The sequence below is a fragment of the Mobula birostris genome, chromosome 22, assembly GCF_030028105.1.
Source record: "Mobula birostris isolate sMobBir1 chromosome 22, sMobBir1.hap1, whole genome shotgun sequence".
In the NCBI taxonomy this organism is placed as follows: Eukaryota; Metazoa; Chordata; class Chondrichthyes; order Myliobatiformes; family Myliobatidae; genus Mobula; species Mobula birostris.
In genome coordinates, this window is record NC_092391.1 from 62,372,303 (window position 1) to 62,660,660 (window position 288,358).

The 288,358-nt window shown below is 44.5% G+C and overlaps 1 protein-coding gene across 4 annotated transcripts; it reads right to left on the minus strand.

The window, feature by feature from the left end:
• Positions 1 to 52,480: 52,480 nt before the first annotated feature.
• On the minus strand, positions 52,481 to 185,433 carry LOC140186507 (clathrin heavy chain 1-like). Of its 4 annotated transcripts, XM_072240884.1 has the most exons (33): positions 185,272 to 185,433; positions 160,389 to 160,596; positions 152,893 to 153,161; positions 149,455 to 149,616; positions 147,861 to 147,974; positions 144,645 to 144,818; positions 142,918 to 143,115; positions 140,641 to 140,841; positions 138,182 to 138,334; positions 137,331 to 137,453; positions 134,070 to 134,207; positions 128,833 to 128,997; positions 125,941 to 126,121; positions 119,364 to 119,527; positions 112,136 to 112,261; positions 110,695 to 110,837; positions 104,652 to 104,886; positions 101,938 to 102,060; positions 99,035 to 99,180; positions 96,114 to 96,297; positions 95,698 to 95,890; positions 89,203 to 89,360; positions 85,644 to 85,808; positions 85,377 to 85,484; positions 80,551 to 80,718; positions 71,828 to 71,977; positions 70,107 to 70,238; positions 69,412 to 69,522; positions 64,483 to 64,653; positions 64,183 to 64,404; positions 59,302 to 59,322; positions 55,557 to 55,632; positions 52,481 to 53,600 (listed from the first exon to the last, which is right to left on the minus strand). In XM_072240884.1, exons 1-33 carry the CDS (start codon positions 185,311 to 185,313, stop codon positions 53,491 to 53,493), a joined length of 5,034 nt encoding a protein of 1,677 aa, XP_072096985.1. In that variant the 5' UTR covers positions 185,314 to 185,433; the 3' UTR covers positions 52,481 to 53,490. The 4 variants fall into 4 exon arrangements, with proteins under 4 accessions (XP_072096985.1, XP_072096982.1, XP_072096983.1 ...); XM_072240881.1 differs by lacking the exon at positions 59,302 to 59,322 and having other exon boundaries at positions 185,272 to 185,385; XM_072240882.1 differs by lacking the exon at positions 52,481 to 53,600 and having other exon boundaries at positions 55,555 to 55,632; positions 59,302 to 59,354; positions 185,272 to 185,385.
• Between the last annotated feature and the right edge of the window lie 102,925 nt (positions 185,434 to 288,358).

Genomic DNA, 288,358 nt, shown 5'->3' on the forward strand with positions numbered 1-288,358 from the left:
CTCTTGAGTCTGCTGGAGTAGATGGTGTCCAGTCCTGGGAGCTCCATCCTGACAATTCGCTGGGCCGCCTTCACCACGCGATGCAGGTCTTGTCGCTCAGCGGCAGTGCAGCTGGCACACCGCACTGTGGCGCTGTTGGTCAGGATGGTTTCAGTTGTGCTTCTGTAGAAATTAAGCAAGAGCTTTTGTGGGGGTTTGGCCTGTTTCAGCTTTCTGAGGAAGAAGAGTCTTTGTTGTGCCTTTTTTACAAGCAGCGAGATGTTGGTGGTCCATGTCAGCTGTTTTGACAACATAACTCCAAGGAACTTTAGGTTTTCCACACTTTCCACTACCTCTCCATGTATATGGAGGGGGTGTGTACTCTGTTCTTTGATCTCCTGAAGTCAATGATCATCTCTTTTGTTTTAGAAGTGTTAAGGACCAGGTCGTTGTCCTTGCACCACTCCATCAGATGATCCACCTCAAGCCTGTAGGCTGTTTCATCCTCATCCGAGATCAGGCTGACCACTGTGGTATCGTCTGCAAATTTAATTATGGAGTTGGAGGTGTAGATGGAGGTGCAGTCATGTGTGAAGAGTGTGTAGAGCATAGGGCTCAGCACACAGCCCTGCGGGGTGCCTATTTTGAAGACGAGGGTGGTGGAGGCGTGCTTACCTATTCTGACTTGCTGTGGTCGGTCTGTGAGAAAGTCCATGACCCATGAGCACAGGAAGGAACCAAGGCCAAGAGTGTTCAGTCTGCTGACTAGTTTATGGGGGGTGACTGTGTTAAATGCAGAGCTGAAGTCCACAAATAACATCCTCACGTAAGTGTTCGATTCCTCGAAGTGAGTCAGAGGAATATGGAGGGCTGTTGTGATTGCATCCTCTGTGGAGCGGTTTGCCTGGTAGGTAAACTGGTGTTTGTCCAGATCAGGTGGGATTATCACCTTAATGTGTGAGAGCATGAGTCTCTCTAAGCACTTCATGGCTGTGGGTGTCAGCGTTACAGGGCGATAGTCACTCAGGCACTTCACAGCTGATTTGTTGGGCACTGGGATGATGGCAGAGGTTTTAAGGCATGTTGGAACAACAGCTTGTTGCAGTGAGAGGTTAAATATACTTGTAAACACCTCAGCAAACTTCAAGAGCTTGATGTTTGAGGGGTAGTTGAACCTGGTGGGGTGAGTCCTGAGGCCCCTGTACCTTCTACCTGATGACAGCAGCAAGGAGAGAGCATGTCCTGAGTGGTGGGGGTCTCTTGATGATGGATGCTGCTTTCCTGCAACAGTGTTTCATGTAGATGTGCTCAATGGTTGGGTTGGGGGGGAGGGTGCTTTCACTCATAACGTACTGAGACGAATCCACTACCTTTGTAGGATTTTCTGTTCAAATGCATTGTGTTTCCATACCAGGCCGTGATACAGCCGGTCAATACTCTCTCCACTACACATCCATGGAGGTCTGTCGATGTTTTCTATGTCATGTTAAATCTCCATAGACTCCTACAGAAGTAAAGGTGCTGTTGTGCTTTCTTTGCAATTGTACTTCTGTGCTGTGTCCAGGACAAGTCCTCTGAAACAGGAACACCCAGGAATTTAAAGTTGCTGACCTTCACCACCTCTGATCCTCTGATGAGGTCTGCCTCATCTCCTGGGACTTGCTGACATTGAGCGAGAGGTTACTGTTCTGACACCGCTCAGCCAGATTTTTAATCTGCTGATTTGTCACCACCTTTGATTCAGCCCACAACAGTGGTGTCTTCAGCAAACTTGAATATGGTGTTGGCACATAGTCATAGGCGCCATCCGATGAGAGCAGGGGGTAAGCACACAGCCCCGTGGTGCTCCTGTGCTGATGGAGATCATGAAGGAGATGTTGTTGCCAATGTAATGTGACTGGGGTCTACAAGTGAGGAAATCTAGGAACCAATTGCACAAGGGAGTGTTCTGCCCAAATTCTCTTAGGCTTATTGGTTAGTTTTGAGGGGATGATGGTATTGAGTGCTGAGCTGTAGTCAATAAAGAGCATACTGATGTATGCACCTTTGCTGTCCAGATGTTCCAGGGTTAAGTGAAGAGCCAATGAAATGGCATCTGCTGTGGACCTGTTGCTCCAGTAGTCAAATTAGAGCAGATCCAAGTCACCTGTCTGGCAGGAGTTGGCGTTTCATCACCAACCAGCGACCCGGGTTCAATTCCCGTCACACGGTAGTGTAGTGGTTAGCACAACGTTTTACAGTACCAGTGACCCGGGTTCAATTCCTGTCACACGGTAGTGTAGTGGTTAGCACAACACTTCACAGTACCAGTGACCCGGGTTCAATTCCCATGGCACGGTACTGAAGTGGTTATCACAACGCTTTACAGTACCAGTGACCCGGGTTCAATTCCCATCGCACAGTAGTTTTTTTTATTTCAAAATATACTTTATTCAAAAATAAAATTATATACAATAAACCATTCAATAACTTTCCATCCTTTACATACATTTTCATTATAGTCTGTACATATCCATACTTATGGCCACCCACGTGGCACTCCAGTTGTTCACCTTACCACATCTTTGTTGAGGGGTATACTCCCCACCCCGACCCCTCCCTCTCCCACGGGTGGGGAAACCTAAACCGTGGTCCTTCCCCACCGGGCCCTTGCGGTGGCTGCACCAGGTTTCAGTGCGTCCCTCAGCACGTACTCCTGCAGCCGAGAATGTGCCAGTCGGCAGCATTCTCCCATGGACATCTCCATGTGCTGGAAGATCATTAAGTTTCGGGCCGACCAAAGAGCGTCTTTCACCGATTTGATGATCTGCCAGCAGCACCGGATGTTGGTCTCCGTGTGTGACCCTGGGAACAGCCCGTAGATCAGAGAGTCCTCTGTTACGCAGCTGCTGGGATGAAACGTGACACCAGCCTGTCCATCCTCCTCCACACCCTCTCTGCGAACTGACAGTGTGCAAAGAGGTGGGTCACAGACTCCTCCTCACTGCAGTCCTCCCGTGGGCAGTGGGGTGCGGAAACGACGTTCTGGGCATACAGGAGGGATCTGACTGGGAGGGCCCCTCTCACCACCAGCCAGGCAAGGTCCTGTTGCCTGTTGGTGAGGTCTGGCGATGAGGCATTTTGCCAGATGAACTGGACAGTCTGCTTGGGGAACCACACCACTGTGTCCATCACGTCCTTCTCCTGCAGTGCCTGCAGGACATTACGTGCTGACCACTGCCTGAAGGCTCTGTGGTCAAAGGCGTTCTCCTGGAAGAACTTTTCTACGAAGTACAGGTATGGCGGCAACAACCAGCTGACTGGGGCGTTGTGCTGGAGTGGGGCCAGACCCATCCTTCGTAGCCAGGGCGACAGGTAGAACCTGGGCACATAGTGGTACTTGGTGCCCACATACCTGATTTCTACACACAACCTGATGCAGCCACATACGAAGCTGGCCATCAAGGTGAGGCCAACATTGGGAACGTTCTTGCCCCCGTTGTCCAGGGACTTGTGCATGATGGTCCGCCTGACCTGCTCCATCTTTGATCACCAGACGAATCTGAAGACAGCTCGGGTGATTTCCGAGCTGTAGGAGCGGGGGTGTGACCAGGTTCAATTCCCATCGCATGGTAGTGTAGTGGTTAGCGCAACACTTTACAGTACCTGTGACCCAGGTTCAATTCTAGCCACTGTGTGTAAGTGAAAAAACTTAGAGTCAAGTATAAGATTGGGTTTCAATTCCTGCCGCTGTCTATAAGGAGTTTGTACGTTCTCTCTGTGACCACATGGTTTTCCTCGTGGTGCTCTAGTTTCCTCCTGCAGTCCAACGACCAACCAGTTAGTAGGTTAATTGGCTCAAAGGGCCAGAAAGCCCTATTCTGTGCTGTATCTCAATAAATAAAATAATGCATTTTGACCATTAGACATAGGTTTATGATGATGATTATGAGGACACGCAGTCCCCTTTTATTGTCATTTAGTAATGTATGCATTAAGAAATGATAAAATGTTTTTCCAGAATGATATCATGAAAACACATGACAAACCGACTTAAAAACTAACAAAAACCACATAATTATAATATATAGTTACAACAGTGCAAAGCAATACCGTAATTTGATAAGAACAGACCATGGCACAGTAAAAGTCTCAAAGTCTCTCGAAAGTCCCATCATCTCACGCAGACGGTGAACCTCCAGCGCCGCCAACTTGCCGGTGCAGCATCCTGGAAGCATCCGACCACAGTCTGACTCCGAGTCCGTCCGAAAACTCCGAGCCTCCGACCAGCTGTCCAACACCGAGCACCATCTCTGCCGAGCGCTTCGACCCCGGCCCCAGCAACAGGCGATACGCAAAGTCAGGATTTGGGGCCTTCGTCTCCAGAGATTCTCGATTGCACAGTAGCAGCGGCAGCGAAACAGGCATTTCAGAAGTTACTCCAGATGTTCCTCTGTGCTTCTCACGGCTGTCTCCAACAAATCTGGATTGTGCACAGCCCCCTAGTTACACATACGATATCATTCGGAACGGCCGCGCACACTGCGTTGCACTGCCATCTTCTCTTCCCTCCTTCACAACGTTTGGAATTTGGCCATCAGGCCCATTGAGTCTGCTTTGTCATTCCATCATGGCTAATTTATTATCCCTCTCAAATCCATTTCCAGAATTTTCCCCTTAATCTTTGACACTCTGACTAATCAAGAACCTATCAGCCTCCACAGTAAATAGACCCAATGACTTGGTCTCCACAGCCAGCTGTAAGAATGGATTCCACAGATTGACCACCCTCTGACTACAGAAATTCCTCTTCATCTCTGTTCTAAATGGACATCCCTCCATTCTGAAGCTGTTCCCTCTGGTCCTAGACTCACCTACCATAGGAAACATCCTTTCCACATATACTCTATCCAGACCTTCCAATATTCGATAGTTTTCAATGAGATCACTCCCACCCACCCCATCTCGTTCTCTAATCTGCGGTGAGAAAGGCCCAGAGCCATCAAATGCTCCCCATATGTTAACCTTTTTATTCAGAATCAGATTTATTATCACCGGCATGTGACGTGAGATTTGTTAACTTAGCAGCAGCAGTTTAATGCAATACATAATCTACCAGAGAAAAAACAATAATAATTTTTTAAAAAATAAATAAACAAGTAAATCAATTACATATATCGAATAGATTTTTTAAAAAATGTGCGAAGTGTCCAAAGATTCAATGTTCATTTAGGAATCGAATGGTAGAGGGGGAGAAGCTGTTCCTGAATCACTGAGTGTGTGCCTTCAGGCTTCTGTACCTCCTACCTGATGGTAACAGTGAGAAAAGGGCATGCCCTGGGTGCTGGAGGTCCTTAATAATGGACGCTGCCTTTCTGAGACACTGCTCCCTAAAGATGTCCTGGGTACTTTGTAGGCTGGTACTCAAGATGGAGCTGACTAGATTTACAACCTTCTGCAGCTTCTTTCGGTCCTGTGCAGTAGCCCCTCCATACCAGACAGTGATGCAGCCTGTCAGAATGCTCTCCATGGTACACCTATAGAAGTTTTTGAGTGTATTTGTTGACATGCCAAATCTCTTCAAACTCCTAATGAAGTATAGCTGCTGTCTTGCCTTCTTTATAACTACATCAGTATGTTGGGACCAGGTTAGATCTTCAGAAACCTTGACACCTAAGAACTTGAAGCAGCTCACTCTCTCCACTTCTGATCCCTGCATGAGGATTGGTATGTGTTCCTTCATCTTACCCTTCCTGAAGTCCACAATTAACTCTTTCACCTTACTGATGTTGAGTGCCAGGTTGTTGCTGTGGCACCACTCCACTAGTTTGCATATCTCACTCCTGTACGCCCTCTTGTCACCTCCTGAGATTCTACCAACAACAGTTGTATTGTCAGCAAATTTATAGATGGTATTTGAGCTATGCCTAGCCACACAGTCATGTGTACATAGAGAGTACAGCAGTGGGCTAAGCACACACCCCTGAGATGTGCCAGTGTTGATCAGATGTTATCTCCAATCTGCACAGATTGTGGTCTTCTGGTTAGGAAGTCAAGGATCCAATTGCAGAGGGAGGTACAGAAGCCCAAGTTCTGCAACTTCTCAATCTGCATTGTGGGAATGATGCTATTAAATACTGAGGTATAGTCAATGAACAGCATCCTGACATATGTGCTTGTGTTGCCTAGGTGGTCTAAAGCTGTGTGGAGAGTCATTGAGATTGCATCTGCCATTGACCTATTGTGGCGATAGGCAAATTGCAATGGGTCCAGGTCCTTGCTGAGGCAGGAGTTCAGTCTAGTCATGACCAACCTCTCAAAGCATTTCAGCATGTCGATGTGAGTGCTTCCCAGCGACAGTCATTAAAGCAGCTCAAGTTATTCTTCTTAGGCACTGGTGTAATTGTTGCCTTTTTGAAGCAAGTGGGAAGTTTTGCCTGTAGCAGTGAGAGGCTGAAAATGTCCTTGAACAGTCCTGCTAGTTGGTTGGTACAGGTTTTCAGAGCCTTACCAGGTACTCCATCGGGACCTTCTGCCTTGCGAGGATTCACTCTCTTTAAAGACAGCCCAACATCAGCCTCTGAGACAGAGATCACAGGGTCATCAGGTGCAGCAGGGATCTTCACAGCTGTAGTTATAGTCTCCATTTCAAAGCGGGCATAGAAGGCATTGAGTTCATCTGGTAGTGAAGTATCGCTGCCATTCATGTTATTGGGTTTTGCTTTGCAGGAGGTAATGTCTTGCAGAGTTGCCATGCATCCAATATCTCCTTCAACCTTGTTCGAATTCCTGGGATTATTCTCATGAACCTCCTCTGGGCCCTCTCCATTGTCAACACATCCTTTCTTAGATAACAGGCCCAAAAACAGCTCGCAATACTCCAAGTGAGGCCTGTAAAAAGCCTTAAAGCCTTAACATTTCATCTTTGCTTTGGTATTCTAGTCCTCTGGAAATGAAAGCTGACATTCATTCATTCTTTGGGGTTCCCCCCCCCCCAGTCTGTTTCATGGATGTCTCTGAAGAGTAAGAATTTCAGCTTGTATGTATTAATTTGAATCACTGAACATCACATTTGCCTTCCTTACTCAACCTGAAAGTTAACCTTTAGTGAATCCTGCATGGGGATTCCCAACTGCCTCTGCACCTCCACATTTTGAATTTTACAAAATAGGTCCACATCTATATTCTTTCCACCCAACATAGGTTGAACTTCATTTGTCACATGTATATCGAAACATTGAAGCAAGGAATGAACTTTCAACAGATGTACCATGGAGATCATTCTAACTATCTGGTATTGGTGGGACGGGGAGGGAGGTAGCTACCACATAGGATCAGAATAAGCTGGAGAGAGCTGTAAACTTAGTCAGCTCCATCATGAAATGTAGTATCCAGAACATCTTCAAGGAGCAATGCCTCATAAAGGGATACCCATCATTAAGGACCCCATCACCCAGGACATGCCTTGTTCTCATTGTTACCATCCCATCAGGTAGGAGATACAGAAACCTGAAGGCACACACTCAGCGATTCAGGAACTGCTTCTTCCCCTCTGCCATCCGATTTCTGAATGGACACTGAACCCATGTACACTACCTCACTACTTTTTTCCCCTATTTTTGCACTGCTTATTTAATTTAACTTTAATATACTTACTGTAATTTAGAATATTTTATTGTTATCGATTGCTGTATACTGCTGCCGCGAAGACAACAGATTTCACGACATATGCCAGTGATATTAAATCTGATTCTGAAACGCATCGTTTGCGATCAAGAAAATGAAAGAATAAACGCTAGACCAAACAGGGCGGTTAACTGAAACTCTCAAACGGGAAACGAAGCCTACACTGCAGCTGAAAAGAACATCTGATGATTGAACGAATACCACTAGTCTTCAGAGTCAGTTGAATCGACCGTCCAATTTCTCCAGTAAGGCCGGTGCAAAACAAAAGCGAGGAGTTGCTGTGTTCTGGCCAAGTCTACGCACTATGACGACAAGTATGGAGTTAAATACTATCACGATTAAGTAATTATTAGCTAACACGTGAAAATTCACAAGTGCAATTGCCATATCTACTGCGCTGCCGAATCCGTGGTTGTGACAGGGTCCCACAGACCTGTGTCCGCTGGAAGTCCCGGATCAGCGACTTGTCCCAGATGTTCTTCGCTGGGACCCAAGTACCCCTCCCAGTCCACAAGGTACTGGACCTTACCACGTACCCGGCGAGATGCCAGGAGGCGCTGCACACTATATGGACAAGGGAACTATCTACCAGGCGGGGAGGGGTGGGGTGACTGGGGCCAGGGGAGGGGTGGTAACCGGCTTGAGCTGGGAAACATGGAATACTGGGTGGATCTTCAGTGATGTTGGTAGACGCAATCTATAGGATACCTTGTTGACAGCCTTTTCCACTACAAACGGCCCCGCGTAGCACGGTGCCAATTTCCGGTTCTCGACTTTCAGGGGAAGATCCCTTGATTTCAACTGGACCACCTCTCCTGGCTTGAATGGCCTTACCTGTCGACGGAGCCGATCAGCCTGCCGGTAATGTTGTTTCTGGGCGCACAGCAGAGAAGCCCTGGCTGGTCTCCAGGTACGCTTGTAGCGCTGGATCATGTTCAACAGCAGAAACTCCTACGCCGATCTCCTTCTCAGGGAAGAGCGGGGGCTGGAATCCCCTCTGGCATTCAATGGGAGACATACCGGTGAAGGACGTCTGGAGGTTGTCGTGAACAATCTCTGCCTAAACCAATTGGGAGCTCCGGGACGTGGGGTTCGAAGAGGCAAGACAGTACAGGGTTGTCTCCAACTCCTGGTTTACCCTCTCAGTCTGGCCATTAGATTGGGGTGGAAGACAGACGAGAGGCTGGCCGTGGCTCCTATAAGAGAGCAGAAAGCCTTCCAAAAGCGGTAAGTGAACTGTGGTCCACGATCAGACACTCTGTCTTGAGGAAAGCGATGGAGCCTGAACACATGTTGAACCGTCAGTGTGGCAGTCTCACGAGCTGATGGGAGCTTGGGGTGGGCAATGAAGTGGGCAGCCTTGGAGAATCGATCCACGACAACCAAAATGGTGTTTCCATTAGACGGGGGCAGACCAGTGATGAAATCTAACTGAGGGGTGGGACCAGGGGCGGTGGGGCATGGGCAGTGAACATAACAGACCCACAGGACGCTGGCGTGGTATCTTGTTCCAAGCGCAGGTAGGACAGACAGATACAAAGTCGCGGACATCCTGGGACATAGGTGGCCACCAAAATTGTCTCTTTATAAACTCCTGAGTCCGTTGAATTCTCAGATATCCAGCCAGACGGGAGGAGTGACCCCATTCCAACACTTTGGAATGCACCGCAGCAGGGACAAACAGTGGGTAAGGAGGCCCCCCATCCGGGCCTGGATCTGATTGTTGGGCGGCCCACACCTCTGCCTCTATTTCCCAGGTCACTGGAGCAGCGATACACGAGCAAGGAAGAAAGGGCTCTGGTTCGGCACTGTCCTCAGATCCGTCGAACTGCCGGAAGAGAGCGTCGGCCTTTGTATTCTTGCTGCCCGGACGATGAATGAGGACGAAATTGAACCGTGTGAAGAAGAGAGCCCACCGGGCTTGACGGGAGTTGAGTCTCTTTGCATCCTGAATATAGGAGAGATTCTTGTGATCTGTCCAGACCAAGAATGGATGCTCTGCCCCTTCCAGCCAGTGTCGCCATTCCTCCCAGGGCCTCCCTGACAACCAGAAGCTCCCAGTTCCCAACGTCGTAATTCCTCTCGGCCGGAGTCAAGAGACGGGAAAGAGAGGCACAGGGATGCAGCCGGCTATCCGCAGATGAGCGCTGAGAGAGGACAGCTCCAATGCCTACGTCGGATGCATCCACCTCGACAATGAGTGGCTGAGATGGGTCTGGGTGTTGCAAGCGGGGCAGCGGTGAAACGTTGCTTTAGCTCGGAAAATGCTTGGTCGGCATCGTCTGTCCGATGGAATCCTGCCAGGGCCGCCTTGGTGCGCGCATTAGCCGAAATTCCAGAGGAAGCGGTGATAGAAGCTCTCAAACCTCTTGAAGCGCCGTACCTGTTTGACTGCAGACGGTTTGAGCCACTCTGTAACTGCCTGAACTTTACTAGGGTCCATTTGAACACTGGATGGGGTAAGTATTTAGCACAAAAATGACACCTGGTCTGTAAGGAAATCACATTTCTCAGGCTTGGCGTACAGGTTATTTTCAAGAAGGCGTCTTGAGTACTCCCCTGACTAGCTGAACGTGCTCCTGATGTGAGCGGGAATAGATAAGGATGTCATCTAAATACAAAAACACAAACTGGTTCAACATGTCCCTGAGCACATCGTTATCCAAAGCCTAGAATACAGCGGGGGTGGTGGCCAGACCAAAAGGCATCACTAGGTATTCATAGTGGCCATTAGAGGTGCTGAAAGCCCTTTTCCATTCATCCCTTTCTCTCATGCAATCAGACTGTAAGCATTGCGCAGATCAATTTTGGAAAACATGGTTGCTCCCTGGAGATGTTCAAACGCAGACGCCACGAGGACGAGGGCAGCGGTTCTTCACAGTGACGTTTAGCGGCCGATAATCGATGCAGGGACGGAGCTTGCCATCTTTCTTGCTCACAGAAAAAGCCCGCTGCTGCCGGCGAGGTTGACGGATGGATAAACCCAATGGCCAATGCATCCTTACTGTATTCCCATGGCCACCGTTTCAGGACGAGAGAGGTAAAAGAGCTGGCCCCGGGGAGGAATAGTGCCAGGTAGGAGGTCTATGGTACACTGGTATGGCCGGTGTGCGGGCAGAATGGTGGTGTCTCTGTCTCTGTCTCTGTCTCTCTCTCTCTCTCTTCCCCCCCCACGTTGTCCATCGCCATGGCAACGATTACTGCGAACTGAACTACTAAATTGGACTGAACTTTGTGTCACTTTGAAATTTGGTCATTTGCCCCTAGACAACGATAGAGCTTGATTGATGCTGTTGTCTTAATTCTGTGCACATGTGTGTTTATCGTTGCTGATCTGTTCCAATTATTATCCTTTCGATTACTGTGTTGCTTGTTTCTTTAATAAAACTTTCTTAGTTCTAGTAATCCAGACTCCAACTGAGTGATCCATTTCTGCTGGTTTGGCAACCCAGTTACGGGGTACGTAACAGTAGAAAAGAAGGACGGGACGCTTCGCCCTTGTATCGACTACCGAGGCCTAAATAATATAACAGTTAAGAACAAGTACCCTCTACCCGTCATTAGTTCAGAATTTGAACCACTGCATGGAGCCACCATTTTCTTAAAGCTGGACCTTCGCAACGCCTACCATTTAGTCAATATGAAGGAGGGGGACGAAGGGAAGACGGCCTTCAATACACCTCTGGGCCACTTTGAATATTTAGTCATGCCTTTTGGCCTCAATGCCGCCGCCGTTTTCCAAACCCTGATCAATGACATACTGAGGGATTTTATCAATAGGTTCGTATTTGTTTACCTCCTGGTATTTTCTAGCAGCCCCAAGAACACGTACACCACGTCCGTCAAGTCCTCCAGAGAGTGGGGAAAACCAGTTATTTGCTAAGGCGGAGAAATGCGAGTTCCACTTTGCTTCGGTCAGCTTCCTCGGCTATACCATTGAAAGCGGGCAGGTGAAAGCAGACCCCGAGAAGATCCGGGCAGTGGAGGAATGGCCTAGACCCACGACACGTAAACAACTTCAACGATTCCTGGGTTTTGCAAACTTCTATCGCAGATTCATCAGAGACTACAGTCGAGTGGCGGCCCCCCTTACCCGTCTTACCTCGCCTACCACACCAGTTTGCTGGGACTCCGAAGCGGACTCGGCATTCACCGACCTGAAGAGGCGTTTCACCACCGCTCTCATTCTGGTCCATCCGGACCCATCACGTCAATTCATCGTTGAGTTGGACGCCTTTGACTCCGGGGTAGGAGCGGTCCTATCCCAATGGTCAAGGTCGGACGGAAAGCTTCACCCCTGCACCTTCTACTCTCGCCGACTGTCCCCCGCCGAGCGGAATTACGACGTGGGGAATCGGGCACTGCTAGCGGTCAAACTAGCACTGGAAGAATGGAGGCACTGGTTGGAGGAGGCAGAACACCCGTTTGTGGTATGGACTGATCATAAGAACCTGGGGTATATTCAGACTGCCAAGCGATTGAACTCCCGCCAGGCCCGTTGGGCATTGTTTTTTTGGACGGTTCAAGTTTGCCCTCACATACCGTCCGGGATCCAAGAACGGGAAGCCGGACGCGCTATCCCACCAGCATGACACCTACCGTCCTGAGACTATCCTCCTACCTTCCTGCGTGGTTGCCACCCTCACTTGGGAGATCGAGGCTAAAGTAAAGGAAGCCCAGCGGGACGACCCCGACCCGGGCAATGGACCCGGCGATCGCCTGTACGTGCCCGTCTCCGTGAGGTCCCAGGTTCTCCAATGGGGGCACACACCCTGGTTAGCCTGCCACCCCGGGAGTGATCGGACGCTGGCTCTTCTGAGGAAGCACTTTTGGTGGCCGCCCATGGAGGGGGACACCTGTTCTTACGTCTCGGCTTGTTCCATCTGTGCCCGGGGAAAGGACTCAGTGAATGACTGGCACAGATCGAAGAAGAGTTAACCAGCTTCGGAATCCGCGTCCAATCCTCCGTCATAAAAGCCAAATTGAAGGGGTTCCCTTACATTAAGCTCCCTAATAAAATCTGGGTTATTACACAACACCCAATCTAAGATGGTCTTTCCCCGAATAGGCTCAAGCACAAGCTGCTCTAAAAAGCCATCTCGTAGGCATTCAACAAACTCCCAATCCTGCGATCAGCCAGTAACCTGATTTTTCCCAATCCCCTTGCATATTGAAGTCCCCCATTACATTGTGTCATTACCCTTATTACATGCCTTTTCCAGCTCCCTTTCCAATCTTAACCCCATATCTTAACTACTATTTGGAGGCCTATTTATGATTCGCATAATGGTTTTTTTACCCTTGCAGTTGCTTAACTCGACCTACAAAGATTCAACATTCTCTGACCCTATGTCACCTCTTTCTAAAGATGTAATTCCATCTCTTACCAACAGAGCCACACCACCGTCTATGCCTTCCTGCCGGTCCTTTGATGTTAAGCTTCCAACCATGGCCTTCTTTCAGCTATGACTCAGTGATGCCCACAATGTCATACCGACCTATCTCTAATTGTGCCACGACTTTGTCCACCTTATTCCGAATGCTACGCATATTTAAATACAGCTCCCTTAGTCCTGCATTCTTCACCCTTTTGAATTTTGCCTCTGTGGTACAAATTAACTCTTTGCTCTGTCTGCATTTGTACCCAATCATAGACCTGAGCTGAACCCCCAAACCTGGAGGACCTTTGGGCTCTACCCTTTGACTTGTTTGTCATAGGTGACCCTTCCAAGAGCCAAAGCACAAGGTCCTGTCTCCAGCCAACATAGCTCTCCAGGTCATTGGGGCATGCAAGCTTCCAAACCCTCTGACAAGGTTGTGATCCTCTTAGAGGGTTTGGCTGGAGATACAGGAGCCTTGGGTCCCACAGCACCAGCTTCAGGAACAGTTATTACCCTTCAACCATCCGTCTCCTGTAGCATTGTGGAAAACTTCAGTCCCCTCAATGCTGAACTGGCCCCACTACCTATTGACTCACTTTCAAAGACTCCATAATGCAATATTATTTAGAACATAGAAAAGTACAGCACAGGAACAGGTCCTTCGGCCCAAATGTTGTACTGAAAATTAAAAAAAAACAAAACTAATCCCTCCTACCTCTATCTTCATATTCATGTGCCTTTCTAAGCATCTCCAGCCCTGAGGAAGGGTCTTGGCCTGAAACATCGACTGTTTACTCTTTTCCATAGATGCTGCCTGGGCTGCTGAGTTCCTCCAGCACTTTGTGTTTGTTGCTTAAAAGCCACTAATGTATTTACCTCTACAACCATACCAGGCAGCGTATTCCAGGCATCCACCACTCTGAGTAAAATACTTACCCCTCACATCCCCTGTGAACCTAACCCTTCAATGCATGCCGTCTGGTATGAAGCATTTCCACAGATACTCTGTCCACTCTATCTGTGCCTCTCATCATCTTTTCCTCTTTTTTGCACATTGGATGTTTGTCAGTCTTAGTTAAATACAGCGTTTCCTAAATTCCATATTTTTGTTTTATTTTCCTGTAAATGCCTGAAAGAGAACGAATCTACGCATCTTGATAATAAATTTACTTTCAGCGATGTATAGCTGCCAGGAGAGAAGCGTTGGAGCCGGGCGGTGTGTACAGCACCCAGGCTGGAGTTGGTGCTCCCCCCAGTGTTGGCTCAGCAGAAGACAAGCTCTATTGTGACGAGAGTCTGGACTTTATGGTGTGGCTATATATTGCTGATATCTTTATGTGCTTGCGATCTCGCAGGTGCTATGTGTGGTTTGTGCTGTGTGCGGCTGTTGGTATTGTGTTTTACACCCTGGCCCTGGAGTAACACTGCCTCGTTTGGTTGTATTCATGTGTGGCTGAATGACAATTAAACTTGAATTGAACTTTAAATAGTACTGAAGCGTTGCTGAGTGAACCTCTGCACACTTCACTCACGGTGTAGGGGGTAGGAAGCTTGTTGGAATTGATGGACGGCGGATCTCAATGATAAGACAGTTCTGCCTTACCGCTACACTGGACTGTTTCATTGCTGTCCCTGATCTGTTTTCTGGGAACACGTGGCTTATGAATTACAGGATGAGGTCTGTGCTTGTTAACTGGCAGTGAGTGTGGGAGGGTGAGGGGAGATCTGATAGAGGTACAAATTTAAAATAGCGGCGTGTGCAGACGTAGTGACTCTGGCTCGCAATAACAGTCCCAGTTTAAAATACGTAGATTGTGCTTCACAGTTACTGACACCCAGAACAGAAGGGTGCCGGAAACGAGCCCACCCGCCCTGCTCATGGGCTTGCCCCACTCCCAGCAGGGAGAAGGCCACGCCGTTTGCTGCTGAACCTGATGGTGTAGGGCTTCGCGTTTCCTCACCTCCTGGTAGCAGCGAGAAGAGGGCGAGGCTCATGTGATGGGGATGCATGGTAATAGATTCAAAATCAGGTTTAATATCATCGGCATATGTCGTCAAATTTGTTGTCTTTGCAGCTGCAGTACAATGATAGAAAATTGTGAATTACAGTAAATGTATATAATCGTTAAATTAAATAATGAGTGCAAAAATAGAAATAAAAAGCAGTGTTCATGGCTCAATATTCATTCGAAAATCTGATGGCAGAGGGGAAGAAACTGTTCCTGAATCACTGAGTGTGTATCTTCTGGTTTCTGTGCGTCCTCCCTGATGGTAGCAACGAGAAGAGGACTTGTCCTGGCTGGTGGGGGTCCCTGCGAATAACTGTTCTTCCTCTCTCCCTCGGTGCTGTTGGAGGATGGTGCAGGAGCAAGGTTCAATCAATGAGGGTTGTAGATTGTACTCTAATTCATTCTATGACGTGTTCAATTTTTTAGTTGCTCCTTTGTTACTATTTTGGGCAATTTTTGAATCGGGACAGCCTGCAAATAATGAACACTGAACTGAAATAACGCTTTTGATTTTGTGTTTTATATTTGTTACAAGGACGTGGCGGTGGTACGAACCTAAGTGCTGAACATGGGCGCGGAGGCCGAGTCGGGAGGCGTTACGGTCGTAGCGAGCGTGGAACTGGTATCCAAGAGAGTCTTCTGTCTGTCTGTATCTTGTTTTACGGTGGTTGGCATCCAGCTTAATGGTGCATTACCGCCACCCTCTGCTCCAGAATGTGCACTAGACATACATTCTAAATCCCTTCACCCAATCACACACACACACACACACACACACACACACACACACACACAAACCTCACCCTCCCATCTTTGACCATTCTAGTATCCTATTCCTGTTTATTCCTCATATTCTATTAAAAAAAAACCCTGTACCCCTTAAAAATGCTAAAAATACCCAGACTTGTGCTCTCTCACCCATGCCCAGCAACCCTTTTAATGTGAATTCCTGCATCCCCAACTCCCTTAATTTATTTCTCATCATCTCTCTTTGTATCCCATACTTCCTGCAACACAACACTACATGTTCTACTGACTCCTCTTCCTGACATTCCTCACACAATCCTGTCTGGTGTTTCCCTATCATTTTCAATGTTTTGTTTAATGCACAATGCCCCAGCCTTAACCTAGTCCACACAATTTCCTCTCTTCTGTTTCCATTACCTACCCTAGTAACTGCAACACTCTTTTGTATTTGATATAAATGCCTCCCTTTCCCCTCCCTGTCCCATCTTTGTTGCCACATTCGGTTGACTTTTTCCCAGATTACACACTTCACCTCTGCTTTACTGATACATTTCCACATTTTCTTTCTTTAACGCCCTCTTTGCCAACTCATCCACCCTCTCATTCCCCTTCACCCCTACATGGGCTGGAACCCATAGAAATTTTACCTGACCTCCCTGATTTGCAATTCTTGTAACTAACTGAAGGACTTCATAAAGTACATCTTGCCGACTGTTTGTGTGAAAAGATCTTAAACTTGCTAGAACTGAGTATGAATCTGAACATATCAATGCTTTGACTTGTCTGGCTTCCAAGAGAGTCTTTACCAGGTGTCTTGGTTTAGTTGCGAATTCAGGAACGATGCTAGACTTAGAACTGATAGTCCTAAGAACCGTGGAACGAGATTACTCATACACAAGTCGACCAACGAACTGGCAGCTCCTTGTTGTGACCACAGGGTCTTTATCCTGCAGTTTGGTGGTGGGTAGCAGGTGTGTGTGGAACCTGGGAATGCTTAGAAATTAAATGAGGCGATTGAGGCCCAATTCCGGTGGTAATTGGCAAGGTGGGGGATTGCCAGAAGGGACCATGACACTACCTCCCCGCCCCCAACGGGAGCCTCCCGGCGATCCTCCAGACCTTTTCAGTACGCTGGATGAACTCAGCAGGTCGGGCAGCATCAGTTAGAAACGATGAGTCGACGTTTCGGGCCGGAACCCTTCGTCAGGACTGAAGAATGAAAGATGCGGAAGGATTTGAAGAATGCTTGTAGCTTCAATTGAAAGACCAGTAATTTGAAAGACAAAGGGGTAGGGGAGGAGAAGCATTGACGTCATAGCCCTGAAAACAATGGGTAGCAGGAGGAGGCGAACCATGAGGGAGCTGGGGGAGGGGGTAGAGTGAAATAGGGATAGGGGAAGGGAGGGGGAGGGAATTACCGGAAGATGGAGAATTCTATGTTCATACCGAGGGGCTGGGGACTACTTAGACGGTATATGAGGTGTTGCTCCTCCAACCTGTGTTTAGCCTCATCATGGCAGTAGAGGAGGCCATGTATGGACATATCTGAATGGGAATGTGAAGCAGAGTTGAAGTGGGTGGCTACCGGGAGATCCTGTCTGTTGTGGCGGATTCAGTAGAGGTGCTCAACGAAGCGGTCCCCCAAACTGCATCAGGTTTCACCGATGTAGAGGAGGCTGCACCGGGAGTACCTGATGCAATAGATGACCCCAACAGACTCACAAGTGAAGTGTTGTCTCACCTGGAAGGACTGTTTGGGGCCCTGAATGGTTGCAAGAGATGAGGTGTAGGAACAGGTGTAGCACTTAAGCTTACAGGGATAAGTGCTGGGTTGGAGATCAGTGGGGATGGACGTGCAGATAAGGGAGCGGCAGAGGGACCCATCCCTGCGGAAAGCAGAGAAGGATGGAGAGGGAAAGATATGCTTAGTGGTGGGGTCCTGTTGAAGGTGGTGGAAGTTGTGGAGGATAATGTGCTGGATCCAGAGGCTGGTGGGGTGGTAGGTGAGGACAAGGGCAACTCTGTCCCTGTTGTGGTTGCGGGAGGATGGGGTGAGGGCCGAAGTGCGGGAAATGGAGGAGATGCGGGTGAGGGTATCATTGATGATGGTAGAAGGGAAACCACGATCCTAAAAAAAAATTACTGGTCTTTTAACTGAAGATACAAGCATTCTTCAAATCCTTCCCCATCTTTCATTCTTCAGTCCTGTCGAACAGTTCTGGCCCGAAACGTCGACTCATCGTTTCTAACTGATGCTGCCCGACCTGCTGAGTTCATCCAGCATACTGAAAGTGTTGCTTTGATTGCAGCATCTGCAGATTATTTTGTGTTTATGATCCTCCAGGCCTGTCTGGATGGTCCCGATGAAAGTCCTGGATGAGGGAAGGATCAGGATGAAGGAGCGGGGGACCCAGGAATGCTCTTCTGGACCGTACCCATCCAGTCTATCAGGTATTGGAAACCCCTGCCCCGACGGTGCACATCTAGTAGTCGTCGGACGGTGTATGCCGGATGGCTGTCGATGATACGGGCAGGTGGGGGAGTTTCAGCCGGGGGACACAAGGGGCTGACGGAAACTGGCTTTAACTGGGAAACATGAAAAGTCGGGTGGGTGCGCATGGATCTTGGCAGTTTTAGGCGGACCACTGTGGCACTGATAATCCTGTTAACCTTGAATGGTCCCAGGAAGCGAGGGACGAGTTTCCTATGTTCGTTTTTGAGCGGGATGTCCTTGGAGCCAAGCCACACCAACTGCCCAGGTCGGTACCCCGGCGCCGGGATGCGGTGTCTGTCAGCTGTCTTCTTATTTCGATTTGCTGATCTGAGTAGGGCCGTGCTTGTCTCCTCCCAACCCTTAAGGCACCGATCGACGTGGTCCTGAACCGACAGTACCGCAATCTCCTTGCGCGGGGAACAGCGGGGGTTGGTACCCAAGGGAGCACTCGAACAGAGACCTTTCAATGGCAGAGCTCACCAGAGTTGTGGGCGTACTCAACCCACGGGAGGTGGTCGCTCCAGGTCGACGGGTTGTTTGCCGTTACACAACAGCGTCGCCTCCAGGTCTTGGTTGACCCGTCCCGTCTGCCCGTTCGTCTGGGGGTGGAAGCCGGATGACAGGCTGACCGATGCACCTAAGGCTTGACAGAAGGCCTTCCATACCTGCGAGATGAACTGGGGACCTCGATCGGAGACTATGTCCTCGGGGACTCCGTGGAGACGGAAGACGTGGCGGACGAGAAGCTCTGCGGTTTCTTGAGACGAGGGGATCAGGGAGGGCTACAAAATGTACCGCCGGTCGACCACGGTGAGGACAGTGGTGTTTCCGCGGGGAGGGGGCAGACCGGTGACGCGGTCTAGGGCGATGTGCGACCAGGGACAGGTAAAGGACGAAGTAAACCCGCAGGTATTAAAAATTAAAATATTAAAAATTTAAATTATAAATCATAAATAGAAAATAGAAAAATGGGAAGTAAGGTGGTGCAAAAAAAATCGAGAGGCATGTCCGGATATTTGGAGGGTACGGCCCAGATCCAGGTCAGGATCCGTTCAGCAGTCTTATCACAGTTGGAAAGAAGCTGTTCCCAAATCTGGCCGTACGAGTCTTCAAGCTCCTGAGCCTTTTCCCGGAGGGAAGAGGTACGAAAAGTGTGTTGGCTGGGTGGGTCGTGTCCATGATTATCCTGGCAGCACTGCTCCGACAGCGTGCGGTGTAAAGTGAGTCCAAGGACGGAAGATTGGTTTGTGCGATGTGCTGCGCTGTGTTCACGATCTTCTGCAGTTTCTTTCGGTCTTGGACAGGACAACTTCCATACCAAGTTGTGATGCACCCTAGAAGAATGCTTTCTACGGTGCATCTATAAAAATTAGACCATAAGACAAAGGAGCAGAAGTAGGCCATTCAGCCCATCGAGTCTGCTCCGCCATTTTATCATGAGCTGATCCATTTTATCCTATTTAGTCCCACTGCCCTGCCTTCTCACCATAACCTTTGATGCCCTGGCTACTCAGATACCTATCAATCTCTGCCTTAAATACACCCAATGACTTGGCCTCCACTGCTGCCCGTGGCAACAAATTCCATAGATTCACCACCCTCTGACTAAAAAAATTTTTTTGCATTTCTGTTCTGAAAGGGTGTCGTTCAATCCTGAAGTCATGCCCTCTGGTACTAGACTCCCCCATCATGGGAAACAATTTTGCCACATCCACTCTGTCCATGCCTTTTAACATTCGAAATGTTTCTATGAGGTCTCCCCTCATTCTTCTAAACTCCAAGGAATACAGTCCAAGAGCGGACAAACGTTCCTCATATGTTAACCCTCTCATTCCCAGAATCATTCTAGTGAATCTTCTCTGTACCCTCTCCAACGTCAGCACATCCTTTCTTAAATAAGGAGACCAAAACTGCCCACAGTACTCCAAGTGAGGTCTCACCAGTGCCTTATAGAGCCTCAACATCACATCCCTGCTCCTATACTCTATTCCTCTAGAAATGAATGCCAACATTGCATTCGCCTTCTTCACTACTGACTCAACCTGGAGGTTAACTTTAAGGGAATCCTGTACGAGGACTCCCAAGTCCCGTTGCATCTCAGAACTTTGAATTCTTTCCCCATTTAAATAATAGTCTGCCCATTTACTTTTTCTGCCAAAGTGCATAACCATACACTTTCCAACATTGTACTTCATTTGCCACTTCTCTGCCCATTCTTCCAATCTATCCAAGTCTCTCTGCAGACTCTCCGTTTCTTCAGCACTACCGGCCCCTCCACCTATCTTCGTATCGTCAGCAAACTTAGCCACAAAGCCACCTATTCCATGATCCAAATCGTTGATGTACAATGTAAAAAGAAGCGGCTCCAACACGGACCCCTGTGGAACACCACTGGTAACCGGCAGCCAGCCAGAATAGGATCTCTTTATTCCCACTCTCTGTTTCCTGCCAATCAGCCAACGCTCTATCCATGTATGTAACTTTCCCATAATTCCATGGGCTCTTATCTTGTTAAGTAGCCTCATGTGTGGCACCTTGTCAAAGGCCTTCTGAAGACCCAAATATACAACATCCACTGCATCTCCCTTGTCTAGCCTACTGGTAATTTCTTCAAAAAATTGTAATAGTTTTGTCAGGCAGGATTTTCCTTTAAGGAATCCATGCTGAGTTCTGCCTATCTTGTCATATGCCTCCAGGTACTCTGTAACCTCATCCTTGACAATCGACTCCAACAACTTCCCAACCACCAACGTCAAGCTAACAGGTATATAATTTCCTTTTTGCTTCCTTGCCCCCTTCTTAAATAGCAGAGTGACATTTGCAATCTTCCAGTCTTCCAGAACCATGCCAGAATCTATCGACTTTTGAAAGATCATCGCTAATGCCTCCGCAATCTCCGCAGCTACTTCCTTCAGAACACGAGGGTGCATTCCATCTGGTCCGGGAGATTTATCGACCTTTAGCCTATTCAGCTTCCTGAGTACTTTCTCTGTCGTAATTGTGACTGCGCACACTTCTCTTCCCTGCCACCCTTGAGTGTCCGGTATCCTGCTGTCTTCCTCAGTGAAGACTGATGCAAAATACTTGTTCAGTTCCTCTGCCATCTCCTCATCTCCCATTACAATTTCTCCAGTATCATTTTCTATCGGTCCTATATCTACTCTCACCTGTCTCTTAGTCTTTATATACTTGAAAAAGCTTTTAGTATCCTCTTTGATATTATTTGCTAGTTTCCTTTCATAGTTAATCTTTTTCCTCTTAATGACCTTCTTGGTTTCCTTTTGTAAGGTTTTAAAGACTTCCCAATCCTTTGTCTTCCCACTAATTTTTGCTTCCTTGTATGCCCTCTCCTTAGCTTTAACTTTGGCTTTGACTTCTCTTGTCAACCATGGTTGCATCCTTTTTCCACTTGAAAATTTCTTCTTTTTTGGAATATACCTGTCTTGCACCTTCCTCATTTCTCACATAAACTCCAGCCACTGCTGCTCTGCCGTCCTTCCCACCAGTGTCCCTTTCCAGTCAACTTTGGCCAGTTCCTCTCTCATTTCCTTTACTCCACTGAAACACCGACACATCAGATTCCGGCTTCTCTTTTTCTAATTAGTGAGGGTTTTAGGGGACAGGCCAAATTTCTTTAGTTTTCTCTGGAAGTAAAGGTGCTGGTGGGCCTTCTTGGCAGTATACTGGAAGTTTTTCAGTTGTATGTAGAGTAAAAGGGAGATGAAAGTTGATATTGGACCACTGGAAAATGATGCTGGTGAGGTAGTAATGGGGGACAAAGAAATGGCAGATGAACTTAAGTACTTGGCATCAGTCTTCACGGTGGAAGACACTGCTCTGTGAGTGTCAGGGAGCAGCAATGAGTGCCATTGCTATCACAAAGGAAAAAGTGCTCAGCAAACTCAAAGGTCTTAAGGTGGATAAGTCACCTGGACCAGGTGGACTACATCACAGAGTCCTGAGAGAGGTTGCTGAAGAGATGACAGATGTGTTTGTCATGATCTTTCAAGAATCACCTGATTCTGGCATGATCCCAGAGGGCTGGTAAATTGCAAATGTCACCCCACTCTTTAAGAAGGGAGGAAGGCAAAAGAAAGGAAATTATAAGCCAGTTAGCCTAATCTCAGTGGTTGGGAAAGTGTTGTAGTTTATTATTAAGAATGAGGTTTTGGGGTATTTTCAATAGATTTCATAGGTGCATTTTATGTCAGAGAAATGTATACAATATTGTTATATGCTCAAGGAGATCCGTTTTTTGTGAGAATGATGTAATGGTCTTTTGGAGGTCACCTGATGTGATTTTTCCCGCCGATGTGCGGTCACGTGATGACATGTGCGCGTGCGCGCCCCCCCCCCCGTGACTATATAAGGGTCGATTCAGCTGACGCAGTAGGTTTTTGAGTTTGTAGATTTCCGGGCAGAACGTTTGTGTTTCCGTTACCGTTGCGTGTTTGTTTTTGTGACGCCGTTTCACTTTTAAAACGGACGGTGCGTTCTCTTACAAGATGTGGTAGTTGGACTGGAAATTTGTGGCTGGAAGTGCCAATTTACTCAATTCCGACAGTTTTGAAGGGAGAGTGAAGAATTCATCGAAGTGAAGGATCGAGCGAAGTTGGCATCGTTTGGCAGTTTAATAAAGGATCGACCTTATTGAGTCTTCGTTGGAGAGAACCTGCATTGAGATAACTCTTGCAATAGCGCAATGAGTTCATGCACAAAGGCTCTCTCTAAAAGGAATTTAAAATCAGTCGATTTAAACTGTTTATTTTCGGCATCGGGAATCCTGTGGACGGAACCAGCAGTAACGGTGCGTCGGTGAAGAAATCTTTCTCCAGAGAAGTCTGTCCCAATTGAATGCGTAAAACTGTTGGACTTTTGAAGTTATCTCTTTAAGAACTATATCTGAGTGTATCGCTTTAAGAACCAGAGCCGAGTGGAGTTGATGAACGGCTGCGTACCTGTTTAACCTCCGGTTAAAGTTTTCCTTTGTTTTTTTCCCCCCCTTTATTGCTTATAAGTGTTTAATAAATGTTTGGTTGTTTTCATAAAAACCTGTCTCGATTAATATTCAGTGTTGCTGGTTACGTAGCAATATACATCCTGAAATTCTTTTACTTCGCAAACATCCACGAAAACAGAGGAGTACCCCAAGAATGAATGACAGTTAAACGTTAGAAATCCAAAGTCTCCCCCCCCCCCCGCACGCATAAGCAGCAGCAAAGTGGTAACACCACCCTGCCACCAGCAAAACAGCATCTGCACCCTCCACCGAGAAACTAATGGTAAAGTAAGTCAAAGTCAGCATGGTTTCTCTTAAAGGGAAATCCTGCCTGCCAAATCTGTTGGACTACTTCAAGGAAGAGAAAAAACAGGGTGGACGCAGGAAAGGCTGTGGATGTCATTTACTTGAATTTTCAGAAGGCATCTGATAAGGTGCCATATATGAGGCTGCTTAAGATAAAATCCGATAGTGTTACAGGAAAGATACTGGCATGGATAGAGGAATGGCTGACAGGCACGAGGCAGTGAGTGGGAATAAAAGGGGCCTCTTCTGCTTGGCTGCTAGTGACCAGTGGTGCAACTCAGGGGTCAGTGTTGGGACTGCTGTTTTTCACATTGTTTGCCAGTGATTTAGATAGTGGAATTGATGGCTTTGTGGCAAAGTTTATGGATGATACAAAGATAGGTGGAGAGGTAGGTAGTGCTGAGGAAACGATGTCATTCCAGCAGGACTTAAGACAAATTGGAGCAGATTTGATGGACTGAATGGTGTAATTTTGCTCCTATGCCTCATGGTCTTGTGGACTAACAACCCTGACCTGTAAAACAAAATTGTTACAGAAACACCAATAAAGAATCTTTCCATATCTGAGTGTGAAGGTATTCCTAAGACTCCATCCGGGATTTACATGAAAACTGTGAGGAAGCTACTGACATGATGACCTTCATTGCTGCCCTAAATGCCAGCGGTGTAATGGGAATAAGATTCCTGGCCGATAGCAGCAGTGAGAAGAGACCATAGCCTGGATGGTGGGGCTTCTTGATGATGGCAATGCTCCTTGTAGATGTGCTCAATGATGGGGAGGGTTTTTCCCAGTTATGGACTGGGCTGTATCCACCACTATTGTGGAGTTTTCCATTGCTGGGCATTGGTGTTTCCATACCAGGCTGTGATGTGACCAGTTAGGATGCTCTCCACCATGCAGCTGCAGAAGATTGTCAATGTTTTTGATGACATGCTCAATCTACACAATCTTAGCTTAGTCGTCTTTGCTGTGCCTTTCCTGTGATGCCACTTACACCACCGTGCAAAAGTCTTTGGCACATATTTTATGTACTGCATTGTACTGCCGCCACAAAAGACAACACAAATTTCATGATGTATGTGAGTGATGATAAACCATATTCTTTTTTTTTGTAATTTATTTTTTATTGAATTTCATCATTAATCAAGCATTTCCATAAGGTGTATTTCAGATACTGTACATATATATCATATAATCATGTTTGTCACAAATCTCCACATATTTATCTGAGGTATACACTTAGAAAGGAGAGGAAAGAAAGAACAATTGAAAGAAGAAAACTATGTACAGAATAGGGAGTGATCTTTTTTTTACAACATATTTATTGACTTGTGAGAATAAAATCAGGCCTATGAGGTGTTATGTAGTTAAACCATTTTTTCCAGTATGAATAAAATTGTTCCAATTTATGATTAACAAATGCTGTTATCTTCATTTTGTAAATGTCCCTTGTAATTTCCATCCACATATTTAAAGTTGGGCTCTCCTGTGATAACCATTTCCTGGTCAGGGTCTTTTTATCAGCCACCAGCAGTGCCTTCATTAAATATTTATCTCTTTTCAACCATTCTTGAGGTGTACACCCAAAATATATGGTCTTACTTTCTAAGGGTATTTCACATTTAAAGATGTCTTGTAGGGCATTATGTATCCCACTCCAATAGTCTTTGATAACGGGGCATTCCCAGAAAATATGATAATGGTTTGCATTTTGATTTCCACAATTTCTCCAGCAAGCAGGAGAGTTACTATTATAATGGGATTTCTGAGAGGGTGTAATAAAATATCAAGTTTTTCCACCCAAACTCCCTCCATTTCTGTGAACTGGTACACTTCCATTGATACCTCCATATTATTGTCCAGTCTTCCTCAGATATTATTATCCCTCCTTCCTTCTCCCATTTTGTTTTAATGTGTGAAGTCAAATGTGTTTTAAGATTTGACAAACCCTTATAAATGCTTGAAATTATTCTACTACCATTGTCTGAATTATATGCTTTTCTAAATAGCTCTATCAGACATGTACTTGCCTTGGTTACATTTTTAACCATCCTATTAACATACCTGTATATGCCATCTGTAAATACCGGTAAAAGTCTTGTTTTCTAATAAGTGTTTCTCTTTGAGTATTTCAAAACTGAACAGTGTTCCTTCTTTCATTATATTGCAAATAGCTGTTAATCCTTTAGCTGTCCAGTCCTTAAATCTAGCATCCAGTTTAATCGGCGTAAAATCCGAGTCATATGCACACCATTTAAGAATTGCAATTTCTCTCTCTAGTTTATATTCTTTTATAATAGTTTTCCATATTTTAAGAGTTCATTTTACCCACGGGTTGTCAATATTATTTATGTAACTTTGTAGGTTATTATCAGCCAAAATTACCTGTATGGGGATGGAAAGTATCCTCTCCTCAATGGTGCAACCCGTCATATAGCGCTCAATGGAAAAACATTGAGCATCATATGATGGGTTGCACCAGCATATCACGGCTCTCTACTGTGCTACAAAACAATAATCTCTAAGAGAAGGTAGGCCCCATCCCCCTTTTTCCTTGGCTAATTGCAAAGTTTTGAGATGAACCACAGGCCTTTTACCTTGCCATATATATCTTGATAGCATCTTGTTCCATTCATTGAATTGATTTTGGTTAATCTCTATTGGTAGGGTCTGAAAAAGATATAGTAGTCTGGACAGTACATTCATTTTAATTGATTCAATCCTTGAACTGAGACCAAGAAAAGGAATTAGGTTCCATCCTGTTATATCTTCCTTAATTTTTTTATATATAGGCTGATAATTGCATTCTGATAATCTTGCCAAATGTTTTGGCATAATGATGCCCAAATATTTGACGGACTCTGTTTGCCATGGCCAAGGATATCTACTTTCAATTTCCCTTGGTGGGCTATAGTTATATGAAAGTAGTGTGTCTTGTGTGTGTCTTTTATCTATATTGATCTTGTATCCTGATAATTGGCCATATTGTTCAAAGAATTGCATCAATTTAGGTAAAGAGTATGTTGGTTGCCCTAGATAGATCAAAATGTCATCCGCGTAACAGGCCAATTTATTTTCTGTCCCTTTAGTAGTAATTCCCCTGATATCTTCATTTTCTCTGATGTATTGAGCTAATGGTTGCAGATATAATGTGAAGAGTAGCGGTGACCATGCACAACCCTGTCTCGTGCCCCTTTCTAGGGTAAAACTATTAGATAAATATCCATTGATTTTAATCCTGGCAGTAGGATTGTCGTATAGTGCCTGTATAGTTTTAATAATTGGGTCATGTAGACCAAATCTATGTAAAACTCTGTAAAGAAAATTCCAATTAACCGAATCAAATGCCTTTTCAGCGTCCACACTTATCACTATTGCTTCAATTTCATTTTTTAAAAATATGATCCATAATGTGAAGTATCCTTCGTATATTGTCTTGTGTTTGGCGTTGTTGTATAAAACCTGTCTGATCATTATGTATCCGTGTGGGTAGAAACTCTTCTAATCGTTTGGCCATGATGGAGGTAAATATTCTATAATCCACATTATGAACAGATATTGGTCTAAATGACCTACATTCCATTTTATCCTTGCCTTCTTTCGGTATAGCTGAGATTATCGCCTCCTTCCAGCTGGGTGGCATTTGCGCCTTTCTTAGAGCCCAGTTCAGTGTGGGGAGTAAAACAGGAATTAACTCACTTCTAAACTCTTTATACCACTCTGCCGTATATCCATCTGATCCTGGTGACTTGCTTAATTTAAGCCTACTAATTGCAGTTTTTAGTTCAGCTTCAGTTATGTCAGCAGTCATCATTCTATTTTGTTCTTTGCTTAAAGTGGGTAACTAAAGAATTCAGGAAGGTGTCAATTTGGGTTATGCTTCCCCCTGGAACTTTGGAATATAAAGTTTTGTAAAACATTTCAAAAGCTTCTTGAATTTCACTTAGCTTATTTTTTATCACTTTTGTTCTTGGATCCCTTGTTCTATGAATTGTATTTTCTGCTCTCTTTTTTCTCATTTTCCATGCCAGTATTTTCATAGATTTAGATCCACTTTCTCAGTGTCTCTGTTTCGGAAACATTAATTTTTTTCTAATTTCTTGTGCAGCCAAACTATTAATTTCATTCTTATTTTTTAAATTTCCTCTAGTGTATCCTGTGCCAAACTCTATTTGTTTTTTTTTCTAGTTCCTTCAGCTTATTTTGTAATTCCTCTAATGTTCTATTCCTTTTTTTTTCTTATATGAAGATATCGCTATAATTTTCACTCTTAAGACAGCCTTCAGAGTAACCCATAGAATGGGAGGTGAAACCTCTCCATTATCATTGAATTCTAAGTAAAGACCAAATTCTTTTTTGATTTGTTCCTTAAAATAGGGATCATTGGAGTAGATTTGAATTTAGTTTCCAAATAGTATTCTTTGGTTGTAGGTCAAAATCAACAGATAAATACATAGATGTCACTTAATCTATTGTCCCAATTCCACAGGTGATTATTTTGTCTCTGTCTTTTCCAAATGTTATGAAACAGTCTATTCTTGTATATACAGAATGGGGGCAGAATAATGAGTGTAATCCCTTCTATCGGGGAAAAGGTCCCTCCATTTTTCAATTCGACCAACATCCTCAAAAAGAGTGTTAACTTTCTTATGTAAGGACTTTGTTTCATAAGTTTTTCTATTGGAAGGGTCTAACTTTGGTTGTAATTGTAAATGTTAGTCTCCCCCACATATTAAGAGACCCTCTGTTTCCGTTACCATAATATTAGTAATTTTCTAGAAGAAACTAATATCACTTCCTGTGGGTGCATATATATTCAATAAAGTAACTGGATTTCCATCTATATTCCCCCTTACCAGAATATATCTGCCCTCTTTATCTCCCATTTCAAATACTTTTTCAAAATTTAGCTTGCTTGAGTTGAGAATAGCAACTCCTTTTCTGTGTCCTGATTTATATGAGAAAAACAAATTAGTGAAGCCCATTCTCTTTAATTTTCCATGCTCATTATCACTTAACTGCGTTTCCTGTAAATATACTACATGGGCTTGTTCTTTTTTCATTTTTGATAGAATTTTACTGCGCTTGACTGGATTCAACAGCCCATTAACATTAAAAGAAATGAATTTTACTTTGTCCTTAACTATGTGTATTTATCTGTTAGTATATCATTGAAATTTGCAGAATATAACTTAATCGATCTACTCCCTGAACAAATAAGAGCCAAGAACCACAAATAATAATAAAAAAGGTAACGAAGGTGTCATTCCAAGGCTGGGGTCTCTAGATAACCCTGGGTTGGGCTAGAAGAAAAGTCTAGCCGTGGGGGAGAGCCCCTCCTACCTGTGGGATGAGGGCCCCCGTTGCGGTACCTATAAAAGTAAGTTTAAAAAAAACTATGTTCATTACACAGAAATGATTTCCCTGTGTATTCCTCCCATGTATATATTCTCATTTAGGTGGGGAGAAAGGAATGGATTAATGAAGTTTTAAAAATTGAGTAATATAAGATCCACGTTAGAATATGTATTTCTCGAGATAGGTATATCACTGTCTATTTCTGCTTCCGTTTAGTTTATCAGCACTTTTAAAGTTAGCCAAATATTATGGCTCTTCTGGAGGAGGTGAGGGCTGTCCTCGGAGAACTGACAGTTTCTTCCTAATATCCTTCTCTCATCCTGCTCCCGTCCCCTGCTTTCTCAGTTCTGCTTGCAGATTGGGATAACTGCTCAGCCAGACTTTCTCTTGGTTTGACCACGCTAATGGACAGTCCTTTGTTATTCATGTCTGTAGTCGCCGTTTCCACCGTCTGGTATAGTCGTATCCCTTCTTGGTAAAATACTCTCAGTTTAGCAGGGTACAGGGTTTGGAATTTAACCTTTTCTTGCTTTAATATTCGTTTTGCTTCGGAATATTCCTTCCGTTTCTGTAGGACTGCCGGGAGGTAATCATGATCGAAATATATTAACCTACTGTTCCAAAAAGACCTCTTCTCACCCCAGGCCCTTCGTAGAATCTGCGCCTTGCTCTTGAATCGAAGGAATTTAAGTACTATTGAGCGCGGCTTACTTTCTCTGTCTCCGGGAGGCCGCAGGACAAGTGAATGATGCGCCCTCTCAATTTCAATCTCCGTAGTCAAGGGAATCTTCAGCGCGTCCCGCAACAGCTTGTCTACAAACTTCATCATCGACAACTCCTTCGGGAACATTATAAATCCTGATATTTTTCCATCGCGATCTTCCCTCCTGGTCAAGCAATTTACTTTCCTGTTGATTTAATATTTTTATCATCTTACTTAGTATCTGTTCCATGTTTTGCATGCGATCTTCCACCTTCTCAATTCGAGTCTCGGCCACTGCTATTTTCTGATTGACGTTGGCGAGCTCTGACTTTATATCATTGAATTGCTGCTTTATATCTTTTTGGACTTCCCTTATCTCTTCCAGAATCCTTATCATATTTCCCGCTTTGCCTGAACGAGGCCCCACGTCAGATTCGCAGCCACACGCATGTGTAGGAGAGCCACGCGTTGTACCTCTCTCTTCCATAGGCTCCACAGCGATGCTTTATTTTATCTCCATTCTTGCCCCCTCCCTTATCAATTCAGATATTTTTAAAAGATCTTGTACTTGATGAATTAATTGGGCAAAATATGCAGTTTTCCAGAGGAACTATTGATTTAAGCTGCCATTCTGAACGATGACGTCACTGGAACCCCAATAAACCTGATTCTGATCTGGGTCTCTATTGTGGACTGAGAGTGGGAAGGGGGCAGGGGGAGGGGAATCATGGTTGGGAAAAGGGGAAGGGAGAGGGGAGGGAGTGGGAAGCACCAGAGAGACATTCTGTAATGATCAATAAACCAATTGTTTGGAATCAAATTACTTTACCTGTTGTTTTAGGGCTGGGTGTGTCTGCAACCACAACAATCCTCTTTGTCCCTGGCACTCCTTCTCTGCCACCTGTCCCACACCCCTCCCACAGTGCGAATGGAATTGAACCTGGGTCACCGGTACTGTAAAGCGTTGTGCTAACCACTACACTACCGTGCTGCCCTGGGTACTACTAAGGCTTTTGGTGCAGTTTTGTAACAATTCATGCTTTTCCTTTTTCAGTTCCAGCAGTTGATGTAAATTGCAGCAAGGAACCAATGCTTTATGCCAAACGAGTGCTTCTACGACAACATATGAATACAGCTCGGAGGCACTCAAAGGGTCAAGTAGCATCTATGAAGGGAAACGGATAGTTGATGTTTTGGGTCTGGACTCTGCTTCAGGACTGCTGACAGCCTGATAGTTAGATTAAGCTCCCTGCACAGAACTATTTCAGGTGGCCGGGTGGAGACACGTCTCTACCAAAGGAGGCGTAAGGCAATCCTTCCCTCCGCTAGCCTGCAGGTTACCTTTGGGCAAGGTGTAGCTCCTGCTTAGCCCTCTCCACCACTGATCAGGGTCACATGAAGCCATGGGAGCAGCTGGTGCAGATCACAATTCCTGGTTATGTGACCACTGACGTCGAGCAGACAATCTCTGAAGAGTATTGATAATGGCTGGGGTCACCTGTCTTGTAAAGACACTGCCCAGAAGAAGGTAATGGCAAATCACTTATGTAGAAAACATTGCCAAGAACAATCACAGTCATGAGACCATGATCACCCACATCACAGACATGGCACGCAATGATGATGATGATCACTGAACTATTGGTAAATCTAGTGACAAGTTTATCAAGGGCAGTAACGGTATGATCACTGCAGTGAGGAAAGTTTAATCTCCAAAGATGATTAAAACCAGAACTTTGCAAACAGTTCCATCAGGTTCACTTTAGCTCTTCCAGTTAGCAATCACTGACAGTCTCACAGATTTAGGCAAAGATTTTACAAATCAGAACTTGCTGAAAAATCATCCCATTTGAGGGCATGGTGTCTGAGTTGAGGATTGCTTGGACACTATTATTCTGGGGGACTGTATTCACTAAGTGGTAGTGCTTTCATTCGAGTATGATGTTCTCCTAAGGCAGGGGTTCCCAGCCTTTTTAAAGCAGCTGGTGCAGATCACAATTCCTTTTTAAAGCCATAGACCAATACCATTAAGCAAGGGGTCGTCGAAAGGATGAACTAACACCGGAGAGGGTTCAAAGGAAGTTCACGAAAACGATTCTGGGTTTGAACTGCTTGTCACATGAAAAGTGTTTGATGGCTCTGGGCCTGTATTCACTACAATTCAGAAGAATGAGGGGTGATCTCATTCAAACTCATCGACTGGTGAAAGGCTTTGATGGAGTGGAATGGAGCTAAGGAGGAACTTCTTGAACCAGAGGTGGTGACTCTGTGGTATTCGTTACCACAGGCAGCTCTGCAGGCCAAGGCATTGCAAATATTTCAGACAGAGATTGATAGATTCTTGGTTGGGGCATGAAGGGATACAGGGATAAGGCAAGACGTTGGGGCTGAGAAAGAAAATGGATCAGCCATGATGAAATGGTGGAGCAGACTTGATGGGCCAAATGGCCTAATTCTATTCCTATATCTTGTGGTCTTATGAGCCCGTGGACCCTGCTGGGGCATATTCTGGAGTTACGGTATATAAAAAATATTAATTTCAACAGCAACCAGTCTTCAGACCTGAATGTGGATTGTAGATTAAGTTTAAAATGCAGCCCAGAACAATGGTGTTCTTGGAGCTGCAGATGGGTTGGTTGCAAACAAAGAAACACACCATTCGATCTGAGATGTCTGCATATGCATGAATGCAACCCTGTATCAATGGAGATTGACATTCATTTTGGGTGCCTGGAGTGTTGGTGTGAAGATCTATATATAGGCATCTATTAGTCTTGTGAGACCATGGATTTGCACCTTGAAAGGTTTCCAGGGTGCAGGCCTGGGCAAGGTTGTGTGGAAGACCAGCAGTTGCCCAAGTTGCAAGTCTCCCTTCTCCACGGCACTGATGTTGTCCGAGGGAATGGCATTAGGACCCATACAGCTTGGCACCAGTGTCGTCGCAGAGCAATGTGTGGTTAAGTGCCTTGCTCAAGGACACAACATGCTGCCTCAGCCAAGTGTGAAGATCTAGATGTTTGTAAATTATTGTAATTCAAAGGAAGCATTGTAGATACATTGTAACTATAGAATTGTCCTGCTGATACCTTGATCTTTAGCATATAAAAATGTCAAGCAATATTGGGTCAGGCAGGCCTCTTCCTCCAACAGTGTCTCAGTATGAATCGGAATCAGAATCACCAGCATGTGTTGTGAAATTTATTAACTTAGCAGCACCAGTTCAATCCAGTACATAATATAGAAGAGAAAGAAAATAAATAAATAAATTACAGTATACATATATTGAATAGATTAAAAATTATGCAAAAAACAGAAATAATGTCTGTCTGTCCGTATCTTGTTTTACGGCGGTTGGCATCCAGCTTAATGGTGCATTACCGCCCAGAAATAATGTATATTTAAAAAGTTAGGTAGTGTCCAAGAGTTCAGTGTCCATTCAGAGATTATTTGGCAAAGGGGAAGAAGCTGGTCCTGAATCGCTGAGTGTGCACCTTCAGGTGTCTGTATCTCCTATCTGATGGTAACAGTGAGAAAAGGGCATGCATTGGGTGCTGGGGGTCCTTAGTAATGGATGCCAGTTGCTCGTTTTGTGTTCTATGTCCACCAGCTTCAGTGTCTCTCCAGTGACTTTGTTCACAGTTACAACAGATCCCAGGTTGGGAACCCTTGTCTAAGTGATTGTTGTCACTTCTGGCTTCCCCAGTGCTCAGCAATCACCTTCCACACTCCCACACTCTGGCATTTTAGCTGCTTGCTGAAGTTTCCAGCTCAGCTAAGTTCTGCACACAACATGGTTTTTGACCAACATGGCCAGGGTTCAAACTTGACCTTGTATCTCTTCAATGAAGGCTGAGCAGCTTGTCAGGTAGCCCCCAGGATGGACGATGAGGTGCTCCCACTCTGATGCAGAGATCCGAAGACACAACAACAAAAATTGAAAAAGGTAAACAGAACTCGGATCCACAACACCCACTACATCACCATGTGCCAGTTTCCAACCACCTAAAATCGAGGAAAAGTTTTGCCACAGTGGAGGAACTACCGCACGGAACATCCCCCCCAAACATACAGGATTGACCTCTGGCAACAAACAGAAGCCAGAACCCCACCAAACAATACGGTGCAAGACCCCACAGAAATAATACCAGATGGGGCACTGCTTGACAGACGGAAGTGGTGCACTCTCAACAGAGCGAGAGCGGGAGTTTGTAGGACGGGAGACAATATGGTGAAGTGGGGTTTAAAGACCAGCGAATCCTATGAGTGTGGTGAAAGGGTGCAGAACATTGAACACGTTCTGCGCAACTGCCCACTCTCACCTGACTTAGAAAACAGTGACCTACTCAACATCAACCAAACAACACTAGAGTGGCTGTCTGTCTGCTGTGACAAGCCATGATGACACAGTGGGCACTGGGTTGGGACTGGTAGTAGCCAAGAGGATACTTGGATGGTTTGCAAAGTCTTACATGCTTGCAGGGGGGTTTCCTGAAGCTCACTCTGCATGCAGACTTCTGCCTCCAGTTTGTCCCTTCCAGAGGTGTGTCCAGCACACTGCATTTTAACACAGAACATAGAATAGTACAGCACAGTACAGGCCCTTTGGCCCACAATGTTGTGCTGATCCTCAAACCCCGCCTCCCATATAACCCCCCACCTTAAATTCCTCCATATACCTGTCTTAAATTTCACTAGTGTATCTGCCTGCACCACTGACTCAGGCAGTGCATTCCACACACCAACCACTCTCTGAGTAAAAAACCTTCCTCTAATATCCCCCTTGAACTTCCCACCCCTTACCTTAAAGCCATGTCCTCTTGTATTGAGCAGTGGTGCCTGGGGAAGAGGCGCTGGCCATCCACTCTATCTATTCCTCTTATTGTACACTTCTATCATGTCTCCTCTCATCCTCCTTCTCTCCAGAGAGTAAAGCCCCAGCTCCCTTAATCTCTGATCATAATGCATACTTTCTAAACCAGGCAGCATCCTGGTAAATCTCCTCTGTACCCTTTCCAATGCTTCCACATCCTTCTTATAGTGAGGCGACCAGAACTGGAACTTTGTTTCTAAATGCTGCACAGTAGCAAACTTTGAAGTAAATTTATTATCAAAGTACATATATGTCACCACACGCAACCCCGAGATTCATTTTCCTGTAGGCATACTCAATAATCCAATATCCATAATAGAATCAATGAAAGGCTGCAACAAAAGGGTGGACAGCCAGTGTGCAAGTATAAAAGGAAATAGATAATAATAATGATAATAATAAAATAAATATTGAGAACATGAGATGAAGAGTCCTTGAAAGTGAGTCCTTGGTTGTGGGAACAGATCAGCATTGGGGTGAGTGAGGTTGAGTGAAGTTATCCCCTCTGGTTCAGGAGCCCGAAGGTTGAAGGGTAATAACTGTTCCTGAAGCTGGTGGTGTGGGTCCTGAAGTTCCTGTACCTTCTTCCTGATGGCAGCAGTGAGAACAGAGCATGTCCAGGGTGGTGGGGGTCCCCTATGATAGACGCTGCTTTCCTGCGACAATGCTCTGTGTGGTTTTGCTCAATGGTGGGGAGGGCTTTACCTGCAATGGACTGGGACGTATCCACTACTTTCCATAGGATTTCCTATTTAAGGATATTGGTGTTCCCATACCAGGTTGTGATGCAGCCAGTCAATATACTCTTTACCACACATCTGTAGAAGTTTGTCAAATTTTTAGATGTCATGCTGAATCTTCAAAAACTCCTAAGGAAGTAGAGGTGCAGCTGTGTTTTCTTCGTAATTGTACTTACGTGCTGGGCCCAGAACAGGTCCTCTGAAACGGAAACATACTGTATCAGTCTTTCCAGAACAAACAGGACTCTCTGGCCCCACAAACCCTCACCATCCAATCTACACCAAAACCACCAATTAACCTGCTAACCTGTACGCCTTTGGAAACCAGAGCACTCGGAGGAAACCCACACAGTCACAGGGAGAACACACAAGCTCCTTACAGACAGTGGCAGAATCGAACCCAGGTCACTGGTATTGTGAAGTGTTTAGCTATGGCACTGCTCAAACCAGCCACCTCCTGCCTGGTGTGTCCCGCTCACTGGGGCTGGGATTCCTGATGTTGTATGTCCCAGTGTACCAGTGCCTGGCAGAGGGTGTCTAACTGACAGAGATACCTGTTAGCAGACCGACCGCAGCAGCAGGTAACAGCAAGAACAAGCTCCACTGCATGGAGATTTATACTCAGCCAAAAAGGTGAGCCCACGCGCGCGCACACATAGACGCACGCTCTTCCCTCTGCCTCCAGTGCTTCTTGCCCAGTCACCAGCTCTCGGGCCCACACTCCCAGAGCTACAGGCAGGCACTCAGCCTACGTTCCTGCACCCTGGTTCTGGCCACACTCCAGCCCCAGGGTCTGCAAGTCTAGGCCGGGAGCTGGAGGTCAAGAGGAGTGAGAGTCTGGGGCCAAGGGCTGGAGGCTTGGTGGTGGCCCGAAACGGGATAGGAGGCCTGACTCCATTTGTACATGTAAGTGGGTGGGAAAGGGGCCTGTGCTGCAGTTTCATGCTTTCTGCTGCTTGTGTTGTTCTGCAAAACTCCATGAGCATGCTATGTCAGCCTTGGAATTGTGGCGACACTCGTGGCTGCCCTCAGCACATCCCTGGGTGTGTCGGTTGTTAATGCAAAAGAAGCATTTCACTGTTTGTTTCGCCGACACTACATTGATTGGCCTAATCTCAAGCAATAACAAGGTGGCCTACAGGGAAGAAGTCATCTCTCTGACACAGTGGTGCCAAGAAAACAACCTCTCCCTCACTGTCACAAAAACAGAGGAGCTGGTTGTGGATTACAGCAGGAATGGAGACGGGCTAACCCCTATTGATGTCAATGGATCTGGGGTTGAGAGGGTAAACAGCTTCAAGTTCCTCAGCATTCACATTACCGAGGACCTCACCTGGTCTGTACACACCAGCTGTGTTGTGAAAAAGGCACAACAGCGCCTCTTTCACTTCAGACAGTTGAGAAAGTTTGGTATGGGCCCCCAAATCCTAAAACCTTTCTACAGGGACACAATTGAGAGCATCCTGACTGGCTGCATCACTGCCTGGTATGGGAACTGTACCTCCCTTAATCGCAGGGTTTGCAGAGAGTGGTGAGGACAGTCCAGCACATCTGTAGTTGTGGACTTCCCATGATTCAGGACATTTACAAGGACAAATGTGTAAAAATAGCCTGTAGGATCATTGGGGACCCAAGCCATCCCAACCACAATCTATTCCAGCTGCTACCATCTGGGAAGTGGTACCGCAGCATGAAAGCCAGGACCAACAGGCTCCAGGACAGCTTCTTCCACTGGGCCATCAGACTGATGAACTCACACTGATTTGTGTGTATTTCTATGTTACATTGACTGTTCTATTTATTATAAATTATTATGATTGCATATTGCACGTTTAGACGGATACGTAACGTAAAGATTTTTACTCCTCATGTATGTGAAAGTTGTACGAAATAAAGTCAATTCAATTCAATGTACATGTATTAAATAAATCTGATCACTCCGCTGCCAGCAACGTATTTAGGTTAAAACTTCTCTAAAGCAATTATGCAACGTGAGATATTGATTGATATTACTACACTATATGTAGCTTCCTGTTTAAGATGACGCTGGCAAAGCCCACAACTACTTACTGGCAGCAAACAAAACAAAGAATACAAATAAATACTTTATTAGTAACACTTCTTTGGTAAAATTTACGATAAACGACCACTGAAAACAATGGACAGGTGAGCAAAGGCGAGGCTGAGTCAAGCATGCGGGTGTGAGCGAGCTGGATTGAAAAGGCAGGATGTTGGGACAAGAGGCAAGGGTGGGGCTGGTTCTGCTCCGTGCTCCACAACATGTTCTCGACTCTGCACTGAACTGAGACTGAGGTCTGTGGCCTGCTCCAGCTGCTCCAGGCTTCGTGTCCAGGGATCCGAATGCCATTTGCTTACTTTCCTTGTTTGCATGATTTGTTTTTCTCGCTCTGCACATTGGGTGTTTTGCACATGACAGGCTTTTCTTATGATTTCGTTGTTTCATGGCTGCCTGTAAGGAGAGCTTATATACTCGGATAATAAATGTGTTTATTTTGTACATAGCATCAGAGAACATGTACCTGTCCCAATTTCTTGTGTTGAAATTGACCATTCACCACTTGCATTGGCAGCTCGTTCCACACTCTCACCACCCTCTGAGTGAAGAAGTTTCCCCTCATGTTCCCCCTAAACTTTTCACCTTTCACCCTTAACCTATGACCTCTAGTTGTATTTTCACCCAACCTCAATGGAAAAAGCCTGCTTGTTTTTACCCTATCTATACCCTTCATAATTTTGTATATCTCTATTAAATCTCCCCTCAATCTTCTACATTCCAAGGAATAAACTGCTAACTTATTCAATCTTTCCCTGTAACTCAGATCAAAGCAAAATCCTTCTAAGTTTTAACCGTGCTCTTTGAAACTTATTTACATGTTTCCTGTAGATAGGTGACCAAAACTGCTCACGATACTCCAAATTAGGCCTCAGCATCTTATACAAATTCAACATAACATCCCATCACCTGTACTCAGTACCTTGATTTATGAAGGCCAATGTGCCAAAAGCTTTCTTTACGACCCTATCTACCTGTGATGCCACTTTCAAAGAATTATGGACCTGTATTCCCAGATCTGCATACCTCACTGCCTTACCACTCACTGAAAACCTATCCTGATTGATCCCCCAAAGTGAAACTCCTCACCCTTGTCTGCATTAAATTCCATCTGCCATTTTTCAGCTCATTTTTCCAGTTGGTCCTGATCCCGCTGAAAGCTTTGATAGTGTTCGTCGCTGCCAACTATACCTCCAATCTTGGTGTCATCTGCAAATTTGCTGATCCAGTTTACTACATTATCATTCAGATTGTTGATATAGATGACAAACAACAAATAAACGCAGCACTGGTCCCTGCGGCACACCACTAGTCACAGGCCTCCGGTCAGAGGGGCAACCCTCTACTACCGCTCCCTGGTTTCTCCCACAAAGCCAACATCCAATCCAATTTACTACCTCATCTTAAATGCCGAGCAGCTGAGCCTTCTTGACCAACCTCCCATGTGGGATCTTGTCAACTGCCTTGCTAAAGTTCATGTAGAGAACATTCACTACCTTGCCTTCATCAACTTTCCTGGTAACTTCCTGGAAAAATGATCTGATTGGCTGGACACAACTGACCACACACAAATCCATGTTGACTATCCCCAATCAGTCCCTGTCTATCTAAATACTTACATATCCAGTCCCTCAGAATACCTTCCAATAACTTTCCCACTGTTGATGTCAACCTCACCAGCCTATAATCTCCTGGCTTATTCTTGGAGCCTTTCTTAACCAAAGGAACGGCATTGGGTATCCTCCAATCCTCCAATCCTCCGGCACCTCTGCTGTGGCTAAGGATGTTTAAATATTTCTGCTAGGGTCCCTGCAATTTCTGGACTAGCCTCCCACAGGGTCCCAGGAAACTCCTTGTCTGGCCTTGGGGATTTATCCATCCTGATTTGCCTCAAGACTGCAAACACCTCCTCTTCTCTAATCTGTATTGATTCCATGACTTTGCTGCTGCTTTGCCTCACTTCTATAGACTTTGTACCCATCTCCCAAGTAAATAGAGATGCAAAAAAATCCATTTAAGTTCTCCGCCATCTCTTTCAGCTCTACACATAATTACCACTCTGATCTTCCAGAGGACCAATGTTGTCCCTTGCTATCCTTTTGCTCTTTAATATGTGCAGAAGCCCTTGGGATTTTCCTTCACTTTGTCTGCTAGAGAAACCTCATGTCTTCTTTTAGCCCTCCTGATTTCTTTAAGTGTTCTCTTCAATTTCCTACATTCCTCAAACACCTCATTTGTTCCTGCCTGCCTACTCCTGCAATGCACCTCCAGGGTGTCAATATTGCCGGGAAACCAAGATTCCATAAACCTGTTACCCTTGCCTTTTATTCTAGTGGAGACATACAAACTCTGGACTCTCAAAATGTCACTTTGGTAGGCTTTCCATTTACCAAGTACACCTTTGCCAGAAAACAACCTGTCCCAGTCTACACTTGCCAGTTCATTTCTGGTACCATCCAAATTGGCCTTTCTCCAATTTAAAATCTCAAACTGAGGACCAGACCGTTTCTTTTTCATAATTACTTGTAACTAATAGCATTATGATCATGAGATGCAAAGTGTTCCCCTACACAAATTTCTATCACTTGCCCTGTCTCATTCCCGAATAGATCTAGTATTGTACTCTCTCTAGATGGGATTTATACGTACTGATTAGGGAAACTTTCCTGAACTCATTAGATAAACTCTTTCCCATCCAGCCCTTTTATAGTATGGGAGACCGAACACAACCTTATGTTTCTTGAAATAGTCTGTGATCTCTTTACAACTTTGCTCCTCTAAATCCCCCGGACTGTTATGTGGTCTAAAATATTATCCTATTAATGTAGTCATATATTTCTTATTCCTCAGTTTTACCCATAAAGTGTAACTAGACAAGTTCTCCAGTCTGTCCTGAGTCAGCATTGCTGTAACATTTACAACTAGAAATGCCACCACACCCCCTTTAATCCCTCCCGCTCTATCACAACGGAATCCCAGAATACTGAGCTGTCAGTCCTGCCTCTCTTGCAACCAAGTCTCATTAATGGTTACAATGTCATAATTCCATGTCCTAAGCTCAATTGCCTCTCCTACAATGGTCCTTGCATTGAAATATACACAGCTCAGAACATTAGTCCCACCGTTTGGTGCCTGACCTTGCAAGGTAGATGAACTTGTAGCATAGTTATAGATTGTCATGAATGACATCGTGGGCATCACTGAATCGAGGCAGAAAGAAAATTATAGCTGGGAACTTAACATCCAAGGATACCGATTATATCAAAAGGACAGGCAGGTAGGTAGTGGAGGTGGTGTGGCTCTGTTGGTAAAATATTAAATTAAAGAGGTGACATAGGATTGGAAAATGTAGAGCCATTGTGGATGGAGCTAAGAAACTGCAAGGGTAAAAAGACCCTGATTGGGAGTCTGTATATACTGTAATGATAGACACGAGGGATTTCAATATGCAGGTAGATTTGGAAAATCAGGTTGGTGCTGGATTCCAGGAGGGGGAGTTTCTAGAATGCCTATGAGGTGGCTTTTTAGAGCAGCTCGTGGTGAGCCCATGAGATGGAACATGAAGGTGAACACACCAATAATATTAAAGAGGATACCAAAAGTTTCTTCAGACATATAGAGTGTAAAAGAGAGGCGAGAGTAGATTGCTGGACTGCTAGAAAACAATAATGGAGAGGTAGTAATAGGGGACAAGGAAATAGCGGATGAACTGAACAAGTATTTTGCATCAGTTTTCACTGTGGAAGACACCAGCCGTATGCCAAAAGTTCAGGAAAGTGTCAGGGGCAGAAGTGAGTGAAGTTGCCAGCATAGGGGAGAAGGTTCTTGGAAAACTGAAATCTGAAGGTAGATAAGTCACCTGGACCAGATGGTGTACATCCCAGGGTTCTAAAAGAGATGGCTGAAGAGATTGTGGAGACATTGGTAATAATCTTTCAAGAATCAATTGATTCTGGCATGGATCAGGAGAAATGGAAAATTGCAAATGTCACTTCACTATTCAATAAGACCATAAGATATGGGAACAGAATTAGGCCATATGGCTGATCCAGTTAGCCCCAAACTCCTGCTTTCTCTACGTATCTCTTCATGCCCTGACCAATCAAGAATCTATCAACCTTTGCCTTCAATACACATAAAGATTTGGCAATGAATTCCACAGATTCACCTCTCTCTGACTGAAGAAATTCCTCATTTTTGTCCTAAAAGGATGCCCCTGTGTTCTGAGGCGGTGCCCTCTGGTTTTAGACTCCGCCATCATAGAAAACATCCTGACCATATCAAGGCCCTTCTTCATTCGATAGGTTTCAATGAGGTCACCCTTCATTCTTCTGAATTCGAGTGAATAAAGACCCAGAGCCATCAAACACTCTTCATATGACAAGCCGTTTAATCCTAGCATCATTTTCATGAACTTCCTTTGAACCCTCTCCAGTTTCAGCACATTCTTTCTAAGGGGCTCAAAACTGCTTACAATACTCCAAGTGAGGCCTCACCAGTGCCTTATAAAGTCTCAAAATTACATCCTTGCTTTTATATTCTAGTCCTCTCCAAATGAATGCTAACATTGCATTTGCCTTCCTCACCACATACTCAACATGCAAATTAACCTTTAGGGAATCCTGCACAAAGATTCCCAAATCCTTTTGCGCCTCAGAAATAGTCAACCCTTTCATTTCTTCTACCAAAGTGCATTAACATACACTTCCCGACACTGTATTCTAGTGGCCATTTCTTTGCACATTCTCCTAATCTGTTTAAGTCCTTCCTACTTCCTCAGAGTTGAAAATACACATGGACTAAGATGTTAACTGTCCTGTGCTATCACCAGTGGGATCATCAGTTGATCTGCTACCTGTCTTCAGGAGTTTCGGCCTGCTTATGATCAAGACTTCCCTGAGGTGGTGGGCCAGCAGTGCTAAAGCACCACCTCCCACTGGCGAGCTTAAAAACTTGGCATCTGCCTCTATCAGAGTTGTTGGTCACTTCCATCCAACAGATAGTCTACTCTTCAGGTGTCTATGCAACTACTGAAGGGTTTGCAAAAGATGTGTACACTGTCTGACTATCTGCCCCTCTGGACATACTTGGTTCACACCCATGCTGATCCTTTCTCTGCTGCCTCAGCTACAGCCCTGCTGGTTGACTTGATCTCTCTTCTAGTGAAGCCAAGGTCACGCAGCCACTTCTGGAAAGTGAACGCAATAAACCCACGGCAGCCTACTTCGAATGAATAGCATGAGACCTTCCACCCTCTGTCTCTGCACTCTGAACTTAATTCTGCATACTTGCACTCATGGACTTCATCGATGTTGTCTTCCTAGGGCAGTGGTCCCCAACCACCGGGCCGCAAACCGGTACCGGGCCGCAAAGCATATGCTACCAGGCCGTGAGGAAACCTTTCCTCATTCCCTGTCATGCACTCCGTTGAGCCATTACGCACGCGAGGTCATTACCCACGCGTCATCCATGTCAGCACGGGAAGATCAACTCCTCAGGCTTGCAAATGACAGCGGGCTGAACAGTATGTTTGACATAACATCTCTGCCAGCATTTTGGATCAAAGTCAAGGCTAAATATCCTGAGATAGCCACGAAAGCACTGAAAACATTGCTTCCATTTCCAACATATCTCTGCGATGAATGCAACGAAAACTAAATTGCTGAATAGACTGGACATAAGGAATCCCCTCGAGTATCGCTGTCCCCCATCACCCCTCGATGGCACTGTCTTGTTGCAGGAAAACAAGCCCAGGGCTCCCACTGATTCAGCGATATTGGTGTGTTGCAATGATTTTATATGTTCATACGGGGAAAATATGTGCTGTGTGTTTAATATCCAAACGTTACTTAAATTGTTATGATGCTATTGACTTATAAGTGACCTATACAACCATATAACAATTACAGCACGGAAACAGGCCATCTCTGCCCTTCTAGTCCGTGCCGAACGCTACTCTCTCCTAGTCCCACCGACCTGCACTCAGCCCATAACCCTCCATTCCTTTCCTGTCGATATACCTATCTAATTTTTCTTTAAATGATAATATCGAACCTGCCTCTACCACTTCTACTGGAAGTTCATTCAACACTTACTTCAAGCTCCCCTGTCCTCCCCTGATAATATATATTCATGCGAGGAAAATATGCGCTATGTGTTTAATATTAAATTCGTTAGATAAAGCCTTTTAGAAACGAATTTGAGTGTATTAGCCATTTATCACCTATATTCTGGTCGTGATTAACATCCTTCCCCCCCCCCAGAACAGAATCGCCAAAAACAATTTGTAGAAAAAATTGGCACGTACACGCATGCGCACTGGTGCCCGCGCAAGGCTTCATGGTCATTGTAGTCTTTCTCCAGGTACACACAACGTATTTGACTGCTATTCTTGTCTGTTGGCAACCCTACCCCCACCGCCCCCCCCCCAGGTCAGCCGGTCCGCAGTGCAGAAAAGGTTGGGGACCCCTGTCCTAGGGGACTGTGAGTTCACCAATAACCACTTCTCTACTGGTGTCAGACCATACGATTATATCTGGACGCAATGTGGTGAAAGCTGTTTGCTCCGGGAAACTGCCTTTCCCATCCAGGTCGTCCTTGACACACCAATCATTGGCTGAAGAAAGTATGCTTGATCGTGAGCCTGCGCTGTACACCCTTGACTTGGAGCCTTCTTTCACAAATGATATGCAATGTTCTGTGCAGCATGGGGCATGAGATAAGTTGTCCTGCAGTACTCTCTGCTCAGCCACTTCTGTTACAACTTTGAGAACGTTGTTATGTCTCCAAGTGTACATGCCGTGGAAAGATTGACTCTGCATGCACTCAAGATATGTTGAAGTATTCCCTTCTCGCCACAAGCAGCACACCTGTCTGTCTTATCTTCATACCAGGTGCTGAGGTTGGCAGGTGCTGGAAGCAGGTCGTATGCTGCTCTGCATAGAAAAGAACAGCGGAGCGGTTCCATCTGCCACAGAACATTCCAAGATAGATGTTGTTGTTCAACACTTTCCCACCAGGCCCAAGCCCCTTGTTTGGCCAGGCCAGCTGTTTTAGCTAACCTATTCTCCTCTTCTACCTCACGTATTTCTTGTGTTACAAGCTCATGGTGCTCCTTACCTGCAGAAGATGACCACCACTTGTGGGTTGTCCATCCAAGTCCCTGGTGGCTTCCTGAAAAGCGCCAGTACTTCCTCTTCTTTAATCACCATTCTTTCCATAACTACCCTTCTTGTTTCCTTTACCTTACACAATTCAATATCCTTCTCTTTAGTGAATACTGAAGAAAAGAAATTGTTCAAAATCTCCCCCATCTCTTTTGGCTCTGCACATAGCTGTCCACTCTGATTCTCTAAGGGACCAATTTTATCCCTCACTATCCTTTTGCTATTAACATAACTGTAGAAACCCCTTGGATTTATTTTCACCTTACTTGCCAAAGCAGCTTCATATCTTCTTTTAGCTTTTCTAATTTCTTTCTTAAGATTCTTTTTACATTCTTTATATTCCTTGAACACCTCATTTACTCCAAGCTGCCTATATTTATTGTAGATCCCTCTCTTTTTCCGAACCAAGTTTCCAATATCCCTTGAAAACCAAATGGCTCTCTCAAACTTTTAATCTTTCCTTTCAACCTAACAGGAACATAAAGATCCTGTACCCTCAAAATTTCACCTTTAAATGACCTCCATTTCTCTATTACCTTCCCATAAAACAAATTGTCCCAATCTACTCCTTCTAAATCCTTTTGCATCTCCTCAAAGTTAGCCTTTCTCCAATCAAAAATCTCAACCCTGGGTCCAGTCCTATCCTTCTCCATAATTATATTGAAACTAATGGTATTGTGATCACTGGACCCGAAGTGCTCCCCAACACATACCTCCGTCACCTGCCCTATCTCATTCCCTAACAGGAGATCCAACACTGCCCTTTCTCTATTCGGTACCTCTAAGTATTGCTGCAAAAAACTATCTTGCACACATTTGACAAACTCCAAACCATCCAGCCCTTTTACAGAATAGGCTTCCCAGTCAATGTGTGGAAAATCAAAATCTCCCACAATCACAACCTTGTGCTTACTACAAATATCTGCTATCTCCCTACAAATTTATTCCTCCAATTCTTGCTCCCCATTAGATGGTCTATAATACACCCCTATAAGCGTCACTACACCTTTCCCATTCCTCAATTCCACCCAAATAGCCTTCCTAGATGAGTCCACTAATCTATCCTGCCAGAGCACTGCTGTTATATATTCTCTGACAAGCAATGCAACACCTCCCCCTCTTGCCCCTCCAATTCTATCACACCTGAAGCAACGAAATCCAGGAATATTTAGTTGCCAATCACACTCCTCCTGCAACCATGTTTCACTAATAGCTACAATATCATATTTCCAGGTATCAGTCCATGCTCTAAGCTCATCCACCTTTCTTACAATGCTCCCAGCATTAAAATACCCATGCATTTAAGAAACTCTCCACCTCTTACTCTCTGTTTGTCCCTAATGAAGCAAACAACTTTGTTATCTTTTTCTTCCTTCTCCCCTACATCTTCGGTCTGAGCGCTCCCGATCTCTGTCCCCTGCCTATCCTCCCTCACACACTGTCTACTAGCTTTCTCTATTTGTGAACTAACCTCCTCTCTCCTAGTCTCTTCAATTTGATTCCCACCCCCCAACCATTCTAGTTTAAATTCTCCCCAGTAGCCTTCGCAAATCTCCCCGCCAGGATATTGGCCCCCCTAGGATTCAAGTGCAACCCGTCCTTTTTGTACAGGTCACACCTGTGCCAAAAGAGGTCCCAATGATCCAAAAACTTGAATCCCTGCCCCCTGCTCCAATCCCTCAGCCACGCATTTATCCTCCACCTCATCGCATTCCTACTCTCACTGTTGTGTGGCACGGGCAGTAATCCTGAGATTACTACCTTTGCGGTCCTTCTTCTCAACTTCCTTCCTAGCTCCCTATGTTCTCCTTTCAGGACTTCTTCCCTTTTCCTACCTATGACATTGGTACCTATATGTACCACGACCTCTGGCTCCTCACCCTCCCACTTCAGGATATCTTGGACGCAATCAGAAACATCCCAGACCCTGGCACCAGGGAGGCCAACTACCGTCTGGGTCTCCTGACTGCATCCACAGAATCGCCTATCTGACCCCCTAACTATCGAGTCCCCTATTACTACTGCCCTCCTCTTCCTTTCCCTACTCTTCTGAACTACAGGACCGGACTCTGTGCCAGAGGCACGGCCACTGTTGCTTCCCCCAGGTAGGCTGTCCCCCCCAACAGTACTCAAACAGGAGTACTTATTGTCAAGGGGTACAGCCACTGGAGTACTCTCTAGTACCTGACCCTTCCCCTTCACCTTCCTAACCGTGACCCACTTGTCTGCCTCCCGTGGCCCCGGTGTGACCACCTGCCTGTAACTCCTCTCTATCAACTCCTCGCTCTCCCTGACCAGACGAAGGTCATCGAGCTGCAGCTCCAGTTCCCTAATGCGGCCCCTTAGGAGCTGCATCTCGGCGCACCTGGCGCAGATGTGGATGTCGGGGAGGCTGGGAAACTCCAGGACCTCCCACATCCAGCACCGAGAACAAGCTGCCCTCACACTCATACTTCCCCTTCTCCTCAAATAACAGGAAAAAATGAAAGCAAAACCTACTTTGTCTCGCCCGTTTCCACCAAAGCCCTTAGGCCTTCACTCTGCTCCCAGCTCACTCCGCAGCCTGCTGTATCAGGCTGTGTTCCTTTTAAATCTTCCCGCTTCACTGCCCGACATCACACGCCTGCGTAGTCCCACCCTTCTGAACTCCGATGAAAAAAAATGAAAAATTCAAAATGGCTTCCTCCGCACTCACGCTCCGATTCTCAGACTTCCTTCTCCGAATTAAACCCGAAGCAGGATTTCTGACCTTTTAAATCTTCCCGCTTCACTGCCCGGCGTCACATGCCAGCACAGTCTACAAACTTTGCAACAAACCCACCAATTCCATCATCCAAGTCATTGAAATATATTAAAAGAATTGCTCCCAACACAGACCCCTGTGAAACACCACTTGTCATCAGCAGCCAACCAGTAAAGGCTTCCTTTATTCCCACTCTTTGCCTTCTGCCAACCAGCCATTGTTTTACACATGTTAGAATCCTTCTTGTAATACCATAGGCTCTTAACTTGTTAAGCAGCATCATGTGTGGCACCTTGTCAAAGGCCTTCTGAAAATCCAAGTACACAACATCAAACGCCTCCTTTATCTACCCTACTTGCTATTTCTTCAAAGAATTTCAACAGATTTGTCAGGCAAGATTTTCCCTTGAAGAAGACCATGCTGACTACTGCCTACTTTGTCACGTGCCTCCAAGTACTGAGACCTCATCCTTAATAATCAACTCAACATCTTCCCAACCACTGAGGTCAGACTAACTGGCTTGTGATTTTCTTTCTTCTGCTTCTCTCCCTTCTTGAAGAGTGGAGCGTCATTTGCAAATTTTCTGTCTTCTGGAACTATTTGAGTATCTAGTGATTCTTGAAAGTTCATTATTAACACCTCCACGCTTTCTTCAGCCACCTTGTTCAGAACCCTGGAGTGTACACCATCTGGTCCAGGTGATTGATCTACCTTCAGATCTTCCACTTTTCCAAGACCCTTCTCTCTAATTATGGTAACCACACACTTCATGACCCCTGACACCAGGAACTTTCACCATACTGCTAGTGCCTTCCATAGCGCAGACTGACACAAAATACTTATTCAGTTCATCTGCCATTTTGTTACCTCCCATTACTACCTCTCTAGCATTCTGATATCCACTCTCACCTCTCTTTTACACCTTATGCATCCGAAGAAACTTTTGGTATCCTCTTTAAGATTATTATCCAACCCTATTGGTATCCCATCTTTGCCTTCTTAATTTTTTTTTTTTACTTGCCTCCTGTTGGTTTTTAAAAGCTTTCCAATCCTCTAACTGCCCACTAATTTTTGTTCTTTAATATATGCCCTTTCTTTGGCTTTTATACTGGCTATGACTTCTCTTGTTAGCCACAGTTGTGTCATCTTTCCTTTAGAATACTGCTTCCTCTTTGGGATGTATATATCCTGTGTCTTCCAAATTGTTTCCAGAAATTCCAGCCATTGCTGCGCTGCCATCATCCCTGCTAGTGTTCTTTTCCAATCAATTCTCGCACCTCCTCTCTCATGCCTCTGTAATTTCTTGTACTCCACTGTAACACTGACACATCTGATTGTAGCTTCTCCTCAAATTTCAGAGTGAATCTGATCATATTATGATCACTTTCCCCAAGGTTTCTTTTACCTTAAGCTCTCTAATCAATTGTGGTTCATTGCACAATATCCAATCCAGAATAGCTGATTCCTTAATAGGCTCAACCATGAGCTGCTCAAAAAAAATATCTTGTAGCATTCCCCCCTTGGAAACCAGCTCCAACCTGATTTTTTCAATCTATCTGCCGATTATCTTGCATGATTGTCCCCCATGATTATCGTAGCATTGCCCGTTTGGCATACAGTTTCTGTTTCCCATTGTAACTTGTAGGCCACATCCTTAATAATGTTTGGGGGTCTGTATACAACTCCCATTAAGGTTGTTTTATCCTTGCAGTTCCTTAGCTCTATTTCCAGTGATTCATCACTTTCCCATCCTATCTCCTTCCCACCTCTTTCTAATGATTTGATTTACCAACAGGGCCATTCTGCCCCCTCTGCCCTCCTGCCTGTCCCCTCGATATGATGTGTATCCTTGGCCATTAAGCTTGCAGCTATAATCTTCCTTCAGCCATGATTCAGTGAAGCCTACGTCATAGCTGCCAATCTGTAACTGAGCTGCAAGTTCATAGACTTACTCCGTGTACTGTGCACATTCAAATACAACTTTCAGTCCTGTACTCACCCTTTTTGATTTTGTCCACCTTTTATGTTACAACTCATCCTGTTGACTGTAATTTTGCTCTATCAACAGCCTCTCCTCACTACACATTGCCTCTATTTGTAAATCAGCTGCCTCATCTTCAGCACTGTTATCCACCTTTCTTATGATACTTGAAATATATGCATCTCAGGACATTAGTTGCACTATGCTCAATCTTTTGATTCCCAACTTTGTCTGAGGTTTTATCAACATCTGTCTGCACAAACTCTCCACTGAGTGTTCTGGCTCTCTGGTTCCCATCCCCCTGAAACTCCAGTTTAAACCCCACTGTACAGCATTAACAAACCTTCCTGCTAGGATATTAGTCCCTCTCCAGTTCAGGTGCAAGCCATCCCTTCTGTACAGGTCCCATCTTCCCTGGAAGAGAGCCGTATAATCCAAAAATCTTACATCCTCCATCCTATATCAACTCCTTAGCCATGTATTAAACTGTATAATCTTCCTAGTTCTGCCCCCACTAGGACATAGCATGAGTAGCAATCCTGATATCACAACCCTAGAGGTTCTGTCCTTTAACTTAGCACCTAACTCCCTTTGCAGAACCTTGTCACTCGTCCTATCCATGTCATTGGTACTTATATGGACCATGACTTCTGGCTGAAGAATGCTGAATACTCAATCCATGATATTTCAGACCTTGGCACCCAAGAGGCAGCATACTATCCGGGACTTTGATCTTGCCCACAGAACCTCCTGCCTGTTCCCTTAACTAACGAATCCCTTATCACTACAGCTCACCTCTTCTCCCCCCTTCCCGACCACTGTGACTTTTCTGTTGATGATCTCCTGATAGTATCTCAAGTGATATAACTGATGGCCACAGGGATACTCTCTGCTGGTTCCTTAACCCCTTTCCCCTTCCAGACTGTCACCCAGTTTCCTGTGTCCTGCACCTTGGGTGTAATTACCTCTCTACATGTGCTATCTATCTATCACCCCCCTCCCAGCCTCCTGAATGATCCCGAGTTCATCCAATTTCAGCTCCAACTCCTTAACGCAGATAACAGCTGGATGCATGTCTCGCAGTTGTAGTCATCAAGGACACTGGAGGTCTACCTGCCTTCCCACATCCAACAGAGGAGCATTCAACTATCCTGCCTGGCATCTCTACTGTCCTAGCTAAGCAGACAAAGGAGGGAAAGGGAAAAAAAAAAACGTTTTTCTTTTGCTTTCTGACTGAAGCCTCGAAGAGCTAAAGCCTCAAGATCACCTCTTTGACTGTCCACTCAGACAGCGGCTGCTGCACTTGAGCCTGCCATCCTTTAATTTGCTTTTGCCAAACACTGATGGGTTGCTGGTCAAAGATCTTTTATGATGTAGCAACCCGTTGCTGCCTTTCGTACTCAGGCAGTGGACCTGATTGAAGTCCCCTCCTCTCAATCATAAGGAAGGGAGAGAAACACAAGAAAGGAAATAACAGTCCAGTTAGTCTGACCTCAGTGGTTGGGAAGTTGGAGTCAAATAATAAGGATCAGGTTTCGGGGTACTTGGAGGCACATGATAAAACAGTCCAGAGTCAGCATTGTTTCCTCAAGGGCAAATCTTGCCTGACAAATCTGTTGGAATTCTCAAAGAAACAACAAGCAGATTAGCCAAAGGAGAATTGGCGAATGTTGTGTACTTGGATTTTCAGAAGGCCTTTTACAGAGTGCCACATATGAAGCTGCTCAACAAGAGCCCATGATATTACAAGAAAGATACTAGCATGGACAGAGTATTGGCTGATTGGCAGAAGGCAGAGAGGGAATAACGGGAGTCTTTGTTGGCTGGCTGCTGGTGACTAGTGGTGTTCCACCAAGGTCTGTGTTTGGACCAATTTTACCTTGTATGTCAATGATTTGGAAGATGGAATTGATGGCTTTGTGATTAAGTCTGCTGACAACACAAATATAGATGGAGGTGCAGGTAGTTTTGATTAAGCTGAGAGGCCGCCAGATTAGGAGAAAATGGCAGATGAAATTCTGTGTTGGGAAGTATATGGTCATGCACTTTAGTAGAAGAAATAAAAGAGATGATTTTCTAAATGGAAAGAAAATTTAAAAATTTGGGGTGCAAAGGGACTTGGGAGTCCTTGTGCAGGATTCCCTAAAGGTTAATTTCTAGGTTGAGCTGGTGGTGAGGAAGCCAAGTGCAATGTTAGCATTCATTTCAAGAGGAATAGAACATAAAAGCAAGGATGTAAGACTGAGGCTTTATAAGACACTGGTGAGGCCTCACTTGGAGTACTGAGAACAGTTTTGGGCCCCTTATCTAGGAAAGGATGTGCTGACATTGGAGAGGCAGGCTTCAAAGGAGGTCCACGATAATTATAAGATTGAAAGGGTTGTCATATGAGGAACGTGTGCTGACTTTGGGGCTCCACTCACTAGAACTCAGAAGACTGAGAGATGACGACATTGAAACCTATTGAATGTTGAAAGGCCTTGATAAAGTGGATGCAGAGAGGGTGTTTCCTATGGAGGGGAGGAGGAGTTTCTTTAGCCTAAGAGTGGTGAATCTATGGAATTTGTTGCCACAGGCAACTGTGGAGGCCAAGTCTTTAGGTGTATTTAAGGCAGAGGTAGATAAAATTCTTGACTGGTCAAGACATGAAAAGATAAGCAGGAAGGCAGGAGATTGGGCTGAGAGGAAAAATGGATCAGCCATGATGAAATGGTGGAGCAGACTTGATGGGCCAAATGGCCTAATTCTGCTCCAATATATTGTGGTCTTATATATAAGCTTATCATTACTACATTGCATTATATTTATTTATTGACATACTGCGCAGAACAGGCACTTCCACCCACATCGCCCAGCAATCCCCCCCCCCCAATTGTTAACCCTAGCCTAATCATGGAACAACTTACAATGAACCTTCAACTGGTATGTCTTTGGACTGTGGGAGGAAACTGGAGTACCTGGTGGCAACCCATGTGGTCACAGGGATAACGTACAAACTCCTTGCAGGCAGAGGTGGGAATTGAACCTGGGTCGCTGGTACTGTAAGTGTTGTGCTTAGCACTACACTAGGTTAATTGGTTGTTGAAAATTGTCTTGTCATTAGGCTAGGATTAGGCTGGGCAGCGCGGCTTCAAGTGAACAGCCTATTCCACTTGTATCTCAATAAATTAACTACACATTTCCATATTACTACACGTAGACACACTCAGAACATTAACCTCACACAGTTAATACAATGAATTAGGGCAATGAGATTTACATGTGTAAACTTTTATTTTTCCCTCTGGTGGCATGTCATGAGGCAGCAGGAAGAGTCAAATACACATTTTTAAACTTGCCAACCAATAAATTTGTACAGTTATGCAAAGTAATATTCACAATGCCTTTGATATCGAAGCTTGCGTTAACAGCAGTCTCCCCCATGGTAAAGGCATCTTACCATCCTGACTAGCATTACATTCTGGGGTGAAGTAGATTGTTAACATCGCTGTGGCACGCTCCCCAAAATACTTGTTCAATAAAGACAAGAGATGGGCCTCCTTCTGAATTTGGGAATCCAACAGAATCAAGGCTTCAACTAAACATTGTTGTCATTCAACCTATCCAGTGATACTCATGATTAGCAACAAGGCTTTTTTCCACATTAGGCATAGTGGGGGTTTCCCTCAGTTAAACAGTGAGTGGCACACAGCTTTTTTGGCATGGAAGACCCAAACTGATATGGAACAGTGCTCCATCTGTCTAAGTCAGAACCCTCGAGGCCAAACGCAATATTCAGTGCTAAAGAATGCAAAAGAAAAAATTATTTTGCATTCACTTTCAGCAAAATATTAAATACTTGGCAACATGCAGATACTGGCAATAAAAAATGATTCCTCAAGCTTAAAATCCAGGGAAGAAATGCTGCCTTCTGTAACGTCTTCTCCTCAGTACCTTGAGGGTGAACTGTATAAAGAATACTGTTCACATTGCACTAAACCAGTGTCAAACTGGAAAGATGACTTACAGGATGCTGTTATTACCAGATTCCATTAACTAGCTAATACTCGCTTTAATTTCTAATCAGTGCCTCTCAGATTGTATTTACTAATTTTAAAAAAAGCTACACTTTAAAGTTGAAATGTAACAATGTAATAAATAACAGTAATAGCAGTCCTTTTTGTAAATCCTCGTGCAGTTGAGGTGCTGTTTCAGCTGGGTGCCTGTGCTCTTAATGAGGTTGTAGTATGCTTTTCATGGATTCGGGGTAACAGCGGCGAAGCTGGCGCAGTCATCTACATGTTGAAGCCGTAAGCGGGCTGGCTGTAGCCAGTCGGGTAACCATAGGCGTAGGCAGGCTGAGGGGGTACTGGAGTGGGGCCGGCTGTCAACATTAACTGCTGACCTGTGAAAAGAGAAGGAAAACCATCAGAAAAGGCCAGAGTGGGCTTGGATTAAAACAGATTTTGACTGCTGGGCGGTGTAGCTCAAAGGACCTATTCTGCTATGTATCTCCAAATAAAATGCAGTCAATCATGAGGCAGTACAGCACGGAAAGACCCTTCAGCCCATTTAGCCTGGGCTGACCCCATTTTCTGCCTCGTTCCTTGATCTACACCCAGACCATAGCACCCCAGCCCTCTATTTATTTATTGAGATACAGCAAACTGCTCACAATACTCCACGTTAGGTCTCACCAGAGCCTTACCAAGCCTCAACATTACATCCTTGCTTTTGTATTCTCGTCAAGGGGGCATAGGTTAAGGCGTCTGAACAGGAGTTTAGGAGGATGTCAGAAGTAGGCGCTTTTTTTTTTTAAAAAGACTGGACAGTGCAGGAAAAGTGCTGCTGGGGGTGGTAGTAAAGGCAGATACATTAGGGACATTTAAAAGACTCTTAGACAGAGATATGGAGAAAAATGGAAGGGTATGTGGGAGTGAAGAGTTGGATTGAATTTGGATTAGGTTAAAGGGTAACACAACATCGTGGGAATATGACCTGCACTGCGCTGTAATGGCCTATGTGCTAACTGGAGTGACAGCAAACTTCATTACAAGATCAACGTCCTTGATCAATAGGATAAGCTTTAGACTGAACAAACTTGCACCTCATCTGTTACCCGCATTGCACTCTGTGATTGTAACACTCTGTTCTTCAATATTGCTTCCCAGTTTGTAACTTCAAATGCATCTCTGCAGTGGTTAGCACAACCCTTTACAGCACCAGTAACCCAGGTTCAATTCCCATTGCTGCCTGTAAGGAGTTTGTACATTCTCTCCGTGATCGTGTGGGTTTCCTCTGGGTGCTCTGGTTACCTCCCACAGTCTCAAGACGTACCAGCTGGCAGGTTAATTGGTCATTACAAATTGTCCTGTGACTGAGATAGGATTAAACTGGTGATTGCTGGGTGGTGTGGCTTGAAGGGCCCGAATGGTTTGTTCAGCGCTGTGTCTTAATAAATAAAGGATCGATCTGAATGGACAGCATGCACAACTAGTTTTCCTCACTGCACATGCTACAGTAATTTACCAAGACACCACAATAATAAACCGATTTACTAGGTTTCAAATTACAGCTTAGGAGACGGTAATCCTCCAGCATTTTGTGTGTGTTACTGTGGATTTCAGCATCTGCAGAATCTCTTGCACTTCTACCATTAAGTTAGCTTATTTCAGTTAACCATAGACTTCAGGAGAGCCAGTCCTCACTGGAGGATCTGAGGTGAAAGGCATGAAATCTAAAGCTATAACAAGCTACTATGGACATGCAGTGGACAGTGTATTAATTGGCTATATCAGGGCCTGGTATGGACACACCAATACCCTTGAACAGAAATCCTTCAAAGGTACTGGATCTGAGCCAGTACATCACAAGTAAAGCCCTCCTCACCATTGAGCACATCTACAAGAAATGCTGTTGTAGGAAAGCAGCATCCATCAGCAGAGATCCCCACCACTCAGGTCATGCTCTTTTCTCGCTACTGCCTTCAGGTAGAAGGTACAAGAGCCTCAGGGCTCGCACCACCACACTCAGGATCAGTTACAACCCCTCAATATCAGGCTCTTGAACAAAAGGGGATAACTACACTCACTTGCCCATCCATTAACATGATCCCACAACCTATGATCTCACTTTAAGGACTCTCTCTCATTCTCATTATTCATCGCTGTTTATTTATATTTGCATTTGCAGTTTGTTGTCTCCTGCACTCTGGTTGATCTTTCATTGATCCTGTTACAGTTACTATTCTACAGATTTGCTGAGATTTGCCTGCAGGAAAATGAATCGCAGGGTCGTATGTGGTGAATTATATGTACTTTGATAATAAAATTTAGTTTGAACTCTGACTGCAGAAACTTACCAAATACTAGTGGAGCTGGTTCAGTTACTTGCTCTTCATCTTTCCTTAAGCTATCTAAAGCATCAAGTTTGTCCACCTGGAGTACAAGGACATGTACAAATCAGTCACAACTTGCGCCTTTCATTAACAACAGGCATAATAACTCAGCTATTCGCTGAAAATGAACACAAAAAATGGTGAGTTTAATGTACAACAGTTGATGCCAACATCTACTTTTTAAGATTATCCAAGGTGGTAAGACGATACAGATAAGACACTGGGAGACAATACAACAATCAGTTAAGACAAATACACTCAGTGGCCATTTTATTATTAGGTATACCTGCCCGTTAATGCAAATATCTAATTAGCCAATTATGTAGCAGCAAGTCAACGCATAAAAGCATGCAGACATGGTCAAGAGATTCAGTTGTTGTTCAGACCAAGCATCAGAATTGGGGAAGAAATGTGATCTAAGTGACTTTGACCATGGAATGATTGGTTTGAGTATCACAGAAACTGCTGATTTTCATGCACAACAGTCTCTAGAGTTTATAGAGAATTGTGCAACAAACAAAAAAATCCAATGAGTGGCAGCTCTGTGGGCAAAAACACTTAATGAGAGGGGCCAGAGGAGAATGGCCAAACTGGTTCAAGCTGACAGGAAGGCGACAGTAACTCACAGAACTATACATTATGTGAAGAAGAGCATCTCTGAACACACATCGATCCTTGAAGTGGATGGGCTACAGCAGCAGAAGACCATGCACATACACTCAGTGGCCACTTTAAGTACAGGAGGTACACTGAGTGTATAATGCAGTTCAATAAATGTTAAAATAGATTTGCAAAACACCATGGCAATTTTTTCTGAATGTCTTAGTTTTTCCTAATTATTCCCTTTCTGGCAGGGAAATAAAAATCCACATGCGAACCACGTCTTGTTGTAGCTACAGGTGGGTTGTGGGGCAAGCGTGGTCAGAGGTGTAAAATGACAGGGACAAATGACAAATAATTAACTGTAAAATTCTCCCTGTAGATTCTTGCTAAGGTAACTTCAGCATTGCAAGGAAATTATCTATTGTGTTTAAACAAAAAGCTAAGAATTGTATCTGTGTGGATCTGAAATAACACCTCCACCTGCTGGATGCTGTCCAAGTTGCATGCCATCTTGGACAATGTCTCCCATTCACTACATAATGTACTGGTTGGGCACACGAGTACATTCAGCCAGAGACTCATTCCACCGAGATGCAACACTGAGCGTCATAGGAAGTCATTCCTGCCTGTGGCCATCAAGCTTTACAACTCCACCCTTGGACTGGTCCTGAACTTATTTCCTGGCATAAGTTACATATTACTATTTAATTATGTATGGTTTTATCACTATTTAATTATTTATGGTGCAACTGCAACGAAAACCAATTTCCCTCGGGATCAATAAAGTATGACTATGACCTGGCTGACAACAATGGTGCACTTCAAGGATGCGTGCCTAGCCCACTGCTCTACTCTCTCTAGACCCATGACTGTGTGGCTAGACACAGCTCAAATGCCATCTGTAAGTTTGCTGATGATAGAACAGAATTCCAGATGGTGACGAGAGGGCATACAGGAGCCAGATAGATCAGCTGCTTGAGTGGTGTTGCATCAACAACCTCGCACTCAACGTCAACATGACCAAAAAACCGATTGTTGACTTCAAAAACGGCAAGACAAGGGAACAAACACCAGTCCTCAGAGGGGTCAGAAAGGAAAGAGTGAGTGATTTCATGATCCTGGGTGTCAATATCTGAGGAACTAACCTGGACCCAACATATCGATGCAGCTACAAAGAAGGCACGACAGTGGCTATATTTCATTAGGAGTTTGGGGAGATTTGGTATGTCACCAAAGATGCTTGCAATTTTCTACAGATGTACCGTGTAGAGCATTCTAACTGGCTGCATCACCGTCTGGTACGGGGCGGGGGGGGAGGGCTACTGCACAGGATTGAAGCAAGCTGCAGAGTTATAATCTTAGTCAGCACCATCAGAAATAAAATACAGGAACTTTAAATATAAATACACAAGATAGCTTATACACGTAGATTGAATTGTATTGTCCATAAAATTACACTAGACATAAGAGTGTACTCAAAGTAACTTTGACAGGAAATGATAAAGTTGGGGATGTAGAGGAGCAGGTTAGTGGGTGGACATGTTGATCAGCCTTACTGCTTAGGGAAAGTAACTGTTTTTAAATCTGGTGGTCCTGGTGTGGATGCTACGTAGCCTCCTCCCCGATGGGAGTGGGACAAACAGTCCATGAGCAGGTGGGTGGGATCCTTTGTCATGTTACTGGCCCTTTCTGTATACATGTCCTTTCATGGTAAGTCAGATAATATGGTGTTAAACAGTAATTAACCCATCCAAAAATTTTACATTTTTTTTTGCAAAAGTCTGATTTATTGACAGAAGCATACTTTCTTTGGAACTATTGAAACCTTATTTGCTAATTCAGCTCATCCATAGAACTCGAATATGGCAATATTCCAAGATATGAACAGCCCATCAGCAGCTGGTTTAAACACATGCGGGGTTTTCTCTGAACTGGTTCATGTTATAACAGATGTAAGTATTCAGGAATTCTGGTTCATTGGGGCAGCCCTTTATTTGGGACAACTCTTGAAAAACAAAAACTAATCAAGAAAACTGCAGGAATTTCCTTCATTTATTTGGGACAGGAGAATATTGCCAAACTATTTCTGACTAGTGTCAGTCACTTGCACTTGTGTGGCTCTTAAGACAGTACACAGTGCTCACAGCAAACAGTTCATAAGTAGCAAGTTATGTGTGCTTATGTTATATTATCCATCAGGGCCAATGGACACATTCAAAAACTAATTTTTAGAACATAGAAATCTCCAGCACATTACAGGCCCTTTGGCCCACAATGTTGTGCTGACCATGTAACCTACTCTAGAAACTTCCCAGAATTACTCTATGGCACAGCCCTCAATTTTTCTAAGCTCCATGTACCGAAATTGATAATTTTGTGTTTTTTTTTAAATTTTGACTTCAAAAAGTTTCAGACTATCACCAAGATGCCACAAAAAAAAAAAAAAAAAAAATTGATACCAGCCAACATTACTACATGCAGGAAGGCAACAAGGGCCGTCCATTATCCGCACCAGGTGTCAGCGTTGATTTTGTTCATTTACAGTCAATCAAAAGAAGATTTATAGTACGGTAGTGCTATTAGCAGTGTTCCAATTTGTTCTGTATTTCATTTAAATATACTCAGTTAAACTGTAGATTGATTTATTTAAAAAATATACCTTTTAACTATATCCATGAAACTTCGGCTGGTTGGGACAGCCTTTTAATTGGGCCACAGTGTATTAGTCCTGTTGTGTCCCAATTAACCAGAATCCACCACATTATGGAAGGGACAGAGTAAGGGTAATTTAGATAACCTGTTTAATTGGTAATACACAAGAACCTCAAGATGTAGAAAGAATGAAGCTAGTGAACCTAAGTGCATTAGGTAGAACAGATGGCAAGCACGTAGAAAGAATATCGTTAGTGAATCCAAATGCTTTAGGTAGAACAGACAGCAAGCAGTTAGTTGGATTATTGTTTAGTCCACAACTTCATCAGATTTACACTGCACTCCATTAAGGACAGTTTAAGAAGCTCCCTCTAAAAGCAGTTAGAAACCCTGAGCTAGTGGTTATGGGCTGAGGAATCCAGACTATGTTAGCAAAAAAAAAGCAGATGGTCACCTTTTCCACTATTTCATCAACCTGCAAGAAAATTCAGAGGTGAAACTTGAGACCTAGAGCAAAAGCACAGATGAAAGAAAATCACAGGAAAATCAGGTAGCAAAAATGTGACCCAGCTAGAATGATTATGTAAGTGAAAAATAAGAAGGGTGCCAAGATGCCAACTTCGGTTTGATCATAAACTTCAAGAACCTATAGTACTCACCAATACTTCAGAAGGAACAACAGGAGCCTGCACTGTCATCTTATTAGATCAGACAGCACAAATTAACCGTTCCCTAGTTTTTCATATCCCTTAATACCCGTGACTAATAACACAAATCTTAGATTTATAAAATGACAACTGACCTAACATCAGCAGAGGGCAGCACAGTCGCATGGTGGTTAGCATAAGACTATTACAGCACAGGAGACCCGGCTTCAATTCTAGCCGCTATCTGTATGGAACACACAAAATACTGGAGGAACTCAACAGGCCAAGCAGCATCTGTGAAAAAAAGGTCTCAGCCTGAAATGTCAACAAAATGTTTATTCATTTCCATGGATGCTGCCTGACCTGCTGCGATCTCCCAGCATTTTGTGTATGTTGCTTTGGATTTCCAGCATTTGCAGATTCTCATGTTTGCTATCTGTAAGAAGCCTGTATATTCTCCCTGTGACTGTAGAGTTTCCTGTGGGTACTCCGGTTTCCTCCAACATTCCAAAGATGTACCAGATAACTGGTCACCCATGGGTGTAATTTGGCAGCGCAGGCTCATTGGGTCTGTTACTCTGCTCTATTGCCAAACAATAAACAGATGTTATTTGCTGTGTTATTGCTGTTTATATGATTTCTTTGAAGCACACTGAGTGTTAGTTGTTTTCTTTGAACGGGTTCCATGGTGTTTCTTTGTTTCATGGCTGTCTACAGGAAGACGAGCCTCAGGGTTGTATACTCTGCATATATACTTTGACAACAAAATGTGCTTTGAATCTTTAAAACAGTGCCCCCAAGCTGAAGACTTCTCAGCTACTGTAAATAGATTCTATATCACCATTAGCTTCAAGTTACAAATAGATGAACTGAATAAGTTACCCTATTATTCAGTTTTGTGTAATCTAAACCTTCGAGCAAGAACCACTCGAATCAGCTGTCTGAAGTGTTGCATGGAATATGGGAACTCTACTTGAATCATTGGTATTTTGTAATCAAGACAATTTTCAACTCTACATTTTATTTTCAATGCGATTGCAATCCTGTCAGAAGTAACCAACATAGAACGTAGCTTCCTAATGTGACTGGAAACATTTCAGCCTGAAATGAAACTTTGAACAGGAATAGGGAGAAACCAATTTGAAACTGTTACCAACAACAAACCAAAGTCATCTCATATTTTTAATAGTTCAGAACGGCCTCAGTGATCACAGTGCCACCATTTCAATAGCCAAGGACCAGCTTAAGACTCAAACTACATTTATTATCAAAGTATATATGCAGTATACAGCCCTGTGATCAGTCTTCTCCACAGACGGCCACGAAACGAAGAAACACCATGGAATCAAACCATCCAAAAAAAAATCAACCGCCTCCACCCCCCAAGAAAGAACGAGTGAAAATGATATAAAAAGCACCAAAGAGTCAATCAAACAACAGTCCAATCCACAAAGTGCAGATCTAGAACTTTGGAACCATCCTCCAACAGCATGGGAGTGCGCGAGTGAGCAGGAAAAGGAGAAGGAGACCATCACACACAGACACCTTCCTCCGGCAGCAGCCAGTGAGAGGTTGGTTGATGGCGCTGAACACACGATTGCCCTGATCAATCAATTTTCCTCAATGCTTTAATAGACGAGAAATGGAGTCAATCATGGGCTCATGACCCATCTCTAAGCTTCTTGGCCACTCACCTCCTGGAACCTTTTCGTAGACAGCAAAGCACCAGATTGCCCAACCGGGCCAAAAACTCACCATCAAATTGTAGATCACAGGCTCTAACAGTACCAGACCACATTTAAAAAAAAAAACACGTAAAAGAAACAGTTCCGTGGGCCACCTGGAAGATGTCGCCCAAGGTAGTGTTGTTCGCTGCTGCCATCTTGACCAGAATTATATATGAACAGCTGAAAAGGAATTCTGAAGCTATCCCTTGACTAAGTTGATAATCGTCTAAGTCTAGCAGACACAAACTGCTAAGTGACTGCGTGTGTGTAATAGTTTTCCCCTCCTGCCACAAGGAGGTCATCAGGTTGAACTCAACACTTCAAATTCCGTCCAACCTGATGGTATGAACATCAATTTCTCCAACGTTCAGTAGGTTTCCTCCCTCACCCTTCCCTCCCCTTGAATTCTCCACTCTGGTCTCTTACTGCTTCTCCTTAGCTGCCTATCACCTCTCTCTGGTGCTCCTCCTCCTCCTCCCATGGTCCACTCTTCTGATTCCTTCTTCTCCAGCCTTTCCACCCGTCCCCTTCCAGCTTGTCCTTTTTCCTCTCCTGCCACCTTCTTATTCTGGCATCTTCCCCCTTCCTTTCCAGTCCTGAAGAAGGGTCTTAGCCCAAAATATCGACTGGTTATTCTTTTCCACAGATGCTGCCTGAGCTGCTGGGCTCCTCCAGCATTGTGATTGTTGCTCTAGCTTTCAAGCATCTACAGAATCTTGTAAGTTTCCTGTACTCTTAAATGCAAAGCCTCATACCCATGTTGCAATTCCAATATGTACAAGTTCACTTGCACTCATGCCAACTATTATGCAAACACTTGCAAAGATTTGGAGTAACTCCCCCAGTACTTTATACAACTTCCGATCAAATACATGAACATTGCTCTGTACACAATGCCTAGAAACGTAGGCCCATCAAGCTCAGTCAGAAAAACTTGCTCCAGACTGAAATTTTATATTAACAACATTAAATTCTCAATTTTTTTAATTTAGAGATACAGTACAGAAGAAGTTGTTCTGGCCCAAGAATCCCACACCAGCCAATTACATCCGTGTGACTGTTGGAAACCAGCTTTTTTAAAAAAAATACTTCATTAGATGAGGTATTGCAAGACTAAAGCTGTATTTGTTCTATTTAACAAACTTGAATATTTCACAGTATGTGTTGATCCCCACTTAATGGAAGAAAGCAGTATAGTAGTTATGTAACAGCTTATCACCTTTCTCAGTTTTCACTGGCTATGTGTTGGCACACTAACCGTGTGATAGAATTGTGCAACCATTGACGGACTTATTCTTAGCTCAGGAACCCTCTGTTATCTTGAGTACGAAGGATAGATTTTTCAGAGGTGACATCATCTTTTTTTTTGCCTTCTCCACTTTGAATCTCTGCTCTGCTTCTCAGCTCTTCACTTAGTACATGTATGTTTGTTTAAACCTTAAGATAAACTATTAATAATTAAAACTCACCACTCTTAAGAATCAGAAAAATAATAGACCCAACAGCTATCTGATCACCATTTCACTGTTTTTTAAAAAATACTTTTTATAAGATTTGGACTTTAACAAACTCATGTATTTTTAACAGTATGCAGTGGTCCATCTTCACTTACTAGCAGAGCACAGTACAGCAGTTAAACTAACAGTTTATCACCTTTCTCAGTTTTCACTGGCTAAGTATTAGCACATTACCCATGTGATGTAATTGCACAACCATTGATTAGTTCGGTTATTTGAAGAATTTCTCTTTTCACAATAATAAAGGTGATGAGTCTTTCAGAGGCTGCATAAGATGGCGCCAGTGTACTACACTCCCTCAGTTGACATCTTCTAGATAGCAAATGAAAATAGGCTTTTTACTTCTTTTATGTCTGTTTTTCACCTTAAATGTGTTTTTGGGACTGCTAGAGCCTGTGATTCACAGCCTGGAAATTGTTTTGAGTGATTCAGTGCTTTGCTGGCTCTGAGAAGATTCTGGGAAGAGAGTGTGTACTCGCCAGCCTCGATGTGAAGGAACTTTGAGATGGCACATGAGCTGATGTTCGACTTCATTTCACCATTTACAACGTCCAGTAATGGCCAATTAAAGCATAGACGAAGACTGAGACATCGAAGTGAATGCAGAAAGCCAGCAAGGGTTTCAGCGCCGACTGTTTACCTTTTGATCGCTGACAGAGGAGGAGCCTGAGTGGCCCATCAATGTGGCAGGCAGGTCTCTGATATTGTAGATAGCGAGATTCCGCGCTTATGGATTGGACTATTGCATTTATGGACTGCGGATTTTTTCAAACATGGTTTCTATATTCTGTGTTTTGGAAAAAAAAAATCGGCTGTTCCTTTTTTGTTTTGTCGTGTGAGGGGAGAGGGGGTTTGAGGATCGATATTCTGTTAGTATTTTGTGTGTGTGTGGGGGGTCAAAGTTCCTGTTTTGTTTTGCATAGGGGTGGGGGTGGGGTTGATGATCAGGATGCTGTTCTTTTTTGTACAGGGTGGAGGGTTTGATGTTCCTCTCTGAATGACTTGTTCTTTCTTCATTTTGTGGCTGTCTGGAGAAATACAAATTTCAGAGTTACATATGGATACAGGCTTCGATAATAAATGAACCTTTGAACTTTTATCTTCAGTTTCTGACTCCTTTTCATTCCTTTTAGCTTCATTTGTCGGCTTTTTATTTAGTCTGCGTAGTATTTGTATGTCTGTTTGGACTTTAAAAATAAATGATTGTTAAAAATCAAGACTGCTCACCATTCCTGACTCCTGGAAGAACCCCAAGGATCGGAAGATGACCAGAAATCCGACATGACCAATTAAAGTACTAACCTCGTACTCTTTGGAAGATGGGAGGAAATCGGAGAACCCGAAGAGAATCCACATGGCCATGGGGAGATCGTAGACAGCGGTGGGAATGAACGTGGGTGTCGCACAAGGTTCAAACTTTACTGATATTTAAAAGGTCACTTACTTTGCTGAGGTATTCTCTCATAACTTGAATAAAGTATGGCATCGCAAAGTCCATAATGTTATGCCTCCATGAGAGCTCAAGAACCACGTCTGGCCGTAACAGATCATAGCATGTGAACAGACAAGAGGCAAAGCATTCTTGTTTGCCCTCTTCTAGAAACCACTGTAACAGCTTCTCGGAGAGCTCTGTGTCCTTGGACTCTGCTGCATATTGCATTGCATCCTAGAAAAATTGAGAATTCAGAATCAAGTTTGAAAGTCACAGCTGAACTCAGTAAGTGATACTCATACGGGTGCTTGCCTTGTATAGACGGTCCTTTTTACACAGCTCCACACTCTGCTTCCAGCGATTGTTACCTTTGTAGAGATAAGCAGCGATGCGCCTAAATTCAATTAGCTCATGCTTTTCTAGGCGCTGAGCAAGGCTGATGTTGTCAAAGTTATCGTATGCATCAATGGATGTACGCAAACCCTGCAGAGAAACAGAACAATCATACTAGATCGCTGGACAAGTCACTGATAAAATTTAGAAGTGTTTATACTTTCTCCCATGATCTGTAGACTATAAAGCCATAAGACACAAAGCAGAATTAGGCCATTCAGCTCATTGACTGGGCTCACTATTCCATCACAGCTGATTTATTATCCTGCTAAACCCCATTCTTCTGCACCCTTCCTGTAACATTGATGATCTTACTAATCAAGAGTCTATCCAATCTGCACTTTTAAAGATACCAAATGACTTGACCTCCACAGTCCCCGTGCCAGTGAATATCACAGAATCACCACCCTCCGTCTAAAGAAACTCCTCATCTCTGCTCAAATGGGATGTCCAGAAGACACAAGACACAAGAGGAGCAGAATTAAGCCATTCAGCCCACTGAGTCAACTCTGTCATGGCTGATTCCAGATCCCACTCAATACTATACTAGCTTTCTTGCCAGAACTTTTGATGCCCTGACTGATCAGGAAACGCTCAACTTCTGCCTTAAGTATACGCAAGGACTTGGCCTCCACAGCAGTCTGTGACAGAGCATTCCACAGATTTACTACTGTATGGCTAAAAAAATTCCTCTCTACCTCTGTTCTAAAGGGTTGCCCCTCAATTCTGAGACTGTGCCCTCTAGTTCTGGATAACCCCCACAGGAAACATCCTCTCCACACCCACCCTATCCAGTCCTTTCAACATTTGGTAGGCTTCAATGAGACACCCCTGCATTCTTCTAAATTCCAGTGATTACAGGCCCAAAGTTGCCAAACACTCCTCATATGTTAACCTCTTCATTCCCAGAATCATCCTAGCGAACTCTGGACTCTCTTCAATGACAATACACCCTTTCTGAGATATGGGGCCCAAAACTATTCACAATACTGTAAGTGTGGTCTTATAAAGACTCAGCATTATCACCTTGTTTCATATTCTATTCCCCTTAAAATAAATGCCAACATTGCTTTTGCCTTCTTTACCAGACTCATCCTGTGAATTAACCTTCTGGGAGTCTTGCACGAGGACTCTTAAGTCCCTCTGCACCTCTGATGTTTGAACATTCTCTCATTTAGATAATAGTCCACATTATTGCTCCTTTTACCCAAATGCATTATCATACATTTCCCAACACTGCATTCCATCTGCCACATTTTTGCCCACTCTTCCAATTTGTCTAAGTCCTGCTGCAATCACATTGCTTCCTCAGCACTACCTACCCCTCCACCTATCTTCGTATCATCCGCAAACTTTGTCACAAAGCCATCAATTCCATTATCTAAATCACTGACAAGCAATGTGAAAAGTAACAGTCCCAATACTGACCCCAGTGGAACACCACTAGTCACTGGCAGCGAACCAGAAAAGGCCCCCTTTATTCCCACTGCCTCCCATCTGTCAGCCATTTCTCTATCCACGCCACTATCTTTCCCGTAATGCCATAGGATTTTTTCTTGTTAAGCAGCCTCATATGTGGCACCTTATCAAACACCTTCTGAAAATCCAAGTAAATGACATCCACTGCCTCTCCTTTCTCCACAATGCTTGTAACTTCCTCCAAGAACTCTAACACATTTGTCAGGCAAGATTTCCCTTTATAGAAACTATGCTGACTTTGACTTATTTTACCATTAGTCTCCAAGTACCCTGAAACCTCACCCTTAATTATAGACTCCAACACTTACCCATCTACTGACGTTAGGTTAACTGGCCTATAATTTGCTTACTTTTGTCTTCCTCCCTTCTTAAAAAGTGGAATGACATATGCAATCTTCTATTCCTCCAGAAACCTTGCCAGAATCAAGTGATTCTTGAAGGATCATGACCAATGCATCTGTTATCTCCAGCAACCTCTCTCAGGACTCCAGGATGTAGTCCATCTGGTCCAGGTAACTTATCCACCTTAAGACCTTTGAGCTCGCCTAGCACTTTTTTCCTTTGTAATAGAAACGGCACTCAATCCTGCTCCCTGACACTCACAGACCTCTGGCACACTGCTAGTGTCTTTCACCGTGAAGACAGATGCAAAGTACTCATTCAATTTATCTGCCATTTCTTTGTCCTCCATTAATACCTCACCAGCATCATTTTTCAGTGGTCTAGTATCAACTCTAACCACACCCCCCCCCCCCATTCTTCATATAACTGAAAAAACTTTTTGTATCTGCTCTATATTATTGGCTAGTTTGCCCTCATATTTCATATTTTTCCTTCTTATAGTTTTTTAGTTACCTTTTGTTGGGTTTTAAAAGCTTCCCAATCATTCAACTTCCCACTCACCTTTGCTACCTTATATACCCTTTCCTTGGCTTTAATGCAGTCCTTAACTTCCCCTGCCGTTTGAGAACTTAATTAGGTGCTGCTCGGCATGTAATTGTCAGCCCAAGTCAGTGCCGTTTGCCAATTGCATCGCCTTTGACCTGGGCCGACACCTAATTAATTAGCATGTTTATTTCAGCTTTTTTCTTAAAGATGTGCTGTGTGCCTCCCGGCTACTGCTGCATTCTTCGCGAATCAGTACAGTATCTGTCCATGGCCTGGGTGTTGGGGTGGTGGGACACTGGGGTGTCATCTCGTCGTCTGTTTCCATTAGAGCAAGCAGCTCATCTTCTATGACTGCCCGCCTCGATGTTGAAGGTCGAGGTTCGTTGTCTGCTGTGGCTGATGTGGAAGGCTTGCTTGACTGCTGAGCCTCGCGTATTTTTCTATCATACAGTTCTTTGTAAGGACTCAAACCATCTTGCAAATATCCCCTAAACCTACATACCCTTTCAAAATTAAAGTTGTACTTTATCATTGCAGTGAAAATCTCACAGTTGCTTCACTTTTGCTACTGCATTCGGTTTTGATTGTTATCCTTTCCTCTTCCAATTGCATCAGCTCTTCATCTATCAGTTCTTGGTCATGGGATGCCAAAACCTCTTCAACATCACCTTCGTCAGCTTCCACAAGCCAAACTCACTTAGTCCTTACTTCGTTCACCACGATCGAAACGCTTAATTATGTCTAGTTTTACGCTAAGTGTAACACCCTTACGAGTTCTTTTTGGTTTTTCCGACACCATAGAACTCATCTTGCAAACGGCTGCTCACAGGCTTGTGTTAAAGCAATGCTGCTCCGAATCCGGGGAGAGCGACTGCTCGGGGGGCGTGCTGCCTTTTATCGCGTGCTGAATTTTCTTCGTAACAGTGAAAACACCTTCTGGAAGCGAAAACAGGGTACTAATGTAGGTCTTTCGTAACAGTGAGGGTTTGAAAAGCAGGGGACACCTGTACATCTCCAACCCCACCCCAGGACAGAAGTAGCAGGATTATAAAGTGAGTCCACGCTCATGGAGGATAGCGCATGGATGAGACTGCACAGGAAGAGCAAGCATCTCCACCCAGCCACTCACTTTCTTAGATAAGGGACCTAATCTACTCAGAATGCTCTGTGCAGTCTAACCAATGCCTCAAAACCTCAGCAGGAATGTAATTTCTAATGAGATAAAGCTGCTCTGCACAAGCTTTAGGTCATGTAAATAAACAGACCATTGATGGCTAAAGGGGAAGAACATCTTTTATGCGTAGAGTTAAACATCCTTCCAAGAGATTTTACCAATCAGTTATGCAGTATATAATATAGGACAACCTTGACCCAAGGTTGTAAACTCTTGTCACTATTCCCATGCCATACGAGACACTGATTATAACCAGCTCAGTTGGGAATGTTCTTATTTTAGTAGGAAATTCAACCAGAATTGAGAGTTAGATCGCAGTTTCAGGACCAGTGCCTTTGCAGTAAACAGAAGCAGAGTAAAAGATGCGTGATTTACCAGAACAGGGATCGAACAGGCTGGCATAAACAGAAGAGATTCTGCAGATGTTGGAAACCCAAAGCAACACAGTTGAAACCCAACAGGACAGCTGGTAAATTAAAATTTTAAGTAATAAAATAAATTTGTAATTGGGAACATGCATTGCTTAATCAAGTCAAGAGTAACACACACAAAATGCTGGAGGAACTCAACAGGTCAGGCAGCATCTATGGAAATGAATAGACAGTTGACATATCAGACAGAGACCCTTCTACAGGAGTGGAAAGGAAGAGGGAACTTGCCAGAATAAAAAGGTGAGCGGAGGGGAAGGAGGCTAGCTGTAAGGTGATAGGTGAAGCCAAGTGGGTGGGAAAGTTAAAGGGCTGGAGAGGAAGGAATCTGATAGGAGAGGAGGGAGGACCATAGGAGGAGGAAAAGGGTGAGGTGATAGGCAGGTTGGAAGAGGTGAGGGGCCAGAATGGGGAATAGAAGGGGGGGGGGGGGGGAGAGGGGGAGAGGAGAAATTATTTTTTAAAACCGGGAATCAATATTCATGCCATCAGTTTTGAGGCTGCCCAGACAGAATACAGGGTGTTGCTCCTCCAGCTTGAGGGTGGCCTCATCTTAGCCCAAGAGGCAGCCATGGACTGACGGTCAGAACAGGCTGGTGATCTTTTCAAGAGCAGAAGCTTGAAGAGTGATTCAGATTAATGCAGATTGGTGGGGAAGTGTGCAGGGGTGAAGGGTGGTGCAGGCAAGATCAGTAAACATAAACCAGCCCCTAATAAATCCAATAGGAGAAGCATTGCTAATTGCAGGGAGAGGCTGAAGTGAACTGTTGCATTTAGAGGGAGGATGGATATGGTCATGGAGTAATGAATCACCACGAGCAGTAGTTTGCATTACATATTCCTTGGAAGTTTAAAAAGTAGGACAGCATTGCCACATACCTGGTAATCCTCCTCGTCAGTAAGCAGATTATTCAGCGCTTCATTCACTGACTTATTATTGTGATTCTGAACTGATCGCAGGTATGGCTTAATCAGCGGCAACTGGCCCACCTGTAATCAGACAGAATACACTCAGTCTTGTACCATTAGAAATGCTTTCAAAGTTCAAATTACATTTATGATCAAAGGATGTATAAGTTATACAACCTTGAGATTCAACTGCTTACAGGCTGCCACAAAACAAGAGAGCTGAAAGAACCCAATTAAAAAAAGATCAATACACACCCAGTGCGCAGAGAGAAAAAAAAACAAATCGTGCACACAATAATAAGAAACAACAGCATTCAGAATGAAAATGAATCCTAAGAGACAAAGCTCAGAGCAGGCCCATAGCTTCAGTTTCAGTTCATTACAGTAAGGCATATCACCATGAAACTTGCAGACATGAAGCCTGGAGCAGCCAGAGCAGCCTCACAGCTTTGGTGCTGAGAGGGAGTAAACTTCGCAGAACCAGCCCCACCCCTGCCTCCGGTACCGACCATCTGCCTTTTCAGTCCACCTGGCCTGGGTGTTTCAATTGTCCAAATACTGGCTCATCCCCTGCACTAGGACCTGGGCCCCATGCTTTGGGCCTGGTCCCAATGCCACGTTCCAGCCCATACAGAACTTACCAAATTGTGCAAGTAGTGGCTCACCTTGCTGAAAAAGGTGACTGCCCTGGTATGGTCCAAGCGTGGTGACAATACCATCAGGAGATCATTGATTAACAGTGGCTTGAAGTCCAAATAGAACTGTAGAGCCTTATAATACAACTCCACATTGGCAACCTGAGGGAATAATTCAAGTGATCACTACCTAGTCAAGGTTAAAAAGTGAACATGTCTCGCATTGAGAATATCATGACAACATTCTTAGGAATGGTTCTGATACATCATAAAGGACTGGAAATTAAATGTAGCAGCTGCCAAGTCATCAAAATAGACAAGTAGCAAAGTACAACACAGAAAAAGGCCCTTCATCCCATCTAATCTGTGCCAATCCATTTAAACAGTCTACTCCCAGTCATAGCCCTACTATCCACATACCTATCCAAACTTCTTTTAAATGTTGAAATCAAACTCATACACCATTTGTGCTGCCAGTTCGTTCCACATTCTCACCACTGAGTGAAGTTTCCTATCATGCTCCCCTTAAACATTTCACCTTTCACCCTTAACCCATGACATCTAGTTGCAGTCCCATCCAACCTGTGAAAAAAGACCGCTAGCATTTACCCTATCTATACCCCTTATAATTTTGTATACCACTATCAAATCTCCTCTCAATCTTCTATATTCTAAATAATACAATCCTAACCTATTCAATCTTTCTCTTTTTAACTCAAGTCCTCCAGATTCAGCGACATTCTTGTGAATTTTCTCTGCATTCTTTCACCTGATTTTCATCTTTCCTGTGGGGAGGTGACCAAAACTGCAGACAATACTCCATATTAGGCCCCACCAATGTCTTATACAACTTCAACATAACATCCCATCTCCTGTACACAACATTTTGATTTATGGCCAACGTGCCATTAGCTTTAAAACGTAACACAACAGGCACTTCAGTCTACGATGTTGCACTAAGTTTTTAATCTACTCTAAGATCAATCTAACTCTTCCCTCCTACACCATCCCTGGCAGGGTGTTCCATGTACCACCACTGTAATAGCTTACTCTCTGATATCCCCCATTCCACCAGTCACCTTCAAATTATGCCCCCTTGTATTAGCCACTTCCATCCTGAGAGAAATCCCTGGCTGTACACTCGATCCACGCCTTTTTGTACAGCATTACCAACAAGATTGGTTCCTTAAGGTTGTTGTAGCTGGAGATGGTAATGGGGGCAAGCTCCCACTTCCTATTAAATGTTGCCAATGCTGTGCACCTCAAACAGTCTCTGACAACCAAGTCCAGCTCCCTGCTTTCATGTGTGGCTTAACTACTAAGCTCAGCTGAACCATTTCTACTGACAGGAGAAGGGCAAAGGCAGTTTACCGGCTCCTTAAGACCAGTTGCTTTGGGCAGATGGGGTGACAGCTGTGGTTGGCAGCTCATTTAGGAGAAGAGACACTCTGATCTCAAACCTCTGCTGCCTTGCGAGTAAAACCAGAGGGAAAGTCCTGAGCTGGAGTCCTTACGGCAGTCCTACGTTGAGTTCCAGGCTGACTGGCAACACCTGCAACGCTGCTGATAGCAAACTTTACCAGTCAGTGGTATTCCTTTGCATTCATCAGATGTGTGGTGAGGGGAGGGAGCTTGCTACATGGGGAGCATCCTGTACTGTCCAGGCTTGCAGATCTAGACAGTTAGCATGCAACATCCATGGTCAACCCCGACCGATGGAGAACTCAAAAGCAAACAAGATTAGTAAATACCTTTGCTATAATATCTTTGTACTGTCCTTCCTTCCAGGCATCTGTGGGGTGATTCATCATGGTGATGACAGCATTGTCATACTCTTCGTATTTATCATACAGGAAGACCAGCTCAGCCCACAGATGGGCCTGCTCAGCAGCTCGCAGAACCTAGAGAACAGGCAGAACCAAGCACCATGTAAAAGGAACCACTCCACTTCAGAAAGATTCCAAATAAACTGCTTCAAAACAAGGTTCTAGATACAAATCGTATTATTGTTGTACATGTGCTGAAATACATTAAAATCCTTATTCAACATGCCACCCATACAGAAAATCTCATCAGATCAGTGCACTGAGATAGCACATGGGAAAACAATATCAGAGTGTAGAATAAATTGTTACAGATAAAGTGCAGATTATGGAATGGTAAGCATCAGAGACCCGGGTTCAATTCCCGCTGCTGTCTGTAGGAGTTTGTACGTCCTCCCCATGATCGCGTGGGTTTCCTCTGGGTGCTCTGATTTCCTCCCACAATTGTAGCAGTTGCCAGGTCCCATGATTAGGGTTGCTGGGTATTTCAGTTTGAAGGGCTAGAAGAACCTATTCCATGCTGTAGCTCAATAAATAAATAAATAAATAAACAAGGCCGCGGCAAAGTAGATTGAGGTTATTTTGAGTCATCTTACCATATCAGGTCAATTCAATAGCCTGAAAACAGTGGGATAGATGCTGTCAGTAAGCCAGGTGCAACGTACTTTCAGGCTTTTGCATCTTCTGTTCAATGGGACAAGGGAGATGAGAGAATGCCTAGGGTGGGTGGGGTCTTTGATTATACTGGTCGTGTTATTGAGGTAGCAAGTTATGGCTTTTATAAATGGTCTTAAAACCAGAAAAAAAAATCCTTGTGTTAACAACAGCTGTGGAAAGAAATTAACGAAATTAAAGTTTACAAAAGGTTCAGAGAGCTAGGTAATGTCAGAGATCTAGAAGATTATAAAACTAATAGGAAGGAGCTTAAGAAGGAAATTAGGAGAGCCAGAAGGGGCCATGAGAAGGCCTTGGCAGGCAGGATTAAGGAAAACCCCAAGGCATTCTACAAGTAAGTGAAGAGCAAGAGGATAAGATGTGAAAGACTAGGACCTATCAAGTGTGACAGTGGGAAAGTATGTATGGAACTGGAGGAAATAGCAGAGGTACTTAATGAATACTTTACTTCAGTATTCACTATGGAAAAGGATCTTGGTGATTGTAGTGATGACTTGCAGCAGACTGAAAAGCTTGAACATGTACATATTAAGAAAGAGGATGTGCTGGTTTTGGAAAGCATCAAGTTGGATAAGTCACTGGGACCAGATGAGATGTACCCCAGGCTACTGTGGGAGGCGAGGGAGAAAATTGCTGAGTCTCTGGCAATGATCTTTGCATCATCAATGGGGACGGGAGAGATTCCGGAGGATTGGAGGGATGCGGATGTCGTTCCCTTATTCAAGAAAGGGAGTAGAGATAGCCCAGGAAATTATAGACCAGTGAGTCTTACCCTCAGTGGTTGGTAAGTTGATGGAGAAGATCCTGAGAAGCAGGATTTATGAACATTTGGAGAGGTTAGGAATTATAATTAGGAATAGTTAGTATGGCTTTGTCAAGGGCAGGTCGTGCCTTACGAGCCTGATTGAATTTTTTGAGGATGCGACTAAACACATTGATGAAGGTAGAGCAGTAGATGTAGTGTATATGGATTTCAGCAAGGCATTTGATAAGCTACCCCATGCAAGGCTTATTGAGAAAGTAAGGAGGCATGGGATCCAAGGGGACATTGCTTTGTGGATCCAGAACTGGCTTGCCCACAGAAGGCAAAGAGTGGTTGTAGACAGGTCATATTCTGCATGGAGGTCGGTCACCAGTGGAGTGCGTCAGACATCTGTTCTGGGACTCTCACTCTTCGTGATTTTTATAAATGACCTGGATGACGAAGTGGAGGGATGGGTTAGTACGGTTGCTGATGACACAAAGGTTGGAGGTGTTGTGGATAGTGTGGAGGGCTGTCAGAGGTAGGATGCAAAACTGGGCTGAGAAGTGGCAGATGGAGTTCAACTGAGGTAAGTGTGAAGTGGTTCATTTTGGTAGGTCAAATATGATGGCAGAATATAGTACAGGTCGACCCTCACTAATCGGGCACCATTGGGACCTGAGGAGTGCCGGATTAATGAAAATGCCGAATTACAGAAGGATCACATTAAGCATAATCAGTGCTGGATTATCGAAGGAACCGGATTACAGGTAGTCAGATTAGTGAAGGTTGACCTGTATTAATGGTAAGACTCTTGGCAGTGTGGAGGATCAGAGGGATCTTGGGGTCCGAGTCCATAGGACGCTCAAAGCAGCTGCGCAGGTTGACTCTGTGGTTAAGGCGGCGTACGGTGTATTGGCCTTCATCAATTGTAGAATTGAATTTAGAAGCCGAGAGGTAATATTGCAGCTGTATAGGACCCTGGTCAGACCCCATTTGGAGTACTGTGCTCAGTTCTGGTCGCTTCACTACAGGAAGGATGTGGAAACTATAGAAAGGGTGCAGAGGAAATTTACAAGGATGTTGCCTGAATTGAGAGCATGCCTTATGAGAATAGGTTGAGTGAACTTGGCCTTTTCTCCTTGGAGCAACGGAGGATGAGAGGTGACCTGATAGAGGTGTATAAGATGATGAGAGGCATTGATCGTGTGGATAGTCAGAGGCTTTTTCCCAGGGCTGAAATGGTTGCCACATGAGGACACAGGTTTAAGGTGCTGGGGAGTAGGTACAGAGATGTCAGGGGTAAGTTTTTTACTCAGAGTGGTGAGTGCGTGGAATGGGCTGCCGGCAACGATGGTGGAAGCGGATACGATAGGGTCTTTTAAGAGACTTCTGGATAGGTACATGGACCTTAGAAAATCGAGGGCTAGAGGTAAGCCTAGTAATTTCTAAGGTAGGGACATGTTCAGCACAAGTTTGTGGGCCGTAGGGCCTGTATTGTGCTGTAGGTTTTCTATGTTTTTTTTCTATGTTTCTATGTCAAAAACTTCTGTTAGAATTGGGAATGGGAATGTAAAGTGGTGGAAGGACTGAGAGAACAAAGTGTGAGGTCAGGGATATTGAGAGATGACAAGTTTTTACAGATATACTGCGGACAGCATTCTAACTGGCTGCATCACCGTCTGGTATTGGGGGATGGGGGTGGTGGCTACTACTCAGGATCAAAGTAAGCTTCAGAGAGTTGTAAAATTAGTCAGCTCCTTCACGGGCACTAACCTCTGTGGTATCCAGGACATCTACAAGGAGCAGTGCTTCAAAAAGGCAGTGCTCATCATTAAGGATCCTTATCATTGCCTCAATTGGGAAGGGGGTACAGAAGCCAAAGGCACACACTGAACAATTCAGGAACAGTTTTTTCCACTCTGCCATCAGATTTCTGAATATATATCTTCTTTTCCCTGTCATCTTGTATTGCATTGTACTGCTACCACAAAGTTAACAAATTCCATGACATATGTCAATATTAAACCTGGTTCTGATTGATAGGTTAATGAGAGAACATGACTAAGGATTAAAAGTGAAAAATAGATCTGCGGGAAATTGAGGCCACACTAATGGAGCTAAAGCACAAAATTATCGAGTTCTGATGCAGATAAAAAGATAACTCAAGTTGTAAATTCAAGGGGTCTGCAAAGCTTCAATGTGCTGTTTTGCAAGTTTAACATTACAGATCAGAGTGAGAGACAAGCAACAGGAAGCCTAGCAGAGAGTCACCCAGTTTCTCCAATACAGAATGGAAGTGCAGCAGAATCACTTTTTCACCGGAAGGATGAGTGGATTTCTGGCTGGTGGGAAGGGAAGGGCTGAAAAATATGCATGGGAAAGTGCTCTAAGGACAGAGGCTGCTGGAGACAGATCATCACCATCACGCATGATGTGGATGACCATGATCTTTCCATGACCACAACTGTTTTTGGCAAACCTTTCGAAAGAAGTGATTTGCCACTGCCTTCTTCTGGGCAGTGCCTTCACAAGATGGGTGACCCCAGCCATTATCAATACCCTTAAGTGATTTACTACCTGGCGTCAGTGGTTCTATAACCAGGATCTGTAATATGCACCAGCTGTTCATATGACCATCCACCACTTGCTCCCATGGTTTCACGCGACCCTGATCGGGTGTGGGGGCTAAGCAGGTGCTACACGTTGCTCAAAGGTGACCTGTAGACTAACAGAGGGAAGGAGCACCTTACGGTTCTTCTGGAAGAGACACATCTCTCCACCCTGCTACTCATGGAGACAGAGCAGCAGACGAAGAAACACAAAGGAACATGAAGGCTGTGCACTGCAGGAAATGTCCAGCAGTTCAAATGGTGGCCTTCACTTTTTAAAACCCACTAGTGCTGTATAAAGGATGTCATAGTATGAGCACAAAATGCAGTCACTGCACCCTGTCTGTTGGTGGCTCACCTTTTCCTGGACAGCCCCATAAATTTATTTTTAATACTCATCCAATTCCTCAAAATGCTAGTATTCCCAAACATTTTTGGGGAAACTACTTCAAACTAGATCGTAAATATTTCCTTTTGAGTACTGGCTCATTTGGCAATTCTTCTTTCATGGAAGTAGGCAAGCATTTGTTGTCCAATCATGAATGCCATCAAGTCTAGTGCTTGAAAACAGCTGATCATCCTGCTGCTGTTAGAGTGGAATCACAGGACAAGCCAGTGTTGCACAAGGGATTCTGTGATGCTAGAAATCTTGAGCAATACACACAGAATGCTGGAGGAACTCAGCAAGTCAGCCAACATCTATGGAAAGGAATAAACAGTTGTTTCAGACCAAGACCTTTCATCAGGGCACTGAATCCTAATGAAGAGGCTCAGCCTGACTGATTATCAAACCATGTTAGGCACAGACCTAATAAACTGTTATTAATTAGGAATTAAATACAAATTCACCACTTAATGGAACGTGATGCAAATCAATGCTCCCAAAACCATTAAGGCCAATAACATTGGACAACAAAGAATTTGCCTCCTGAAGAGTGGTGATAACTGGAGAGTCAGTGACAGCCTGGAGAGAGGGTAACTAGGGCAGAATGGACTGGCAACCCAATCTGTGTCCTCAGAGGAGGACCCCCACAAAAGCTACGATGAATCGAAGGGAAAGATACCCCCAGGGGTGCCCGAGAAGGGGGTGGGGGGGGAGGAGGATGAGCACCCCAGTCAGACTGACACAACGGCATCAGATCCAGGCAATGAACAAACGACTATGAGGAAGCAGTGTGCATGTGGCAAAATCTTCAAGAACGATCGCAGCTTGAAGATCCACCAAGCGAGGATGAAGCGTTTGGCGGGAGCAGGATCAGCACAACGTGCAGGTGTCCAACCTGGTGAGACGAAGGAGGTGCCAGGCCTGGAGTCACCTCATAGTGCCCAGAAGTGTTGCAACTAATCCCTCTAATGTCAAGTCTAACAGGAGGCAGATCAAATGGCCTGCAGCTAACATGACTTCACTGTGGAAGCAGTTTGATGAAGACGTCAACCAAATTCTGGAGGCAACAGCAAAGGGAGGGGTCGATAGGAAGCTGCAAGCCATGACAACAATCATTGCCAGCATCGCAGCTGACTGGATGGAGAATGAGGTGTCTCCCAGTGGAGGTTGGCTGTAGGGGATTCGCAGCCCGTTCCTTAGCCAGAGCCTCAGCAATTTGGGCATCGAGGGAGAAAGGAAGAGGAGAGCCACCTGCAGTACCACCGATGTTACAAAGAGGGCCTCAAGATGGCTGTGGCTCAAAAGAGGGAAGCCATGGAGTCGTAAGTAGCTAGCCATCTGGACACAGGCTGGGGTCTGATCAACCCCGGCTGGGTCACCTGGAGGAGGGTGTATGATGTTGAAAGACCCGAAACACCTGATGATTCCAGGAACATCACTGAAGATGTGTCCAGAGGCATCAGTAGATGCATGTACACAACAGTGCATCTTATGGATTACAGGCTGCTGATCATGAAAATCACCATGAAATTTCCCTATCACACGTTTTCTTTTAATTTGCCTATACTGGTTATATCAATTCATAATTCAAGTCAGAATAACTTTTGCCAAGTCGGCATTTTTGTTGGTCCACAAATCAAATGGGAAGAACTTCTAGTAGGAACAGAGAAAAATCACATGGAAGGCTTTTAAGGATGGGGTTGAAAATTTTCTTGGCAACTACAGAGCACCAAACTACGTGCAGCTGGTGATAACACGCTTCAAGTATACAAAACCATGAAGTGCAACGTGTCACTAAAGATTCATTTTTTGCATTCCCATTTAGACTTCTTCCCTGCAAATTTTGGCACTGTCAGTGACGACCATGGTGAAAGTTTCACCAGTACATTGCAATCATGGAGAAACGGTATCAGGGCAACTGGAATCCATCAATGCTGGCTGATTAGTGTTGGAAGTTTAAGCGAGAAGCTTCAGATACTGAGTACAAACGCAAATCATTATCAAAACATTTTTAGCTTAGTTGAACTATTGCAAAGCATCAGCACTTATGCAAAGGAGCTGGTTGTGGACTACAGGAGGAACAGAGACAGGTTAGTCCCTATTGACATCAATGGATTTGGGGTTGAGAGCGTGAACAGCTTTAAATTCCTTGGTGTAAGCATCACCGAGGATCTCACGTGGTCTGTACATAACAGCAGTGCGGTGAAAAAGGCACCACAGCGCCTCTTTCCAAGTTTGGTATCAGCCCCCAAATCCTAAGAACCTTCTACAGGAGCACAATTGAGAGCATCCTGACTGGTTGCATCACTGCCTGGTATGGGAACTGTACCTCCCTCAATTGCAGGACTCTGCAGAGAGTGGTGAGGACAGCCCAGCGCATCTGTAGATGTAAGGTTCGCACTATTCAGGACATTTACAAAGATATGTGTGTGTTAAAAGGGCCAGAAGGATCATTGGGGACCCAAGTCACCCCAACCACAAACTGTTCCAGCTGCTACCAACAGGGAAATGGTACTGCAGCAAAAAAGCCAGGACCAACACGCTCCAGGACAGTTTCTTCCACCAGGCCATCAGACTGCTTAATTCATGCCAACATAACTGTATTTCTATGTTAGATTGACTATCCTGTTGTACATACTATTACAAATTACTATAAATTGCACATTTAGATGAAGTTGTAACGTAAAGAGTTTTACTCCTCATGTATAAGGATGGAAGCAATAAAGTTAATTCAATTAAATGCATTATATTCAATAAAAGTTAATTTCTTGCTTCTCTAAATTCCTATGTGACACACGTAGTCAAATTATATTTGTGTTCAACTTCAAGCAGTCTATCATAAACTAAAAACACTTGAGGAAGCAACACTTTTGAAAAAGTTTGTTGTGCAGTGTAATTTGATCACTGCTCCATTTGCAATATCTCATTACGAAATACTCATAAACCAATTTTCTGTGAGCACTGAACCAATACAAGCTTGACTGGCAAATGCAAATAAAGAACGTACACACAACTTCTATATAGACCCTTGAAACTTTACATGTAGTCTTGTGGAGCAGCTTAGGAACAGCAACACAAAATACTGGAGGAACTCAGCAAGTCAGGCAGCATCAGTGGAGAGGGATAAATAGTTGATGTTTCAGGACAGAGGAACAGCAACCTGGGTTCAATCTTAATTTCTGGTGCTGTGTAGATCTTCCACATTCTCCCTCTAACTGCTTGGATCTCCTGCCACTTAGCAAGGACCAATATGTTAATATGGTGGTTGTCCATTGTGTCCAATAATGACAGGAAACCTTTGTGCGAGATTTTTTAAAGTGGAACAGGCGCTGCACTTGGGCAGTTCCACTTTCGATTTCTGAAATCCAGATACAGTGGTCACTGTTGAGTTCTGTTCGTTTGGGCTATGTGGTATTTAGTAGGCATGCACGCGGGAGGGAAGAGTGTATTGTGGGTGAAAGATGGCAGTCCTCATGTATTGAAGGTTGATGATGAAAGTAAAGTTGAAAAAATGATAGAAAAACTCATCTTTGAGCATTAACAGTCACAAACGCAGTCTTCCCTGGTGCGGTGAATGACCAAGACTTCTTCTATGGCTCGTCACGTCTTTGTTCTCCACACAGCATTACTGAACTGCCTTCTTGGTTGTTGGCTTCATGTGCCGGGACGGGTGTGTCCCTATCTCATGGGGGTACGAGGCCCGCTGGCTACCCTCACCCAGTTTAGCCCACCTGTTGAAGCAGTGTACTGAGGTGGGGCCGCTGTTGCATGCAAACAGCTACTTGGAGCCACAGCTGTGATAGGTTAATACTGATTGTTAATTGCCTGGAGGGCAAGTGGCTCCTATCCTGGGGTGCACGGACCCCTTGGTTAATGGTTGGGATCCAGGGCATAAAAATGGTTGTAAACCCCTGCTCTAAGGTGTAGGTGAGTGGTAAATCTGTGGTGGTGAAGGGTTGGGAAGCAGTTGACAGGAATATGAATAAAATAGGATTGATGTAATTAGTCAGCACACATTTGGCTGTATAACTTGCAAGGTAAGCTGACTGAACCCTGAAAGATGAAACTAAGTTATCAAGCCAATTCCAGTAGGATGATCACAGTTATACCTGAATAAGTTGGGTCTGAGGTATGTAAACATACTACAAACGAAATGTTCTGCAAAGTGATTTTTAAATAGCCCACAATACACAGCTCATCACATCTGAATGGAGCAGCAGTACGAGTGTATAAATACCTTTGGAATATTAACTCTGGACCAGAAGAGTTCCAAATGTTCTCGCATCTTTTGAGGTTTAAATTTGGAGTATAGGATTGCCAGCTCGGTAAACATCCCCATATGAGCTCGTTCCAAGCCCAATGCTGCTTCCAAGAGGGCAATTAGTTCTTCAAAGTATCCCCGATCCTAGAAAACATACACATCAATCAATGTTCGAAGTATTTTCCAACAGCCTTCCAAAATAGCCAAGCATCAGAATGATACAAATGTGAGTGCTGCTCTGATAACCCACTCTTCATTAGTGGAACTTAAGAAAATCCCAGTTAAAATTTAAATATTGCCAGCTATCCAATCTGATACTTTGCAAAAGATCCAATAAAACAGCACGATACCCATATACAAAACATTTGTTTAACTGTTGCAAAATGTTTTATGACCAACAAAGAACATTGAAAAGTGGGCCATATGGTGCCATGAGCACGCTCAGCCATACACAATGGCAAAGTGGTAGTGCAAAAATTTACCATACCAACTCTTAAGATCAGTTTCAATGCCTGCTGATGCTGGTGAGGAGTTTGTACATTCTCTCTGTGTACTGCCCTCTCTGAGATGTTGTAACTTCAACTAGACAAACTCCATTCAAAAATGACTTGAGAGGCAGAAAATAGCCTCCTAGCTCCTTAGTTTTATTGCAGACTCAATGGCATGACATAGTGAATAAGGGGTAAAAAAGCAATGCTTCTGCTGGAGAAAGAACAGGATGGCTTTAGATACAAACGTCTTTTCGCTCTCAACATAAACCTCTGGACGTCTGTCAGCCAATGTGCTTTCCTACTTACCACCACCTGGCTGCACATGAAGTGACCTAATACAGATGTGAAACTGTTTATTAAAATAAAAGCTGAATGTGCTTAATCACAGAGGAAGTTATAAATGAATTGCCTTAAGGACAGACCACGCCATGACCCTGTGGGTTTCCTCAGATGCTCCACTTTCCTCCTACATTCCAAAGATGTATGAGTTAGGATTCATATGTTCTGGGTTTGCAATATTAGTGCCAGAATCATGGTAACACTTGTGGGCTTCCCCCAGCACAATCCTCAGATTGTATTGGTCTTTGACAGAAGTAGGACCTATTTCACTAAATGTTTCAATACTGTTTGTTTTTCTGCCGTGTTGCATGACATGGGCGATCACGGTCTTTTCATGACCATGATCATTCTTGACAAACTTTTCTACAGAAGTGGCTTGCCATTGCCTTCTTCTGGGCAGTGCCTTTACAAGATGGATGACCCCTGTCATTACCAATAGTCTTCAGAGATTGTCTGCCTGACATCAGTGGTCGCATAACCAGGACTTGTGATATGCACCAACTGCTCATACGACCATCCACCAGCTGTTCCCATGGCCTCAGGTGACCCTGATCAGGGGGGTGGGGGGGGGGGTGCTAATCAGGTGCTACACCTTGTCTAATGGTGACCTGTAGGCTAGCAGAGGGAAGGAGAGCCTTACGCCTCCTTTGGTAGAGACACATCTCCACCCGATCACCCACCGTTCAGTATTCATGTGACAAATAAAGCTGATCTGTTTTACTGGCTCATAGTAATCTGGATCCTGGTCTCTGATCTGTTTTCCTGCTCGTTTCTCCTGTACTCCCAAAACTTTGGGATATAGAGTATGTGCTTTGAATACACTAATTCAAAGCAGTGGTCTAAAGATTCTCAACTCAAGAAACCAGTGCCCTGCCACAAGGTTATGCCAATGATGGACAACACCAGAAGAAATTTTCAGCCATCTTCTCAAGCTTGTTCAAGCTTCCTTTTTAAAGTATCAACTTCTGCCATAATTGAGCCACAGAATTCCACCTGAGAGGCTGGGACAGACTGAGTCAACTACAGCTGTACAGCTCAGTCACTGCTCTGTAAACACTTTTAACCACTTTTTATAATGCTGTTTACATTGTAATATGTGCTGGTATTTATGTATTTATGCACATTTTCTGTACTTACAACTATCTTTATTCAACTCTTTATTCTGTAGAATTTCTGAATGTTGTCTTACTTCGTTGTAAGTCGTGCCACCACACCATAGCAGCTTCTTAATGCATGCAAATGAATATGATGAATAAAGTTGATTCTTGTTTCACAAGAGCAGGGGCTCCCATCTTATTTTATACTGGTAGCTGACAGGTCTACGGACCACAGATTGGGAACCCCTGGTTTAGAAGGAGAGATGGCAATCTCATTGAAGGATACAAAATTTAACAGACTTTGACAGCATGATACAGTATATTTCCTCTGGTTTGTGGAAGGGGACGAGGAGAGAACCAGGGAGCTGTGTCAGGGCATGGGGCATGACATAGAACCATGAAATGATAAATGTCTTCACTCAGGGACTGGTGACCCTACAGAATGCTCTCTCTCACAGGAGTGCAAGGTGCTGATGAGGAGTGCAGGACAGGTTTGAAGGGTCAAATAGTCTACAACCTGCTGCTATAGCCATGTATAATTTTGTAGATGACAGTATGTTATGGGCTCCACAGTTAGCAGAGTGCTATTACAGCTGGGGGTTCAATCCCACTGTCCTCTGCAAGAAGTTAGCAAATCTCCCTATGGAATGCGTGGGGTTTCTCTGGGTGCTCCAGTTTCCTCCTACAGTCCAAAGATGTATCAATTAGTAAGGTTAATTGACCATTGTAAACTGTCACTTGATCAGGCTAGGATTAAATCGGGGGATTGCCGAGTGGTGCTATAAGTGCTATATCTATAATTAAGTAAATAAGAACACAAGACTACCTTTGACATGTTAGTGATAATAAACCTGATTCCAATTCATTACAACTAAATCTACTAAAGGTTTGTGATACTCAGACAGTTAAACTGGTAATGCAACAGCCAGTTGTGAACCAACACTCATTTTAGATGCAGATGCATTTGTCATTTATCATGCAAGAGCCATTCTGCTTGGTCAGCACTAGTAAGCTGCAGAGCCAGGCAGGTCAGAATGCATTCGCTGCACATGACATGTTTTGTACTTCATGGGAAATTAGTCATTTACTGTCTCAGTAAGCTTCCTATTGTGACTGTGGCATGAGTCACTCAGCAATATTATTCTTTCCTTTCGGATATCCCAATGGCTCGGGTGGCAGGGAAGAGATACATCTCACCCAAAGGAGGTGTAAGGTGCTCCTCCCCTCCATTAGCCTGCAGGTCACCTTTGGACAAGGTGTAGCACCTGCTCAGTTCCACCTGCCCTGCCCTGGCAGACCGATCAGGGTCACATGAAGCCATGGGAGTAGATAGTGGATGGTCATATGATAATGGCAGCGTTGATAACGGCTGGAGTCACTTGGCTTGCAAAGACACTGCCCAGAAGGCAATGGCAAACCACTTCTTTAGAAAAATTTGCCGAGAACTGTCATGGTCATGGAAAGACCATGATCATCTACGCCACACAACACAATGATGATAATTTATACCAGTCTTAATTTACGTGCTTCATAGTGGGCTGAACGGCTTATTCTTGTGCTGTACTGTTCCATGTTCATTATTTATTTTGTGCCTCTTTCATGTGATGCCAGAGCAGAGAAGCTCACCAGAAAAATCATGCATCAACCCATCTTTTAAACAAAGAAAAAATATGCTGCCATTGGAGAGGATTCAGAAGAGGTTCACGAGAATGATTTCTGGAATGAAAGGCTATCATATGATTTGATGGCTCTAGGCCTGTTTGCATGAATGACCAGCATACCCAGAGGGATATAGCAGGGTGGAGATACGTCTCTACCAAAGGAGGAGTAAGGCACTCCTTCCTTCTGCTAGCCTGAAGGTCACTCTTGGGCGTATGTTCATATGAGCATCTGGTGCGTATCACAAGTTTGGGTTATGCGATCACTGATGCCAGGCAATCTCTGAAGAGTGTTGATAAAAGCTGGGGTCTTGTAAAGACACTGCCCCGAAGAAGGCAATTCTGTAGAAAAATTTGCCATGAACAATCGCAGTCGTGGAACGACTACGATCACCTACATCATACATGGCATATAATGAACAAATGATACCAATGGCATGTAGTACATTTGGAATATTTAAGCGAATGGTATTGTACTTTACTTTGACTAAGCCCTGAGGCTTTGCAAGTTGATACAGGAAGCAATCAAACACTACCTGCAATGCATAAGTTCATATTTCATGGGAAAAACAAAAAGTATGAGTTTTTCTGCATTTAGTGCAGTTCAATTGACAAACTTCTATGCATGTGTAGCGGAGAATGTATTGAATGGCTGCATCACAGCCTGGTATGGAAACACTAACACGAACGGGAAAAACCAACAAAAAGTAGTGAATTTAGCAAACATCATGGGTAAAGCCCAACCAGCCACTGAGCACATCTACATGAAATACTGTCATTAGAATGCAGCATCCATCATCAGAGATCTTCACCACCCAAGACATGCTCTTTTCTTGCTGTTGCCATCAGGTAGAAGATACCTGGACTCGGGACTCTCACCATCAGGTTCAAGAACAGTTACTACCCCTCAACCATCAGACTCTTGAACAAAAGGGGATAACTACACTCACTTGCCCATCCATTGAGATATTCCCACAACAAATGATTTCAGTTTAAGGACTCTTTATCTCATGTTCTCATTGTTTATTGCTATTTATTTATATTTGAATTTGCATACTTTGTTGTCTTCTACACTCTGCCTGCAGGAAAATGAATCTCAGGGTTGTATATCGTGACATATATGTACTTTGAAGCTAAAACAGCTTCGACACGTGAACAGTCAATCGGCTACAGGTACAGCTAACTTGATACTGTCCACCTTATCGAAATGGGATTACCTGGTAGTAACTGATCAACTCCTCGAGCTCATCTGCATGGATGACGATGTGCAGACCACATATCTGGGCCAGGCGGAATTCCTGCCCATCCACGCAGGCAAAGCAAACCTGAAGCAGGGAGATTCAAAAAATGTATTTTAAACAATTGTAGTCACACTGCCCAGTTGCTAGATGATGTTATTTTGTAAGAATTGATTGGAATTACTTAGTCAGAGATTCAGATTGAGCAAATATTCATCAACTGGATGCAGCCTGCAGATCTCTTACCTCCTTCCACGTCCTGGTGCTGTTGGCTTTTCGAGCACTGTCCACTGCAGCCTGGTACTCTCCCAAATGCACCAAGGTAGAAGCCAAGCGAGCGAAGTTGGAAACATTATTGTAAAGTAACTTGGCTGCATCATACATGCCATCGTCGTAGCAGCGGTCACCAACCTATAGTTGAGAATTAAATTTCGATGGTGAGTGACAGCCTGTCAGTCCTCGGGTTGGTGGGGGTGGGGCGGAAAGAGAAGGCTTGGAGAAGTGATGTGGTCAATTGGAACGTTGAGTCGCTGGTCTCCGCTCTTGCTGCTGTAGAGGCGACCTCTCTTTCCCACGCTAGGCAGTGACAGTCTACCCAAGATACTGAAGTGCTGGGTTATGGACTGTAGTTTTTGATAGATTCTAGATCAAGGTCTCTTTGGGGGCATTTGCTGTTGCTTGTATGGTGGGGGGGTGGGAAGAAGGGGTTCTTCTGCTCAAGCAAGTGGGGAAGGGGGAGGGTCAATGCTTCTGCTGCTGCTTGTGTGGGGGAGGAGGGAGGGAGGGAGGCTTTGGGGTTCTGATGTTTCTTTCATTCATTCTTTGGGGTTTCAACTGGCCAATGCCGACCATTTACCTGAGTTTGGCCCATAAGCAAACTGCTCCTATCCATGTATCTGTCGAAGTCCCTGCCTCAAGCACTTCCTCTGGCAGCTCGCTCCATGTCCATTGGTCAGAAATACAACATTAAGCCACAGCACCCAAACATACCTCAGAGGATACAATTTTGTAGAAGGTCTCTTCATGCTAACTGCTTTACATCACTAAATCCGCAAAACAAGCCCTTGGCCACCTTGATCGACAAAAACATCTAGGTCAATGCTATTGGTTCACAGCCCTCTAACCCAGAGGTTCCCAACTTTATGCCACGGACCAATACCATTAAGCAAAGGGTCTGTGGACCCCAGGCTGAACCTTTCGCATGCATGTACATGTCCATGTTTCTTCAAGGTTATTGTATCTGCCCCAAGCAATTCCTCTGGCAGCTGGTTTCATCTATGCACCACCCTGCAAGAAATTGCCCCTCAGGTCCCGTTTAAATATTTCCCTTCTCACCTCAAACCCATGTCTTTTAGATTTTGGTTCCCTTTTCCTAGTGGGGGGGACAGACTGCATTAACCCAGTCTGCCCCACATATTTTACAGTACTGTGCAATAGTCTATATAGCTAGGGTGCCCAAGACGTTTGCACATTACTGTAGCAATTTTATGTATTGCACTGTACTGCTGCAGCAAAAAAAAAATACTAAATTCATGGCATGAGTGACAATAAACCTGATTCTGATATAGGTCTTTCTTGGGGTCTGAGAGTAGGAAGGTGGCAGGGAGAGGGGAATCATGGTTGGGAAAAGGGGAAGTGAGGGGGAGGCGCCCAAGAGACATTCTGTAATGATCAATAAACCAACTGTTTGGAATCAAATGATCTTGCCTGGTGATTAGGGTTGGGTGTGTCTGCACCCATGCCAAGCCCCTGCCCCTGGAAACCCTTCTCTGCCACCTGTCCCACATTCCTCCCTCCTCTGTACTAGGTGTCTGCGTGATTTGGTACATTTAGTCAATCAAAAATCACGTGAGCAAACACTGAATGAATTGCTCTTTCAGCAACTATTAGGAAGAAATACACAGGTTTATAGTTCTGTGGCAGTTTTGATAGTGTTCGGATTTGTTCTGTATTTCATTTAAATATACAGTGGTATGCAAAAGTTTGGGCACCCCTGGTCAAAATTTCTGTAACTGTGATTAGCTAAGCGAGTAAAAGATGAACTGATTTCCAAAAGGCATAAAGTTAAAGATGACACATTTCTTTAATATTTTAAGCAAGAAAACTTTTTTATTTTCATCTTTTACAGTTTCAAAATAACAAAAAAGGAAAAGGGCCTGAAGCAAAAGTTTGGGCACCCTGCATGGTCAGTACTTAGTAACATTTCCTTTGGCAAGTATCACAGCTTGTAAATGCTTTTTGTAGCCAGCTAAGTTTTTCAATTCTTGTTTGGGATATTTTTGCCCATTCTTCCCTGCAAAAGTCTTCTAGTTCTGTGAGATTCTTGGGCCGTCTTGCATGCACTGCTCTTTTGAGGTCTATCCACAGATTCTCGATGACGTTTAGGTCAGGGGACTGTGAGGGCCATGGCAAAACCTTCAGCTTGCGCCTCTTGAGGTAGTTCATTGTGGATTTTGAGGTGTGTTTAGGTTCATTATCCTGTTGTAGAAGCCATCCTCTTTTCATCTTCAGCTTTTTTTTTTTAAACAGACGGTGTGGTGTTTGCTTCCAGAATTTGCTGGTATTTAATTGAATTCATTCTTCCCTCTACCTGTGATATGTTCCCCGTGCTGCTGGCTGCAACACAAGCTCAAAGCATGATCGATCCACCCCCATGTTTAACAGTTGTTAGGTGTTCTTTTCATGAAATTCTGCACCTCTTTTTCTCCAAACATACCTATGCTCATTGCAGCTAAAAAGTTCTACTCAAAAGGTTCAAAGGAACATCTAAATAAGCCTGATGTATTTGGAAAACAAGTCCTGTGGACTGTTGAAGTTAAAATAGAACTTTTTGACCGCAATGAGCAAAGGCATGTTTGGAGAAAAAAGGGTGCAGAATTTCATGAAAAGAACCCCTCTCCAGCTGTTAAGCACGAGGTGGATCGATCATGCTTTGGGCTTGTGTTGCAGCCAGTGGCACGGGGAACATCTACTGGTAGAGGGAAGAATGAATTCAATTAAATACCAGCAAATTCTGGAAGCAAACATCACACCGTCTGTAAAAAAGCCAAAGATGAAAAGAGGATGGCTTCTACAACAGGATAATGAACCTAAACACACCTCAAAATCCACAATGGACTACCTCAAAAGGCACAAGCTGAAGGTTTTGCCATGGCCCTCACAGTCCCCTGACCGAAACATCATCCAGAATCTGTGGATAGACCTCAAAAGAGCAGTGCATGCAAGCCGGCCCAAGAATCTCACAGAACTAGAAGTCTTTTGCAGGGAAGAATTGGCGAAAGTATCCCAAACAAGAATTGAAAGACTCTTAGCTGGCTACAAAAAGCATTTACAAGCGGTGATACTCACCAAAGGGGATGTTACTAAGTACTGCCATGCAGAGTGCCAAAACTTTTGCTGCAGGCCCTTTTCCTTTTTTGTTACTTTGAAACTGTAAAAGATGGAAATAAAAAAGTTTTCTTGCTTAAAATATTAAAGAAATGTGTCATCTTTAACTTTATGCCTTTTGGAAATCAGTTCATCTTTTACTTGCTTAGCTAATCACAGTTACAGAAATTTTGACTAGGGGTGCCCAAACTTTTGCATGCCAATTTGTTACTCAGTTAAACAGTAGTTTGTCTTTTTTATACCTTTGTAACGATTTCCATGAAATGTCAGGTAAATGGGGCAGCCACTTAATTGAGCCAAAATGTACTGGTCCCAATGTGTCTCAATAAACTGGAATCCACTGTCTAGCAATTTTATGTTCCATGTTTCAAGAGAGTGGTATGGCAAATTTTAAGCAATTGCTCCAGGAATTACTTACCTGTTGAATATGGGCATTGTTAGGTCCATTAACAAACTCCTCTAACTCTGACAGGCGGTTAGTTTTTGCCAGAGCAAATATCAGCTCAGTCTCCACGTATGACTCCTTGGCTTTCTTTCTGGCCATTTGCAGAAACTTCACCAGGTCTTCCCAGTTATCTGGAGGGTTAGAGGTGGATCACATGTTCACCGTTAATCCAGGATTGAACAAAATATTCAATTAGCTCAAGAGCCTTCAGAATACTTTATGGTACAATCTGACAGGGGTGGGGGGAGTGGAAGGGATGAGAAAATTCAGTGTGTGATATAGTAGTACATATGTTGAACTCCACTTCTAACCCATTTGGCAATTTGAGAGAAAATTTTAGTTAGTACGGCACATACACTCAGTGGTTACTTTATTGGGGACAAGAGTGGGACCTCCTGCTGCTGTAGCCCATTCACTTCAAGTTTTGATGTGTTGTGCATTCAGAGTTGCTCTTCTTCACAGCATTTGTGTGGTTATTTGAGTTATTGATGCCTTCCTATCAGCTTGAACCAGTCTGGACATTCTCCTTGACCTGTCATTAACAAGGCATTTTCGCCCACAGAACCGCTGTTCACTGAACGTTTATCAGACCATTTTCTGTAAACTCAACAGACTGTTGTGCATGAAAGTCCCAGGAGGTCAGCAGTCCGAGATACTCAAATCACCCCATCTGACACCAACAATCATTTCATGGTTCAAGTCACTTCTCTTCTCCATTTTGATGTTTGGCCTGAAAAACAACTGAACCTCTTGACCACATGTACATGCTTTTAATGCACTGAGTTGGTGCCACATCATTAGCTGATTAGATATTTGCAATAATGAACAGGTATATCTAATAAAGTGGCCACTGAGCATACTTCCACCCAGTTAATTGCACAAATAGACTGCAACTTCCCTTTGGACTTGGAGGCAATTTGATGCAGCAGAACCGAGGTGTGGAAAGTCAGCCCAGAGATTTGATTGATTTAAACACCAGATCAAATTGGAAAGCTTGGGTACAGGCTGAATCGAGGCCGTGGCGTCCAGACAACAGAGCACAACGAAACGACAGAAACTGCCGTCCATGCATTGGGTCAAGTGCAGGGTCAGATTAAAAAAAGTCAGGATACCAGGGCCTGAGACGAGGCATGGGCCAGTTCAGCTTGCTGCTCCGTGATATTTACTTGGCTCTGCGCGAAACCGGACTCTATTGCGTGGACTTCAGTTCTAAATGCTAGTTGCTTGCTTTTATTGCTTGCATGGTTAATTATTTTCCTTCTGCATACTGAGTGTTTCATGTTTCATGATCATTTCTTTCGGATTTCTGTGGTTTGTGGCTGCCTGTAAGGAGACGAATCTCAAGACTGTAGAATGTTGTATAATCAAGGTTGTACTTTGATAAGTGCACTTTGAACTTTTAAATGGCCACAGGTTTTAAGTCAGCTGTAAAAGATCTTTTTGCTAATACTGCAAGGTAGCATAGCAATACGATGACAAGGCATTCAGAAAGCAAGTATTAAAGTATCCACCTTCGTTCAGTTTAATCAAGGTTTTGAAATACAGCACATTCAACAAAAGCACCTCTAATATGGAAAAACACTGACGTCCTTTGATGTTCGTTTTCCAATCTGACAGCAAATCTGTTTTACGAGACTGAAAAATGTATACCAGAGGAAGCTATGGGCAGGTGATTAGCAAGTCAGATTCATTATCACATGTACATTGAAACCTACAGTGAAATGCGTCTAAGAGTTAGATTTTGGAAGCCTATCTTAATACCCTTCCTCCTAACCAGGGTCCGCCAAGGACTCAATTTTGTTCCGTGAGACCAGGGGTTCCCATCTCCATGGATCCTTACTATCAAACAAGGGGTGTGTATGGACCCCAGGTTGGGAGCCCCTGCCCGAGGTCCCGTCTCTGTTATATTTTCTCGGATGATGAAAATTTCCATACAGGGTGCCTCTGATATGGCTTTCTTTCCTCAACCACTGTGTTCCCTTTCCCATTGTATTTTGATTTTGACTGCCTCATGCCTGCTCTCACATCCTTTGCGCCTTGGGACGCAACAAGACTTGGGACTCAACAAGTCCTGGCCCTCACCCCTGCAGATAAGGCAGTCAACAAGTCATGGGATGATGGCTTTCCGTCCTAATCTATCCTATTATTTCTGTGCAGTGCTGAGTGCTGGATTGTCAGTTACTGCACTGGTTAAGGCAAGGTGTCACTTGCAAATATAGAAGATCGGATGTTACTTTGATGTTGCTGCATTTGTTGAGCTTGGTAATTAGTTTGAGGCATTTCACTGCCAGTAGAGGTGACATCATCAGTGCGCAGTTGGTGTTACTCTCTGGGAGTGCTCGTGTTTAAATAGGCCACTGTAGGATTGCCTTGGTCCTGATTAGCTACCCCTTCAGTTGACCTTTGAATTCTATTGGCTTGCTTATGGACACCACTTTAACTGGGACACCAGAGGTTCTAGTGCGGGCAGACACGAAGCAAGCATGTGAATTTTTAGAACCGTGGTTCTCTTGTGATAACTCCATAAACAAACAAATCGAAATAGACACAATCTACAAACCCCTAAGAATCAGAGAAATATGAGGCAAGAGAATTCAAAGGTCAACTGAAATGAGTACCCAATCAGGACTGAGGCAAGAGAACAGGTGACTTATATAACCAGAGAGAAACACCAACTAGGCACAGAGGAAATGTCTGCAAGCTAACACCTCAACCAGAGCTACCAATACTCAGCACTATCGTTTGTCACTGCTTACATGTATGGTTTGTAAATGCTTTGTAATGCAGCGGTTTCAGGGCTGAAAGTGGAGAGATGATCTGTATATAGATGAGGGAGGCGTGGCAAGACAGGAGACCAGAGGTAAAAGAGTTCAAAGAATCTTATCCTTAATTAGAAACACTAGGATATTGCAGAATAACACAAAATGCTCGAGGAACTCAGTACCTATAAAAATGAATAAGTAGTCGACCTTTCAGGCAGAGACCCTTCATTAAGACTGTCAAGGAAAGGGACAGAAGCCAGAATAAGAAGTTGGGGGGAGGGGAGGGGAAAGTTCAAGCTTGACTTTCACTCTTTTCCATGAGCTTCCAAAGTAGCTGCCAGGTTTTTCAAATTTAGAATAGCGTCAAGGAAGAACTAGATTGTAATATATGATGAGAGGCCCTGAAAGAGACATGACTGATTATTAAAAAATGTATGGTGAGCTAGAAGTCCTCATTGCACTCAGGTTTTATACTGAAGAGAGTGTACACGAGGATTCTGAACAGTTACTCAAAGGGATAAACAAAGTTCAAAGTACATACATATCACATATACAACCCTGAGGTTCATTGTCTTGTGGGCATACTTAATAAATCCATAATACAATCAATGAAAGACTGCATCAACTTGGGTATTCAACCAGTGTGCAGATACAAACATAAAGAAATAAACTAACAAATAAACAATAAATATCGAGAACATGAGATGAAGAGTCCTTGAAAATGAGTCCAAAGGTCGTGGGAACATTTCAATGGGGCAAGTGAAGTGAAGTTATCCTCTCTGGTGCCATTGAAACTATTTATTTCACTTGTCATGTCTGTTTTTCATCTTGAATGTGATTCTGAAACTGTTGGAGCCTGTGATTTGCAGTTTGGAGATCGTTTGGGTGATTCAGTGCTCTGCAGTCTGAGAGGATTCCAGGAGGCAGAGGCAGCAGGTATGAGTCTCGTGACAAGGAGACTGCAGGACAATGTTCGACTCCATTTCACTGATTAAAGCGATGAGGGAGATTGAAATATCGAGGCGAATGCAGAGGGTGAGCACCGGCTGCCTGCCTTTTGATTACTGGTGGGATTGCTCTGCTGTCAGAGAGGAGAGACCATGTAGCCTGCCACTGTGCCCGGAGGATGTTACCCAAGTTTTGTGTTTTGGATAGGGATGTGGACTTGGACAATGGACCATTCCCGCACCCCCCCCCCCCCCAGTCTTAATAGTTTTTTTTTATATTCTGTGTTTTTTCATCCAATCTTTCTTGTTTATTTTTGTGTGGGGGAGGGGGATTTAGGGCTTGATGAGCCTGCTCTGTATTTGTTCATATTTTTGTGTAGAGGAGGGGGATTTTGGGGGTCAATGATCGTGTTGCCGTTCTTTTCTTTCTTGGTTTTGTGGCTATCTGGAAAAGAAGAAATTCAGCGTTGAATTGTTTGAATGATTCAGGACCCTGATGACTGAGGGGTAGTGACTGTTTCTGAACCTGATGGTGTGAATCCCAAGGCTCCTGTACCTTCTTCCTGATGGCAGCAGCAAGAAGGAAGCATGTCCTGGATGGTGGGGAGAGGGGGGTTCTTTGACGATGGATACTGCTTTCCTACGACCACACTTCACGTAGATATGATCGATGGCGATGAACTGGGTCAGAGCTACTATTTATTTATTTATTGATTAATTGAGACACAGCATGGAATAGACTCATCAAGCCATGCTGCCCAGCAATCCTGACTTAATCCTAGCCTAATTAACCTACCAACTGGTTCATCTTTGGACTGTGAGAGGAAACCAGAGCAGCAGGAGGAAACCCACGCAGTCATAGGGAGAATGTACAATCTCCTTACAGGTGGGAACTGAACATGGGTCACCTGTGCTGTGCTTTTTATAGGATTTTCCATTCAAGAGCATTGGTGGTTAATGAGTAGAAGTTTTACGGAAAGGGAATAGTAGTCGCACTTCGTGCAAAGACTGAATTTTCAGATGTGGTTCAGCCCAGCACCAATAAGAACGATGGTGGAGGCATGGGAACAGAATAGAGTCAACACACAATCTTTTCCAGCATCCAACTGGACATCATTTCACCTCATCCAGGACAGAATATCAATGCACAGGAGGTAGCAGGGCTTGGAATGGAATACAATGCCAAGTTGGTGCTAACATACCATTTAGAACTAGACATCATCTTTGAATAAAACGTGATACGGAATCAGAAATAGGATGGTCCAAGGGCTGGAGTCTCAGGGATTTGACATAATAGTGCCAGGAACACCAATCATTGAAGACTCTCTGAATCCAGTAACAGAAGACAAATTCAGCTGAAGATCAGTAGTTGGAAAATGATCCTATGGCTTAACTGTATCAGACTTCCAAGAGGATAATATACCAGGTTAAGCACAAGACATTCTGCAGATGCTGAAAATCTTCAGCAACACACAGTAAATGCTGGAGGGACTCAGCAAGTCAGGCAGCATCTGTAGAGGAAATAAACCGTCGAAAGGTTCTAGCTGAGATACTTCATCAGTTCTAACGAAGAGTCTTGGCCACTCATTTCAGTTTTAATTCTAGTTTCCATTCCAACGTGCCAGTCCATAGCCTCCTCTACCACCATGATAAGGCCACAATCAGGATGGAGAAGGAACACCTTATATTCCGTCTGGGTAGCCTCCATAGCATGAACATCGATTTCTCTAACTTCCGGTAATTGCCTGCACTTCTCCTTCACGATTCCCCATTTCCTTTTCTCACCTCATTTCCTTACATCAGCTCCCTCTAGTGTTCCTCCCCCTCCCCTTCTTTCCATGGTCTTCTACCCTATTAGACTCCGCTTCCCCAGCCCTTTATCTCCTTCACTAACCAACTTCCCAGCTCTTTACTTCATCCCTCCCCCTCTCCCAGTTTCACCTATCACCATCTTGCACTTCTTCCTCTGACTTCTCCCCTTCCTGTTCAGTCCTGATGAAGGGCCTTGGCCTAAAACGTCGACTGTTTCCTCTTTTCCATAGATGCTACCTGCCTGCTGAGTTCCTCATGCATCTTGTGTGTGTTGCCCAAAATGTCAACTGTGCATTCCCTTCCTTAGATGCTGTTTGACCTGCTGAATTCCTCTGGCGTTTTGTGTGTCTCTTACCATGTTCTGTGAGTTGTTTCAGCGCTGCAGCAAGTTTAAAAATGGTCAGGAAATTATTGGCACAATGAAGTATGAAGATGACAGTGGCATTATAATTTGCAACGACAGATATATATTAATACAATAGTTAAATAAAAAATAAAGAGTACGGTTCAATGTCCATTCAGAAATCCAATGGCAGAGGGGTAGAAGTTGTTCTTAGATCATAGAGTGTGCGCCTTCAGGCTTCTGTACCAATAAGAACATATGACCTGGGTGATGGGGGTCCTTAATAACGGATGCCACTCTCTGAGGCACTGCTCCTTGAAGACGTCCTGGATACTACAGAGGCTGGTGACCACGTTGGAGTTAAATTAACAACTTTCTGTAGCTTACTTCGATCCTGTGCAGTAGCCTCTTACCCCCATACCAGATAGTGATGCAGACAATTAGAATGGTCTCTGTATAAATTTGTGAGTGTCTTTGGTGACATATCAAATCTCAAACTCCTAATGAAATATAGCCACTGTCATGCCTTCTTTGTTTGTACCACAATTATAAAATTGCAGATTCAGTTATTTAGTGGTACAAACAAGCAGAATGCAATACTCACTGTTCTTGTTGGCGGCTTTCACAACCTCCATGTAGGCAGATGGGTCATCAGCCTTGATGTAGGAATCGATGGCTTCTTTAACCAGGTCCTTCTGCAGCTGTGCTCTTGCCAACTGACTCCAGACAGCTGGCTCATTGCAACGTTCTGCAAACTCATACGCACGATCAAGATTCCCAATGTGCTCAATCAGAACCTAGAGTAGATAAAAATTTAAAACAAGCTTCCAAATCAATACAATATGCAAGACCAGAAAAAATATTGCAAGATCTGCCAATTCTCCAATAACTTCTGTAAATAGCTCTATTAATCCCAGAGAAACAATTATCTGCCATTTTACCCATCGTGAATTGAACCATCCAAATATATCATTTCACGAGCCCTCAAAAGGAAGCAACACGAGTTATTTCAGCTCTTGCCTGTACTGCTGAAGTGTTCACGTCAAACTTTCGAAAGATTGCAAAAGCCTCTTCGAAAAGTTCATTGCTGATGGCAATGTTGGCAATGTCGGGAGCATCGTAGTTATCCAGACGATTAATGTACTCCATGACACGGGTGCGGTCAGCTTTAATGGCAGTAAGGATCAGTAGGTTCTGTAGATTCCTGGGGAAGACAACAAGATTACATTAGAAGTTACTGCCACTGAAAACTATCTTATGGCATCTACTGCTGAAGTTAAACAGAGATGACCAGCTGTTTAGAACTTGCTTCATTGATACATTAAATATAAAAGTAAATTTAATTGGATTGATACCAACAAATCTCACAACACATGCCTGCAGAAGGTCTTACACCAGGAGTTCCAACCCTCTTTTTTAAATCCCATGGCTGGTGTGCCCCTTACGCCACTGGCATTTATGGCAGCAATGAAGGTTCTACTTCTCTGTCTGTCCATAGATATAGAAGACACAGATATAGAAGGATTTTTCATTGCTGTTTCTGCAAAAAAAAAATTTTTGACCCTGAACTGAACAGCTGAACCACTCTTAAGTCTGGCCTCTACCCTCTGACCTGTTTGGCATGGGTGACCCTTCCAAGAACCTCATGCCATGTGCCAATACCATTAAGCAAGATGTCCATGGACCCGAGGCTGGGAATCCCTGACTTAGGCAGATTGGGAGAACGGGCAAAGAAGTGGCAGATGGAACAGAGCGTAGGGAAGCATATCATCATGCACTTTGTTCGAAGGAAGAAATGCATGGACTGTTTTCGAAATGGGGAGAAAATTAAAAAAAAAATCAGAGGTGCAAAGGGACTTGGGAGGAACAGGATTCCCTAAAGGGTAACTTGCAGACAGTTAGTGGCAAGGCAGGGAAATGCAATATTAGCATTCACTTCAAGAGGACACAAATACAAAAGCAAGGATGTAATGTTGAAATTTTATAAGGCCCTGGAAACGCCTCAGTTGGAGTATTGCGATCAGTTTTGGGTTCCTTATCTAAAAATAAAGGATGTGCTGACAATGGAGAGGGTCTAGATGAGGTTTACGAGAATGATCCCAGAAATGAAAGGATTAGCATATGAGGAGTATTTGACGGATTTGGGCCTCACTGGAGTTTAGAATGGAGGAGCGGGGGATCTCACTGAAACCTATCAAATACTGTAAGGCCTAGATAAGAGTGGATGTGGAGAGGATGTTTCCTGTAGTGGGGGAGTCTAGGACCAGAAGCAGCCTCAGAACAGAGGGACACAAAAACAGGAGAAATAGGAGCAGGAGTACGACATCTGGCAGTAAGGGTGTCAAAGGTTATGGAGAGAAAGCAGGAGAATGAGGTTGAGAGGGATAACAAGTCAGCCATGAGATCGATTGATAGAGTAGACTCAAATGATCTAAATGGCTTAACTCTGCTCCTGGGTTTTATGGTCTAAATCAGGGGTTCCCAACCTGCCATTCAATAAGATCATGGCTGATCTAGCCGTGGACTCATATCCACCTACCTGCCTTTTCCCCATAACCCTTAATTTCCCTACTATGCAAAAGTAGGACATCACTTTGAGGAAAGATTTCTTTGCAAAAGTGTGGTATATCTCTGGAATTCATTGCCACAGACAGCTGTGGGGGCAAAATCAGTGGGTATATTTAAGGCAGCGGCTGATTAAGATTCTTGATTAATCAGGGCGTTAAATGTTAAGGGGAGAAGGCAGGAGAACGGGTTGAGAGGGATAATAAATCAAATGCAATAGAATGGCAGAGCTTACTCAACCAGCAGAATGGTTTATTCTGCTCTTATGTCTTACACCATTGAATAACCTGATCCTGAAATAGCTTTGCAGCTCAAAGCTTTTAAGATCAAGTTTATGCACTTCAGCAACCTAATTCTATTTCCATCAGCTCTCAAATGTTTTGTTACAGAATTTAAAAGCTGACCTCAAAGAATGGTCTTCTACCCTTGGATGATATAGACCAAGGATTCCTAACCTTTTTTATGCTATGGACGTCTACCATTAATTTAGCGGTCCACAGACCACAGGTTGGGAACCCCTGGCTTAGGCCATAAAACACAGGAACAGAATTAAGACATTTACACCATTGAGTCTACTCTATCAATCGATCATGGCTGACTTATCATCCCTCTCAACCCCAATCTCCCGCTTTCTCCCCATAACCTTTGACACCCTTACTAATGAAGAACTTATCAACCTCTGCTTTAAATTTACTTAATGACATGGCCTCCACAGCTATCTGTGGCAATGAATTCCACAGACTCACCACTCTCTGTCTAAAGAAATTCCTCCTCAGCTCTGTTATAAAGGAGTGTCCTTCTATTCTGAGGCTGTGCACTCTGGTCCTAGACTCTCCCACTACTGGAAACATCCTCACCACATCCACTTTATCAAGGCTTTTGAATATTCAGTAGATTTCAATCAGATCACAATATTCCAACCCCCTCCCCCACCCCAGTTCTTCTAAACTCCAGCAAGTACAGGCCCAGAGCCATCAAGTGCTCCTTGTACGTTAACCCTTCCCATAAGGCCATAAAGACATAGGAGCAGAATTAAGCCATTCGGTTCAGGGTCCGCTCCACCACTCCATCACAGCTGATTTATTATCCCTTTCAACCCCATTCTGCCTTCTCTGTATTACCTCCACTTTAAGTAAACCCAATGACTTCATTCCATATACATCCTGTGGGCCCTCTCCAATGCAGCAGACTCCTTAAAGAGATGGGGCTGATAACTACTCTCAGTCCTACGGTAGCTGAAACTGTAGCCCTGCCGAGAGTCTATGATTTATAAACAGTTAACTCGTTATAGTGCACAATAGCTGAACAATGCCCACAAAGTTTGATGCAGATTTAAACTGCGCACAATAGTTAGGATAAATAGCTTTATTTTCTACCTGTGTTCACTAAAGACATTGTTATCCAAGACTATCTTCTCCAGCAGTTCAATCAGCTCATTGGGAAGGTCAGCAGTCATAAAAGCCTTCACAGTAACAGATACTTCCTCTGGGTCCTGGGTTTCAGAGAGGGCCGTTTGTACAACCTGGTTAAAGTGGAAACAATTATTTTGTTACAAGTAGTATACAAGCATCAAAGTCAATTTTATAAAATAAGGCAAAAATTATCGTAAATCCTTAGCAGGCCAAAGGCTGCCATTAGGGTAAAAGGAATGGATTGGAGGGATGAATGAAGCATAACTGGTTCGAGAAACAACAGCAGATACCCATGGACATAATTTCTCTCAAATAATAAACACAAATTCTGCAGTTGTTGGAGATCCAGGATAACACACACAAAATCTTGGAAAACTCGATTTCAGGCAGCATCTAGGGAGGGGAATGAAGATTTGATGTTATGGGCCAAGAACTGTCTTCAGGAGTGGAAAAGAGGGAAGATGCCAGAATGAAAATGTGGGTAATGAGAGGGGGAAGGGGAAGGAGGATAATTAGAAGGAACTGTCGCCCATGCTGTATCTCTAAATAAAATAAACCATTAAGATGCAAACAAGAGATTCTGTAGATACTGGAAATCCAAAGCAACACACAAAATACTGGAGGAACTCAGCAGGTCAAGCAGCATCTCTGAAGAGGAATAACAAGTCAACGTTGACTCTTCCCCTTCACAGATGGTGCCTGATGGGAGTTCCTCCAGCACTCTGTGTGCTACAAATGACTTCAACAGAAATCTGATCTTTGTAGTCCTGTTACATGCCTTTAATTTCAAAATTTAAAAGTCTCCATAATGAAGTTTAGGATATTTTCATCCTATTAGTTGTTACCTAATACTTCCCAATCGCATTTTTAATAAGTTAGTTGGTATTCACCTGAAAACTAGTGAGCTTAAATCTAGCGCAGAACTGTTATTTCAACCAATGGTGCCCACACCCTATGGACTCACTTTCAAGGACTCCATCTCATGTTATTGATAGTAGTTATTTATTTATTTATTATTACTTGTTTGTTTCATATTTTTGCACAGTTTGTTTGTCCAGTCTTTCATTGATTCTATTATTGTTATTGGATTTATTAAGTGTGCCCACAGCAAACAAACCCGAGGGCTGTATACCTTTACGCACTGAGATAGGGAGTGGAGTAGACTCTTCTGGCCCTTTGTGTTGTGCTGTTCAGTGACCTCTGATTTAACCCTAGGCTAACCACAGGACAATTTACAGTGACTAATTAAACCTACCAACTGGTTCACCTTTGGACTGCGGGAGGAAACAGGAGAACTCAGAGGACCCATCTTGTCACAGGAAGAACGTACAAACTCCTCACAGGCAGTAGCAGGATGGTGACATAGATAATATTCATTGTGATAACAGATTTAATTTGAACTTTGATTAGGTAAAACTATCAGTTGCAGTCGATTCAAACACAAGGTACTGATATATACAAGTGCAATAGACATGAAATCAGCTGGAAGTTATGCTTGAGAGCAGAGGTTCCCATCCTGGGATACATGGACCCCTCAGTTAATTGCAGGGATCAATGGCATAAAAAAGGTTGGAAACCCTTGCTACAAAATATTTACTTAAAATTTGACTGCAATAAAAACTGCATTCCCAAATCTACCCTCTTTCTTCACCAGCCTCTTCTTGACCCCCGAACCACTGGACACATCTACATGAAATGCACTGTGGCAGGATCCATCATCAGAGATCCCCACCACCCAGGCCATGCTCTCTTCTTGCTGCTGCCTTTAGGTAGAAGGTACCCCTTACTACCCCTTAACCATCAGGCTCTTGGACAAAAGAGGATAATGTCACTCACTTGCCCCATCACTGAGATGCTTACTTTATTTATTAAGATACAGTGCAGAAAAGGTCCTCGGGGATCTGAGTTGCACCGCCCAGCAATCCCCCAATTAATGCGGTGGCCAGTGCTATCATGTTTGCTGTTGTGTGCTGGGGCAGCAGGCTGAGGGTAGCAGACACCAACAGAATCAACAAACTCATTCGTAAGGCCAGTGATGTTGTGGGGATGGAACGGTGGTGTTTGAAAAGAGGATGCTGTCCAGGTTGCATGCCATCTTGGACAATGTCTCCCATCCACCTCAAAGTACTGGGTGGGCACAGGAGTACATTCAGCCAGAGACTCATTCCACCGAGATGCAACACAGAGCATCATAGGAAGTCATTCCTGCCTGTGGCCATCAAACTTTACAACTCCTCCCTTGGAGGGTCAGACACCCTGAGCATATAGGCTGGTCCTGGACTTATTTCCTGGTATAATTTACATATTACTATTTAACTATTTATGGTTTTATTACTATTTATTATCTATGGTGCATCTGTAACGAAAACCAATTCCCCCCGGGATCAATAAAGTATGACTATGACTAATTAAATCCTAACCTAATCACAGGACAATTTACAATGACCAATTAATCTACCAACTGGTATTCCTTTGTTCCCACAAACAATGATCACATTGTAAGGACCATTTTGTTATCTCATGTTCTTGTTACTTACTGCCATTTATTTATATTTGCATCTGCCGTTAGTTGTCTTCTGCACTCTGCTTGATCTTTCATCGATCCCGTTATAGTCACTATTCTATAGATTTGCTGAGTATGCCTGCAGGAAAATGAATCTCAGGGTTGTATAAGGTGAAAAAAAAACTTACTTTGAACTTTGACCTGTAGGATAAAATTTAACAAGTATGTGTTCCAGGTAGCAGAGATTCCAGCTGTTTACTTGCATAGCTTAGGATAGTAGAACTTAAGATTGTGAATGTGCCTCTGGTATTATCCCAGTGAAGATCAGAATTAGTACCCACATTAAACTGGATAACAATCATACCTGGTCAATCAGCTGGCGTCTAAAAGGATTATTTTCTTCAAGGACACTGGCCCAAAGTTCAGGGTCTTTTCTACGCACAAGGTACCGAGCCTCACTCTTAAACAAGGAATTCTCATTGCAAACCTGAAGCAGAGTGAAACATAAATTATACAGAGCAAACAATGAAATAGCATCTTGCCTTACCCCTTGAACGAAAAAAAACAAAAAGTAGTGTGTGTGTGTGTGTGTGTGTATGTGTATATACACACACACACACATATTATATACACACATACTTCATGACATATGACAGTAATATTAAACCTTATTCTGATTCTCACTGCTGTCATCAAGGTGGTGATACAGGAGCCTCAGGACCCTTAACACCAAGCTCAGGAACAGCTACTACCCCTCAACCATCAAGCTCTTGAACAAAAGGAAATAACTTCACTCACCCAAACACAACTGATTTCACAACCCAAGGACTCACTTTTAAGGAATATGCAACTTGTGTTCTCGATATTTGCTTATTTATTTATTATTATTCTTTTATTTTTGCATTTGCACAGCTCATTGTCTTTTGCACTTTAGTAATTTGTCTGTCTCAGGCTTCTGTGTGGCTTTTCATTGATTCTACTGTGTATCCTTGTATTAACTGATAGATCAGCAATGATAAAATGGCAGAACAGGATCGATGGGCTAAATGGCCTAATTCTGCTCTGATATCTGATGGTCTTACTATTTATTTAGCAATACAGCCTCTTTGAGCCATGCTGCCCAGCAAAACCCAACAAGCAGTTAACCCTAACCTAATGATGGGAAAATCTACAATGACCAACTAGCCTACCTGGTATATCCTTGGACTGTGGGAGGAAACTGGAGGATCCAGAGAAAGCCCACGCATTCCAAGGGAAGAGTGTATACAGACTCTTTTCAGAGAGAGCCGGGACTGAAATCTGAAGCTCCAAGCAGTAATAGCGTCACACTAGCCACTACACTACTATGCCTCTGTATGATACCAAAATTAAATCCAAGTCAGTTTTGTGCCACCGATGCCTCTTTAATGTAGCAAACTTAATTTTTATTTTTATGTATTGCGATACAGCGCAGAATAGGCAATTCCAGCCCTTCAAGCCACGCCACAATCCCAAATTAATTACAAATATAAAAACACAAAATAATTGATTGCAGAAGTACTCATCTCATTTAACATGACATACCAAATGATCACTGACGTATCAATTGGTTTTAGAAGCCACATAATTACTTCAATGGAGATCACTGTGTGCAATCAAGGTGTTTCAATTGATTGTAGCAAAAATACACTTGTATCTGGAAGATCCAAAACTGCTGGGGAGACAGTATCCTGGCAAAAACTATACCACGAAGACAAAACAACACTCCAAACAACTCCGCAAAAATGTCAGGAGAAAGATACCAGAAAATTTCCAAGTCACTGAGTACAGTTGAGTCATTCATCTTGGAGTACAGTTAAATCAATTATTAAGAAATGGAAAGAATATAGCACAACTGTAAATCTGACTACAGCAGGCCATCTGCAAAAACTGAGTGACCGTACAAGGGGACTAGCAAGGAAGGTCATCAAGAGACCTCCGACAACTCTGGAGGAGTTACAAGCTTCAGTGGCTGAGATAGGAGAGACTGCACACACAACAACTGTTGCCCAGGTGTTTCACCAGTCGCAGCTTTATGGGACAGTGACAAAGAGAAAGCCACTATTTAAAAAAAAACTCACATGAGTTTGCCAGAAGACACATGGGAGACTCTGAAGTCAGCTGGAAGAAAGTTCTATGGCTTGATGAAACCAAAACTGAGCTTTTTGGCCATCAGACTAAACACTTCATTTGGGATAAGCCAAACACAGCACACCATCCCTACTGTGAAGCATGGTGGTGGCTGTATCATGCTGTGGGGATGCTTCACTGCAGCAGGCCCTGGAAGGCTTGTGAAGATAGAGGGTAAAATGAATGCAGCAAAATACAGGGAAATCCTGAAGGATGCAGTCTGCAAGAGAACTGTGACTTGGGAGAAGATTTGTTTTCCAGCAAGACGTGGACCCCAAGTATAAAGCCAAAGCCACACAGGAATGGCTTAAAAACAAAGTTAATGTCTGGAGTGGCCAAGTCAGAGCCCAGACCACAATCCAATTGAGAATTTGTGGCTGGACTTGAAAAGGGTTGTTCCCTCACATTCCCCATGCAATCAGAGTTTGAGCAGTTTTGTAAAGAAGAATGGGGAAAAATTGCAGTGTCCAGATGTACAAAGCTGATAGAAACCTATCCACACAGACTCAAGGCTATAATTACTGCTAAAGATACATCTACTAATAACTGACTTGAAGAGGGTGAATACTTTGCAATTATTTTGTTTTACATCTGCAATTAATTTAGATCACTTGGCAGAGATCTGTTTTCACTCTGACATGAAAGACTCTTTCTCTGTTGATCGGTGTCAGACAAGCCAAATTAAATTTAAATCCACTGTGATTCAATGTTGTAAAACAATAAAACATGAAAGCTTTCCCGGGGGGGGGAGAATGAATACCTTTTATAGACACTGTGTGTGCGTATACACACACATATTTCTTATTCACGGCACATGTCAGTGATAATAAACCTGATTCTTTTATTTAAGATCTGCTGAATCGTGCACGAGATGCTGTGATGGAATTATCTCGTTTTATTCTTGCATTCCAGACAATTCAATATACTAACCTTGATCAAATCCAGGTCACACTGGCCTCTTTCATAAGCAACACAGGCTAAGTGTGGATCTCTCTTCTCACAATATTTTCCAACGACAGAACTGTCATAATAAGGATTTTCACGCAGGAAACGCTCGGGGTTGTTATTGCTATCAATGTAAATTTTAGCCAACGCATTATGGGTTGCTGGTTCCTCACAACCTTCATGGATTCTAGCTTCCAGCCAGGGGAGCAGCAATTTTAATCTGTAAACAAAGGAGACAATAGCAGAAGCTAGTGAGACGCAGCACCTTAGTGATACTGGATGAATAGAGCCATGTCAAATCTTGTTCACAATTCTAAGCATGGTTAATCTGTTTCTCTCAAGGATAACCAAGCAGGCAATTTAAACCTCCTGGTTATGAGGATTACTCGACGAACACTGAGGAAGTGGGAGCACAGCAAACAAATTTGGACATGGAGTGGATGTTCCAATTAGTGGGGGGTGTCTGGGAGCAGAGGACACTGCCTCAGCAAAGAAGGATGCCCCTAGAACAGAAATGAGGGGGGATTTCTTTAGCCAGAGGTTGGTGAAACTGTGGAATTCACTGCCACAGATGGCTGTAAAGGCCAGGTCATTATCCAAGAAAGGATGTGCTAATATTGAACAGAGTTCAAAGGAGGTTCATGAAAATGATTCTGGGATTGATCAGCTCCTCTTAGCAAAAGCATTTGAAGGCTATGGGCCTCTACTCACCAGAATTCAGAAGAACGAGGGTTGACCTAATTGAAACCTAATGAATGTCGAAGGGCCTTGATAGACTGGAAATGGAGGGGATGTTTCCTATGGTGAGGGAGTCCAAGACCATAGGCCACACTCTCAGAATAGAGGAGCGTCCTTTTCAAACAGAGGCCAGATGGTCCGTGATCGCTCCCAACAGAGGCCACTGAGGTGAATGCAGAGGGGGTCAGCGATAACTCCCAACAGAGAACACCATTCAGACCAGTCATGAGCTCTGAGTCATACAAGAACTGCTTAACATTCTGAGATTTATGTGATTGGACTGTTATCTTATTTTATATTGGTCTCCTTCAGTTTTCAGCGTTTTCTTTCTCGTGGCCTATTGGCAGGTTCGTTCTGTGTGTTTGCCGGGGAGGGGGAGTTCGATGCTACTGTCACTGTTCTGTATTGAAACTGAGGGCGCTGAGGCTTGTTATTATTACTGTTTTTCTTCTGGAGGAGAGGGGTAGGGGATTTGATGTTATTTTTGCAGTTTCTTTTCTGCAGGGGAGATAGTGGGGGATTCTGGGGTTTATGAGCTTTGTTTCTGTGTGTGTGTGTGTGTGTGGGGGGGGGGGGGGAGTTGATTCTGTATTTCATGGCTATCTGGAGAAGTTAGACCATAAGACCTTAAGACAAAGGAGCAGAAGTCGGCCATACAGCCCATCGAGTCTGCTCTGCCATTTTATCATGAGCTGATCCATTCTCCCATTTAGTCCCACTCCCCCGCCTTCTCACCATAACCTTTGATGCCCTGGCTACTCAGATACCTATCAGCCTCTGCCTTAAATACACCCAATGACTTGGCCTCCACTGCTGCCCGTGGCAACAAATTCCATAGATTCAACACCCTCTGACTAAAAAAATTTCTTCGCATTTCTGTTCTGAATGGGCGCCCTTCAATCCTTAAGTCATGCCCTCTCGTACTAGACTCCCCCGTCATGGGAAACAACTTTGCCATATCCACTCTGTCCACGCCTTTCAACATTCAAAATGTTTCTATGAGGTCTCCCCTCATTCTTCTAAACTCCAAGGAATACAGTCCAAGAGCGGACAAATGTTCCTCATATGTTAATCCTCTCATTCCCGGAATCATTCTAGTGAATCTTCTGTGTACCCTCTCCAACGTCAGCACATCCTTTCTTAAATAAGGAGACCAAAACTGCCCACACTACTCCAAGTGAGGCCTCACCAGCACCTTATAGGGCCTCAACATCACATCCCTGCTCCTATACTCTATTCCTCTAGAAATGAATACCAACGTTACATTCGCCTTCTTCACTACTGACTCAACCTGGAGGTTAACTTTAAGGGTATCCTGTACGAGGACTCCCAAGTCCCGTTGCATCTCAGAACTTTGAATTCTTTCCCCATTTAAATAATAGTCTGCCCGTTTATTTTGTCTGCCAAAGTGCATAACCATACACTTTCCAACAATGTACTTCATTTGTCAGTTCTCTGCCCATTCTTCCAATCTATCCAAGTCTCTCTGCAGATCTCCGTTTCCTCAGCACTACCGGCCCCTCCACCTATCTTCGTATCGTCAGCAAACTTAGCCACAAAGCCATCTATTCCATAATCCAAATCGTTGATGTACAATGTAAAAAGAAGCAGCCCCAACACTGATCCCTGTGGAACACCACTGGTAACCGGCAGCCAACCAGAATAGGATCCCTTTATTCCCACTCTCTGTTTCCTGCCAATCAGCCAATGCTCTATCCACGTATGTAACTTTCCCATAATTCCATGGGCTCTTATCTTGTTAAGTAGCCTCATGTGTGGCACCTCCGCAATCTCTGCAGCTACTTCCTTCAGAACACGCGGGTGCATTCCATCTGGTCTGGGAGATTTATCTACCTTTAGACTATTCAGCTTCCTGAGTACTTTCTCTGTCGTAATTGTGACTGTGCACACTTCTCTTCTCTGCCACCCTTGAGTATCCGGTATACTGCTGATGTCTTCCTCAGTGAAGACTGATGCAAAATACTCCTTCAGTTCCTCTGCCATCTCTATCTCCCATTATAATTTCTCCAGCATCATTTTCTATCGGTCCTATATCTACTCTCACCTGTCTTTTACTCTTAATATACTTGAAAAAGCTTTTAGTATCCTCTTTGATATTATTTGCTAGCTCCCTTTCATAATTAATCTTTTCCCTCTTAATGACCTTCTTGGTTTCCTTTTGTAAGGTTCTAAAAACTTCCCAATCCTGTCTTCCCACTAATTTTTGCATCCTTGCATGCCCTCTCCTTTGCTTTAACTTTGGCTTTGACTTCTCCTGTCAACCACGGTTGCATCCTTTTTCCACTCAAAAATTTCTTCTTTTTTGGAATATATCTGTCCTGCACCTTCCTCATTTCTCGCATAAACTCCAGCCACTGCTGCTCTGCTGTCTTTCCCGCCAGTGTCCCTTTCCAGTCAACTTTGGCCAGTTCCTCTCTCATGCCACTGTAATTTCCTTTACTCCACTGAAATACCGACACATCAGATTTCGGCTTCTCTTTTTCAAATTTCACAGTGAATTCAATCATGTTATGATCACTGTCTCCTAAGGGTTCCTTCACCTCAATCTCTCTAATCACCTCCGGTTCATTACACAATACCCAATCCAGCACAACCGATCCCCTAGTGGGCTCAACAACAAGCTGTTCTAAAAAGCCATCTTGCAGACATTCTACAAATTCTCTCTCGAGATCCAGTGCCGACCTGATTTTCCCAATCCACTCGATGTTAAAATCTCCCACAATTATCATAACACTGCCCTTCTGACAAGCCTTTTCTATTTCCAGTTGTAATTTGTAGTTCACATCCCTGCAGCTGTTTGGAGGCCTATAAATAACTGCCATCAGGGTCCTTTTACCCCTGCTATTTCTTAGCTCAACCCATAAACCCACCTTCCGATCCTATATCACCCCATTCTAATGATTTAATATCATTTACCACCAATAAAGCCACGCCTCCCCCTCTGCCTACCTTCCTATCCTTCCATTACACTGTGTATCCTTGGACGTTCAGCTCCCAGAGACATGCATCCTTTAGCCAGGTCTCAGTGATGGCCACAATATCATACTTGCCAATCTGTAGCTGTATGATAAGATCATCCACCTTATTCCTTATGCTGCGGGCATTTAAGTATAATACCTTAAGACCAGTATTTGATACTTTTTGCTTTGATTTCACTGCAACTCATTCCAATGGCTACAAATTTGCCCCATCATCTGCCTATCTTTCCTGACATCTTTACTGCTCACTATCTTAGATTTATTTCTGTTTTCCCCTTCCTCCGCTCTGTCATTCCGGTTCCGTTCTGTTCTGTTGTACATCCACACTTTTGACAATAAAATGAACCTTTGAGATGAGGAGGAATTTCTTGAGCCAGAGAATGGTGAATCTCTGGAATTTATTGCCACAGGTGGCTGTGGAGGCTAAGTCTTTAGGTATATTTAAGGCTGAGGTTGATAGAGTCTTGATTAGTCAGGGCATGAAGGGATATGGGGAGAAGGCAGGAGATTGGGGCTGAGGGGACAAATGGATCAGCCATGATGAAATGGTGGAGCAGACTCGATGGGCCAAATGGCCTAATTTGCTCCTTTATCTTATGGTTCCTTTAAAACAGATAAGGAGGAATTTCTTTATCCTGACGGTGGTGAATCTATGAAATTCATGGCCACAGACAACTGTGAAGGCCAAGTCACTGGGCATATTTAAGGCAGAGTTGATAAGTTCTGATTAATCAGTGTGTCATATGAGCTGTGGTTCAGTGTGTAGCCCTTTGACTCTAGGTGATAGACGAGTTCCACTCAGAACTGAGGTACCAATTGCCCTGCTGCAGAAAAGGTGCTGCAGTCTTTCAGAATATTCTTCAAGGAAATGTTATAAACAGTGAAGGGTTTAAGATTGCGCTGGTGAACCTCAGCGACTTCTGACTGGTGGCTAACAAAACTAGGACAGCAGCTAAATACTTTGTTAACCACACTACTTATGGCAAACAATCATCACAAGTAACACCCTGTAACTTCCCTTTGGACGTAGAGGCAACTCAATATGGCAAAACTGAGGCAAGGCAGAGCGTGAAAGGTCGGACACAGGCTGAATTGAAGCCATGGGGTCCAGGCCCCAGAGGGTATCGATGCAAATGAACAGTGTTTGGATGAAGATTTACAGGCCGTATCGAGGTGGCGAAGTCCGGCATTTCCAAGAGGTAGAACATGTTTGAATGGAGATTTAAGCACGGGGCCAGATTGAAAAGGTCAGGTGTCGAGGTACGGGTTGATTAAGATCACTGCTCTGCGACACTTACTTGGCCCTGTGCTGAACTATGGGTCTCAGACTTTCTTGTACACTTCAATTCAGAAGTGCTATTTGCTTGTGGTTACTGTTTGCATGATGTTTTTTCATTGCACATTGGGTGTTTCATGATCTTTTTATAGGTTACTTTATTCTTTTTTATAGGCATGATATGGTTTTTTTTATTGCACATTGGGTGTTAAACAGTCTTTTTCAGTTTCTTTGTTTCGTGACTGCTTTGAGACAAATCTCAAGATTGTATAATGTATATACATACTTTGATAATAAATGTACTTTGAACTTTGAGTGCTGGTTTGAATATAATACCCACAACCACCCAAATGCTTCAGTTCAGGACATAAAAGTACATAGGTATTTGCTTAAATTATGAAGCCAGAAATACAGACCTACCTTGAATTCCTTTAATATTAGTAACTTGCATATTCCCAACTTTTACTAATACTGACAAACCCTACAGCAATTGCTTCTCGACAGAATGTAAACACTCAAAATGCAAACTGGTATACTTGGAAAACTGCTTTTTCTGACTCTACTGTGCTTTCCCAACCCCTCCTGGTTTTTACTGAGGGTCAGGGTGCAGGTTAACTTAACAAAACTCAAGTGAAATGTGTCATTTGCGTTAACACCCAGGGGCATGCTGGGGGCAGCCCGCAAGTGCCACCCATTCCAGCGCCAAAGTATGCTCACAATACTCAACCCAACACGAGCAACAAAATAGCGGTAAATCCAGCCCGATTCTTCACTCCCACCCATATACATTCCTCTACCGTCTTACCCACAGACTGGCAGACATTGGGTCTCTGATTTTCCGCAGCAAACTCAAGATTTGCAAGCTGTGCATCTCCTTGAGAGGAGAGGAGAGAAGACAAACCAGCCAGTCCTGCAGGTGACCGAAGTAGCATGGCCACATTCGGAGCAACTTTCATCCCTCAGGCCCAAAGGAAGCAAGTGTCGGATGGGAAATTGTACTGTTACAAATACTAACCTGTTCCTTTTCTCCACTTCACCCACAAGTTCATCAGTTGAAAACTGACCACGTACAACAGTGATGAGATTTTTTATAACTTCTTCAGAGCAATCAACGTCGAGTAGTCCACCTATCACCACTGGAAGCCTGCTTGGATTCACCTGCACACACAATTGTGGCGGGGTTAGTGCATTAATACATTTGCCGCAAAAACCTGAATTGACTCAACAACTGTAGTTCTCACCTGTGAATTTGACTTGGACTAACATTCTTGCCCTTAAACATACAGGCCTATTTATTAAACACTTCAGTATTGCAACACAGGTTTACCAAGGTCAAACGAATTGAAATGTTAGCCAAATGGTTTGAAGTTCATAAACTGACACTACAAAGATTCCAGATTTCAAGAAACAATTCAAATACTTGCATTACAGAATCAAAGAATCTTCTCAGTATTATTCACTTTTTTTTAAATCGTCTGCATATTGTCTCTTACTGCACACTGTTTGTCAGTCTTTAGGTACTGTATTTTTCCGTAAATTCTATTGTATTTCTTTATTTTTCTGTAAATGCCCACAAGAAAATGAATCTCAAGGCAATATATGATGACATATACATTTTCTGATCCTCCAAGAGGAGCACAACCTTCTCCTAGGGTTTGGAGGCTCGCATGCCTCAGTGACCCAGAAAGCTATGTTGGCTAGTCAGGGCCTTGTGCTTTGGCTCTTGGTATGGTGACTCATGCCCAACAGGCCAAAAGGTAGAGGTCCAACCAAGAGTTGTCTCCAAGTCCTCCAGGTTCGGGGGTTCAGCTCAGGGCCAACAACCCTGATGGCTCAAAAAATCTTTACAGAAACAACAATGAAGAATCCTTGTAACACATAAAATGCTGAAGGAACTTAACAGACCAGGCAGTATATATGGAAAAAAGAAAAGAATCCTTTATCTGTTTGTGATGGTATTCCTGAGTCTCTACCCATGACTTGTGAGACTGGCAGTAGTGAAAACCAGGAGGAAGCTACTAGCACAATGATGGAAGCGCTGTACACTGCCCAGATTGAGGTGGAGAAATTAGGACACTGATCCACACCTGGAGCACAATAGAGAAAGATGGCCAAGGACAGAGATGGAGGACCTTCATTGCTGCCTTAAATGCCAGCAGCATAACAGGCCGCAACATAATTTGATAATACATTTACTTTGAAACTTTGAAAGCCTTGAAGGTTTCATGATGCAAGGTGCTTGTGCTAAGTATTTGAAAATTGATTAAGCTGCAGACATCCTTGGATCTTCTCTCTTCCCCAACCGACCCAACACACTTTCTTCACAGCTGTACAATATACATTTTCAAAGGGCAGCCCATTACTCAAAAAGTAATGTATCTTAATGCATAAAGTGTAGAATATGACTATCAAAACAACAGCTGCCCCAGATGATTCGGTTTAATCGCTGCACTTACCTTCTGAACATAAATCTCAATATATTTCTGCAGGTTGTTGCGATATAAGTACAGAACAAGATCGTGCACAAAGTCAAATCGGTCACACACAATGATCAGCGGAAGCTGATCGGTTAACTTGGCTTCCTGGAAACAAAATAAAATTATTATTCGACTCAAAAATACCAGAAGTTAAATTGTGTTGATGGGATTTGTGTAGCCACCATATAGCTGAAGGAGGGTCAGCGGAGCAAATCAAAAGTAAATTTAACTAAAAAAAAAGTGCTGGAACACCTGGGTCAGGCAGCATGATGGAAAAGTTAAAGTTTCAGACTAAGACAGACCAGTACGATGCACAGGACTTAGGAATATCTATATAGTGAGGATGCCTAAGATTTTTGCAGTACTGTATTTGGCAACATGTAGTGGAGAGCGAGTTTGTAAATCTGACGGGAACAAAGAATGTTGAGATTAGCGAGGGTGCAGCACCATGAGAGTGATGTGGGACAGGTGGCAAAGGAGGAGTGTCGGGTCCAGACACGCCCAGCCTGGAAACACTAGGTAAGGTCATTTGATTCCAAACAATTGGTTTATTGATCATTACAGAATGTCTCTCTGGTGCTTCCCGCTCCCTCCCCTCTCCCTTCCCCTTTTCCCAACCATGATTCCCCTCTCCCTGTCCCTTTCCCACTCTCAATTCACAATAGAGACCCATATCTGAATCAGGCTTATCACTCATATGTCATGATTTTTTTTTTGCAGCAGCAGCACTACAGTGTAATACATAAAATTACTACAGTACTGTTGCAAAAGTCTCAGGCAACCTAGATATATATATATCTGCCCAAGACATTTCACAGTACTGTAGGATCTGCCCAAGACGTTTGGCAGTACTGTAGGATCTGCCCAAGACGTTTGACAGTACTGTAGGATCTGCCCAAGACGTTTAACAGTACTATAGGAACAGAATTAAGACATTCAGCCCAGAGAGTCTAATCTGCCATTCCACTGTAGCTGATTTCATTCTCAACCTCACTCTCCTGCCTTTACCCTCTAACTTTTGATGCCCTTATTAATCAAGAGCTTATCAACCTCCAGTTTACTTATAGCCACCGACGAAGCCTCCACAGCCGTCTGTGGCAATGTATTCCATCGATTCTGCACTGAATGGCTAAAAAAATTCCTCTTTATATTTGTTCTAGAGACACCTTTGTATTCTGAGGTTGTGCCCTCTGGTCCTAGATTCCCCCACTATAGGAAAACTGTAGCACTGAAGTAGTGAAGTAGAAGTGAAAAGAGACATGTCAGTTTCTATCATGTTCTCTTTGCACCAATGATGTATCTCAGGAACACTGTTTAATATCACAACCCCATTCATCCAACTACAAAATGCTCCGGAATAATTTTTCAATAAATTGGGCTTCAAGATTATGAGAACAGTGGGTTTTGGATCACTGCACAAGATCGCTGTTCAACTAAAGTCTCCCCATCATTTTCATGCTCCTGACCTATAAGTGCTCTGTTGGAAATCTGTCTTTTTTTTAAAATAATACTTATTATAAGATATGTATATTTTAACAAACTCATATTTTTCCACAGTCACTGGCAGAAAGCAATATAGCAGTTACGCTAACGGTTTATCACCTTTCTCATTTTTCATTGGCTAAGTATTAGCACATTACCCACATGATGTAATTGTTTTAATCATGTAACCTATTAACTCGTTTATCGCCAAGGAACTTCTTATCTATCAAAATGATAGATTTAGAAACATAGAAAACCTACAGCACATTACAGGCCCTTCGGCCCACAATGCTATGCCGAACATGTACTTACTTTAGAGATTACCTAGGGTTACCCATAGCCCTCTGTTTTTCTAAGCTCCATGTACCTATCCAGAAGTCTCTTAAAAGACCCTATCATTTCTGCCTCCACCACTGCCACCGGCAGCCCATTCCACACACTCACCACTCTTCGCATAAAAAAACATACCTCTGACATCTCCTCTGTACCTACTTCCAAGCACATGAAAACTGTGCCCTCTCGTGTTAGCCTCAGCCCTGGGAAAAAGCCTCTGACTATCCACACGATCAATGCCTCTCATCATCTTATACACCTCTATCAGGTCACCTCTCATCCTCCACCGCTCCAAGGAGAAAAGGGCGAGTTCACTCAACCTGTTCGCATAAGGCATTTCCCTCCAATCCAGGCCACATCCTTGTAAATTTTTCAGAAGCACCATCTTTATTCTTGTATCTTACATCCCTTAGCATTAATTCTCCTCTTAGCATCATTTCTCAGCTATTTAATTTGCTTAGTATTTGCATGTTTATTTGTATAAACTGATATCTTGGAATTAAGACTGCTTGTCATTCTTGACTCCCAGAAGAACCCCAAGGATCAGAAATTAAACAAAGATCCAAATGGTCCTAACTAATTGTCTTGGATTCAAAGCTCTTTCTCAATTTCATCTCACACCTCATTTTCACTCTTCTCTATGCAACTCCTCATATCCATGTACCTCTAGTTCTGGACTCACACACCTCGAGTTTAAAGCACCCTACTGGTAGAAGAATCTACAGCTGCTGAGACCAAGGAATCTCCTCTCTCAGCATCTATCTACTATATTTCAGACTTTTTAAGCAGAAGAATGAAGTTATGCAAAATTCAAAGTTTATTTCAGCTAAAAAGAAACTCCTTGAAACAAAAATCAGGCTTAATATCACCAGCATATGCCATGAAATTTGTCGTCTTTGTGCAAGCAGTACAATGCATACAGGGCCTCACCTGTAATTCAGCTCATTTATGAAGGGATTTGCAAGTCACTTACTGTGAGCTCAAACTTAAACTACATGTTGGAATTAAGTTGGCAAATCGTGATTAAATTCTCGAAAAGCATTTGGTTGAATACTTTCCCACATTCTTCAGTCTCAATGTTGCAGTTAGTAACCTGCCTAAGGTGTGTTTTTGTGAAATCTGGTGTTCAAAAAAAAAAATTATCACTCAATACTCTACTTGGAGCAAGAGAGAGAGGAAACACTTTTAAGTGTGAAAGTTGTGTACACTGGTTGTAGATGATACATGGACCCATAAGCAGTTGGTGCCTGTTGTTAAATAGGACACATGCCCAAATTCTTCAGAGGGCAGCACCTGTTTAGGTGATTATTTTTTCCCCCTTTGACACACTGTCACCTAGAGAACCTACCAAACTTGTTTTCCTCAAAAATTATTTTCTGCATCACAGTGATAAGAATATAAGCATCAGGGAGCGGCTGGTCACAAGAGCATATAAATAGCACCCAACACTTACAAAAAATAACAACCTGACTAAATGGGATATCTATTATCACTTTTTCTACTTTAGCTTAAATTACGCATGTGAACCACACTAGCTACCCTCCTTATTGACTGTGGCAACAAAAGTTAGCAATGAAGCATCTTGCCAGAAGTCTGGTCAATCTAAATTTGAATGCAATTAATCCAGTCAAGCAACCGCCTAGAGTTTTGACTAGAACTTTGACCAACTTCAATAGATATGTGATGGAGAGTATATTGACTGACTACATCACAGCCTGGTATGGAAACAGCAATGCCCTTGAACAGAAAAATCCTACAAAAAGTACTGGATACGGTCAAGTCCATCACAAGTAAACCCTTCATGGAGGGATGTCATGCTCATCTACATGGAGTGCTGTCACAGGAAAGCTGCATGCAACATCTGTAGACCACAAGACATAGCAGCAGAACTGGGCCATCCAGTCTGCTTCGTCATTTCATCATGGCTGACCCAGTTCCCTCTCACCCCCATTCTCCTGCTTTCTCTATAACCTTTCATGCCCTGACTTATCATGAACCTATCAACCTCAGCTTTAAATGCACCCAGAGCCGCCTGTGGCAACAAGTTCCACTGACACGCCACCTTTGGGTTAGAGTGCTGAATGTGAAATCAGGTGTTCTAAATGGCCATAGAACATAGAAATTTACAGCACATTACAGGCCCTTCGGCCCACAATGTTGGGCTGACCATGTAACCTACTCTAGACACTGTCTAAAATTCCCCCAGCGCATAGCCCTCTATTTTTCTAAGCTCCATGTACCTAAGATGCTCTTTAAAGACCCTATTGTATCCACTTCCACCACAGTCGCCAGCAGTACATTCCACACACCCACCACTCTCTGCGTGGAAAAACTTACCCGACCTCCCCTCAGTATCTATTTCCAAGCACCTTAAAACTATGCCCCCTCGTGTTAGCCATTTCAGCCCTGGGAAAAAACCTCTGGCTATCCACATGATCAATACCCCTCATCATCTTATACACCTCTATTAGGTCATCTCTCATCCTCTGTCACTCCAAGAAGAAAAGGCCAAGTACACTCAACCTATTCTCATAAGGTACACCCTCCAATTCATATCTGTTCTAAATGGACATCCCTCTATTTTGAAGCTGTCTCCTCTGGTAATAGACTTTCCCACCAAAGGAAACATCGACTCCATTCCACATCCACTCTACCTAGGCCTTTCAACATTTGATAAGTTTCAATGAGATTCTGACTCATTCTTCGAAATTCCAGTGAGTACATCATGGACCCCCGCCACCCAGGACATGCTCTCTTCTTGCTGCTGCTGATCAGCAACAATCAGCTCCTTGGTCTTATTGACACTGAATGAGAGGTTGTTAGGAAACCACTCAGCCAAATTTTCAATCTCCCTCCAGAATACTGATTCGTCACTACCTTTGATGCGGCCCACATCAATGTCTTCAGCAAACTTGAATAGCATTGGAGCTATACTCTGTCACACAGTCATAGGTGTAAAGTGAATAGAGCAGGGGACTAAGCATACATCCCTATGGTGCACCTGTGTTGGAGATTATGGAGGAGAAATTGTTGCTAATCCAAACTGACTGAGAAAATCCAGAATCCAATTGCAACAAAGAGGTACTGAAGCCAAGGCACTGAAGTTTATTGATTAGTTTTGATGGCATTGAATGCTGATTCTGTTTAACATCTAGTGCTTTCAATATTGACTATATTCATTAAAAACTGTAACTTCTGAACCAGCTATAATACAGCACGGTCAATGTACTGCAAACAGGGAGTCTGCTGCTGCAAGATTTTCATTGCATATATGTTTATGAAAAACTTGGTTTTAAAAAAAGATTGAGCAAGATGGTGCCAGTGAACCATGGCAATGTTCTGCGGGCTATGGGCAATACTTCTAGATTATGATATTTTAGTGAACAGCTTAGATCTACCACTTTGAATGTGAAATGAGCCATGCTGCTAAGCAAAAAGAATGGACTTCTGGAGGAATTCAGTGGGTCAGGCAGTAATAGGCAGTCAACAATTTGGGTTTAGACTCTGAGGTGACCAATTTGTGTTTTTTTTTTAAAAACACCGGCAGCATTAATGGAAAAGCTGCTTGGTGAATGATGAACACACACAATTGTCTCCTTCTCTTCTCATTACTAAATCAGACTCTCAGGTCCCACAATGCCAGGTTCAGGAGCAGCTGTTGCCCTGCAGCCATCGGGCTTTTGGAACAGGTTCACTCGCCTCAGCACTGAAGTGACTCCACAGCCTATGACTCACTTTCAGGGACTCTGCAGCTCGTGTTTATTATTTACTTTGTTAAAATTTGCAGTTTATCCTCTTTTGCACAAGGAATGTTTGTCAGTCCCTGTTGTGTGTGGTGTTTTGTTGGTTTTGTATTTCTTTGTTTTGTAGATGCCTGCAAGAAGACAAACCTGAAAGTTGTATTTATTTATTGAGATACACAACAAAATAGGCCAGTCGAGCCCAGATACCCAGACACTGCCCAGGTACCCAATTTAATCCTAGTCTAATCATGGGACAACTTAAAATGACCAATTAACCCTCCCAACCAGTTTGCCTTTGGACTGCTGGAGGAAACTGGAGCACCTAGAGGAAATCCACATATGTGGTTTATATACTTAAATAATAAATTTACTTTGAACTGTGTCCTCCAAGAGGGCTACAACCTTGCCATAGGGTTTGGTGGCTTGTGTACCTCAAAGACCCAGAAAGCTACACTGGCTGTGATTTAGCTCTTGGGTCACCCATGCCAAACAGGTCACAGGGTAGAAGCCAGACTAAGGGTGGTCCACCAGGTTCAGTGGTTAAGCTCAGGGCTGACACTGACTGGTTAACAAAAAACTTAGAAACAGTAAAGAAGATTCCTTCTATGTAGCCAAGGGCAGACAGAGATGGTGGACATTCACTGCTGCCCCAAATGCCAGCAGCATTATAGGCAATTAATTTGAACTTTGTAAAAGTTTAATTAAAGGGCAGCACCGTAGCATAAAGGTTAGCACAACACTTTACAGTACAGGCAACCCTGGTTCAATTCCCACCACTATCTGTAAGGAGCTTGCACGTTTTCCCTGTGACCGTGTGAGTTTCCTCCAGGTGCTCTGGTTTCCTCTCAGTCCAAAGATGAACCTGTTGGTAGATTAATTGATCATCGTAAATTATCCCGTGATTAGACCAGAATTAAATTAAATCCCGGGGGTGGGGTGGAGAAGAGGGATTGCTGGGCAGCTGGAAGGGCCCACACCACACTGTATCTCAATAAATAAATACTAAACCACTTTTTTGCCTAGTCCAAATGGAGATTTACTTAAAATTTGAAACATTTACCCAAAGAACTAATACAACACATGAGCACTTGAAAGGAAGCCCAGAACAGCTGTTTTATTCGCTTCTGTTTGCAGAGTGATGCAGTCACAAGGTCACCTTCCAGCGAAGTGAACAGAGTTAATGCTGAAAACATCTCAAATCCACCCTGTTGCAGGCACACATTGGTGAGCTACCCAGACAATTCCATTCACTTTTAAAAGAATTTCCAAATCCATTAAGCTCAGTCACCCAAAGAGCTTCTACTTCATGAACTATGCACTGCTTACAAATTCAGCAAAATCAATCTGTCCTGACATGAGCATCTGAGCAACCCTATATGAGCAGTGTACATCAGGGTTACGCTAACAATGAATGAACTGAATACTGAACAGATTGACCAGATGGAGGAATTTTCCACAAGTTAGGCTGCACGTCACCCCTAAAGATGTCACCACCATATACAATACTCCTCAGGACCACACTGTAGAACTACTTAAACTGACAAAAAGCCAACAAATTTTCCCAAAAAGGCAAAAAACACAACCAATGCGCTTTTCAGATTTTTGACTACATGGAAAAAATAGAAAGTGACATAAAATCTTGTAAATACCTTCAGGAAGTTTTTCACACGTTCTGAATCATAACAGTTGCTCTCGCGACATATACGTTCAACTTCCTTGATCTGCCCAGTTTTGCAGGCTGCCTGAATGTACTTAAAGTGGACATCTGGTTCTTGGCTGAAATTCACAATGGATCCAAGGAAGTAAAATAATCCTAAACGAGAAGACAGCACATGTATGAGAGACGGGTAGTGTCTTGAAAAGTTAACTCTATTTTCAAATTTTTACTATCTCATTTAATAAATTTAAAATATATTGAAGAAGGATCTTTTGAGCTAATCTAAAAAACATTGGCATCATGTAAAATCAACAAGAAAGATTGTAAAAACTTAATTTACTAAAAATTAAAATCCAAAAGTGTGAGGCTGAGAAAGTATTCATCCCCTTTGTAATTACTACACCAACTTTCCTCAGTGGCCTTACCACTCACCCAACTTGTTGACGTAGAAAATTGGACAATCACCTGCCTTCAATGAATTCATAAGAATAAATACCCTCTCTCCCTGCAATGTTCAACAGTATGGTAGAGTTTCAACAGAACAAACCAAAATGAAGACAAAAGAGGATTCAAGGCAAGTCAGGGAAATGATAATAGAGGAGCACAAATCTGAAGAAGAGTTCAAGACCATCTCAAAGGCACTAAACAAACCTCAGGGCTCAGTGCAGTCCATCGTGAAAAAGTGGGAAAAAAAAATATGAAACCACAACCAAACTGCCTAGGTCAAGCTGTCTCTTTAAACTTAGTTGCCAGAGAATTATAAGAGAGGCTATTGTGGTGCCAACAGTGAGCTGCAGAAGTCAGTGGCTGCAAATGCAGATGACGTTCATGGCTTCAACATTTCCAAGGCCTTGCACAAAAGTTGGCAAGGAAGAAGCCTTGGCTAGACAAAAAAAAGCATATCCTTGCCCGTAAAGACTTTTCAAAGTAATACTGTAAAGATGTGGAAGGTGGTCTTATGGTTGGATGAATCTAAAGTGGAATTTTTTGCCCTCAACACTTAGCGGTATACGTGGCATAAATCTAATACAGCTAACTCCATCCCTACTGCAAAGTATGATGGAGGTAGCATCATGCTATTGGGATGCTTTTCAGCAGCAGCAAATGGAAATCTGGTTAGGATTGATGGGAAGATGAATGCTGCTAAATACAGAGAGGTTCTTGATAAAAACCTGATAGCCTTGCTCAGAAAGCTTAAGCTGGGGAGGAAGTTTATCTTTCAGCAGGAGAATGATCTAAAGCACACCGCCAAAGCAACCATGAAGTGGCTTCAAATGAAGAAGATTGATGTCCGTGAGTGGCCCAGCCAGAGTCCTGACCTTGACCTGATCAAATATCTCCGGCAAGACCTCAAGATTGCTATCCACCCCTGCTCCCCAACTAGCTGGGCATAGCTTGCTTCCTCCTGGTTCTCCTGTTTCCTCCCACGTTTCAAAGTAGTGCAAGTTAGGGCTAGTAAGTTGTAGGCATGCTATGTTGGCACCAGAAGATACAAAGATTGCTATGGATAGCATAAAAGATTGCAGTAGGATATACAGTTGGAAGAAAGAGCTCGTGAACCCTTTGCAATTACTTGGTTTTTTGCATCAAATACTCAAAAAAGTGTGGTCTGATCTTCATCTAACCCATAATAGTAGACAAACACAATATGTCTAAACTAATAACATATAGATAATTGCACTACTTGTCAATAGCAAGTATACCATTTAAACAATCACAAGTCTGGGTTCAAAAATGTGCCTTCCACAAAAGCTATTTGGAGCCAGGTGTTCCAATCAATGAGATGAGATTGAAAGCGTGGGCTAGGGAGGTGTCCTGCCCTATAAAAAGCATAAAGTTACTGACAGAGCCTGCTCCTCAAGAAGGATCTCTTTGTGCACCATGCCTCGATCAAAACAACTTTCAGACAACCTTAGAAGAATTGTAGGGATGCATGAAACTGGAAAAGGTTACATAAGCATTTCTAAAGACTCGAATCGTCTTCAGTCCAGAGTAAGAGATATTGTCTACAAACAGAAGAAATACAATACTGTTACTGCTCTCCCTAGTAGGCATCCTGCAAAGATCACACCTAGAGTACAATGCAAAAGGAGGTGAAAAATAACCCAAGGGTAACAGCAAAAGACCTACAGCAGAAATCTCTAGAACTTGCTGAAGTCTCTGCTCATATGTCCACTATAAGAAAAACACTGAAGAATGGTGTTCGTGGAAGGACACTACAGAGGAAATCACTGCTTTCCAAAAGGTCATTACCCACGCGTCATCCATGTCAGCGAGGAAAGGAGATCAACTCCTCAAGCTTGCAAATGACGGCGGGCTGAAAAGTATGTTTGACATAACATCTCTGCCGGCATTCTGGATCAAAGTCAAGGGTGAATATCCTGAGATAGCCACGAAAGCACTAAAAACGTTGCTTCCATTTCCAACATATCTCTGTGATGAATGCAACAAAAACTAAATTGCGGAATAGACTGGACATAAGGCACCCACTTCGAGTATCGCTGTCTCCCATCACCCCTCGATGGCACTGTCTTGTTGCAGGAAAACAAGCCCAGGGCTCCCACTGATTCAGCGATATTGGTGTGTTGCAATGATTGTTTATGTTCACACAGGGAAACTATGTGCTGTGTGTTTAATATCCAAACGTTACTTAAAATGTTATGATGCTATTGACTTACTTATATAACCATATAACAATTACAGCACGGAAACAGGCAATCTCTGCCCTTCTAGTCCGTGCCGAACGCTACTCTCACCTCGTCCCACCGACCTGCACTCAGCCCATAACCCTCCATTCCTTTCCTGTCCATATAGCTATCCAATTTAACTTTAAGTGATAATATCGAACCTGCTTCTGCCACTTCTACTGGAAGTTCGTTCAACACTCATTTCAAGCTCTCCTGTCCTCCCCGATAACCGACTTATCACTATATTCATGCGAGGAAAATATGCTCTGTGTGTTTAATATTAAATTCATTAGATAACCCCTTTTAGAAACAAAATTGAGTGTATTAGCCACTTATCACCGATATTCCGGTTGTGATTAACTACCCGACCCCGCGTGAACAGAATCGCCAAAAACGATTTGTAAAACAAAAAAAAAAATCGGTACGTGCAAGTCACGCATGCGCACTGGTGCCCGCGCAAGGCTTCATGGTCATTGTAGTCTTTCAGGGTAAACGCAACGTATTTGACTACTACTCTTGTCCGTTGGCAACCACTCCTGCCCCCCACACCCCGGTCGGCCCGTCCGCAAGAATATTGTCAATATGAAACCGGTCCGCAGTGCAAAAAAGGTTAGGGACCCCTGGAAAAGAGTACAGTCGACATTTCGGTCCGAGACCCTTCATCTGGATATTCTACAATGCCTTAGGGACAATGTTCTGTGGACAGATGAGACAAAAGTTGAACTGCACGCCATGTTTGGAGGAAAAAGGGCACTGTAGACCAACACCAAAACCTCATCCCACCTGTGAAGCGTTGTGGAAGGAACATTATGGTTTGGGCAACACACATCAAAGTTGCTGGTGAACACAGCAGGCCAGGCAGCATCTCTAGGAAGAGGTGCAGTCGACGTTTCAGGCCGAGGCCCTTTGTCAGTCCTGACGGAGGGTCTCGGCCTGAAACGTCGACTGCACCTCTTCCTCAAGATGCTGCCTGGCCTGCTGCATTCACCAGCAACTTTGATGTGTGTTGCTTGAATTTCCAGCATCTGCAGAATTCCTGTTGTTTGCATTATGGTTTGGGGCTGCTTTGCTGCATCAGGGCCTGGACAGTGGCAATTGTGAAGGAACAATGAATTCAAAATTGTATCAAGACATCTTACAGGAGAATATCAGGGTAGCAGTCCTTCACCTGAAGCTTAAGAGGTTGGCTAATGCAACCAGACAATGACCCAAAAGACAAGAGTTAATCAAAAACAGAATGGTGTAAAAAGAAGAAAAATTGTGCTTTGGAATGGCAAAGTCAGAGTCTAGACCTTAACCCAATTGAAAACTGTGGCAAGACCTGAAGAAGGCTGTGCATGCAAGGTATCCCAGAAATACTGATGAACTGAAAGTTTTGTATGGATGAATGATCTAAACTTCCTCCTCACTGTTCTGCAAGTCTGTTCAGCAGCTACAAGAAAAGTTTGGTGGAGGTTATTGCTGCTAAAGGAAGTTCTACCAGTCATTAAATACAATGGTCCACATTCTTTTTCCAGCCTGGACTGTGAATGATTAAACAATGTGTTCAATAAAGGCATGAAAAGTATAATTATTTGTGTGTTATTAGTTTAGGCAGACTGTGTCTTTTTCTTGCAACTGAAGATCCATCTCACATATGGGTGGAGAAAAGGCAGATGAAGTGTGGAGTGTTGCACTTTGGGAGATTAAATATAACAAAACAGTACACTGACAGTGCTGATGGGTAGAGGGATCTTGGGGTTCAAATCCATAGCTCTCTGAAAGCAGCTACACAAGTTGACAGAGTGGTAAAGACATCTGGCTTGTTTCCCTTTATTAGTTCAGCAAATGAGTTCAAGAGTCAGGAAGTTATGCTGTAGCTTTATAAAACCCTGGTTAGGCCACATCTGAAGCACTGGACTGAATTCTGGCTGCCCCGTTATCGGAAGGAGATCGATGCTGTGGAGAGGGTGCAGCAGAAATTCACCAGGAAGCTGCCTGGATTAGAAGTCATTATAGATAAGATTGAACAACTTGAGTTTTCTCCGGAGTGGCAGAGGCTGAGGGGATATATGCCAGGTTCTAAGATTACCAGAGACACAAGTAGATGAGGCCGCCAGGGCAAATCTATATGATGACAAAGAACTTGCAAAATCTGAAAGCACTGAAGGATTGAATCTTGGTCATGCTTTCATTTTAATTAAAACATTAACTTTTTAATGCATCAAATTATTGAAACTACTTTCTCAAACAGAACTGGCTATCAAGGTATTTTAAGATGCAAATGAAAACCAAGAATAAAAAAGCACAACTTGGAACAGACCAGACTTGCACAAAGAGCTGGCAGCGGAAAGATTCTCAGAATTGTTGACCACTAAAGAATGAACACAAGAGATTCTGCCAATGCTGGAAATCTGGAGCAACACACAAAGCGCTGCACGAACTCTACAAGTATTTTGCTGTTTGCCTTGCTGAGTTCCCCCAGCACTGTGTGTGTGTTGACCACTAATGTTTTTGTTGAAAGACAGAAGATTCAGACTTACATGTAGCTTGAAAAATAAAACCTAATTCAACTTCAAGGCTAGCGTGTTTCTCACTTTGTATAAATGAATCAGAATCCGGTTTAATACCACTGGCACGTTGCGAAATTTGTTGTCCTTACGACAGCAGAGCAATGCAAAACATGATAATAGGGGGGAAAAAACAGCATAAGTATATATATCAAAAGTAGTGAGTTGGTGTTTATAGGTTCAATTGCCATCCGATTTCTGAATGGACGAGGGGAAGTAGCTGCTCCTAAATCGTTGAGTGTGTGCCATTAGGCTTCTGCATCTTCTTCCTGGTGGCTGCAATGGAGAAAAAGACATGACCTGGGTGATGGGGTCATTAATGATGGATGCAATCTTTTTGAAGCATCACTCCTTGAAGATGTCCTGGATGCTGGGGAAGCCAGCTGACAAAACTTACAACTCTCTGCAGCTTATTTCGATCTTGTGCCCCTCCATACCAGACAGTGATGCAGCCAGTTAGAATCCTCTCCACAGTACCCCTATAGAAAGTGTCTTTGGTGACATACTGCTACTTCCTCTACATGCCTCCACTTCCTGAGGAGACTGAGGTCCTTTGAGTATGCAGGTCCCTCCTTCATATGTTCAACCAGTCCGTTGTCACCATTACAATCTTCTATGCGGTGGTGTGCTAGGACAATGGCATCAACACGGGTGATGCCAACAGGTTCAGTAAACTGATTAGAAAGGCTGGCTCTGCTTTAGGAGTCAAACTGGACTCACTGGAGGCTGTGAAAGAATAAGGGACCCTCTGGGAAATCCTGGCAATTCTGGACAATGTTTCTCACACTTTGCATACCACTTTGGCTAACCAGAGAAGCACTTTTAGGAATAGACTAAGACAAACGCGCTGCTCCAAAGAGTGCTAAATGAGGTCATTCTTGCCCTCGGTTATTAGGCTCTATAATGAGTCAACCTATATCTGGGGAAGTGACGACCCCTTCCTGTTAGACTGTTTGAGGTAACTTTTTTTTATTCTTTCTTACTTCTTTTCTAATATTTGTATCTGCATTTGTAATGCTACTGCGATATTGTACTTTCCTTTAGGATCAGTAAAGTATCTATCAGATCTCCTCAAACTCCTAACGAAATATAGCCGCTGTTGTGTCTTTGTAGCTGCATCGACATATTGGGCCCAGGAATGAATACTAGCCATCAGGAGTAAGTTTGGAAAGCTCCAGTCCACACAGTAGAAAGCCTTGCAAAATTACACAAAGAACAAAGACTGAAAAAACAAAATCAACAAGGAGGCAGTCATGAGCATTTTATAATAAGTGTTTCCTCACACATTACATAAACCATATTAAATCACTTCAGCTGTGTAACAGCCTCTTACCTTCATAACTTTTAAAGGATTCAAAGAGCTCTACCAGTGACTGTGTGCCAAGCTGCTCGTGGTACTTCGATGCGACTTGTACGCAGAGCTGTAGATTCTGGCGGATGTTTGCCGACAACATGGCACGCAAGCACTCAAGAGAATCTTCTACTGACAGTGCACCAAAGTAGTTCACAAGCCACTAGAAGCAAGAAGAAACACTTATCCACAAGAGCGTCCTGATCAGCAGTATCACCATCTGGTATGGGAACGGCAAGGAATCTGACTGAAAGGTGCTGCAAAAGATTGTGAGCTGAGGGGATCACCGGGGGTCTCCTCTCCAATCTAGGACAGACCAGAAGCACTGGTTTCATTGAGCCCTCAGTATTGTCAAAGACACATCCCATCCATCCCACAATCTCCTTAACCTCTTACCCTCAGGCAGAAGATATCACAGTACAAGAACAAAGATGATAGGAAGAGTAACAGCTCAACCACCACCCACCCCCCCCACCCCAGCTGTGGGACTTCTGAACAGCTTGCTACCACCTAGTACACATTTATAACACTGTTGTATATTTAACTATATGCCATACATGTTTATTTTCTATTTATTTATGAAGTGTGGAATAGGCCCTTCTGGCCTTTTGAGCCACATCATCCAGCACCCCCTGCTTTAACCCGAGCCTAATCATAGGACAATTTACAGTGATCAATTGAACTACCAACCAGCATGTCTTTAGACTGTGGGAGAAAACCAAAGGACCCGGAGGAAACCTACAAGGTCAAGGGGAGAACATACAAACTCCTTACACACAGAGGGAATTGAACCCATGCCACCAGTACTCAAAAGTGTTGTCTCAACCACTATGGTGCCATGTATTTTATGTTAACTCGTACATCTAGAGAAATCTAATAATATAACTTGTGTTATTATTTTATGTACTGTGGTCCCAGAGGAACACTGTTTATTTTAGCTGTATACATGTGGGTGGGTGAAATGGCAATACAGTTGAACTTGAACTTAAGGATTCCTGTGAGGTTCACTATAAAAACAATATGGATATGACACTGAAAGGAGGCCATTCACACATCTGGAAAATTTAGCTTCTGGTTTCTCAGTACTCAAAGTTATGGAATTTCTGTTCCACCACCTTCAGATGAAGAATCTTGGACCCTCTCGTTTACTTATTACGGTTACAGGGAGAAAGAAAGGGAATGGGATTGAGGGGTAAAATAAATCAGCCATGATGGAATGGTAGCACAGATTCAATGAACCTAATGACCTAATTCTACTCCCATGTCTTGTGCTGAACCACTGGCAACTTGTCATTAAGAGTCCAACGGACTGAGCCATGGCCAAGACCATCTTCCTGGGAAATGGAACACAAATATTGAGCACAATTTCGGTAAGATGCGTTTAATCGCAGTGACCTCTCCAGGTCCAAATACTTGTCTCAAATGTTTTTCTCATCATTGCAAGACCCTATTGTACACTACTAATTCATTAGCAAGACCAACAGAGGAGCTGCGATTTATCAAGTGAATGCATAGAACAGGCCATCATACTGCGGCGTCACCTGCTACGCTCACCCGGGGAGAAAGTGCAAACAGAACTGCAGCAAGTGCACTGGGATCAACGCTAGGTTAAAAGGTTAACCTTTGCAGGTTGGCTCTCCCATTAATACTGCTCTCTGATGTTCACTCCCTGGGAAACAAACTATTACCTTCATCTGCAACTGACCCAGGGCAAGATGAGAAAATGCTGCATTCTTATTCTTACAGAAACATGGCTCAAGGATAACTTCCCATGCACCATCAATCAACAGAACATGCCACTGAGGGATTTGTATTTGTGCTAACATTATTTTGTGACTACATACTGTATTGAAAGTTTGGCTGAGTGCGTCATACCAACAACCTCTTACTCAATTTCAGGAGAAGAAACCAGAGGTCAATGAGCCAGTACTCAGAGGATGAGAGATAGAGAGGGCTTGCAACTTTAAATTCCTAGGTGTTATTATTTCAGAGAACCCATCCTGGGCTCAGCACGCAAGTGCAATTATGAAGAAAGCATAGCAGAGCCTCTTCTTCAGCAGGAATTTGCGAAGATTTGGCACAACATCTAAAATTTTGACAAACTTCTACAGATATGTAGTGGAGAGTACATTGACTGGCTACATCACAGCCTGGTATGGAAACACCAATGCCTTTGAATGGAGAATCCTACAAAATGTAGTGGATACAGCACAGTCCACCATGGGTAAAGCCCTCTCAACAATTGAGCACATCTACATGAATCTCTGTTGCAGCAAAGTATCATCCATCAGAGATCCCCACCACTCAGGTCAAGCTCTCTTTTCGCTACTGCCATCAGGTAGAAGGTACAAGAGCCTCAGGACTTGCACTACCAGATTCAAGAACAGTTATTACCCCTCACTCATCAGGCTCTTGAACCAAAGGGCATAATTTCACTCAACTTCTCTTGCGAGTCCTGGGTGGAGATTCACTTGCCCTATCATGGAAATGTTCCCTCAACCAGTAAACTCACTTTCAAGATCTCTTCATCTCATGCTCCCAATATTTATTGCTCATTTATATATTATTTTTTCTTTTTGTATTTGTACAGTTTGTTGTATTCTGCACTCTGGTTGAAAGCCCTAGTTGGGCAATCTTTCATTGATTCAGTTATGGTTAGTAATCTACAGATTTATTGAGAATGCCCACAAAAAATGCATCTCAGGGTTGTATGTGATGACATGCATATACTTTGATAATAAAATTTACTTTAAAGTTTAGATCATGACTATTATGTGCTGTATGTGACTATATGCACCTTGGCCCTGGAGATATGATATTTCATTTAGTTATATATATGTGTATGGTTGAATTACAATAAACTTGAACACATACCTCAGGGTTTAGCAGATGAGTGTGGACAACGGCTCGTTTAATATCATATAGATCTGTATAATGCTCCAAGGCTCTCTGCAGCAAGCCCGCCTTCTCACACAGTTGGGCAATATGGGCCCGATCATAGTGGGTGAACATTTGATTTCCGAGAATTGCATCAGCAACCTGAGAAAACACAATCCTATTATTAAAATCACATTAAACACTTACATACAAATATGATCACCTAAGCAGCAGACTGGATTAACAAGCTGCAGAGATAAAGTAAAATTCTTCAGTGACCATACGTTACAAATACAGAATGATATCTGGATTAGCTCTAGAGGAAGCTGTTGAATCAGCATAAAAATTACTGATGTAACACACACAAAATGCTGGAGGAACTCAGCAGGTCAGGCAGCATCTATGGAAATTAATAAACAGCTGACATTTTGGGCCGATACCCTTCAAGTCTGGAAAGGAAGTGGAAGACACCAGAATAGTGTCTAGGACGATAGCAAGAAGATGAGAAGTGAAGCCAGGTGGCAGGAAAGGTAAAGGACCTGATGGCAATGTATCATTGTCTCCTTATGGTTTAAAAAAAAATCCCTCCCACCTCCCCTCTTCTTCTGTTCCTCCACTCTGGCCTCTTACCTCTTCTCACCTGTGTATCACCTCCCCCTGGGTCCACTCCTCCTCCCCTTTCTCCTGTTGTCCACTCTCCTCTCACAAGACTCCTTCCTCTCCAGCCCTTTACCATTCCTACTCACCTGGCTTCAACTATCACCTTCTAGCTATCCTCCTCCTCCTCCTCCCTTCCACCTTTTTAATGTCTTCTTTCCCCTTCCCTTCCAGTCCTGAAAGAGGGTCTCAGATCAAAACGACGACTGTTTATTCCTTTCAAAACTTGCTGCCCAACCTGCTTAGTTCCTCCAGCATTGTGTGTGTGTGTGTGTGTGTGTGTGTGTGTGTGTGTGTGTGTGTGTGTGTGTGTGTTAGTTACTCTGGATATCCAGCATTTACAAAATCTCCTGTTTATAATGCAACATCGACTGTGTATAATAAACATCGGGAGTTTATTCTGCCCCCCCCCCCAATAGATCCTGCCCAACCTGTTGAGTTCCTCCAGCATTGTGTACTTTGCTCTGGATTTCAAGCATTACATATTTTCTCATTTCTGAAAATACATTAGTAAATTTAGCTTCCAATTACTGCCAACATGCAAACTAGTGAATAACAATGGCAAATATGGTGATTAGACATCAGAGTTCTGGTACACTTAAGCTTCAGCCCAAAGTTGGCTGCTTAAAGCTGTAAGACATTGGCAGAAGTTAGCCTATTGAGTCAGCCCCACCACTCCATCTGACTTCCTGTCTGTTATGCCGCTGTCATTTACGGCAGTAGTGAAGGATCTCCATCTCTGGTGGTGTTCAGTAGCTTCCTCTCAGTTTTCACTACCGCGAGTCATGCAAGTCCCAGCTGGAAATTCAGGAATACTGTCACACTCAGATGTAGAGGGATTCTTCATTGCTGTTTCCATAACAATTTTGTTTGACCAATCAGTTCTTAGCCCTGAGCTGAACCCCCGAACCTGCAGGATCAGTTAGCCACTCTCAGTCTGGCCTCTACCCTTTGACCCTACCAAGAACCTAAGCACAAGCCAACATAGCTCTCCCAGTCATTGAGGTACACAAGCCTTGAAACCACAACAAGGTTGTGATCCTCTTGATAATGGCTGGTTTATTATCCATCTGAACCCCATTCTACTGCCTTTTCCCATAACTTTTGGCACCCTGACTAATCAGGAAACTATCAACCTTCAGAACAACACAATCAAAACAGAGGAACTCAACAGGTCAGACAGCAACTTTTCGGGCTGAGACCTTTCTTCAGGAACACCCATTTTAAATATTTACAATCGCTTGGCCTCCACAGCCAGCTGTGGCAATGACTTCCACAGACTTGTTGATTCCACAGACTAAACCAGAAGTGATGATGATATATTGAATGCAACAATTAAATAAATTACTAAAAAAATGTAACTTGACAGTTTAGGTGAATGCCTGAAGCCCGCACATTACAGCCTCAGATGCCATTGTAGGAAAGAAAATTTCCTTTGCATTTTCTCTCTCTCATCTTAAATGTGTGCCCCCTAGTATTAGACACTTCAACCCTGGGTAAATGATTGCAGCTGCCTGCTGTATCCATGCTTCTTATAGTCTTACACATTTCTATCAGCACTGCACAGCAGCATAGTGATTAGCACCATGCTTTTTGGTACAGGTGATCCCGGTTCAATTCCCACTGCTGCCTATAAGGAATTTCTACATTGCACTCGTGACTGCATGGGGCTCCTCCAGGTGCTCCAGTTTCCTCCTAAAGACATAACATTTAGTAGATTAATTGGTTACATGGGTGTAATTGAGCGATGCAGGCTCGTTGGGCCAGAAGGGCCAGTTACTGTGCTGCAACTCTAAATAAAAATTTAGAAAATAGATATTTGTGTAAGGCAAGACCCTTAACAGTGTTGATGTGCAGAGGGTATATGGAGTCCAAGTTCATAGGTCACTGAAAGTGGCTACACAGGTTGATAGGGTGGTTAAGGAGGTGCATGCAAGCAGGGCATATGCAAAAATGTTTGTGCGTTCTTCTCCAGAAATGTGTGGGTTTCATCTGGGTGCTCTGGTTTCCTCCCACGGTCTAGTTGGTAGGTTATTGGTCAATGTAAAGCGTTCCATGATTAGATTAGCATTAAATCAGGAGTTGCTGGGCAGCGTGGCTTGAAGGGTCAGTGCTGTATCTCAATAAAGTATTTTTTAAAATAAATTAAATTAACTACTAAAACATGTGATTTGACAGTTTAGGTGAATCCCAGAAGCCCACACATTACAGCCTCAGTAACAGAACAAGGTAAAATTGAAAGGTTGAGGTTTGCTCAAGAGGATTAAACTCTATCTCCTGATACAACAAGTGATATTTGCTTAGTCTGCCTATCTGCAGATTTGCTGAACTCTATTCCAGTAATCGAAGTCCATTAAATCTGTATTATTGCGGGCAAAGTTCTATGCTTTTGTCACTATCCACATCGTATCACACTGTGGTTCAGTGTGAACATAAGGCATACCCACAATATATACAATAGGTACAAACTAATGCTTCGAATGCTTCTGACAACATCTGGCATGTTTACTGTTTGGAAGAAGTCCAGGAGTAGTGCTGATAAAGTCTAACTCAGTCAGCTGGCAATTACTGGTAGATTAGATTGTGCACGCCACTTGCATCTGGAAGCATTTTTCCCTTCATTGTCACTGTACCCAAATTCTAGAATTCCCACCACACTAATACCAAGGGACCTCCCAGAGGACCACAGTCATGTCACTGGGTTTGGAGGCTTGCATGTCTCAATGACCCAGAGAGCTATGCTGACTGGAGTCAGGGCTTTATAATTAAGCCAGACTAAAGATTGGGCCACTGATCTTCCAGGTTTGGAGGTTCAGCTCAGGGATAACAACCCTGACAGGTAACACAAAACTGTTACGGAAACAGCAATGAAGAATCCTTTTACTTCTGAGCCCGACATTATTCCTGAGTCTCCACCCTGGACTTGCATGACTGACATTAACGAAAGCTGCGGAGTTACTGACATGATGAAGGAAGCCCTAAACACCAGAGACAGAGGACCTTCAATGCTGCCCTAAACACCAGAGACAGAGGACCTTCAATGCTGCCCTAAACACCAGTGGCATAATGGGTAATAGAAGAACACCATAAAGCAGTACAAAGCAACAGCTCATTACCACCGCGGGGACAGCTTGTGATAATTGAATCCACATTCTATAATTTACTGTCATATTTAAATACTATCACAACAATGTTGCAAGTTTTTACCTTTATCTTTAAGTGGAGGAAAAGCAGTAATTTATTTAGGAAATACAATAATTGCATAAAATTGCAGCAAAGAAACTTGGAATTAAACCAAGGCCAAGTCCAGAACCTTTGGAAATTAATGTCCCATCCATTTTAACCTTAAGTTATAAAAGCAACCTATTTTAATTTTTTTTCCAATGGCTAAGAAATAATCAACGATTAAACAGGTATAAAACTGACAAACATTAGACAGTATTAGACCATACCATAGAAAAGTACAGTACAGAAACAGGCCCTTTGGCCCATCAAGTCTGTGCTGAACCATTTAAACTGCCTACATCCATCGAATTGTGCATGGACCATAGCCCTCCATTCCCCTACCATCCATGTACCTATCCAAACTTCTCTTAAGCATTGAAATTGGATTTGCATACACCATTTGTGCTAGTGTACTTGTTTGCATACACCGTTTGTGCTGGCAGCTTGTTACACACTCACCACTCCGAGTGAAGTTGCCCCTCATATTTCCCTTCAACTTTTCACCTTTCACCATAAACCCATGACCTCTAGTTATAGTCCCACCCAACCTCAGTGGAAAAAGCCTGCTTGCATTTACCTCATCTATACCCCTCAATTTTATATACTTCTATCAAATTTCCCCTCAATCTTTTACATCCCAAGGAGTAAAGTTTTAACCTATTCAATCTGTCCTTATAACTCAGGTTCTTCAGTCCTGGTAACACCCTTGTAAATTTTCTCTGTACTCTTTTAACCTTATTTACATCTTTCCTGTAGGTAGGTGACCAAGACTATATACAATACTCTAAATTATGCCTCACCAACTTCTTTTTCAACTTCAACATAACATCCCATCTCCTGTACTCAATAAAGACCAATTCGCCAAAAGACTTTTTTTTTTAAAGAACTTAGCTACCTGTGCTGCCAATTTCATCGAATTATAGACCTGTATTCCAGATCCCTATGTTCTATCATACTCCTCACTGTGTAATACTACCCTGGTTGGCCCTACCGAAGTAAAACACCTCACACTTGTCTGCATTAAATTCCATCTGCAGTTTTTCCAGCTGGCCCAGATTCCCACTGTAAGCTGTGATAGTCTTCCTTGCTGTCCACCACACCACCAATCTTGGTGTCATCTGCAGAATGGGATGTAGGAGGAGAAGAATTTGGCTATTTGGCCCTTCGAGTCTACTCAACCATTCCATCATGGCTGATGTATTAACCCTCTCAACTCTATTTTCCTGCCTTCTCCCCTTAACCTTTGATGTTCTTACTACTCAACAAAATTATTACACTAATTATGCCACACGAATCAAACTAAAGATTTCATTAATAGCACAATGAAATCGATTAGCTGGTACATGTCCCACCTGTGGTGCATGAATCAGGTTCATTTCAAGTAGGCGAGTCTGCAAGTGACCTTCAGGTGGTCTATTGTTCTTCAGAGCATCCAAAAGGAATGAAGTACACTGTTGGATCAGGTTATTCTCCATAAAAACATCCACAATCTGCAAGGGACCAAACAATAACCTTCAGAGCTGAAAATATTCACTTATATAAATATTGTACTGTATACATATTATACATTGTGGTCCAGATCCTGCTGCAAGCTCTGACAGTCTTCTTCACTGCACACTACACCCCTAATAGGATACAAAGGGAGCAGAATTAGGCCATTCGGCCTGTCGAGTCTACACCTGCTTATTAATGCAAGTATCTAATTAGCCAATCACATGACAGCAACTCAATCCATAAAAGCACACAAGGGGAAGAAATGTGATCCAAGTGACTTTCAGCATGAAATGATTGTTGGTGTCAGACAGGGTGGTTTGAGTATAACAGACACCACTGATCTCCTGGGATTTTCACACAGTCTCTAGGGCAGTGGTTCCCAACTACAGAGATTTCACGGACCTCTTGGTTATTGGTATGGCTCCCCGGCATAAAAAATGGGAACTGCTACTACAGAGTGTAGTGCATCAGAGTCCCAGAGTCCTAGGAGATCATATTTTCTGAGATACTCAAACCAACCTGTTTACAGAGAATGTTCCAAAAAAATAACAACATCCAATGAGTAGCAGATCTGTGGGCAAAAATGCCTTAGTAATGAGAGAGTTTAGAGGAGAATGCCTAAACTGGTTCAAACTGACAGGAGGTGACAGCAATTCAAATAGCCATGTGTTACAACAGTGGTGTGTAGAAGAGCATCTCTGAATGCACAACGTATCGAACCTGAAGTGGATGCACTACAGCAGCAGAAGACCACAACCATACACTCAGTGGCCACCTTTATTAGGAGATACCTAATAAAGTAGCCACTGAGTATATATACACCCAACACTCACAAACAAACCCAAACTAAACTACTCCTGATTGGATTTTGAGCCTGACAAGTGTTGATTATAACCAAGGCAAGCACTTAGGAACTAAAAGGTCCTCATTTTTCTCCCCAAATCAGCTGAAATTAATTACTTCAACTAATAACAGGTGCCTGCAAAATAAAAAATCAATTTGGCTACATTAATACCCTCTATAAATTAAAAATCTGAATGACCATGAACATCTAGACTGACCTCAAGGATATCATTTGGCAGACACAGCAGATCCATATTAAGAAAGCCACTGGCCATATATAACTCGAGAAATTTCTTCACTCTTCACTCAGGATTTTGTTTAGAATTCCCTACCTTTGAATGTAGAGGACATTCAGCTCAAGTACAAAATGCACTCAGTGGTCACTTAATGAGGTACACCTGCTTGTTAATGTAAATATCTAATCAACCAATCATGTGGTTGCTACTCAATGGATTAAAGCACAATCAAGATATTCTGAAGAGATCCATCAGAATGGGGAAGAAATGTGACTGAAGTGATTTTGACCATGAAATAATTGCTGGTGCCAGAAAGGGTGGTTTGAGTAACTCAGAAATTGACCACCTCCTGGGATTTTCACATACAACACTCTAGACTGTCAACTGAATGCCCTCTAAACTGAGTCTAGAGTTTACAGAGAATGGTGTGAAAAACAAAAAACAGTGAGCAGCAGTTCTGTGGGCGAAAGCGTCTTTTTAATGAGGGAGATCAGAGGAGAATGGCCATACTGGCTCAAACTGACAGGAAGGTAACAGTAACTCAATCAACCATGTGTCATAACAGTGGTGTGCAGAAGAGCGTCTCTAAATGCACAACACATCGAACCTGAAGTGGATGGGCTACAGCAGCAGGTTCTACTCCTGTGGCCACTTCATTAGGTGCACTCCTGTACCTACACAAGTGGCCAGTCTGTGTAAGATTGATAGTTTTATGGACACTAGATTTACAAGCATGGAGTGGATCGAATTTAAAAGCTCGGTAATTATACATTAGGTGCTGTTTCCTACTCCTACTTTAGTTCTTTCTAAAAGATATTAGACAAACTATTTTGCATCTATATGTGTGTTCAGAGTTTGTGTTTTTTTTTTTTAAGTCTAACACCTTGGGCTTAACCATTGCCTTCCTGATCTCTCTATAAAGGCAAGAAATACATTCCCTAGGACAATATAGAAGAGTATGGTAAACATGACCTCATTTAAGTTGCTCACTGTTTATTAGGCATTTCACCTGTACACTAAATTCCTACAAGGCAAGTACCACAAGAGTGCAAAATATCTCTATTACAAACCTGACTTCACTATAATATGACCAGCAATTAACCTGATGAAAAGGCCACTGGAACGCAAAGTGACAGATTTGCAAAGGGACCTTCCAAAGCTTTGCTCAAGCTTAGAGAAATATCCAAGATATCTAGAGAAATCACAAATTTAAATTTAAACCTTTAGCAATGAAGTGAAGAGGTTATGGGTACATTATTGTGACTGTGAATGTAGTCATCGGAGAGACACTGAAGCTGGTGGATAAAGAAGTCTTCATTCGGCCAAACAAGCAAGAAGCATATGGGAGAAATGCTTGGAAGAAAAGACCTGTCTGACCCATTGTTACGTAACATTTTTACATGCCAGAGATGCTAGGTAACAGCAGGACAATTCTATAGTTACAATGTATCTACAATGCTTCCTTCAAATTACAATAATTTTCAAACAGCTAGATCTTTACACCAATACTCCAGACACCCAAAATGAATGACAATCTTCACTTACACAGGGTTGTATTCATGCATATGCAGACATCACAGATCAAATGGAGTATTTCTTTGTTTGCAATCAACCCATCTGCAGCTCCAAGAACACCATTGTTCTGGGCTGCATTTTAAACTTAATCTACAAACCACGTTTGGGTTTGAAGACTGGTTGCTGTTGAAATTAATATTTGCTATATACCATAACTCCAGAATATGTCCAACATGGGCATATTTTAGCTGTAAATTCAAAAAAGGTACATTGTCCCTGAGGTATTCCTCTCTCAGCTCCCATCTACCAGTTATTCTGGAACTCAGTAGCATGCGTCAATACAAATATAAAATAAACAGCAAGATCAATTTCCCTTCCCTCCTATGTAGCATTCCATTTTTCTATCATCCATGTACTGATTGAAGAGTCTCTTAGATGTCTTCTCAATATGACTCCTTAATAAATATCCTCAGGAGGCACACTAACAGATAATGTTTTGATATGAGAATGGAATTGTAGACTTACCTGATTGATATTAGCCAAAGGTTCTTCATCCTGGACAAGCATCTGTGCAAACTGAAGTCCCTGATCTGGGCTCACCCGCATTACATTTCTCAGCAGGAAGACCCAGTCTGGAGTGTAACCAACCTGTTAATAAATTGGTACAAGGCAATAGGACTCGTGCAAATCTGTTTCATGACCAAGTAATTCTTACTATTTGGAAACTGCTTTCCCACCCACAAGAGGAGATCAAAAATTTAGGGTTAATTTTTTTCTTGTGGTCATCTGTCATGTACTGGTATAATCCATGAAGTTTACAAAAATAGATCATAAATATTGTCAGAGTTACAAGCACAGAAACAGACCCTTTGGTCCAGCTCTTTGATGCCAACTAAAGTTGTCTACCCAAGCTAGTCCCATATCCCTCTTAACCAGGGGTACCCAGACCCCTCAGTTATTGGTAGGAAAAAAAAGGTTGGGAACCCCTGATCTAAACCAAAAGGAACCAAGAGAAAAAAAAAGTTCTATACATAAGACGCAGAGGCTGGAAATCCGAATTCGCACTCAAAATGCTGGAGGAACAGAGCAGGTCAGGTATGATCTAGGGAGAGGAATAAAGAGTCAATATTTTGGGCTGAGTCCCTTCACCAGGAAGGGCCCTAGCCCAAAACATTGATAGTTCCTCTACCGAGATGTTACCTGACCTACTGTATTCCTCCAACATTGTCTGTGTATGCGTTATTCTAAAGTTCTATACAAAATCCCTGTAGTTCTTAAACAGAAGCTGATGCCAAAACATTTGTGGGAAGTTTTATTATGCTCAAAACTCAAACTGACAAAATTTCTAAAGCAAAGGAAAATTCTAGAAAAATTACCTTTTTTGCATAAAGTACAATTTTCTGAAATTGTCCAGTCTCCGCAAAACATTGGATGACTTTATTTGGCACACTGGCTCGCAGATAGACGCTTAAAGCAAGTGTGGGATCTGCTGTCTTCACCAAGTCCCCAAGCTCCTCTGAACACTCAAGCTAAAGAGTTAAAATGCAACAAGAATGTTCAACATTTTAGCAGCAGCATTTCTTTTAACATGTGAAGCACTGGACATGGAACAGTAAAGTAAGGAACAGGCCCTTTGACCCAGAATGTTGTGCCGAAACAAATACATTAGTATTCAAATTAGTATACAACTAAACTAATCTCTTCTGCCAGTGTCCATAGCCTTCTACTTTTCTCATATCCATGTGCCTATCTAAACGTTCCTTTGAAGTCCCTAATGCATCTGCCTCTATCACTACCCCAGGCAGCACATTCAAGGCACCCACCACTCTTAAAAAACAACTTGCCCCTCATATCTCCTTTGAAATTATCTGCTCTCACCTTTAATGCATGCCCTTTGCTACTAGCCTTTTCACCTTGGGGAAAAAGATATTGTCTGTCCACTCTACCTATCCCTCTCATAATCTTATAAACCTCTATCAGATCTCCTGCCAGCCTCTGCCACTCCAGAGAAAACACCCAAGTTTATCCAACTTCTCATGACAGCACATGCCCTATAATCCAGGCAGCATCTTGCTAAACCTCCAAAGCCTTGACATCCTTCCTATAGTAAGGTGACCAGAATTGTACACATTACTCCAGGGTTTTATCAAGTTGCAACATAACTTCCTGACTTTTGAACTCAATGCCTCAACTAATAAAGACAAGCATACCACATGCCTTCTTAACCACCTTATCAACCTCTGTAGCCACTTGCAGGGAGCACTTGGCCCGCAAGAACCCTCTGCACATCAACACTGTTAAGAGTCTGAGACCACAAGACACAGGGACAGAATTGGCCATTGAATTTGCTCCACCATTTCATCATGGCTGATATATTTTCCCTCAGTCCCAATCTCCTGCCTTCTCCCTGTATCCCTTCATGCCCTGATTAACCAAGAATCTATCAACATTTGCCTGAAATATATCCCATGACTTGGCCTTCATAGCTGCCTGTGGCAGTGAATTCCAGATTCACCAATCTCCGGCTAAGGAGATTCCTCCTCACCTCTGTTCTAAAAGGATGCCCTTTTATTTTGAGGCTGTGTCCCCTGGTCTTAAGATTTTCCCACCATTGGAAAAATCCTCTCCACATCCACTCTAGCGATGCCTTTCAACATTTGATAGGTTTCAATGAGGACCTCATCGTTCTCCTGAATTCAGGTAAGTACAGGCCCAGAGCCATCAAACACTCCTCATGTGACAAACCTTTGAATCCTGGAATCATTTCCATGAACATCTTTTGAGCTCTCTCCAATGTCAGCACATCCTTTTTTGCTTTACACAAGTAATTAGCACGGTAACAGGCCCTTCTGGCCCAGTGAGCTGCACCAATATAAATAATTAATCTACTAACCCGTACATCTATGGTATGTTGGAGGAAACTGCAGCTGCCACAGGAAACCCATGTGGTTATGGAGGGGACATACAAACTCCTTACAGACAGCAGCAGAACTGAATTCCAGGGCGTTGGCACTGTGACAGCATTACACTAGAGAGAGAGAATGTCGACTCAGACCATGAGAGGACTGCGTCGGGCATTTTCATGCCTTACAAGGCGCAGATTGCAAGTCTGTGTGGGGCGCCACTCCTCGCACAGACACTAGAGCAATGTGTGGTTAAGTGCCTTGCTCAAGGACACAAACACGCTGCCACAGTTGTCGCTCCAACTAGCGACCTTCAGATCACTAGACGAGCACCTTAACCACTTGGCCATGTGCATTACATTAGCTGCTATTAAAGTCACAATGACACTGATAACACTGCACAACAAATGTTTTTGAAAGTGTTTTTTGTAAGCTTCAGGTTTTATATGAAGAGGAAGCAAAGATATCTTTGTTGGGTCCACAAATGGATTACATGCCACACTTTTCTGCCCTGGGACCAACTGCTTATGGTGTGGCCAATCGTTTCTAACGTAATGAGGTTGTTTAGCACGCAAATGAAACAAAGATACTTGGTATGTCTGAGCCGAATTACTAGTAGCAGCCTTTCTAAAACTTGTTCTGCCATGCAGCATCCTCCCAAGCATGCCCACACAAGGTAGAAGACCTTCCAGCTTACATTGTGGGCAACATTTTAATTGACTCAAATCATGAATTGAAATAACAAATATAGGCACTTTCAAAATAAAAGGTGCGTGATAGGGAAATTTCATGGTGATTAACAGCCCAAAATCTGGAAAATACAGCCAAAAGTATTCAGAAAGCAAAATCTCTGCTGTTTAGTGAAATATACCGCGATAGACTGAAAATCAGAATGCCCTGCCTTAGCTCAAGGCCCAGATTAGACCGATTACCTTGTCTTCCTTTAGCCACTTCTCAAGCAGTTGCTTGCGCCCTTGCTGCAAGACAGGTCGGCAAAGCTCCAGTGATTCGTATTTGTTTAACTGTCCCTGATCAAGAAGGATTCCAAAATACTGGAGGAGAGGGGAAGCTTGTCCTGGCTGGGCTGGGACAGTCTGGAACTTCCGAATAGTGTCTGGAGTCCGCAGGATACCCTAATGGAATACAAGTTGCTACTGTAGTATAGCAGCAGGCATTATCATTTTTTAAAAACATAGTTAATGTCAGTTTATTACAAGCCATTTTAAAGTAGAACTACTAAACAATTATTCACAAATAAATCAGCTGTCACACTTGTGCGATAGAATAACAGATTTTGAGGAGCAGAATTGTCACTATAAGTTTATAGCAATGGAAAAGGAACTGACATGCTCTCTTCTCACTTCTGCCATCAGAAAGGAGGTACAGGAATCTTAGGTCCCACACCAGGTTCAGGGTCAGCTGTTAACCCCCCCCCCCCAACCCCCACGGCTCCTGAACCATGGATAACTTCACTCACCCTAACACTGAATTGATTTCACAATCCATGGACTCATGGTCACAATATCATTTATTTATCATTATTATTCCTGGATGTCAATATATCCATGTAGCTACAAAGGCAGCATGACAGTGGCTATATTTCATTTGGAGTTTGAGGAGATTTGTTATGTCACCAAAGACACTCACAAATTTCTACAGATGTACCACAGAGAACATCCTAACTGGCTGCATCACCGTCTGGTATGGGGAGGGGAAGTCGGGGGCACTACTGCACAGGATCCAAATAAGCTACAGAAAGTTGTAAACTCAGTCAGCTCTATCATGGGCACTAGTTTTCCCAGCATCCAGGATATCTTCAAGGAGCGGTGCCTCAGGAAGGTGGTGTCTGTCATTAAGGAGCCCCACCACACAGAACATGCCCTCTTCTCGTTGTTACGGTTAGGAAGGAAGTACAGTAACTGGCAAGCACACAATGAATCAGTTTCTTCCCCTCTGCCATCCGATTTCTAACTGGATAGTGAACCCATGAACACTACCTCACTACTTTTTTTGCACTGGCACTACTTATTTAACAATTTAATAAAAACTAAATTAAAGTATATATGTACTGCTGCCACAAAACAACAAATTTCACAACATATGTCAGTGATAAACCTGATTCTGTTTTTCTATTTGTACTTGTACAATTTGTCATCCTTTGCACACTGGTTACTTGTCTGTCTTTGTGAGCAGCTTTTCATTGATTCGATGTGTCTATTTGTATTTACTGTGAATGCCAGCCAGAAAATGAATCTCAGAGTTGTGTATATGCACTTTGATAATAATGTTTCTTTGACCAATTTAAGCTCACATTGTATTTATAATGAGTTGAATAAATCAATCTGAATAAATTAAAGATGAGCCAAAACATCAGTCACTAAAGTGGTTAAGTCAGGGACAAAACTGAAGTGCTGGGAAGGAATTTACAGAAAGTTTTACGCAGTTTGGTGAGACAGTATTGGAAGTGATGAAAGGATTAAAAAAGAGATTTGAATCCTAAGACCTAAAGCTTGAGCTGCAGGAAAATGGGGATTGGTGAAAGCAGAAGTTAGGTCAGCAGAAAGATTAGTTTAGGATGCAGATGGGTTTACACAGAACTACAGAACTGGACTGAATTGTAATAATTTATGCAAGGTAGATGGCAAGCTCATCAGTCTGACAGTTTTGTTACAGTAACAATTGTAATTCAGTTAAGAACAGTTATAAAAGAGGAGGAGCGTCTTTTCTTTTTAAGTGGTCGAAGTTCTGTTGGAGTCCGTGAACTGGGGGAGCAGGAGGCCAGAAAAATCGATATTCATGCCATCATATTGGAGGATACCCAGATGGAATAAAATGTGTTGCTCCTCCACCCCGAGTGAGGCCTCGCCTCGGCACAAGAGGAGGGCATGGATCAACAGGAATGGGAATTAAAACATTTGGCCATCAGATGTGGTGGATGGTATGGAGGTGCTTGACGAAGTGGCCCCCAAATGTATACATTCTTTGACAATAAATGAATTTTGAATATCCCCCTTTCTTCCAGTGCCAGGTGAAATATCATCAAACTGAAACATTGACTATCAATTTCTCTCATTGAGTTCCTCCAAATGACAGTCTTTGAACATTATCATTGTTCCCTAATACTTATGGATCAAAAGGAGCATAAATAACAAGTCCACCTCCACAAATACTGAGCTTGCTTCAGGAACTGGCACAGAATTGGTACACACCTTTGGTGCAGACGCAGCCACTTTAGCAGCTTCAGCATAATTCCCTTGTGCAAACAAGTTATTAAACTTCCGAGCAAAGAGCTCCTCTGCACCGGCGAGATTGCTTCTCACAGCCATACGCAGAGCTAGGTCAGGGTTTTGGAGCACATTCGTGGTATAATTAACAATGTTTTCTTCCTCCACACACACAGAAAGAACCTGCAAGCAGAAAATTGCAGAATTAAGCCAATGAGTCCAACAATATCAACACAGTTGACAATTACCAGCATTTAAAGAAATCTCTGACAGCTGAAATGCTTTTATACAGGTTCTGCAACTGACCCTGTGATGATGATGAAACCTCTGTGGCTCGGAGATGACCATGGATGTTACATCTTGGCAGTCTTGATACGCAAGCCTGGGCGTACAATATGGACAGCAAGGCTCCCCTACTGCACGCAGCTGGTGAATCCAGAGGGGTGGCAGAGACTGATATAGTTAGGCACCAGCAGTGTCGCAGGAATTGCCATTTAGCATTGAACTCAACGTTAGGGGCTCCAGCTCTGGATTTTTCTTTGGGGTTTATTCCAAAGCATTTCCCATGAGTGGGTATAGCTGCAAGGCAGCGGAAGTTTGCGATCAGAGTTTTCCTTCTCCTAGGTGAGCTGCCAATCACAGCTGATGTGCTTCATCGGCCGGGAGTGACTGATTTTGTTGAGATACACTATGGAATGGGCCCTTCTGGCCCTTCAAGCTGCACCGCCCAGTAACTCCCGATTTAATCTCAGCCTAGTTACAGGACAATTTACAATGACCAACATTGACCAAGTAACCTACCAACCGGTACATCTTTGAACCGTGGGTGGAAACTGGAACACCTGGAAGAAACCCATGCAGTCAAGAGGGGAATGAGCAAACTCCATACAGGCAGCGGGCAGGAGGTAATGTGCCTTTGCTCATTCTACCATCAGTAGAAATTATCCACTGGGTTTAGTAGCTAAGCCGCATGTGGAGGCCAGGAGCTTGACTTAATTGTCAGAAGCTATTTGAGATACACACCATTGGGAGCATTTAATAGGCAGTGGGAGCTCATCCCCGCTATCTTCTCCAGCTATGACACCTTGAAGGAACCAGTGACCCTCTACATCACTAAATTCAAAAAAGTGAACACCCCATGTTTTAACTCTCCTGTTAATCATCAAACCAAGGCACCTCTGTGAACGAGCACCTCCCCACACCAAATAACACCTACTGGCCAACAAAAAAAAAAGCCAGTGAACAAAATAGTTCCATTTCATATTCAACGAGTTCATGGAAATTTGCTTGATGTGGCCATATCCCAACATTAATTAAGTGCAGAATGGGCCCTTCAAGCCACACCACCCAACAATCCCCCAATTTAATCCTAGCCTAATCACAGGACAATTTACAATGACCAATTAACTACCAACTAGGAGGTCTTTGGACTGTGGGAGGAAACCTCACATGGAGGAAACCCACACTGTCACAGGGAAAACATACAAACTCCTTACAAGCAGTGGCAGGATTTGAACCCAAGTCACTGGTACTGTAATCTTTATGCCAACTACAACACTATATGGGCATTTAAGGAACAGAATATTGCCTGCTCCCATCAGCTAAGCAACGTGAGGGAATAATTGAGAAGCTTACTTTGCAAAAACAACAAAAAGACATCAGCTTCTCCATTTCAACTGAAGGTATAAATGCCTCATGGCTAAATGCAGTACCTGTCCTTTTTTATTGACTCCAATTATGCCAGAAGTAGGCTCATGGGGAGCAGTCACAAAGATGGTCTCAGCACTAATGCGGTTCATGTAGATACAAGCGCCAGACTCCAGGTCATACAAGTGAATGTAGCCATATTTTGTAATCAGGTATATAACACCATATTTGGCTCCGATCTGCCAATTAAAAACATGAAAAAATCCACAGTACTTAAGGATATCATTCATTTTACAGTATACAAAGAAACCTCACAAGAATCCTTTAAAATCACGAATTTCAACATACTTGAGCCCCAGATGAAACTGTTTGGCCAAGACAACAATTTTCTTCTCATGTTTTTGCAAATACTTACTACTTTATGACAGTCAAGCTTCACATTGCGAACTGAGCATTCTGATAATTAATCAAACTGTCATAAAGTATTAACCCCACTCCCAAAAAATACAGTTCCGTGCAAGCATTTCATGACATATGTGAATGATGATAAAATTCATTCTGATACTGGTCTCTATCGTGGACTGAGAGTGGGAGGGGGCAGGGGAGGAGAATCAGGGTTGGGGAAAGGTGAAGGGATGAAGGGAGATGGGAGAGAGTGGGAAACACTAGAGAGCCATTCTATAACAATCAATAAACCAATTGTTTGGAATAAATAACTTTGCCTGGTGTCTCAGGGCTAGGTGTGCCTGTACAAGTGCCCCTCCCCCGGCACTCCTCTGCACCTGTCCCACAACCCACCTGTGGCGCTCTACCTTCATCATTCCCAACATCCATTTCTCCCAGATTTACATCACTGTCCGCTCTACATTGACAAACACAGCACTGTGTAAAAGTCTTAGTTACCCTCGCTATACACAGTGCCTATAAAAAATATATTTAACAACATTAAATCACAGTGGATTTCATTTGGCTTTTTTTAAACACTGATCAACAGAAAAGGTTCTTTCATGTCAAAGTGAAAACAAATGTCTACAAATTGGTCTAAATATATTACAATTAACCATAAAATAATTGATTGCTAATTACTCATCCCCATTAAGTCAGCATTTAGTAGATGCACCTTTGGGAGCAGTTACACCTTGAGTCTGTGTGGATAGGTCCATCAGCTTTGTACATATGGACCCTACAATTTTTCACCATCCTTCTTTACAAAACTGCTCAAACTCTGTCAGATTGCATGGGGAATGTGAGTGAACAGCCCTTTTCAAGTCCAGCCGCAAATTCTCAATTGGATTGAGGCCTGGGCTCTGACTTGGCCATTCCGGACATTAACTTTGTTTTTAAATCATTCCTGTGTAGCTTTGGCGTTATACTTGGGGTCAATGTCTTGCCGGAAAACATATCTTCTCCCAAGTCGCAGTTCTCTTGCAGACTGCATCAGATTTTCCTCCAGGATTTCCCTGTATTTTGCTGCATTCATTTTACCCTCTACCTTCACAAGTCTTCCAGGGTCTGCTGCAGTGAAGCATCCCCACAGTATGATGCAGCCACCACTATGCTTCACAGTAGGGATGGTGTCCAGTGTTTGGCTTATGCCAAACATAGGGTTTAGTTTAATGACCGAAAAGCTCAATTTTGGTTTCATCAGACCACAAAATCCTTCTTCCAGCTTACTTCAGAGTCTCCCACTAACCGAGATTTGATGTGAGTTTTTTTTCAGCAGTGGCTTTCTCTTTGCCTCTCTTCCATAAAGCTGTGACTGGTGAAGCACTCAGGCAACAGTTGGTGTATCTGCAGTCTCTCCCACCTCAGCCATTGAAGCTTGTGACTCCTCCAGAGTTGTCATAGTGGCTTCCCTCACTAGTCCCTTTCTTACACAGTCACTAGTTTTGAGGTTGGCTTGCTCTAGGCAGATTTACAACTGTGCCATATTCTTTCCATTTCTTGATGATTGACTTAACTGTACTCCAAGGAATATTCAGTGACTTGGAAATGTGCTTGTATCCATCTTCTGATTTGTGTTTTTCAATAACCTTTTTGCAGAGTTGGAGTGTTAATTTGTCTTCATGGTGTAAATTTTGCCAGGATACTGACTCAATAGTAGTTGGACCTTCCAGATCCAGGTGTATTTTTACGACAATCAATTGAAACACCTTGACTGCACCACACAGTGATCTCTATTTAACTAATTATGTGACTTCTAAAACCAATTGGCTGCACCAGTGATGATTTGGTGTGTCATATTAAAGGAGTGAATGCTTATTTATGCAATTAATTATTCTGTTTTATATTTGTAATTAATTTAGATCACTTTGTAGAGAATTGATTTCCCTTTGACACAGAAGAGTCTTTCCATTGATCAGTGCCAAAAAAAACAAATTAAATCCACTGTGATGCAATGATGCATGTTGTAAAACAATACACCATGAAAACATCCGCGGTGGGTGGGGGGGTGGTGGGAATACTTCATATATGTATATACAGGTGTGCGCCACTTATTGTCCATTCAGACAATGTCCGATCGCATATACGTCCATAGTCCAGATCTGAGAACATGACGTAGCGGATGTAACCGATCTCATGAATCGTGCGTCTCTTGAGCGTAGTAGTGTTATCACTTTGTTTAATTTTCTTTCGAAAATTATGCATCATGGCTTCCAAACGCAGCAAAACCACTCCTAGTGATAGCAGCAGCAAGAGGCAAAGGAAAAGTATTGATTTGGAAGTGAAACAAAAGGTTATTAAACAATATGAAGGTGGAAAACCAGTGAATGCTATTGCTTGGGATTTAGGCATGTCGCTCTCAAAAATCACGACGATCCTGAAAAACAAAGAAAAAATTCTCGAAGCTGGTAAAGGATTGGCTTCATTGAAAATTACAAGGCTCACGAAAATGCAAAAGGGATCTGTATTGGATATGGAGAAATTGCTAATGACACGGATTTAGTCAATACAGGTACACTACAGTACTCCATATAGATTTGTTAAGTATATAATATGGTGTTCGCACAACATCCAAATTACATAACATCCAATTTCACAGAACGTACCTTGGGACGTTAAGCGATGCATACCTGTACGTGCGTAAGATTTTTGCACAGTACCGCACATCAAGTGAATTGCTGGAATAGCTAGGGCAATGTTTGTTAGGAGAGGAACAATTACTGTTTCAGGTCAATGACCTGTTATTTATGCTTCTGCTTCAGTATGCTTATGCAAGTCGAGTTCCTCCTTTTAACACTGAAAAGGTCCGATATAGTATAAAGTTTTTGGTTGCTTACCTGCATTGCCACGGGAAAGTCAGTCTGAGCTTCAGGAGGGAAGAACACATCGACTGCTCTCTTCGTGAACGGCTGATTTCCAGAAGGAGGCTGGCCTACTTCAATTATATGCAACTGCAAGAGATTTCACAAGCTGGATTGAAGAAGCCAGGATATTCGTTTTATCTACTAAGTATGGGTACAAAGCCAGCTCAAGGTTTGAGGAAGTGATTCACAGAACAGTACAGGTTCTTCCGCCCACAATATTGTGCTAACCTTTTAACCTACTCCAAATTCAATCTAACATTTCCCTCCCACACTGCCCCTCCCTTTTTAAAAAAAATCATTCATGTGCTGATCAAACCTCTCTTAAATATCCTTAATGTATCTGCCGCTACCACTGTCCCTAGCAAGGGTGTTCCATGCACTCACCACACTCTGGGTTTAAAATAAACTTACCTCTGACAAGTCCACATCAGAGATGTAGAGGGTGTTTAAAGATCATAATATATAGGAGCAGAATTAGGTTATTTGGCCCATTGAGTCTGCTCCGCCATTTCATCATAGCTGATCCACTTTCCCCCTCAGCCCCAGTCTCCTGCCTTCTCCCCATGTCCCTTTATACCCTGACTAATCAAGAAGCTATCAACCTCAGCCCTAAATATACCCAATGACTTCGCCTCCACAGCTGCCTCTAGCAACGAATTCCACAGATTCACCACTCTCTGGCTAAAGTTGTTCCTTATCTCCACTCTAAAAGGATGTCCCTCTATTCTGAGGTTGTGTCCTCTGGTCCTAGACTCCCAAACCACAGGAAACATACTCTCAGGTACATTCTTGTTAGAAGGGCGGACAGAGATGGAAAGATAAGAGAACCTTAGATGCCCAGGTAGGTGAAGAACTTAGTCACGAAGAAAATGGAAATGTATATGAAGTTTCAGAAGTTAGGATTAAACATAGCACATGAGGATTATAAAGAGGCTTTTAAGAGACATTTAGATAGGCACATGAATGTAAGGAAGCTGGAGGAATAAGGACATTATAAAGAAAGGTGTTATTAATTTTTGGGGTTTTTTTGATTTACCACCCTGGGCCTGTTCATGCCCCTTCCCTCTACTTTCCTCCAATCACCATAAAACTGTCCCTCATATTAGCCATTTCTACCCTGGGAAAAAGCCCAGGCTATCCTCTATATCTATGCCTCTTATCTTGTACCGCCCCCACCTCCCCCCACCCCACCCCGCTTGGTGGCGCAATAATATCAGCGCCGGACTCCGGAGCAAAGGTTCCTGAGTTCGAATCCAAGTCGGGTTGAGCGTCAAGCTAGCAACTCGGCCTTGTAAAAACAAGAATAGCTTGCTACAGAAGCACCGTCATGTCGGTGCCCCAATAACTCCACTGCCCAGCTAAGGGCTATTCTTCTCTTCTTCTTATCTTGTACATTTCTATCAAGTCATCTCTCATCCTCCTTCACTCCAAAGAGAAAAGCCCAAGCTCATATAATTTATCTAATCCAGCTAAATCTTCGACTTAAACTCACATGGAGACTGATTAGGTTTAACACATGATACAAGTCAGCAATTTAGAAGATGAAAATGCTGACAACAAAGCATACCTTCCCTCCAGCCTGACTGCGAACTGCAAAGCAAAAGAGTGTGGACGGTGTACGATTCTCTTCCAGTTTGAAGTCAGCAAAAGCCGCAGCATGGCCCTCAATTGGCTGTGATACCTTTCGGTCCACAGAGTACAACTGCATTGCACCTACTACTCGGTTTTGCTAAATGAAGGAAATAAAAAGATTGAAAGGAATTAACATGAAATTCTGCAGATGGAAACGCACACAAAATGCTGGAGGAACTCAGTGAGGCCGCATCTGTTGAAAGACCTGAAGAAGGGTCTCAGCCCAAAATGTCAACTCTTTATTCCTTGCCATAGATGCAGCCTGACCTGCTGAGTTCCTCCAGTATCGTGTCTGTGCTACATTTGAAGAAACTTTAATGTTACATCAGCTGCAAATGGAGAAAATAACTGAAGCACTGTATGAGCACTATCTATCAAGGAGACAAGAAAATGGACAGTGATCACTCCTAAAGTACTTAAACTGGTAGGGATACTGTCGTCAAGTTATGCAGTTAGCACAAATATATCTTTTCTCAGCAGATCCACTACTTCAGAAAATAAGCTGGCTATTTTGCATCATTCTTCAGCTTGCGCAGGAAGATGTTTCAATGCAACACACACAAGATGCTGGAGGAACATCCCAGAATAAAAAGACGGGAGGGAAGGAGGATAGCTAAGTGTCAGGTGAAGCCAGGTGGATGGGATAGGTGAAGAGTTGGAGAGCTAGGAATCTGATGGGAGAGGAGAGTGAATCATAGGAGAAAAGGACTTGGGGGAGGTGATAGGCAAGTGAGAAGAGGCTAAAGTGGGGAATATTTTTATGACATTTCAATGTAGAACACAATTCCAATTGAATGACTCAGGGCTGGCTGGATAGATTCCAGCGTACACACTTATTCCCCCTCCTGCTGTGTTACAGGACATCTTCGTAATTTAAGTAGCAACAAAGAGAAACTTTCTGCAGGAGTATGGCCAAGGATGCCAGCAGTTCATTAACTTAGGTGGTAGATGGAGATAGCAGAGCTCAGCTCTGGAAGATGGTCTTGGCACAGAAATGAACTTTACATTAAGGCACAAGCATTAATGCGATGCATAGCTCTTGAGCAGCAGGATGAATACTTCCCCTCCCCCAGAGTTCATGGCAGCCAGCCAGCAAGGACACTGTAGTTCAGAACATCGCCAGGTTAGCCATCAGGCTGGCAAGAACATTTTAAGGTGTACAAACATGAGAAAATCTATAAAAATCAAGCAGTATCTACAGAAATGAATAAATAGTCGACATGTTGGGCCGAGATCCTTCATCAGGACTGGAAAGAAAGAAGTCAGAGTAAGATGGTGGGGCAAGGGGAGGAAGAAGCACAAGGAGGCAGGTGATAGGTGAAATTGGGAAGGGGGTGCTGAAGTAACGAGCTAAGAAATTGATTGGTGCAAGTGATAAAGGGCAAGACAGAGGCATGTCATAGGAAGATTGGTGAAAGAGATAAAGGTTTCTTCCATGCTCTTCTATCCTCTATCAAATTCCCCCTCCTCTAGCCCTTTATTTCACCAATCAATTTCCCAGCTCTTTATTGCACCCCTCCCCTGGCTTCACCTATCACCTACGACCATGGACTTCCTACCCTCTTCCCCCCCCCACCACCCCAAACCTTCTTTTCCTCTTTCTCCCTGATAAAGGGCCTTGGCCCAAAACGTTGACTGTTTACACTTTTCCATAGATGCTATCTGGCCTACTGAGTTTCTCCAGCATTTTGTGCGCGTTGCTTAAAGTGTACAAACTTAAGACAATAAAACACTTAGCAGTGTTTGTTTGCTAATCAGCCTCACCTGTGGCAGGTGTGCTAATATTGCAATTTGTTTTCCATCAGAAACAGCTACTTCCAATATGCACCTCAGTATCCGAGTACTATTGAAAGGCAAGTGAGTGAAACTGTACAGGCCATAATTAGGGACATCAAGAATCTTGACATCAGAACTGATAGGGAAAAGCCAGTCATCAAAACACTTGCATTAATATTGACATGTTGCCTCAGCCACCCCAAGGCACTTACGTACTTCAAATACTTAATTGTGTTACAAATCATACCTCAGCATTTAAGCAATACCAATTTGGATTCAGCATGGTTGCTGTAGGAAGCACGTTGAGGCTTTGGAGAAGGTGCAGAAGAGGTTTACCAGGATGCTGCCTGGTGTTGAGGGCATGGGCTATCATGAGAGGCTGCACAAACTTGAGTTGTTTTCTCTGGAGTGGTGGAGGCTGAGGGGAGACCTGATAGACGTTTATAAGATTATGAGAGGCATAGGTAGAGTAGGTAGAAAATATTTCCCAGGATTGAAATGTTTAATACCAGTGGGCATACATTGAAGGTGAGAGATGGTAGGTTCAAAGGGGATGTGAGGGGCAAATTTTTTTTTTAATTCAGAGAGTGGTGGATGCCTGGAATGCACTGAGTGGTATGATGGTAGAGTAAAACACATTACAGGCTTTTAAGTGATTTAGATAGGCACATGGATGTAAGGAAGATGGAGGAATTGGACATTGTGTAGGTAGAATGGATTAGCGTTTGGGCGTTTTTGATTCGTCTTTTGGTTTGAAGTTGAAAGGTGAAATATTTAAGGAGAACCTGAGGGAGAGTGCGGGGCGTGTGGAATCAGCTGCCAGCGAACATGGTGAGTGCAGGTTTGATTTCAACATTTAAGAGAAGTTTGGATAAGTACATGGGAGGGATATGGAGGGCTATGGAGATGAGGTAGAATAGCTGGGCATGGACTGGAAGGGCCAAAGGGCCCATTTCTGTGTTGTAGTGCTCTATAACTATGACTTTAATATCCTGAAAATGACACTTCCAACAGTTTAACATTCAAAACCACAAAGCAACGTTTGAGGTTTCAGCCCATAACAATTCAAAGACCACTAACAGCTTGGTCTAATAATAGATCAAACCCACAGTGATTCAAAGGAAACATGCCTTTATTAACAGACAACAGGAATTCTGCAGATGCTGGAAATTCAAGCAACACACATCAAAGTTGCTGGTGAACGCAGCAGGCCAGGCAGCATCTCTAGGAAGAGGTACAGTTGACGTTTCAGGCCGAGACGTCGACTGTACCTCTTCCTAGAGATGCTGCCTGGCCTGCTGCATTCACCAGCAACTTTGATGTGTGTTGCAAGCCTTTATCAATTTTTGTATTGAGATACAGTACAGACTAGGCCCTTCAAACCATGCTGCCCAGCAACCCCCCCCCCCCCCGATTTAACCCCAGCCTAATCATGGGACAATTTACAATGACCAAGTAACCTACCGACTGACACGCCTTGGACTGTGGGAGGAAACCAGAGCACCCGGAGGAAACCTACGCGGTCACAGTGAAAACATACAAACACCTTACAAGCAATGGCAGGAATAAAACAAGAAAGATAATTTTAAGAACCTACCTGTGCTGAGATTCCAATTAGAAGCAGCCACTTCTGTTGAAGGTCTGTCCGGTAGTTAATAATTTGACAACCCGCCAAGCTGGCGTGTCTGTCGAACATTTTCTGTGGGTGGGAGTCACCTTCCATGCTCCAATGGAACACTGCAGTCTCAGTTACCAGGGCAACAGTGTTCAAAGAGACCCACTTCCAGAAGGTTACTTCTTCAACCATGGTGTGGGCTTTCACTTTGCTCTTCATTTCTATGTTAAATATCTGAAGCGTTTTCCCAGCTATTATTCATAAACAAATTAAAGTTAATACACCATTCGGACCAGATTTTCATCTCACTGCACAGTGATTCAAATGATTCACATAGTACAATAGCTGTTGGCAGGGAGAGAAAGATATCATCTCAGAACAAGCCAAAAACCAGTCTTCTCTCTCCAACCTCACTGCTTTCCATGTCTCAAGTCCAACATTGACTAGTAGCTGAATGCAAAGTACCACACACAAAATGCTGGAGGAATTCAGGTCAAGCAGTATCTATGGACACGATAAACAGTTGACGTTTCGGGCCCAGTGCAAAGTGCTGCTGCACAATAAGATGAGTGGCCAATATCTGGTTATTGACTCAACAGGATTAATAAAAGTTAGCTTGGAAGCTGTCTTGAAAGACTGGTGAACCAGTAATAACTTCTGGTTCAAGAACTTAGAGATTTAGTATAAAATATGACCGCAAACACGAGGAAATCTGTAGATGTGGAAATTCAAACAACACACAAAATGCTGGTGGAACGCAGCATGCCAGACAGCATCATAGTTGAAGGGCCGAAGAAATTATAGATGGGGAGCAGTGAGAGAGAGAGGGGGTTTCACTAAACTGCCTGGCCTGCTGCGTTCCACTAGCATTTTGTGTGTGTTGATAAAATATGACCCTCTGGCCCTTCGCGCTACATTGTCCAGCAACCGCTGATTTAACCAAATCACAGGACAAGTAACAATTCCTAATTAACCTACTAGCCAGTATGTCTTTGGACTATAAGTAGAAACCTGAACACCTAGAGAAAACCCACACATGCCACAGGGAGGATGTACAAACTCCTTACAGAGGACGACGGGACTGAACACCGAGCTCTGATGGCCCAAGTTGTAGTAGCGTTGCACTGACCACTACACTACCATGGTACCCAATTAGGCTGATTTACATTCCCAACCAAAAACACTGTGAACAATTTGAATTCAAGAGAACTCAAAAATAAAATTCCTCTCTGAAATGGTAGCATTATAAAACTGAGTGTTCCCCTCCGTTTTCTGTGGTGTCTTTTCCTAGTCATTCCTCAATCACCTTTTGAATTACAGTTGCAAACCTGATGCAATTACCTGGTTTCCTGCATTAATTACTCAGAAAGTGTGGTCTGATCTTCATCTAAGTCACAATTAAAGCAAACCCAATCTGAGTAAACTAATAACGCACAAACAATTGTACTTTTCATGTCCTTTTTGAACACATTGTTTCTTCGTTTACAGTCCATGCTGGAAAAAGTATGTGAACCCTTATATTTAATAACTGGTAGAACCTCTTTTAGCAGCAATAACATTCACCAAATGTTTCCTATAGCTGCTGATCAGACTTGCATAACAGCCAGGAGGAATTTTAGACCATTCCTCCATTCAAAACTGTTTCAGTTCATCAATACTTCTGGGATATCTTGCATGAACAGCCCTCTTCAGGTCATGCCTCAGCAACTCAATTGCGTTAAGATTTGGACTCTGGCTTAGTCATTCCAAAACATGAATTTTCTTCTTTTTAAAACATTCTGTTGTTGATTTATTCTTGTGCTTTGGAACATTGTCTTGTTGCATCATTCAACTTCTATTAAGCATCAGGTGAAGGACCACTACCCTGACATTCTCCTGTAAAAGGCCTTGATACAATTTTAGATTAATTGTTTCCTCAACAATTGCAAGCTGTCCATGCCCTGAGTCAGCAAAGCAGACCCAAACCATGATGCCCCTTCCACCATGCTTCACAGTTGGGATGAGGCGCTGGTGTGCCATGCTCTCCCATCCTCCCACAAAAAAAACAGTATGCATTTCTTCCAAAAATTTCAATTTTTAGATCATAAGACAAAGGAGCAGAAGTAGGCCATTCGGCCCATCGAGTCTGCTCCGCCATTTTATCATGAGCTGATCCATTTTCTCCTATTTAGTCCCACTCCCCTGCCTTCTCACCATAACCTTTGATGCCCTGGCTACTCAGATACCTATCAATTTTGGCTCATCTGTCCACAAAATATTGTCCCAGAAAAGTTGTGGAAAATCTAGGTGGTCTTTTGCAAACTTGAAACATGCAATGAAGTTTTTTTTTTTAATTTGGGGAGCAGTGGTTTCCTAAGTGGCGTCCTTCCAAGAACACAGACTTTAGCAAGTTCCAGAGATTTGTGCTCTTGGTGTGATCTTTGCAGGACACCCACTCCTCAGGGAGAGTAGCAACAGTACAGAATTTCCTTCATTTGTAGACAATTTTCCTTCCTGTGGACTGATGAACATATGTTTTTAGAAATGTTTTTGTAGCTTTTCCAGCTTTATGCATCTCTACAATTCTTCAAAACTCCTCTGAAAGTCATTTTGTTCAAGGCATGGTGCACATAAACAGATCTTTCTCAAAAGCAAGCGTATCAATAACCTATGTATCCTTTTTCTAAAATCGGGTAGGGTACCTCTACAACCCAGCCTCCAATCTCATTTCATTGATTCGAAGACCTGACTCCAAGTAGCTTTTGTAGAAGGCATTACCCTAAAGTTCACATTTTTTTTGAGTCTATATTGTGACTGTTTAAACGATGTACTCAGTATTGATGAGAAGTTCAATTGCTTGTATTATTAATTCAGGCAGATTTTGTCTATTATTGTGACTTAGATGAAGATCAGACCAAATTTTATGAGTAATTATTGCAGAAAACCAGGAAAATGCAAAGGTTTCTTGCAACTGTGACTCTGAAAATCCCTCAACTGACTTGCAATCAAATCTTTAGGTTGCTATTGGAATTGGTGACCATGCTACAAATTCATTCCTGTTTACTCCAACAGCAAAGCAGCTCCAAGTTTGGAAGCTAATCTGCAAAGAAACATGACACAGTTACTTCCAGAGACAGACAACAAGTACTTGGAAAACTCCTTGATGTAGCGATAAGGTGCTTGAAAAGTCAAAAGCAATACATTTCTCGGGTATGGATAGCCAGTTTGTTCACATCAAAACTATTAAAGGTTGAATTACTTCAGCTTCAAGCTGCAAGATTTGCGTATGGTTGACACTAGAGTGCTACAAATCTTGTTTATTACTGCTGCCTACAGTTTTGAAGTGCTATCACAAGCATTACAAAATGTAATTACTTTCACCATGTAGAGACTGGAGCTTTCCCATCCATTATTTTTCCAAGTCTGCAGGGCAAAAAACTTGCTGCTCCTTCAGCACAAATTTTGTGAGCAGGCTGGTACTTCAAATTATCCAAGCATTTTCAACCCTCAAAAGATATACTCAAATATTTATTAAGGACCTGTTCCAATCTCAGGTGCAACAATCAATCCAAAAAACAAGACATGCTAAGCCATACAGCACTTGAGGGAAGGTCTAAAGAAATTTCAGTAATCTGATGACCATGCACAGACTATTATCTGCCCAAGGATCCCAGACCATAATCACCAACCAGGAAGCCACACAAAAGTGTAATCATGCTATTTAGCACGGACACCCACGTTCCACTCAGAATGTTTGCTCATTAGAACCAAGCCACAGGTGCAGAACTAGGCCAGTCGGCCCATCAAGTCTACTCTACCATTCCATCATGACTGATTCATTATCCCACTCAACCCCATTCTCCTACCTTTTCCCTGTAACCTTTGACATCCTTATTAATCAAGAACCTACCAGCCTTGATGTGCCTTGGTCACCACAGCCACCTACAGCAAATGACACATGCCTGGTAATTGTTGAGATACTTGGGAATCAGATGAAACATCTGCTAAAATGGCAAGGTAGATTTAGAATCAAGCTATAATGGCACAGTTACCTCTCTCAACTAAGCTCTTTTGGAGCTTACCTAGGGCACCTGATGTTAACTTCATTTCAGGGGTCAAGGAATAAATGGGTTTAGTTGGTAGGTAGCTATAGAAGAGGCTCTGCTTTCTACCAAATATCCAACTCATCATCATGTACCTTGTTGCATAACCTGAACAACCACGGTCTTCCCATGACCATGATTATTCTTGGCAAATTTTTCTACAGAAGTGGTTTGCCATTGCCTTCTTCTGGGCAGTATCTTTACAAGACAGGTGAACCCAGCCATTATCAATACTCTTCAGAGACTGTCTGCCTGGCAGCAATGGTCACATAACCAGGACTTGTGATAGGTACTGGATGCTCATATGACCATCCACCACCTGCTCCATGGCTTCACGTGACCCTGATCGGGGGCTGGAGCTAAGCAGGTGCTATACACCTTGCCCAAGGTGACCTGCAGGCTAGCGGAGGGAAGCAGTGCCTTTGGTAGAGTTTTATGTCCACCTTGCCACCCAACTATCAAACTACTATGCAAAAGCACTCTTGGGATAACAAGTCACCTGGGTTCATAGAACAGAAGAGTACAGCACAGGAACAGGCCCTTTGGCCCACAATGTTGTGCCGAACCAATTAAATTAGTAATTAAATGGCTAACTAATCGCTTCTGCCTACTCAGTTCCCATATCATTCCACTTTACTTACATTCATGTGCCTATCTAAATGTCTCTGAAAAGTCTAAGGTTTCTGCCTCTACCACCACCCCAGGCAGAACATTCTAGGCGCCCAGCACTCTAAAAAGAAACTTGCCTTCACATCTCCTTTGAAGTCAGGAACTTCTTTTGATGTGTGGACTAATAGGAGAAATGGTACTGAAATTCTGTGTACTGGCTGAAATTTCGAAAAGCTCACAGACTGGGATGCACAAAACAGCAAAATCAGAATCATTGACCAACACACACACACTTTTATAATAGCAGAGTGCAAAAATACACCAGATCTAACTGAGGTAAATCAGTTTCTGGATACTAACCAAAATAAGGCACTCCAGAAGAGAAATGCAAGCTTTCGGCAGGAAACCACTTTTACAATACAACAATGCAAAGCATACAAAAGACATAGCATGCATGAACTTAAGGGTCATTCTCAGGTGGCAAACCAGTATCAGCAACTTATAAACACATTTCAATAAACTTGGATCACCCACCATAATGGCCCAAGCACTCGGCCATTTGATTGTCTAAGCCATTATTTTCAACTGATGTGAAGTGACCCGATTTTAATGTGCTGACCTGGCTCAAGCAGTTTGAGTATGAAAATGTCTGGCTATATGATAGGACATATAGCAAGAGCAGCTGGCCACATGTAGTCCTATACATTGAGCCTGCTGTCCAGGGGGGTCAGCATGGCAGTGCAACAGTTTGCGATTGCTTTACGGCACCAGCTTTCACCAGCTGGGATTCAATTCCCACTACTGCCTGTACAGTCTCCCCGAGAATGTGTGGGTTTCCTCTGGGTGCTCCAGTATCCTCCCATATTAAAATGATTGTCAGTGAATTGTGGAGACGCTATGTTGGTGCCAGAAGCATGGCAACACTTACAGCACAATCTTTGCTGATTTGACATGACACAAAACAATGCACATGTTTTGATGCCTCGCTGTAAACGCGACAAATAAAACTAATCTCTTAATGTCTAATTTCTTGAGCCAAAACAAAACAGAAGTTCCAATTTTTATGCTTTAAAACCTCTATTTATTTATTGAGGTACAGCATGAAATAGGCTCTTCCAGCCCTTCGAGCCACACCACCCAGCAAACCCTGATTTAACCCAAGCCTAATCACGGGACAAGTTACAATAACCAACAACCCACCTATCGGTAAGTCTTTGGACCATGGGAGGAAACCGGAGCACTTGGAGCAAACCCACGCGGTCACAGGAAGAGGGCACAAACTCCTTACAGGCAGTAAAGGGAAATGAACCCAGGTCGCCAGTACTGTAAAGCGTTGTGCTAACCACTATGCTACCATGCTGTTCCCCCTCCCTCTCATTAAATGCCAATTAAATAATTGGCACGGCACCAGTTTCAACATGTAAATTTCAATCACAGAACTCTCCAGATCATCACATATAGGCACCTGAAGTAGTTCAGATACAGGCCATTTTTGATCCTGAGGAACTTCCCCAAGGGTAGGAGCAGTTCATGTTTATAGCTGCACCCTAATTGCAGAGTTACTAGGAAAAATTGGATCTGCTTCCCTTCACAAGATGCACAGAAATGTGCTTGAAGTCCTTCACTGGTCAGAGGTCAACCACGGATGTTGTGTGTCAGCTGTCTACATGATACACAAGCCAATCAGTAGGATATGGAGAGCAAGCTGTTGCCCGTGTAGCAGACTTTCCCTCTCCATGCAGCTGATGAATCCAAATGAACGGCAGAGACTGATACAGTTTGGCACCATTGGCGCCAGGAGTTGCCTGTCAATGTTGAACTCAATGTAAGACTGCCTAAGGAACTCCAGCTCCTGATTTTTCCCCTTGGGGGCTTTACTTCCAAAGCTTTCCCTATTAAACAGCCGCAAGGCAGTGGAGGTTTGAGATCAGAGTATTCCTTCTAGAAGAACTGTCAATCACAGCTGACAAGCCCCATCTGCCCAAAGTAACTGGCTTTAAGGTGCCTTTGCCCTTTTTCCTGTTGCTAGAAATAGTTCCACAAATTAAATCTGCCAATGCACACTCAGCACCTGAAGATATGTACTTATTTGTTGTGATACAGCACGGAATAGATCCTTAGCCATGCTGCTCAGCAAACCACCTATTTAACCCTAGCCTAATCACGGGACAATCCACAACGACCAATTAACCTACCAACCGGTGCACCTTTGGACTGTGGGAGGAAACCAGAGCATCCTGAGGAAATCCACGTGGTAACAGAGAGAATGTACAAACTCCTTACAGGCAGTGGTAGAAATCAAACCTGGATCGCTGGCACTGTATGGTGTTGTGCTAACGACTATGCCACTGTACTGGACGCTCATGTGGGAACTCCTGCTTTAGTTAACTACCACATTGTTGGAAACAATAGGTCCCACTGACCTGCCAACATGCTGTCAAAGTGATGGTCAGTAAGCTTGAAAATTTAGGGCTGCTTGCTTTCTAAAACTGGCATAACCAGGACTTCATCAGGTTGAGTTTGAGAGTCTCTGTAAATTTGGAAGGAGTTTGGGGATTTGCTCAACGGGCAATACACCAGTTAGAAAATGTCTACGTTAAGTTGATGAGGTTTGCTTACAATGAAAAGACCCACCAGAGATTTTACAGCCACAGAACAAAGAACTCACCATCTTAAATTGAGACAAGAAGGCAGGAAGGAAAGTATATAATCATTACCAAATATCGATACAAACAGCACCTAATGTAATCTGGTAGGACAGTCGCGCTATTCGAGTAAGATGAATACCTTTCAGAGCAATCACTTTGCTGGCTGGATTCATGATGACACTGTCTGCAGATATGGGACGCCGGATTGGATTTGTTGGGTCATTCAGATCAATGACAACTACTTGTGCCTGGTCTCCCACCTTCTCCCTGATGCAGATGAACTTGTCTGATTCCATGGTCAGGGTGCTGAACCCAATGTTAGCAGGATTCACTCCTTGGTTCTGGAGCTGGAGGGGGAAAGAAAAAAAAAGTTTTTGATCCCAGATAATAAAAGGAAAACTGCTAATCTTACATGCCAAATTTTTGTTTTTCAAATTAGCTTGCAGTGAAAGTTACATAGTGCAATCTGAAGTGTTCTGATCACAAATACACTTGAATTATCAGAATCAGGTTTAACATCATTGGCATATGTTGTGAAATTTGTTAACTTTGCAGCAGCAGTACAATGCATTACTTAACAGAAAAAACTGAAAATATATGGTGGTGGTTGGAGTATGGAATGAGCTGCCAGATGAGGTGGTAAATGCGGGTTCTTTTTTAGTATTTAAGAATAAATTGGACAGATACATGGATGGGAGGTGGATGGAGGGATATGATCCGTGTGCAGGTCAGTGGGACTAGGCAGAAAATGGTTCAGCACAGCCAAGAAGGGCCAAAAGGCCTGTTTCTGTGCTGTAGTTCCTATACATATTTCTGAATCATTGAGTTTGTGCCTTCAGTCTCCTGTACCTCCTCTCTGATGGTAGCAATGACAACAAGGCATAATCTGGGTGATGGGGTCCTTAATGTGGGATGCCACCTTTTTGAGGCACTGTTCCATGAAGATGTCTTGGATACCACAGAGTTTAGTGCCCATGATGGAGCTGACTAATTTTATAACTCTCTGCAGCTTACTTCGATCCCATGCTGTAGTTCCCCCCCCCCCGCAATTAAAGCATTGAAATCAAAGACTTAATTACTATAAAATATCTTATTTCTGTTCCCCCATCTTTTCATTCTGGCATCTTCTCCCTTCCTTCTCAGTACTAAAGGGTTGTGCCGAAATGTCAACCATTTACTCTTTTCCATAGATGCTGCTTGACCTGCTGAGTTCCTCCAGCATTTAATGTGTTGCTGCAAATGCAGCTAGTTTGCTACCAATTTAGGCTAACAATTTGAATAAAACCCCACATCTACAGTACTGAGCAAAAGTCTTAGGCACATGTATAGAGCTAGGGTGCTGAAGACTTTGGCACAGTATTGTAGTAATGCTATATATTGCACTGTATTACTGCCACACACAAAAAACACAAAATTTTATGACAAACATTGAGTGATGATAAACCTGATTCTGATCTGGGTCTCTATAGTGGACTGAGTGGGAAGGGGGCAGGGAGAGGGGAATCATGTTTGGGAAAAGGGGAAGGGAGAAGAGAGGGAGCGGGTACCATCAGAGAGACTTTTGTAATGATCAATAAAATGATTGTTTGGAATCAAATGACCTTGCCTGGTGTCCCAGAGCTGGGCATGTTTGCACCCAGCCCACGCCCCCACCCAACTCACCCATCACTCCTTCTCTGCCAACCAGACACTCCACCATCACCATTCCCAACATCCTTTGCTCCCACCAGATTTAGAAACTTGTTTTCTGCTCCACGTTGACAAAAATAGCACAGTGCAAAAGTGTTAAAACAAACTACTAAACTACTGATATGCTTTTTGCTGCAGCATACCTTCCAGAAATTCACTGATTCCAAAAAATTCAAATTAAGTTTTGCAATGCTTTATGCAGGTTTTACACTTCCTTCTGAGTCAACTTTCTGGATGATTTCCAAGTCTGTACAGTTTTTCCAGTCAGTAAGCTCTACCCTTAGCGAAAAATTCCGACTCTCTTTGGAAATTGGATGTCCTTTCATTGCGAGTCATGCAGAAACTCAAAGCACTATTGCTTGGAACATTCGGTGTGTGATTGATTGTTACTTGTCACTTATAGCCCTCTTCCCAAAGATTTACATTTTGCAAGAAGCAAGCTTGAACTACCACATTTCCCAAGGTAAATGTGAAATTTAAACTCAGTATGAAAGTATTTAAATTTGAATTGCTTTCAGGGAATACCCCCTTACCCAAAAGCTTTGTGGAAATAACTTCACCAGAACAATTGTAGGAGTATAAGGTAGATCATCCTCAATAGAGAGGATGTTTCCTATGGTGGGGGTGTAAGACCAGAGGACAGAATACAAAGACGCCTTTTAGAACAGAGATGAGGAGGAAGTTCTTTAGTCTGAGTGGTGAATTGGTGGAATCCGTAGCCACAGGCGGCTGTGGAGGTCAGGTCATTGGATATATTTAAGGAAGAGGCTGATAGATTCTTGATTAGTCAGGACACGAAGGGACTTAGGGAGAAGGCAGGAAATTGGGCCCGAGGGGGAGATGGAGCAGCCATAATGGCCAGATTCGATAGGGAGAATGGCCTAATTCTGCTCCTATATCTTATGGTCTAATCCAAGCGCAACAGCACAAAGATTGGATCATAAAGGCAGACCTTAACAGCAACTCCTACATACCCAGGGGAAGGAGCTGTTCCTAAATTGTTGAGTGTGGGTCTTCAGGCTCCTGTGTCTCCTCCTTGATGGTAGCAATGAGATGAGGGCATGTCCTGGGTAATGGGGGCCCTTAATGACAGATGCTGCCTTCTTGAGGCATTGCCTCTCATAGATATCCTCGATGGTGGGAAGGGTCATGACCATGAAGGAACTGGCTGTGTCTAGAACCTTCTGCAGCCTCTTGCAATCCTGTGCATTGGTACTTCCATACTAGGCTGTGATGCAGCTAGACAGAATGCTTCACAGTACATCTACAGAAATTTGCAAGAGTCTTTGGTGACATACTAAATCTCTTGAAGCTCCTAACCAAGTAGAGCTGTTGGGAGTGCCTTCTGAAATCCACCTAAATTTACAAAGCTCCAAAATCTGAGCACCATTCCTACCATTTGGCTTTATAAGCCATGTGCTTTCCACACACAAAAGGACAGCAAAACAATTATTAGCATCGCTACAGGAGTAATTAAACATAGCCAGTGATCCAAAATAAGATGTGCTCCACTCTGCAGATACCTTCAAATACAGCATGCTTGGAGATTTAAGCAAAAGGGACAGTGCTTTTGAGTTAACAGTTGGGGGCGGGGGGGTTGGGGTGAGATACATCTCTACCAAAGGAGGTGTAAGGCACTCCTCCCCTCCATTAGCCTGCAGGTCACCCTTGGGCAAGGTGTAGCACCTGCTTAGCACCCCCTCCCCATCCAATCAGGGTCACATGAAGCCAAAGCCATGTGAGCAAGTGGTATATGGCCATACATGCAGCTGGTGCGTATCACAAGGTCTGCTTATGTGACCACTGACAACAGGCAGACAATCTCTGAAGAGTATTGATAATAGCTGGGGTCACACGTCTTGTAAAGACACTGACCAGAAGGCAGCAAAGGCAAACCACTTCCGTGGAAATATTCCCCAAGAACAACTGTGGTCATGGAAAGACCATGATTGCACATTACATACGACACTGCACACAATGAGCGAATGATTGATAGTCCATATTCATCACTTTATTGGTGAACCCAAAAGCATTATTGGAACTTTATGGGCTTCATATTACCAGAGAGATGATACTGCTGTCACTAGACGGTCTGCAAAGTTCCGTGTTATGTTCACTATTCTGAATAAATATTCCTGGTCATGAGCTGTAGAACTATTGTGCGGTTTAAAAATTAGAGCCAGCCTTGAGCATAGAGTTAGGAAACTGTACAAGGACAGTGGAGGTTTGGCACATTTACAAACCAAATCAATCAAGACCTGGTCTCACGAAAGGATGAAAACAGGCTTGGAGGGAAAAAAAATACCCTATTGCTTTGTTGCTCTTTTATACAGAAATGCTTAGCTGGAATGAGCCAACAAGTAAAAATAATCAATTGGTCACTCCTGGCACTAACACAATGTACATTTTGATGACACTGCCACATTACATTGGAAAGTCTCATTTGTACACTGTTATGTGCACAGATTACTAGATTAGAATCCCACGCAGACTGAAGGATCAAGAATCACTGCTGAAACCTAGTGAGAGCCAATAGAAATTACCATTAAGACATAAGAGCAGAATTAGACCAATCGAGTCTACTCCACCATTTCATAATCCCTCTCAACCCCTTCACCTGCCTTCTCCCTATAACCTTTCATGCCCTGACTAATCAAGAACCAATCAACTTCCACCTTAAATATACTCAGTGACCTGGCCTTCACAGCTGTCTGTGGCAATGAATTCCACAGATTCATCATTCTTTACCTAAAGAAATTCCTCATCTCTGCTCTGAATGGCTATCCCTTAGTTTCGAGGCTGTGCCCTCTAGTTCTAGACTCCCCACTATAGGAAACATCCTCTTCACATCGACTTTATCTCCGCCTTTCAACATTTGTTAGGTTTCAATGAGATCTCGCCTCATTCTTCTATACTCCAGCAAGTACAGGCACAGAACTTTCAATCGCTACTCATATGACAAGCCTTTCATTGCCATGAACTTCCTTTGAACCTCCTCCAATGTCAGCACATCCTTCCTTAAATAAGGTGCCCAAAATTGCTCAGAATACTCCCAAGTGAGGCGTCACCAGTACCTTATAAAAACTCAACATTACATCCATACTTTTATATTCCAGTCCACTTGAAATGAATGCTAACATTACATTTGCCTTCTTCATCACTGATAAAACCTATAGAATTATCACTGCCCCAACAACTACAGTACTTTCATTGTTGCTTTAAACGCCAGTGGCATAACAGGCAGTAACTAACAGCTATAGCTCATAAAGACATTATGGACAGTCACAGTTCAGCCTCACAGGTTGACCAATGATATAACATTACAGTGCAAATTTACCCTTCACCCCCAATGCACAAAAAAAAACCTGCTAAGGTTTAGGTTCAAAGTCAGTTTTTCAGCAGTTGGATCGGGGTGAGCCAAGGAGCTCAACTGAAAACCTCAAGGAATTTTAATTTTGGTCAAAAAAATTCTTCTTGTATTTCACAAAACTAAGGCATTACTATCAAAGAACAGCGCCCAATCTGAATGCTACTAAATACTAGAAATTGCAAGTGGTACCATTCTCATCAGGAACAAGTGCAAAATAGTTAAGTTTAAATTATAGACGGTGTTATTTCAATAGTATGAACTACATTCAGTCTCAGTAGACATTGCTTTGGAAATGGGGAAATCCTTAATACTACACTGAGTTCGCTAACAGTTTCAAATTCTCAGCCTGAGGCATTTACACTTAGATTATTTTTGCCATAAATTTCAACCTTGAGTGGGAAACCTGTAAAGAGCCCTTGTCCTCCAGTCATCACAAAACTGGTTTTTAAACTCAAATACAGTGGATTCCAGTTAATTGGGGCAGCCACTTATTTGGGACAACTCCTGAAAAACAAAATTCAACCAATTAAGTACCCGGGACTCCCTTCATTTATCTGTGACACCATGTCTCTTAATTGGGACAGGAGACAGTCGCCGATCATTTTCTAAATGAGTCAACCGCATGGCTGTTAGCACTGCACCATGTTTCGAGGGAATAGTTTTTAAATAGCATCAGTTGTAAGTGTTTGTGTTCAAAAAGCGGTGATTTTTCTCACTGATAGTGGGTGAGAAATAAACAGCAAGACAATTCAGAACTGTTTTGCTCACTGCAGTTTCAGGCATTCAGGCTTGGAGACACCAGAAACAACTGGGATTGGGATTGAAATTGAAACGATTTCAATATTTCCACAAGTTAGGAACTGTTAAGAGTTAAGGCATCAACAATCATCTTGAATGATATTTTCTGGTCTCCACCAGACATTCACTTTCATCTCTGGCTCCAAGTAGGTGTTGGCATGTGACAGTGGTCACACTACTTCGACATTGTAGTGTGAGATAAGGATATGCCTGTCCAAGCATGCAATGTCAGCTCTGGTTGACTGAGCAGCTGAGATATACAGTGAGATTCAACAGCCAGGAAGGCAGTTCAACAATGCTACATTGAGAGTGAAGGGCATGACAAGGCGCAGAACGAGGCCCTTCCAGCCACACTGCCCAGCAATCCCTGATTTTAACCCTAGCCTAATCACAGGACACTTTACAATGACCAATTAACCTACCAACTGGTACATCTTTGGACTGGGAGGAAACCCACACGGTCACCGGGAGAAGGTACAAACTCATAACATAAGAAACAGGAGCAGATCATCCGGCCCATCAAGACTGCTCCACCATTCAATAAGATCATGGTTGACCTGGCCATGGACTCATCTCCACCTCCTTGCCTTTTCCCCATAACCCTTAATTCTCCTATTAGGCAAAAACCTATCCAACCTTGTCTTAAATATATTTACTGAGGTAGGCACTACTGCTTTATTGGGCAGAGAATTCCACAGGTTCACCACGCTCTAGGAAAAGCAGTTCCTCCTCATCCCCGTCCTAAATCTACTCCCCCAAATCTTGAGGCTATGTCCCCTAGTTCCAGTCTCACCTACCAGTGGAAACAACTTTCCTGCCTCTATCTTATCTCTTTCATAATTTTCTATGTTTCTATAAGATCTCCTCTCATTCTTCTTAATTCCAGTGAGTACAGTCCCAGGTGACTCACTCTCTCCTCATAGTCTAACTCAGTCATCTCTGGAATCAATCTGGTGAACCTCCTCAGCACCGCCTCCAAAGCTAATATATCCTTCAAATAAGGAGACCAGAACTGCACACAGTACTCCAGGTGGGGCCTCACCAGAACCCTGTACAGTTGCAGCATAACCTCCCTGTTCTTAAATTCAATCCCTCTAGCAATGATGGCCAACATTCCATTTGCCTTCTTGATAGCCTGCTGCACCTGCAAGCCAACCTTTTGTGATTCATGCATAAGCACTCCTAAGTCCTTCTACACAGCAGAATGCTGAAATTTTTTTTACCATTTTAATAATAATCTGCTCTTTAACTAACTCCATCATCTTTGGCCAACTGGGGCAGCCACTTAACTGGGCCACAACGTACCAGTCCCAATGTATCCCAATTAATCAGAATCCACTGTATTATAGATTTCACTGCTGCAAGAACCTCAGTTTTCCAGTATTTCCAAGTGAAATTCTTCATCCATACACCATTTTGTAAAAATCTCAGTTTCTCCATCAAAAATTTGCCCTTCTTAAATCCTGATTGGAGACAACCAAGGTCAAAGCAGTGTTAATATTAGATGCATCATAGCTCGGTTGTTATGCTCTGCTTCAATAACTCCGAATCTCATAAAATTCCTTTGAATCCCATAAATATTCCTTTGGTGCAATTCTAAATTTCTGATCAAGTTTCCTTCTGAAATGATAGATGGAAACATTCATTGATGCTCTCAACTTCTCAGCATCTTAAACCTCTCACCCCAACTCCCATTACAAGGTATTGTGAAGTGCAGGAAAGTAATTCTTTTAGCGCGAGAAAGTCGATTTTGATTTATGTTCAAAGGACAACCATTGCTAAAAATAATTTAAATATAGTTTTGCACAGATTTTAAATGTAGTGACTAGAATACTCTTACTTTAAATCTCCAAATGTAACCAGTTGACCTGTCTCCACTGGTACAATCTCATCTGTTTGACCATCTCACATTGTGAAGCACTTTTCTCAACAATTCTAACAGGACTCCCTGAAGCCTTCACACAACCGGGCCAGAAAACATCAACAAGCAGCAAGAACCGAGAAAATAGATCCATATATACAAGTCATTTCCCTCCTGATCGAAAAGCTCCAGAACCTGGGCCTCAGCACCTGGAACTTCGACTTCCTAAACAGAAGTCTGCGCAGATTGAAAATAACATCTCCTCACTGACAATCAACATTGGCACACCTCAAGAATGTGTGCTTAGCCCACTGTTTTGCTCTCTCTACACCCATGACTGTGTGTCTAGGCACAGACCAATTGCCATCTATAAATTTGCTGACAACACAACTATGTTGGCAGAATTTCAATGGCGACGAGAGGGTTTACAGGAGTGAGATGTACCAGCTAGCTGAGTGGTGTTGCAGTAACAACCTCGCACTCAGTGTCAGTAAGACCAAAGAACTGATTGTGGAGTTCAGAAAGCGTTAGATGAGGGAGCACACACCAGTCCTCATAGAGGGATCAGAAGTGGAGAGAGTGAGAGGTTTCAAGTTCCTGGGTGTCAATATCTCTGAGGGTCTATCCTGGACCCAACATATCGATGCAGCTACAAAGGCGGCACAATAGTGGCTATATTTCGTTAGGAGTTTGACATGATGTGGTATGTCGCCGAAAACAGTTGCAAATTTCTACAGGGAGCATTCTAACTGGCTGCATCACTGTCTGGTTACAGGGACAGGGGGCTACTGCAGAGAATTGTAAACTTTGTCAGCCATAACATGGGCATTAGTCTCTGCAGTAAGCAGGACCTCTACAAGGAGCGAAGCCTCAAAATAGTGGTGTCCATCATTAATGATTCCCACCTCCCAGGACGTGCCTTGTTCTCGTTACTACCATAAGGAGGTACAGAAGCCTGAAGGCACACACCCATCGATTCAGGGACAGCTTCTTCCCCTCCGCCATTGGATTTCTGAATGGACACTGAACTCGTGAGTTTTGCACTACTTACTTAATTATTTAGTTTATATATATTTACTTTAATTCATGTTTTTCTGCATGATGGATTGCGTTGCTTTGCCGTAAAGACAACAAATTCCATGACATATGCTGGTGATATTAAACCCAATTCTGATTTAATTGCTAAAACAAGCCAATAACTTACTTGGCTTCACTGCTTATTTTTGGCTAAAGCAAGACGAGTGCAAAATTATTCTACTGGCCTCTCAGTTTGCCATCAGACAAGGCAAAATAAAATGAAGGGATCTTTGTTACATTCCAGAGAAACCACAAATTTAATCCAAGTACAGAACAACCAGTCTGGAACACGAACCAGAAAAACTATACTAGCTTACCAATTAAAATCTGTTTACAAATTTAAGTCACATTTCTGATGTAGAATGTGGAATTGTACATCAGCCTAAAGTTGTTTGCTAACCAACTTCACCAAACCTCAAACCATAAGCATAGAATAAAAAAATGCTCAATGGGTACCACAATTACCTTCCTCAGCCGCAATTTCGGAACTTCTCTGCCAAGTGGTTGCAAGCCACTTCTAATCCTAAACAGGTTACAAGTGCCTGCTATTTTCACATCCACTATCACTTAGAAATGTCAACACAATATGCCTCACATTTGAACCTTAGGCCACCAGGCTGAGAAATACCATTTCCAACTTAAAAACAGAAACATACTCACGCTGGGCTAAATACAGCAAGGCTGAAATCAGAATCAGGTTTAATATCAGCACATAGAAACATAGAAAACCTATATAACAATACAGGCCCTTCAGCCCACAATGCCGGGTCGAACATGTACTGACTTTAGAAATTACCTCGGGTTACCCATAGCCCTCCATTTTTCTAAGGTCCATGTACCTATCCAGGAGTCTCTTAAAAGACCCACTGTTGCCAGCAGCCCATTCCACGCACTCACCACTCTGTGTAAAAAAAATTTAACCCTGACATCTCCTCTCTACCTACTTCCAAGCACCTTAAAACTGTGCCCTCTCATGTTAGCCATTTTAGCCCTGGGAAAAAGCCTCTGACTATCCACACCATCAATGCCTCTCATCATCTTGTACACCTCTATCAAGTCACCTCTCATTCTCTGTCACTCCAAGAAGAAAAGACAGAGTTCACTGGTCACCAACCTCCATGCAGAATATGACCTGTCTACAACCGTTCTTTGCCTTCTGTGAGCAAGCCAATTCTGGATCCACAATATGCTGTGAAATTTGTTAACTTTGCAGCAGCAGTAGAATGCAATACATAAGAGGAAAAAAAATTATAAGTTATAGTAAATATATATTAAATACTTAAATAAGTAGTGCAAAATAGAAATTTTAAAAAGTGAGGAAGCATTCATGGGTTGAATATCCATTCAGAAATCGGATGACGGGGGGGGGGGCGGGGGGGTGGAGAAGCTGTCCCTGAATTGCTGAGTGTGTGCCTTCGGGCTTCTGTACCTCCCTGTTGACGTTAACAATGAGAAGAGGTCATGTCCAAGGTGCTGGGTATCCTTAATGACAGACGGCACCTTTCTGAGGCCTTATTTCTACTCTCTGCTGAAAGGGTGGTGGAAGCAGACCCTTTAATTATCTTTAATTAGAGAAATAGACAGATACACAGAGTAAAACGTCACCATGGGTAAACGTTGTGAAAATGACAGTACCACCAGATCCTAAACACAAGAGAATCACAATGAAGAGTCTCGGTCTGAAACGTCGACTGTTCATTCCACACCATTGATGCTGCCTGACCTGCTGAGTTCCTCCAGCATTTTGAGTGTGTATAATCAAATCAACCTGGACCATATTATATAACTGACCAACTAGATGGGCCATGTTGCCTACTCCTGCTCCCAATTCATCTGTAAATGATACCCAAAAAAGTAGACACTTGAAGATAATGATGGCAGACCTGCTGAGTTTCTCCAGCATTTTGTGTGTCACTTGTAGAGAAGATAGCTTCTTGGAAAGATTGTTTGACCTTCCCAAATCAGAACAGTTAAACAGATGAAATGGAACCAATGAGACATCAAGAACACCCCCACTACGTCAAAGGTAGATTTAATATCAGACTATGTATAACATATACAACCTGAAATTCTTACTCTTCATGCTAAAGGAGCCAGTAATTGAACAGCTTTCCAAGTTAACAGTTGGTATCGTAAAACTCAGCACAAGCAGCAACACAATGTACAGCAAGCAGGCCATTCAGCCCCTCATACCAGTTCTATCATTCAATAAGATTAATGGTGATTGCTTTTAACCTCAGCACTGGCTTCCTGTGCTAACCTCGATTGCCTTAATAGGCAGTCCTTCTCAGATGTACTCAAATCTGAGTATAAAAAAAGCATCATTTCACCTGTCACAAAGAGCCAACGTTGTAGTTTTAGCTTCAGACTCCACAGACAGGTGAAATGTCAACCTTGCATCTACCCAGCAGGAATTCTGCATGTTTCGATGAGGCCATTTCATTCCTCCAGGGGGAAGTATATTTGCAGGAAAGAAGAGGTAAAAGGTCACAAAGGAGAAAAAAAAGAGGGTGGAATTTGTTTTCAAAAAATAGATATTCATGCCATCAATTTGGAGGCTACCAAAAAGAATACAAGGTGTTGCTCCTCCACCCTGAGGGTGACCTTATCGTGGCACAAGGCACAGCTATGGACCAACATGTCGGTACAGGAATGGGAATCAGAATGAAAATGTTTGACCACCAGGAAGTCCCATTTGTAGCAAATGGTGAGGAAGTGCTTGACGAAGCGGTCTCCTAACTTACGACAAGTCTTACCAGTGTAGCAGAGGCTGCAGCAAGAGCCATGCCCTATATGTCACCAAGGCACCTTTACCCTTGATGCGTACAAGACTCCTGCCCCCATTCTAATAATTTTCTACAGCAGCCTCGAGACCATCCTGCATGGCTGCATCATTGCGTGGTATGGAAACTGCAAGACCCTACTGAAGATGGGAAAAATTGCTAAGAGGATCACTGCAGTCTTTCTCCTTTATTTGTGACATTTACCGAGAGAGTTGCAGACAAAAGGCCCGAAGTATAGTTAAGGATCCCTACCACCCATTCCCACATTCTCCTTGACCCACTATCAACAAGGAGATACAGAAGTATCAGGGCTAGGACTGCCAGACTAGTTAACAACTTCTTCCCCCAGGCCGTGAGACGAATGAATACCCTACCACCACCAAGGAGTTGTCATTAGGACAGCAAGCTGTTACTATTTGCCTGTGTTGCACACTGCATGCAATTTGAATTGTGTGTTTTATTGAGATACAGCACAGAATAGGCCATTCTGGCCCTTCAAGCCGCACCACCTAGCAATCCCGATTTAACCCTAGCCTAATCACAGGACAATTTACAATGATCAGTTAACTACCAACTGTTATGTCTTTGGACAGTGGGAGGAAATTGGAGACCGGGAGGAAGCCCACGCAGATAACATACAAAGTCTTTACAGGCAGTGGCGGGAACTGAACACAAGCCGCTGATACCGTAAAGTGTTGTGCTTACCGCTACATTACCGTGCCCCCTCCCATATTTTATTAACTTATAGACAATAGGAGCAGGAGTAGGCCATTCAGCCCTTCGAGCCAGCACCACCATTCACTGTGATCATCCGCAATCAATATCCAGTTCCTGCCTTATCCCCATAACCTTTGATTTTGCTATCTTTAAGAGCTCTATCCATCTCTTTCTTGAAAGTATCCAGAGACTTGGCCTCCACAGCCTCCTGGGGCAGAGCATTCCATATATCCACCACTCTCTGGGTGAAAAAGTTTTTCCTCAACTCCGTTCTAAATGGCCTACACCTTATTCTTAAACTGTGGCCTCTGGTTCTGGACTCACCCATCAGCGGGAACATGCTTCCTGCCTCCAGCGTGTCCAATCCCTTAATAATCTTGCAACACACATCAAAGTTGCTGGTGAACGCAGCAGGCCAGGCAGCATCTCTAGGAAGAGGTACAGTCGACGTTTCAGGCCGAGACCTTCTTATATGTTTCAATAAGATCCCCTCTCAGCCTTCTAAATTCCAGAGTATACAAGCCCAGTCTCTCCAATCTTTCAACATATGACAGTCCCACCATCCCAGGAATTAACCTTGTGAACCTACGCTGCACTCCCTCAATAGCAAGAATATCCTTCCTCAAATTTGTGGTAATATTTTGGTTTATATACTACATTTGATGAATGTTTTGTGGGTACACTGTGGTCCAGAGGAATGTTATTTTGTTTGACTATATACATGTACAGACGCCAATAAGCTTCATCCTGAAGACCCCTACTCAAAATGCTAGACACTCAGCAACTTGCTCAAGATTTCCAGAGACTCGTGTGTTAACGATCACATGCTGCCTGCTGCCACCTTATTGGTTGCTGCAACTGCACACTACCGCCGCTTTGCCCACAAGGACATCTGGAAATCTTTAAGCAGCAACATTTTTCATTCTCACTATTTTAAACACAGTGTTTGAGGGTAAAGATGACCTCACATTTTTCTGCTTTACATCCCCTCTGCAGCATTCAATCTGTCCGCTGTGCCCTGAAACCTTGCTGCATTTTCTTCAGTGGCACTAGCTTTGCATTTCCATCACAGCTTTTCACTGAAGATACCTACTGAAATGCTGGAGACAGGATTAATAGCTAGCTTGTCTCCAATCTATCAAGGCAGACATGTATCCTCAGCATTTTCACCGAGTGTCCGTAGGCGTTGTTGAAAGAAGCAGCAAATAACAGCAATTTATCTATTGACAGGAAAGATGTAAGTAGGATTGAAAGAGTAGAGAAAATTTAGAAGGTTGTTGCCAGGACTTGAGAACCTGAGTTATAATGAAAAATTGAATAGGTTAAGACTTTATTTTTGAAAGGAGATTTGATAGAGGTGTTCAAAATTATTGAAGGTATAGATAGGGTAAATGTAAGCAGGCTTTTTCCACCGAGAAATACACACAATGTGCTGGCAAAACTCAGGGTCAGACAGCACCTACTGAAAAAAAGTAAACAGTCGACGTTTTGCGTCGAGACCCTTCATCAGGACTGAGAAGAGAGAGGTCAGAATAAGGAAGTGAGGGCAGGGGAGAAAGAACTGTCGTTGATAAATGCAGGTGGGAGAGGGGGAGGGGTGAAGTAAAGAGCTGGGAAGTTAATCGAAAGAGATAGAGGGTTGTGTATTGTATAGCCTACAGGTTAATAAGGGACTACTATATGTTGTAGTAACACATCATTGCATGCGCTATTAGATGCGTATTGAGCATGCATTATTCGGCGCGTATTGATCTGTACGTATGTGTCGAGTTCGGATTTCTGCCAGTAAAGAAGCATGAAACTTGGCTGCCATCTCCAGCGTTTTTATTAATAGCATTGTTGTGTAACCAGGCCACATACACAACAAATTGGCGACAAGGTTAATGAACCTACATCTTATTGGAACGCCGGGTTTTAGTTGATAACGACACTTGAAGGAAGAGTGCAAGGAACGAGCCAATGAGTGGGAGAAGGAGGCAGAGCGAGGCCGCGAGTCCGAAAGGGGTCGGGGACGTTGGGAGACCAAGAGACACAGTCAGAGCTGCAGCACATCCAGGCGAGACCACAGCCAGCGCTGACCCCCAGGGGCTGAGTCTGCCTGCCCCAGAAGGCAGATGAAAAGGAGCGACATGCATCTAGACGGAGTGTGCCTGCGCTAGCAAAAAGGTCACGTGAGTCAAGTGAAACGTGCTGTGACTGCAAGGAGAACCTGTGACACAGAAGAACCTCCTGTGTGAAAAAGACCTTACATTAGAGAATGCACTGAACACTGCAATATCATGGGAAACAGCAGCACGGTGTGTTTCAGAGATACAACAAAAATCGCTGGAATATGCTACCTATAAAACGTCACTGAACAGAAAGGAAGGAAAGAAATGTTGCCGTTGTGGGAACAGGTCACATGACCCTGATGACTGTTGGTTTAAAGACAAAGAATGCAGAAACTGTGGCAAACAGGGCCACATTGGCAGAGTATGCAAAGCTAGTAAACAGCAGAAAAAGAACAAGATACAGAGAAACAAGAAACCCCAGAAAGGAAAATACAACAATGTACGCAAAATTTAAAAAAGCAGTTCTGATGAAAATGACTCAGACAAAAGTGAATTGTCTTGTCTGCAACTTCACAGCGTGAAAGAGACAGATGATCAGAGAGTAATATGGGTCACTCCACAAGTGGCGGGTGTGAGACTGAAATGGAGTTGGACACAGGTTCAGCTTTAACAGTGATCTCTGTACACAACTACGAATGACTGTTTTCTCACATACCTCTGAAACGAACTAAACTATTGCTAAAGATTTACACAGGACAGAAAGTGCGTCCCAAAGGCAAAATTACAGTGACAGTGACCTACGGAGACAAAACACAGCAGGTGAACCTTTATGTACTGAAAAATGGAGGACCACCGTTGCTGGGATGTGAATGGCTCAGGAAAATCCAGTTGGATTGGTACACCATCAAGGCACTAGATGTGTCAGCAAAAGAGGGCAGCAAGGTTACATCTGAGAGACTGTCACAAATACTTGCTGTCTCTGAGGAAGTGTTCATGAAAGGAATAGGAACACTTCAGGGCACGAAGGTAAGGATTGAGATTGAGGAAAATGCATGCCCAAAATTTCACAAAGCCAGACCAGTGCCATATGCAATCCGTCCTACAGTATAGGCAGAGCTGAAAAAACTGGAGCAGACTGGGGTCCTGTCAAAGGTGGATTGGAGTGAATGAGTCACATCTATTGTTCCAGTAATGAAGAAAACCTCCAGCACAAAACCAGGAAAACCAAGCAAGGTGCGAATATGTGGTGACTTTAAAGTGACTGTTAACCCAGTTCTCCGCACAGTACAGTATCTTCTACCTTGTATTAAGGACATCTTCGTTTCTCTGTCAGGAAGGGAACATTTCACAAAAATCGATTTGGCCCAGGCTTACCTCCAAATGGAAATCGATGAAGCATCCAAGAAGTACCTGACAATAAATACACACAAAGGACTTTACCAGTACAACAGGTTGGTGTTTGGGATAGCATCAGCTCCTGCAATCTGGCAAAGGGCAATAGACCAGGTCCTGCAGGGGATTCCAGGAACTCAGTGTTACCTGGATGACATCATTATCATCGGCAAGGATGATGAGGAACATCTTTCTAACCTTGAACAAGTGCTCACCATGTTACGAGAATATGGGCTCAGAGCTACAGGTGTTCGAAAACGCTTTTCGAACGTTTGCTTTACGACACCTCGCTGTTACGAAAGACCTACATTGCCAATTGCATCGCCTCTGATCTGGGCCGACATTTACGTGCCAGACGGCACCTTATTAATTAGCTTATTTATTTCGGCTTTTCTCTTAAAAATGTGCTGGTTGTGTCCTGGCCACCGCTGCACACTTTGCGGATTGGTATCGGTCGGCGGCCTGGAGGGTGGGGACCACTGCACCACCCCAACCTCCGACTACTCAGCCTAACACACCAGCATCAGTGTGCTCGGCGCTGTCTTCCCGATTCCAGTAGGTGATACTACACTGTACATACATTACTTCTACTTTATATAGGCTGTGTACTTTTATGTGTTATTTGGTATAATTTGGCAGCTTCATAGCTTAAAGGTTACTGGAGACAGTGTTTCTGCCAAGAGCGCTTGCGTGAGATTTTCGCTACAGAGGACAGTGCGGCAATGATTGTAGAAAAGTATTTCTACTTTATATAGGCTGTGTATTTATCATATCATTCCTGCTTTTACTATAGTTACTGTTATTTTAGGTCTTACGTGTTATATGGCATGATTTGGTAGGTTATTTTTTGGGTTTGTGAACGCTCACAAATTTTTCCCATATAAATAAATGGTAATTGCTTCTTCACTTTACGACATTCCGGCTTATGAACCATTTCATAGGAACGCTCTACCTTCGGATGGTGGGGGATACCTGTAATCGACAGAAATGTGAGTTTTTCAAAGAGGAAACTTCATACTGTAGGCACGTGACCAACAAGGATGTCTTACACACTTCTCAAGATAGAAGCGACGCTTAAGGCACCACCACCTGAAAATGTGTCTCAGCTGAGAGCATATCTTGGACTAGTGAACTATTACCACAAATTCTTGCCTAACCTATCCACAGTCCTACACCGACTAAATGCACTATTACAAACAGGGACACAATGGGAGTGGACTGAGAGCTGTGAGAAAACGTTTCAAGAAGCTAAAAGACTCATAACTTCAGAAGGGGTGCTCGCGCACTTTGACCCCTTCCTACCAATCCGACTAGCTTGTGATGCCTCGTCCCATGGAATAGGAGCTGTATTATCGCACACGTTTCCAGATGGCTCCAAAAGATCAATAGCTTTTCCCTTAAGCATGCTAACTTCAGCTGAACGCAACTGTTAGTGAGTTGTCTGCAGGCCTGAAGGGTGGCGACTATTGCGGGTTGACCCCAGAACAATCCTCGCTGATTAGATTTGAAGCAAACAATGCATTGTGCTGTATCTTTCTATGTACAAGTGACAAATAAACCTAATAGTGGGAGAATCTAGAAGCAGTTATGCAGAAATTTCTTAGAGGTTGGAAAGTCTCAGTCCCAGAAAATGATGGGCTACTTGAAACAGGTACAGAAGGATTAGGTTTAATATTTATTTATTCACTGAGATACAACGCAAAATAGGGCCGTCCAGCCCTTTGAGCTGCACTGTCCAGCAATCCCTATTTAACTCTTGTCTCATCATGGGGCAATTTGCAGTGACCAATTAATCTACTGGATGGACTTTGTGTCTTTGGACTATGGGAGGAAACTGGAGGACCTAAAGGAAACCCACACAATCACAGAGAATTTGCAAATTCTTTACAGGTAGCAGCAGGAATTGAAACCGGGTTGCCTGTACTGTAAAGTGGTGTGCTAACCACTAAGCCTCTGTGCCACCTTATACGTCGAGAAATTTAGAACACCCCCTGCCAACCTATAACCTTGAACCAAAGGGAATAACTTCATTCAATTTCACTTGCCTCTTTTTTGAAATGTTCCCACAATCTATGCACTCACTTTCAAAATCTCATGTTCTCGATATTTAGATCTAAGATTTATTTTATTTCTTACATCCATCTCACAACATGAGGGAGTAAAATCCTTTATGTTACATTGCTGTTGCAATGTACAAGCAATAGGAAGGGAAATGTGGGAGGAGTTGCCCAAACATTAAAATTGTATATGTAATTGTTTTGTATACATGTAGAGTCAGATATGCAATCAGATTAATATGTATTGATCAATTTGCTGGCCTGGTGAAAGAAGTTGTCCTGGTATTAATGCTGCGGTACTATTTACCACTCGGAAGCAGCAGAAACAGTTTGTGGTTGGGGTGGCTGGAGTCCCTGATGATCTCCCAGGCCCTTTTTATGCACCTGCTGCTGTAAGTGTCCTGAACAGAGTAAAGTTCACACCCACAGATGTGCTGGTCTGTGTCTACCACTCTCCGCAGTGCCCTGTGATTGAGGGTAGTACAGTTCCCATACCAGGCCGTGACACAGACAGATGGGATGCTCTTGATGGTGCCCCTGTAGAAAGTTCATCTGAGATGAAGGAAGCACTGCCGTGCTTTTTTCACCACACAACTGGTATGTTCAGTCCAGGTGAGATCCTCAGAGATAACTAAACCAAGGAACTTGAAACTACTCACCCTCTCAATTATAATCTCACTGACGTCAACAGGGGTTAGCCTGTCTCTGTTCCTCCTGTAATCCCTTGGTTTTTTTTAGACATAGAGGAAAAATTTGTTTTCTTGGCACCGTGTCAGGGCGTTGACTTCTCCTCTGAAGGCTGTCTCATCATTGTCGGAAATAGTGTCATGTCATCTACAAATTTAACCACTGTTGTGTATAGCAAGTAGAGGAGGGGGCTCAGGACACAGCCCTGGGAGGCTCCTGTGCTGGGGGTCAGGGGTGAGGGAGCCCATCCTTACCACCTGCCAGCAATCTGACAGGAAGTCGAGGATCCAGCTGCACAAGGCAGGGTGAAGGCTGAGGTCTCTGAGCTTCTTGTCGAGGCAGAGGATTATGGTGTTGACTGCTGAACTGTAGTCCAAGAGCAGCATTCAATCATAAGCATCCCTCTTCTCCAGGTGAGTGAGGACAGCATGTAGTGTGATGTGCCGGTAGGCGAATTGTAGAGGGTCTATGTGCGGTAGCATGCTGCAGATGTAGACCTTGACCAGCCTCTCAAAGTATTTGCTTATGATTGAGGTGAGTGTGACAGGACACCAATCGTTCAAACATGCCACCTTGGTTTTCTTTGTTGTTTATTTATTTATTGTTCTTTCTTTTGGTATTAGCAGTTTGTTGTCTTCTGCATTCTGTTTGAAAGCCCAAGTTGCGGACTTTCATTGATTCTGTTATGGCTATCATTCTATAGATTTATTGAGTATGCCCACAAGAAAAGAGTCTCAGAGTTGTATATAGTGACATACAAGACTGTGATAATAACATTTACCTTGAACTGTAATTTAGACATCTCTGCTATGGGCAAAGTCTCCTTGATTCTCTCCTATCACTACCCCTCTATTCTGTACACTTTTCTAAGATCCTGCACCCACTCTGTCACCTGCCTGCCTGTCTGGGTTCAAGCCTAATATTCACAACGGAGCTGGCGAAGTGCTAGGTCACACCTTGACCACACAGCAGTTGGCACAATGCTGTCACAGCTCAGAGTGGAGTTTGCAATTCCATTCTAACTCCAAATGCAAGATGAAGAAGGGTCTCAGCCCAAAATGCCAACTCTATTCCTCTCCATTGATGCTGCCTGACCTGGTGAGTTCCTCCAGCATTATGTGCGCGATGCTTTGGATTTCGAGCACCTGCAGACTTTCCTCATGTTTGTCATCTGTAAGAAGTCAGTACGTCCTCTTCGTGAGATATGTGGGTTTCCTCCCACAGTCCACAGACATACCGGTAGGTAGGTTAGTTGTTCATTGCAAATTGTCCCATGATTAGGCTAGGGTTAAAATCGGGGCTGCTGGGTGGCGCGGCTCAAAGGGCTTGTTCCACACTATATTTCAAATAAACGGAATGAACCATTACAACAGGAATTCTGCAGATGCTGGAAATTCAAGCAACACACATCAAAGTTGCTGGTGAACACAGCAGGCCAGGCAACATCTCTAGGAAGAGGTACAGTCGACGTTTCAGGCCGAGACCCTTCGTCAGGACTAACTGAAGGACGAGTTAGTAAGAGATTTGAAAGTGGGAGGGGCAGGGGGAGATCCAAAATGATAGGAGAAGACAGGAGGGGGAGGGATGGAGCCAAGAGCTGGACAGGTGATTGGCAAAAGGGATATGAGAGGATCATGGGACAGGAGGTCCGGGAAGAAAGACGGGGGGGGGGGGGGGACCCAGAGGATGGGCAAGGGGTACAGTCAGAGGGGCAGAGGGAGAAAAAGGAGAGTGAGAGAAAGAATGTGTGTATAAAAATAAATAACAAATGGGGTACGAGGAGGAGGTGGGGGATTAGCGGAAGTTAGAGAAGTCGATGTTTATGCCATCAGGTTGGAGGGTACCCAGACGGAATATAAGGTGTTGTTCCTCCAACCCAAGTGTGGCTTCATCTTTATAGTAGAGGAGACCGTGGATAGACCTGTCAGAATGGGAATGGGATGTGGAATTAAAATGTGTGGCCACTGGGAGATCCTGCTTTCTCTGGTGGACAGAGCGTAGGTGTTCAGCAAAGCGGTGTCCCAGTCTGCGTCGGGTCTCGCCAATATATAGAAGGCCACATCGGGAGCACCGGACGCAGTATATCACCCCAGCCGACTCACAGGTGAAGTGTCGCCTCACCTGGAAGGACTGTTTGGGGCCCTGAATGGTGGTAAGGGAGGAAGTATAAGGGCATGTGTAGTACTTGTTCCGCTTACAAGGATAAGTGCCAGGAGGGAGATCAGTGGGGAGGGATGGGGGGGAAGAATGGACAAGGGAGTCGCGTAGGGAGCGATCCCTGCGGAAAGCCGGGGGGGGGGGGGGAGGGAAAGATGTGCTTAGTGGTGGGATCCCGTTGGAGGTGGCGGAAGTTACGGAGAATAATATGTTGGACCCGGAGGCTGGTGGGGTGGTAGGTGAGGACCAGGGGAACCCTATTCCTAGTGGGGTGGCGGGAGGATGGAGTGAGAGCAGATGTACGTGAAATGGGGGAGATGCGTTTGAGAACAAAGTTGATAGTGGAGGAAGGGAAGCCCCTTTCTTTAAAAAAGGAGGACATCTCCCTCGCCCCAGAATGAAAAGCCTCATCCTGAGAGCAGATGCGGAGATGGAGGAATTGCGAGAAGGGGATGGCGTTTTTGCAAGAGACAGGGTGAGAAGAGGAATAGTCCAGATAGCTGTGAGAGTCAGTAGGCTTATAGTAGACATCAGTGGATAAGCTGTCTCCAGAGACAGAAAGATCTAGAAAGGGGAGGGAGGTGTCGGAAATGGGTCAGGTAAACTTGAGGGCAGGGTGAAAGTTGGAGGCAAAGTTAATAAAGTCAACGAGCTCAGCATGCGTGCAGGAAGCAGTGCCAATGCAGTCGTCGATGTAGCGAAGGAAAAGTGGGGGACAGATACCAGAATAGGCATGGAACATAGATTGTTCCACAAAGCCAACAAAAAGGCAGGCATAGCTAGGACCCATACGGGTGCCCATAGCTACACCTTTAGTTTGGAGGAGGTGGGAGGAGCCAAAGGAGAAATTATTAAGAGCAAGGACTAATTCCGCTAGACGGAGCAGAGTGGTGGTAGAGGGGAAATGATTAGGAATGAACCATTACCCTGATTAGATCATCCTTTCTCAGAATTTGTTGCACATCATTTCTATACAGTCTTACAATTATTCTTTACGAAAGAGTGTTAATATTCAACACAACTAATTCATCCAATTTAAAGGCAAGAATGTACAGAGATTGCAGTCAGCGGGAGATGCCACAGGAACAGAACCTTCCACCCAGAGATCACACCAACCACTGATTCTGCAATCTAGCACGTCCAAAGTTACCAGGTTGTTGATATACTGAACCTTGCCACCATTGCCCCAGTTACCGACCTAACGTGCCTCTCTATGGTGTTGCAATAGGATAACTACTCAGTTAAAGGTCAAAGTTTAATGCTACATGACAACCTAGTAAAGACACGCTAAGGATGAACTATCAAACTTAAGTTTCTGATAATGAATATATGTTTGAATGTGAGGACCAAAATTCAACACAAAGATTTGAAATTACAATGATCATTTTTGTTTAAAACACCACCTTGTAACGATGCAATTAAAATTCAATTCACATAACCACAGATGCTGATCACTTAGATGTTTGTGACATCTTGTAACCCAATCAATAAACACTGCAACAAATACACAGGGGGTTGTGACAAGTGATGGAAGGAAGATTTAAGGCCAAACTCCAGTGAAGATTCAGTGGTGTGGACACAATTTTGGCACATTTCAAACCCTGTACTGGAAAGTGCAAAATTAGCTACAATATAACCAGTGAGAATTATGAAACTCTAGGATTCATGATAAAGACTATGAAGACTGACAGGACAAGTGAAGACACCACTGGGCATAGCTACATGAAATGCTATCGCAGAGAAGCAGTATCCATTATCAAGGAACAAACAACTAGGCCATGCTCCCTTCTGAGGACCACAGGACCCACACCACCAGGTTCAGGACATTATTACCCCTCAAGAATCAGGCTCTTGAACCAGAGGGGAAAACTTCACTCGCCCCATCACTGAACTGCTCCCACAACTATTGACTCACTTTTATTTAGGAATTCTTCATCTCCTGTTCTCGATATTTAATGTTTTTTCCCCTCTCTGTTTGTATTTGCACAGTTTGTCTTTAACACATTGGCTGTCTGCTTTGTTGATGCTATTGTGTTTCTTTGTATTTATTGTGAATGCCCAAGAAAATAATCTCAGAGTTGTATAGGGTGACATATATGTACTTCGACAATAAATTTACTTTGAACTTTTTGAGATCTAAAACCAAGATAACACATACAAAACGCAGGAGGAACTCAGCAGGTCAGACAGCATCTATGGAAATGAATAGATAGACGTCATTTTGGGCCGAGACCCTCCTTCAGGACTGAGAAAGGGGTGGGGGGGGGGGGAGAGTTGCCAGAATAAAAGAGGATGTCTGCTTGTGGCTGCTGAGTATGGAAAAGCAAACTGTTACTGTTTTTCCAGAGTGGGTCTTGGAAGTCTTCGCACTATTACCATAAGTAAATCTGGCTTTGCCAGTTTGCAGGGCTGTCACAGAGGATAAGAGGAAGTTCATCACTGAAGGTACAGTACAAACAGCGTATCCCAGATAGGAACAAAAAAAATCATTACGACTTTAGAAATGATTGTTTTTAAGCAGGGATCAAAGAAATTTTAAGTTTAATAACTACTGCAAATGTACAGTACTATGCAAAAGTCTTAGGAACGTATATATAGTTAGGGTGCACAAGAATTTTGCTTAGTACTGTACATTGGTTAAAATAGGAAGGTGGCTGGAAAACACAAAAAAAGGGATTCCCATTCCAATGTGTCAATCCATGGCCTCCTTTTGTGCCAAGATGAGGCCACTCTCAGGGTGGAGGAGTAACACCTTTTATTCTGTCTGGGTACCCGCCAACCTGATGACACAAATGTCTATTTCTTCTTATGGTGAACAAAATTTCCCACCACCCATCTCTATTCCCCACTCTGACCTCTACCTGCCTATCACTTGCCCAAGTCCACTCCTCCTTCCCTTTCTCCTATGGTCCACTCTCCTATCCTATCAGATTCCTTCCTCTCAGCCATTGACCTTTCCCACCCACCTGGCTTCACCTATCACTTTCTAGCTGTCCTCTTTCCTCCACACCCCCTCCCCCCACTAGTTTATTCTGGAAACTTCCCTTCCCTCTCAGTTTTGAAGAACGATCTCAGCCCAACACATGACTGTTTACTGTTTTCCATAAATGCTGCCTGACCTGCTGAGTTCCTCCAACATTATATATATAAAAGCCTAACATTTTTGCACAGTATTGTATCTGTAGTATATTTCCTTATCATCTAATTCAATGGCTTGGAAGGTGAAACAGGCAAGTTAGAAATTCATCCAATTAAAGCATGTTTGCAGAAACAAACAGCATGCCACTGGCTCTGTACAGAAGGGTAACATCAAACATCCATCCTCACAGAGAAGTGGGAAGCTTTCAGTAGAGTAACCTTTCACCACTCAGATCATCCCCAAGAGATGAAACATCTGCAGGGAATGAAGCAACTGCTGCAACTATCGACCCTGGCTGGGCAAGCAGATGGGGGGGAGGAGTGGGAAGAGACTCCCATCAGCATAATACTTTATACTTAATACACCAGTCTATTGCAATATAGAGGACAATTAGCTCTCATTGTGCCCCTAAAACAGATTAGCCACCAAGAAAATTGGGTGTGGGGGTCATCAGTGATTAACCCAAGGCTTGAAGATGGGAAGTGCAGGGGGGGAATAAATTTACAGCACCATTCCCTCTATCCCCAGACCCCCTTTACTCCACCTTATTCCTCCTGACACAATAACTCCAATTCCCCAGTGCCCCTCCACCCTGACCCTCTCCCAGCCTGATACCCTCCCTAAACTACCTCCTTACCGCCCAGCCTTCTTCCTTTAACTCTCGTTCTCCCCCAACCCAATAACTCCCATCCCCCTCTACCCCTCCTGACTCTTCCCCGTTCTGATACCCTCCCCCTACACTCCCCTCTTCCCTTTCCCCAACTCCCCATCCCTCCAAATTTCTCCCATTTTGATACCCTCCTTACTCTCCCCTTCCCCCAAATGTCCACCCCGACCCAATAACTCCCGTTCTCCTGTCCCCCTCCACTATCTCTATCCCATTCTGATGCCCTCACTCCCATTCCCCAACTCGCCCGCTTGTTTTTCCACTGAGCCAGTAACTCCCGTTCCCCTTCACCTGACTCTCTCCCATTCCGATACTCTCCCTATACTCCCCCCTTACCCCTACCGGCCCTCTTCCCTTCCCCCCGACCCAATAACCCCAGTTCCATGAATCCTTTTTCATGCCCACCTACCCACTCACTTCCCTTCCCTCTTCTCTTCCACCATCCCATATCCCAGAGTCGGGCTGCAGCCCCAGCTAGGCCGCGGTTGCTTAACAACCAGCCCCAGCGCCCCCCACCCACCGACCGCCCCTTCCCTCCCCAAGGCGCAGCATGTGTGTCATGGCACTAGCCGCCCACCTGCAGGTGCTCCTGGAAGCGGATAGGCAGAATCTGTGCCATGCTGGTCGCCGGAGTGCCCGCGGGGCTACAAACCACCGGCAAACTCGCCCCTCCACGGTCCAGCTGTAGACCCCCACTGCGCAAGCGCCAGACCTCTCCAGCCGGCTCCAACAGCGCAGGTGCCGGAGGCACTTGCCGCTCACGTCACTCACACCGACTGACGCCGTCGTACACCCAATCGTTGGACGGGGTAGCAGCATTGGCCCCCTACCACTCCGCCAGAAACGAACCAATCCGCGCCCAAAGGAGGCGGTACCGCCGTGAAGGAATTTATGATCACATGATTCAGACCGGCTTTGGTGCTACAACCTGCCGGGGTATCTTCATCCGCTAGCATCAAGTAGTTCCCAGGATGTGCATCCGTTTATCCGTTGGAAGTGGATAGTTTAGTCACATAGACCGCTATATCCTACATTGAGATTATATCAGATTATAATGGGCCTGTTTTCCCCGTCTAATTGTTGCAGTAGCTCTTTTGTTGCATTGGGGCTGTATCCGTGCGCCTGCTGCAGACTGCCTCGTCACGACACGTGACCATGTTGCTTTAGCGGACCCCCCCCTTGTGTCCCGGGGAGAGCGTGATGCGGCAGGAATTTCTCCCGCTGACTTTGACATGCCTATCACATACACAACCCTGAGGTTCATTTTCCTGCAGGCAGACTCGGCAAATCTATAGTAACTATAACAGGATCAATGAAACATCAACTAGAGTGCTGAACTCAACAAACTGCAAATGCAAATACAAATATAAATATGTAACTCTCCGTTCGGCTAGCGGCTTAATCTAGGGGCAGACAGCCCCCGGCCTGGCCAAACTCAAAATATCCTGTTTGGGTGGATGCTGAGCGATATGTTCCCCTGTTACAAATCTGTACCACGAAATGACAAACAGTACACAATATGCGATTAAACGATTGAGCTTTATAATTCTTAATTTGATTATATGGTTAGTAACGAAACATAACAAAGGACCCATTCTCATGAAAGAGTCTAATGTGCAATGTTGGAGCTCACGGTTCAATCCACTGGTTTCCCGTCGGCCTCCGATTGTCACTGACCTCCGGACCCTCGTTCCAAATCCACTTCGTCCGGCAGTCTACCAACTCTCTCCATTCGCGTCTTCTCTCCTCATCTCTCCCCTGCAAAAGACCACAAATTCCCGGCTCCTGGACACACAAGAAAGAACAACATCCCTCTCATTGGATAGCACATATCCCAAAGCCCCGTTATCTCTAGTCATAACCCAAATATTGCTGCTACAGAGAAACTATTACATTAGCAGTGAAACCTTACAGCATGTTAGCTGTGTACATACATCTATTGATGCTTCTGGACACATCTTCAGTGATGTTCCTGGAATCATCGGGTGTTTTGGGTCTTTCAACATCATACAACCTCCTCCAGGTGACCCAGCCGGGGCTGATCAGACCCCAGCTTGTGTCCAGATGGCTAGCTACTTATGACTCCATGGCTCTCCTCTTTTGAGCCGCAGCCATCTTGAGGCCCTCTCTGCCGCATCAGTGGTACTGCGGATGGCTCTCCTCTTCCTTTCTGCCTCGATGCCCAAAATGCTGAAGGCTCTTACTAAAGAACGGGCTACGAATCCCCTACAACCAACCTCCACTGGGCAGCTTCCTATCAACCCCTCCCTTCGCCGTTGACTCCAGAATTTGGTTAACATCTTCATCAAACTGTTTCCACAGTGAAGTCATGTTAGCTGCAGGCCATTTGATCCGTCTCCTGTTAGACTTCATGTTAGAGGGATTAGTTTGCAACACTTGGAGGTTGCCCCTCCTTCGTCTCACCAGGTTGGACACCTGCACGTTGTGCTGCTCCTGCTCCCGCCAAACACTTCGTCCTCACTTGGTAGATCTTCAAGCCGTGATCGTTCTTGCAGATTTTGCCACATGCACACTGCTTCCTCATCGTCGTTTGTTCATTGCCTACAAATAAATGGCAATAAACAATGAGACCATGAAATAACAAGATAAAGAGTCTTTAAGGTGAGATCACTGGTTGAGGGAACATTTCAATGATGGGGCAAGTGACTGCTGTTATCAGAAACATGAGGGATTCCAGAGCGGAACAAGTGCCACACCTCCTCCCTCACTACCATTCAGGGCCCCAAACAGTCCTTCCAGGTGAGATGACACTTGACCTCTGAGTCTGCTGAGGTCATATGCTGTGTTCAGTGATCCCAGTGTGGCCTCCTGTATGTCCGTGAGGCCCGATGTAGATAGTGAGACCGCTTTGCCCAGCACCTACGCTCCATCTGCCAGAAAAAGTAGCCACCGATTTTAATTCCACTTCCTATTCCCATTCTGATATGTCCATCCATAGCCTCCTGCACTGTCATGATGCAGTCACACTCAGGGTGGAGGAGCAACACCTTATTTGGGTAACCTCCAACCTGATGGAATGAACATCGATTTCTCAAACTTCAGGGAATGCCTCCCACCAGCCCCCCTTCACACCCTTTCCCTCCCTCATCTTATCTCCTTGCCTCCCTCTAGTGCTCCCACCCCACTTTTTTCTTTCTTCCATGGCCTTCTATCTCTTTACTTCATCCCTCCCCCTCCCAGTTTCACCTATCGCCTGGCGTTTTTCTCTCCCCTCCCCCCACCTTTTAAATCTACTCCTCAGCTTTTTCGTCTCCGGTCCTGCCGAAGGGTTTCGGTCCAAAACGTCAGCCGTACTCTTTTCCATAGATGCTACCTGGCTTGCTGATATCCTCCAGCATTTTCTGTGTGTTGTTTCGATTTCCAGCATCTGCAGATTTTCTCTTGTTGGAGATTCTGCAGATGCTGGAAATCCAGGGAAACACACAAAATGCTGGAGGAACTCTGCAGGTCAGGCACTTGAATCACCAAGGCTTAGCAGCATCTATGGAAATAAATAAAGAGTCAACATTTCGGGCCAAGACCTTTCTGCAGGACTGGAAAGAAAAGGGGAAAGATGCCAGAATAAAAGAACGAGGGGAGGGAGAAGGGGGCTGGCTGGAAGGTGATAGGTGAAGCCAGGAGGGTGGGAAAGAGCAAGGGCTGGAGAAGAATGAATCTGATTGGAGAAGATAGAAAAGGAAGGCGAAAAGGACCCAGGGGGACTAATAGGCAGGTAAGAAGACAGAATGGGGAATAGAGGAAGGGGGTGGAGTGGGATGAAATTTGTTCACGCCACCAGGTTGGAGGATACCCAGCTGGAATATAAGGTGTTGCTCCTTCACCCTCAGGGCAGCCTCATCCTAAAGAATCTCTCGAGTTTGTAAATTATATTCAAAGATCAAAATACATTTAGTATCAAAGTATGTATACATTATAAAACCTTGAGATTCATCTCCTTACAGGCAGCCACAAAACCAAGAAACCCAAAAGAACCCATATGTAAAAAAGACTGTTGCACTCTCAATGTGAAGAGAATAAAAGCATCGATATCAGAATCACTCATATATGTCACCATTTTTTGTAGCAGCAGTACAATGCAATACATAAAATTATTACAGTACTGTGCTAAAGTCTAAGGCTCCCCAGATACATGTATGACTATGATTTTGCACAGTATTACATAAGAACATAAGAAATAGGAGCAGGAGTAGGCCATCCGGCCCATCAAGCCTGCCTTGCCATTCAATAAGATCATGGCTGATCTGTCCGTAAACTCAGCTCCATCTACCTGCCTTTTCCCCATAACCCTTAATTCCCCTACTCTGTAAAAATCTATCTAACTGTATCTTAAATATATTTAGTGAAGAAGCCTCACTGCTTCCCTGGGCAGAGAATTCCACAGATTCACCACTGGGAAAAACAGTTTTTCCTCATCTCTGTCCTAAATTTTCTCCCCTGAATCTTGAGGCAATGTCCCCTAGTTCTAGTCTCACCTACCAATGGAAACAACTTGCCTACTTCTATCTTATCTATGCCTTTCAAAATTTTGTATGTTTCTATAAGATCTCCTCTCATTCTTCTGAATTCCAGCGAGTACAGTCCCAGGTGACTCAATCTCTCCCCATAGGTTAACCCCTTCATCTCTGGAATTGTATATATATTCCTTATTGTAATTTACAGTTTTTATTACAGTATTATGTATTGCTGCTACAAAACATCAAATTTCGCAACATATGCTGGTGATATTAATCCTAATTCTGATTCTAATTCAGCTTTGGATTTGGATTCCGATTCTGATAAACAATTATTAAAATTTCAGCATGGAAATAAATGGCACCCATGAAGCTATCTTTCTGCCCCATGTCTTATGGTCAAACATTCTTTTGATCTGATATTTTATGGTCTTATGGTCAATGAAACCATGTGAAGCTGTAATTCTGCCCCAGTGTCTGATGCTCTTATGAACAAATGGCCCTATAGTCAAATGGTCATGTGTTCAAATAGTCTTATGGTCAATGGTCTATGGCCATATGGTAAAATAGTCTTATGGTCAGTGGCACCACTTGAAGCTATAATTCTGCTCCTATGTCTTAAGATCTTCTGGTTGAATGATCTTGTGGTCAAATGGTCTTAAGACCCTTTGTTTTATGTCTTATTGACTTGTGGTCAAATCGTCTTATGGTCAAATGGTCTATGGTCTTACGGTTAAATTGTCTTATGTTCAAAATAACAACATAATTCTAGGGAAAGAAATAATCTAATAGATAATCTCAATGGGTTGAGCAGCATCTGTGGGGTAAGGAAATTCAGGTCAAACCCCTTCACCAGGACTGAAAGTGGAGAGGGAAGATGGATGGCCAGTACAAAGAGAAGAAGGAGAGTGGTGAGCCGGGAGTTCAATTCAGAATTCCATTTATTGATCATGCGTACATGGAAACATACAGAAAAATGCATCATTTGTGTTAACAACCAACACAACCAAGGATGTGCTGGGGGCAGCATGAGCCGGCAAGCATCGTCACACGTCCCAGCGCCAACATAGCATGCCCATCATTCTTGGCAGAACAGCACAGAATGTAGCAAGTGATGACAACAATGACAGTATTCCTCCCTCCCTCCCTCCCACAGGCCTCCAAACCCAGTCGAGGCCTCTGGGCTGCCAGAGCCCTGCCTCCCACCATTCTGCTTCAACTTCCATACCTCTGATTGACATTCAGTAACCAGTTGAATGGTGGACTGAGGAGGGGGGTAAGATGACGGGCAGGTTGTTCCAGGTAGGGGAGGGGAGAGGTGTTGGAGTTAGGAGACAGTGTCAGGTGAATGAGAGACGGAGGCAGACATGGGAGGAGAGAAAAAATATATATGGAAAGACAGATTTATATATTTGCTCTGTACATACATACATAGAAAGCTGGAAGTGTGCTTTACTCTTCACACACATATAGTTAGAGTGCCTAAGGCTTTTGCACAGTACTGTAGTAATTTTATGTACTGCTGCCAAGAACTGAATGGTTGAAGGGAAGTACCTGTTCCTAAACCTGCTGGTATGGGACATCATGCTTCTGTACCTCCTGACTGATGGTAGCTGTGAGAAGATGGCGTGGTCCAGATGGTGGGGATCTTTGATGGTGGATTCTGCCTTCGTGAGACAGCACCTACTGTAGATGGGAGCGGTGATGGGGAGGGGTGTGCCAGTGATGTACTGGACAGAGTAGAGTACTCTCTGCAGTTTCTTATACTCCTGTGGATTGGAATTGCTGTACCAGACTGTGATACAACCAGTAAACACACTTTCAATATACTTAATATCAGAGAGTATGTATCCAGTACACAGCCTGAAATGTATCCTCTTCACAGGGATCCACAAAACAAAGAAATCCACAGAATGATGGATACACTGAAGCCCCAAATTCCCCCTCCACAGAAATGCTGGCCTCTCTCCCACCCACCCCTCCACCATGCAACCAACAGCAGACGCTCCCAAAAATCACTTGATCCCGAGCCCATCGAATCTACAGTCCTCAAACCAACACTTTGGTGTCTCAGGCATCCTCCTTCCAACAGTACAGGTCAGATCATGCATCGAGTAGAACAGGTAAAACAACTACAATGCACATTTGGAAAGCGGTGAAATGATCGGACAAAGTCAGCATGGATTTGTGAAAGGAAAATCATGTCTGACGAATCTCATAGAATTTTTTGAGGATGTAACTAGTAGAGTGGATAGGGGAGAACCAGTGGATGTGGTATATTTGGATTTTCAGAAGGCTTTTGACAAGGTCCCACACAGGAGATTAGTGTGCAAACTTAAAGCACACGGTATTGGGGGTAAGGTATTGGTGTGGGTGGAGAGTTGGTTAGCAGACAGGAAGCAAAGAGTGGGAATAAACGGGACCTTTTCAGAATGGCAGGCGGTGACTAGTGGGGTACCGCAAGGCTCAGTGCTGGGACCCCAGTTGTTTACAATATATATTAATGACTTGGATGAGGGAATTAAATGCAGCATCTCCAAGTTTGCGGATGACACGAAGCTGGGTGGCAGTGTTAGCTGTGAGGAGGATGCTAAGAGGATGCAGGGTGACTTGGATAGGTTGGGTGAGTGGGCAAATTCATGGCAGATGCAATTTAATGTGGATAAATGTGAAGTTATCCACTTTGGTGGCAAAAATAGGAAAACAGATTATTATCTGAATGGTGGCCGATTAGGAAAAGGGGAGGTGCAACGAGACCTGGGTGTCATTATACACCAGTCATTGAAAGTGGGCATGCAGGTACAGCAGGCGGTGAAAAAGGCGAATGGTATGCTGGCATTTATAGCGAGAGGATTTGAGTACAGGAGCAGGGAGGTACTACTGCAGTTGTACAAGGCCTTGGTGAGACCACACCTGGAGTATTGTGTGCAGTTTTGGTCCCCTAATCTGAGGAAAGACATCCTTGCCATAGAGGGAGTACAGAGAAGGTTCACCAGATTGATTCCTGGGATGGCAGGACTTTCATATGAAGAAAGACTGGATGAACTGGGCTTGTACTCGTTGGAATTTAGAAGATTGAGGGGGGATCTGATTGAAACGTATAAGATCCTAAAGGGATTGGACAGGCTAGATGCAGGAAGATTGTTCCCGATGTTGGGCAAGTCCAGAACGAGGGGTCACAGTTTGAGGATAGAGGGGAAGCCTTTTAGGACCGAGATTAGGAAAAACTTCTTCACACAGAGAGTGGTGAATCTGTGGAATTCTCTGCCACAGGAAACAGTTGAGGCCAGTTCATTGGCTATATTTAAGAGGGAGTTAGATATGGCCCTTGTGGCTACGGGGGTCAGGGGGTATGGAGGGAAGGCTGGGGCGGGGTTCTGAGTTGGATGATCAGCCATGATCATAATAAATGGCGGTGCAGGCTCGAAGGGCCGAATGGCCTACTCCTGCACCTATTTTCTATGTTTCTATGTTTCTAATGCAGATAAAGTGTGACAGCTACAGAGAAAGTGCAGTGTGGGTAAACAATAAAATGCAAGATCATAACAAGTTCAAGAGTCCAATTTAACGTACAAGTGATTGTACAACTGTCACGATGTGCACTGGCAGTCAGAAGCCATGTGTGGAGGAAAGACAGACTCTCATGTAGAGATGGCAACCAGAGTTTATCCATCAGAGTTCTAACAGAACATCAGTGACACCGTGAGGTGTAACCTTCTCAGACCTGTGAACTGGGCATCTGCTGAAATAATACACATAAGACAGAATCTCAGAGACAATCAAAATAAACTTAACAAGTTTAAACAGAAAGCACTGGGAGACCATGTTATAGAGAACAAGTCACTGGGGAAAAACAACAAAAGGCTCTCTAAATGATTAACTCCTATTAAACAACAATTAACCAATTCAGTTGCTCCAAAAACCTCAGAGCCCAATGCCCTCCAACGCCCTTCACAGGCCTGAAGAGCTCCTTACAGATAGATATGGTTCTTGGTTTTCGGGCATTTGTATCTTCTGCCTGATGGGTGAGGAGAGAAGAGAGGGTGTCCGGGTGTGTGGGGTCTTTGTTTATGCTGGCTGCTTTATTGAGGCAATGAGAAGTATAGACAGTGTCCATGGAGGGGAGGGTAGTTTCTATGATGTGCTGAGCTGTGTCCGCAACTCTCTACAGTGATGTGCAAAGTTTAGCCCCTTCCGACTACCTTTTTATGCCGGCTAATTCTCCTCTCTCTTTTTCAGAGCAGATGAAGGGTCTTAACTGGAAATGCTGACCTATTTCCCTCCACGGGTGCTGCCTGTTGCCCAGAGTTCCTCCAGCACCTTTGTACGTTCCCTCACACCTCTAGCTTTGCCAGTCTCTTCTACGTCTCTAGGTTCAGAAAGAATGTTTTTCTTGTAGAGAGTGGGCTCTAGAACAAAATTTGGGGGGGGGGGGCGCCTTGATCTTGGGATTATTGTGTTGCAGCCACAGAGTGAACATGCAAACTCCAGACAGATCATGCCAGCAGTTGGAACTGAGGTTAAAGCTGATGAGACATGCTCTTGTCTTTGCACTATCATGTCCTCAGCAGTCCTTCAATAAACCCTCGCACATAATTAACACTGCACAACAAAGATTTTGCTTCCTGAATACTCTGGGCTGCTGATCGTGAAAATCACCATGAAATGTGCCTATCACGCACCATTTTTTAAAAATCGCCTATATTTAATATTTCAATTCACAATTCAATTCAGAATAACTGATGCCAAGATTAAGGAATGCATTTTTATTGGTCCACAAATCAAACAGGTCATCAATGACAGGCAATTCGAAGAACTTCTAGTGGGACTGGAGAAAATCACATGGAAGGCATTCAAAGATGTTGTTGAAAATTTTCTTAGCAACTACAGAGCACCAAACTACGTGCAGCTGGTTGACAACATGCTTCAAGCATACAAAACCATGAAGTGCAACATGGCACTCAAGATTCATTTTCTGCATTCCCGTTTAGCCTGCCCTGCAAATCTTGCTGCTGTCAGTGACGAGCATGGTGAAAGGTTTCACCAGGACATTGTGGTCATGGAGAAATGGTATCAGGGCAACTGGAATGCATCAATGCTGGCTGATTAGTGTTGGACATTCAAGCAAGAAGCCTCAGACACTGAGTACAAATGAAAATCATCAACAAAACATTTTTAGCTTAGTTGAACTATTGAGAAGCGTCAGCACCATTATACAATTAAATGCATTATATTCAATAAAAGTTAATTTCTTGATTCTCCAAATTACTGTGATACAAATTGTCTGAAATTATATTTGGGATCAGCTTCAAGCAGTCAATCAGGAACAAAAAATAAATTCTGCGGAAGCAACACTTTCAGAAAAATGTGTTGTCCAGTGTTAGTAATTGAAGGGCTTATTCCATGCTGAATCTCAATAAATAAATAAATTATCATTATTAATTGAACTAACTAAAGCTAGCTGCAGGTCCTCTGTCATTATATGATCTGGGCTGGTGTTACTGCCTCCATCTGTCTACTCTGTTGGAACAGGAGCACTCACTGCCTGGTACGATGTTCCCTCCACCTGTGGTGCCTGTGTGGGAGAGGCGGTAAGGCAAGAGTTAACATTCCTGAAGAACGGTCTTAGCTGGAAATGCAGACTGTGTAGATGCTGCCAGACCTGCAGAGTTCCTTCAGCATTTTGTCTGTCCTTGCACTGGAATTCCAGTATCTGCTGACTCTCTCGTGTAAGGGCTAACATAAAGTCCAGGCAAGAGTAGAGAGCAGACAGCCCAAGCAAGCAAGGTCTTTAAACAACATAGCTTCCCTTTCCACAGCAGGGAAATGAAGTCATTTGGCTTACCAAGTCAAGATAAGAATATAACTGAGGGACTCAAGGAATGCACACCAGCAAGGATGTAATATTAAGGCTTTATAGGGCACAGATGAAGCTTCAGTTGGGGTTTTGTGAGCAGTTTTAGGCACCTTCTCTAAGAAAGGATTTGTTGACATTAGAGAGGGTTCAAAAGAGGTTCATGAAAATGATTCCAAGGTTGAATGGCTTACCATATGAGGAGTGTTTGATAGCTCTGTGCCTGTACTCGCTGGAGTCTTGAAGAATGAAGGAGGAGATCTCATTCATACCTATTAAATGTTGAAAGGGCTGGATAGAGTGGATGTGGAGAGGATATTTCCTATGGTGGAGGAGTTGAAGACCAGAGGACACAGCCTCAGAATAGTGGGATGTTCATTTAGAACGGAGATGTGAGGAATTTCTTTAGCCAGATTGTAGTGAATCTGCGGAATTCATTGTTGCAGATGTCTGTGGAGGCCGGGTCATTGAGTAATTTAAAGTAGAGGTTTATAGATTTTTCATTAGGCAGGACATGAAGGGATATGGGGATTAGGCAGAAGATTGAGGCTGAGAGGGAAATGGATCAGCCATGATGAAATGACGGAACAGACTCGATGGGCCGAATGGCCTAATAATGCTCTCGAGGTCTTCAACTTTTACTCAGCTTTGCGATGAAGGGTGGCAGCTGCGGGGATGTCTGGCTTTGTTCCTTTCATAAAACTTCTGAATGCTATCTTTGCACATTGGGCATTTTAATGGGTTCTTTTGGGTTTCTTTGTTTTGTGGCTGCCTGTAAGGAGATGAATCTTATGGCTGTACAATGCATACATACTTCGATAATAAATGTACTTTGAACTTTGATGGTGGTGGCTCATGGCTGTGACTTGTTTTTGGAGCTCTCTGCGGTTCCTGTTACGTGTGTTTCTGGATTCTGGTTACTCTTTTTCCTGATCGGGGTGCTTCGCCGCAGTCTGGCTCTGCAGCCCGCAGTTAATGAGCGACACTGAACTGAACTGAACATTTCAAGACTTTTTTGCGGGCTCTGCCGTTTGATGTTTAATATTCTGTGCGTGTTATTCACTTGCTTTTTGTTGTTTGTGCGTTGAGTGTCTGTTTTCTTTGACCGGGTTCCCTGGTGTTTCTATGTTTCGTGGCTGTCTGTGGGCGGGCGAATCATAGGGTTGTGTACCATCTACATACTTCGATAATAAATATGCTTCGAATCTTTGAACCTCAAAGTATCATCAGCTGTCAGGTTGTATCTTCAATTGACTTTTAACATCTGTATTGTGAATGGTGATTGATCCTGCTAATAAGGAAATCGAGCCCGAGGCTCGGCTGGAGCGGAGGCCTCTGCAACTGTGACTCGGCTTACGGACTTGTTTCAGCCAGGAGCCCGGCCATCTGGGATTAAGCGTCAGCTTCAGGGCCCGACCCAATCGACAGCCCAAGCCCCCAGCAGCTGGAAGTGGCAGCGAAGCCTCCCCTGTTACTCGGCCCGACCCGGAGCGCGCGACAACGTGACTCGCCGATCGATTCCCACGGGACGCGTCCACCAACCTCAAAGAGCTGACAACACACTGCATTGATGGAAACCTGGAAAGATGCACTATTTACCAAGGAAGTGTAGGAAAAGAGCTGGGCTGCTATCAGATTGAAGCTGATGGGCTTCAGGGTCCCTATGCCCACCATCCTACTAGCTAATGTGCAAGCCATAGAGAACAAGGTGGATGATCTTAAAGGGAGACTCACCTACTGCAGGGAGATGCAGAACTGCTGTGTATTCTGTTTCACCGAGACCTGGCTCTCCCCGCCACCCCCGACTGTGCCATCCGACCGGAGGGATTTTCGATCCATCGGATGGACCGCACAGCGTCTTTGGGCAAGACGAGGGGACATACTGTATGCCAACATCAGTGAACTTGAGACCAGGTACCCGGAGGCTTTGCTCATTACAGCCAGGGACTTTAACCAGGCCAACCTCAGAAAGGCGCTGCCAAAGTTATACCAACATGTCTCCTGCCCCACTGGAGGCCCAAATATACTTGACCACTGCTACATAGCAATCAAGGATGCCTACCGTTCCATCCCACAACCTCACTTCGGAAAATCGGACCATTAGGCCGTACTCCTCCTCCCGGCTTACAAACAGAAACTGAAGTGGGAGGTCACGGTGTCAAAAGTAGTGGCGCGTTGGACGGAGGAAACGGATGAGGTTCTCCGTGACTGCTTTGAATCGGTGGACTGGTTAGTATTCAAGGACTCGGCAGCTAACCTCGATGAGTATGCCTCAGCCGTCACGGACTTTATTTGGAAATGCACGGAGGACTGTGTGTCTCGCAAGACGATCCGGGTATTCCCTAACCGGAAACCTTGGATGAATTATGAGGTCAAGTCCCTTTTAAAGACTAGAGCTGCGGCTTTTAGGTCCGGGGATACCAGTCGCTACACGGAATCCAGGCGTGAACTCCGGAAAGCCATTAAGGGTGCCAGGAGGCAATATCGAGCCAAGTTGGAAGCCCAGGCTAACCACAGGGATGCCAGTAAACCATGGCAGGGTTTAAATGAGATCACTGGGCGCAAAGAAAAGGCTAGGAATATCAATAACTGTGGCACTTCCCTTCCTGACGAACTTAACATATTCTACGCAAGATTCGAACAGAAGAGGAGCATCCTGCTCCCTCCGGATGAACCGGACCTGGTGGCATCGAGATTCATCGTCACCAAGGAGGACATTAGAAGGGCCTTCCTGAAGATAAATCCAAGGAAGGCAACGGGCTCAGATGGCGTCCCAGGACGGGTTCTCCGGGCCTCTGCAAATGAGCTAGCTGGTTTGTTTGCTGACATCTTCAACTGCTCCTTGCTTCAGTCTAAGATCCCCTCATGTTTTAAGAAGGCAACGATAATCCCAGTGCCGAAGAAGAGCAAGGTGGCATGCCTGAATGATTATCGACCTGTGGCTCTGACATCAATTGCTATGAAGTGCTTTGAGAGATTGGTTATGGCACACATCAACCACAGCCTACCGGTCAACCTCGACGCTTTGCAATTTGCCTACCGGAGCAACAGTCAATGGCAGATGCCATCTCTCTGGCCCTATATCTCTTTAGAACACCTGGAGAATAAAGACGCATACGTAAGGCTCCTTTTCATTGACTACAGCTCTGCCTTTAATACCATCATTCCAAATAAACTGATTCCTAAGCTCTGGAAGCTGGGCCTTAGCACTCAGATCTACAGCTGGATCTTCAACTTCCTCAGACAGAACCCAGGCTGTAAAAATAGGGGACAAGCTCTCCTCTACAATCACTCTGAGCACCGGTGCCCCACAAGGCTGTGTACTCAGCCCCCTGCTGTACTCACTGTACACCCATGATTGTGTAGCTAAGTTTCCATCAAACTCAATATATAAGTTTGCTGATGACACAACAATTGTAGGCGGTATCTTGGGTCAGGATGAGTTTGAGTACAGAGAGGAAATTAAGAACATGGTGGCATGGTGCGAAGACAATAACCTATCCCTCAACATCAGCCAGACGAAGGAGTTGGTTGTTGACTTCAGAAGGTGTAGTGGACCACACGACCCAATTTACATCGGTGGTGCGCAAGTGGAACAGGTCAAAAGCTTTAAGTTCCTCGGGGTCAATATCACAAATGACCTGACTTGGTCCAACCAAGCAGAGTTCACTGCCAAGAAGGCCCACCAGCACCTTTACTTCCTGAGAAAACTAAAGAAATTTGGCTTGTCCCCTAAAACCCTCACTAATTTTTATAGATGCACCGTAGAAAGCATTCTTCTCGGGTGCATCACAACTTGGTATGGAAGTTGTCCTGTCCAAGACCAGGAGAAGCTGCAGAAGATCGTGAACATGGTGCAGCACATCACACAAACCAATCTTCTGTCCTTGGACTCACTTTACACCGCACGCTGTCGGAGCAGTGCTGCCAGGATAATCAAGGACACGGCCCACCCAGCCAACAGACTTTTCGTCCCTCTTCCCTCCGGGAGAAGGCTCAGGAGCTTGAAGACTCGTACGGCCAGATTTGGGAACAGCTTCTTTCCAACTGTGATAAGACTGCTGAACGGATCCTGACCCAAATCTGGGCCGTACCCTCCAAATATCCGGATCTGCCTCTCGGTTTTTTTGCACTACTTTAATATCCATTCTTCTATTTTCTATTTATGATTTATAATTGAAATTTGTAATGTTTACTAATTTTTACTATATTTAAAATATCTTTAATATTTAATATTTGTAATCCAGGGAGCGGGAAACGCAGAATCAAATATCACTGTGATGATTGTACGTTCTAGTATCAATTATTTGGCGACAATAAAGTATAAAGTAAAGTAAAGTAATTGGTCAACATCCGTAACTACTGATTGGTCCTGTATAAAAATGGTATTTGTTCAGTGTGGTGACAGGGGTCATGCTGTTCCCCGAAAGGGTGATTGAGGAATAAGGTTCAAAGTTCCATACTTCAAAGGAAATTTATTGTCAAGGTACATGGATGTCACCACGAGATTCATTTTCTTGTGGATATACTCAATAACTCCATAATAGAATCAATGAAAGACCGCACCAACTTGGGCATTCAAACAGTGTGCTGAAGACAACAAACTGTGCAAACACAAAAAGAAAGAAAAAAAAAACAATAAATATCAAGAAAGTGAGATGAAGAGTCCTTGAAAGTGAGTCCATAGGTTGTGGGAATATTTCAGTGATGGACAAGGGAAGTTGAATGAGGTTGTCCCCTACAATTCAAGACCCTGATGACTGAGGGGTAATAACTGTTCCTGAACCTGGTGGTCAGAGTCATGAGGTTCATGTACTTCTTCCTGATGGCATCAGTGAGAAGAGAGTATGTCCTGGGTGGTGGGTTCTGAGATGGGCGATGTACGTTGTCAGAGAGCACAGCCTGGTTGGTGGGTCTGTGATGATGGGTGATGTACGTTGTCAGAGAGCATGTCCTGGGTAGTAGGTCTATGACGATGGGTGATGTACGTTGTCAGAGAGCATGTCCTGGGTAGTAGGTCTGTGACGATGGGTGATGTACATTGTCAGAGAGCATGTCCTGGGTGTTGGGTCTGTGACAATGGGTGATGTACGTTGTCACAGTTCAGTTAATCATCGATGATTCCTGCACTGCGTAGATGAAGAAAGCTCACACATTCAGTGTTTTGCGTGTGTTGCACTGGATTTACAGCATCGGCAGAGTCTCCTGTGTCCACTTGTTGTTGTAATTATTAACTTAGGACAGAGACTTTGATCATCCACCCTAGCTGGGTAGACTCCTCTGTCAGTACACTTACTCAGGGATGGGCAGCACCCCTGGTGAAGTGGCTTGTCGAGTCCATTCTGGGGCAGTTCACTCACTCACCTGTGGTCCTCACCGGACCCTCAGCCCTCACCTGTGGCTCCAAGTAGCTGTTTGCCTGTGACAGTGGCCTCACCCTGGTACACCGTTTCAACAGGCGGGCGAAACCAGTTCCGAGGAGCCGGTGGCCTCACACCCCAGTGAGGTAGGACATGCCTGTTCCAGCATGCAAAGTCAGTTCGAAATGGACTGGGCAGATGAGATCTACAGTGAGGTCCATGGCCAGGAAGGGAGTACTGCAATGATGCGTGGAGAGCGAAGGGTATGACGAGGCACAGAAGCCATCACGGTTACCCACTGCAAACAAGGAAGACGCCATTTTGTGACGCTTGTTCGTACCACTGGACCCGGACTGCTGAGGTCGAGAGAGTGGAACTGCCCAGTACGAGGGCTTTTGCACTTTAGAAACTCTCCGGCACAGGTCTGCTGCCATCAGACACGATGGACAGTCACTAGGGAAGATACGTAGTTATTACGTTGAACACCATTACCAGTACATACACCAATGGCACAGACACACATCCTGCGTAGAACACTGTAGGCTTGTACATATACTAATTGTATAGAACACAGTCACCAGTATATACATTAATAGTGTAGATCACTGTAACCAGAACATATAGTTACGGTGTACAACACTGTAGCAAGTATGTACACTTAATCGATACTCTGTGATCGGTAAACACACTGGATTACGCTGTAGTGTAGGCAGTACAGGTAATTACTCTATAAGAACACTGTGAGGAGTACACAGGCTTCATAAACACACGAGATCCTGCAGATGCTGAAAATCTTGAGCCGCTCATGATTCCCCTCTTCCCCCCCCCCCCCACCGTCTTTTTCTGGCTGCTGCCCCTTCCTTTCCAGTCCTGAAGAAGAGTCTTGGCCCAAAACTTTGACGACTGATTCCTCTCCATGGACGCTGCCGGACCTGCTGAGTTCCTCCAGAACTTTGTGTTGCATTGCTCTGGATTTCCAGCAACTGCAGAATCTCTGCAGCTTCTTACGCTCTTACGTATCCGGATCACTGTGATGCAACCAGTCAGGATATTTTCCACAGTTGAAATGGCTCACAACCAGGAGTTAAAACTATTTATGAGACTTCTACAGAGGCTGCCTGACGTACTGGGTACATGAATCAGTGCTGTCATTGATAAGATTATCATCGTCAGTATGTGCTGTGCTGTATGCCATGCTGTGCGACGTGGGCGATCGTGGTCCTTCCATGACCATGATTATTCTTGGTAATTTTTTTCTACAGAAGAGATTTGCCATTGCTTTCTTCAGGCAGTGTCTGTACATGACAGGTGACCCCAGCCACTATCAATACTCTACAGAGGATGTCTGCCTGGTGTCAGTGGTCACATAACCAGGACTTGTGATCTGCACCAGCTGCTCATACGACCATCCACCACCTGCTCCCATGGCTTCACGTGACCCTTTCCGGGGGTTTGGGGGGGGCAAAGCAGGTGCTACTCCTTGCCGAAGGGAGACCTGCAGGCTAGCAGTTTCTATCTCCTACCCAAGATCTATAAACACGCTTGTCCAGGTAGACCCAGTGTTTCATCTTGTTTCTGCCCCACTGAACTCATAACTGCATACCTTGACTCTGTTTATCCCCGCTAGTTCAGTCCCTCCTCCCTACATCTGCGACACTTCACACACTCTGGATATTTTCAATGATTTCAAGTTTCCTGGTCCCCATCATTTTATTTTCACTATGGATACCCAGTCCCTTACACCTGCATCCCCCACCAGGAAGCCCTCTAAGCTCTCCGCTTCTTTCTGGACACCCGACCCAACCAGTTCCCCTCCACCATCACTCTCCTCTGTCTAGTGGAACCTGTCCTCACTCTTAATAATTTCTCTTTTGGCTCCTCCCACTTCCTTCAAACAAAAGGTGTAGCCAGGGGCACTCACGTTGGTCCCAGCTAGGCCTGCCTGTTTGTTGGCTATGTGGAACAGCCTATGTTCTAAGCCTACACGGGTGATATAGCACTTTTCCTATGCTATATCGATGACTGCATTGGCGCTGCTTCCTGCACCCATGCAGAACTCATCAACTACATCAACTTTGCCTCCAACTTCCACCCTGTCCTCAAATTGACCTGGTCCATTTCTAACACCTCCCTTCCCTTTCTGGATCTCACTGTCACTATCTCCTGAGACAGCTTATCCACCGATATCTATTACAAACCCACGGACTCTCACAGCTACCTGGACTATACCTCGTTCCACCCTACTACTTGTAAAAACGCCATCCCCTTCCTCCGTCTCCACTGCATCTACTCTCAGGATGAGGCTTTTCTTTCCATAACAAAGAAAGGGGCTTCCCTTCCTCCACTATCAATGCTGCCCTCAACTGCATCTCTTCCATTTCATGCACGTCTACTCTTAACCCATCCTCCTGCCACCCTACCAGGGATAGGGGTCCTCTTGTCCTCACCTACAACCTCACCAGCATCCGCGTCCAGCACATAATTCTCCAACACTTCTGCCATCTCCAATGGGGTCCCACCACCAAGCACATCTTTCCCTCCCCCCCACAGTTTCTGTTTTCTATAGGGATTACTCCCTTGTCCATTTGTCCCTCTGCACTGATCTCCCTCCTGCCACTTATCCTTGTAAGCGGAACAAGTGCTACACCTGCCCCTACACCTGCCCCTACACCTCCTCCCTCACTACCATCCAGGGCCCTAAACAGTACTTCCAGCTGAGGTGACACTTCACCTGTGAGTCAGTTTGGGTCATATACTGTGCCTGGTACTCCCAGTGTGGCCTCCTGTGTGTAGGTGAGTCCCGACATAGATTGGGAGACCGCTTCGCCGAGCACCTACGCTCTGTCTGACAGAAGAGGAGGGATCTCCCAGTGGCTACTTCCCATTCCCATTCCAATATGTCAATCCATAGCCTCCTCTACTGTTGCGATGAGGCCACACTCAGGTTTTTTTTAAAAACAATTTTTCTATTGAATTTTACATATATTTCACATATACAAATAAACAATAATAATTAAACTAAATAGTGAAACGTCCTCATGTTTTTCACAATCATCAAAGGAAAAGAAATATAACATTTCACATACTTCACATATTTAATAAAGAAATAAAATTAAAAAAACACATCAGAAAAAAACTGTAGAAGCACTCAACAACACACAGCTATTTTTAAATGACTGTGCACCTTGATGTCCAAGAAACTCCAGTAAAGGTTTCCATACATTTTCAAATTCTCCTGCCCTTCATCTGGTTATGTAAGTCAGTCTCTCCAATACAATATAAGATGCCATCTTCCTTCACCCATGTATGTATCGAAGGTATATCCATTTTTCTCCAAGATAAAGCTATCATCCTCCTGGCCTTTAGGAGTACAAAGTCAATTAAAGTTGACTGTTTTGGACTAACAGTAAAGTTCTTTGGATATATACCTAGTACACACAGTTTTGCTTGGTGAGGCACCTTTACTCCAACAATCTCAAATATAATCTGAACAATTGTTTTCCAGTATTTTTTAAAATTTTGGGCAGTCCCATACACAGTGAAACAGAGTACCTTTTTCTTCTAAACATTTATCACAAGTGTCCGGGATGTCAGGAGACCAACGATTCAGTTTGACCAGAATAATATAAGTTCTCATTAACCATTTATATTGTAATAGCTTCATTCTCATGTTAATTGATTGTTTTGGGGCTTTTAAACACGCCATTTCCCACTCAGTTTCTTGTTGTCCTCTTGAACATCTGGTCTCCACGCCTCCAGTGTGGACTCCTTATCATATGACATCAAAGCTGTGTAGAATAAAGAAATCTGACTCCTCCCCTTTAGGTTTAGAAGTGTGAGATTTTCAAGATGTGATAGTGGTGGTTCAGATATTAAATGCTTATATTTTGATAGTATGAAATGTTTCAGTTGCGAATATTTAACGGTGTTTTTTAGGAATACGGTATGTCTGACACAATTGATCAAATGTAATAAGATTACCATTCATACGAAGGTCCTCTATTTTCTGCACACCTTTGCCTGCCCAGATTCTGAAACCACCATCTGCTTTTCCTGCTCTGAAGTATGTATTGCCCCATATTGGGGAAAAGCGAGAAATGGGAGGAGTATCTTTAATATGCTGATGTGCTTTATACCAGATGTCAATAGTATTTTGAGGAAGGGGTTCTCGGTTGTTCTTACACAAACAACAGGAATCCTGCAAATGCTGGAAATTCAAGCAACACACATCAAAGTTGCTGGTGAACGCAGCAGGCCAGGCAGCATCTCTAGGAAGAGGTACAGTCGACGTTTCAGGCTGAGACCCTTCGTCAGGACTAACTGAAGGAAAAGTTAGTAAGAGATTTCTCAGTTGTTCTTTTCAGAATTCTTGGGTCTGCAGAGTATAGACAGAGCTTTAATGGGAGGTTTACTACTGCTGTCTGTTCAATATTCACCCAGGCTGGAAGGGCCTCCATTGAGAAATGAAACATTGCAGAACCTAACTGAGCAGACCAATAATACCATTTCAGGTTCGGGAGCTGTAGCCCTCCCCTTTCATAAGGCAGGTATAGTCTCAGTCTAGATTTTTTATTATTCCAAATGAATTTACTAAGAATACTATTAAGCTTATCAAAAAATGATCTTGGTAGAGGGATAGGAAGTGATAGAAAAAGGTATAAAAATTTGGTAATATATTCATTTTGATCATGTTTATACGACCAAACATTGATATGGGCATTGTTATTCACTGATCCAACGTCTCCTTCACTTTGCCCACTAGTGGATCACAGTTTGTTGGGATGATCATTTTAATTTCAGGGGTAATTTTGACACTAAGGTAGGTAAATCCTTCCTTTGCATTTATAAATGGGGTTTTTATGACTGGTTTCAATCTTTCTTCTTTGTTCAAAAATAGTATTGATGATCTTGAGTTGTTAATGTTATAACCAGAGAACTGCCCAAACAATTCGATCTGTTGCATTAAGTTTGGAATACTGATGGATAAATTTGTTAAAAAAAGAATCACATCGTCAGCATATAAGGATATTCTATGTTCCTGTTCTCCTAACTGGATGCCCGACAGGCCTGTTTACGTTCTTATTGCCATAGCCAGGGGTTCTATGGCCAGTATAAACAACATCGGTGCCAAAGGACATCCCTGGCAAGTAAATCGCTCCAAGGTGACTGGTTTAGAAACTATACTACTTGTTAAGACACTGGCTATTGGATTTGTATATAAAGTCTGAATCCACTTAAGGAAGTTCTTTCCAACTCCAAATCTAGGCAATACAATAAATAAATATAGCCATTCTATTCTATCGAAGGCCTGCCGAGCATCCAGTGATCATGCTGCTATATCTTAAGCGTCAAATTTTTCATGAATTATGTTAAGAATTCTTCTAATATTATGGAATCCTTGGCGTTTTTGCACAAAACCATTCTGATCATTATGAACTAGATGTGGGATATAAGGATGTAATCTTTTTGCTCAGGCTTTACAAGGTATTTTTGTGTCCGATCCAATTAGACTTATTGGTCCAAATGAGGAACATTCTGTAGGCGGTTTGCCTGGCTTCAAGATCCGCATTATCATTGCCAGCCTTAAAGAGGGTGGGAGAGTTCCATTCTGATAAGATTCGTCATACGTATTTAAGAGTCGGACTAGTAATTTTTCTTGAAGTGTTTGGTAGAATTCAATTGGTAGGCCATCAGGCCCTGGCACTTTACCACGGTTAATATTTTGGATAACCTGTGATACCTCTTCAATTGTTGTACCTCGATCTAAATCCCTTTTTGCATCTTCTGTCAGTGTCTGGAATTGAAACTGAACAAGAAATGTGTCCCGTTCTTCTGAGGCTTGGGGCATTCTGATCTATATAAATGTTCATAAAATTCTGTAAAACTATTATTAATTTCCAATGGGTCTACTGCTAGGCTTCCTGAAGAGGTTATTATACTGTTAATTGCTCTATCAGACTGTATTTTTTAAATTCTCCATGCCAAGCGTTTCCCAGCTTTTTCTCCTCGATGGTAGTAAGATCGCTTCAGCCACATTAGACTTTTAGACCACAGTCAGGTTGGAGGAACGACACTTTTAACTCTGTCTGGGTAGCCCTCAACCTGATGGCATGTCCCCCCACCCCTCACCATTCCCCATCCCCTTATCCCTCTCTCACCTTATCTCCTTGCCTGCCATCGCCTCCCTCTGGTGCTCCTCCCCTCCTTTCCTTCTTCCATGGCCTTCTGTTCTCTCCTATTGGACCCCCCCACCTTCTCCAGTCCAGTATCTCTTTTCACCAATCAACTTCCCAGCTCTCTACTTCATCCCTCCCCCTCATGGTTTCACCTGTCACCTTGTGTTTCTCTCTCTCTTCCCACCACCTTTTAAATCTATGCCTCAGCTTTTTCTTCCCCAGTCCTGCTGAAGGCCGAAACGTTGGCTGTTTACTCTTTCCCATAGATGCTGCCTAGCCTGCTGAGTTGCTCTAGCATTTTGTGTCTGTTGCTCAGATTTCCAGCATCTGCAGGTTTTCTCTTGTTTGTAATACCAATAAAAAACAGTTTACAAAAGAGAATGCAGAAAGTAAGTGTCAATTGAAATTTCCAGAAGTGTTCCCACTGGATTGTTTTTTAAGGGATTATGGAAGTAAGGTGGGGAAATGAAGTTACGGTTCAAATCTACTTTTGACCTAGTTGAAGGCCAGTATCTGTTCAGTGGGCAGAATGGCCTCCTATCCTTGAGCTGCAAAGTAGAATAGTAGTTGGGTTGAGCTGCTCTCTGATCTTGGCAAATTACTTGTAAACGTTTTGTCCACATGTGAGGAGACATTGTCAGTGCGCTGTTAATCGTGGTGTGTCCTCCGAACGATCGGCCCTTATGTACGTACTTATCAATCAGCTGACTGGTCGTCATTACGGAAACTCAATTGTGATGTGGGGAGGAAATCTCGCAGCTGATGGGATGGCGTGGCAATGAGATTTCCTCCCAAAATCGCAATTAAGTTTCCTTAATGACGTTCACTATCTGATTGATAAGTGCATAAAGGCCAAACATTTGGAGGACGCACCAGAATCAATGGCGCACTGACAATGTCTCCTCACTTGGATGACAAAACGTTTGCAAGTAAACTGCCAAGATGGGAGAACAACTTCACCCAACCATCGGCCACCCAAGCTACACATCTGTATGATTTCCGGTGGGATAATAGTGAAGTACTTCACAGCAACAGTGACTGTAGGGGTGGGTTCAGTTCCCACTGCTGTTTGTAAGGAGTTCCTACGTTCTCCCCGTAACCACATAGGTTTCCTCCGGGTGCTCCAGTTTCCTCCCACAGTCCAAATATGTGCAGGTTAAGGTTAGTGAGTTGTGAGCATGCTAAATTGGTGCTGGAAATGTGGTGACACTTGAAGATTAGCTTTACGGAGCTGTGGGCATGCTATATTAACGCTGGCAGCACATCGCAGACAATGACACAAACCACATATTTCACTGTACGTTTTGATTTTCAAAGCATGTGTGACAAATAAAGCTAATCTTTAATCAGAATCAGAATTAGGTTTGATATCACCAGAATATGTCATGAAATTTGTTGTCTTTGTAGCAGCAGTACATTGCAATACCTGATGATAGAAACTGTAAATGACAGGACACACAAAGTAGTTAAACAAACAGTACAAAAATAACAAAAAATAGAAATAAAGAAGTAGCGTGGTAGTGTCCAGGAGTTCAATGTCCATTCAGAAGTCTGATGGCAGAGGGCAGGAAGCTGGTCCTGAGTTGCTGAGTGTGTGCTTCAGGACTGGAAAGGAAGGGGGAAAACACCAAAAATGTCCCCTTCCTTCTCAGCCTTGAAGAAGGGTCTCAGCCTGAAACATTGACTGTTTGTTTATTTATTTATTTCCTCAGATGCTGCCAGACCTGCTGTGTTCTTCCAGCCTTTTGTGTGTGTTGCTCTGGATTTCCAGCATCTGCAGAGTTGCTCGTATGAAAGGAGATGCAATACCGCCATCTGCAGGCAGTATAGGGTGCTGCAGTCAGTCTCTGCTCTGTAACCCGACCGGCCCACAAAACAAGGACTCCGCTCCCTCTCCCGCTGAGCACAATTCAATTTGAAATGAGCCTCTCTGAGCCTGCTGTAGTTACAGAAACCCCAGATCACAGGAAATTGGACTCATTTCCAAGCCGATGAAGTTGTTCCATAGTATTGGGATTGGTATTGGTTTAGCAACTTTAAATTCCTCAGTGCTTTTATCTCAGAGGTCTAGTCCTGAGCCCAGAACGTAAGTGTAATTTCAAAGAAAGCATGGCAGCACCTCTACTTCCTTAGGAGTTTGTGGAGATTCCGCATGACTTCTAAAACTTTGACAGCCTGATAGGGAAACACCAATGCCTTTGAACGGAAAATTCTACAAAATGTAGTGGATATGGCACAGTCCATCATGGGTGAAGCCCTCCTCTCCATCGAGCACATCTACACGAAGCGCTGTCGCAGGAAAGCAGCATCCATCATCAGGGACCCCACCGCTCAGGTCATGCTCTCTTCTTGCTGCTGCCATCAGGAAGGAGGTACAGGAGCCTCAGGACTCACACCACAATTACTGTCCCTCAACCATCAGGCTCCTGAACCAAAGCACTCAACAATGTTGGTGCTTGCTACCTCATCATGTTGTACATCGCTTTTGACTGCGGCCCTCCATGCAGTCCGGTCTTCAGCTGTTCCCTCCCAGGTGTTGAGGTCGGTGCCTGCCAGCTTCCTATCGCGCTTGCAGACATCCCTGTAGTGGAGGCATGGTCTTCCTCATGGGCGATACCCTCACTCAGCTTGGCATGCAGCATGTCCGTGGGAATGCGTCCCTGATCGATCCATTTGACATGACCCAACCAGCTGCCCACTGCACAGCCTCTGTGTTGGTGATTCTGTCCTGCCAGGGGCTGTGCAAGATGCACCAGAGACAACGTAGGTGGAAGGAGTTTGGCCTCTTCTCTTGGCTGATGTACGGTGTTGAAGCCTCGCTGGTGCAGAGGAGGGTGCTGAGCGCACACACGTGGTACACACACAGCTTGGTCTTTGTCAGCTGTCTGTTATTCCACACTCTCTTGTTCAGTCTGGTCATGCACAGCACTGTCTGCTTCAATGGAGCAACTTCTGATGCTGTTCCAGTGAGCAGCGAGTGAAACGAGGTTGTGACCAGACACCGACCCTCTTGGGCAATTCTGCTGTTCACCTCTACATCGAGGGACAGGGAGCTGGTGACGGTCAACCCAAGATAGGCGAAGGAATCGACTACATCAAGACAGCAACCAGCAATGGTGATATTTGGGGGAGATTCTGCACCCTGGACCATGATGTTTGTCTTCTTCAGAGGTTAACCCAAACTCCTTGCAGACATGAGCGTGTGGTTAATCAGTTGTTGGAGTCTGCCTTCAGTGCCTGACGTCAATGCTGCATCATCTGCAAACAGCATCTCGCAGAGGAGGGCTGTCCTTACTTTGGTCTTGGAGCTCAAGTGAGCAATGTTGAGCAGCTTGCCATCAGCTCTTGTGCGAAGGGAGATGCCTTCAGTGCAATCTGCAAAAGCATCGTGAAGGAGAAGAAGGTTCCAAAGAGGGTCAGTGTCTGGTCACAACCTCGTTTCACTTGCTGCTCACTGGAACAGCATCAGAAGTTGCTCCATTGAAGCAGACAGTGCTGTGCATTGTCTTGTGGAAGGATGATATGATACTTTGCAGTCTTGGAGGGGACAACCAATTTTTAGCAGTAGTTCGAAGAGTCTGCTTCTGCTGACAAGATCAAACACCTTGGTCAGATCAATGAACCCTGTGTACACTGGCTTCCGTTGATGAGGTTCAATGCCGTGATCAGATCAGTGAAGGCTGTGCACAGTGTTTCTGCTGCTCTCGACACTTCTCCTGCAGCTGGCCCAGTGAGAAGATCATGTCCACTGTAGACCTGCCCGCTCTGAACCCGCACTGGGACTCTGGATGGAAGAGTCTGGTCATGCCAAGGTGATGTGGGTGAACACTTTCCCCCCAATACTAAGGAGAGAGAGGACATGGTAGTTGTTGCAATCACTATGGTCACCCTTGACTTTGTACAGTGTGACAGTGTTGGCATCTCACACGTCCTGGGGAATGTGGCCTGTCTCCCAGCAAAGACACAGATCACGCAGCAAGGCAGGCTTCCCGCTCTTCAAGACTTCAGGGGAAGTTCCACCATTCCCCGGGGCAGAGACTTTGCTGAGCTCCTCCATCAATGGTAACACATCAAACTCTTCCATGTCAGACAGTGCCTTCGGGGCAGCATCAGTCACCACGTTCCCGGGGTGGCGTACAGTATAAGTACTTTGATGATAAACTTGCTTTGAATCTTGAACTTTTGGATTACTATTGTCACCTGTACTGAGAGTCAGTGAAAAGTTTGTCTTGTACACTGTTTAAACAGATCAAATCATTACACAGTGCATTGAAGTAGAACAAGGCAAAACAATAACAATGCAGAATAAAATGTAAAAGCTATTGCAAAAGTTCAGTGCAGGTAATCAATAAAGTGCAAGATCATGACGATGTAGATTGTGAGGCCAAGAGTCCATCTTATCAGACAAGACTCTGATAAGAGTGGGGCAGTTGCTGTCCTTGAGCCTGGTGGTATGTGCTCTCAGGTTTTTGTACCTTCTCTTCAATGATACTGGCTCATTACTGAGGCAGCAGGAAGCTTCCGTGATTGAGTTACAGATTTGAATTAAATCAGAATCTGACTTAATATCACTTCCTCAATCCCACTGAGAATCGGTAGGAGTACAACTAGAGGTCATGGGTTAAAGGAGAAGGGTGAGAAGTTTAAGGGGAACATGAGGGGAGACTTCGTCACTCAGAGGGTGGTGAGAGTGTGGAACGAGCTGCCGGTGGAAGTGGTGCATGCAAGCTCGATTTCAACATTTAAGTGAAGTTTGGATAGGTATGCGGATGGTAGGGGTATGGAAGGCTACGGTTTGGGTGCAGGTCGGTGGGAGCAGGCAGTTTAAATCATCCGGTACATATGATGGGCTGAAGGGCCTGTTTGTGTGCTGTAGTTTTCTATGACTCTATCACTGACATCTTATTCATTCACCATGTGCCATGTTGTATGACGTGGGCGATCACGGTCTTTCTATGATCATGATTGTTCTTGGCAAATTTTTCTACAGAGGTGGTTTGCCATTGCCTTCTTCTGGGCAGTGTCTTTACAGGACAGGTGACCTCAGCCATTAACAATACTCTTCAGGGATTGTCTATCTGGTGCCAATGGACTTGTGATATGCACTAGCTGCTCATACAACCATCCACCACCTGATCTCATGGCTTCATGTAACCCTGATCAGGGTGGTGGGGTGACTAACCAGGTGCTACTCCTTCCCCAAAGGTGACCTGTAGGCTAGTGGAGGGAAGGAGTGCCTTACACCTCCTTTGTGAGAGACATACTTCAGTTCTGCCTGAACAACGGCTCACTGAAATGTCAATCACCTCACCGTGGGGGAACCCACAGCATTGTGGGCCAAAAGGCCTGTAGGTTTTCTATAGAAATTCACGAGACTGTACAGTCTATCTAAGACCCACAGCAATGCGTGAGGTGCTGGAGGAACTCAGCTGATCAGGAAAACTGACAGCTGACATTTCAAATTGAGACAATTCATCCTGTTTGGCAGTGGACCAGCATCACTCCCCGTAGATAAAGTCCTCCATTCAAGGCCACATCCTGGTGAATCTCCTCAGAACTCTCTCCATTAAGACCACATCCTTCCTATAGAGCTAAACGGAGCACCGTACTCCAAGTCTGAATTACAGTGAGTAAGTATAGATATATTAATTAGTTATAGTATATAAGTAGTGCAAAAAGAAGTCAGTGTCCATTCAGAAATCGGATGGCAGAGGGGAAGAATCTGTTCCTGAATCACTGAGTGTGTGTCTTCAGGCTCTTGTACCTCCTCCCCAATGCTAGCAGTGAGAAGAGGGCATATCTTGGGTGATGGGGGTCCTTAATGATGGATGCTGCCTTATTTATTTATTTATTTCTTGGGAAAGAGCATGGACCAGGTCCAATCAGTCCTTCGAGCCACGCAGCCCACAAATCCCCGATTTAACCCTAACCTAAACACAGGGCAATTTACAATGACCAACTAACTTACCAACTGGACTGTGGGAGCAAACCAGAGCACCCGGAGGAAACCAGAGCACACAGTCACGGGGAGAACGTACAAACTCCTCGCAGACAGTGGCAGGAATTGAATCTGGGTCGCCTGTACCGTAAAGCGCTGTGCCAACCTGAGGCCCCACCTTTTGAAGACATCCTTGATAATGCTACCTCATTACTTTTATAGCACCAGTTATTTATTTAGCAACTGCCGATCTTCCATACAACCTTGCCCAGGCCTGCTCCCTGGAAACCTTCCAAGGCACAAATCCATGGTCTCACGAGACTAACAGATGCCTATAATTATTTAGTGATTTGTTGTAATTTTCATGTCTTGCACCATACTGCTGCTGCAAAACAAAATCAAACTGACCTCTGTCAGTCATAATAATAGTATCCTTTCTGTGATCAGCTGCCACTTTCAGACCGTCCAGGAGGTGGCAGTGGTGAGCCATGCAGCTCCACGCCACACATCACCCTATCTCTGCTTGTCAACACATTCACAACTAATTACCCATCCCTGTCTGATCAACCAATTTCCTCAAAGTCCTAATGAAATATAGCCACTGTCTTGCCTCAATACCCCAAAAAGTATTGAGGTAGTGTTCTGGATACTATGGAGGCTAGGGCCCATGATTAAGTTGACTGAGTTTACAACTCTCTGCAGCTTATTTTGATCCTGTGTGGTAGCCCCTTCCCCCATACCAGACAGTGATGCATCCAGTCAGAATGCTCTCCACATTTTCCAGTGTTTTTGGTGACAATCCAAATCTCCTCAAACTTCTAATGAAATATAGCTGTTGTCTTGCCTTCTTCACAACTGCATTTACATGTTTTGTCCAGGATAGATGTTGACACCCAGGAACCTGAAATTGCTCACTCTCTCCACTTCTGATCCCTCTCTCAGGACTGGTATGTGTTCCCTCATCTTACCCTTCCTGAAGTCCACAATCAGCTCTTTGGTCTTACTGATGTTGAGTGCCAGGTTGTTGCTGCAACATCACTCAACCAGCTGATATATCTCACTCCTGTATGCCCTCTCGTCACCACCTGAAATTCTGCGAACAATAGTTGTGTCACCGGCAGGTTTATAGATGACATTTGAGCCGTGCCTAGCTGCATAATCATGGGTGTAGAGAGAGTGGAGTAGGGGGCCAAGCACACATCCCTGAGGGCCAGTGTTGATTTTCAGTGAGTTGGAGGTATTATTTTTGATCTGCACAGACTGTGGTCTTCTGGTGAGGAATTTGAGGATCCAGTTGCAGAGGGAGATACAAAGGCCCAAGCTTTGGAGCTTTTTGATCAGACCGGTACGAATCATTGTATTAAACGCTGAGCTGTAGTTGATAAATAGCAGCCTGACATAGGTATTAGTATTATCCAGGTGATCCAGGGCTGCAGGAAAAGCCAGTGAGATCGGAAAATCAGGAAAAGCTGTAGACCTATTGTGGCGATAGGCAAATTGCTGAGGGTCCAGGACCTTGGTGAGGCAGGAGTTGACTCTAGCAATAAAACTTCCAAAGCAATTTGTTATTGCATCATGGTGTTGGGCCCAAGATATACAATATCTTCTGAGGTGATGACATCTAGGAAATTGAAACTGTTCACCCTTTCCTCCGCTGGCCCCTCAATAAGGACTGGTGTGTGCTTTTCCCTTTCTTGAAGTCCACAATCAATTCCTTGGTCTTACAAACGCTGAGTGCATGATTGTTGTTGTGAAAGCAGTCACCCAGCTGATCTGTCTTGCTCCTGTATGGCTCCTCATCACCATTGGCTCATTAGCTGGAGAAAGGTGGGAGATCAAGGTTTCACTTTATGGTGTACATGAGGTGCAGTCAAACATCTGACAACTGCTGGTTAGAAACTGTCCTTGAGCCCGGTGGTAAGTCCTGTCATGGGTTTTGTAGTCTGCCCAATGGTGGGGGGCGGGGAGGGGGAGAAGAGAGAATGACTGGGTGGGAGGGGTTCTCCTCAGGCAGCATGGAAGAGTGGGGTGGAGGGGAGGCTGAATTGAGCGATGGACTGGAAAGTTTCAGAAGTGTCTGAATGTAGATCTCGAATGCATATTGTGAACAGCGTCCATGTTGTGAAGTTATGAATGTTTGAACACAGCTATAAGAGAAATTCAAGTTAGGTAATCAATAGCAAGCCTTCTAAATTAATTTCTTCACTCCCAGTTTTGACGGATCCCCCTATTGTATATTTAATATTTCAATAATATTTGAGTAATCTTAGAAATATAGTTTGATTAAGCATTCTTGTTCATTTACATAACTGATTATGGGTTATTTGTATAAATATGGAATTGCATACATCATCACGCTATCGTGGGATACGTGTGCACCTTGCTTAAAGTAAACACAAAGCTACACCCACATTTTCGGATTTCCCTGTCCTCCTTTGAATTGATTTACTGTTTTGAAGTTACAATGTTTAACACCTATTACTCAATGATTCTGGAACAGCTTCTTCCCCTCTGCCATCCAATTTCTGAACGGACATTGAACACCACCTCACTTCTACAACCAGCACAGCAAACACTGAACGGCAGAACCAAGTTGCCGGAATTGTTACAGGAACATCTGAGCTGAGTATGGATTGGACACTCTCAAGTCCAAATGGGAAACACCAGAGAAGGTGGTAGAGAATGACAGAACTCAGATCCTGTGGGACTTCCAAATACAGACTGATAAGCAAGTAACCAACCAGACATTGTAATATTGGACAAGGAACTGAAGAAAGCAATAGTAATAGATGTGGCAATCCCGAATGGCAGTAACATCAGGAAGAAAGAATATGGGAAGCTGGAGAAACATCAGGGCTTGAAAGAGCAGATAGAAAGGATGTGGAAGGTTAAAACCAGAGTAATCACAGTGGTGATGGTAACACTTGAAGCTGTGACATCTGGACTGGGAGAGAGGCTTCAACAAATCCTGGGAACAACACCTGTGTCATAGTCCGGTCCGTGAAGTCCCCATTCCGGTTCACGGTCTAGTCTGTGGACTCAGGACTCCGGGTCTTCCAGCTGACCCTCGTTTGAGTTAATCATAGGCACCTGATTTCCATCTTTGGGCTTGCAATATAAGTAGCCTTGGGATTGAGTGTGGGCTGCTGGTTTGTCTTGTCAGTCCCCCTTAGAGCAACCTGCTGGTGGAAGGCTAGTGAAACCATTTGTGATCTCTAGGCCTGGTTGCCACTTGTTGGAGTGGTCTTTGCGGTATGGATTTGGCTGTTTCCTGGGCCAGCTGAGTGGCCATCAGCCACTCTGAGCTAGTTAGGGATCTGGCTGTTTCCGTAGCCAGCTGAGGTTGCTGGCTGAACTGAGACTCGGAGCTTCCCCGGAGCAGAGGTGGAACTGTCTGTTGTTCTTTGGTGTTTGTCTCTTCTTGTCCTTGCCTCTGTGGGGTAAGCCAGGCTGTTTTGCCATTGCCCTGCGGGGGGGGGACCTGCCTTGTCTTGTGCTTGCCTCTGTTGGGTAAGTCTGGCTGTTCTGCTGTTACCTGATGGAGAGACCTGTCCCACCTTATGTGGAGATGAAATTGAGTCCCGGCTTGTCATAGGATAAGTCCCAGCTCTATGTCTATGTTCTGTCCTGTCTCATGTTAGTGTTGTGTTAAAGATGAGTCCTGGCTTGTCGAAGGATAAGTCTTGGCTCTGTGTTGATGTTCAGTTCCCAGTCTGTCTCTCAGCTCCAGCCTCCGAGTTATCAACCTTTGCATTTCAAGACAAAGATCCTGCAGCCAAGCTCCAGGAACCCAAGCCTCGAGGATCCCAAGCCAAGCTCAAGACCCAAGAGCCCAGTCTCAAGCCATGTCATGTCCTTGCCTGGTTCCAGGGTCTGAGCCCGAGGCAAGACCCAGCTTCTGGGTCTTTGTCCAGTCTCGGGCTCGGAGTCTGAGCCGTGTCTCCTAGTCCATTGTTCCTAGTCCTGGACCTGCTTTCCCTAGCCCGAATCTGTGTTCTTGTCCCTGCTCCTTGCCTGAATCCTGTCACGTCCTTACTCTAGTCAAGTCCTGTTCCTTGTACTTCAGTGTCTGTGTCTCGCATTTGGGTCCGTTCCAACACCTCGTTATGACAACCTGAGATCTCGGTCCAGAAGAGCGCAGTACTAGGCGCAGCAAGGATACTGGCTGAAGCCTCAAAGTCCCAGACCTCTAGAGAGGGCTCAAGACAGAGGGAAAAATACACATTCACATCACCCTTAAGGGGTGAGAAAAATATATAATGACTGTAATTCAGTTTTTATTATTACGAATGACATTGTCCTACTGTCACATCACAGCAAATTTCACGATAAATGCTGGCAAAATTAAACCTGATTGTGATTCTGATTTCCTTCATTCACAAGATGTGCTGGGCCTCTGCGGTGCCCAGTGACGGCAGAAACCCGCGCTGGGCCTCTGCGGTGCCCAGTGACGGCAGAAACCCGCGCTGGGCCTCTGTGGTGCCCAGTGACGGCAGAAACCTGCGCTGGGCCTCTGCGGTACCCAGTGATGGCAGAAACCCGCGCTGGGCCTCTGCGGTGCCCAGTGATGGCAGAAACCTCTGCGGTGCCCAGTGACGGCAGAAACCAGCGCCGGAAAAAGTGGAATTAGTGGAAAAGCCATTGCACTGTCTCAACGTCAGACAAGTGGTACGAACAAGTGTCACAAACTGGGGTCTTCCTCAATTGCAGTGGATGATCATGATTTCTGTGCCTTGTCATGTCCTTCGCTCTCCATGGAGTGTTGCAGAACCATCTTCCTGGCCGTTGGATCTCACTGTGGATCTCACTGTAGATCTCATCCCCCCAGTCCATTGAAGCCGACTTCACGTATTAGGACAGGTATATCCCTATCTCACTGGGGTCTGAGACCTGCTGACTACCCTCGCCTGGTTCATCCCGCCTGTCAAATCGGGGTACCAAGGTGTGGTCACTGTCACGTGCAAACAGCTACTTGGTGAGAGCAGAGTGTCTGGTGGGGACCAAAAGTGAGTCAGCTGCCCCAGAATGCACATGACAAGCCCCTTCACTCGAGGTTTTACCCCTCCCTGGACACCCTTCACAAGATGCACTGATCAGTAAAACCGAGAGGTTGATTGTTGTCTTCAGGGAGGGGTGGTCAGTCCTCACTGAGGAGCCAGTAGTAGAAAGGGGGACAGCTTCAAGTTCTTGAGCTTCATGTTCCAAGGATCAGTCCTGGGCCCAATACATTGAAGTAATTATGGAGAAGGCACACCACTGGCTATAATATTTTAGCCAACAAGTGTGGAATTCTGCAAGAAGTTCATCCAACTACAGCTCCTAACAAACCGTGTTAGGGAACTGGAGCAGGAGCTGGATGACCTCCGGATCATTCTGGAGAATGAGGAGATTATAGATAGTAGCTACAGGGAGGTAGTTACGCCAAAGGAGCAGAGGACAGGAAATTGTGTCACTGTCAGGCGAGGGAAGAGGAAAGGACAGGCAGAGCAGGGTTCCCCTGTGGCCATTCCCCTCAACAACAAGTATACCGCAGTGGATACTGTTGGGGGGGGATGACTTACCTGGGACAAGCTGCAGTAGCTGGATCTCTGGCACTGAGTCTGGTTCTGCAGTGCAGAAGAGAGGGTGGAAAAAGAGGAGAGCGGTAGTTCGATAGTTAGAGGTGCAGAAAGGAGGTTCTGTGGTCGTGACATAGAATCCAGGATGGTTTGTTGCCTCCCGGGTGCCAGGGTCAAGGATGTCTCTGATTGCTTGCATGATATTCTGAAGTGGGAGGGTGATCAGCCAGATGTCGTGGTGCACATCGGTACCAATGACATAGCAAGGAAGGGTGAGGAGGTACTGGATAGTGAGTATAAACAGCTTGGTAGGAAGTTGAAAAGCAGGACCTCAAGGGTGGTAATCTCAGGATTGCTACCTGTGCTACGTGCCAGTGAGGGTAAGAATAGGATGAAAAAGTGGCTGAGGAACTGGAGTAGGGGGCAAGGTTTCAGATTTCAGGATCATTGGGACCTCTTCTGGGGCAGGTGGGACCTGTACAAGAGAGACGGGTTACAATTGAACTACAGGGGGACCAATATCCTTTCAGGGAGGTTTGTTAGTGCTATTGGGGAGGCTTTAAACTAGATTTGCAGGGGGTTGGGAACCAGAGTGCCAGAGCTGACAGTGTGGCTGGGGTGAAAATAAATGATGTTAAAAGTTCAAGCAAATCTGCTAATAGAAAGGTTGTGAGTGGTGGTAAAAATCTTCTGAGGCGTATATATTTCAATGCTAGGAGTATTGCGGGGAAGGCGGATGAGTTGAGGGCGTGGATTGACACGTGGAATTATGACGTTATAGCAATTAGTGAAACTTGGCTACAGAAGGGACCGGCAGCTTAATATTCCAGGGTTCTGATGCTTCAGATGTGATCGAGGCAGAGGAATGAAAGGTGGGAGAGTAGCATTGCTTGTTAGGGAAAATATTACAGCAGTGCTCAGGCAGGACAGATTAGAGGGCTTGTCTACTGAGTCCTTATGGGTGGAGCTGAGAAACAGGAAAGGTATGGCCACATTAGTGGGATTGTATTACAGACCACCCAATAGTCAACGAGAATTGGAAGAGCAAATCTGCAGAGAGATAGCAGGCAACTGCAGGAAACATAAAGTTGTGGTGGTAGGGGATTTTAATTTTCCATATATTGATTGAGACTCCCATACTGTTAGGGGTCTAGATGGTTTAGAGTTTGTAAAATGTGTTCAGGAAAGTTTTCTAAATCAATATATAGAGGGACCAACTAGAGGGGATGCAATATTGGATCTCCTGTTAGGAAACGAGTTAGGACAAGTGACGGAAGTCTGTGTAGGGAAGCACTTTGGTTCCAGTGATCATAACACCATTAGTTTCAACTTGATCATGGACAAGGATAGATCTGGTCCTAGGATTGAGGTTTTGAACTGGAAGAAGGCCAAATTTGAAGAAATGAGAAAGGATCTAAAAAGCATGGATTGGGACAGGTTCTCTGGCAAAGATGTGATCGGTAGGTGGGAAGCCTTCAAAGGAGAAATTTTGAGAGTGCAGAGTTTGTATGTTCTTGTCGGGATTAAAGGCAAAGTGAATAGGAATAAGGAACCTTGGTTCTCAACCTTATCTTCTGATAAAGAAGAAGAGGGAGTTGTATGACGTATAGGAAACAGGGAGTAAATAAGGTGCTTGAGGAGTATAAGAAGTGCAAGAAAGAAATCAGGAGGGCTAAAAGAAGACATGAGGTTGCCTTGGCAGTCAAAGTGAAGGATAATTCAAAGAGCTTTTACAGGTATATTAAGAGCCAAAGGGATAAAATTGGTCCTCTTGAAGATCAGAGTGGTCGGCTATGTGCGGAACCAAAGGAAATGGGGGAGATCTTAAATAGGTTTTTTGCATCTGTATTTACTAAGGAAACTGGCATGAAGTCTATGGAATTAAGGGAAACAAATAGTGAGATCATGGAAACTGCACAGATTGAAAAGGAGGAGGTCCTTGCTGCCTTGAGGAAAATTAAAGTGGACAAATCCCCGGGACCTGACAGGGTGTTCCCTCGGACCTTGAAGGAGACTCATGTTGAAATTGCAGGGGCCCTGGCAGAAATATTTAAAATGTCGCTGTCTACAGGTGAGGTGCCGGAGGATTGGAGAGTGGCTCATGTTGTTCCGTTGTTTAAAAAAGGATCAAAAAGTAATCCAGGAAATTATAGGCCGGTAAATTTAACGTCAGTAGTAGGTAAGTTATTGGAGGGAGTACTAAGAGACAGAATCTACAAGCATTTGGATAGACAGGGACTTATTAGGGAGAGTCAACATGGCTTCGTGCGTGGTAGGTCATGTTTGACCAATCTATTGGAGTTTTTCGAGAAGGTTGCCAGGAAAGTGGATGAAGGGAAGGCAGTGGATGTTGTCTACATGGACTTCAGTAAGGCCTTTGACAAGGTCCCGCATGGGAGGTTAATTAGGAAAATTCAGTCGCTAGGTGTACATGGAGAGGTGGTAAATTGGATTAGACATTGGCTCAATGAAAGAAGCCAAAGAGTGGTAGTAGAGAATTGCTTCTCCGAGTGGAGGCCTGTGACTAGTGGTGTGCCACAGGGATCAGTGCTGGGTCCATTGTTATTTGTCATCTATATCAATGATCTGGATGATAATGTGGTAAATTGGATCAGCAAATTTGCTGATGATACAAAGATTGGAGGTGTAGTAGACAGTGAGGAAGGTTTTCAGAGCCTGCAGAGGGACTTGGACCAGCTGGAAAAATGGGCTGAAAAATGGCAGGTGGAGTTTAATACAGACAAGTGTGAGGTATTGCACGGTGGAAGGACAAACCAACGTAGAACATACAGGGTTAATGGTAAGGCACTGAGGAGTGCAGTGGAACAGAGGGATCTGGGAATACAGATACAAAATTCCCTAAAAGTGGCGTCACAGGTAGATAGGGTCATAAAGAGAGCTTTTGGTACATTGGCCTTTATTAACCAAAGTATTGAGTATAAGAGCTGGAATGTTATGATGAGGTTGTATAAGGCATTGGTGAGGCCAAATCTGGAGTATTGTGTGCAGTTTTGGTCACCAAATTACAGGAAGGATATAAATAAGGTTGAAAGAGTGCAGAGAAGGTTTACCAGGATGTTGCTGGGACTTGAGAAACTCACTTACAGAGAAAGGTTGAATAGGTTAGGACTTTATTCCCTGGAGCGTAGAAGAATGAGGGGAGATTTGATAGAGGTATATAAAATTATGATGGGTATAGATAGAGTGAATGCAAGCAGGCTTTTTCCACTGAGGCAAGGGGAGAAAAAAAAGAGGACATGGGTTAAGGGTGAGGGGGGAAAAGTTTAAAGGGAACATTAGGGGGGGCTTCTTCACACAGAGAGTGGTGGGAGTGTGGAATGAGCTGCCAAACGAGGTGGTAAATGTGGGTTCTTTTTTAACATTTAAGAATAAATTGGATAGATACATGGATGGGAGGTGTATGGAGGGATATGGTCCGTGTGCAGGTCAGTGGGACTAGGCAGAAAATGGTTCGGCACAGCCAAGAAGGGCCAAAAGGCCTGTTTCTGTGCTGTAGTTTTTGTATGGTTTCTAATTCATTGCCACAAGTGGCTGTGGAAGCAAAGTCATTGGGTGTATTTAAGGCAGAGGTTGATAGATTCTTAATTAGTCAGGGCCGCCTTCATCAGGAACCCCCACCACCCAGGGCATGCTCTCTCCTCACTGCTGCCACCGGGGAGGGGGTACAGGAGCCTCAGGACTCACCACCTGATTCAAGAACAGCTATTACCTCTCAGCCATTAGGCTCTTGAACCAAAGGAGATAACTTCAGTCAGCTTCACTCACCCCATCTCTGAACTGTTCCCACAACCTACAGACTCACTTTCAAGGACTCTTTATCTGATGTTCTCGATACTTATTGCTCATTTATTTATTATCATTATTTATTTCTTTTTGTATTTGCACGGTTTGTTGTCTTTTGCACTCTGCTTGGTGTGGTCTTTTATTAATTCAATTATGTGCTCTTCAATGTTTTTCCAAGTTTGGGCTTCTCAATGAAAACAAAGTACAACGGTCAAAATAAAATCTTAATGGGGGCTGAGTCTTCACCTTCTGGAAGAGTGGATGCCCCAGTTATTTTGCCTTCAGGTGACGGAGACCTGGAAACAGTCAGTATATCACTCAACTTCACTTGCTCCATCAATGAAATGTTCCCACAACTGTAGACTCGCTCTCAAGGGCTCTTCATCTCATGGTCTCAATATCCATCTATCTATCTAGTTGTCTTCTGCACACTGGCTGAATGCCCAAGCTGGTGTGGTCTTTCATTAATTCTGTTATGGATACTATTCTATAGATTTATTGAATACACCCATAGAAAAATAAATCTCAGGATTGTGTATGGTGACATATATGAACTCAGATAATAAATTTACTTTGAACTTTGAAGTCCACTTGTAAATAGTCAGACAGTTTTTCTGTAATCCAGCAGGTGGCGATGTGTAGCCATGTTGAGGGAGGTTGGATGTGGGAGAGAGTTTGGGTCCCCTGCTCAAGGCTGCTCCCATTTGGTACTCCGAAGGGAGGTTTAATTACAGCTTTTAGAATAAATCATTTGTGAAAATGGGCACTTTGTGCATTCCTTTGTTTAGATTTTACAGTCAAGGTTTAGATGTGATACAGCTAGGCAGCTGCAGGAAGAGGTCCCACACTAAACTGGGTCCAGGAGCTGGAAGCAGCTGTGAGTAAAATCAGAAAGCACTTTGAGGTCTTATGTCCACGGGTGGGGGGGGGGGGGCAGTTGGTCAAACAAATCCATGCCAGCTCCCTTTCCCTCTGTCCTTACTTTGCCCTCCCCTGCAACGTTCAGCGTCTCTCATTGCTTTACGGTGTCCAAGAGTGAGGTTCAATTCCCACTGAAGGGCCTTGTACTGCGCGGGTTACCCCCAGCTGCTCAAATCTGGAGCTAGCGTATATGGCAAATATTAATTTCAACAGCAAACCGTCTTCAGACCTGCAACATGGATTGTAGACTGAATTTAAAATGAAGCTCGGGAAAATAGTTTTCCTGAAGCTGCAGACTGGGGGTTAATCGCAAATAAACAAATACTCCATTTGATCTGAGATGTCTGCATATGCATGAAAGCAGTGGGGATTAACATTCATTTTGGGTATCTGGAGTGTGGGTGCGAAGGAGATGTTTGAAAACTATATGTAATTCAAAGGAAGCATTGTAGATACATTGTAACTGTAGAATTGTCCTGCTGTCACCTTGATCTTTAGCATATAAACATTTCATGTAACATTGGGTCAGGCAGGCCTCTTCTTCCAAGTGTGTCTCAATATGATGTTCGTGGCTTGTTTTTGCTGAATAAAGACTTCTATATCTGTTTCTCTGGTCACTTTGATCACAGTCACAACACCTCCCAAATTCCAAAGACATGCAGGTTATGGTTAGTGAGTTGTGGTGGTGTTATGTTAGCAATGGAAGTGTGGTGGCTGCCCTGAGCACAATCCTCACTCATTTGATTTGATACAAACTACATACTTTGCTGTAAGTTTTGATGTACATGAGACAAAAACTAATGAAACCTATCAACCCCGCCCCCCCACCTCCAATCTATTTTTGCCATTAAATATGCACTGGGGGCAATTTAGAGCAGCAATTTATCGGCACAATTTTAATGTGGGAAGATGCTGTTGGGGGTGGGAGGGGAAAATGTGCAACTCCACACAGATGGTGCTGGAGGCCTGGATCGAATCCAGGTCAGTGGAACAGAGAATCAACAGCGCCACCTGCTGGAACTCAGTGTCCAGAATCAGAATCACTGACATACAGTACTGTGCAAAAGTCCTAGGCTCTTATAGACTGTAGCGAGGTTGCCGAAGACTTTTGTACAGTACAGTAAACAGTTGTGCTAACCACTACATTACCATGTGATGGGAATTGAACCCGGGTCACTGGTACTGTAAAGCGTTGTGCTAACCACTACACTACCGTGTGATGGGAATTGAACCCAGGTCACTGGTACTGTAAAGTGTTGTGCTGACCACTACACTACCGTGTGATGGGAATTGAACCCGGGTCCCTGTGCTAACCATGATATATATCACTGTATTTATCAAGGTATGTGTGACAAACAAAGCTAATCTTCAAGATGGTTAATCCTGCACCAACCATGCAGGTGGGTGACAGGTGGTTATCATAATTGTTTACTGTACCGGGTTTAGATCATGCCACTGTCTGTCAGGAGTTTGAACATTCTCCCTGTGACCACCTGGGTTTCCCCGGGGTGCTGTGGTTTCCTCCCACAGGATAATGACATACAGGTTAGGGTTTATACAGAGTAATGACATAGAGGTTGGGGTTTATACAGGATAATGAGATACAGGTTAGGGTTCATTCAGGTTAATGATATACAGGTTAGGGTTTATACAGGGTAATGACATACAGGTTAGGGTTCATACGGGTAATAACATATAGGTTAGGGTTTATGCAGGGTAATAACATACAGTTTAGGGTTTATACAGGTTAGGTTTTATACAGGGTAATGACATATAGATTAGTGTTTATACATGTGAGGGTTTATGCAGGTTAATGACATACAAGTTAGGGTTTATATAGGGTAATGAAATACAGGTTAGGGTTTATTCAGTTTAGGGTTTATACAGGTTAATTACATACAGATTAGGGTTTATTGAGGTTAACGACATACAGGGTAGGGTTTATACAGGGTAATGACATATAGATTAGTGTTTATACATGTGAGGGTTTATGCAGGATAATGACATACAAGTTAGGGTTTATGCAGGGTAATGACATGTAGGTTAGGGTTTATACAGGTGAGGTTTTATACAAGTTAGTGCCATACGGATTAGGGTTTATACAGATTAGGGTTTATGCAGGTTAATGACATACAGGTTAGGTTTTTTACAGGGTAATGACATACAGGTTAGGGTTTATACAGGATTATGACATACAGGTTAGGCTTTATACAGGTTAGGGATTATACAGGTTCGGGTTTATATAGGGTAATGACATACAGGTTAGGGTTTATACAGGGCAATGACATACAGGTTAGGGTCAATACAGGTTAATGACATACAGGTTAGCGTTTATACAGGTTAGGGTTTATTCAGGTTAATGACATATAGGTTAGGGTTTATACAGGGCAATGACATACAGGTTAATGCCGTACAGGTTAGGGTTTATGCAGGTTAATGCCATACAGGTTAGGGTTTATGCAGGGTAATGACATATAGGTTAGGGTTTATACAGGTGAGGTTTTACACAGGTTAGTGCCATACAAGTTAGGGTTTATACAGATTAGGGTTTATGCAGGTTAATGACATACAGGTTAGGGTTTATACAGGGTTATGACATACAGGTTAGGCTTTATACAGATTAGGGATTATACAGGTTTGGGTTTATATAAGGTAATGACATACAGGTTAGGGTTTATACAGGGTAATGACATACATATTATGGTTTATACAGGGTATGGTTTATTCAGGGTAATGACATACAGGTTTGGGTTCATACAGTTTAGGGTTGATACAGGTTAATGATATATAGGTTAGTGTTTATACAGGTTAATGACATACAGGTCAGCGTTTATAAAGGTTAGGGTTTATACAGGTTAATGACATACAGGTCAGGGTTTATACAGGGTTTTGACATACAGGTTAGGGTTTATTGTGATTAATGACATACAGGTTAGGGTTTATACAGGTCATGGTTTATACAGGGTAATGACATATAGGTTAGTGTTTATACATGTCAGGGTTTATGCAGGTTAATGACATACAGGTTAGGGTTTATGCAAGTTGCGGTTTATTCCGGTGAATGATATACAGGTTAAAATTCATACAGGGCAATGACATAGAGGTTAGAGTTTTTATACAGGTTAGGGAATATACAGGCTAATGACATAAAGTTTAAGGTTTATACAGGGTAATGACATACAGGTTAGTGTTTATACAGGTTAGGATTAATACAGATTAATGACATGTAGGTTAGGGTCTATACAGGTTAGGGTTTATAAAGGGTAATGACATGCAGGTTAGGGTTTATGCAGGTTGCGGTTTATTCAGGTTAATGACATACAGGTTAGTGTTTATCAGGTTAGGGTTTATACAGGGTAATGACATACTTGTTACTGTTTATACAGGATGATGACATAAGGTCAGGGTTTATCCAGGGTAATGACATACAGGTTAGGGTTTATACAGGTTAATGCCATACAGATTAGGGTTTATACATGTTAATGACATACAGGTTAGGGTTTATTCAGGTTAATGATATACAGTTTAGGGTTTATACAGGTTTGGTTTTATACAGGGTAATGACATATAGATTAGTGTTTGTACATGTGAGGGTTTATTCAGGTTAATGACATACAGATTAGGATTTATTGAGGTTAACGACATACAGGGTATGGTTTATACAGGGTAATGACATACACGTTATTTTTTATACAGGTTAAGGTCTATACAGGGTAATGACATACACGTTAGCACTTAAACTGGTTAATGACATACAGGTTAGTGTTTATACAGGATAATGACTTACAGGTTAGGGTTTATACAGGTAATGATTTATACAGGTTAATGACATACAGGTTAGGATTTATATAAGTTGTGGTTTATTCCGGTGAATGATATACAGGTTAAAATTCATACAGGGCAATGACATAGAGGTTAGTGTTTTTATGCAGGTTAGGGTTTATACAGGGTAATGACATACAGGTTAGTGTTTATACAGGTTAATGACATACAGGTTAGGGTTTATAGAGGCTAATGACATACATGTTAGGTTTTATACAGCTTGAGGTTTATTCAGGTTAATGACATACAGGTTAGGTTTTATACAGGGTAATGATGTACAGGTTAGTGTTTATCAGGTTAGAGTTTTTACAGGGTAATGACATACTTGTTACTGTTTATACAGGATAATGACATAAGGTCAGGGTTTATCCAGGGTAATGACATACAGATTAGGGTTTATGCAGGTTAATGCCATACAGATTAGGGTTTATGCAGGGTAATGACATATAGGTTAGGGTTTATACAGGGTTATGACATACAGGTTAGGCTTTATACAGGTTAGGGATTATACAGGTTTGGGTTTATATAGGGTAATGACATACAGGTTAGGGTTTATACAGGGTAATGACATAAAGGTTAGGGTTTATACAGGGTAATGACATAAAGGTTAGGGTTTATACAGGGTAATGACATACATATTATGGTTTATACAGGGTATGGTTTATTCAGGGTAATGACATACAGGTTTGGGTTCATACAGTTTAGGGTTGATACAGGTTAATGATATATAGGTTAGGGTTTATACAGGGCAATGGCATACAGGTTAGGGTCAATACAGGTTAATGCCATACAGGTTAGGGTTTATGCAGGTTAATGCCATACAGGTTAAGGTTTATGCAGGGTAATGACATATAGGTTAGGGTTTATACAAGTGAGGTTTTATACAGGTTAGTGCCATACAGGTTAGGGTTTATACAGATTAGGGTTTATGCAGGTTAATGACATACAGGTTAGGTTTTTTATAGGGTAATGACATACAGGTTCGGTTTTATACAGGTTAGGGTTAAATCATGTTAATGACATACAGGTTAGGGTTTATACAGGGTTATGACATACAGGTTAGGCTTTATACAGGTTAGGGATTATACAGGTTCAGGTTTATACAGGTTAATGACATACAGGTTAGCGTTTATACAGGTTAGGGTTTATTCAGGTTAATAACATATAGGTTAGGGTTTATACAGGGCAATGACATACAGGTCAGGGTTTATACAGGGTTTTGACATACAGGTTAGGGTTTATTGTGATTAATGACATACAGGTTAGGGTTTATACAGGTCATGGTTTATACAGGGTAATGACATATAGGTTAGTGTTTATACGTGTGAGGGTTTATGCAGGTTAATGACATACAATTTAGGGTTTATATTAGGTAATGACATACAGGTTAGTGTTTATACAGGGTAATGACATACAGGTTAGAATTTATACAGGGTAATGAGATGCAGGTTAGGGTTTATACAGGTTAATGACATACAGGTTAGGGTTTATACAAGTTGCGGTTTGTTCCGGTGAATGATATATACAGATTAAAATTCATACAGGGCAATGACATAGAGGTTAGTGTTTTTATACAGGTTAGGGTATATACAGGCTAATGACATAAAGTTTAGGATTTATACAGGGTAATGACATACAGGTTAGTGTTTATCAGGTTAGGGTTTATACAGGGTAATGACATACTTGTTACTGTTTATACAGGATAATGACATAAGGTCAGGGTTTATCCAGGGTAATGACATACAGGTTAGGGTTTATACGGGTTAATGACAAACTGGTTAGGATTCCTCCAGGTTAAGGTTTATATATTTTAGGATTTATACAGGTTACGGTTTATTCATTTTAATGACATACAGGGTAGGGCTTATACAGGTAAATGACGTGCAGTGTAGGGTTTATAAAGGTTAATGATATACAGTTTAGCGTTTATACTGGGTAATGACATATAGGTTAGGGTTTATACAGGTTAATAATATAGAGGCTAGGGTTTATACAGGGTAATGACATACAGGTTATGGTGTATACAGGTTAATGATATATAGGTTATGGTTTATACTGGGTAATGACATATAGATTAGGGTTTATACAGGTAAATGATATACAGGTTAGGTTTTATACAGGGTAATGACATACAGATTAGGGTTTATACAGGTTAATGATATACAGGTGAGGGTTTATACAGGGTAATGACAGACAGATTAGGGTTTATAAATTATGGTTTGGCAGCAGAGTTTGACAAAGTGTGGTTTGACACTTGATGGCTGCCCCCAGCACATTCGCAATGCAAACAGCACATGTTTCGCTATTGACAATGTACATGTGACAAACAAAGCTAATCTCCCTAATCTTTAAATAAAGTGAGAAACTGCAGGCTGTGGGAATGAACTTGGGGCCCGGAGGTGTGAGTGGAGCCAGCCACACGACTGGCTTGGAACACGAAGCAGCTGTGACTGTTGCTTGAAGTCGCCCACTGCTCTGGCACTTCAGAGCACAGTTTGAATGGAATAAAAACAGGCCTGTCACCAGGACAAATGATCCTTCAATTAAAGTAGCAGAAATAAGCAACGGTAGGAACAGCAGGAGCTCTCTCTAAATAAAACTCCCACACAGAGGCAGGGAGGCTTTATGGCTTTGATTAATATGGCTGGCTCTACAGACCCTCAGCATTCTGTATCCGAAAAGCAAGCAGCAAGCCAGATAGAGAAGGCCTCGCAGTGCTGGAGACCAATTCAGAAACATGACTTTAACTAGACGGGCTGAAAAATAAATAATGTTTGAACGGGGGTTTCCCCATAGTTTGGAAGTGAGTGTCAAAGCTGCAGGAAGAAAGTGATAGAGTCAGAGAAAAGTACAGCACAGAAACAGGCCTTTTGGCCCATCAAGTCCAGTTCATGCTCAGCCATTTAATCTGCCTACTCCCATCGACCTGCACCAGGATCACAGCCCTCCATACCCCTACCATCCATGTACCTATCCAAACTTTGCTTAATCACTGAAATCGAGCTTGCATGTATGACTTCAGTTGACAGCTCATTCCACAACTTCACGATCCTTTCAGTGAAGAAGTTTCCCCTCATGTTCTCCTTAAACTTCTCACCTTTCATCCTTAACCTATGACCTCTGGTTGTAGTCTCACCCAACCTCGGTGGAAAAAGCCTGCTTATATTTACCCTATTTATACCCTTCATAATTCTGTATACCTCTATCAAATCTCCTCTCAACCTTCTGTGTTCTAACGAATAAAGTCCCAACTATTCAATCTTCCCTTATAACTCAGGTCCTCCAGGCCCAGCAACATCCTGTACTCTTTCAACTTTGTTTACATCTTTGCTGTAGATAAGTAACCAAAACTGCACACGATTCTCCAGATTAGGCCTCACCCATGCCTTATACAACTTCAACATAACTTCCCATCTCCTATACTCAGTATTTTGATTTATGAAGGCCAATGTGCCAAAAGTTTTCTTTACAACCCTACCTACCAGTGACACCATTTTCAATGAATTATGGACCTATACTCCCAGATCCCATTGTTCTACCACCTACCACATCCTCAGTGCCCTACCATTCACTATGTAAGACCTACACTGGCTGGTCCTACTGAAGTACAACACCTTGCACTTTTCTGCATTAAATTCCATCTGCTATTTTCCAGCCAGTCCAGATCCCAATGCAAACCATGATAGCCTTCCTCGCTGTCACCACAACCCCCAGTCTTGGTGTTATCCGTAGATTTGCTGATCTAGTTAACCACATTATCATTCAGATCGTTGATAACAATTTTGTGTTTGCCTTGGCACAAGGATTAAAATTGGAGTGATTCGGAGAAAATTTAGTGTATTGCCCTGGTCCAGGATGACAGCACAACCTTGTGAAGCATTCTGGGATGTCAGATGAGGTTGGGGTGGCGGTTGGGGGGGGGAGAGTAAGACACTGGTAGAGCCTCTGCCTCTAGGCACCAATGGCCTAGGATCCTGACTGTGTGGAGTTTGTGTGTTTTCCCTGGTTTCTTACTACGTACTGGTAGTGTTTTTTGGTTTTGAAGATGACAAGAAATCGGTGCGTGAGATCCTTTAAAGTGAAAAAGCTCTCGTACTGGAGCAGTTCCACTCTCGCGACCTCAGAGTTTTGAGTCCAGTAGTACGAACAAGCGTCACAAAGTCTCTCTCTGCCTGCCTCTCTGTCTCTCTGCCTCTCTCTCTATCTCTCCCTTTCTCCCTCTCTCCCTCTCCCTCCCTATTACTCTCTTTTTCTATCCCTCCCTCTCTCTCCCTCCTTCCCCCTCTCTCACTCTCTCTCGCTCCCTTCCTCTCCCTCCCCTCCCCCCCTCCCTCTCTCTCCCTCCTTCCCCCTCTCTCGCTCTCTCTCGCTCCCTTCCTCTCCTTCCTCCGCCCTCTCACCCTCCCTCTCCCTCCCTCTCCCTCCCCTCTCTGTCTCTCCTCCCTCTTCCTCTCCCTCCTTCTCCTCCTCTCTCTCCCTCCCTCTCTCCCTCCCTCCTCTCTTTCTCTCTCCATCTCTCTCTACCTTCCTCCCTCCACCCGTGGAAAAGTCCGAGGTACATATATATAGCGAGGGTTGCAGACTTTTGCACTGTACTGTATTTGTCAACGTGGTGTGCAGATCAAGTCTGTAAATCTGGTGGGAGCAAAGGATGTTGGGAATGGTGAGGATGGAGTGCATGGTGGAGGGGTATGGGACAGGTGGCAGAGAAGGGGTGCCAGGGGAGGGGTGTGGGACAGCTGGCAGAGAAGGAGTGCCAGGGGAGGGGTGTTGGACAGGTGGCAGAGAAGGGGTGACAGGGGAGGGGTGTGGGACAGCTGGCAGAGAAGGAGTGCCAGGGGAGGGGTGTGGGACAGGTGGCAGAGAAGGGGTGCCTGGGGAGGGATGTGGGACAGGTGGCAGAGGAGTACCAGGGGAGGGGCGTGGGAGAGGTGGCAGAGAAGGAGTCCCAGGGGAGGGGTGTGGGACAGGTGGCAGAGGAGTGCCAGGGGAGGGGTGTGGGACAGCTGGCAGAGAAGGAGTGCCAGTGGAGGGGTGTGGGACAAGTGGCAGAGAAGGGGTGCCAGGGTGGGTGGGATGATGCGGGTGCAGACACCCCCAGCCCTGAGACACAAGGCAAGGTCATTTGATTCCACACAATTGGTTTATTGATCATTGCAGAATGTCTCTCTGGTGCTTCCCGCTCCCTCCCCTCTCCCTTCCCCTTTTCCCAACCATGATTCCCCTCTCCCTGCCCCCTTCCCACTCTTAGTCCACAATAGAGACCCATATCAGAATCAGGTTTATCATCACTCACATATGTCATGAAATATGATTTTTTTTTGTGGCAGCAGTACAGTGCAATACATAAAATTACTACAGTACTGTGCAAAAGTCTTATATGTCATAAGGTGGTGGCTGGGCATGGACCCAAGTGCAAGACACAGACACTGAAGTACTAGGACATGAACACGAAAACCAGGAACCTGGAACAGGACTGGACTAGAGAGCTAGGAGCCCGGGCTTGGACTCCAAACCAGAGACTAGACAAGGACCCAGAACCTGGGTCTTGCCTCTGGCTCGGACCCCAGAACTAGGCAAGGGTATGACTTGGCTGGCAGGCAGGACGAGGCTGGAGTATTCAGGCTTGAGACTTGGGGCGAGGCTTGGGACCAGAGACTTGGGGCGAGGCTTGGGACCAGAGGCTTGAGACGAGGCTGGAGACCAGAGACTTGAGACTAGAGGTTTGAGGCTTGGGGTCTTGAAGCTTGGCTTGGAGCAAGGCTCAGCTAGAGACTTGAGGTGAGGCTGGAGACCAGAGACTTGAGGTGAGGCTGGAGACCAGAAACTCGAGGCGAGGCTGGAGACCAGAGACTTGAGACGAGGCTGGAGACCAGAGACTTGAGACTAGAGACTTGAGGCAAGGCTTGAGACTAGAGGTTTGAGGCTTGGCGTCTTGAAGCTTGGCTCGGAGCAGGGCTCGGCTAAAGACTTGAGGCAAGGCTGGAGACCAGAGACTTGAGGCGAGGCTGGAGACCAGAAACTCGAGGCGAGGCTGGAGACCAGAAACTTGAGGCAAGGCTGGAGACCAGAAACTTGAGGCGAGGCTGGAGACCAGAAACTTGAGGTGAGGCTCGGCTCAGCTAGAGACTTGAGGTGAGGCTTGGGGTCTTGAAGCTTCTCCTGGGCAGGGCATGGATCTCCACCCAATGGAGGCAAGGGACAGGAAGTGACAGGACCCACCGCAGGGTAACGGCAATCTGGCCTGTCTTACCTGATGGAGGCAAGGGACAGGAAGTGACAGGACCCACTGCAGGGTAACGGCAATCTGGCCTGGCTTACCTGATGGAGGCAAGGGACAGGAAGCGACAGGACCCACCGCAGGGTAATGGCAATCTGGCCTGGCTTATCCGACAGAGGCAAGGGACAGGAAGAGACAGAACCAACCACAGGGTAACGGCAAGATGGCCTGGCTTACCCGATGGAGGCAAGGGACAGGAAGGGAGCTAGATACAGGGTGGCTCCAAGACAAGACTTCAGGCGAGGTGAGGCGAGAGTTACCGACAAGACAAGGCAAGGCTCCCGGCAATGCAAGGCGAGACAAGAACTTCAGGCGAGGTGAGGCGAGATTTACTAGCAAGACAAGGCAAGGCTTCAGGCAAGGAAACAGAAGACAGGAGAAGGGATACAAACAGTAAGGACAAGAACAATCCAGCAGCCACACCCTGGTCTCTGGAGGTATTTATGCAGCCAGCCCCAACGAGAATTAGCTGCCTCAATTAGTGCTCAACAGGAACAGAAACAGGGTAGACAGGACAACCTGGAGCAAGTGTCGATGGACTGGACTGGGAACCGCACCCCCTCCCCCCCCCCCCCCCCCCCACCACAGGAGCCTCCTGGCGACCAAACAGGATATCCAGACTATGGACCCGGGTGGGTGGGTGGGTATTTCACAGAAGAGAACCCCGGGTGGCAAGAGGAAAACGGCAGTGTCTGTATCGCTGGGTCCATGGTTGGCTGGATTGTTCTTTCATAAGGTGGTGGCTAGGAACGGACCCAAGTGCAAGACACAGACACTGAAGTACTAGGACATGGACATGAAAGCCGGGAACCCAGAACAGGACTGGACTAGGGAGCTAGGAGCCCGGGCTTGGACTCCGAGCCAGAGACTGGACAAGGACCCAGAACCTGGGTCTTGCCTCTGGTTCGGACCCCAGAACTAGGCAAGGACGTGACTTGGCTGGCAGGCAGGACGAGGCTGGAGTCTTCTGGCTTGAGACTTGGAGTGAGGCTTGAGACTTGGGGCGAGGCTAGAGACTTGGGGCAAGGCTAGAGACCAGAGACAAGAACAATCCAGCAGCCATGCCCTGGTCTTTGGAGATATTTATGCAGCCAGCCCCAAGGAGAATCAGCTGCCTCAATTAGTGCTCAACAGGAACAGAAACAGGGTAGACAGGAAAACCTGGAGCAGGGGTTGATAGACCGGACTGTGAACTGGAATGCAGACTTCACGGACCGGACCATGACATTATATGCCTAAGACTTTTGCCCAGTTCCGTATATGTGACAAGTCAATCTTTACTCAGACAATGAGGATTGAGGATGGAATGCCCATTACACTGCACTACCCTGAAGTCTCTTTTGTTTTTGGATAGATAATCTTAGCAACAAGCCCCGCACATTGGCGCAGATGGTAGGCTGTGATGTATCCAGTCAGTATACTCTCTGCCACACATCTAGAGATGTTTGTCAACATTTTAGACATTATGCCAAATCTTTGCAAACTCCGAAGGAAGCAGAGAAACTACTGTGCTTTCTTTGTCTTTGCACTTACCTGCAAAGATGTCTCTCATTAGTTATGGGAGCTTTGGGACACCTTGGGGTTGTGGAAGAGTGGCTTGCTCAAGGGTGACCTGCAGGCTAGTGGAGGTGCCTTACACCTGTTTTGGTACAGATGTGTCTCCACCCCCACCACCCCCACCCTGCATTGAGGTAACATAAGATTAAAAAAAACAATAACAATGCAGAATAAAGTGTAACAGGTACAGAGAAAGTGCAGTGCAGGTGAACATTAAAGTGCAAGATCATAACAAGGTAGATTGTGAGGCTAAGAGTCCATCTTATTGTTGAAGAGTCCGGTAACAGTAGGATAGGAGCTGTCCTTGAGCCTGCTGGTACATGCTTTCAGATTTTTTGCATGTTCTGCCTGATGGGAGAGGGGAGAAGAGAGAATGTTCGGGGTGGATGGGGTCTTTGATGATGCTGGGTGCTTCACTGAGACAGTGAGAAGTGTGGATAAAGTCCATGGAGGGAAGACTAGTTCCTGTGATGTGCGGGCTGCGTCCACAAATCTCGGCAGTCTCTTGTAGAGTAATCAGGGGAATCAAACATAGCCAATAAATGCTACCCTTGTCAGCGATACACATGTCTTGCAAAAGAAAGAAAAAAGATGAGTTTTGATGAGGCTAGGGAAAGAATTTAACTCTGTTGGCTAGAAAGAGCTACAGTCTACAAATCATTGTGAATTCGACTGGGTCGGGGACAGTGGAAGTAAACAAACCAATCGTCCTTGTTCTTGCTATGAGGTCAAAGGAATGGAGGTTGCCATTTTGTGAAGCTGCTCTGCATCCTCCAGTTTGTGAACTGGTTTTGCTCTGCTGGATCTGTGTTTTAAAATAGAAACAATGCTGGACCTGTTGGACTGGAGATCATTTCCAAATGAGAAGTTATTTGTGAGGTGTTCTTTAGATATAACATGCAGGTTTCTGAATGGCAAGGTCTGTGACTGTTCCGAGTGATTTGAGCTCTCGGTAACTGATTTAGAACAAAGGGGCATAAATTACCAGTTGTTACTTGCAGAAGAGGTCAAAAAATGGATGCTGTCTTGGACCAGAGACAATAAGAAGCTGGGACAGGTCAATGAGATGGCCCACAGCCAATGAGATTGGAATGTGACATTTGAACTGTTAAGGAATGAATATACAAGCAGAGGGTTCAAATGCAGAGTAACAACGACTCTCCATGCGCTCTTCCGTTGAGACAGTAACGGTAGCGTAACGATTAGCGTGACAGTGCAGCTCGGGCCGCCGGAGTTCGGAGTTCAATTCCGGAGCAGTCAGTAAAGAGCTTGTGTGTTCTCCCTTGTGAACGTGTGGGTTTCCTCCGGGTGCTCAGGTTTCCACCAACAGTCTGAAGATGAACCGGTCAGGAGGCTAACTAGTCATTGTAAATTGTCCCATGATTAGGCTGGGCTGCATGGGAGGCCTGAAGGGTCAGGAGGGCCTATTCCACACTGTTTCTCAATTAAAAAGGTACCTGTGCGTAACTACAGATTCTCTCTGATGATTATTACGAAGGGGAGATCCTTTTAACAGCTCCAGTTTTAAACCAGTCACAAGGTTGGACAACTCTGGACACACGGCCATTGGACATTATAAACTTTTCCCAAGATAATCACCCCAGATTAAAGGCCCATCAGACTTCAGCATGCTGCCTCTCGGATCACCTGGGAACAGATGGCTTCTTGAAACCTAAATTCTTCATGCCTGGTTTTATTGCTCAGTCAGTGTAAAGAAGTCCAGATTGTAGCTACGTTGAGAAATGGATTGGGGTAAAGTTTACTGCCCTCGGGATAGAGGGAATGATTTATACGCTGCCTCTGCACCATTTACAGCTATCAGAGTTGGGATTAATTATGATGAACGGCTCTGTATTTCTGGTCAGGCCCCTGTCTGTACAAATTTCAAGTTAAAACACAGCAAATGATTATAGCTAACAACAATTTCAGCAATAATTGCAGCCTGCTGCTCGCCGCAGAAACATTAAACCCTTCAGATGATTGGCATCAGCTCAGTCCCAGAGAAGTAGTGGCCACAGTCTTTGAGCACTGGTCTAGTCACTTGATAGGTTGCCGTGGTTACCGGATCACCATTACTTGGGAGAATGACTTTAAGCTGAGGTATCTTTCAACACTGATGTCTGCTAACACCCACCAATGTCACTGTTGATGGATTGGTTAGGAACGAAGGGATCATTTTTTAAAAAAAAGTTGTTAAACTCCAGGTTTAGGCTCAGAGAATAGTAGTTAAGGAATTGTTTTAACTTTTTTTTGCGGACTACATTAACTTTGCTGCAGCTAAATTAACAAACACGAAGAGTAATTCTATACAAGCTTGGCGGTGTTGAAAATGAAAAGCTCTCTGGCGTAAAGCTCAGCTGCGTTTCTCTGCTCTGGAGACGCTGGCTGATGGAAATCCACCTTCACCTCATTGAGACCATCGAGTTCTCAAAGGAACTCCAGGCTAATCCCACTTCCCAGCTCGCTCCACAAGTAACAGTTCTTCAAATAACCCCTCCTGGTTCATTCCTTTAAATATGGTGAGGCTTTCTCCCTCCACCACCCTGTCACATGGTGAGGTCCAGTCTCTCACCTCCCTCCTTTCATATTTGAGGAGGTGAGGTTTGATCCCCCCATTTCCGCTCTCTGAGGCTTCTGACTTCAGACACGGTAGGCTTATTCAGAAAGTTAGAAGGCATGGGATCCAGGGAAGTTTGGCCAGGTGGATTCAGAATTGGCTTGCCTGCAGAAGGCAGAGGGTGGTGGTGGAGGGAGTACATTCAGATTGGAGGATTGTGACTAGTGGTGTCCCACAAGGATCTGTTCTGGGACCTCTACTTTTCGTGATTTTTATTAACAACCTGGATGTGGGGGTAGAAGGGTGGGTTGGCAAGTTTGCAGACAACGCAAAGATTGGTGGTGTTGTAGATAGTGTAGAGGATTGTCAAAGATTGCAGAGAGACATTGATAGGATGCAGAAGTGGGCTGAGAAGTGGCAAATGGAGTTCAACCCAGAGAAGTGTGAAGTGGTACACTTTGGAAGGACAAACTCCAAGGCAGAGTACAAAGTAAATGGCAGGATACTTGGTAGTGTGGAGGAGCAGAGAGATCTCGGGGTACATGTCCACAGATCCCTGAAAGTTGCCTCACAGGTGGATAGGGTAGTTAAGAAAGCTTATGGGGTGTTAGCTTTCATACGTCGAGGGATAGAGTTTAAGAGTCGCGATGTAATGATGCAGCTGTATAAAACTCTGGTTAGGCCACAGCTGGAGTACTGTGTCCAGTTCTGGTCACCTCACTATAGGAAGGATGTGGAAGCATTGGAAAGGGTACAGGGGAGATTTACCAGGATGCTGCCTGGTTTAGAAAGTATGCATTATGATCAGAGATTAAGGGAGCTAGGGCTTTACTCTGGAGAGAAGGAGGATGAGAGGAGACATGATAGAGGTGTACAAGATAATAAGAGGATTAGATAGAGTGGATAGCCAGCGCCTCTTCTCCAGGGCACCACTGCTCAATACAAGAGGACATGGCTTTAAGGTAAGGGGTGGGAAGTTCAAGGGGGATATTAGAAGAAGGTTTTTTACTCAGAGAGTGGTTGGTGCGTGGAATGCACTGCCTGAGTCAGTGGTGGAGGCAGATACACTAGTGAAGTTTAAGAGACAGGTATATGGAAGAATTTAAGGTGGTTGCTTATATGGGAGGCAGGGATTGAGGGTCGGCACAACATTGTGGGCCAAAGGGCCTGTACTGTGCTGTACTATTCGATGTTCTAAACCATGGTTTAACATCCACCCCCATCTCTACAACTGAACATCATCATCATCATGATGTGCCGTGTCTTCCGACATCTTCATGATGTGCTGTGTCTTATGACACCATCATTATGTGCCGTGTTGTATGACATGGCCGATCATGGTCTTTCAATGACCATGACTGTCCTTGGCAAGTTTTTCTACAGAAGTAGCTTGCCATTCCCTTCTTCTGGGCAGTGTCTTTACAAGATGGATGACCCCAGCCATTATCGATACTCTTCAGAGATTGTCTGTCTGGCATCAGTGGTCACATAACCAGGACTTGTGATATGCACCAGATGCTCATGCAACCATCAACCACTTGTTCCCATGGGTTCACGTGACCCTGATCAGATGGGGGGGGGGGGGGGTGTGTCTAACCAGGAACTACACCTGGCCCAAAGGTGACCTGTAGGCGAGTGGAGGGAAGGAGCGCCTCACACCACCTTTGTTAGAGACATACTCCTGTTCCACCTGAACAAGGGCTCACTGAAATGTCACTCACCTCACAGTTGGGGGTGGGGGCACCACAAAGAAATTCATGAGGCCATTCAGTCCATCAAAGACCCGGAGCAATGTATGAGGTGCTGGAGGAACTCAGCTGACCAGGAAAATTGACAGTCGACATTTCAAATTGAAACACTTCATTCTGTTTGGCAGTTGACCAGCAACATTCCCCATAGCAAAAGACCTCCATTCAAGGCCACATCATGCTGAATCTCCATTGTAAACACATCCTTTCTATAGAGCTAAAGGAAGTACCATATTCCAAGTCTGGTCCAAAGCTGAAAAACAATGTCCCACCTTTCATAAAGGGTCACAGACCAAATTTATTTGTCATGTAATGTACTTGAGGAGCAACACCTAATATTGCACACACAGTTGGAGGAATGACACCTCATATTGAATTCTCAGATGGAGCAGTGACAACTCATATTGAACCCTCATTTGCAGTGACACTTCATATTACATTCAAGTTCGTGTGACACCTCATATTGCACCCTCAATTTGAGTGACATCTCATATTGAATTCTCAGATGGAACAGTGACATCTCATATTGCACTCTCAGTTGGAGGAGCGACACCTCATATTGTACTCTCAGTGGGAGGAGTGACACCTCATATTGCACTCTCTGTGGGAGTGACACCTCATATTGGTCCCTCAGTTGGAGTGACAACTCACATTGCTCTCTCATTTGGAGTGACACCTCATACTGCACTCTCAGTTGGAGTGACACCTCATGTTGAATTCTCAGTTGGACAGACACCTCTTGTTGAATTCTCATTTGGATTAACACCTCATATTGCACTCTCATTTGAAGTGACACCTCATATTGCACTCTCATTTGAAGTGACACCTCATATTGCACTCTCATTTGAAGTGACACCTCATGTTGTACTCACAGTTGGAGAAGTGACACATCATATTGCACTCTCAGTTGGAGTTGTAACACCTCATATTGCACTCTCAGTTGGAGTTGTAACACCTCATATTGCACTCTCAGTGGGAGGAGTGACACATCATATTGCACTCTCTGTGGGAGTGACACCTCATATTGGTCTCTCTGTTTGTGTGACCCCTCATATTGTATTCTCTGTTTGTGTGACAGCTCATATTGCATTCCTGATCGGAGGATTGACACCTCATATTGGTCCCTCAGTTGGAGTGACAACTCACATTGCTCTCTCTGTTAGTGTGGCACTTCATATTGCACTCTCAGTTGGAGTTGTAACATCTCATATTGCACTTTCAGGTGGAGTGACACCTCATATTGCACTCTCAGCTGGAGGAGTGACACCTCATATTGCACGCTCAGTTGGAGGAGTGACACCTCATATTGCACGCTCATTTGGAGGAGTGACACCTCATATTACACTCTCAGTTGGAGGAGCGACACCTCATATTACACTCTCAGTTGGAGGAGTGACACCTCATATTGCACTCTCAGTTGGAGGCGTGATACCTCATATTACACTCTCAGTTGGAGGAGTGACACCTCATATTACACTCTCAGTTGGAGGAGTGACTCTCAGGAGTATTGACACTTCATATTACGCTCTCAGTTGGAGTGGCAACTCATTTGGCCCTCTCATTTGCAGTGAAACCTCAGATTACACTCTTGATTCGGGTGACACCTCTTGTTGAATTCTCAGTTGGACAGACACCTCACATTGCACCCTCAGTTGGATTAACACCTCATATTGCACTCTCATTTGAAGTGACACCTCATGTTGTACTCACAGTTGGAGAAGCGACACGCCATACTACACACTCAGTTGGAGTTGTAACACCTCATATTGCACTCTCATTTGGAGTGACACCTCATATTGCACTCTCAGTTGGAGGAGTGACACATCATATTGCACTCTCTGTGGGAGTGACACCTCACATTGGTCTCTCAGTTGGAGTGACAACTCACATTGCTCTCTCTGTTAGTGTGGCATCTCATATTGCACTCTTAGTTGGAGGAGTGACACATCATATTGTACTCTCAGTGGGAGGAGTGACACATCATATTGCACTCTCTGTGGGAGTGACACCTCATATTGGTCTCTCAATTGGAGTGACAACTCACATTGCTCTCTCTGTTAGTGTGGCATCTCATATTGCACTCTTAGTTGGAGGAGTGACACATCATATTACACTCTCAGTTGGAGTGACACCTCACTTTCTACTCTTAGTCAGAGTGACACCTCATATTACAGTCGCAGTTGGAGTGACACTTCAGATTGCACTCCTCTCATTTGGAGTGAAACCTCATATTGTGCTCACAGTTGGAGAAGCGACACATCATATTGCAATCTCAGTTGGAGTTGTAACACCTCATATTACACTCTCAGTTGGAGGAATGACATCTCATATTGCACTCTCAGTTGGAGGAGTGACACCTCATATTACACTCTCAGTTGGAGGAGTGACACCTCATATTACACTCTCAGTTGGAGGAGTGACACCTCAATTACACTCTCAGTTGGAGGAGTGACACCTCATATTGCACTCTCAGTTGGAGGAGTGACACCTCATATTGCACTCTCAGTTGGAGGAGTGACATCTCATATTGCACGCTCAGTTGGAGGAGTGACACCTCATATTACACTCTCAGTTGGTGGAGTGACACCTCATATTACACTCTCAGTTGGTGGAGTGACACCTCATATTACACTCTCAGTTGGAGGAGTGACACCTCATATTGCACTCTCAGTTGGAGGAGTGACATCTCATATTGCACTCTCAGTTGGAGGGGTGACACCTCATATTGCACTCTCAGTTGGAGGAGTGACACCTCATATTGCACGCTCATTTGGAGGAGTGACACCTCATATTGCACTCTCAGTTGGAGGAGTGACACCTCATATTGCACTCTCATTTGGAGGAGTGACACCTCATATTGCACGCTCATTTGGAGGAGTGACACCTCATATTACACTCTCAGCTGGAGGAGTGACACCTCATATTGCACTCTCAGTTGGAGGAGTGACACCTCATATTGCATGCTCATTTGGAGGAGTGACACCTCATATTACACTCTCAGCTGGAGGAGTGACACCTCATATTGCACGCTCAGTTGGAGGAGTGACTCTCAGGAGTATTGACACTTCATATTACGCTCTTAGTTGGAGTGGCAACTCATTTGGCCCTCTCATTTGGAGTGAAACCTCAGATTACACTCTCAATTGGGGTGACACCTCTTGTTGAATTCTCAGTTGGACAGACACCTCACATTGCACCCTCAGTTGGATTAACACCTCATATTGCACTCTCATTTGAAATGACACCTTATATTGTGCTCACAGTTGGAGAAGTGACACATCGTATTGCACTCTCAGTTGGAGTTGTAACACCTCATATTGCACTCTCAGTGGGAGGAGTGACACATCATATTGCACTCTCAGTGGGAGGAGTGACACATCATATTGCACTCTCTGTGGGAGTGACACCTCATATTGGTCTCTCAGTTGGAGTGACAACTCACATTGCTCTCTCTGTTAGTGTGGCACCTCATATTGCACTCTCATTTGGAGTGACACCTCATACTGCACTCTCAGTTGGAGGAGTGACACATCATATTGCACTCTCATTTGGAGTGCCGCCTCATATTGCACTCTCATTTGGAGTGACACCTCATACTGCACTCTCAGTTGGAGGAGTGACACATCATATTGCACTCTCATTTGGAGTGCCGCCTCATATTGCACTCTCAGGTGCAGTGACACCTCATATTGCACTCCTGGTTGTAGAGACACCTCACATTGCACTCTCATTTGGAGGAGCGACACCTCATATTGCACTCTCATTTGAAGAAGTGACACTCTCAGTTGTAGAGACACCTCATTTTGCACTCTCAGCTGGAGTGACTCCTCATATTGGTCTCTCTGTTTGTGTGACACCTCATATTGTACTCTCTGTTTGTGTGACAGCTCATATTGCATTCCTGATCGGAGGATTGACACCTCATATTTCGCTCTTAGTTCGAGCAACACCTCATATTGTACTTTCAGTTGGTGTTAAGACTCATAATGTACTCACAGTTGGAGTAACACATCACATTGCATTCTCAGTTGGAGTGACACCTCATATTGCATTCTCAGTTGGAGTGTCACCTCAGACTGCACTCTTAGACGGAGTGACACCTCATATTACACTGTCAGTTGCTGTGACACCTCATATTACATTCTTGATCGGAGGATTGACATCTCATATTGCACACTCAGTTGGAGTTAAAACTCATATTATACTCTCATTTGGAATAACACATCAGGTTGCTTTCCCATTTGGAGCAACACCTGATATTGCACTCTCAGTTGGAGTGACACCTCCTATTGCACCCTTAGTCGGAGTGACACCTCATATTACACTCGCAGTTGGAGTGACACCTCCTATTGCATGCTCAGTTGGAGTGACACCACATAATGCATCCATGAGGAAATCTGCAGATGCTGGAAATTCAAGCAACACTCACAAAAAATGCTGGTGAACACAGCAAGCCAGGCAGCATCTGTAGGAACAGGTACAGTCGACGTTTCGGACCGAGACCCTTCATCAGGACTAACTGAAAGAAGAGATAGTAAGAAATTTGAAAGTGGGACTCTATCCCTCACTTTTCCTTCGCTACATCGACGACTGCATTGGTGCTGCTTCCTGCACGCATACTGAGCTCGTTGACTTCATTAACTTTGCCTCCAACTTTCACCCTGCCCTCAAGTTTACCTGGTCCATTTCTGACACCTCCCTCCCCTTTCTAGATCTTTCTGCCTGTATCCCTGGAGAAAGGTTACCTACTGATGTCTACTATAAGCCTATAGACTCTCACAGCTACCTGGACTATTCCTCTTCCCACCCTGTCTCTTGCAAAAATGCCATCCCCTTCTCGCAATTCCTCCATCTATGCCGCATGTGTTCTCAGGATGAGGCTTTTTTCATGTGCTCCTTTTTTAGAGAAAGGGGCTTCCCTTTCTCCATCATCAACTCTGCTCTCAAACGCATCTCTCCCATTTCACGCACATCTGCTCTCACTCCATCCTCCCACCACCCCACTAGGAATAGGGTTCCCCAGGTCCTCACCTACCACCCCACCAACCTCTGGGTCCAACATATAGTTCTCCGTAACTTCCGTCACCTCTAACGGGATCCCACCACTAAGCACATCTTTCCCTCCCCCCCACTTTCTGCATTCCGCAGGGATCACTCCCTATGTGACTCCCTTGTCCATTCGTCCCCCCATCCCTTCCCACTGATCTCCCTCCCAGCACTTATCCTTGTAAAGGGAACAAGTGCTACACATGCCCTTACACTTCCTCCCTCACCACCATTCAGGGCCCCAGACAGTCCTTCCAGGTGAGGCAACACTTCACCTGTGAGTCGGCTGGGGTGATATACTGCGTCCAGTGGTCCCAGTGTGGCCTTCTGTATATTGGCGAGACCTGACGCAGACTGGGAGACTGTTTCACAGAACACCTACGCTCTGTCCGCCAGAGAAAGCAGGATCTCCCAGTGGCCACCCATTTTAATTCCACGTCCCATTCCCATTCTGACATGTCTATCCATGGCCTCCTCTACTGTAAAGATGAAGCCACACTCAGGTTGGTAGAACAACACCTTATATTCCATCTGGGTAGCCTCCAACCTGATGGCATGAATATTGACTTCTTAAACTTCCGTTAATGCCCCCCTCCCCTTACCTCATCCCTTATTTATTTATTTGTTTGTTTGTTTGTTCATTTATTTATTTATTTACCCTTTTTTCCTCTCTTTTTTATCCCTCTGTCCCTCTCACTATAACTCCTTGTCCATCCTCTGGGCTCTCCCCCCACGTTCTTTCTCCTTAGGCCTCCCGTCCCATGATCCCCTCCCTCCTCCAGCTTTGTATCCCTCATTTGGAGTGAAACCTCATATTGCATTCTCAGTTGGAGGAGTGACACCTCATTTTACACTCTCAGTTGGAGTGACACCTGATATGAGACTCTCAGATGGAGGAGTGACACCTCATTTTACACTCTCAGTTGGAGTGACACCTGATATGAGACTCTCAGATGGAGTGCCACCTCATACTGCATTCTCGATTGGAGGAGTGACTCCTCATATTACATTCTCTGTTGGCGTCATTTCTCATATTGCACTCAGTTGGAGTGACACATCATAATGCATTCTCGATTGGAAGATTGACACCCCATATTACACTCTCATTTGTATTGACAGTTCATATTGCACGCTCAGTTGGAGTGACACCTGATATTGCACTCTTATTTGGAGTGAAACCACATATTGCATTCTCGAATGGAGGAGTGACAGCTCATATGACACTCTCAGCTGGAGCGACACCTCATATTACACTCTCAATTGGAATAGCACCTCATATTGCACTCTCAGTTGGAGGAGTGACTCCTCGTATTCCATCTGAGTAGCCTCCAACCTCATTGTATGAACATCAGTTTCCCCCTTCGCATTTCCCTCTTCAGTTCCCCACTCTGCCCCCCTCGCTTATCTCTGTTCCCTTCATCTGTCTCTGGATCTTCTCCTTGCTCCCTTTCTGCCATAGTCTGCTGTTCTCTCTCATCAATTTCCTTCTTCTCCAGCCCTTTACCTTTTCCGCCTATCACCTCCCTGGTTCTTAATTCACCTCCCCCTTCCCCTGTCCACCTGGTTTCACCTTTCACCTTCTAGCTTGTTCTCCTTTTCTTCCCCCCACCTTCTTATTCTGTCTGCTGCCCCCTTCCTTTCCAGTCCTGATGAAGGACCTCAGCCCGAAGTGCTTACTGTTTATTCCTCTCCATAGGTGCTGTGTGAACTGTTGGTTCCTCCACCATTTTGTGTTGGTTACACATGAGTCTATTTTTAATACCCTATCTCAACTTGTCTGCCATGATGAAGCGCCTCTCAGGTTGAAGGCTCAGTGACCATGAGACCATAAGACATAGGAGCAGAATTAGACCGTTTCGTCCATTGAATCTGCTCCACCATTTGATCAAGGCGGATCCATTTCCCTCTCAACCCCATCTCCTGCTTTCTTTCTGTAACCTTTCATGCCCTGACTAATCAAGAACTTATCAACCTCTGCCGTAAATGTACCCAGTGATTTGGCCTCCACAACCACCTGTGGCAATGAATTTCACAGATTTACCACTCTCTGGCTAAAGAAATTCCTCCTCATCTCTGTTCTAAGTGGAAGTCTATCTAATCTGAGGCTGTGCTCTCTGGTCCTAGACTCCCCCACCATCAGAAGCATCCTCTCCATATTCACTCTATCGAGGCCTTTCAACATTTGATAGGGTTTCAATGAGATCCCTACTTTATTCTTCTTAATTTCATTGAGTACAAGTCCAGTGCCTTAAGTCGCTGCTCATATGATAGCCTTTTCATTCTTGGAATCATTCCTGTGCAGCTCCCCTGAAACCTCTCCAATGTCAGCACAATCTTTTTTAATAAGTGGCCCAAAACTTCCCACAATACTCAAGTGAGGCCTCTCCAGTGCCTTGTACAGCCTCATGTAACACTCTATCTTCTGTCTAGGTAGCCTCCAATCTGATGGTAGGAACATTGATTTCTTCAATTTTCCACCTCCCTCTTCCCTTTTCTTCATTTCCCCTCTCTGTAAACTTCTGAACTCTTCTGTTCACCCCTGTGTGAGGGTCTGTCCTGTGCCAAGGTGTTAGAAGTTCTATATATTCTGATTTTTTTTCCCTTTCAGTACCTTGACGTACTGACGTGACCAGCCTGGGTTGCACTCTAACCAGGCAGCACGGTAGCGTAGTACTTAGCACAACGCTTTACAATACAGGTAACCTTGCTTCAATTCCCATCGCTGCCTGTCAGGAGTTGGTATGTTCTCCCTGTGACCACCTGGGTTTCCTCTGGGTGCTCTGATTTCCTCCCACAGTCCAAAGTCGTACTGGTTGGTAGGTTAATTGGTCATTGTAAATTGTCCTGTGATAAGGCTGGGGTTAAATCGGGGGTTGCTGGGTGGTGTGGCTCGAAGGGCCGGAAGGGACAATTCCGTGCTGTACCCCAGTAAATAAATACATAAATAATCATTTTGCTGTATCTGAGTCCACAACAATAATAAACCTTTTATCAATCACTTCTCAGGCTAGTAAGTTGTGAGTGTGCTGCATTGGCATTGGAAACGAGACGACACTTGAGGCCTGCCCTCGTACTGTGTCTGTCGTCAATGCATTCCACTGTTTCAAAGTTGAATGTTCAAAGTAAATTTATCATTAGAGTACATACACATCACCATGTACAACCCTGAGATTCATTTTCCTGCAGGCATACTCAGTAAATCTATAGAATAGTAACTATAACAGGATCAATGAAAGATCAACCGGAGTGCAGAAGACAGCAAACTGTGTAAATGCAGATATAAATAAATAGCCATAAATAATGAGAACATGAGGTAATGAGATAAAGAATCCTTAAAGTGAGGTCATTAATTGTAGAAACATTTCAATGCATGAAGCAAATGAGTGTATTTATCCCATTTTACTCAAGATTTTACTCATAGTTTGATGAATATGTGACATATAAGGCTAATCTTTATCTCTTTATCTTTTAGAAGTGACAGAGATGGACTAAACTATGCAGATGATCTGGAGAATGCCTGTCTGCACACTGAGAAGCAGAAGGCCCTCAGGCCTAGCTGTTGTCATCCAATCTCAGTGGAGCTGTGGCCAGGGGTAATGACCACCCCAGCTGACAGCTTCATTGTTTTCTTCATGATGGATGGATGTGCAAGCCAGGAACCACCATCTCTGCCCTTGTGATCTTATCTCGCTGGCCAGTGCATCTTCCCCTTCTTGTAAGCTATTGTACATCCATGAAACTCTATCTGCCGGGCCTAGGATGCTCAGAGACCCTGAAGCATTGGCCACTCACCCCCCCCCCACCCCCTCCCTCTCGACAGTGGCCATGCCCACACTTCACCTGTTGCTTTGTTAATGTAACATTAGTACCAGGGACACAGGAAGGACTTCCTTACAACTGCTCGACCACAGGGCTGTTCGGCAGCCCTCAACATAATCTCCAATCTTCAATTAACCACCCCTATCTGTAGCATCTGGTCTCCAGTGGGTGATCAATCAAAGTTAGATTTCCACTGTTTGGTATTGTTCATGCAGCAAGCAACCCCAGAACCCCAGTCATCGCTAGTCACAGATCAGTGTACTTTCTGGAAGGTTGATTGCAATCAAAATGTATGAAGCTGACAGGGGATTCATTGAAAAAGAGTGCCTCCTTGTGAGTAAAGGATCTTCAAGCGTCAGGCTTGGTTTGCTATTTGGATCATTGTAACAGGGAGCCGTCAGCCTCTCAAGAAGCACAAAGTCTTTTCATGTAAAAGGGCAGCCTCTGCTTGTGGGGCTTCACTGGGGGAAGAGTCCCTGGAACCTCACTGGCTGTCAGGCAGAGGCAGGTCAATATTTCCTAGCAGTGTGATGCAGACACACACACACACACACACACACACACAGATATACGCACACAGACAGACACGTATTAACACATGCACACACGCGCGCGCGCGCACACACACACACACACACACACACACACTCACACACAGACACACAGACACAGACACACACAGACACACACACACACACACACACACACACACAGACAGACACCTATTAACACACGCATGCACGCGCACATACACACGCAGATATACATGCGCACACACACACGCACACACACACACGCACACACAGATATACATACACACACACACACAGATATACGCACACAGACAGACACGTATTAACACACGCACGCATGCGCACATACACACACAGATATACATGCGCACACACACACACACACACCACACACACACACACACACACACACACACAGAGATACACACACAGGCAGACACTTATTAACACACACACACACACACACACAGATACACACACACAGGCAGACACATATTAGCACATGCACACATACACACACGTACACACATATACACACATACACACAGATATACGCACACTGACACACGCAGAAATATGCACACAGACACTCACACGCGCACATGCATACACACAGACACACACACACAGACACACACACACACACACAGACACATAGACACACACATGCATACACACACACATAGACACACACACGCATACACACACACAGACACATACAAGTACACACACACATAGACACACACACACACAGACAGACACATAGACACACACACGCATACACACACACAGAGACACATACACAGACACACACACACACAGATTTACGCACACACACATGCACACACACAAAGACATATAGACATACACACACCCATGCCCACACATACACACACAGACAGACACACACATACACACACACAGACACATAGACACATGAACACACGCATACAGACACACATAGACACACAGAGACACACACACACACACATAGACACATGCACACTCACACACAGACACACACAGACAGACACATAGACACACACACACACGTGCACACAGACACACACACACACACACACACACACACACGAACACAAGAAGACGTACACATGGGAATGCACATTGTCTCACACACGCCTACACAGAGAGCGACACACAGCCGCACATAAACACACTTATGTGGGCAGATACAAAAGGGGAACATGCCTGTAAAATCTGAACACATCAGAAGGTCATGGATGTACAGTACACAGAGCTAAACATGACCTTTAGTTCTCACATGTACCTTGAAACATCGAAACGTACAGTGAAATGTGTAATTTGTGTCAAATTAAACCGGTGAGGGTTGCGCAAGTGTCACCACACTTCTGGCACCAACACAGCACGCCCACAACTCACTAACCTTAACCTGTGCATCTTTGGACTGTGGGAGGAGAGCCGAGCACCCAGAGAAACCCTCACAGACTCACAGGCACAGGAGAACGTACAATCTCCTACAGACAGCAGGGGGTGGGGGGGTGGGGAATGGACCCTGATCGGTAATCGCTGGTGCTGGAAAGCAATTGTGCTAACTGCTATGCATGTACAAACACATTGCTACAATCAGGGAGGTGACGCAGGACCCTGAAGAAACCACGCTCAGTGTTTTAGGAACAGCTTTTTCCCCTCCACCATCAGATTTCTGAACAGTCTGTGAACCCATGTACATTACCTCACTATTCTGCTTTGCACTATTTGTTTTTATTGTAACCTATACTAATTCTTTCATGTCCTGCAATGTACAGCTGCCCCAAAACAAGAAATCTTATGACAGGTGTCAGTGATAACAAACCTGATCTGATGTAGATTGGCTTTGATCCAGTGGAATGGTGGGACAAACTTGATGGGCTGAATAGCCTAATCCTGCACTTGTGATTCTCTTGCATTAGTATATTAGAGCAAAGAGATAGTTGGAATTGATTTGGACAAGAAAAAGCCAATACTGGCAATCCCAGAAAGCTATGTGTTAAAGAGACTTTCCCTATAGTCAGTTCCGGTGTCTCCTATCCTAGAGTACCAGCAGCAATTTGAGCAACATTATATCTTATAGGATCAATGCAAGTTTTATCCTTCAGCCAAACAGGCCAACATGGTTCCTGGATAAGGAGTAAAGCCATTGGCTGCTGTTCAGTGGAGGGCCAAGCCAATCCCTGACTCCGCCATGGACGGCCCCAAGCCCGGCTACAAAAGGAGAGGGTTGGCCATGTGGCTAGCAATCTCATCCCATAAAAACTCAGCGCTACAGAAACACCAACAGAAGCTCCAAAGACCTCATCCCCGGGAGAGGAAGGATCTTCACCAGGAAGACATATGAAGTTGTGTGGTGAAAGTGGAAGCCACTGGAATCAGAATCAGGTTTAATATCACTGGCATGTGTTGTGAAATGTGTTGCTCCTGTGGCAGCAGTACAGTGCAATAGATAAAAACGAAACAGTTCAAAAACAGAAATAAAGAAGTAATGAGGTAATGGGTTCAGTGTCCATTCTGAAATCAGATGGCAGAGGGGAAGAAGCTGTTGTTGAATCGCTGAGTGTGTGTCTTCAGGCTCCTGTACCTCCTCCCTGATGGTAGCAATGAGAAGGGGGCATGTCCTGGGTGATGGGGGTCCTTGACAATGGACGCTGCCTTTTTGAGGCATCACTCCTTGAAGATGTCCTGGATACTACGGAGGCTAGTGCCCGTGATGGAGCTGACTAACTTTACAACTCTCTGCAGCTTACTTCAATCCTGTGCAGTAGCCCCTACCCTCCCCTCCGTGCCAGATGGTGATGCAGCCAGGCAGAATACTCTCCATGGATGACATGTCAGAATCAGAATCAGGTTTAATATCACCGACATCTGTCCTGAATACTCTCCAAGGTACATTTGAAGAAATTTGTGAGAGTTTGAGGTGACATACCAAATATAGTCACTGCCCCGCCTTATTGAAGACACAAGGAATTGTTCCTGCTTATTCTTATCTTGTCCGGGATACACACTCAGATCTGGGGCAAGGTTTCCTTCAATCCTGATGAAGGGTCTCAGCCCGAAACATCAACAGTTCATTCCTCCACATAGACGCTGACTGACCTGCTGAATCCTCTGACATTTTGCGTGTGCTCCATCAGAGTACACGCCTTTGGTTTCCTTAGATCGGCGATTGTCCCATGGAGCCGTGTCTGGGATCCATGCAGCCTAAGTGGGAATGCAGAACATGAATCTTTAGAGGCACGTCGCACTTCAGGGCTTTGTATGCTTAAAGCGTGTTGTCAAACGGCTGCACGTAGTTTGGTGCTCTGTAGCTGCCAAGAAAATGTACTGAATGAGACAGAATAACTGAAGCCAAGGTTGAAGAAGGCATTCTTGCTGGTCCGCGACTGGCACGGTCATCAATAACAGGCAGCATCCATGGAGTGGAATGAACAGTCAACGTCAAAGAACAATTATTATCAAAGTACGTATGCAGTGAACAGCCCTGAGAGTTGTCTTCCTGCAGACAGCCGCGAAACAAGGAAGCAGCATGGAACCTGTTCGAAGAAAACATCAACACCCAGCGCACTAAAAAAGAACAAATCACGCAAATGGCAAAAAACGAGCGAATGGCACACAGAAAATTAAACATCAAACCGCAGTGTCCTTGAAAGAGTCCAGGACTGTTCAGTTCAATTCAGTTCAGTTTCGTCATTTGTTGCTTTGCAAGCTGTGGAGCCAGTCTGCTCCAGCCAAATTCGTGCAAAAGAGCAGTAGAGAAAAGGAGTAATCAGAAACTAGAAACACATATAACACGAACTGCAGAGTCCTCTATAGACGATTCCGATCCACAAACTGTGCTCATCAAACCTTGCCCAAGATCCAAGACTCCTGCACCTTCCTCTGGCAGCAACAAGCAAGAGGGAGAGAGACCCGTCAATCGCAAGCAGACAGCACTGAACTCCTGCTCGCCTACCACTCTCGTTTTTGTTGATTTCAATCTTGCTTGATGCTTTAAAATAAGTAAGTAGTGTAACAAGAAAAATAAGAAGTAGTGAGTTTCAATGTCCATTCAGAAATCAGGTGGCAGAGGGGAAGGAGCTGTTCCTGAATTGCTGAGTGTGTGTCTTCAGGCTTCTGTACCTCCTTCCTGATGGTAACAATGAGAAGAGGGCATGATCTGGGTGATAGGGGTCCTTCGTGATGGATGTCGCGTTTTGGAGACATCGCTCCGTGAAGATGTCCTGAATACAATGGAGGCTAGTGCCCATGATGAAGTTGACTGAGTTTACAACTCTCTGCAGCTCTACTGTAGCCCCCCCCCCCCACCCCATACCAGATGGTGATACAGCCAGTTAGAAAGCTCTCCAGGGTACATCTGTAGAAATTTGCAAGTGTCTTTGGTGACAAACCAAATCTCCTCAAACTCCTGATGAGATATAGCCGCTGTTGTGCCTTCTTTGTAACTGCATCGATGTTCTGCCCAGGATAGATCCTCAGAGATATTGACACCCAGGAACCTGAAATTTCTCTCTCTCTCTCTTCACTTCTGATCCCTCTCTGCAGTCTGGTGTGTATTCCCTCACCATACCCTTCCTGCAGCTCTCTGTCCAGGGCTGACCAACCTTCTATCGGCCCAGGACAGAGGGCTCTGGCAACTTGCTGTCGGTGGTCTATGCTCCGGCAGGAGTGATGGGCTTAAAACGAAGATGTGGCAATCTCTGAAGATGATTACTGATTGCAGAAAACACATACTGCAGATTTACGATGAACTGTTAAGTAATACAGTGGATTTGATCCAGCCAGGCTCCCTGCACTGCTGTAGGAAATATTTCTGGATGGACCTCGAGGTACATGCAGATGGACGGGAAGCTGAACAGGTCCATCGGCCACTGGCCAGCCGGTAGTGAGGGTACTTTCCAAGGCAGCCCCCAAAACTGGCAGAGAGGTTAGTTCAGGAAGTTGGATTCAACTCGGAAAAACAGTCCTGAGTGCAGCAGTGCTGAAAGTTCTCTCAGAATCTTGGCCAGGTTTCAACACTAACAAACATTCTCAGTCGCAGATCCCCGCTGTTCTGTCAGTCTTTCCAGTGAACCTCATGGGTTCCGTGGAGGTTTAAGCATCAGCACTGATCTTGGACAGAGGGCAGTAATTAGGTGGAACAGCTTCTCAAGAACATTAGAAGCTGTGTTCACAATCTCCTCATCAGTTACACCAGGGCTGTGTGCTCCTAGTATTCCACCAGCCTCGTCATCCTGTCTTAATGAGATCAATAAGATTGAAAGAGTACAGAGAAAGTTTACAAGGTCATTGCCAGGACCTAAGGACCCCAGGGAAAGGTTGAACAGATCAGGGTTAGGACTTTATCCTTAGAGTGTAGAAGAATGAAGGAAGATTTGATCGAGGTATACAAAATTATGAGGGGTATAGATAGGGGAAATGCAAACAGGCATTTTCCACTGAGTTTGGATGAGTCTATAACTAGAGGTCATGGGTTAAGGGTTAAAGATGAATGTTTAAGGGAAACCTGAGGAGGAACTTCTTCACTCAGAGGGAGGTGAGAGTGTGGAACGAGCTGCCTATGGAAGTGGTGGATGTGAACTCGATTTCAGTGCTTAAGAGAAATTTGGATAGGTACTTGGATGGCAGGGGTATGGAGGGCTGTGGCGTGGGTGTGTGACAATGGGAGTAGGCAGAGTAATGGTCCAACACAGACCAGCTGGGCTGAAGAGGCTGTTCCTGTGCTCAATCTTCCTTGAAATAATTCCAAAATTTCACCTTGGGAGATCCATTTGTCCTTCCAGATCTAAAGTGTACATGGAGGGTTTGAGAGGCTGAGATGGTGCTGAGGGAAGGTGAAGTTTACTAATCTTTCTGCTAAGCCATGCTTTCGGAATGGCCCGACTCTAATTTAAAGATGATGCTCCCTCTAAATTTAAACCGAGTAGTCCAGGAAACAGTTTCTGAAGCCAGGAACTTCCCTACTCTCCCCTAATTTATGTGATGTGCTAGACCAACCCAGGACTTCTCTAGATAGACTCCTGTGGACTCAGTTCTGAGCCTTTTGAGCTTTTTCTTTTCCCCGTTATGCTGCTGGTCTCTTGCGCAGCAATGGAGCTTCTCCATCTCTGGTAGTGTTCAGGGCTTCCTTCATCATGTCAGCAGCTTCCTCCGGATTTCTTCACTACTGTCAGTAACGCAAGTCCCAGGTGGAGACTCTGGAATACCCCGACGCACTCAGATGTAGAAGGATTCTTCATTGCTGTTTCTGTAACAATTTTGTTTGACCAGTCAGGGTTGTTAGCTCTGAGCTGACTTCCGAATTTGGAGGACCAGTGGACCACTCTTAGTCTGGCCTCTACTATTTCACCTGTTTGGCGTGGGTGACTCTACCAAGAGCCAAAGTTTAAAGCCCTGACTCCAGCCAACATAGTTCTCCCGTCAGTGAGGCACGCAAGCCTCGAAACCCTACGATGAGGTTGTGGTCCTCTTGGAGGGAGCCTTTTGAGCCCTGGGTTCCAGTCACTGTGGCTGGTGTTGGAGATCAAGCCAATTACCTTTCAGGATTCGTTTAGTTCTGCTTTAGCCAATCAGCAGAGGCTTCATTCCTTAACCAGGAGGCTTGAACGGTTGTTTAAGTTTATAATTGCTTAATATCATTTCCAGTACACAAGTGTAAAGCAGAACGAAATAATTGTTACTTCAGGTCTGATGCAGCATAAATGAAACACAATAAGATAAAAGACACGGTAATAATAAAATACACACTAAATTTAAATACGTAAGATAGCTTTTGTGTGGGCACGTGGCCGAGTGGTTAAGGCACTGGACTAGTGACCTGAAGGTCGTGAGTTCGAGCCCCAGCCGAGGCAGCGTGTTGTGTCTTTGAGCAAGGCACTTAATCACACATTGCTCTGTGACGACACTGGTGCCAAGCTGTATGGGTCCTAATGCCCTTCCCTTGGAGAACATGGGTGTCGTGCAGAGGGGAGACTTGCAGCATGGGCAACTGCTGGTCTTCCATACAACCTTGTCTAGGACAGTGAAGACTTTCCAGGATTGTATTTAAAAATGCAAACAGGAATTCTGCAGATGCTGGAAATTCAAGCAACACACATAAAAGTTGCTGGTGAACGCAGCAGGCCAGGCAGCATCTCTAGGAAGAGGTGCAGTTGACGTTTCAGGGTCTCGGCTGCGTTCACCAGCAACTTTTATGTGTGTTGCCAGGATTGTATGATTGTATGTCCATAGAGTGACACTAGACACAGGAGTGTCTGTGTGTAAGGTAACTGACAGGAAATGACAAAGTAGTGGTGGTTGGGGGTGTACACACATCAAAGTACAATAGTCACTGTTTTAATTTTGCACATTGGTAAATTATTACTGTGTATATTATTATTCTGTACTTTATTACTAGTTAAGTCTGCACACTGCTAAGTGTGCTTTTAAATGTTGCTACCATTACAAAAGCATTTCCCGCTTGGAACCAATAAAGTGTTTATTATTATTATTATTATTATTATTAGTGGGTGGAGGTGCTGATCAGCCTTACTACTTGGGGAAAGTAACTGTCTTTTGTGTCTGGTGGTCCTGGCATGGATGCTACCCTGATGGGAGTGGGACAAACAGTCCATAGGCAGGGTGATTGTGACGTGGATATCACCCTGATGGGAGTGGGACAAACCCAGTCCATGAGCAGGGTGATTGATAGGAGTTGCAGAAAACCCTTAAGATTTAATGTTTCTCAAAACACTGACAGTGCTCTAGGAAAGGGGAACACCAGAACTGACTATAAGGAAAGTGCTTCCTGGGGTTGCCAATATTTGCTTTTCATTGTCAAAGCCGATTTCAATGACCCCCCTTTACATCTGTGATGTGTCATAATCTGCCTGTAATCAAACCTCAAGGACAAGAAACCTGGCAGGGCTCCCAGCTTCATTAGTTTCACACTCTTGACTTGATTGAATCTAGTTGCCAATAACACCGGTGCCTTTGAATGGGAAAACCTACAAAAAGTAGTGGATACAGCCCAGTCCATCGGGGTAAAGCCCTCCCCACAATTGAGCACATCTACATCGAGCATTGTCACCAAGAAAGGAGTGTTCGTCATCAGAGACCCCCACCATCCAGGCCAAGCTCTCTTCTACCATCAGCAAGAAGGTACAGGAACCTTCGGACTCACACCACCAGGTTCAGGAACAGTTATAGCACGCTGGAGGAGCTCAGCAGGTCGGGCAGCATCCGTGGAAAAGAACAGTCAATGTTTCGGGCCAGAACCCTTCGTCAGGACTGAAGAGGGAAGGGGCAGAGGCCCTATAAAGAAGGTGGCAGGAGGGTGGGAAGGAGAAGGCTGGTAGGTTCCAGGTGAAAAACCAGTAAGGGGAAAGATAAAGGGGTGGGGGGGGGAGAAGTAGGGAGGTGCTAGGCAGGAAAGGTGAAGGAGGAAAAAGGGAAAGCACAAAGGGTAGTAGAAGGAGGCAGAACCATGAGGGAGGTGATATGCAGCTGGGGGAGGGGGCAGAGTGACATAGGGATAGGGGAAGGGAGGGGGAGGGAATTACCGGAAGTTGGAGAATTCTATGTTCATACCAAGGGGCTGGAGACTACCTAGACGGTATATGAAGTGTTGCTCCTCCAACCTGAGTTTAGCCTCATCATGGCAGTAGAGGAGGCCATGTATGGACATATCTGAATGGGAGTGTGAAGCAGAGTTGAAGTGGGTGGCTACCGGGAGATCCTGTCTGTTGTGGCGGACGGAGCAGTGGTGCTCAACGAAGTGGTCCCCCAATCTGCGTCGGGTTTCACCGATGTAGAGGAGGCTGCACTGGGAGCACTGGATGCAATAGATGACCCCAGCAGACTCACAAGTGAAGTGTTGCCTCACCTGGAAGGACTGTTTGGGGCCCTGAATGGTGGCAAAAAAGGAGGTGTAGGGACAGGTGTAGCATTTACGCTTACAGGGATAAGTGCCAGGTGGGAGATCCCTGGGGAGGGATGATCCCTGTGGAAAGCGGAGAGGGGTGCAGAGGGAAAGATGTGCTTAGTGGTGGGGTCCTGTTGAAGGTGGCGGAAGTTGCAGAGGATAATGTGCTGAATCCAGAGGCTGGTGGGGTGGTAGGTGAGGACAAGGGGAGCTCTGTCCCTGTTGTGGTGACGGGAGGATGGGGTGAGAGCCGAAGTGCGGGAAATGGAGGAGATGCTGGTGAGGGCGTCATTGATGACGGCAGAAGGGAAACCACGATCCTTAGATAAAGAGGACATTTGAGATGTCCTGGAACAGAAAGCCTCATCCTGGGAGCAGATGCTGCAGAGACAGAGGAACTGGGAATAAGGAATAGCATTTTTGCATGTGGCAGGGTGGGAAGAGGTATAGTCGAGGTAGTTATGAGAGTCAGTGGGCTTATAAAAGATGCCAGTGGACAGTCTGTCTCCAGAGATGGAGACCGAGACATCGGAAAGAGGAGAGAAGTGTCCGAGATAGACCAAGTGAATTTGAGGGCTGGGTGGAAGTTTGAAGTAAGGTCGATGAAATTGATAAGCTCAGCATGTAGTCGTCAATGTACCGAAGGAAAAGTTGAGAAGCAATGCCAGAATAGGTTTGGAGCACAGACTGTTCCACATAACGAACGAAGAGGCAGGCATAGCTGGGGCCCATGCGAGTTCCCATAGCCACATCCCTAGTCTGAGGAAAGTGGGAAGAGCCAAAAGAGAAGTTATTAAGTATGAGTACCAGTTCCGCCAACTGGAGGAGGGTAGTGGTGGTGGGGAACTGGTGAGGTCTATTGTCCAGAAAGTATCGCCTCCTTCTACTACCCATTGTGTATTCCCCTATTCCTTCTTCACCTTTCCTGCCTATCCCCTCCCTGCTTCCCCTCCCCCACCCCTTTATCTTTCCCGTTACTGGTTTTTCACCTGGAACCTACCAGCCTTCTCCTTCCCACCCTCCCCCCACCTTCTTTATAGGGCCTCTGCCCCTTCCCTCTTCAGTCCTGACGAAGGGCTCCAGCCTGAAATGTTGCCTGTTCTTTTCCACTGATGCTGCCCGACCTGTTGAGTTCCTCCAGCCTGTTGTGAGTGTTGCTTAGACCCCAGCATCTCAGAATCCATCCTCAGTACCAGCCTCAGGGAGAGTGGTTGTGATCAAAATGCTGGACTCTCTGGAGACGCACTCGGGTGGTGTCAAGGAAAGAGGGAAAATTGGGAATTCTGGGACCTAGCAGTGCCAAGGGGAATTTTATCACCCAATCCCTGCTGCTTTTGACATTTCCATTGATGAGGTAGATTCCATGACTTGGGAGCCAATGCAGTGATGATCTATGTACGATACTACTACTGTGTGATCCAGAATCTCTGGAGGAGAAGGCCCCGAGTCCTCGGCTTTGCTTGTTGCTCAGCGGCCGGGGTGGGATCGAAGCGCTCGGCAGAGGATGGTGCTCGGTGCTCGGTGTCGGAGGCTCAAAGTTTTCGGATGGACTCAGAGTCGGCTGTGGTCGGGTGCTTCCAATGGCGCTGCAGCGGCAAGTTGCGGCGCTTGGAGGTTCATGGCAGGGAGAGTTTCTCCCTTCTGCCACCTGCGTGAGATAATGGGCTATCGGGACTTTGAGACTTTTTCTTACCGTGCCCATAGTCTGCTCTTTATCAAATTACGGTATTGCTTTGCACTGTTGTAACTATATGTTTTAATTAGATTAGATTATGAGAACACTCAGTCTTTGTTTATTGTCATTTCTTAATGCATACATGCATTAAGAAATGAAACAATGTTCCTCCGGAGTGCTATCACAGAAAACAGGACAAACCAAAGACTAACACTGACAGAACCACATAATTATAATATATAGTTACAGCAGTGCAAAGCAATACCATAATTTGATAAAGAACAGGCCATGGGCACGGTGAAAAAAGAAGTCTCAAGTCCCGATTGACTCCTGAGTCCCCGATAGCAGGCGGCAAAAGGGAGAAACTCCCTGCCACAAACCTCCAGGCACCGACAACTGCCGATGTATTGGAAGCACCCGACAACAGCTGACACTGAGTCCGTCCATCCGAAAAATTCGAGCCTCCGATACAGCCTCCCGAGCGCCATCCTCTGCCGAGCGCCTTTGACCTCAATCTGGCTGCCGAAACAAGCAAAGCTGAGGATTTGGGGCCTTCTGCTCCGGAGATTCCAGACCACACAGTAGCAGCAGCAGCGAAGCGGGCATTTCAGAAGTTTCTCCAGATGTTCCTCCGTACTCTCATGTCTGTCTCCATCAGATTAGAATTGTGCACGGTCCCCTACTTGACAGATTACAGATATCATTCAACCGAGAGTCCGTGTGCGCTGCGTCGTGCCGTCACCTTCTCCTCCTCCCTAATTATGTGGTTTTGTCAGTTTTAGTCTTGGTTTGTCCTGTGTTTCTTGTGATATCATTCTGGAGGAACATTGTATCATTTTTTAATGCATGCATTTCTAAATGACAATAAACGAGGACTGAGTGTCCTCATAATCTAATCTAATCTAATACACTGATACACTGGAGTCAAGAGCATAGACACCAGAGGACATGGATTGAAGATGAGAGGGGGACAACTTAATGGCGATGGGAATGGCAAGAGGGTGTTGTGGGCCTGGATTGGGCTGCCAAGGAGGGCTGGTGGTGGACCGTAGACTCAGCCACCCCATCACGGGCACAAGCCTCTCTCCCCGAGACCCCTCTCTCTACAACCTCGTGTTGCTCTCAATTACCTTTCCCCTTACTGATCTTCATCACAGGCATAACCCTCCATACCATTGAGAACATCTTTAAGAGGCAAAGGCGGCATCCATCATTAAGGAGTGTCAGGACATGGCCTCTTCTCATTACCACCATCAGGGAGAAGGTACAGGTGCCAGGTGGGCTGGCAAACCACTGAACCCAGGTGCAGAGGAAACAGGAGTTCATACAATGCAATTCCAACAGGACACTGGTGGCTTGACTGAGCAACAGCACGCGACGAATCATTCTCAGAATAAGGACCCTGCAGTGAGTGCTGATCGTGAGTCTACTTTAAATAATCACAGTATGCAGAAGGCCTGTGCCAGTCAAAAAAACTCAGCATGATTAAGCAGCAAGCACAAAGGCTTAATGACTCTTGTTAAGAAAATGATTAACAAGTACAGGCGCTTGAGAAACCTCAGAGCCCAGCACTCTGCGGCTCGCAGCACAGGCCCGCAGGGCTGATGACAACGAGAGCCTGAAGACCCATGCTCAATATTTAGGTACAGCTTCTTCCCTTCTGCCACCAGATTTCTGATCGGCCCATGAACCAAAGAATACTACCTCACTATTCCTCTTCTGGACTATTTATTGATTTTTATGTCTCTGCACTGTAATGAACATGTTATCATGATATATCTCACTGATGACAAACCTGATTCTGATTGTGGTGTTTCGGAGGGTGTTAGACAGAATGAGGGACATTAACCGTGGGCAGGCAGACAGTTCGTTTGTTATGTGTCATGTCATATGACATGGGCGATCAAGGTCTTCCCTAACCAGAACTGGTGATATGCACCAGCTGCTCATACCACCATCCCCCATCCGCTCCCATGGCTTCATGTGACCCTGATCGGGGGGGGGGGGGTGTTGCTAAGCAGGTGTCAAGGGTGACCTACAGGCTAGTGGAGGGAAGGAGCACCTCATATCTCCTTTGGTAGAGACATATCTCCACCCCGCCACCCAGCCAGATAGATATAGTTTAATTTGGAATCATGCTTAACACAGGAATCATGGCTTGAAAGGCCTGTTCAGATTCAGATTCAGATTTACTTACCAACTGGACACCGAAACATACAGTGAAATGGGTCATAGTGGGGACAGCTCCCAGTGTCACCACACAGCCGGGTATGGAAACACCAATGCCTTTGAACAGAAAATCCTATAAAAGGGAATGGATTCTGCCCAGTCCATCACAGGTAAAGCCCTCCAACCATCTGCATGGAACAATGTCGTAAGAAAGCAGCATCCATCATCTGAGATCCCCACCACCCAGGACGTGCTTTTTTTCTCATCGCTGTCATCAGGAAGAATGTACAGGAGCTTCAGGACTGGCACCACCAGGTTCAGGAACAGTTATTATCCCACAAACATCAGGCTCTTGATAAAGGGGTTAACTTCATTCATTTACCCATCTATTGAGATGTTACCACAAACAATGATCTCACTTTAAGAACTCTTTATCTCATGCCCTCATTATTTATTTATATTTGCATTTGCATAGTTCGTGTCTTCTGTATTCTAGTTGACCTTCTGTTGATCCTGTTAGTCTATAATTTGTAGTCTATACATTTGCTGAGTATGCCTGGAGGAAAGTGAATCTCAGGGTTGTATGTGGTGATATATCTGTACTCTGATAATAAAATTTTCTTTGAACTTTGAACATTCCAGTGCCAACAGAGCATACCCACAGTATTCAGCAGAACAACACAAGCCGTCACAACAAAACAAGAACAGTCACAAAACAAGTCACAAAAGAACAAAACAAGACAACGAGAACAGTAAAACAGCCTGTTTACCACCCTCTCATACATAGGCCTCCAATGCTAGGACAGGCCTCTGAGCCTCCAGACCTTGGCCCCAGGACTCTCTGATCATGGGTTTGACCCTTGGGCCTCGAGTTCCAGACTCATAGAGGTCTCAGGCTCTGAAGACCCATGCTGTCGTGATTCCTTCAGTGCTTAACTTTCAGTCTTTCAGATCTGCTGTGCTCTGAACTTCGACCTTTAGCTTTGCTTTCCAGACTTTGCTGAGGTCTGAGTATCAACCCCATTACTTGCCGATCATGGGGTTGTGTGTTTGGTCCTCAACTTCTGGGCTCACATAGATCTTGTTTATCTTTTGAGCCTTGCAATCCATGACATGCACAGACCTGGAGGAGGGTCACCAGGCCTCGTGACTCCAGAATGTACCTGGGAATCAATATCCTCTGCTGCATTGTTCACCTAATGGAGGTAACTATTCATCCCCTCCTACCTGACCTGGTGTGGGCATTCACAGTGAGCAGAGAGGAAAGCATTATTTGGTCTTGGGGAGTAGAGATGAACTTATCTTCCAATCATCTCACATCTCCTAAAGCTACAAGCATTAACTACAATAACACAACCGATTCTGCAGGTGCGGGAAATCCTGAGTAACACATACAAACTTCTGGAGGATCTCAGCAAGTCAGGCTGCATCTATGGCGGAGCAAAGATGGTGCTAGACAGCGACTTCTTTGAGTTCATCTGCGGAAACAGCTTCTTTCTACCTTCCTCCTTTTCAAGGTGGATGAGTTCTATCTGGAGCTGCACTTAGACTTTTGTTCTTCACAGCGATGGTTCCTACTTCTGGGGCGCACCAAATGACCGGCCATTTTTCGATATCGCAAGGGCACAGCCAAGAGGACGAGCTCACCTTTGAGGTTCCAAGGCTTCGTGGTCCTGGGGACAAGCTGATTCTATGCTGGTGTTGCTGACTGAAGCATTGCTGGAGAAAACGGAATATTGCAAACAACTGTTGGGGCTCTGTACTTGGATCACACTCTCTTTCCCTTGTTGGTGGGGAAGAGCTTGTTGCCGATTCTTGAGACAGAAAACTTGGAAAAAGTGACACTGCAGACTTTAACACGGTAAATCAAAAAGTTGTTTTGTTTATGTCTCCCCGCTTGCTGTGAAAAGGTGACACCTCTCTATCCCTTTATTAGGGAGAGAGAGAGAGAGAGAGAGAGCCTGTGATATGTTGAATTGTTGGGCGAACGATAATATTTTGTTGTACTGCAGATCATGGGGGGCTTTGTCATTGCTTGCTTGGTGGGTGAAGGGTGCTGATGGTTTTTTTGCTGAAATAGGGGAGGAGGAGGGTAAATGCCTTGCTGTTGCTTGTATGTGGGAGGGGGAATAGAGGGGCTTTGGGGTTCTAACATTTTTACTGTGTCTCATTTTTTGGGGGACTCTTCTGTTTTCATGGATGTCTGTGAAGAGTAAGAATTTCGGATGATATTAAACGGAAACATTGAACCACCGATCCATGGAGAGGAATAAACAGACGATGTTTCAGGCTGACACCCTTCATCAGTCCTGGAGAAGAGGGGGAAGAAGCCAGGATTAAAAGGCTGGTGGGTGAGGGGAAGGAGTACAAGCTAGCAGGTGACAGATGAAACCAGGTGAGGGGGAAAATGGATGGGTGGAGAGTCGGGGTGAAATAGAAAGCTGGGAGCTGAAAAGTGGAATCGGTAAATGGCTGAAGAAGAAGGAATCTGATTAGAGAACACAGTGGAGCGCGGGAGAACGGGAAGGATGAGGGTCACCAGAGGGAGGTCATAGGCAAGTGAAAAGAACAGAAAGGGTAGAGGAGGAGCTTGCTCTCTCTCTCTCTAAATTAAATACCTGTACTACAAAAAAATAGAAATAAAGAAGTAGTGAGGTGGTGTTCATGGTTTCATTGTCCATTCAGAAATCGGATGACAGAGGGGAAGAAGCTGTTCCTGAATCATTGAGTGTGTGTCTTCAGGCTTCTGCACCTTTTTCTTGATGGCAACAATGTGCAGAGGGATGTCCTGGGTGATGGGGGTCCTTAACGATGGACGCTGCCTTTCTGAGGCATCGCTCCTTGAAGATGTCCTGGATACTATGGAGGCTAGTGTCCATGATGGAGCTGACTGAGTTTACAACTCTCTGCAGTTTACTTTGATCCTGTGTAGTACCCCCGCTCCCCCATACCAGATCGGGATTAGAATGGGAATGGGACATATTCAAGTATTTTTTAAAACTGTTTATCAGTTGCAATGTTGTTATGGAGCATTAATTCTTTAGCTGGAGAGAGAGGCTCATGAATTGGCAAGACTCCTCTATCTGCCAAGAGGGAGTCACCCATGCTTTTACTTAGTGACCTGTTCAACCCGAGAAGGACGTTACGGTCAGCAGATCAGTGGTCTAAACAGACCCCCAAGATATCTATTGACGAGCCTGGATTCAGTGAGCCACACCAGTGAGTGGGAAAAGGGCAGGCGGGGCTGGCTTAGTGTTTATTCTGTGGCTTCTATTTGATTGACTCAACCTGTGCCTTGAGCGATAGGTTAATTGATGTCTGCTCAGGCAGTGGGCACCTGCTTGGAGCAGCAAGGGTAAAGAGTGCTCAGATTTAAATTTCAGAGGGCAATGATCATTCTTGGACAAAGGCAACTTTGTAGGTCTTGTTTTGGGTAAAGCAACAGCGGGCTTGGATTCGCTTTTCCCATTTTGACGGGAACCTATCAGTCAATCTTCAGCTTGGACCTGCAACGGACTTTACAGCTCGCCGTGTGTGGGAACAGCTCAAGGTCAAAGGTTAATAAAGGCTGATTGCTTTGCCTGAGTGTCCCGTACATTAAGGCTTCTTTGAAGTGAAATACAGCCACCTATGACAGGAGCACATTGCTGCCACTGTCAACACCCTCTGTAATGTGGCCTGTTTGAAGCAGCTCCCATAACAGTGAAACACCTCACCTTTCAGCACAGGTATCAGGGTGAGGACCATAACAATGAAACCCCTCACCTTTCAGCACAGGTATCAGGGTGAGGACCATAACGATGCACCTGTGCATTACCTGAGGACTGGGGATGCTGGTAATTCACACCCAGACATTTCTCAGTGGGAGGGTCGTGTTAAACAGCTCCAGTCATTGGGACTACAGGCTTCAAATTCCTGTTTTGAAAAGTGTGATATTTGCTGATGTTGGCTTGGAGAAAAACTTTAAAGATTGAAGATCAGCTTTATTTAGATCATAAGACCATAAGAAATAGGAGCAGAATTAGGCCATTTGGCCCATCGAGCCTGCTCCATCATTTCATCATGGCTGATCCACTTTCCCTCTAGACCCAATCTCCTGCCTTCTCCCCATATCCCTTCATGCCCTGACTAATCAAGAATCTATCAAACGCTGCCTTAAATATACCCAATGACTTCACCTCCACAGCTGCCTGTGGCAACAAATTCCACAGATCCACCATTCTCTGGCTAAGGAAATCCCTCCTCGTCTCTGTCCATGGACGTCCCTGTATTCTGGGGCTGTGTCCTCAGGTCTTAGACTCCCCCACCGTAGGAAACATCCTCTCCTCATCATCTCTATTAAGGCTGTTCAACAGTCATAGAACATGGAACACATAGAACAGTACACCACAGGAACAGGCCATTCGGCCCACAAAGTTGTGCTGAACCAACTAAAAAGCAAACAAAATCACTTCAACACTCATCCCTCCTACCTACACCATGTCCATATCCCTCCATCTTCCTCACATCCATGTGCCCATCCAAACGTCTCTTAAAAGTCTCTAATGTATTTCCCTCTACCACCAGACCAGGCAGCACATTCCAGGCATCCACCTCTCTCTGAGTAAAAAATTTAATCCTCACAATCTCTTTGAACCTACCCACTCTCACCTACAAAGCATGCCCTCTGGTATCAGACATTTAATTTCATAAGTTACAATGAGATCACCCCTCATTCTTCTGAATTTCCAGTGAATACAGGCCCAGAGCCATCAAACGCTCCTCACATGATTCCCCTTTCAATCCCGGAATCATTTCATGAGCCACCTTTGAACCCTCTCTAATGTCAGCACATCCTTTCTTAGATAAGGAGCCCTAATCTCCTCACAATACTCTGAGTGAGACCTCACCAGTGCTTTTTAACCTCAACATATCATTTGTCGCATGTCATATGTACTTTGAAAAATCCACAGCATAGCCACTACATAGCATGCCCACAGCATACCCACTACATAGCATGTCCACAGCATACCCACTACATAGCATGTCCACAGCATACCCACTACATAGCATGCCCACAGCATAGACACTACATAGCATGTCCACAGCATACCCACTACATAGCATGCCCACAGCATACCCACTACATAGCATGCCCACAGCATACCCACTACATAGCATGCCCACAGCATACCCACTACATAGCATGTCCACAGCATAGACACTACATAGCATGTCCACAGCATACCCACTACATAGCATGCCTACAGCATACCCACTACATAGCATGCCCACAGCATACCCACTACATAGCATGCCCACAGCTTACCCATTACATAGCATGCCCACAGCATACCCACTACATAGCATGCCCACAGCATACCCATTACATAGCATGCCTACAGCATAGACACTACATAGCATGCCCACAGCTTACCCATTACATAGCATGCCCACAGCATACCCATTACATAGCATGCCTACAGCATACCAGCAATGACTGCACTGTGGGAGGAAACTAGAGCACCCGGAGGAAACCCATGTGGTCACGGAGAGAACATACAAACTCCTTATACACAGCAGCAGGAATTGAACCTGGGTCACTGGTACTGTACAGCGTGCTGACCACTACACTAGCGTGCGATGGGAATTGAACCCGGGTCACTGGTACTGTAAAGTGTTCTGCTGACCACTACACTACCGTGTGGTGGGAATTGAACCCGGGTCACTGGTACTGTAAAGCGTTGTGCTAACCACTACACTACCGTGTGATGGGAATTGAACCCGGGTCACTGGTACTGTAAAACGTTGTGCTAACCACTACACTACCGTGTGATGGGAATTGAACCCGGGTCACTGGTACTGTAAAGCGTTGTGCTAACCACTACAGTACCGTGCTGCAGAGGAAGCTCAGTGCAGGCACACAAGAAAGTTATAATAGCAGCCTTCAACAGTAAGGTGAGTCTGCACAAAAGTTTCTGCAGATCCAGAGCAATATACAAAATGAAATCAGCAGGTCAGGCAGCATTTATGGAGGGTATACACAGTCAATACTTCTGGTCGAGACCCTTCATTAGGAGGGAAATAGAATGTTTTATGGCCCTAAGGCCTTTTTTGTGAATGTGTTTTCTTTTTTCAAAGTTCAAAGTAAATTTTATTATCAAAATACAGTACATATGTGTCCCCATAGATTCATTTTCCTGCAGGTATACTCAGGAAATCAATAGAATAGTAACGGTAACAGGATCAATGACAGATCAACCAGAATGCAGAAGACAACAAACTGTGCAAATACAAATATAAATAAATAGCAATAAATAATGAGAACATGAGATAAGGAGATAAAGAATCCTTAAAGTGAGATCATTTGTTGTCGGAACATCTCAATAGATGTCCAACTGAATGTAATTATCCGCTTTGGTTCAAGAGCCTGATGGATGAGGGGTAGAAACTGTTTGTGAACCTGGTGGTATGAGTCCTGAGGCTCTTGTATCTTCTAACTGATGACAGCAGCGAAAAGAGAGCATGGCCTGGCTGACAGGGATCTCTAATGATGGATCTTGCTGTCCTATAACAACGTAATAGATGTGCTGGGAGGGTTTAACTGTGATGTTCTTAATCTGTATTCATCTGTGCTTTGCCTTTTGAACTACCTGTTTCAATGTCTCTTAAATGTAGTAGTTGTATGTACCTGATTCTACCAACTCCCCTAGCAATGAGTTCCAGATATCAACCAATCCCGGCTTAAAAGTCTCACTTCCCAGGTACCCTCCTTCTCATCTTAAACCTATAGCCTCCAACCTGATGAAATGAATGTGATTTCTCTGACTCTTCCCCGCTTCTCCTTTCCTTTTTTTCTATTCCACATTCTGGCTCCCCTCTTACCTTTTCTCCTCACCTGCCCATTGCCTTCCTCTGGGTCCCCTCCTCCATCCCACTCTGCCACGGTCCACTCTCCTCTCCTATCTGATTCCTTCTTCTTCAGCCCTTTACTATTTCCACCTATCACCTGCCAGCTTCTTACTTCATTCCCCCCTCCCCCACCCACTCACCTTCCTCCTCACCTGGTCTCACCTATCACCTGCCAGATGCCCTCCTTCCCCTCCCCCCAACTTCCTTTCCCTTACCATCTCGGACCTGAAGAAGGGTCTCGGCCTGAAATGTCGAATGTTTACTCGTTTCCATAGGTGTTGCCTGACCTGCTGAGTTCCTCCAGCATTTTGTGTGTGTTGCTCTATGACCTTTTGTTTAGATACCTCGATCATGGACCATTTACCCTCTCTATACTTCGTATCCTCTTACATACCTTTGTCAAGTCGCTCCTCAACCTCCTTCACCCCAGTGAGAAACAAGCCCAGGTTATCCAATCTCTCTCCCCATAGCTAAAGGCCTCCATTCCAGGCCACATCCCGGTGAATCTCCTCTGCACTCTCTCCAGGGAAACCACACCCTTCCTGTAGAGATGTGCAGAGCACAATGTTCCAAGTACTGTCCAGCTTGTGCTTTGTAAAGCTGCAAAATGAGGTCGCAAATATGATACCCCATCTTGTGAAGGCAAACACACCAAGTCGCTGGAGGAATTCAGTGGGTCAGATAGCATCAATAGAGAGGAATAAACAATTGACATCTCAGATCCAGATTCTTCTTGCCATCTGTATACATACAAGTACCCCTCTTGCTGTGGCTCTGTGGCTTGAAGCAAATTCGCTCATTAGCTAACAGCCTTGTGACTCAGTATTGCGTGGTAACAGTGAGAAGACTACCTTCAATATGCAACACACGTCTAGGGTTGGTATGATTTGGGTTTAACCAAACAGGAGCGTTGAAATACTCCGATGAGGGAATGAAAATTGTGATTAATGCTGTGTAAATGCTGCCCAATGCAAAGTTATATTTCACCAGAAAATAATAGACCCGGAAGTATATTTACCAATATTTCAACATTAGCAAACAGTTAAGAGAAACAGAAATGGGGCCATCACAGTTAAACCAGTTTAAATGTGCACATAAATGTTGGAGCTCGTTTCTGAAGTAGTTGAGCATATTGCTTTACTCATGACACTGAAGCCCTGTCACCAACCACAGTTCAAACTTTCCACAAAGCTCCTTCTCTTCCAACACCTCACAACCAAAGAGACAAACCCAGACCACTGTCCCTCAGAAATCTGATTCCTCTCAACTCTTTTGAATGTTCCATGGCATCCCATTGGACTGAATGTTACAGAACGTTACCAAGACGAACCTGATTGGCTGACACAACGTTCCTAAGTTGAGCAAACAGCTCCTTATCTTAGCTGAAGCCAAAAAACTAGTTCATAAAGATATCTTTATAACCTAAGACCTTTGCAGAGTATTGTAGTTATTTTATGTATTGTACAGTACCGCTGTCGCAAAAAAGAACACAAATTTCACGACACATGTGAGTGATGATAAACCTGATTCTGATATGGGTCTCTATTGTGAACTGAGAGTGGGAAGGGGACAGGGAGAGGGGAATCATGGTTGGGAAAAGGGGAAGGGAGAGGGGAAGGAATGAGAAGCACTAGAGAGATATTTTGTAATGATCAATAATCCAACTGTTTGGAATCAAATGACCTTGCCTGGTGTCTCCGGGCTGGGTGTGTCTGCACCCACACTACACCCCACCCCTGACACTCCTTCTCTGCCATCTGTTCCACACCTCTCTCGCGGCATTCCACCCTCAGCATCCCCAACATTCTTTGCTCCTGCAGATTTACAAACCTGTTCTCTGCTCCACATTAACGAATACAATACTGTGTAAAAATCTTTAGCGATATATTTGTGAGCCTAAGACTTTTGCACAGTACTGTATGTAATGTGTATGTATGTATTTCACACAAATAACCAGGATTCCAAGAGGGAAGATATAATAGGAGCTTGAGAAGCACGTTATTCCCAGATTGGTACGCACATGGAATGAGTTGCCAGAAGAAGCGGTTGAGGCTAAAATAGAGCAGGAGATATGAGGTGAAAGCAGGAGCAGTGGACTGAACTTGACTGGAAGCCCCGGAGATTGCAGATGCTGTCAGCGTAATCTGGAGCAAAGAAAAATGAACAGCGAGGGGATTTCAGCTGGTCAGGCAACACGTCTACATTCAAAGTCCTTCTGCCTCCACAGATGTTGCCTGACCCACTGATCTACTCTACCATTACTTTCTTGGTTTAAGTTCAGCGATCAGTTACAGAGACAGAAGAGAACAGCAGATGCTGGGAAATGGAGTGACGCACAGAATGCTGGAGCAACTCAGCAGGTCGGGCAGCGTCTACGGAAGAAATGGAAAGTTGACATTTGGGTTGAGACCCTTCCATTACTTATGGAATGGTGGAATTGAATTATTGAATTATTGTACTGCACGTAAATGCAATTACGAAGAAAGTACGGCAGAGCCTCTACTTTCTTAGGAGTCTGCAGAGATTTGGCATGACTTCTAAAACCTTGACAAACTTCTATAGAAGATATAGTGGAGATATGTATTGACTAGATATATTGACTGGTTGCATCACAGTCTCGTCTGGAAACACCAATGCCCTTGATTGGAAAACCTTACAAAAACTACTCTCTACAGTTTAGAAGAAAGAATGAAGGGGAAATTTTATTGAAACTTAGCAAATATTGAAAGGCCTAGATAGAATGGAAATGCAGAAAATGCTTCCAGTAATGGGACAGTCTAGGACCAGAGAGCACAGCCTCAGAGTACAAGAACATCCCTTTCAAACAGAGATGAAGAGGAATTTCTTTAGCCTGAATCTGTAGAATGCACTGTGGAGGCCAAGTCATTGGGTATATTCAAAGAGGAGATAGGCAGGTTATAACTCGTAAGGGTATCAAAGTTTATGGGGAATGGGATTGTATGTTGCAGCCTTATTTGCTGCTTCCCAATCACTCCCACAGTTCTGATCGAAAAGCTCCAAAACCTGGGGCTGTGTACCTCCTTTCACAACTAGATCCTCGACTTCCTCAACGGAAGACCACGGTCTGTGCGGATCAGAAGTAGCATCTCCACTTTGCTGACAACCAACACTGGCGCACCTCAGGGATGTGTGGTTAGCCCACTGCTCTACTCTCTCTATACCCCCATGACTGTGTGGCTAGGCACAGCTCAGGTGCCATCTATAAATTTGCTGATGATACAATTATTGTTGGCAGAATTTCAGGTGATGGCGAGAAGGTGTACAGGAGCAAGACAGATCAGCTGGTTGGGTGGTGTCGCAGCAACAACCTGGCACACAACATCTGTAAGACCAAAAACCTAATTGTGGACCAGAAAGGGTAAGACAAGGGAACACACACCAGTCCTCAGAGAGGGATTACAAGTGGAGAGAGTGAATATTTTCAAGTTCCTGGATGTCAATAACTCTAAGGATCTAACTTGGACCCTACATATTGATGGAGTTACAAAGAAGGCATGACAGCGGCTATATTTCATTTGGAGTTTGAGGAGATTTGGTATGTCACCAAAGACACTTACAAATTTCTACAGATGTACCATGGAGAGCATTCTAACTGGCTGCATCACCATCTGGTATGGGGGTTAGAGGGGCTACTGTTTAGGATTGAAATAAACTGCAGAGAGTTGTAAACTTAGTCAGCCCCATCATGGCACCCAGGACATCTTAAAGATGATACCTCGAAAAGGCTTCGTTCATCATTAAGGACTCCCATCACCCAGAACCTGCCCTCTTCTCATTGCTACCATCAGGGAGGAGGTACAGTAGCCTGAGGACACCCACTCAGTGATTCAGGAACAGCTTTTTTTCCTCTGCCATCTGATTTCTGAATGGACATTGAACCCATAAACACTACCTCACTACTTATTTAATATAATTATTTTATATAGAAATATGCTTACTGTAATTCACAGTTATTTAATTGCAATGTAGTGCTGCTGCATCACAACAAATGTTGTGACATATGCCGGTGATATTAAACCTGATTCTGTTTCCTGATCCCTGCCTTAAGACAACCAGCCCTTCAGTTCACTGGGAACAGGAAGTGACAAACTCTCCTCTTATCGCCCTGCTCGCGTGTAAAATTAGCTCCTCTTTAATCAAGGCAAACCTCCTTATCTCAGTGAATCACAGCTCAAACAGTGTTACTTGTTTTCACCTCTGCTTGAACTCTCGAGCGAGGGCATCACTTCAGCTAATCCCCTCGATTCCACTTCATGGTCGAGAACAGATAAAAAGGACTCTGCTTCCCCTCCAGCAGCCCAGATGAATACTGATAGCCTTTAACTGGTGCTGAATGGATGTAAATGGAAAACAAATACGCAGAAACCAGAGGCTGGAAGTGTGCACGAAGATTCGTCCTCTTCTACTCTGTAGTTTGTCCCCGTCATCCAGGTCAAGCCTTGTTCTCATCAGGGAGGAGGTACAGGAGCCTGAAAGCACACACTCAACGATTCAGGAACAGCTTCTTCCCCTCTGCCGTCCGATACCTGAATGGACATTGAACCCATGAACACTACCTCACTGCATCCTTGCCATCTCTTCAGCATTTGTCCATTTTTGCTAGCTCGACACTCGACGCAGCACAGATGGACCACTCCCCTCAAAGCCGGGTGTGGATGCCATCACACCACTACTTTCTGCAATTCACAGTTTCTCTCTATTATTATCTATTGCATTGCACAGCTGCTGCAAAGACAACAAATCTGATGACAAGTGCCAGTGATATTAAACCTGGTTCTGAGTTAGAACATAGAGCGTAGACCATGACAGCACAGTACAGGCTCATCAGCCCACAACGCTGTACTGACATTTTATCTTACTCTAAAATCTATCTAACCCTTCACACCACATAGCCTTCCACTTTCCTATCACCCATGTGCCCATCCCAAATGAATCCGCCTCCACCACCACCTCTTGCAGTGTGTTCTATGCACCCACCATCTGTGTGTGTAAAAAATTTGGCCCTGATATCTTCCCTACACGTTCCTCCAAGCACCTTAAAGTTATGCTCTGTCTGATTTCACCATCCCTGCTCTGGGAAGAAGCCTCTGGCTGTCCACTCTATCTACATTTCCTCTCATCTTGTACCTCTGCTGCAATCCTTTTGATCCGTTCTGTCCTTGTGGCTCTCAGATACAATACTGAAAGTTATAGATTCAAAGATTCAAAGTACATTTATTATTAAAGTATAAAACCCTGAGATTTGTCAAAGTGGAACAGAGAGTGAGGGGAGTGAGATAGGTGGCAGATAAGGAGTGCTGGGGTGGAGGTATGGTGTGGGTGTAGACACACCCAGCCCTGAGACACCAGGCAAGGCCATTTGATTCCAAACAATTGGTTTATTGATCATTACAGAATGTCTCTCTGGTGCTTCCCACTCCCTCCCCTCTCCCTTCCCCTTTTCCCAACAATGATTCCCAACCGGATATTGAACTTTTTGCTGTTGGACTCCGGCCATATTATTTGCCAAGGGAAATCTCGCATGCAATTGTGGTTGTTGTGTACATCCCTCCCTCTGCCAACCCGACGTCAGTGTGTAACATCATTTACACCGCCATGGCCAGATTATAAACCCAGCACCCGAGTGCCCTCATTACCATCTCGGGTGACTTCAACCATGTTACCATGGCTAGAACACTGCCCATCTTCACGCAGTATGTGAGCTGTACAGCCAGAGGGGAGAGGACTCTGGCTTTGATGTACGCTAACGTTAAGGATGCATACAGCTCCTCTCCCCTCCCCCCACTGGGAAGGTCAGATCACAACCTGGTGCATCTGAAACCCTGCTACATGCCTCTGGTGAAGAGTAAACCTGCAACCTCGAGGACAGTGAGGAAATGGTCGGAGGAGGCTTATGAGGCACTCCAGGGGTTGTTTTGAGGTGACAGACTGTCAGGCACTCTGTGAGCCACATGGAGAGGATATTGATGGGCTCACAGAGTGCATCACTGATTACATCAACTTCTGTGTGGACTGCAATGTTCCGACAAGAACTGTCCTTTGTTATTCAAATAACAAGCCATGGGTGACAAAGGACATTAAGGACATCCTGAACGCTAAAAAGAGGGCGTTTAGAGATGGAAATAAGGAGGAGCTGAGGGCAATACAGAGAGACCTGAAAGCCAGGATCAGGGAGGCTAAAGACAGGTATAGGAGGAAGCGTGAGTGGAAACTCCAGCAGAACAACACGAGAGAGGTCTGGAGGGGGATGAGGACCATCACTGGGTTCTGGCAAACTAGCAACAGAGGAGCTGAAGGCAGTGTGGACGGGGACAATGAACTTAACCTGTTCTTTAACAGATTTGACATTGTGGCCTCTGCCCATCCCCCACATGAGTCATCTGTTGTCGGCCCCCAACCAACACATATTCCACTCTCCCCCTCCTACCCCTCCTCACAGTCCCCCACCCTGCTCTCATGACTATACCCCTCTCCCACACGAAACCACCACGGTGGGCTTTACAGCTGAACAGGTGAGAAGACAGCTGAAACGTCTCAACCCAGGCAAGGCTGCAGGCCCGGATGGTGTCAGTACCAGGGTGCTCAAAGCCTGTGCCCCTCAGCTATGTGGAATACTTGGCCATGTCTTCAACCTGAGCCTGAGTCTCCGGAGGGTTCCTGTGCTGTGGAAGACGTCCTGCCTCGTCCCTGTGCCGAAGACGCCGCACCCCAGTGGCCTCAATGATTACAGACCGGTGGCATTGACCTCTCACATCATGAAGACCCTGGAGAGACTTGTTCTGGAGCTGCTCCGGCCGATGGTCAGGCCACACACAGATCCCCTCCAGTTCACCTACCAGCCCCGAGTAGGAGTTGAGGATGCCATCGTCTACCTGCTGAACTGTGTCTACGCCCACCTGGACAAGCCAGCGAGCACTGTGAGGGTCATGTTTTTTGACTTCTCCAGTGCGTTCAACACCATCCGCCCTGCTCTGCTGGGGGAGAAGCTGACAGCGATGCAGGTGGATGCTTCCCTGGTGTCATGGATTCTTGATTACCTGACTGGCAGACCACAGTACGCGTGCTTGCAACACTGTGTGTCCAACAGAGTGATCAGCAGCACTGGGGCTCCACAGGGAACTGTCTTGTCTCCCTTTCTCTTCACCATTTACACCTCGGACTTCAACTACTGCACAGAGTCTTGTCATCTTCAGAAGTTTTCGGATGACTCTGCCATAGTTGGATGCATCAGCAAGGGAAATGAGGCTGAGTACAGGGCTACGGTAGGAAACTTCGTCACATGGTGTGAGCAGAATTATCTGCAGCTTAATGTGAAAAAGACTAAGGAGCTGGTGGTAGACCTGAGGAGAGCTAAGGCACCGGTGACCCCTGTTTCCATCCATTTTTTTTTTTTTTTTTTTACAAAATTCTTTATTACAAATGTCGGTGCTATACAATATTTACAAACCCAGTGAATAACACATTTACTACACTACAAACAGACAATACATGTTAAACCAATACATTGCCATCCTCATCAATGATGGCATTTACACCCCGCGGAGCCCAACGGTCCCGGAACATCTCGACGGTCACCGTGGACCGCGCGTATTCCTTTTCAATGTTCACCCGGGCTCGAACATACCCCCTAAACATAGCCAGGCAGTCCGCCCGGGGAGAACCTCCTGCCACTCTTTTCCAGGAGCCACGGATGGCAATTTTCGCCAGCCCCAGGAGCAAGTTGACAAGTACATCCTCATCCCTCTGTGCCCCCCTCCTTACTGGATGACCATATATGAATAGGGTGGGACTGAAATGCAACCAGAAGGCGAGAAGCAGCCCACGCAAATACGCGAAAAGGGGCTGCAGCCTCACACACTCTACGTACATATGGTACACGGTCTCCTCCAGCCCGCAGAAGTGACACGCAGCTGGGAGATCCGTGTACAAACTAAAGAACTTATTGCAGGGCACTGCTTTATGCAGCACCCTCCAGCCGAGATCCCCAAGGTGCATGGGAAGGACTCCCTTGTAGAGGGACTTCCACTGGGGACCCCCCTCACCTCCAGGTGGAAAGACCGACCGCCATGGCGTGTCGGGATGGTGGACAAATGCTAGGAAGTGGAGGGTGTGGAGCAGCAGCCCATAAAGGTACCTCCTGCCTGCATTCCTGAATGGGATTGTGGGTGTTGATGAAAGACGGCTCAAGTTGTGTGGATTCGTCTCTCGGGTAAGGCTGCGGGGCCTGGGCCCGACGAGCAGCTCAGCCCGAGTCGTTCCACACACCTGAGCCGCACTGACATCCGTTGAGACAGGGCAAGGGTCTGCCAGGACCCCGCCCTCTGCCAGAGGAGGGGATTCCCGGCCTGAGGCAACCATGTTCCAGACTCTCAGTAGGTCCTGATAGAAGCCGGGCAGCCTCTGCAAAGCAGCACGGCTAACACCCGCCGGTGGTAGCTGCATATCTTCGGCAAGACAGCAGCCCCTCCGGAGGAAGAAAGTCGCCAACACGTGCCACCTGGGAGGGTGCTCGGTGTACAGGAATCTCTGCAGCGTCCTGAGGCGGAGAGCCGCCAGTCGTGTGCGTACACACACCAGCGACTGTCCGCCCTCTCCTTCTGGGAGACTCAGAACCGCTGCAGAGACCCAGTGCTTCCTGTTTCCCCAGAAGAAGTCCACTAGCTTCCTCTGCATTCTTGCGACAAAAGGGGCAGGGGGGGCCAAGGTGACCATCCGGTACCACAACATGGAGGCCACCAGCTGGTTTATGACCACCACCCTGCCTCGATAGGAAAGCACCCTGAGAAGGCCTGACCAGCGCCCTAGCCGGGCCATGACCTTTGTCTCCAGGTCCTGCCAGTTCGCCAGCCAGGTCTCCCCAGAAGGACTCAGGTAGACTCTCAGATAGAGAAGACGTCTGGTGCTCCACTCAAAAGCTCTCATCTCCTCCGGCAGGGAGTCCACCTGCCACTGGCCTACTAAGAGTCCGGAACATTTCGCCCAGTTGATCCTGGCGGAGGATACCGCCGAGAAAACATCTTGGCACTCGCGCATCCTCCGCAGGTCACAGGGGTCTGTCATCATGAGGAGTACGTCATCGGCGTAGGCCGAGAGGACGACCCCCATGTCCGGTTCGCGCAGAACCAGACCTGTCAGCCTTCGCCGAAGAAGACTGAGGAATGGCTCGACACAGATCGCATACAGTTGACCGGACATGGGGCACCCTTGACGCACTCCTCTTCGGAAGTGGATAGGTCCTGTCAATGATCCATTAATCTTAACTAGGCACTCTGCGGCAGAGTACAGGAGCCGAACTCGGGCCACAAAGTGTGGTCCGAGCCCAAAAGCCTGCAGGGTGCCCACCAGGAAACTGTGGTCCACCCGGTCAAAAGCCTTCTCCTGGTCAAGAGAAAGAAACGCTGCCGGGGTCCCAGTCTCCTGGAGTAGGTGGATCAGGTCCCGTACTAGGTGGACATTGTCCTGGATGGAGCGGCTCGGGACTGTATAAGATTGGTCAGGATGGACCACCTGTCCAATTACCGAACCCAGACGGTTGGCCATTGCCCGGGCGAAGATCTTGTAGTCCACGCACAAGAGGGAGACCGGCCGCCAGTTCTTTAGCAGGCGGAGGTCTCCCTTCTTGGGCAGTAGGACCACAACAGCTCTCCGCCATGAGAGGGGCATTTCTCCGGTGGCTAGGCTCTCCCCTAGGACAAGGCTGTAATCATCCCCCAGGACATCCCAAAAAGCCTGATAAAACTCAACACTCAGTCCATCCAAACCAGGGGACTTGCCCCTCTGGAGTTGCCGAAGGGCAGTGGACAGCTCCTCCCGAGTCAGGGGGGCATCCAGACGCACTGCGTTCTCTGGGCTGACCTTCGGCAAATCTCCCAGACCTCATTACCCGCCTCCGCATTTGACGGATCAGGCGAGAATAAGGACCGATAGAATGAACGGACCTCGTTGTTAATTCCATCAGGGTCCGTGATGGAGGAGCCATCGGCAGCCAGCAGCTCCACTAGCTGCTTTTGAACTCCCCGCCACCTTTCCAACGAGTAGAAGAAGGGTGAGCCACGGTCCAAATCCTGCAGCATTTGGATCCGTGACCTCACGTACGCACCTCGGGACTGCTGGAGCTGCAGGTTCCTTAGTGCGTCCTTCTTCTCCTGGTATTCCTGCCACAGCTGTTGGTCTCCAGCGGTCGGACCGAGGCGGGACTCCAGGTCAAGCAACGCTCTCTCAAGCCGCTCAACCTCAGAGCTCCGCCTCTTTGTCGACCCCCTAGTGTACTCCCGACATAAAAACCGGATGTGGGCTTTGCCCACATCCCACCATAGCCGTAGGGAGCAGGGGTCATGGTGGAGAATTACAAGTATCTGGGGATACGAATTGACAATAAACTGGACTGGTCAAAGAACACTGAGGCTGTCTACAAGAAGGGTCAGAGCTGTCTCTATTCCCTGAGGAGACTGAGGTCCTTTAACATCTGTCGGACGATGCTTAGGATGTTCTACGAGTCTGTGGTGGCCAGTGCGATCATGTTTGCTGTTGTGCGCTGGGGCAGCAGGCTGAGGGTAGCAGACACCAACAGAATCAACAAACTCATTCATAAGGCCAGTGATGTTGTGGAGATGGAACTGGACTCTCTGACGGTGGTGTCTGAAAAGAGGATGCTGTCTAAGTTGCATGCCATCTTGGTCAATGTCTCCCATCCACTACATAATGTACTGGGTGGGCACAGGAGTACATTCAGCCAGAGACTCATTCCACCGAGATGCAGCACAGAGCGTCATAGGAAGTCATTCCTGTCTGTGGCCATTTTTACAACTCCTCCCTTGGAGGGTCAGACACCCTGAGCCAACTGGCTGGTCCTGGACTTATTTCATAATTTACTGGCATAACTTACATATTACTGTCTAACTATTTATGGTTCTATTACTATTTATTATTTATGGAGCAACTGTAACGAAAAACAGTTTCCCCCGGGATTAATAAAATATGACTATGACTGCGACTATGACTATGATTCCCCTCTCCCTGCCTCCTTCCCACTCTCAGTCCACACTAGAGACCCATATCAGAATCAGGTTTATCATCAGTCACATATGTCATCAAATTATTTTTCTGTGACAGCCATACAATGCAATACATAAAATTACTATAGTACTGTTCAGAAGTCTTAGGCACCCTAGCTACAGAATATATATATATACACACACGGGACTGTGCTGCATATGACATGAAATATGTATTTTTGTAGCAACTGTGCAATATGAAGACATTAAAATATTACCAATAATTAAATAGTGCAATATGTATGTTCATATGCTCATGAGCTGTTCAGAAATTGGACAGAGGATGGGAAGAAGTTGCTCCTTAATCATTGAGCGTAGTTCTTTAGTTCTTTGTACCTTCTCCCTAGTAATGAGAAGAGGCATGTCTCAGATGTCGAGAGACCTTCCTGCTGGATCCACCTTGCTGAAACACTGCCTTGTGAAGACGTACTCGTATTGGGCTGTGCCCATGGCTCTCAGATATGAAACCCTTGAGGTTATAGAACCAGAACCAGATTTATTGTTACTGACTTACAGTCCTGTGAAAATGTCTTGGGCACATATATATAGCTCGAGAGACTGAGACTTTTGCACAGTACTGTACTTGTCAAAATGGAGCAGAGCGCGAGTTTGTAAATCTGGTGGGAGCAAAGGAATGGTGATGGTGAAGTGCCACAGGAGGGCTGTGGACAGGTGGAAAGGATGGTGCAGGGGCAGTGTCTACGTCCTTCTACAGTCTCTTGTGATCCTATGCATTGGAACCTCCATCTCAGGCTATGATTTTTTACAATTTCAAAATATACTTTATTCAAAAATAAATATATACAATAAGCCATTCAATAACTTTCCATCCTTTCCATACGTTTCCATTATAGTCTGTACATATCCATGTTTATGGCCACCCACGTGGCACCCCAGTTGTTCACCTTACCACATCTTTGTTGAGGGGTATATTCCCCGCCACCCAACCCCTCCCACTCCCGCGGGTGGGGAAACCTATACTGTGGTCCTTCCCCACCGGGCCCTTGCGGTGGCTGCACCGAGTTTCAGTGCGTCCCTCAGCACGTACTCCTGCAGCCGAGAATGTGCCAGTCGGCAGCATTCTCCCATGGACATCTCCATGTGCTGGTAGATCACCAAGTTTCGGGCCGACCAAAGAGCGTCTTTCACTGAGTTGTTGATCTCAGGCTATGATGCAACCAGTCAGAATGCTTTCTACCATACATCCGTAGAAGTTTGCGAGAGACTTTGGTGACATACTGAAACACATCACACTTAACACAGAGGAGTCAGTCTATATTGTGACTGTGTCAATGTGCTGGTCCCAGGATACGCTCTCCTTTGATGAGCAGGAGGAAGTGGGATTGGTGTAAGATGGATGGTGTGTTGTCAACTTGAATCGATATGCTGAAGGTCATATGTTTGGACTGCATGACCCTAGGCGCCAGTTTATATCTAGTTTACATCAGCTTATATCGATTTTGACTAGGTTGAGGGCACTAAAGGAAGTGTTTGATACTTGGTTAACTGTTGCCTTTCAACATGACGGCAAGATAGTTTTGTTAACTGGGTAATAGGGATCTCAGGGTTCAAAGTTCAAAGTAAATTTATCATCAAAATACATCTATGTCACCATATAAAACCCTGAGATTCATTTTCTTGCAGGGATTCACAGTAAAACAAAGAAAGACACTAAAATCAATGAAAAAACTGCACACAAAGACTGACACCCCAGTGCAAAAAAAGACAATCTATGTAAATATGTTTAAAAATTTATGAGTAAGTGCATAGATATTATTGAGAATATGTGTTGTCAGATCCTTGAAAGTAGGTCTGTAGGTTGTGGAATCAGTTCAGTGTTGAGGTGAGTGAAGTTATCCACTCGGGTTCAAGAGCCAGAATGTTCCTGAACCTGGCGGTGTGGGACCACAAGCTCCTGGACCTCCCTCCTGTTGAAAAGAGAGCATGTCCTGGGTGGTGGAGGTCCTTGATGATGGACACTGTATTCTTGCGACTTCTTGTGATCTGGGGAAAGCAGAATTCATAGAACACAAATCTGCTGCAAGATGATTGATGAGCAAGTGGGCTTGAGGGACGAAGATTGACTTTCTTCAAGACCAGACTAGGTCCAATGTCACAAACATGAGAAAGTCTGCAGATACTGGAAATCCAGAGCAACACACACAAAATGCTGGAGGAACTCAGCAGCCCAGGCAGCATCTATGGAAATGAATAAACAGTCGACATTTCAGGCCAAGACCCTTCTTCAGGACTGAGAAGGAAGGGGAAAGATGCCAGAATAGAAAGGTAGAGGGAGGGGAAAGAGGCTGGCTAGAAAATGACAGGTGAAGCCAGGTGGGTGGGAAAGGTCCGGGCTGGAGAAGAAGGAACCTGATGGGAGAGAAGAGTAGATCATAGGAGAAAGGGAAGGACGAGAGGATACAGGGGGAGAAGATGGGCAGGTGACAAGAAGTAACAGGTCAGAGTGGGGAACAGAAGAAGAGGGGAGGAGGAGGGAATTTTTGTTTAACAGAAGGAGAAAACAATATTCATACCATCTGGTTGGAAGGTACCCGGGTGGAATATAAGGTGTTGCTCCGCCACAAGAGGAGATCGTGGACCAACATGTCGGAATGGGAATTGAAATGGGAACTCCCACCAGTGGCGGATGCAGTGGAGGAGGTCTCCCAAATTATGAACAGAGGGGATCCAGTATCACCTCCCTCCCTCTGGCCCTCCCACTCTGTGTGTTCTTCCCAAGTTAAACCAAACATGGAGGAGGTGGCGTGCTGTGCTGCTTTCATAGTCAAATGTGCAAAAAAAGACTATCGGGTCAAAATAGTATAAACTGCTGAAAAGCAAATAAACAATAGATACCTTCAGCTGATAGAAAGTAAACATGGAAATAGTGAAGACCTTCAAGAAGGCTGAATATTCCAGACCACGTACAACCAACAAACTTTTACCCTGAATACAACTATTATCTTTGCCAGTGTCCGGTTCAGCCAACGGCAGTCTTGGACTCTAATGAACTGACGTTACTTTCTTTAATCCCTCACGTGGTACGATAATGACTGACCTTCAATGGAAAGGCCGCTGCTCTATTAGTGCGTTTGTGTTTTGGCCCAACCTGGTGTCTAGGAGATGTCTGGTCATTCACTCGTGTCCCAGAGTGGGGCAGGGGCACAACTAGGAATAAAGGGGTAATTCTCTTCTCACACACACACACACACACACACACACACACACACACACACACAGAGTCACATACACACAGTGTTACGTACCCCGTAACTGGGTTGCCAAACCAGCAGAAATGGATCACTCAGTTGCAGTCTGGATTACTAGAACTAAGAAAGTTTTATTAAAGAAACAAGCAACACAGTAATCGAAAGGATAATAAATGCAACAGTTCAGCAATGATAACCACACATGTGCACAGAATTAAGCTAACAACATCAATCAAGCTCTATCGTTGTCTAGGGATAAATGACCAGTTTCAAAGTGACACAAAGTTCAGTCCAATTTAGTAGTTCAGTTCGCAGTAATCGTTGCCATGACGATGGACAACGTGGGGGGAGAGAGAGAGAGAGAGAACAGGAACGACTGATCATTCAGAAACGGCTTCCACTCACAGACCGGCGATATTGCTCACAAGCAGCTTTTGGGCAGGTTCTTGGTGATGTCACCTGAGGTCACCGACTGTGACCCCTCCTCCAGATGCGGTCGATCCTCTGCAGTGAACTCGGCACCCAAGCAAGGGCGGACACACACCGGGTTCCCGCTGATCGTACCTTTCCACCCTGTGCGTTGTCCGGTACTTCCCACCGACTCGTGCAAGGCGCACCGCTTCCAGGGTCTCGTTACCTCGGGTGTCGTGTGTGTCCTGCCTTAGCGAACCGGTCCCTTTTTATCGCCTGTCCATCACTTCAAACAGTTCAGGGTTCAAAGGGGGAGCCGCTCCAGACAGCTCTCTCTCTCCCGTCCCTTCATTACACATCTCCAGATGCTGTTTCATTGTGTTCCTTATCTCTCTCTTGAGGACAGGTGGCAGACCAACTGCTGATCACACAGGACAGCTAACATCTTATCTATGTGTATACTCGTCACAATAGAAACACACACACACAGACACACAGAAACACACTCACACACACACACACACACACACACACACAAACACACACACACAAACACAAAGAAACACACACACATACTCACACACTCACACACAAACAGAAACACACACACACACACAGACACACACACACTCACATAGACACACACACACATACACACACGCACACATGCACACAATCAGAATCAGGTTTAATATCGCTGGCATATGTTGTGAAATTACTTGGCTTTGCAGCAGCAGTACATTGTAATACAAAAACGTGAATTACAGTGAGTAAGTATAGATATATTATTTAGTTATATTACATAAACAGTGCAAAGAAAGTAGTGAGGTGGTGTGCACGGGTTCAATGTCCATTCAGAATCAGATGTCAGAGGGGAAGAAGCTGTTCCTGTATCACTGAGTGTGTGCCTTCAGGCTCCTGTACCTCCTCCCTGACAGTAGCAATGAGAAGAAGGCAGGTCCTGGGTGATGGGGGTCCTTAATGATGGATGCTGCCTCTCTGAAGCACCGCTCCCTGAAGATGTGCTGGCTACTGCAGAGGCTAGTGATCAAGCATACAAATACAGAGACAGCAGCACATATAAACACAGACACACCTCTATACAAGCGTGCGTGCGCAGACAGTGGTGGGAATTGAACCCCGATCTTCTGATTGCTGGTGCTGTAAAGTGTTTTGCTAACCACTATGCCACCATGCCATCTTAGAACTTCACACAGGTGTTGAAGCCAAGGAAGTGCATCTAGATTGCATCCAAAACAAATTTATTTCAAGTACTACAATGCTCCAATGAATACTCTAACTACAAACTATGATGTTAACTAAATGCAGATAAATTAAAATATTCCAACCTCATCCAGGACACAATTTATCCTCCTCAGTGCCCAATGTTGGCGGAGCAGCACCATGGTAGCTACAGACACCTCGTGTCCTCTAGCCAGGAACACACGAGCACACCATCTGAGGATTACCAGGCAGTCGTCTCGGGTGAAGCCATCAGCTGTCCATCTCTAGGACCAACAGATACCTTGTGCCTGTTAGATACGTGCGCTATGACCAAAGAAAAATGGCTGGCGTCACTAAGCGCTTTAGTGCAAGGGTTTATGAGATAAAACTTACAAAAATGAGGGAAAGTAGTGCAAAGAAAACTGCCAATATTTAGTAAGAGGTATCTACCAGAAAGCACAATAATAACTCCATTCTTCGTCCAGTGTGAACTCCCGGCAGCCCCGACCTCTCTCTGCCACTGAGAGCAATGAGCCACCAGCACACACCATCTCTAATTACACTGGACAACAATTGTTTATTTGGAAGTGTTGCTCCATCAGAATTTTATTTTTGTTTATGGTAGACTGCTTGAAGCTGAACATAAATATAATTTCAGACTACTTGTATCATGTAGGATTTTGGAGAAACAAGAAATTAACTTTCATTGAATATAATTTCATAATGGTGCAGATGCTTTACAATAGTTTAACTAAGCTAAAGTTTAACTTAACTCAGTGTCTGAGGCTTCTCGCTTAAGTGTCCAACAATAGTCAGCCAGCACTGATGGATTCCAGTTGCCCTGATACCGTTTCTCCATGACTGCAATGTCCTGGTGAAACTTTCACCATGCTCGTCACTGACAGCGCCAAGATTTGCAGGGAAAAAGTCTAAATAGGAATGCAGGAAATGAATCTTTAGTGACATGTTGCACTTCATGGTTTTGTATGTTTGAAGCATGTTGTCAACCAGCTGCACGTAGTTTGGTGCTCTGTAATTGCCAACAAAATTTTCAACAACATTCTCAAATGCCTTCCATGTAATTTTTTCCAGTTCTTCAGACTGCTCGTGTTTTATGACCTGTTTGATTTGTGGACCAACAAAAATGCCTTCCTTAATCTTGACATCAGTTATTCTGTCTTGAATTTCTTAATTGAAATACCAAATATAGGCAACTTTGTAAAAAATGGTGTGTGACGGGGAAATTTCATGGTGATTTTCATGATCAGTAGCTCAAAGTCCATGAGATACACCCAGAAGTTTTCAGGAAGCAGAATCTTTGTTGTCCAGTGTTATTCTATATATCAATATACAAAAGGACAAACAATAACCAAATAGAGAATAGAACGCCACATTTACCAAGGAAGTACAGTGCAAGTAGGTAAATAAGGTGCAAGGACCGCCTGGAGGTAGATTGGGAGGTCAGGAGTCTACCTTTGACATATGAGAGGTCTAGTCAGGAGTCTGATAACAGTGGGATAGAAGCTGTCCTCGAGCCTGCTGACAAGGACGTGTGGTGATGACCCAAGTGCGGAGGGTGAGACACTGCAGTGGAATGGATAGCTCACTGAATTTTAGTAAGAGATCAAAATGCTAGGCCAACAGGGCCGTTAACTAAAACCCTCAAACTAAAAGCCAACACTGACACTGATAGGCTGCAGCACAGCCATGTGCAGAGGCTCCAATGCACAGGAGCCGAGAGGGTTGTAGACCCAGCCAGCTTCATGCCAGGTACACTCTCCCCACCATCGAGGGCGTCCTCAAGGAGCGATGCTTCACCAAGGTGGCATCCTCACCACCTAGGTCATGTCACTTCTCAGTACTATCATCAGACAGGACGTACAGGAGCCCGAAGACACACACTCAAAGTTTTAGGAAGTTTTTTCCCATCAAATCATTATGAAATAGCCCAGAATTACTACTATGATTACTACCTTTTCTGCATTATTCATATTTATTTATTTATTTATTTATTCATTTATCCATCTATATATCTATATCTATATGTATTTATTTATTGTTCAAAGTCAATTTATTATCAAAGTATCTATATCTATACACACACACACACACACACACGCATACATACTGTATTTATCACCATACAACCCTGAGATTCATTTTCCTGCGGGCATACTCAATGAATCTAATAACCACAGTAGGATCAATGACAGACTGCGATCAATGACAGACCACATCAATGACGGACCGTGATCAATGACGAACCGCAATCAATGACAGACTGCGATCAATGACGGACCGAGATCAATGACAGACCGCGATCGATGACGGACTGCGATCAATGACGGACCGAGATCAATGACAGACCGCGATCGATGACGGACTGCGATCAATGATGGACCGCGATCGATGACGGACCGTGATCAATGACGGACCGCGATCGATGACGGACTGCAATCAATGACAGACCACATCAATGACAGACCACATCAATGACGGACCGCGATCGATGACGGACCGCGATCAACGACAGACTGCGATCAATGATGGACCGCGATCGATGACGGACCGCGATCGATGACGGACCGCGATCGATGACGGACCGCGATCAATGATGGACCGCGATCAATGACAGACTGCGATCAATGATGGACCGCGATCGATGACGGACCGCGATCAATGACGGGCCGCATCAGTGACAGACCGCGATCAATGACGGACCGCGAACAATGACAGACGGTGATCAATGACGGACCACGATCAACGACAGACCGCGATCAATGACAGACCGTGATCAATCACCTTGGCCCCCCCTGCCCCTTTTGTCGCGAGAATGCAGAGGAAGCTAGTGGACTTCTTCTGGGGAAACAGGAAGCACTGGGTCTCTGCAGCGGTTCTGAGTCTCCCAGTAGGAGAGGGCGGACAGTCGCTGGTGTGTGTACGCACACGACTGGCGGCTCTCCGCCTCAGGACTCTGCAGAGATTCCTGTACGTCGAGCACCCTCCCAGGTGGCACGTGTTGGCGCCTTTCTTCCTCCGGAGGGGCTGCTGTCTTGCCGAAGATATGCAGCTACCACCGGCGGGCGTCAGCCGTGCTGCTTTGCAGAGGCTGCCAGGCTTCTATCAGGACCTACTGAGAGTCTGGAACATGGTTGCCTCAGGCCGGGAATCCCCTCCTCTGGCAGAGGGCGGGGTCCTGGCCGACCCTTGACCTGCCTCAACGGATGTCGGTGCGGCTCAGGTGTGTGGATCGACTCAAGCTGAGCTGCTCGTCGGGCCCAGACCCCGCAGCTTTACCCGAGAGACGAAGCCACACAACTTGAGCCGTCTCTCATCGACACCCACAATCCCATTCAGGGATGCAGGCAGGAGGTACCTTTATGGGCTGTTGCTCCACACCCTCCACTTCCTAGCCCTTGTCCACCGTCCCGACACGCCATGGCGGTCGGTCTTCCCACCTGGAGGTGAGGGGGGTCCCCAATGGAAGTCCCTCTACAAAGGAGTCCTCCCCATGCACCTTGGGGATCTCGGCTGGAGGGTGCTGCATAAAGCAGTGCCCTGCAATAAGTTCTTTAGTTTGTACACGGATCTCCCAGCTGCGTGTCACTTCTGCGGGCTAGAGGAGACCGTGTACCATATGTACGTGGAGTGTGTGAGGCTGCAGCCCCTTTTCGCGTATTTGCGTGGGCTGCTTCTCGCCTTCTGGTTGCATTTCAGTCCCACCCTATTCATATATGGTCATCCAGTAAGGAGGGGGGCACAGAGGGATGAGGATGTCCTTGTCAACTTGCTCCTGGGGCTGGCGAAAATTGCCATCCGTGGCTCCTGGAAAAGGGTGGCAGGAGGTTCTCCCCGGGCGGACTGCCTGGCTATGTTTAGGGGGTATGTTCGAGCCCGGGTGAACATTGAAAAGGAATACGCACAGTCCACGGCGACCGTCGAGATGTTCCGGGACCGTTGGGCTCCGCGGGGTGTAAATGCCATCATTGATGAGGATGGCAATATATTGGTTTAACATGTATTGTCTGTTTGTAGTGTAGTAAATGTGTTAGTCACTGGTTTTGTTAATATTGTATAGCACCGACATTTGTAATAAAGAATTTTGTAAAAAAAAAATGACAGACCGCGATCAATGACAGACCGCGATCAATGACGGACCGCGATCAATGACAGCCCGCGATCAATGACAGACCGCGATCAATGACGGACCGTGATCAATGACGGACCACGATCAATGACAGACCGCGATCAATGACGGACCGCGATCAATGACGGACCGCGATCAATGACGGACCGCGATCAATGACAAACCGTGATCAATGACAGCCCGTGATCAATGACGGACCGTGATCAATGACAGACCACGATCAATGACGAACTGCGATGAATGACAGACTACATCAATGACGGACCGCATCAATGACGGACCATGATCAATGGCAGACCGTTGTCAATGACGGACCACGATCAATGACGGACCACGATCAATGACAGACCGTGATCAATGACAGACCGTGATCAATGACGGACCACGATCAATGACAGACCGTGATCAATGACAGCCCGTGATCAATGACGGACCGTGATCAACGACAGACCACGATCAATGACGAACCGCGATGAATGACAGACTACATCAATGACGGACCGC

What these genes read in the sequence shown, in the direction of transcription:
- LOC140186507 (XM_072240884.1), bottom strand. Translation starts at nt 185,313, where the DNA reads ATGGCACAGATTCTGCCTATCCGCTTCCAGGAGCACCTGCAG. An exon ending in TGGCTGCGTCTGCACCAAAG is followed by an intron (nt 140,842 to 142,917) that starts GTGTGTACCAAT and finishes GTATTCCATTAG; the next exon opens with GGTATCCTGCGGACTCCAGA. An exon ending in GACGCCAGCTGATTGACCAG is followed by an intron (nt 99,181 to 101,937) that starts GTATGATTGTTA and finishes CACTTTAACCAG; the next exon opens with GTTGTACAAACGGCCCTCTC.